The following is a 245,637-nucleotide window of genomic DNA, read 5'->3' as shown; positions in this document are numbered from 1 at the left end:
TGACTTTGGCAGTGGAATTGCACCCTAGCCAACGCATGGAGTATCTTTATCAGGTTACATGTCCATGGTTAAAAAAAAAATAGACAAAGAGGGCAGCCAGGGGCCATAGCTCACTTTACATCATTTAGAATTTGGGAGCTTGTTCTTACCCATGCTAATCTTGGTAGGAGTATTACAGGATGAACAAACAAGAGTAGTGTTTGATATGGACATTCTACTACTTGGAGACTCTATCATTGGGGAATTATAATGGGATCAAAGGTTGAGAAGATTTTATAGCCTTTACAATTCTGTCTTTTCTTAATTTATTTGTGGTTGTTGTTTCTTTTATTTTTCATTAATTAATTAATTTTTTATTGAAGTGGTTGTAATTTCTGATGTTCATGCTTAGAGGGTTTCTGGCTCATTTTGTTTTTTTGCTTTTTGTGCGGGAGGGGAGGTAATTAGCTTTGTTTATTTTTTTAATGGCGATACTGGGAATTGAACCCAGGACCTTGCGTGTGCTAAGTATGCGCTCTACCACTGAGCTATATCCTCTCCCCAATTTTTGGCTCATTTTGGACTTCATAGTCATGTTGGATGGCTTATCAATCAGGCTCCGGTCACCAGCCACTTGGAGCATAACTATACTGATGTTCAAAGTGGCCTGTGAGGCATCAGAGCCTAGCTCAGCTACTGCTAGCTCTGTACCCTGAGCAAGTGAGTTAAATTCTCAGGATCTCATTTTTCTTATCTCATAGGGTTTTTGCAAGGATTGCAAATAATGTATTTCAGTGTCTACTGCAAATGCTCAGTAAATTATAGCTGTTATCTCCAAATGTAGATTGCAAACTCCTGAAGGGTATTGGGTCATGTTTTCTCTACCAAGTTTAGATACTTACAATGCTCTAAGCATGCATCAGATGGGATTCAATGAAGACAACACAATTCCAACTTTATAAATGATAGGGAATAATAGAACTACCATATCTTTATCAGGCTTACCAAATTAGAGGGAAAGTGATGAGTCTACTAGAGAATTATATTCATAGTCTTAGGACATTAAAAGCTTGGGTCCTGGAGTCAGACTACCTGGGTTTGAATTCTGGTTTCAACCCTCACTGGCTGAGTTTGTGACTGAATTGCTTATTCCCTCTCAGCTCAGTTTATTGATCTGCAAATTGGACGTGGCCAACGGATTGATGAAATAAGGCACATCCAGTCCTTAACTAGAACCTGGTACATTATAAAAGTTAAATTAGGCCTTGCTATTATTATTTTTGGTTTTATTAGCATTGTTCTGACTTATCTACTGACTTCTGGAGGAAGCGACAATGGCCAGCAGGTCACATGCAGCAGAAACGAGGTGACTCAATTCGGTAAGAAGCACAGGACGTCTAGGAAAGCAGCACAGCTGAAGCCAAGGACAACAGCCTCTGGAAGCACGGCCACAGCCACTACCCGGTGGAGACTGTGCGCACTGAGATCACCCCGGGCAGTCACTCAATTCTTTAAAAGTTGACCGGCCCTTATTTATTCAGCATTGTGTTAGACGTTCGAGTCTTAAAGGAAGTGCAAACCAGAACCTTTGAGGAACTTACAGCCTTGGTAGGGAGAGAAGTCTTTGTGAAGGAGCTGGATGCTGAGTTATAGTAACTAAGTGCTAACTTGTGTGGTTCGGCCTGTGCTTGCCGGAGGATTTACAGGAGGAGAGTGAGCGATATTGGCCTTTCTGCACCGTTCTTTCTGTAGGAATATAATGCCATTAACCAGAACACCTGAAATATAATCAGCAGTGGGAATTTTGTCTACCAACATAAAAGCCACATCTTTTCATTCCTATTTTCCCAGCAACAATCCAGAATATAACTAATATGTGAAGAATCAGGGAGTGGGTTATTCAGGAAAAAGTATAGGAGTTAAGAAAGATTTCTTTGCAACATGTCATCCCCATTGACATCAACAGCAGTTTACTAAACAGCCCAGAAGGTGGTACCAGGTACTGTGCTAGACCCATGAGATGCAGAATGAGGAAGACCCTATCCCGTCCCCAAGCGTTGTTTCATATCCTAGTGGCCATGTGGGACTATCAAGACCTGTGTATTTTTCTGTGCTCAGGCTTGTGGTAAAAAACAGTCTAAAAGAAATATACTGAGTAGATAGGAGTACTTAAGAAAAAAAGAAGGCAGAAGTGTGCCGTTACAGAAAAACTACCCTCCTGGGGCCCTTTAACCAGGTGAAGGTGACACATGAAAATGTTGGGCACAGGAGGATGGTCGTGTCCTAGGTCTTGGCCAAGTCCCTGGGATGTGGCCTGCCAAGTGAGGGCCCTTAGCTTCGCGCAGGAAAGAATTCAAGAGAGAGCCATAGTAGAGTAAAAGTAGATTTACTCAGAGAGATGCACACTCCATAGACAGCGTGCGGGCCATTTCTGATGGCGAGAGAGCAAGAGAGGCCGAGAGGCATGGTGGTGTTAGTTTTTACGGGCTTGGTAGCTTCATACGCTAACAGGTGGGAGGTTTATTCCAACTACTTTGGGGAAGAGGCTGGGATTCCTGGGAACTGGGCCACCGCCCACTTTCTGACCTTTTATGGTCAGCCTCAGAACTGTCATGGCGCCTGTGGAAGTGCCATTACCATGCTAATATATTACAGTGAGCATATAATAAAGCTCAAGGTCTACTGGAAGCTAAATCTCCCACTGTCTTGGGCCTCAAGGTCTATTGGAGTTGAATTTTCCACCATCTTGGTGCTAATTGCTGTGTCTTTCCTTTAATGGCTGTGCCCTGCGCCCTGCCTTCCAGTCTCAAAGGGACAGACATAAATAGGCCATTTCAGTATTTTTGGTGAGGAGCTGAGATAGGCACATGACCAGGTGGTCCAGCCACTCACAGGAGAGCTTCTCTGCCAGAACTCAGGGAGGCTGCCGATGTGATGTGATGTCTCAACTGACTCCTGAAGGGAAGGAGGGACCATCAGGAGATGGGCAGGGTGTTCCAGGAAAGAACAGTATAATCAGAGGAACATCAGACTCAGGCTACTACTGGTGTGAATGGAGAACTAACAGCTCAGTGTGCCTAAAGGGATGAGTCGGAAACAGAGGAGATGATAGAAGCCAAGCCACGAGGGCCCTTCCAGCTTAAGATTCACCCTAAAGGTGAGGGAGATCCACCAAAGGGTCCTAGACAGGAACATGTGATGGTCAGATTTGCGTTTCAGATACATGTCAAGAAGATTTAGCAAGGTATCTTGTTGGGATGAGGTACTGCTGATGGAACAATGACTTAAGCCAACAGGGTTTGTTTTCTCACATAAGAAGTCTGGAGGTAGATAGTTACTCCCTGGCTAAGACACTTGCATCCTTTCTGTCATTTAGCTTTGTCATACTTTTGTCCTCATGGTTATAACCTCGTGGTCAGAAGATGGCTGTCTGAGCTCAAAACAGCACATCCATGTTTAAGGAAGCAAGAATGGGGAAGGATGCAACCATTCCCCTGGATCTCCGATGTAAAAGCCCTCCCAGAAACCACCAGACTGGGAGCAAACTGCTGGCAATCAGCTCGGGACTATGCTAGTTGGTCACCTCGAGCTGCAAGAGAAGCTGAGGAAGCCGTGATCTTCTTACTTCTGTAGCAGATTTGGACAAGAGAGGAACTTGGGAATAAGTGGTGGGTGGCTAACCTATCATTTCTGCCATACAAGCTAGCAGAGGGCAGATGATGTGGACCGGAAACAGGGCCAGGGTAATATAGATGGAGTGGATACTGTTGCCATTAACTGAAACTTGAAATTCAGAAATTCTGAGTAGTGGATCCCGTTCCTTTAGATGTGGGTTTGAGGTGTCATCCCAAGAGGATGTTCAGCAGGAAACTGGATATAAATTAAAAACTCAAGAAGATTTAGGGCTTGGGGCGTATTTGGAGGTCATTACAATGTCGGGCATCCCACCTACATTCTAATGACCTTGAACTATGTCTCAAGCAGGAGGAATTTTCTAAGTAGTGATTGTTTTATCATAGGCCTAATGTAATTTCAAGTAAGCCTGAGACTGTGGGAGACGTGCTAACCTGCACAACTCTATTTTTGCTACATGCTACAACACCCGGCCTGGGAACTTAATGGAGAGTAAAGTTATGCAAAGAATCACTGTGTACAACAAGGACCAGAACATTTTCTGCCAAGCCCACCTCCAGTACAAACATGTACACACACCCGCCTGTGCTATACATAGAACTTGCTCTTGAATAGTAAAATTTCTTTGCCACAGTGTAGAGCAAATGTGTTTTTTCATGCTCTTGATTGAAATAACAGGAAATGTCATCATTCTTGAAGTCTTGGTATTTATAACAAATATAACCACCATATACCTATTTATATATATATATATAATATATATATATAAAACTGTGGATGCTCTGAGATCTATTGGCAAGGTGTCTGGTACCATCCCTGGCTTGGGATAAAAACTCCTGCAGCTAAAGAATCTTACCTCTCAAGCAATTACTCTGAAGACTCAATCCAAGAGGACTAAAATGTCTATAGAAGAAGGATCCTAGGCTTCTAGCCTAAAACGGGCCTCCACCTCTTTAGCAAGTCTGGCAGATCCTGGAAATTCTACGCTCAAGCTGTGGATACAAGAGAAATATTTCTTCAGCATTTACTTTGACCAGTGAAATAGCTATGACAGATTTTTTTCTTTCTTTTCCCTAAGACACACAGTGACATTTTAAAGGAGAAACCTCTCTTTTCGTGCCATGGAAGCTTTAAAAAATAATATTAGAATAAGAGCTCAGAGGAATGTCTGCTCAAGCACAGTTGTCCAAAGCCTCATATTTCAAAAAGAATTCGGCCACTGTTATGCAGGCAAGAGTCAGGATGGCTCATTTCAGCCTCTTCCCTGTTGGATCTTCTTCTTTGTACTCAGATAACATCAGATTCAAAAATATTGACATCCTTTCCATGCAAGGACCTTTTAAGCCTATTTTGCTGGTTTTTTAAAATTTCTTTATTTTTAATCGAGGTACTGGGGAAACCCGGGACCTCATGCATGCTAAGCACGAGTTCTACCTCTGAGCTACACCCAGTCTCCCTCCCCACCTGTTTTACTGTTAAATGCATACTACATTGCAGCAATGCTCCTTTTTTTTTTTTTTAAATGCTTTGTTTTCCCTACTGATTGTGAGATCCTTAAAGGCAGGGGTCACATCCTGTAATCCTTATTTCTTGCAGAGTTGTGTTTGTCGTTAAATGGATGGATGAATGAAAGAATGACAAAAGCTGGAGGGCAGCAGTAGGTGAGTCGCTAGGCAGCCTGGTAAAGAGGATTACAAGACTCAGGTCAGATTAGCAGCAAAGGTGGTGTAGGGGCAAGAATGTCTCATTTGAGCTGCAGACATGAATCCTAGCCCCAGGTTGCCTTGCTTGGCTTCACTCATTCAGCAAACATTTCTTTTAGCGTCTTCCAATGAGCTAGGCAGGCATTGCAGCAGGCCCCAAGTAAGACAAAGTCCCAGCCCTACAGAGTGTGGTGGTGGTGAGACAGGGACATGTGGAGACCAGGGGTGATAGGAGATACGATCGTGGCAGGCACTGGGCACGTGGAATAGAGAAGGGGCTTCTGTGTTGGACTGGTTTCTAGGAAAGCTTCTCAAAGAGAAGGGTTTTGATTCAAGTCTTGAAGGGTGGGTAAGTTGGCCAGATGAGATTGATTGGGAAAAGCATTATAGGTAGAGGGACTAACATGTGAGGATGTTCCAAAGCATAAAATAGGGAGTTGCATTTAACTGAAATCTCAGCTGAAAGGGTAGCTGTGGCCACAGCTGAAGTTAAGAGAGGTTGGCTTGAGCTACCTTGCAGAGGGCCCTGTGGCAATGTGATTTAGTACTAGAGAGCAGAGGTTTAGAGGTCAGACAGGACTGAGTTCCAGTCACAGCTCTGGAACCTATAAGCCATGTACCAGTCACTGATTTCTTTTCTTCCCCCCAAGTCTTAATTTCTTTAGCACAGTGTCTAGCTGTATCACTCATCTACTGCTGCGTAACAAACTATCCCAAACCATAACAGCTTAAAACAACATAGCTTTATTAAATTCTTACAGTATCTGTGGGTCTGGAATCTGAGTCCTGCTTCCCAGGGAGTCCTCTGCTTCAGGGTCTCTCACCAGGCTGCAAAGTGTCAGTTAGAGCTAAGGTGCCACCTCAAGACATAACTAGAAGATTCACTTCCAAGCTCACTTACCCAGTTGTTGGCAGAACTCAGTGCCTGGCAGGATGTGGGTCAGAGGCTGCCCTCAGTTCCTTGCATGTGGGCCTTCCCAGCATAATGGCTTGCTTTATCAAAGTCAGGGAGAGGAGTCTGCTAGTGAGACAGATTTAGCCTACTCATTGAGAAGACTTCTCATCACTGTTGCCACATTCTGCGGGTTAGAGGTCACTAGGCCAGCCCACACTGCAGGGGAGGGGATTATACAGGAAATGGGGATCATTGGGGGTCATCTTAGGCTCTGTCTGACCCACTAACCCATGGCTTATTACCACTAGATAAATGTTAGCTATTAGTATTCTCCATTGAGAGATTTGCAAAAGCTATAGCGAGTCAGTGAAGGATTTCACATCAAGGATTAACTCCAGGTGACCTTGGGCAAGCCAAATCACCTGTCTTTGCACCTCTATTTCCTCCTCAGTACAATGAAAACATCTGTGTCCAAAAGAAATGAGAACATATATGCAAACACAAATACATTTTTGTAATACCAAATATACAGATCTCCACAGTCTGAGAAAGTAAACTGCTCTGGGCCAATTTTCCATTTTCTGTTGATTCCCTGTGTCTCACAAGTTTGATATTTTCAAAGTTTTTAGGGCTTGGCCCTGTGGGCCAGTAGGGATTTGTATAACTGGAAAAAACATCCACAAAAAGAAATCTGTCTTTTAAGCTTCCCTTAGGGCATTTCCAAGGGTTTGATTTTTCCTTCTTTTTAAATACCTTTGCTTCCAAAGACCCCATGGAGGGTCCGAGAAAGAAAACAGACTATCTGGGAAATTTCAAGCTGTAGATAATAAAAACGGTAATAAAATTTCGTCCGGCTCCTGGCGCTTCGCACTGGGGGTGTTTATGGTGGATGGGTTTCCCCCGCACCCTCACCGCTGGTTTCGAGTTTGTGGGGTTTCCATTCGGGTGGAGAGCTCGGGTTACCACCTGCATGGCCGCCGTCAAGGGCGGCCCAGATGCCCGCGGGCAGTGGGCGAGAGACCCAGGGTCCCTCCAGCGTGGCGCCTCGCCCATTACTGCTTGGTGTCCAAACCGGATGCCTCATTCCACGTTCCAAACAAATCCAGTCACTCACTGTCGCGTTTCATGGCCTTCCCGGGTGCGGTTTTCCCCGGGGAAGGTAAACAACGCTCATGACCCGGACTGGCAGGCATTTTGGCCCAGTGGCTCAGTCCTCACTGGCGGTCCAGTCCTCCTGGGAGGCGGCCTTCGGGAGGGGGCTGGAATTTAGGAGTCACTCCCCCCCGGCTTCATACAAAGGCGCGCTTCTTCGCAGCGCGTCTCCGAGTGGAGCCAAGCAGCCAAGGAGGCTGCGACTGCAATGCCCTTTGCTTCTCGGCCGAGGGCCTGACCTCGAGGGCGAGGGGCGCTCGGGACCCCAGGGCAGGGCGCAAACCGTGACCCTCACCACCACACCCTCGCCCTGCTAGGCTGGAGGGGCACGTCGGGCCAGCCAGCAAATGCATACGCCGCCGCGAGGTTCCCCTTCCCGCTGAGGTCATCTCCTGGGGGGCCGCTGCCTTCAGAACGCGCGGGCCATTTGGTCCCGGGGGCGGGGCTCGACGGGACCCCAGGGCAGCCGCGACCGGAGGGCGGGATTGACCCCGCGAGCTCTCGGGGAGAGGAGGCGGAGGAGAAGGACTTGTTCCGACCACTCCTGGCCAGGAGCTTTCACCTCACCAACCCCTCCGCTTTGGTGACCGCTGCCTTAGAAAACTTAACGAGAACCAGATGTGGCCGCCGCTGTCGAACTTTCTCAGAGCCGGTGATTGGTCCCGGGCCCCCGACCGCAGCCAATCAGCGCTCTGTGAGGGCCCAGAGTCCCGCCCCTCCCGGGCTCCCGCGGGGATCCAGGTTGGAGACTGGCGCGGCGCGGCTAGTGGGCTGGCTGGCTGGCCAGGCCGGGACGCGCTCTGCCGCGGGGCAGCCCAGGGCGGAACGAGCATGCGGGGGGACTGGGTGGCCGGGCGGCGGGCGCTGCGGCCGCCGCCGCTGCTGTTGCTGCCGTTGCTGCTGCTGTCCCGGGCCGTGGCGCTGCATCCAGGAGAGCTCTTCCCCTACGGGCTGTCGCGGGGAGACCAGCTTCTGCAGGAAGGCGACGACGAAAGCTCAACCGCGGTGAAGCTGGCGCTTCCCCTGCGCTTCTATGATGCCCAATTTAGCGACCTCTATGTAAGTTCAGCTTCTTCCTGGTGCAGGACGAGGCAGATTTCTCGCGCCTTCTGACCAGAAATCAATGTAGTGTGAATCTCAGCGAACCCTTGCCTTCGGAAGGGAGAAAATAGTCCGCACGGTCGGCTGTCCCGCAGCGCCCTAGGGGTGGGACCCAGCCTTGCAGCGATGCTGTTGCCGGACCCGTTGCTTTTCCCTGCTTGGAGGGGAGAGGAAGAATTGTTCGCAGCCACCTGAGTGTCCAGGCAGAAAAGAAGGTGGGGTTGCTAAGGCAGTCAGTGGGGTTTCCAGTTAGGACAGCGAGAAGCCTATGCAGGTCTGCAGAGCTGCGTGTTCTTCAGCTTTCCTCGGATCCGGAGCTTTTTCTCCAGGGTTATGCGGAAAGTGAGAAGCTATGTGAACGAGTTTTAGAGTTCCTGGACCTATTATATCGCGCTTGAGGGGCAGGGGTGGCGGGTGGGACGCCGGCTGAAGTTGCACTGGTCGCCCTGAACCAGGAATCGGGCTTCCAGCCGATGGGAAAGGGGGAGCTTCATGCCCAGGGCGGTTCCCTTCCCTCCTGGCGAAGCAGGGTGGGCGCGCGCGTCCGGACCTGTGGTAGCTGCCCTCTGGCTTTCTGCAACATACGCGACCGCCACCTTTTTGTCCCCCTCCTCCCCCAGGTGGGCACCAACGGCATCATCTCCACTCAGGACTTCCCCAGGGAAACCCAGTATGTGGATGATGATTTCCCCACAGACTTTCCAGCCATAGCCCCCTTTCTGGCCGACATCGACACGAGTCACGGCAGGGGCCGGGTCCTGTACCGAGAAGACACCTCCCCGGCGGTGCTGGACCTGGCCGCCCGCTACGTGCGCGCAGGCTTCCCGCGCGCCGCCGCGCACTTCGCCCCCACCCACGCCTTCCTGGCCACCTGGGAGCAGGTGGGCGCCTACGAGGAGGCCACGCGCAGGGCCCCGCCCTCGGGAGAGGTAAGCGCCCAGGGATGCTTAACTCTGAGCCACTTGAGGGATGGGCTTGAATTCTGGGCTGGAACCTAGGGAATTGAAGTTTCTGAGTCTGCTGAACCTAATGTATCGTTTGGTGGCACTAGGATTGAAGTAGCTTGGAAGTGAAGAAGGCTGTTTTCTCCTGGTTTTCTTTGAGGATCTGAGAGGTGATCCCTCTCACGAGGAGAACTGCTTAGGGGATATGAGTGCCTCACTGCAGATGCAGAAAGCCCTCAGAATACAAGGGGGTTTACTGTTTGAACACTTATTTTTAGAATCACCTCAAATATACAAGAATTATTTCTAATTATATGTTCATTGAAGGAAAAACATCAGGAAATACAGGCACTTTAAAAAAGAACAACCACTCATTTTCCTACCACTCAAAGATAATCACTGTTAAACAGTTTCATATGCATCTGCCAGAACTTTTTCCTATCCAGTCTGTATCTATCACTATTAATGATGGGGTCACACAGTGCACATACTGTTTTGTACCTTTTTTTTTCATGAATAGTAAATTGTGATTATTTTCAGTGTCAATAACTATTTCTACATCATGTTAATATTTGCATAATATTTCACCATCCAGTAGATTTCACACTGTGCCCAGTGGTCAGCAAAGTTATTTCCAATTTTTCATCATTATAAATTTTTCTTTTTTAAGCTGAATCTTTGTACTGTGTCACTAGCTGACCTTCCAGGAGGTGGAATTGTTGGGTCAGAGAGATGAACTTTTTATAAGGTTTTTTATTGCTTTTGCCAAATCGCCCTCCAGGAACCAGTTCACATGCTCCCTACTTTACAGGAGATTGTCCTCAGTTCGTTGTATAGTCTCTACCTAAGAAAGTGGGAAAAAAACCCCCAAAACCAAAAACAAACAAACAAAAAACAAACTTTTAGGCCTGGCAGTAATATTTGAAGTACTCCAAATAGACATCAGGTGTGGCCAGGGTGGCTTGGCAAATGATAAGTGGCCTCATTCCTGGAGTAGATGAGGGCTTCCTCCTATGAAATTAGACATGAATCTTAACTGTCATACCCCAAAGGCTGAAACTCTTTCAGTTTGTCTCTATTTTAATTCATTAAAGTGATTTTCAGCTATAGAAGGATGGCACATACCCTCCCTGAGGCTCAGAGAGGTTAAATAGCTTGCCCACTCTCACTGAGTAATTCAAGATGGTGGCCATTCTTGTTCTGTGAGTATGAGGAATATTTCCTAAAGGCTGTGCTGAGCAAAGAAGATCTAGAAATAAAAATCATTTGAATTGATTTTTGCTATTCTTTTTTGGGTTTTGGTCAGGCAACATCTAGTTTTGTTTGTTGAATAATTTTTTAATGCATAGGTTTGACATTTCAATTATTTAATTCAACAGAATACATTCAGTTCAAAGATATAATTTGCACACCTTCTTTGTTCAGGGCATTGGGCTGGGGGAGGGTTGGAGAAAGATGAATAAGGTAAGTTTGTTGCATTCACTCATTCATTTTTGTCCATAAGTTTAAAAAACATATTTAAAGTTTAATATACCTATAATACAAAATTTAGGAAATAAACATTGTTTATCATTCCACTAACTGCAGGTCACGACTGCTAATACTTTATTGTGTTTTCTTCCAGTTTTCTTTTCTTCAGTTTTTTTTATGTGTGTATAAGTAATTTATATTTGAACATAGTTGAGATTTAGTCATTCAACAAACCTTTCTTGCATACTTACTGTATGTCAGGGTGTATAGACACCATGAAAGGACGCAATCTTTACTCCCAGGGATTTCATAGTTTAATAGGGACATTGATTATTATTCAATATGATAAGTGAAGTAGCATCTTAACTTAAGGAGACAAATCTACCCCTCCCTGGTTAGGGGACCCAGTGTAAGAAAGTTTCACTGAGGAGCTGCCTTTGAATCTGAGTTGAGCAGAGTAGAACATTCCCAACAGAAGGGCTAGCATATGACATATCACCCATGTATTATAATGTATAATGTGTTTGGGACATTACATGTGGTATATTATTACTGAAAAGGAAGGGTGGTGGGACATGAGGCTGGGAAGGTCATGGGTAGACGCAGATCATGCTCTGCTAGGAGTTTGGGCTTGGTTCTTTGGCACTGGGCAGCTTTTGAAGGATTTTAAACAGAACTTTGTTTCCGTTTTGTTTTTTGAAGAGAAGTCTTTGTATTGAGAAGGTAAGGGTTCAAAAGAAAGACTGACAACTTAGACAGTTATTATATATGTTGTTTACTCAGGCTATCTTTTAATTCTTACAGCAACATTTTATCATGCTGTCTTCCCACAACAATGTTACAAGATAAGTACAGGAAGATTTATTGTTTGCAATTACTAGTCAGTGGCAAACTAGCGATTGTCCAGAATTCTGTAGGTAGTGACACAAGGCAGGTTTAGAATACAGATTTCCTAATTCTTAGGGATTTTCTTTGTTGTTGTTGTTGCTTTTACCCAGACTTTTCATGCAAGACCCATTTCCTTGGCACAAGTGATGTAGGTAGACACAACAATAGTTGTGCCTTTTCCAAAGACTTCTAATAAATGAGGCTTGAGTATTATTGTCCTGATGTGATCTTAGTACCAAAAGAGTCCTTGGAACCATATTTCATCCAAAGGAAGAATGGACTTGGAATGAAGTCTACCAAGGACACTATTGGTGCCTTGTTACAACCAAATTAGTGTGCCAATGCTCTGGAGAGAACTCAGCTGCATCTATTTTCTTTTTCAACAGAGAAAAGAGTGTTGACCTGAGTGAGATGAATCAGAGAGATGAGCAGTTGCATGAAGCCCTGGGGTAATGAAATCATACTAGAGCTTTAAGATTCTGATTTTATCAGGGCTTATTTGAAACCGAAAATTATGATATAGGCAAGGTGACTTTGTTAATTATTTTTCTTAGTTTCATCTGTAGCCTGGCAATAATGCTTCTCTTACCCAACTTTCAGGGTGCATGTGGAGATAATGATGATTAAAAAATTTTTTAAAAGAAGTGGTTAATGAAAGGTTATCCAGTGGCTTGATCCAGCAACAATCCAGTCTCAGTTGTTTCCTAACTTGTAAAATGAAGTAGCAGTCCTGCCTTACAGGACTGTTGTGAGAATTCACTAAGCTGACATTTTAAAGTAGCCATTGTGGTCCCTTAGACCTAGAGGGTGCAAATGCTTAGCCAGTCTGTGTTCCTCTATGTTGGCTTGATGGGAACAGATTCTGGTTCTTTTATTTCTCTGTCTTGTAAGGATGCTGTAATGTAAGTACTTCACATAAAGACTCTTTAAATACAAGGTTTTCTGAATTGCAACGTCTGTCTAGGCTCTTTTTTTTTTGCGGGGAGTGGTGGGAAGATTTTTAGAATCCATCTCTTTCACTTTTCTAATTAAAATCAATCTTCAGACATTGCCAAATGCTGAGTTGACTTCAGAATTTGTTTCATTTAGAAAGGAGATAAAGATTCTGTTTGGAGACAGGATGTTTTCGTAATTACCCACATGGAAGGTTCTTCTGAATACTTTAAAAGAGTCCTGGGACATGAGTTCTTGTTTTAACAGTTCTGTGGAGATAGCTTTTGGCAAACAGTAATCTGCTTTGCTTGAAGGACTGTGTGAGTTCTACATAGACTTCTTAAACCTTGGCATACTAAACTCAGTTTGCACTTACTGGAAACTTGAAGATATCAGAGGAATGCCATCTTTACCACTTAAAACTATTTCAGTTGTTGCCTTTTCTCACCATGGAATTCGTGGTGGGTGTGACAGGATGTTGTACCTGATATTGCAGGAATGCCTCTAAAAACATATGAACAAATCGCGTTTATCAGTTCATTCAATCTGAGACTCCCTGAACTGTCATAGGTGCTTCGAAGAGCAAAAAAGTCACAGTACTGACCGTCAGAGAACTTATCCACAGGAAACATAAAGAGGACTAGTGTTTACTTTAGCTGTGTTTGTTTGTTTTTGGTGGGGGGAGTGGGAGGGAGCATTGTTTTATTGTCGTTTGAGGGATAAGGGGGATGGAGAACTGGGCTACACAGATCTTTGTATGGGGATGGATGGGGAATTACCTGGATTTAAGTTGGGCTGAAAGAGTGGATATTGAGAATGGGGCCATAGGAGATACTGTTCTGTCCTTGGCTGTGTCCTGGGAGAAGGCTAAGAGAGCTGAGGCTGGAGAAATGAATGAAGGGAGGCGTGGAGCAGTAACGCAAGATGAGCAGAAGGCTTCCCAATGGAGACCCCACCTTGGAGACTGAGGTGTGCTGACTTGTTTCAAAGAACGACAGTCATTGATGGAGGGGTTTAGATCCATGGAAGAGATGAGAGGTAAAAGCAGGACATTGCTGTCGCTTTTTGAGTTCTGATGCTGAGGTCCAGAAGAGGGGAGGGCTACCGTCCATTTCAAAGAGTTTAGCTTGTGTCTGAGGTATAACTATAAAGACATAAAGAATAGAGCCATCTATGGAAATTGGTTAAAGAAATGCTGAAGTTTTGCTAAAGACTAAATGTCAGGAAGGTTATAATATTAGGGAGGTGATAGCACTGAGCATTTATCTTTGAATTTTTGGCAGGATCTGTAGGATTTAGGGCAGGAAAAATAATGAGGGAAAATGGTGCAAGTGACAGTGACGGACGGATAGGTAATGGGAGATGGAGAAATAGACTAAGGACTGGAGATCACTGTTCACACCGAACACTGGCGGCCAGAAGTCAGCAATGCTGTGACTGTAGAGAACATGTGACCCTAAAGAAGACAGGGTCGAGAACTTTGTCACCCGTGTGGAAGACACCTCACTTCTTAATTTGCATTGTAATTTCTGTAAGCCACTCTAGGCAAACCCCTTTGGGACAGGGATGGCACTGTCCTGACTTTTGGACAGATGGCCGAAATAAATTAATTACAAAAATGAGAAACTCATTGAGGGGCGTGCCTTGTATCTATCAGCCCAGCTCTGCTGGGCATCAAGTCAGCGCTGATTGGGGATATCCTACATCTGGAAGGGAGAGCCAGGCCCTGCTTGGTTTCTGCCGAGGACTCTGGCTTTTCTGTTGCTGACAGCAGGATGGCGGAAGTCTGCAAGCTCTGCAGCACTGGCCCTGCCCCTCTTCCCTCCTCCCTGGGATCCTGAGGGAGTTGGGAACTGGTGACCCTTTTGTGGGGTTTGGCAGCGCATCTGAGGCTTTCCCTGAGGGGACAGTGTGTGGGGTTCTTGCGAAGCCTTTTCTCCAGGAATGTGAAGACCTTTCTGGTCTGGAAGCCAGTCAAGGAGTGCTCTGGGGGTGGAGCCCTGCAGGACGTCATGAAGCGGGATCTTTAGCGATTAGATGTAGAATGTTGTGGACCCAAGAGAGAATGTTAAAAGTGATCATTTGATGTGCTGGTGGTTTTTAAGCAGCCAAACTTTTTTGGCCAGTACTCTGGGATCCTGAATTCTATTTAAAATCCTTCTATTTGCCCTTTTTCAGTGGAGACAAGTAGATTAAATAAATGCTTGCCACCTCTAACCAGTGTCTGTCTCAGGGATGGCATATAAGACATTGAATTGGTTTTCAATGAAGTGAATTTGTTGGCTAACTGGCAGAAAAAATGAAGAAAATAAACTGTTCACAACCCAGACCCCACAGTAAAAAGCCAGACTTTCCCCTTCACAGCTCTGTTTACTTTTTCCCTCCCCTACCCTTCCCATCCCCTTCAATTCCTTCACCATCTATGGTACTTCCCTATCTTACAGAATTTCTCTAGACTTAGAACCAGGATTTCTCCTATCTGACGTTTATTGTGGGCAATCAATGCCAGGAGCTTTGAAAGCTTCACTTTTCAAAACAGGGGTCTTTCTCCTTCCCTGAGTGCCTTTCTTTCCCTGGTTGAACTTTATTTATTCTGACTGCAGTAAAACTCTGAAGTTATTGAATCACCATTAGTTCAATAGGTGCTGTAGTATATATTCTGCACTGACATGATACCGAATAGCCTGTGTTTACATCTGGCAGAAGTTATGGCTTCCGAGCTTTGAGAAATTCTAGAAAACATCCCTTGCCTTTTGTTTTTGGGAAAGTAAAGATTTCCGGATGAAACAATTAACCTGTCCCTGTCTTTAAGTTCCTGAACTCAAAGAAAGAAAGAAAAGCAAAAAGCCAAGCAAGGTAACCTTTTCTGTGTTGGAGAATTGAAAAAAAGATTGGATAGTATTTTGTTTTTTCCTCTGGAAAAGCATTTTAACACCTGAATTTCCCTGTCCTATAAGCAGACCCTCAAAACTATACTTTGAAATTAAACAGCTACAGGAAGAATTAACATTAGGAAAGACCATACAGGGAGGGATCCAGGACAGAACAAAATACAGACATGGGCCTCATCTGCTGTCTTATTTAGTAAAATATCATATTCTTCTCTCTGCCTAAGTTTGTCTGTCTAGCAAAGTGGGGCAACAGTACTACTTACCAGTAAGTAACATTTCAAGGAGTCACATTATTTAGGAAGTAGTGGTATTTATGAATACCTCCTCTGCTCACTACTAAACTGTAAAAGGATTGGGATTTAGTGAGAGAGGTGTTCCCAGAGTCCTTAATATAACATCTTGTTTAAGATAATCAAGCACTATTAACTGATCATTTGGGTAAGGGGAGATTGCTGGATGTCGGTAAAGGCAAAAAAGTGTCCTATTGAGAATACGAGAGTGACTTGAACTTTGAGGAGTGCTTCTGCAGGGACCTGGGTGTTGAGTTTGTGGCTAATTCAGGCTCCTGGATTCTCCTTCTGGTCTGCTTTGGCTACTACAGTGTTTATTAACGTTCACAGGCAGCCTCTGCAGTGCCTCCCTGCTCCAACCCTGAGGTGCTCTCTGGCCTCTACCACCTTCTCCAGTAACTCTCCCAGAATTCCAGCCATGGCTGTTTCCCTCTCCTAAGCACTGCGACTGTCCTGGGCAGAGCCTCCCATCCTTTGCTTGTTTGCACCAAGCATATTTTCCAGTGCTTAGTAGGCACTTGGTTGTTGGGGTTAATGTACAAATGAATGAATGAATGGAGTTTTCAAACACATAAACAGCTAGCCAGGCGAAACGAGATGAAAGCTAACTAGAAACACAAAGGTGTTGTGGAGGCTCAGAAAACAGGAATAAATCCACAGGGAATGGCAAAATCCCTCAGAGGGGCATCATTAAAAGGTCAGGAGGGTTTCCAGGCAGAGGGAAACAGCAAATATACAGAAGCATCTAAGTACACGAGGCAAATGGGCAATGTTAAACACCCTGGTGAAGATGCAGCGGATCCGAGCTGGGAAGAGTCGGGGGCAGTTTATAAATCACCTGGAACTGCACACCAAGGAGTGGTTAGGACGGTCTGATGGTGTGGGGCAGGGACTCTGGGGCTGGTCAGCCTGCCACTGCGTACTAGCTGCCTGACCTCAGGCAGATCCGTTAGCCCCTACATCTGTTTCCTCATCTGTGGAAAGAGGGTGGGGTAACTCTAGTGCTGGTGTGAAAAGGCAGATGGAAGAGATAGAGAGCGAGGACATGAGAACAGTAAGAAACCTTTTGATCAGCCAGTGCCTAACACCGTCCCTGCCCAAAATGGGCATTCAGTGAATGAATGAATGAATGAATGATTCAGATGAGTGCCCAGGGCAGTAAACTAGGGCAGTGGCTGTGGGAATGTACAAGTTAATTGTGCTACTTGCTCTCAGCTCTGAAAGAAATTTGGATGAAAGAAGTTTGAAATCTTAAAAAATATTTTTATTCTCTTTTAACCTGCATTTTAATCTATGCGTGTATTTCAATTATTAACCTAAATTGATACAAGATGATTATAATAAAAATATAGCTTATAAAATTATACTTATAGAGGAAATTTTAAAAATATTATGTACAAAAACAATTTAAAGAAATCCTGAGAAGGGGGAACAACCCTTTGCATTTTATAATGTTTTACTTGCATTTTGGGTTTTTTTGTGTGTTTGTTTTATTAAGAATATTTCCTATTTTTTTCCTACAGCTGAATACCTTCCAGGCAGTTTTGGCATCTGATGAGTCTGATAGCTACGCCCTCTTCCTTTATCCTGCCAATGGCCTTCAGTTCTTTGGAACCCGCCCCAAAGAATCTTACAATGTCCAGCTCGAGCTTCCAGCCCGCGTGGGCTTCTGCAGAGGGGAGGTCGATGACCTAAAGAGAGAGGGACCATATTTCAGCTTGACTAGCACTGAACAGTCTGTGAAAAATCTCTACCAGTAAGTAACACACGGCTTAAGCCCTTTCCTGCTGGAATGTAAAGACCCGTTGGAACTACCCAAACTTGAGTGGCCATAAGACCATTAAATAATATCTTGGTGGTTTCTAATCAAGGCGTCAGGTCAAAACCAGGAACTAGACTAGACCCTGGAAGGAGTGAGTTGACCAAAATATAAAGGATTCTTTATTTTTCCTGCCCTATTGGCTATAGATACCGGAAACAGAACTCTGTGTGTGTGTGTGTGTGTGTGTGTGTGTGTGTGTGTGTGTGTGTGTGTGCGCGTGTGCGCGCGCGCGTGTGCACAGCCACTGAGGCTTGGTATGGAAAACATTGCTCTTGGAACCACATAAAAATATTCAGTAATATAACTGCCCAGGTTGAGGTTTTTCCAGGTGAATCGTCTCACAGGAAAAGACATTGTGAGTCAGTCTTCTAGACAGATACATGTTGCAAATTAAATTAAGGGAGGAGGGTGTAGCTCAGTGGTAGAGCACATGCCTAGCAAGCACAAGGTCCTGGGTTCAATCCCCAGAACCTCCATTAATAAATAAATAAACAAACAAACCTAAATACTCCCCCCACAAAAAAAAATTTTTTTTAAAGAAAGAAAAACCAAACAAACAGATTGGTCGATTTTTAGAAGTCTCAGTCTTTTTCAATCACTTCTTTATCTCAAATCATCCTGGTGGGTATTCCATGAGATGCCTGCAACCGAGCCCATTCCTTAGTCCCACCCTGTGAGTTCACTTTGCATGTCCACATCATGCCCAGGATCTGGGTTAGCACCAGTTGATATTTATTAATTTCAAGGCTTTAAAAAATATCTCTGCTTTTATCCCTTCCCTGAATACTGGTATAGAAGTCAGACAGAACACACTGGTTACCTGGCCTTCCTTAACGTTCCATTACATTATTCCTGGGGATTGGAACACCTTACACTTCTGCATGCCATCTGCTCTACTCAGAGACCAGAGAGCCGGCCCTCCAACCAAACAGGGTTACTCAGAGCTGACATTTAGTGAGAGTTTACTGTTTGCCAACATTGCACTAAACACTTTCCAGAAGTTCTCTTAATTAAAACTCAACAAGAATCACAGGAGGTAAGTTCTGTTCTTCTCTCGATGTGACAAATGAGCTTAGGGAAGTTCATTTGCTTATGATCTCAAAGTTATTAAGTGGCAAAATCAAAACTGAAGCGTGAGTCCAGAGCTCTGAACTATTTATTTGATGCTGAATCCTGGCCTGCTTCCCCGTTCTCACCACCCATGTTGAGGATCTTTAGGCGTCCAAAGAGGCTGCCTGTTAGTCTGGACTCTGGAGGAAACTTAGCTCCTGTTTTCTCTCCCCTTGTTCTGCCCTCCTCTTCTAATCTGGAGCCCACAGATTCTCTGTTTCACAGATATTATCACGGGCTCACCGTTGGCCAAGCCCTGGAAAGAAAGATGTCTAAGGCCCAGGCCCTGCACGTGAGCCACCTGCACTCTCATAGGGTAGACAAACAGCTTGACAGTTCCAGGAACATTGGAGTAAATGCTGACACCTCCTCGGTACAGGAGGTGGTGAGGGCCAAAAAGCCTGTAGGAAAAAGCAATTGTGCTCCCCTACCACAGCCACAAAGAACTCACACACACACGCACACGCATGCACGCACGAACAGAGACACACACACCACTTCCTTTTCCCTCTGTGCCTTCCTCATCATTACCTTTGATGCCTCCTAGAAACCTCTTGAGTTACTTGATTGAAAGTGGAAGATATGAGGCCAAAAGGACTGGCAGAGGAGTTTTTCTTTAGTATAACCTATGTTTAAAATAAAAACTAAAAGTACAAACAATGCCAAGAAATGTGACATCAAAGTAAAAATGACACATTATCACTACTTCAAGCGATAACCATTATTAAGTCATTAATACACAGAAAAGCAGAGGGAGTCGTGGAGATTTACAAGCTGTTGACATTTTGCCATCTTCTCATTTTTTTTGTTTTTTGTTTAAATATTTTAAAGCCACACACACCATGCCATTCACTCCTCAGTGCTCGGCATCTCTAAAGAATAAAATTATTCTCCTAGTCAATGGAATCATTGCTTTCCTCCAACCTGTGTCATAATTATAAGCTCAGAGGTCATAAATTATATAATTCATAGTGTTTGTCATAACTCTCCTTCTGCACATTCAAATACAAATGCACACATTTGCATTTTTTGAGATGATACTTTCCTGTCTCCTGAAAGACAGTAGTTACTAAGTACTTATTATGTGCAGGGTCCCCCGGCTGAGCATTTCTTGCAATTTTCTAACTTAATTCTCCTAACAACCCAGGGAGGAAGGCACTGTCATCTCATTTCGTACCCTTGTTTTCCTTTCTAGGAAATAAAGTAAGTTCTATTACTAAGCTTTCCAAATGACCTTGGATTTTAGGATAAACTCAAACTGGCTGCTTTCCCATCACACACAATGACCAAAGCCAGGGTAGTGATTTATATTTACTTAGAAGGTTATTTAATTTAGCTCTTATCTGCCATAATTTGTATTTTCCTACTCTTTGAAGCTTTTATAGTTTTCTCTATCTAACTTCAAGAAGAAATGTCACAGCTGCAACACCTCTGATGTGACAATAAACTCAGCATCCTCAGATCTTCAGGATTCTCTCTTATCTTCCTTAACATCCCATTTGCTTGCCAAAAAGCACCAGCATTAATTCTTAGAACTCACCAAGTCTACATAGCATGTTGCACAAAGGATCACAGGTTTGCTTGCTGTTCTCCTGGTTCCCTAAACTAATTATAACAGCTGTGGTGGCAGCGACAGCACACAAGAGGGTGGGGGTTGATTGATTGAGTCTCAAAATTGAATTTAAAAATATGATTGCTGCATAAATCCACATGAATGTGATGAGTATCAACCCAAAAGAGCAAAGGTCTCTTGTCCTTAGATGATTCAGTGCATTTATGATGATCTTATTAGTCATTAACTGATTTCTCGTGGACCGACTGGAGGAAATCCCCACAGCATGAGAGGCTTTGAGCTGGGTCTTTGGTATGTATCCAGAGAGGACGGAAACGGGCACATTCAGGCTAGCCAGACCATTTGTTCCTTAGGGCTTTTCCTTATTTTTTTGAACTTGTGTATGGGATTATTCTCTTCAGAATGTATCGTAGTATAAAGTAGTGGATCGCTGGGATACTTGGAAGACTGACTGGAGCCCATCTTCTTTTCTAGCGGAGAAAACTCGTGAGCTCTCTGGCTCTGATGTTTCTGAACACCTCTTACCTGTGACCCTTAGCAGTTTGATTAAACTGCCCCTTTTTTTAATAGATTTTTTTATTTTTATTTTTAAAAAATCTGGGAGGGATAGGTAATTGGGCTTATTTATTTATTTTTAGAGGAGGTACTGGGGGTTGAACCCAGGGCCTTGTGTATGCTAAGCATGTGCTCTATCACTTGAGTTATATCTTCCCCAAACCTGAACTACCATCTTATTTTCCCCTTCACTTTGTTCTGCATTTGCTCAACATTTTTTAGACTTAGGCACTTCTATTTCTTCCAAATTTTTTGAAATTGATTCACCATTCTCTGTGAATTAGTTAATTGATTGATCCATGGGACTAAACAGTGAAATGTCTCTAACAGTCTGTAGAGTAGTGATACTTCAGATGTGGGTTGACTATAGTGTGTTGGTTTTCTGACATAATGTAGATTTTCAGAGTGTGGGCTTTGGTGATAGTCCTGAATTCAGGTCCAAGCTCTGCCAATTATTAGTTGTGCAACCTTAAGAGGATGAATTAATCTCTCTAAACCTGTTTTATCATCTGTAAAATTGGACATGTTCACTGCCCCCACCTTGCAAGTTGTATTGAAGAACCTTAAGCCCTTGGCACATAACTAACTCTCAGACAAAAAGTAGTCATTATTGTTTAAATATTGGGCAAAAATCTGTAAGCATATGTTTTCTTGGGTTTTATAAAAGCAGAGGGAGGATAAAATATTCCCACATTCCCTATTTGTGTTCAGATAACCAGATTTTAGATAAAACATGTGGGGTTGAAGAATAGATTTCTGATTTGAGGGTCTGGCATTCGATAGACAAATGGCCTTTGAGACCCATTGTCAGGTAAGAGGCAGTTTACATCAAAATTCCAGTATAATCATTTTAGTTACCATGTAAGTCTGGTTTTATTTGATTTCCTGCCAGTGAACACTTTGAATCTGGTCTTCTTGATCTTTCAGTTTTAAAATAAATTGCTCACCTTTGTAGGAAGGTGGTAAATGAACACTTTTGTTACAATGCACTGTTTTTCTTTAATAGAAGTTTAGTTTATTTACAACATTGTGTAAAGCATGGTGATTCAGTTATATTTTTATATTCAGTATTCAGTTATATATTCACATATATTCTTTTTCACTGTAGGTTGTTACAACATAGTGAGTGTAGTTCCCTGTGCTATACAGTAGGGCCTTGTTGTTTATCGATTTTATATGTAGTAGTGTGTTTCTGATACAAATGATCTTTTTATTTAGACACAGCAACCTGGGGATTCCTGGAGTGTGGGCTTTTCACATTGGCAGTACCTCCGGGTTGGACAATGTCAGGCCAGCGACAGTTGGAGGAGACCTTTCCAAAACCCACCCATCGGCTCCCCTGGGACATTCCTTCAGCCACGCTGCAGCCCTGGAAGGTGACTACACTGAGGACAATTTGGATTATTATGATGAGAATGAAGAGGAAGTCGAATACCCGCCTGGTGAACCAGAGGAGGCATCAAATGGCCACAGCACAATGGATGTGTCCTTCCACTCGAAAGCTGATTCGAGGCAGTTGGGAGGTGGGATCTCTCCTCCAGATTCCGACCTGGCCTCCTCTTTGCCACATCCAACATCTAGTGATGGGTCTAACACTGAATCTGCCACCTTGGACCCTCAAACCAAAGAGAGGAGACCCCATGGGGACATAGATGCCCCAGATTTAAAAGGCCGAGCTGAGTCTTCTGAACAGCCAGTGACCCCTGCTCCACCAGAGACAGGAGATTCACTGGGTCCTTCCCGGGAAGGCTCCCCTCCCTACCCAGCCGGAGGGGCACTGCCCACAGAGAGGCAAGTTCCTCCAGCCCATCCTGGAAGAGAGGCGGTTCTTCCAAATTACCCTGGGCTGGATCACGCTCCGCCACCCGGTCGGGGGAGGCAGGTGGTCGGGGTAGAGGACGACATCAGTTCCAACACTGAGGGTAAGTGGGTTTGAACACAGGGTGCTAAGAATCCATTTAAAAAATGCTGATTTTGCAGAGAGTTGAGACTATTCTCAAGCGAGTAGATGGGAAGTGTAGCAAAAAGAAGATTGGGACGGATTTTTAAACCCGCAATTCAGGAGATAGAGTCTTTCCTTGGCCAAAGAAATCTTGGCAGGCAAATTCTGTTCGGAATTTCTTGACCATGAATAATGTTTTTTTTAATTAAAAAAAAAAAACCGGGCCTCACAGAGCACGTGGGGAAGAACTGGGTTGCTCGTGCCAGCTGCGCTCTCAAGCGTAATGAAGAATTTCAGCTGGAAAGTTCAGCAAAGGTAAACCGTTCCAGGGCTTCATACGCATCTTGGTGCTGGAGGGCTGCAGGCTGTAGCTGGAAGTGGCGAGTCGTGCTGGCTCGGAGGAACATTCCAGAGCCTTCCTCTGTGACGGGGCAGCCCTGGCGCTCGCCCGTTCTCCGCTAGAGACGTGGCGGTGGTGTGTGGGAGGGGGGCCCCTGGGGAGGGGACACGGACAAGCACCTGTGTCTTGTCGTTTCTGGTTCACGGCTGTGCAGCTGTGGTATTCAGCTCCCCGGAGCCTTGCCCTCATTTTCATGACTCACTGACCGCAGCGAGAGGCCGGGAGAGAGATGCCCAGGGGAGGCGGCCGTTAATTAACATGGACACGGAGCCCATGTCACCTTCCCTTCCCCGCTGAGACTTGTCAGGTCAGCTCTTTCTTCGCAGTCAGGGGTGTAAACACCTGAATGGGGAACTGACCACAGATTCATCCCATTTGTTCCAGGGCCTGCTTATCTGACCTCTGACAGGAGGGAAGAGGTCAGAGGTGAAAGCGTTCTTCAGGACCTTTTTAATTATTTTTTTCACCTTTTCTGTTTCCTATGCCTTTTGTGGTGAAAACACGTTGACCCAGCAAGGGCCTTGCGGGTGGTTCTGCTGTGGCGCCGGCCCGTAAGACTTCGCTGCCTTCAGGAGGGATGAGACTGTGTTGTGTGATGCCAGGGGGAGAGCACTGGTGTCAGACTTGGGTTTGAATCCTGGCTGTCCCGCTGGCTGGGTGACACTTTCTGTAGCCCAAGCCTCTGATTTCTGCTAAATTTGTTGAGAGGATTAAAAGAGATAATGAAGTTCTTAGGCTAGTGTCTGTAGAGTTGGATCTTAATAAATGGTGGCTGCAGTTACTAATTACAGAGGATTTAAAGCAGTGGGAACCGGGCACCGGGAATGAAGAATGGGCTTGTTAAGTAGCAGTGCCTTAATTTGTGCCTAAGGGCCACGTTTCTGTCAAGTTGAAGATGTGAGTTTTATTGGAAGGCTTCAGAACCTTCTGACGGTCTCCTGAGTTTTCAGCCTAAGTTCCCTATATCTAAAGAAAATTTGAAGCCAAGTCTCAGACACTTTGATCAAAGAGATTTTTGAAGTAAAGATGTGTCCCTAAGTGGTCTTTTCATTTGTGGGTTGCGATTTCCTGCCTTGGGAAGAGCCTGGAATATTAAAAAGCCGATCCCTGGAGCGGTTTATTAAAGAGTTAAGAGGAAGGGGCTGCACACCCTGCTTTGCGCTGTGAGAGGCTGAGATAAGCTGGCTTGGCTGCAGGAGGTCCAGGGAACCGGCCAGAGTGCAGAACAGAGGCGGCAGCTGTAACCCTTGCGGGGCATGAACTACATTTATCAGCTGCTGGTGACGTCTACCCCTGACATCTTGGGCATGGCAAAATGCATTTGAAACAGCTGGCTAATAATACAAGGAGCCGTCAAAAGAAAAACTAACTAGTTTTCCAACCTTGAAGGAAAAATAGCTAGCAGCCACCTTATTAGCAGAGAAGGAAATCTTTACAACTTGAAAGCAGAGAGGGAAAATAGGAGAGCCTCTGGTTTCACCTCAGGATTTAGGAAGACTCGGTGTCCACAGGGCATTTGTTCAGGAACCCCCTGCAGCTGCCAAAATCTGCGGATGCTCAAGCCCCTTAGTCAGCCCTCTGTATCCGTGGTTCTGCATTTGTGGGTCCCCCAGCCTCGGGTCATTTACATAGTGCAGCATCCACGGTTCCTTGAATCTGGGGATGTAGAACCCGCGGATACCGAGGGCCAGCTGTATAGAACCATGCAGTGGTAAATACTTGGTTTTACTTGGCGGTGGTCTTTGTTTTTTCAAACAACACAGTGGCGTCCCAGAGGTCCATCAGGCAAAAGTGGACTCTCTCCGGGAAAGCTGGTGAGTGGGGTGGCAGAGACTCACACCCCCATCGCCTGCTAATTGCCCAGCCCTGAGCCATCCTGCCCAGCGTTTTCTACCAATGGAGTGGAGGAGTGTGGGTTTTGGTGTTTGGTGGATGTAAGCTTGATTCCCAGGTCTGCTATGTGGTTTGGGATAAGACATTTGCTCTGTCTGACTATCACTTCCTCAGCTATAAAGTGGAAATAATGTAGACCTCATTAAAAAGTTGTGAGAATTAAAATTTGGCATGGAAGCACCATGCCCAATAAAATTTAGTGTCCCCCTTAAGCCTCATAGTTGTCATCGTGCTAAACCAAGAAATTAAGATTTATAGCTCCCCAAAATACCTCTCCCTTCTCTTTAAAATGCTTTCCCCCTTAGGGACTCTTTTTATAGACTTTTTGTTGAGAAATCTAGATTCTTTTTAGAGCATGTCCACACCAGGCAAGAATGTCCCGATTACACTCCAGTTCTGGCCTCGAGCATATTACTTGCCTTCCGCTGTTTCCATAGGCCACAGAACCAGCAGTAAATTGGACGCACACACTTTCTCTGCCTCAGGGGTCTTGTTCCTCAAAGCAGCTCAGGAAGCTTGTTGTCTATGTGTGCCCTTCTCTGACCGGGGCACAAGTGGAAATTTTCACTAGTATTTATCGAGTGCCCTGTTGGACTCTAAGGGTGAACTTTGCTTTGATTGCACAATTAATCTTCCAAATTGGTCTGTGAGGTAGGTGCTATTATCCTTCCCACAACACAGAGAAGGAAACTGAAGCCTGATTTGTCCAAGTACGAGGCAGTCCAGGACTGCCACAGAGCCACAGAAGGGTAGAACAAGCTGTCAGGTAACACAGTGAAGGGCAGATCCACATGTGGTGCCCATCAGGGAAGTCTTCCTGGAGGAGGAGGGCCTGAGCCAGGCCGTGGGGTCAGAGTCTGAGTTTAGAGAGGGAGAAAGTGGGGCAGTATTCTAGACAGAGGAGTGACAAGGATGGAGTTACTGAGGTGGAAATGGAGAAAGAATGTGTGAGTGAGTTGAGGGGGTGGGCAGGAAAGGCAGGTCCAGCCGCCTAGGACTGGGGACCACCAGTGTTGTGGGGCGCTGGAGTGAGCTTGATTCACAGGAGTTGTGGATGGTCTGAAACCTGCCCAGCTGGTGTGATGAAGAGCTTAATTTGACCTCAGTCTGCCTGATGAATTAGCCAGTGGGTAGGACAACTGGGTTTCAGAAACCTCAGGCGTTCTGACCCCATCGTGAGATCCTGTTGATTCTGTTTAGATGGCGGTTGTGCTGGGAAAGCCCTGGGTGGGAGCAAGGATTCCCTCGTGGCTTCTGGTCCACTTCTACTTTTGGCCTTGGGAAAGCCTTCAGGAATACGTTGCTCAAGCAGCTTCTACCCTGGGATGAACTGAAGCAGGCCCTGCTGCCCAACACAGCCTTCCTGGTGCACCTGCAGGTTGCTGAGGAGGGCCCCAGACCTGTGAAGACACCTGAACGGGAGAGGCTGCTAGGGTCATAATGGTGGCTGTAACCACACCGCCCACCTTAAAAAGAAAAAACAGGGTCCTAATAACTGTTTGCCCAACCAGCATCACTCTGTACCACACACATACACCAAAAACAAACAAACACAGCATCACTCTGTACCACACACATACACCAACAAACAAACAAACAAACATGAAAACTGGAGGGAAAGCATACCACATTTTCCATTATAAAGTTGGGTTTGTGGGTTTTCTTACTAGTCTGTCATTCTGAAAGGTGAGGAACCTTAGAAAAACCTGTCATGCAGTGAAACTGTAGGTCCTTTTTCTCGAGGTGGCGGGAGAAGCTGTTAAAAGTAAAAGCCACTCTAGCAGCCGGGGGTTGGGGGTCGGCTGCAGCCCGGTGCAGGAACCCTCTGTCCCCATTTGCACCGTGAACCCGGTCTGCCTGGGGAGCCTGCCACCTTCCACAGGGCTGGGCCAGGGCTGAGGACGAGGGCTTAAGTGTTTCTGGAGAAATGAAGGCGGAAGGGGGGATCCGAACCAGTGCAAAGGAGGAGTTCTCACGTGGGTGTGAGGAACCCCCGGTGAGGACCAGCCTCCAACACTTGGGCAGCGCCTGGGCCGCTCCTCCCTTCCGCAGCCCCACCCCACTTCCCTTTCTACAAGGATATGAGAAGGGTGGGAAAGCATTAAATGGGAAAAAGAAATGAGATTTTAAATCCTCACGTGAAGATGCCTTTAGCGACCATCGAACCTCAGCTTACAAAAGCCGTCGCAGGCTGGGCTCACTGAAACCTGGATGGCCTTTATCTCCCTGCTGGGCCCGAGGTGCCAGCAGATGCGTCTCTGTCCGTCTCACCCTCTGTGACAGGAGCCACCAAGGCAGCATGTGGGTCCCTGGAGGGTCTGGAAGACAAACTGCCCCGGTAGGTAACATTCAGGAGAGAGGAATCCAGGGGATAAAAACAGTATCTCTCAAAGTGTGGCTCTCGTCCACTGTGGCTGTTTCTCCCGTGTCTCTAGTTTAATTAAAATGCTGACTTCCATGCCTCCGCCACCTCCTGACCCAAAACCTGCCTTTTTAAACCAGGTCCCCTGGTAATCCTGACACCCACCACATTTGAGTATTGCTGGTGTAATGGAAAAGAGTGTGGAATTTAGAGCCAGAAGATCATACAATCTTTGTGGGCCTCAGTTGTGTCATCTGTAAAGAAGGGACACTATCTCCTTACCAAAATAGGAAGAAGTGTGTGAGAACACATTCAAAACTGGGAGGGCAAGAGGCCCTGAAATGACCACCGAGAAAGAAAAAGGGACACTTTGTTTCTGGATATGCTCATTACACATCTCATCCAGCTGGAATCCAGATTGATTCCTCACCTTCAAGGAGTCTAGCATCTTTGAATCTACCTGCAACTCCCATAGGAATTTGAGAAGTCACATTGGCCAGTAGTCTGGCTTTTCTTGCTCAGATAGACACATGGGGGATCGCATTTCTAGGTCTTCTCCTCCATCATCAGGGAAGGGACCTGGCTTCTGGTTTCCTCCACCAAAGGATCTTCACGTGCCCTGCTTGGGGATTTGGCCTAAGTGGGCCATCAACCCATTCTGCCTCTCGGCTGGCCAGGATTACTGTGAGAACATTCCTTGAACTCTTCCCCTCCACCCCACCCAACTGCTGCTTTCCCAGGAGCTGCTAATTGGTCAGATGAAGTTCATTAACTACATGCACAAGTGTTCTCGAGCTCAGAAATGGAACGTTTGCAAGTATCTTGAACGTTGTCATCAGTGGGAGGGAGAATCACCTGGGGAGTAGCACCAGCACAGACGCCTGGGACCCGCCCATTGAGAGAACAAGGTGCACGTTGAGAATTAGCATATTTAACAGGCAGCCCAGGTGATTCCAATGCTGTGGTTCCCAGAATCCACAGGGAGAAATGCAGTGCTCCCTCTGAGCGTCGAGGTCCCTGCCAGAGCTGGGGTGGAACTTGCCTGCAGCCGCAAGGGTGTTGCTAGAACTGTTCTCAAGCAAATCTTCTGTAAAGGGCAGCTCCACTCTTCAGCTCCCCATGCCAAGGAAGGAACATTCCTGTGGACCCCTCTCTTTCTTCCCTTTTCCTCCCCTCCATCCTCTCTCTCCCTTCCCTCTCGTCCATGTCTTCTCACCCTCCATCCAGTCCCTCAGCAAAGCCTGGCAGCTACACCCTCCAAGTACCTGAAGGGCCTCCGTGTCTGGGCCCTTCTCAGCTTCTCCGCCAGCACCTCCGACTATCAAGGCAGCAGCTCTTTCCTGAGGTTCCGTAAGTCAGATCTTGTTTTTCTTCAGCTCAGAACCCTCCAGCAGCTCCCCACCTCGCTCAGGCGAAGCCCAAACCCTTCCCATGACCTATGAGGCCTGCTGGTCGAGAACTGGCCAGGGCTATCTCTCCGCCTTCTGTCTTCTCACGGCCCCTGTTCTTCCCACAGGCCCGCCTGCCTGAGATGGTGTCCCTGTCCCCACTCGTCCTCCCCTCCTCCAGGCCTCTGCCCAGAGGGCTTCTTCTCCCAATGCCCCCCCTGACTGTGTTATTTAAAAGAGCAAAGTCCCCTTCCCCCTCCAGCGCTCTTTTCCCTCCCAGATTTAAGTTTCTGCCTCACGCTCGACACCGTCCACCGCACTGAATAATTGACCTGTCTGTTGACCACTGCCTAGACAGGGGGATGTCAGCTTCAGGGCAGGCATTTTTGTCTGTTTTGTTTCCTGCTATATCCCTAATTCCTAGTCTGGTGCCAGGCCTATAGAGTGCTCAATATTTGCTGAATTACTGGAAGAAGGAAAGTAAATCGCAACAGGCATTTGCTTTTCACTTGAGCTGACGCTGTACCAAGTGTGCACACCTGAGTGGGAAGGCAGGCTTGGAAGAGGGAGCCGGTGTTTCCCTGACTCGGAGGAGTGAACCCACCTTTCCCCAGTGTGGTTCCATCCTGAGAATGCTGCTTTACACACACAGACTTCAGAACACCCTCGCGCTGTTTAAAAGGATCTCCAGGCCAGCTTACCGATAACTAGCCCACTGTAATTATAGTTTGAGTCTCTTAATAGCCTTTCATGGGGGCCTAACCATCATTTTTTTGTTAGAAAAATGCAGCCATGCCCATGAGCTTAGAAGCTTTGGCACAGATGCATTTGTAAGTTGCCGGCTGCACCGCTGCGCCTCTCTTTTTACCCGGACAAAAGCCAGGCCCCCTGTGCTATTTTAGTGAAATTAACCCCGCGTGCCCCCATCAGCAGTCCTCCGTCCCATCTCTCCCTGTTTCATAAGCCACTCTTAGAAGAAGAATTGGGCTGAGGAACAAGTCTTCACAAAATAACAAACAGAACACAATACAAACCCATTTTCTTAATTTGGGGGCAGAGCGGTGTTAGAGTTTGGCTTTTTACTTGAATTTCCTGAAAATGACTACCCTTTAGTCCTGCATCAGATCACCTTTTTGCCCTGGTGCTCAGAAGTATGTTAAGGAACAACATGGTTGCTGGCGTTGAGGTGTGAGAGGGGGGTGTCACCCTGATTCTGAAGAGGAGGAAGCAGGTGTGGTGCATTTCTGTGGTGTCCACAGAGCCACCCGAGCCCGGGTGCTGTTGAGTGTCAGTGCTTGGGACCCTGTGCTGCCCTGGTTCCCCTGTGTTCTGGAGGGAGGGTCCCGATGGCAGTCGATGCCATGACCACGCTCAGTGTGCCAGTCCCTGCAGGGGCTGCTGTTTTACACTTAGTTGTGACTTTCTGAGCTGGAGTAACCCAAAACTTTCACAAGTTACCTTTATTTCTTTGAACTCAAACTGGGTCCCCCCTGTCTTTCTTAAACCAGTGATAGAGAGTGATATACAGATTTCCTCACAGCCAACTTAGATTTATCATTATCCATTTCTGTTTTTTTTTTTTTCCTGCCTTGAGTTTTATGTCACTTTCCTGTTTAAAAACGTTGAGGTTGAGGCCTTACTTTCTATTTTTATCGAACTGGAATTTCTCAGCCATGTCACCAAGGCTCTATACCAAATCTTGAGTCACCAACTTTATTCTCATTATGTCTCTGGTCAGATATTCCACTTGAGTCAAGACTGTCTGTCCTGCCAACCCTCGGCTCCTGGGGCTTTCTCAAAAATCCGTAAGCAGCACTTCTGTCCAAAAGTGAATGCCACCGTTGCTGTTCTCAATTCTTCTTACCTGTGCTTTTTTGTCAGCTACGATAGCCACCCGGGTAATCTCTGCTATCTTCTACCATTAAGCCTGATTTGTAAAGCATGACTCAAGCTTTTCTTGCTGAAGCCTGTGCTGATTAAGCCCAGTCACCTGATCACATCCTTTAGCTTTCATGGTAGATGTCCCTGGGCTCTGCTGGATGGTGGTCGAGTGCAGCTGTTAAGAATCTGGAGCCAGAGTTCCTGGGTTCAAATCCCACCTCCACCACCTCCTGCCCGTGTGACTTCAGGATGGTCACTTTAACCTGTGCCTCTGGTCGTGTTCCTGCAACACAGGAATAAAAACAGCCCCTATTCTTGTACAAATTGAAAGAATTCATAAAGTTCATAGAAAAGGATCTGCCGTGTATTAAGCACTACTTAAATGTTAAATTTGTTATATTCTTAATTGCTGATGCAAGGCTTTATGCTGGCTACATTATTACTTCTATGGTGCTACATCTTCCCCCACTGGTTTGCTTTCTGTTTTCCCCTGGAATAGTGGGTGAGTATTGGTCTTTCCATTTCTTCCTCCCCCCTCCCATTTCCTCCTTTTCAGTCCTTGATGTGGAACGCACCTGCTACCTAGTTTTTCCTGAGAGCAGGTTATCTCTCTCGGGAGCTTGCACCTCACTGCAGCCTTGGGGTCTAGCGCTAGATTTCTGTGCCATCCCAGCTTGTCACTGTGCCCCTGGAGTCTCCACCCAACTCCTGCTTCTGGGGATGCTCGGGCAGAGGTGTGCACAGCTGCTTTGCCTCCTGGTGGCCATGCTCGGGATTGACATTGCCCTGGGTGTCCTCTCTTGTCCATCAGCACCCCCCTGCCACACTCCACCCCTCTTGGCCATTCTCTTTAGGGACAATGGCATCTGCTCCAATTTCTCTGTTTCTTGGTAGCACAAATGACTTTCTCTCTTTAATGGGAAGAATAAGTGGGAGATGGAAGGAGCATTAAACTTACCCTGGTCCGCATGGCTTCCTAGAGTGCAGTGCTTGTGGCCAGGCTCTCCGCTACTGCCTGGGCATCCTGCTCATGCCACACCCACCACAAGAAATCCTGCAGGCACTGAGCATTTCACAACCGGGTTCCCCACCTCCTTCCCCTCTCTCTCCGCCTGCCTCCCCATACACTTTCTTTAGGGGGTGTGTGTATGTGTGTTCATTCTTTAAGGCCTGCCTTCTCTTTCAGAAAAAAAAATTTTCTGGGTAGAGACAAGCTATAGGTTGTTCTTTTTAAGTTCAAGGTTACCAAAAAGAAGGAAGGAGTGTTTAGACATAAGACTGCAATTGGTAGTTTCTTTGTTTTTCCTCTCGGGAGCTCATTACTATTAGTTTGAACCATATAAAATTGCTTATCTTTGGACATTTTTGACCCAGAAAAAAATGGCAGTTTCGTACAGTTCAACCTAACACATACTTACTGGTTGGCTTTCCTGTCACTGCACTGGGACCAGAGGGGCACAGCCTCATCCTCGCTCACCCACCAGCTCTGCTGTGAGACCAGATGGGAGCAGTCAGCAGAACTTCTTGCCAGAAGACAAAGCTAGTTAATTCCCCTGAGTTGAATGTTATCCTGTCTCTTCAACATCAAAACCCCATTTGTTTATTACAACCTAAACGGATTTTATGGAGCAGATGCTGGGTCCGTGGTGAAGCTTGGCAGCCGCGGTGCTGGAATCACTCAGTCCTTTTCCTCCAAGTTTGCTTTCCTTTCCAGTCTTCACGTACAATGCTGCCCACAAGGAGACCTGCGAACACAACCACGAGCGCTGCTCCCGGCACGCCTTCTGCACCGACTACGCCACCGGCTTCTGCTGCCACTGCCAGTCCAGGTTTTACGGGAATGGGAAGCACTGTCTGCCGGAAGGTGAGGGATGCTGGCTTGACTGGGTCGGGGGCTGCTCGGGGTCTGTCTCTGCCGCCTGCTGTTTCCAGCTGTCGCTATGGGCTCTGCTTATGGACCTTGTGTCTCTACCGCTTGAATCAAAGTGCTAGCGACTTGCAGGTGCTCAATAAATGAGAAATATATGTGTTTGGGTGGATTTCCCAACTTAAGGATTAACCAGAAATGCTTCCGCCCTTTTTGCTAGCTCTTCAGAGGCAAAGTGGATGGGCGAGAGGGAGGATAGGAGAAGGGAGATGGAAGGCAGGTGTGTGTCCTACCCAGAAGAGTGGTGGGTTGTTAAGGGTCTCATGAAAAAGGACTAAAGATGGAGTTTGGGGAGTTGTTGGTGGAACTGTTTTGTCTGTGCACCAAGACGGTGGTCACGGTTGACTGGGTTTGCTGTGTCTCAGGGGCACCTCATCGAGTCAATGGGAAAGTGAGTGGGCAACTTCGCGTGGGCCACATGCCCGTGCACTTCACCGACGTGGACCTGCACGCTTACATCGTGGGCAATGACGGCAGAGCCTACACGGCCATCAGCCACATCCCACAGCCGGCCGCCCAGGCCCTTCTCCCACTCACGCCAATCGGAGGCCTGTTTGGCTGGCTTTTTGCTTTAGAAAAACCAGGCTGGGAGAACGGCTTCAGCCTCACAGGTGAGTAGGGCCGCCGAGAGGGCCACTGGTCACCCGTGCTTTGGTGGCGTGGAACCTTGAATTTTCATTCCATGAAAGAAGATCTGCTTCTCTGATGTTCCAGAGTCACAAGAGTGTAGTTTTCTGTCTGGAAGTAGCTGGGGATGGTTTGGCTTCACAGGACTGTTTTTTTTAAAAGAATGAATTCTTAATGTTCTCCAAGCTGTTCTGAGAAATAGAATGGTTCCATATGGAGCATTTGTGCCCACTGAACCCAATTTGTTGAAGCTTGTTTCCCAGACTTCATGTCATTGAGTTGCAATGTGCAGATCTGTTAAATAGGGGTGCACGGTGGTAATTCCAGGACACCTGGGGATGGTGTTACTTCATGGGTGAGGGGTGCCTTTCCTCCCCACCCCCCTCCCCGACAACTCTGACCTGTAATAGTACAGAAAGTCCTTCTCAGACTTCATCCTACATGCACATCGCCTGGGGCCTTGGGAGGGTGCAGGTGTGATTCAGTAGGCGGGGTGGGGTGGTGGTGGTCTGTGATCCTGTCTTCTAGCAAGCTAGAGGACACAGTGCTCTTCTAAGGACCACCTTTCCATAGCAAGGGGGCAGAGGCCACTTCCTGGCTTCTCATCTCACTGCACTTTGTTTCCTAGTGGATTTATCTTCATTGCACAGAAAGTGTAAAAGTTCTTTGTCCACTTCCAGCTGTAGAGCTCAATGGCTGTTAGTAGGATCTTACTTATAAACAGGGTTTGATAAAACCTTGAGTCAAAAGTAGATAAAATACAGTCTACCCAGTTACATTGACTTTCAGATAAATAATAAACATTTTAGTGTAAGCATGTCCCATACAATACTTGGGGCATACTTATACCAATTTATTTATTATTTATCTGAAATTCAAAAGGTGAATGGGTGTCCTGCGGTTTTCTTGGTTTATTTTTGCCAAATCTGGAGAAAGGTCAAGGATTTTCCTAGTGGTTTATATTTCACAGGAAACAAGCTCCTACAAAGAGAAGCAGTGTGAGAGGAGGTAGGATGGAACCACACTGTATCAGAAGGTTTGGGGAACTAATGGCATCAACAGCTGGTGGCCCTTGTTGGCCTTGGCGATCAGATCTCCTTGGGCACCATCTCCAACAGTAGCAGAAGCTGGGAAGGGGAAGTGTGCCCTGGTAGTTATTGCTGGAAGAGGCAAGACCTCTTTCCATCTCTGTGCTGGAACTTTTTTTCCTTTCCAGGTGCTACCTTTATCCATGACATGGAAGTTACCTTCTACCCAGGAGAGGAGAGGGTTCGAATCACTCAAACTGCCGAGGGACTGGACCCAGAGAACTATCTGAGCATTAAGACCAACATTCAAGGCCAGGTGCCCTACATCCCAGCGAATTTCACAGCCCACATTGCTCCCTACAGGGAGCTCTACCACTACTCAGACTCAGGTGCGTGCAGCTACTTCTCTCATCTGCACAGTGGGGATGGCACATGGCTCACAAGACAGGATTGTGTGAGTGACTGCGTGGGATGTCCTTCCAACTGTGTGTGGCATATAAAATGAGCTCAATATTGTTTCTGTTACTCTGATTATTATGTTAGTGTGAGAAAAGTGCTGGCTGCTGTACACAAGAGTATCAGTGTCCCTTCTCAATACTGTTATTATAACATAAAGTAACCTTGTCTGTGGGATGGGGAGGGATGGTATAATTATAGTTTTTAACTATCCTGCTCTCTGAGCCATGGAAAAATACTGATTATTGGAATTTATCCTTTAAAATTTTTTTTAAATTTATGTATATACATGTATATATGGTTTTTTTGTGGGGGAAGGTCATTAGGTCTATTTATTAGTTTTTTTTAATGGAGGTACTGGGGATTGAACCCATGACCACATGTATGGTAAGCATGCTCTCTACCACTGAGCTATACCCTCCCCCACTATTGGAATTTCTCCTTGTGTAACCTGTTTCAGTATCCTTTGAAATCAGAGATGCTGCACCAGTGTTATAAAACTAATGCTAGTTTTGGAGTCAGAAGACAGAAATTCATATCATGGATGCATTTAAAATATGTGGGGAATAAGGTCACTTACATCTGAGGACCTATTTTTCTCATCTCTAGAATGAGAATGTTAATAACCTTATTACTGTCTGTCTACCTTACCTGGTTGATATGTGTAAAGTGTGATGTGTTCTTTAAAAACCACCTGATCTTAGTCGCTGTCCCGCAGCACAGCGGTTTGATTTGTGTCGTGCCTTTGCTTCTCCTGCGATATGAGAGCCGGAAGCCGGGCACGGGATGCAGGGAAGAGGATGGGCATCGGAAAACTGGCCTGGCCTCCTGATTCCGCACTCAGATGGAGAGAAAAGACACCCCCACCCCACCAACTTCCTTTCTCTGACTTAAGTGCAAGGTGCTGGAAGGCATGCTCTCCGTGCACTGCAGAGGATGGACTGGTTGGAAACTTGGGATGTAGAGTCAGGCTGACTTGAGCTCTGCCATGTGCCAGCCTTGCGTGTTAGACTTAACTACTTCTTAACCTTTGTAAGGCTCTCCACACAAGTTACGGGCCCACCTCGCTGGCTGTGGTGAGGACAGAACGAGGCAGTGCCTACGGAGTGCTCAGCATGGCTGCAAGTAGACACATCTATTCTTTGCAAATTCTGGCATCAGTGATTGTACCTGCTCCGTGTCAGTGCCTTGGTTTTACATCCACTCGGGTTCTTGGGATTGCCTTGTAGGTTTCCCATATAAACTCAGGAACTTCCCAAGGGAACATGCTCCAGGAATTAAATGAAAGCTGTGCAGAGCAACTCACCCCATGTGAAAAACCTCTAGTTAATATTTTGTAATTTCCTAGTTTGACCGAATTGTGTCTATTGCAGTTGTGACCTCCACAAGCTCCAGAGACTACTCTCTCACGTTTGGTACCATCAACCAAACGCAGTCCTACCGTGTTCACCAGAACATCACGTACCAAACATGCAGGCATGCCCCCAGACGCTGGGCCGTCCCCACCACCCAGCAGCTGAACGTGGACCGGGTCTTTGCCTTGTACACGGATGAAGAAAAAGTGCTCAGATTCGCTGTGACCAATCAGATTGGCCCCGTTGAAGGTATGGTTTCCTTTTTTGTTATTGCTGGGCAAAAATTACATTGAACTTTCTTTCTTCATCCCTTTTGAGTGGCCTCAGAATGATTCATGTAGGTTACTAAGGTAAACTGAATGCCAGGCTCTATTAGGTGCTGGGTGTAAGGATGAATAAGGTAGGGTCCTGTCCTTGAGGTGGAGACAGAGGTAGAAATGGAACTTCTAGAACAGTGTTCCTGCCAAGCTCAGGAATAAAACATAATACTTATGCTCAGGAACAGAGCATAATACATGAGACTGGTTTGTAGCAACACCCAACTGCATGTGCCGATCTGCATCCATGATACACCTGTGAACAAGCTGGGGCCGAGGTGGGAGGGAGAATGATGCTGACAAATGTTTGTTATAATTGTGATAAGTGCAGGGTGCTGTGAGCCTAGATGGGAGGTTCAAGAAAGATATCCCTGAGGAAATAATATTTTAGCTAAAACTTAAAGGATGAGAAGGATTTCACCAAATTTTCACCAGTGCCTAGAAGAACAAAACAAGATAGAACTGCATGTATGAAAAAACCCAAATTAACATCACACTTAATGAGGGAAGACTGGATGCTTTCCCTCCAAGATCAGGAATAAGACAAGGATGTCATCTCTTGCAGCTTACCTTCAACATTGTGCTGGAAGTTGTAGGCAGGCAATTAGGCAAAAAAATGAATTACAGGCATCTAGCTTGGAAGGGAAGAGGTAAAATTATCTCTTTTTCTATGACATGATCTTACTGGTAGAAAGACTAAGAAATTTATTTTAAAAACTATTAGAACTAATAAACAAGTTCAGTAAGGTTGCAGGATATGAAATCAATATATAAAAATCAATCATATTTTTTAATAGTAGCAATGAGCAAACTGAAAAGAAAATTAAGAAACAATTCCATTTCAAAAAGAATAAAGTAGGAATAAATTTTTAAGAAGTGTGATACTTTTACATTGAAACCTATAAATGTTTTTGAAAAAAAGGAAGGCCTAAATAAAAACTATTCTGTGTTGATGGATTGGAAAATTATTAATATTAAGATGTCAGTGATTCATAAATTGACCTATGAATTCAACACAATCCTATCAGCTGGTTTTTTTTTTTTTGAAGAAAACCTGATGCTAAAATTCATGTGAAAATGTAAGGAACTCAGAATAGCCAAGACAATTTGAAAAAAGAACAAAGTTGGACTAACCATACTTCTGATTTCAAAACTTGAGTAATCAATACAGTATGGTCCTTGAATAAGGACAGACATACTGATCAATGGGAATAGAAGTGAGAATACAGAAATAATCACTCATGTTTACGGTCGATTGTTTTCTGACGGGGTGCCGAAACAACTGAATGAGAAGAAAGTAGTCTTTTTGACAAATGGTTCTGGGACAACTGTGGATATCCACAGGACAAGAGAGAAAAATAAAAGATGTCCAAATTGGAAGGGAAGAGGTAAAACTGTCACTATTTACAGGTAACAGATACTAGTATAGAAAACCCTAAAGTCTCCACCAAAAAACTATTAGGACCTATAAATGAATTTAGTAAAGTTGTAGGATACAAGATTAACATACACAAATCTGTTGCTTTTCTATACACTAATGAACTTCAGAAAGAGAAAGCAAGAAAACAATCCCATTTGAAAAAATAATATACCCAGGAGTAAACTTAACCAAAGAGGTGGAAGGACCTATGCTTTAAAATCTGTGAGACGTTTATGAAAGCAATTGAAGGTGATACAAAGAAATGGAAAGACATGCATGTTCATAAATTGGAAGTATTAGTCTTGTTATGGTTTGATGACTAGAGAAGGTCCTTTAACATTTGTTGTAAAGCTGGTTCGGTGGTGCTGAAATCTTTTAGCTTTTGTTTTTCTATGAAGCTTTTGATTTCTCCAAGTCTGAACGAGAGCCTTGCTGGATAGAGGATTCTGGTTGTAGGTTTTTCCCTTTCATCACTTTAAATATGTCACGCCCCTCCCTTCTGGCCTGTAGAGTTTCTGCTGAAAAATCAGCTGATAACCTTATGGCAGTTCCCTTGTATGTTGTTTGTTGCTTTTCTCTTGCTAATTTTAATATTTTCTCCTTATCCTTAATTGTTGTCAATTTGATGACTATGTGCCTTGGTGTGTTCCTCTTTGGGTTGATTCTGTGTGGGACTCTCTGCGCTTCCAGGACTTGGGTGACTGTTTCCTTTCCAAAGTTGGGGAAGGTTTTGGTTACTCTCTCTCCAGAGATTTTCTCAGGTCCTATCTCTCTCTCTTCTCTTTCTGGGACCCCTGTAATGCAAATATTAAAGCACTTCATGTTGTCCCAGAGTTCTCTTTAAACTATCCTCATTCCCTTTTTTTCTCTTTTTTCTGTTCTGAAGTAGTGATTTCCACTAATCTGTCTTCTAGCTCACTGATCCACTCTTCTGCCTCATTTAGTCTATTCTTGGTTCCTTCCAGTGTATTGTTTATTTCAGTGATTTTATTCTTCAACTCTGTTTGAGTATTCTTTATATTTTCCAACTCTTTGCTAAAAACTTCACTCTGCATCTATACTCCTCTTGAGTTCTCTGAACATCTTGGCCTTCATTACTTTAAACTCTTTCTCAGATAAGTTACCTATCTCCTTGTCACTTTCTTCTTCTTCTGGGATTTTACGTTGTGCCTTGGCCTGGGAGATATTCCTTTGCCACCTCATATCATCTATCTTTCTATGTGTTTGTGGGTTCCTTCCACAGGCTTTGGGATTATCATTTTCGTATTTCTAGTATCTGCCCCTGGTGGATGAGGCTGGACTAGAGGCTTATGCAGGGTTCCTGGCAGGAGGAGCCAGTGCCTGCCCACTGCTGGGTGAAGCTTGGTCCTGGACCTCTGGTGGGTAGGGCTGTGTCTAGAGGCCTTTGTGGCTTAGGAGGTCTGCTGATGGGTGGGGCTGTGCTCCCACCCTGTATGTTGTTTGGCCAGAGGCTTCCCTACAGGCTGTTGGGTGGGGCTTGGTCTTGGTGCTAATGATCCAATCAAGACGTCAGCCTCTAGGAAAGCTCATGTAGACGAACACTTGTGGAATGTCCGCCACCAGCTTTTATGTCCCGTGAGTGGGCTGCAGACATCCTGCATGTCCCCAGGAGACCCTCCAAATCCAGAAGGCAGGTCTGGCCCATGTTCCTATGAAACCACTGCCTCTGCCCTTGGACCTGATGCACGTGAGTCTCTGTGTAGGCTTCTCAAGCAAATGGAAGGGGGAGGGTATAGCTCAGTGGTAGAGCACATGCTTAGCATGCGTGAGGTCCTGAGTTCAATCCCCAGTACCTCTATTAAAAAATAAATCAACCTAATTATCTCCCCCACCTCGAAAAAATAAAACAGTTGCTCAAGTGAATGGACTCTCCATTTCCCTCAGTCCCGTGAGGCTCCCAGAGCCAAGCCTCCCTGGTCTTCAAAACCAGATGTCCTGAGGTCTCCTCTTCCCAATGCCGGGACCCGAGCTGGGGAGCCTGACGTGGGGCTTGGAGCTCTCACTCCTGTGGGAGGGCCTCTGCGACTTAACAAATCTTCAGCTTGTGGGTTGCCCACCCCAGGGGTTTGGGGCCCAATTGTATCACGAGCATGTGCCTCCTACCATCCTGCTGTGGTTCCCCCTTTATATTTCCAGTTGCAGAAGATCTTTTTAGCTAGGTTCCAGTCTGTCTTTGATGGTTGTTTAGCATTCAGTTGTGGTTTCGTTGTAGGAGAGACAAGCTCGTGGTCCTACCTCTCCACTGTCTTGACCGGAACTCTCGGAAGTATTAATATTGTTAAAATGTCATACTACCCAAAATAACCTACAGATTTAATGCAGTCCCTACAAGGATATACTGTACAGCACAAGGAATATAGCCAATATCTTATAATAACTTTAAATGGAGTATAATCTATAAAAATGACTCATTTTGATGTACATTTGAAACTTATATGTTCTAAGTCAACTGTATTTCAATTGACAAAAATGAAATTGCATAAGCAAATATAAAAGCATTTTGCCTAATGTAAAACATTATAAAATATTAAAGTATTATTCAAAGAAAGTTATTTCTGGAAAAACAGGAGGGTCAGTAAAATGGAATAATACTCAAAGAAAAAGAATGAAGATGGACCTTTACTTCATACCATATAAAAATTTAACTGAGAATGGGTCAAAGACCTTACGTAATTAAATTAAAATCTTAGAAAAAACATAGGGGTGAACTGTGATCCTGAATTTGGCAGTGGTTTCTGAGATATGCTCAAAGTACAAGCAACAGAAGAAAAAAAATAAATAAATGAGATGTTGTCAAAAGTAAAAACTTTTGTGCTTCAGAAGACATCAACCTACATACAGAATGGGAGAAAGTATTTGCAAATCATGTTTAGAGATGTATTAGGAATATATGAAGAGCTCTTACAGCTGAATAATAAGACAAATAATTAAAAATAGGCAAAAAAAAAAAAATTTCTCCAAAGATGGCATTCAATGAACCCATGAAAAGATGCTCAATATCATTAATCACCAGGGAAGTACAAAACTCAAAACCATAATGAGATACTACTTTGCATGTGGATGGCTTATAATAAAAAAAAAAACCGATAATAACACATGTTGGTGAGGATGTGGAGAAACTGAAACCCTCACACATCGCTGGTATGAGTGTACAATGGTGTAGCTACTGTGGAAAACAGCGGTTACTCAAAAAGCTAAACACATAGTTACTGTTTGACTGAGTAAACTGTACTCCTGCCTACATACCCAAGAGAAATAAAAGCTTATGAAAACTTCATAATAGCCAATAGGTGGAAACAACCCAAATGTCCATCAATTGGTGAATAGGTTTTTAAAACGTCATATATCCATATGATGGAAGACTATTAAAACATAAAAAGGAATGTTACACTATGCATGAGCTTTGAAAGCATTATGCTAAGTGCAGATAACTAGTCATGAAGGACAGCATATTGCGTGATTCTGTTTTGTCCAGAGCAGGCAAATCCACAGAGACAAAGCAGATTAGTGGTTGCCTAGGTTGGAGGTATAATAGTGGGGTAGGGAGTTGATAGTTAAAAAGTACAAGGTTTCTTTGGGGGGGATTAAAATGTTCTAAAATTGATTGTGGTTTATAGTTACAGAGCTCTGCTAATTTATTTTTAAAAAAACATTTAATTGTGCACTTGGTTTTTCCTTTTTCTCCATTTCCATTTGCATGGAATGTGCACTTTAGATGGGTGAATTATATGGTATGTGAATTATATCTTAATTGAAAAAAACAGTTGTGGGGGAAAAAACCCAAACCTCTAAAGCAGTGGTTCGCATACTTCACTCGTCATTAGCCTCACCTATGAAGCTAGATAAACATGACGATAAAAACGTTCGAGATCTATCAAGGCACCACAGGGCATGTTACTAAGTGAAAGAAGCCAGTCTGAAAAGGCTTCACACTGTGCAATTCGAGACCTTCTAGAAAAGGTAAAACAATAGAGACAGTATGTAGATCAGCGGTTGCCAGGGGGTCAGGGGGAGGGAGAAGAGGGCAGAGCACAGGGATTTTTAGAGCAGAGCAACTATTGTGTATGATACTGTCATGGTGGACACGCGTCATTATGTAGTTGCCAAGCCCTACAGAACTGGACAGCGCAGCGTGTAGCCCAGTGTAAACCATGGGCTGTAGTTGGTAATAACACATCAGTGTTGGTCCGTCAGTCACAACAGATGTGCCACACTAGTGTGTGATGTTAATAACAGAAGGAACCACGCAAACCGGGGGAGGGGGGACTATGGGAACTACTTTTTTGCTGAATTTTTTTTTTTGCAAATCTGAAATTGTTTTAAAGTCTATTAATTAAAAAAAAAAAAAGTTCTAGGCAAGCCAGAGAATGAGCCTGGGAAGTAAGGGGACTCTCCAGGTGGGAAATGACCTTGTCAGATCAAGGGGACATTTTAATTCTGAAAACCAGTAGGTAGTTTTCCCTTAGAAGGCAAGAGGCACAAGAGGAGAAAGAATGTTCTTTCAGCTCCATGTCGATACTGCTGAGCCCGGAATCCGTGCCTCTGAGCGGTGCTTCCTTGACTCATGCCCCGGGGCTTTACCACCGGCGGCGCTGAGGGCTCCATGTGCAAGTGTCACTTTAGTGTTGTGGTAATGGGAGATTAAGGTAAGAGGCTAGGATGTAGAGGTGGCTTGAAGTGAGAATCCTCAGTTTGTTGGATTGGTTGGTTATTTTGGTTTTAGGAAACTTGGTTGGAAGCGTAGCCACTGACTGTCCAAAGATGGGATTATAAGGTAATGAATTACTAGTATGAAAATGTCAATTGATTTTATAGAAACATGTATCTCAGGAGGGAAAGGACTGTTGTTGCCCATTTCCCAAGGACAGATGTAAATAAAAACAATGGGGGAAAACTGCCTTCACCTTTGAATGTCCAGTTCCGCTCTTCACTGAGTCTAGGCGTCTGATCTGTAAGAAGTGTAATTAGTGGGAGAACCTACCAGGCCACAGAGTCCCCTTCAGATTCTGGAATCATTTAAGGAAAAGACAGATCCCTGGGTGTGCTTGTCCTGGAGGTACGCTAAAGGGGAACAGCCAAGGCCCAGAAGGCCAGCAAACTGGCAGGTACCGAGCCGCTAATTTGTCCTTGAAATTACATGATTTTTCCTTTCTACTCAGGTCAAATAATAATAATTAATAATATTATTATTCTAGCAGTAGTAGCAAAGGACAGTTCACTTAATGCCAAGCACTGTTCTGAGTACCTTGCATGAATGAAGCCGTTTAATCCCCTCAACAGTCCTACCCAGTAAGGGATAATTATCACCCTTTTACAGAGGCTGAGGTGCAGACATGAAGCAAGCTGCCTGGTCACAGCTAGAAAGGGGTGAGCTGGGACTCAAACCCAAGCCCGGCTGCAGAGCCCCCTCTCGCCCTGCCCATGGCCTTGCTCCTCCGTGGGGACTCCCCAGACCTCGGGACCACCTTGACATGCAGACCAGATGTTGAGAGGGGGAATGTGTGTGTTACCCTTTGTGTTTCATCCCCCCTACAGAAGACAGGAATACTGTCCACTCTGCCTGAATGGGAGGAAAATGAGGATGAAAGAAGAAAATAACAACAAAAAAGAGAAAAGTACAACCTGCTTTCTTTCTCTCCACAGTATCTTGAGACTTCCGCTCTTTCCAGAGGAAGCAATGGTCCGGTTGGGACGTGGGTCTGGTTAGGATGGGTGAGACAACACAGCTGCCCTGCCCGATGAGGGCGCTCCAGGGTCTCAGGTTCAGGAGGTAGTCTTCGCAGTGAGCACTGGGAGCCTGTGGCCCCACCCCTCCCCAGCCACCACCAGCCCCTCCCCAGCCACCACCAGCCCCTCCCCAGCCACCACCAGCCCCTCCCCAGCCACCAGCCCCTCCGCCTCCCCAAGTGTTGGGGCTTCCAGTGTGGGTTGGCTAGTGTTTGTAGGGTCACAGAGCAAGACCCAGGATTGCTTACTGCTCTTGCTTCCACTTCAGGACTCAACTCGCTGGTTAGGAGAGTTTGGGCAGAAGGCCATGCATTCAAGCCAATGGGGACTGTTCCTTTAAGGAAAACCACTCTTCCCCTGTGGATTAAATGAGTAAATTAGTTCCAGATCCTCTGTCAGAGTCACTGTTCAGGAGGGTGAGGGTGAAACAGAAAATGTCTTAAGAAGGATACAGCTATTCTTTACTTACTATAATAGGAGAAAAGCTCACTAGCCATAGAGAATGAATAGCCAAACTATTTTAGAAATGTATTTTTAAAATAGTGTTTTTGGAAACCGAATTCTGAGCACAGGGCCTCATGTGCAGAAGGAGCTGTACTCTTGGTTTAAAGCTCTGCTGTCACTGTCTTGAAACTCTGAATAATTTGTGAACAGAGCTCCACATTTTCCTTTCACACTGGGCTCTGCAAGTTATGTGGCCATGCTGTCAGTGAAGTCTATTTTAAGTCAGAATTATGTAAAGTATGTACATTTCCCCCTCAATTACTGGTAGGCTAGGTACCCTGTCTAAGTTTGCAAATCACTATTTGTGCTTTTTGCTTTTTTCTTTTAATGCCTCCTGGGGTGGTGAGATCCTGACATTATGTGTAACTCCCTAATCTCCTGGGATGTGCCACAGTGAGATTTTGATGTTGGAAAGTACTGAACAAGAAGGCTAGGCGTTTGAATTTATAAACTAGAACATTTCAGAGCTCACTTCCGCCTTTGGCTGGGTAGGCCAGGCATTTGGTACAAAATCTTCTCCTAAAATGGAGAGGGGGACATTCAGGTACTTGTCTCTCATGGCGCCTTGAGTGAGGATGCGACCCTGTTGTTCTGAAGGGCAGCACACACCAGGGACTGACTCGGGACCTTGGTCAGTGCTGTCAAGTTGACCCCGCAGCCACAACCCCAGTGCTGTGCTTCCGTCCCATCTGGCAAGAGCCCCAGAAGGGAGGGACGGGGGACATGCAAGGATGTCCCCAGGGTTTGGGGAGTGAGGCCTGTGCTGGCGGACTTAAGTTCATCAGGTTTAGAAATGCTTGGAGCCACTGTTGGTCCTGTTTTCTTAAGAATATTCTGTCACTCTAGCTAATACCACTGAGGTGAACTGAGCATAAACCCATGGCCCTTGCTATTTTCAGGCCACAATGTGGGAATCAATGAGAGAATATTCCATGGCAGGGCCACACATGGTATTTCTTATAACATGATGGTAGGAGTTTACCAGAAAGCAAATGTGACCCGTCAGGGACTCAGCCAAACATCCGCATTCACAGCCGCCTAATAGGGAAAATGGGAAGAGGGCTAACGTGGGCGGGGGGCTAGCACGGGGAGGTGGCCGGGCAGCCTAAGGACGGGCGCAATCCGTTTATGAGGCAGGTGACAGCAGCAGGCACTTGGGTCTAGACTAGGAGTTACTTTGGGCGAGGCTCTCCCATGTGAGGTTGGGGGTGGGAGACGTGGGTGAGCTGGAGTGAGATGGGAGGGCACCCAGGAGGAGGTGGTACCACCAGCCTGTGTCTCTGGATGCTGCACTGCTGGTTTCTGGGGCAGTGAGAGAACTGTGGAGAGTAAGGTAGGACTTGTGTCTGCCTGTCGAGACAGACTCAGGCACAGAAGTCAAGTTATCGTGACTTAGATGGAGCCCCGGCAGCGGCAGGGATGGCTTGATGTAAAGGCCGGAAGGTTTGGGTGAGGCTCATGGAATCTTTTGAACCTAAGATCAGAATGAATTCTGGGGACTGAGACAAAACTAAAACCTCAAGTGAGGATGAACACGCTCCGCTGAGAAAGAGGGAACACAGTCACTGAGGACTCACCTTTCACATATATTGCATTGAGTTTTTACATTTTTCTTCAGCAGTTCTGGCAGACATAAGCATTACTTTTTTACTCTCATTTTGCACCTGAGGAATCAGAAGTAAATGGAAGTGCCCAAAGTTAATGGATTCATCCTGTCTGGGCAACCGGGGCTCTCTCCAACACCACCGTCTCTGTGCTCTTGGCTTAGATTAGATGACTTTGTGAAGTTCCTTTGGTGCTAATTGTAGCAAAATGGTGGAAAGCATGGATGGGCTCTGGAGTCAGACTGCCCGGCTTTTTAACCTATCCACCACTTCTGACTGTGTGACCTTGGGCAGGTTACTTGGCCTCTCTGTGCTGTGGTAAAATGAAGATGATGATAATACCTTCTTCACAGAATAGTCACGAGAATTTAAAGGGATGATATACGTAAAGGGTTTAGAACAGTGCCCGGCACGTAAGTGCTTAGTAAGCATTACCGTTACACTTTGTCTAGAAATAGAGCTCTTCAGGGAAGATTTCAGATGTTAATAGTCATCACTACCTAGTGGATGGCAAGGTTAATCCTAAAGAGCAAATACTGCAAGTCATTCCTGTTTGGTTTTGTAAATCTTTTTTAAAAAGCAAGATTTTCTCATTAATTGAATTTTGACCCATAAAATAGCTCACTTAGTGAGAGACTGCCCAATTTAGAGGCAGGAATTTGGGTATGAGTCTTTGCTGTACCACTTCCTGGCTTTGTGAGTTTGGGCAGTTTTTCCAAGGTCTCTCAGTATTTTCCTCTGTCTGTGAAAATTACCGATAAAAAGGATGGCAGCCTGCCTCACAGAATCATACTGAGAATCACACAAGGTGATAGAACGAATGCACTTTAAAGTGAAAGGATGCCACGTGTTGGATATTTTTGTTTCCTGGACCCAAGCCCACTGTAAGCAAGAAAAGGTTAGCTGTCCATATAGAGTAGGCAAGGGGAAGCCATTCTGGAATTTAAAACTGTGACGCAGATAATCCACCCTCATGTTGGATATTAATAATTTAGTACGGTTGCCAGGTGGGCCCCCAACACAGACCAGTACACAGTCTGTTCCAAGGACTCGCCAGTCTTCTTCCTTCTGTCCCGTCCTCTTCACAACAGCCAGATTGTTTTGGTTTTTTTTTAAGTATAGTTGATTTACAACGTTGTGTTGGTTTCTGGTGTACAGAATAGTGATTCAGTTACACATTTTCTTTTTCATATTTATCGTTATATGTTATTACGAGCTATTGAATGTAGTTCCCTGTGCTGTACAGTAGGACCTTGTTGTTTATACACAGTAGTTAGTGCTTTTTAAAAAATTTCCTCTCTGCCCACACAGGGGACTCAGAGCCCGCCCCAGTGAATCCTTGCTATGACGGGAGCCACACATGTGCCACCACAGCTCGGTGCCATCCGGCGACAGGCGTAGACTACACCTGTGAGTGTGCACCTGGGTACCAGGGAGATGGACGGAGTTGCATGGGTAAGAGCCACATGCCCCGTGTTCCTTCATGGAGTTGTCCAGTGTTACATGGAGGGAAGACAAGTGTCTGTCGTCTTTGTGATCTCCATAGATCAATGAGTTCAGCAGCTATTCATCTAAATCGTTATTTAAAAACTAAGCATATCCTGCTTTAAGAGGGTAGTTTGGAGGCGGGTATTCGGGGCTGAGACTCTGAAAGCATCTATTGTAATCCCTGGATATTTTGCATTCTGAAATGTGGTCATTTTAAGCCTGTATCAAGCGCAGTTTACATTTTAAAAAGTACACTATTTATCCTTAGATTTCAGACATTTCTTTCACCTCTTATATCCCAAAAAGCAGTAGTAGAAATTTCTATACCATTTTAAAAAGAAAATGGTTACCGTGTGTTTTTCTTCTAAATGTTCAGAATATTTTTAATGTTTAAAGAATTCTCAGAATATTTGTTTAAAACATATCTCCTGGGGCTCGTACTTGAATGGCTTGGAATAAATGTTTATTTTTATGACGACATAAATCCACATCTGGTGCTTAGGCTGCATTTCCATGCCTGTTTAGTCCCACTGAAACCTCGTAGGGGTGAGAAGTCATGGAGTTTGCAGACCCTCCACTTGTGGGACTCTTGATTTAAGCAGCACTTTGTTCTTGTTTCCCTTTAGATGTGAATGAATGTGCAGCCGGCTTCCATCGCTGCGGCCCCAACTCCGTGTGTGTCAACTTGCTCGGGAGCTACAGGTGCGAGTGCCGGAGCGGTTACGAGTTCGCAGACGACCGGCACACCTGCGTCTGTGAGTCCAACACCAGGCCTCTTTTTGGCCAAAGTCTTGCTGAACCTTATTCTTTGACTCACTACTGTTTCCACTTCTGTACAGGAGCTCTGCTGCAGGGTTTTCTAGAAAATAGATAATTTACATGGAAATAACCCAAAGCTCTGGCTCAGTTCAGCCCTGTTTGTTGGGGTTTTGTTTTTGCTTTGGGTTTTGTTGTTGTGTTATTGTGTTATTGTTCTTCTCTAAATACACATTTATGGTGTAAGTTATTGAAGGATGTTCAACTCAGTTGGGATTGCTGTGTATCTTAGTGTTTATTTAGCCCAGTTGTGTAACAAGACTATGAACCTCTAATAACAACAGCTCTAGATAAAGGTCAAGTATTTCTCAAATTAGATCGAAGTGGATTTGTAATTCAAAGATGTTTGTCCTACTCAACTGATAAAAGAGCTCCATCTAAGCTCCCTTTTCTAGAGTTCCAAAAAAAATACTTTTGATCTATAAGTGGATCCAAAGAACTAGAATTCCAAATTCATCCCATTGTTAGAGCTGGTTGGTATTAGAGAAAACACACTTTTCAATTCAGTGAGATGAAAAAGTCGCAGCGATCACAGAGACTGTGTGTGTACGTATGTACATGCAGGCGTGCAGAGCTGCAGTGCTCTGGGGAGTTAGAAACTTTAACCAAGGAATGTCTTGATAGCTGGTCTTCATGCCTAGTGTGGTAACCACAAAGCAAGACTAGCACTTCTCAAATTGTCATGTGCACACAGACTACCCAGGGAATTTTGTTAAAATGCTGATTCTGATTCATTGGCTCTGGGCCGGGGCCTGAGAACCTGCATTCCTTATAAGCCCCCAGCTGTCCCGATGCTGTTGATGTGCAGATCTGTCGCACTGTGAAGTGCAGATCTGTCGCACTGTGAAGTGCAAGGCTCACCCATTCTCAGGCCAGAACTCTGGGACAACCTTGCCTTCCTCTCTTTTCAGTGATCGCCCCACCTCCCAACCCCTGTGAGGATGGCAGTCATAACTGTGCTCCTGCCGGCCGGGCCCGGTGCATTCATCACGGAGGCGGCTCGTTCAGCTGCGCCTGCCTGCCCGGGTACACCGGCGATGGGCACCAGTGCACCGGTGAGTACTTGCGGTCGGCTTCCGCCACTCTGAAAGTTGCCTCTGATGCACATCCCCATGTAGCCGGGACCACTCTGAAACCTCTCCCTTCCTTTTACTCGCACCGCCTTGGAACTGCCAGAAGAGAAAGACAAGGTGTCCTTTGGGTCAGAGAGGCCAAGGGTGACTTGCCTTGGGCGAGATCGTTGAGCATATATGGTTGTCCTTGGCGGAGACGTGCCTGGAGCCCTGGGAGCCCCTGTCGGCTTGTAACTTTCTGTTCTTGGAGCTAAAGTCATATATTCTCCTGGGAGGAAGTCTCCATCCTTCAGTCTCTTTGCTAATGGCTTACTTCAGCCCTTGGAGGTCATGCCTAATTTCTAGTTGCTGTTCCCTTGCTTGAAGTGGTGTTTTGAGCCATCTCTAAACACATACAGCTCTTTCTCTGTAACTTACTCCCTCCCCTCTCTCCCTGGACAGGATACCTAGTGCATACCTAAGGACTCAAAACTTTTCTCTCAGAAATCTAGCTACCATCAAGACTTTATACATTGTTTTATAAAATCACTAAACCAGAACGCGGGACTAACACTGTCAACATTGAACTTAGAAATGTGTGAGGTTGTCACTGCAACACTAGGCTTAACACTGAGTATAAATGTTCCTGAAAGTGAAGTAGTAGTACTTCAATGTAGAGATTATTCAGTAAGTCTACATAATCCACTAACAGCTTTCAAAACATACCCAGTGACACGTGACTGAGTTGAAATTCAGTTTCACGTTGTCTGTCAGTAATACACACAAATTATGGTAAAATGAGACACTGGGGATGAGAAGAGGGTGGGGTAAGGGTTTGGCATGGAAAGGGGTCAGTTTTAGGAATGTAAACCTAAAACACAGGCGTTCCCCCACTCCTCAAGTCGCTGCTTGTATCTGCTCCCCACCCCCGGACCCCGGGACCCGCTGAGCTGATTTGCTGAGAACAGCATGTGACTCCCGAGAGCAAAGAGCACGGCCCCGCCCTCCTGGCCAGGTGTGTGGTGCTCTCCCTCCTCCCCTTTCGCTCTGGGTTCAGCAGGACAGGCCGAGTGGGCCAGCAGCCTGAAAACTCACGTTACGACAGAACGTACGTGTCAGGGCAGCGGAGCCTGCCGCTCCTGTCCAGCCATGGGGCTGTTCGGGGTCGTCTGAACCTGGCTCTTTAATGAATGTTTCCACTTCCCTGCACAGAAGCTCTGCTGCATGGTTTTCTTGACAACACAGTTTATATTTGAAATGACCCAAAGCTGTGGCTCCATTCAGCCCTGGGTTTTTTTTCCTCCCTAAAAACACCCCCAGCTTTAAACAGAGCTCAAGTGCTTCTCACATTAGAATGAGGTACATTTGTAATTCTCACAGACTTGTCCGACTTGACAGGTGAGAGAGGCGGTCTGTAACAGATGCTCCTTACAGACGGAGCCACCCTGCAGGTCTGGGGTCAGGGTGAGGCGCACAGCCCCGCAGAGGGGACGCTGCTTGTTCCGCCCTCATTGGAGTGGAACTCATCATTCGGTCCAATTAGACACATGCACAACGGGCTCTCAGACAGGAGAATGCACAGAGGAGAAAATCTTGTCGGTAGAGTCTCATATTTAAACATCTCAGGTCAGCAGAGATGGTGCTTTTAAAGCAATTCATTCCTTAGGTCTGTGGTTTAAAACGAAGAAGCTGAAGTTAATTGCAGCTTAGATGTGATGAGTGTTCAAATCAGCGGGTTAATGTAGGTAAGATTCTTCTTGTCCTGACCCCTTGTGGACTCATTCTCTCTCCCTTCCTTTAACATCTGCTTGTCCTGTAGGACTTGGGGTACTTTCTGGGGTCTATTAGGACCCTGAAATGAGCTACTTTTCCATGCCGAGAATTGTGTAGGATTGTCATTCCACTTACTGATTTCTGCCATTTGCAATTGTCCCTGTTTTATATCTGGTTCTCTACTTTTGGGATTCTCTCTGGAATCCACAACCTTAAAAAGAGGCCAAAACCCATCTGTTGCTTCCCCGGTGTATTAGTAATCTGTTGCTGTATAACCCATCACCCCCAAAATGTAGCAGCTTCAAATAATACACATTATTATTATCTGTATGGCTTAGCTCATTCCTCTGCTTTAGGATTTTCCCGAGGCTGCAGTCAGGGTGTTTGCTCATCCTGGAGCCTCATGTGAAGGCCATCTGGGGAAAGGGCCTCACATGGTTATTGGCGGGATTCAGTTCCCCGAGGACTGTTGGACCGAGAGCCTCGGGTCCTTGCTGGCTGTTGCCACATGGATCTCTCCTACAAGGTAACTGACTTCGCCAATGCCAGTGGCAGGTCTACTGGCAGGATGGAAGTTATCACAGAAATGACACCCCTTCAGTGTTGCTTTAGTGTCTTGGTTAGAAGCAGGTTATTCCGTGGAAGGGGATTACATAAGACCCTGAATACGAGGAGGAAGGGATCTTTGGGGTCATCTTGGAGGATGCCTCCCACAGTCAGTTACCATGTGGTTGCCTTCCACGTTTTCAGACTGGGGCAGTAGAGGAGCAGTCATTTTCCTAAAGACCTACGCCTCATATAAATCAGTCTGGGCTAATCATGAAGGCGACTTGCAGGATAAGGACATAAATGCATGTGTGCGCATTTCTAAAGGCATGCCACAGTATGCATGTGTCCCAGCGACCGTGAGATGAGAGAGAAAAAGACAAGGGCTCTATTTTGTGGAAAGTGTGCACACTCACAGCACATGTATTTGTTCCCACTCTGTCAAACTAACAATAAAATGATGTGTGGACTTTTCTCCAGCCAGTTTGTTAAAAACCAGGTTCCCTGGAGAGGCTGCCCTTGGCTCTGGGCTCTCAGTCTAGTCTGAGCCACTAGCAGGAATGATGTTTATCCAAGTAGAGTGAAATCTTTCCCAGCGTCCCTCAATCAGGATGGATTCCAACCCTGTACTGGTGTGAGCTGGGCGTCTCTCAGGTGTGTGCGTCCCTGCAGATCTCGGTGACTCTGCCGGTGGGGGAAGCAGATTGTTTTGAGCTGGGACCTTTCCAGGGAGGAGCATGTGGGAGATGAGGAACTGGGTCACGGAGGGCCCTTTCCCCAGGGAAGGGCCATGAGGAGAGCTACCTACACTATCCTCTTTCGTGGTTTCTGTGTGAAGAATAATGTAGATGCTGGATAAGGAACAGTAAAATTGGCTCAGCCACAAGAGGGGCAGAAAACCAGGCTTGAGGGGAAGAAGTTTATTACCCTCACAGACCCCGGAGAGCAGGCCGCTGCGGGACCACACGGGCACAGCCAGCAGCTGGGTTCTCAACCGACAGGTGAGGGGTGAGACCCTGCGGGTGCAAGCCTCTGCTGGGTTAGGGAGGCGGAGTGAGGAGCCTGAAGAGGGGGAGCTAGAGTCCAGGGGTTGGATTTGTTTGGAAGGGATTTCAGCTGGTTTTGGGTGCGGCCTCCGAATGAAGGCAGTGAGAAGAATGTGGAAGCACCAAAATAGAGGGGTTTTAACACATTTTCCGCACAGGCTTTTAGCAGCTTATTAGAGGACAGGATGGAGAATGACACTGAGACGAAGCCACCTTGCAGCAGGTGACTGATAAAGGGGCTCTGCTGCCTTGACCTCGGTGTTCTGTCGGCCCCTGAAGCCCCAACAGTGATGGCTGAGCACCCGCTGCCCACGGCAGCCTCCTGCCCGCAGTGCTCCAACAGGAAGCTCCTCCCTTGCCAAGGGGTTAAGTCTTTCTGCGCTTGCTCCTGACACCCGACACCCTGTGAAACTGGGAAGGGTTCTCCTTTACACAGCAGCTCTGCTTCCCCACAAACTCTCCTGGGAGGGGAGACGGGGAGATCGTAGTGCACCCTGCCCTCTGGCCGTGGAGTGGCTGACAGGACCGCAATTTTCTGCCATGGGGCCAGGTCCCCCAAGGAGGTGTTGGGGACTGCACTTCAGGGAGCCTTAAATTTCGTCAGCTTGGGGGACAGGAGGCTCACTTGGGATGCTTCCAGTCTCTTCAAAGACTTTCTCCCTGTTGGTCACTTGTAAGGTACTGTCTCCTCGTGACTTTGGTATCTGGGGAGAGGATGGCTGCCCTTTTGGGTCTGTTCAGGGTTCCTAGGCCACAGGCTTTAAGAGCATAAGTTGGTACCTCTGGGGAATCCTCTTAGTTCAAAAATAATCACAAGCATTTGCAACAACATGGATGGACATAGAGATTATCATACTAAGTGAGGCAAGTCAGACAGAGAAGGGCAAATATATGCTATCACCTGTGTTTTAGTTTTCAAATTGCAATGTATTAATACAAATACAGTTTTAAGAAAAACGTGTCAATGCTATTGCATTATAAGACCAAATGGGTTTCAAAGTTCAGCTGCTATGTGTTTTCTGCTCAGATAAGAGCAGCTGTCCTTATATCAGAAGAAAATGTCCTTTAATAAAAGTAGACACTTTACTCCACATGGTCTAATCATTCCTACAGGTTTTCTCAGTTTTCACATATGGTATCACTTATGTGGATTCTTTAAAAATGACACAAATGAACTTATTAACAAAACAGAAACAGACTCTCAGACCTAGAAAACTTATGGTTACCAAAGAGGAAAGGGTGGAGAGAGATAAATTAGGAGTTTGGGATTGGCAGATACAAACTACTATATATAAAACAGATAAACAACAAGGTCCTACTGTATAGCACAGGGAACCATATTCAATAGCTTGTAATAGCCTATAATGAAAAAGAATATGAAAAGGAATATATATATGTATAACTGAATCACTGTGCTGTGCACCAGAAACTAACACAACACTGTAAACCCACTATACTTCAATTTAAAAATAATCCCAAGCAGCTGATCCATTGGTTCTAGAAATAGGCCCTGTGTCTCAGGAATTCCTGCTTCCTGCCATTGCCTGGGGTTCCTGTCACCATGAGAAGTACTTTTAGCATATGCATTATGAATAGCTTTAACTTCCTGCATTTGGCTGCATGTTAATTTTTACAGCTTTGCTTTTACAACCTCTTCCAGGCGCAAAGAACTGGATGGGCACAGCCTCACTCAACTGGGCATTTGAGTTGTTGTTCTAAAGAGACAGAGGGCCAACTTCCCAGATAATTAAATATGCCAGTGTAGAACCCACATTGATTAGATGGGAGATAAAGTCTTTGTTGTTGCAACTGTTTTGATTTGGTTTGTTTTGGGTTCACTGAGGAGATAACCAGCGAACATTGTTTGCTTCTAACCTTGCAGGTGAATTTATAACTATTGTCCTGCCTTTTGTTGGTGAAAGGAAGGTGACCAGGCAGGCCAACTGCTCATCTGGGCAGAGCCTCTCTGGGTGGCCTTGAACTTGGCTGTGTCAAGCATTCAGGGTTTTGGGGGGCAAATTTGAGAGAATTTGAGAGAATTAATTTATGTTGACTAAACTCCCCGAGACGGAGGACAAGCAGTGTACGTAGTTAAATTGCTAATCACGGTGTAAGAGATGCCTCTCCCACGAGGAGAACGTCTGTGTTGCGTGTCCAGCTTGTCCACTTACTCGTACCCGGGAAGGGCCCTTAGTCATTGGAAGGTGGCTTAGTGAGGGTCTGGTCGCAGCAAGGGTGGCACCGATAGCCATGAAAGAGATTTCATCTGGGTCCTGGGAGGCTGGGCGAGGAGCCACTTCTGTCCCCAGCTGATGGACGTCAAATTCAGCTGTTAAGTCCCTGGCTTCCACGTCCGACGTGTCTGTGTCGCGAGCTGTACGGAACTGACACAGCTCACTCCTGGCGCTCCTGTCCTCCAGATTTCAAGCTGGTCACCCGGCCCGCGTTTCTCTCTATTCGCACATTATAACACTTTTTGGATGTTATCTTGGTTGTGATGACTTTGTTTTATTTTCAGTTGAGCTTTTTATCAGATCTATACCCTTTATCCTCTTTTTTACTGGGGAAGACTTCCTGTCTCTGAAGGTGGCTTATCTCAACTGCTGGGCTTTGGTTTCAACAGTTAGATTGTCAAGACTTTTTTTTTTTTTTTTTTTTTTTTTTGTGCAGGGAAGGGGGTCTTGCTATTGTCAGCGTGTGCTGATTTCAGTAAATAAAGGAATGTAAGTTGGCTCTGGTTTGAAGTTTCGGAATGTTGTAGCTTGGAGAACTCTGAAAATGAATCCTCGTGGTACTGTGTGGAGAGTGCGGGGACTTGAATTGTTTGTACCGATAAAACAGACAAATTTAGACTTTCTTTCTTACGGTTGTTTCAAAACCCCTGAGAATATTTTTTGTGTACTTTTTTATTCTACAAGTGAAAAATAAACTGTCTGATTAGTTGGGCATTCTAGAGAGTTAGGACTCTCTGATGGTACAAGACCAAACGTGCTTCTAACTTAGTTGAAAAGGTATTTGGAGTCTCCTTGGGTTTTTTGTGTCTGTAGGGAGATGGTGCCAACAACAAAAGGAAAAAAAAATTATTGCTACATGTATTTATTTTAGTGTTACTGAAAGGAAATGGTTTATAGGCTAAACTTTAGTTTGAAGGTAATAACTTCCTGGAATTCAGTGTATGGAAGATGCTCTAGAAATATAGCCAGGATATACTTCTCTGTGAGTGACCATGTGTTTGATTTCTACACTGAACATGGCCCCTGACTCTGCACTAAGCTTGGCTTTGAGGTGCCATGATGTTTCCACTCGTGCCTAAGGGTCTTCTGAAGTTGACGTCCATCATTGATCCATGCTCACGAAGGCCGTGGAGGAGCGGAGACTGTGTGCAGGGAGGTCACACTGTTCTTCCCTCCCTCTCTTCCTCCCTCCCTCCCTGTCCCCGTCCCTGACCACTGCAGATGTTGACGAATGCTCGGAGAACAGATGTCACCCCTCGGCGACCTGCTCCAACACCCCTGGCTCCTTCTCCTGCCGCTGCCAACCTGGATATCATGGGGATGGATTTCAGTGCACACCTGGTAAGGTTGGGTGGTCCTGATTAAACACAGAAAACTCCCTGCTCCCTCAGTGCCCCTTTTCTGCAGCATGTCAGCCCACTCTTGATTTATCTGGGTCCAAGGCTTTAGTCGGTGGATTTTTCCAGGCTCTGATTTTTTTCCTGTGTGTGTTTTTTTTTTTTTTTTGGACTGCCTAGTTTACTGATAGTTCACTGGTTAGTAATATTCTGGAGGATTACCCATCCATTGTCCTACCTAGTAGCAGTTCTGGTTAATTGCCTTAGTGATCTGCTTTGCCTCGATAAGTGTACTTTCGATGAAGGCTTGAGACCAAGCGTACATGGAGAAATTAGGTAAATAGTGGCAGGATTAAGAAAGGAACCCAGGATTCCAAAATCCCAGTGCCTAGCCATTTCCCCCATATTATCCTATCTTCCAATTATAGGGAAAAAAGAGAAAAAAAACCCTCAGGAGACTTTGAGGCTGGCTGGTAAAAGTGGATGGGTTGCAAAGCCTTTTCTTCCTCCTTTTTATCTCCTCTGCTCTGGTCCCGGAAGACCCCACCTCAGGACTGAAGCCCTGTGAGCACCAGCAGCGTGATGCCCAGGCTCAGCGCACCCATCCCGGGGCTCTGCTCCACGTCCCACAATGTGATGAGCAAGGTCATTTCCTGCCACTGCAGTGTCACGGCAGCACGGGCTTCTGCTGGTGCGTGGACCCGGATGGTCGTGAAATCCCTGGCACCCGGACTCCTCCCGGCTCCGTCCCACCTCGCTGTGGACCACCAGGTGAGCCAGTCAGGAAAGACACCTGGTCCCAGCTTCTGCCTGGGATGGAGAAGCAGGATGGTGCTGACCGCCGGGTAGGTTATAACCTCTGCCCAGACCACGCAGACTCAGGGCTGATCACCATCCCTGCATAGCTTCCTACCTCCTAGGAACACTTGAATGGTATGTGTACACCTGTGTGCACATTCATGTTACCAGGACATAGAGACACGTGCATGACATACATGATCACTTACACGTCGGACTCCAGCCTCTTTGACCTTTGTTGAGTCCAAGACTAAAAGTTGAGACTGAGTGTGTAGGTCAGGCTGAGGCCACTCCCAAATCTGCTTTGGCAGCTTAGGGAGATCTTAGAGCTAGACGATCCTACCAGACCAGCCTTTGGTCCAGAAGGAAAACTGCCTTCCATATCAGTTTACATCACTTAACTCTGACTTCTGAACTGCAGCAAGCAGCCTGAAGGCTGTTTAAATATCAACAGGAAAAAACAAGCATGACACTTAGGGTGGAGCCAGCTGCTTGGCTCTAAGCTGGTAACCCCAGCCCTCTCTAGGCAGACCCAGCATGTCCATGGGGAGTCACACTTGCCCCTGCCACCTTCAGAAGAGGGGCAGGCACCTGTTTTGTTAGTCTGAGCAATCTGAGACGCTGACAAACTTGTCTGTTACCGTCTGCGCATGCCCAGTCTGTGCGGGGCATGGTTATCCAGTCCTTGCAGCTGATACCAACTGCAGGTTGCTAAGGCAGGCTTCTGCTCCTTGCTGAGTTCAGAGATGGGAAGACCTTTATTATGAAGAACATGGGATTGGTTTGATGATATTTTAGCCAAAATAATTCCTACACGTATCCACCAGCTTGCTATTCAAAGATCCATTTTTACCACTGAAAAGGGTTCCATAATTACTAGTCTTGGCTTTTAATGTATGAGAGCAAGAACTGAAGAATAACCCCCCACCCCGTTTTGTTCCTTTCAGTAATATTAATTGTTACGGCCCGGATATTAGTTGCTCTAAGATTCATATAAGTAAAATCGGTAATGCCTGATTGAGACGTATATGGTATCTGTCCCCTTGCTTCCACAGTGCAGCCTAGTTCCTCTCTGCCCCAACTTCTAGGAAAAGGTTTCGTAGGTCTTTAAAAAAAAAAAGGTGGGGGGGCGGGGGATACAGAAATTCTGTTTCACTCATGCCTACTTTTTAAAAAGTCTTAGTTCTAACTCCAGTTGGAATGTGAAGAAATCAGATGGTTGGGAGGAATCTTAAGGGAATGGTTCAGAATTCTATTAAAGTTATTAAGACAGGCATGTGTTAAGGACAGTGATCCAGAAGAGAGCACAGAGAATGAGAAATTACTAAAAGAGGGACATGTTCCTTTGTGCAGACTCGTTCCCATGGCTCGGGCTTCCATCTTGCTGCTGGTTTGGCCTTGGCTGACATTTCTGACTAGTCTCATCTGCATAATGGGCTCAGCACAGAGTGTTCTGTGCCCCAAAGTTAAATATTTAAAACCCTGCCAACCAGAAAGAGAAGAGAAATAAATCCATGGTTGAATTAAGAAGTAGCTTCAAATAGTGAGGAATGAGAGGGATGCCCACGTATATAAGTGACGTGAGTTCCCGCTTCCCAGAAGCTGGCTGGGCTGTGTGTTGTATTCCAAACAAAGACATGGGCCTCGTTGGGTGGTCCCCTGAACCAAGAGTGGATCTTCCGAGTTGGGAATGTGGACCTGGGGCTGTGCTGGGAACATCTCCAGGGAACCCCACCTTGTGATGGATGGCGAGTGTTTGAGGAAGTGGCATTTCCCTCTCTGGGTCCTTTGAGACACATCTGGGTGAGGAAGTCAGTCTTTCCTTCTCCATGATGTTTGAAAAAGAGCTTTGCTTCCCGTGGGTCATTAGCTACCTGAATGAAGGGCACTGGCTTCCCCCAACATGGTGGATCTTGGAGTTGGGTTTGAGCTCTGAGGACTTTATTCACCATTTTCTTACTTTCCTTGAGGAACTGTAGGTGCTGGAGCCCAACTGGAATCTTTCCAACTGTTCTTTGAAGCCATTGGAAGCTTTGCCCAAAGAAGAGATCTGAAGTGATTTTTTTAAGGGGCTCTTTCTGGCTGCCAATTGAGTCTAGACCAAGAGGCAGGAATGATGATGGAAGCAGGGAAACCAGTGAAGTTTCTTGTAGTCATCCTGGCACAAAACGACAGGGTGGATGCAGGGAGAAGTGAACGTACTCTGAGTGTATTTTGAAGGCATAGCTGACAGTTTGGACATATGTGGGGAGTGAAAGAAATGAGTCACGGATGACTGGGCCTGAGCAATGGAAAGATGGAGGTGCTGCTTACTGAGATGGAAGAGTCTAGGGGAGAGCAGCTTTGATGGAGGAAAGCCTGGTTTTTGTTAGAGATCTCTGTTACACATCCAAGTGGCAGTTATAAGCAGGTACTCGGCTCTTTGATGCCACAGACCATAGGCTTTGAGTTGCAGGAATTAGTAAAGGAGGAGCCCTATCTATTTCAGCTCCTTTAGGTGATCCTATCTTAGGACAGTGTACAAGTTATTTAACAGCCTGCAGCAGCGTCCCCTGAGGCAGGACTGCTGTGTGTGGGACAGAACCTTGGCAGTCCAGCAGAAGCAGTCTGGGAGGAAATGCAGGTAGAAAAACTGCTCTGCATGGGAAGCCAGCGAGAGCTTAAGCACAGTGGTGAGCTGGGAGGGAGGGGAGGATGGGCAAGGATGCTGGAGAAAGGATGTGGCAGAGCAACATGGTGGGAAGCTGGAGAAGGTTCAGCTTTAAGATAGTCACAGAGCAGGGTGGCCAAAGGACCTCTAGGAGCTGGAGTGTCTCACAGTCAGTATCAAGGTGTTTGCCACCATCTCTGCTATGCTCACACATACTAATTATATGAAGATTTACTCAGTATAGTTTTCCAAAGGACGGATACTTAGGGCCACCTAAGTAGGGCATTCAGTAATACTTTCTAAGACACATGGGCTGGTCTCAAGATAATCCTCTTAGACACAGCTCCCGGAGTCTGAAGCAGGTGGGAAAGAATCAATGTTGGCTTTAAGCATCGTGTAGGCCACTGAGTCCCCAAGGAGAGTCCCCACAAGCGCTCTGTCAGCAGAGGTCCCTTCCCTGGCTGAGTGAGCCCTGCGCCCCAGCTGTTACCTCCTCCTGTTCTTCCCTGCCGTGGCTGGGCCTCGCTGACAGTCTCCTGGCCCGGGGAGACAGGAGCACCAGGAGGGCCCCCTCTCCTGGTTCCTGTGGTGAACTTCTTAGAGCACTCTGCAGTTCGGGTCCAGCGTCCAGGGCCTTGGCTGAGGCCGTGCTCATGGACCTTGGGAGGAAGAAGGCCGGGGGACCAGGTGTGGGGATCTTGAGCGACATGCTATGTTCTGTCCCTGGCCCACAGTCAAAGGCTTTCTGTCCCTATCTGCTCAGAGCCCACCCAGAGGCCCCGGACCATCTGTGAGCGCTGGAGGGAAAGCCTGCTGGAGCACTACGGTGGCACACCCAGGGATGACCAGTACGTGCCCCAGTGTGATGACCTGGGCCACTTCACCCCGCTGCAGTGCCATGGGAAGAGTGACTTCTGCTGGTGCGTGGACAAAGACGGCAGAGAGGTGCAGGGCACCCGCTCCCAGCCTGGCACCATCCCCGCATGTAAGCACCCTGGGAGAGCCCTCACTCACCTCTGCTGCATCTGAGGTGTTCCTGCGGGCAAGCTGCCAGCCGTCAGTGAAGGGGGGGAAATAAAGGGTGGCAGGTCCAGTGGAAGAAGTCACTAATACACTGTGCTGATTTATAATCTGGTCCACCCACAATCCCAATTTGGATTTAGTGTCTGGTATTTTCATCAGCAGTTTCTGTAATTGGAACATCTGGGACTCAGCTCAATACGCAGTTCCTCCTCCAACCCCGTGTCCAGGGTGAAAAGGGACACGTGTCACCCTGGGGCCCCAAAAAGAAGCTGACACAATACTGGCTCTGATTTTTTCCCCTTAAAAAAAAAGAAAAAAGAAAAAAACTTTCTGCTTTGTTCTGAGGGACATGTTTTGTTGTCTTCCTCCTGGGTAATTGGCAGTGATTTACATAATTGGTCTTGGGAAAAAAACCCCAGAAATTAGAATCTTTTAAGGAACATCTGGAGCACATCTGTCCAGGGTAAAGAACTTTTGTTGTTTCTGGAGGCTCTGGTACATGGGAAAGTTAACTTTTCTCCCCTCTCCCCTCCCACCCTTGTCCCTCCGCTTTCTCACTGCAGGTATCCCCACGGTCGCTCCGCCCACAGTCCGGCCCACACCCCGGCCTGACGTTGCCCCTCCACCTGTGGGCACCTTCCTGCTCTACGCCCAGGGCCAGCAGATCGGCCACTTGCCCCTCAATGGTACCAGGCTTCAGAAGGACACAGCCAAGACCCTGCTGTCACTGCATGTAAAGTGGATTTCTCCGCTGGGGGCCAGGGTGGCCTGGGGCTTTTGGATTTGGGGAACGGCCTGGGGTGGAGAGGTGGAGGGGGGGAGTCCTGGAGGGTTTTGGGACTGCAGTCTCTTCGTGAGCCTGACACACAGAATGGAGGTGCTCTCTGCTGCCGGGAGTCATGCTTGCCTGACACCACTTTCTCCAATGGGTTCCTGGGTTTCAGATATATGGAAAGGGACTGAGAGTTGTCAGGATATTGAGGCAGCACGGAGATTCCAGGGAAAATGATAGGTTAACCCGAGTCTCCAGCCTTCTCTCTGCCATAGACATCTCTGCAGAGGTCATGGAAGTCAGTTAACACCAGCTTCATTGTGGCAGCCCCTCCCTTCCCCTCCCACGTGGTTCTGTTCACCAGCATCTTTTCTGATCTTCCCTGACTCCTTCATAGATAAAAACTGGGGGAGCATGTGATGCTGGGAAAGGAGCGGACAGGGTTTTTCCCAGGGGATGCTGGATGCTTCCTTCCTGAGCCAGCAGTCTCCCTACGGTCAAGGTACCCCATTCTGGAGGAGGGATTTCTTCTCTAAAATGGAGAAAAGAGAAGGGAGTTCACGAGAAGCACACTGACACTTACAATGGAACATCATCTAATTCCATTTCTGAACTTCCCACGCTCCAGGTACTTGCTCATCTGTGAGAACGAACATTAGTGTCCATGTTTACATCTACTCCCGTTAACGAACAGCCCCTTATCCAGTTCCAGAAAAGTTTAGAGGTAGCCAGTGTTCAGAAAAAGATGTGGGATGTGGGTTTTTCTTCTTCCTTTTTAAGATTTAAATTGGGTATGTGTGTTTGCCAACACTAGCGCTGTTTTGTAAGTTTTTCTAAAAGAAAATTGTCATCACCTCAAGCTAACCATCTATTCTAGTCAAGTCAGATGGCTTCACTGCATTTCTGAACTTGCCTCTGATGAGGTGGTAGTGGTGGAACTGAAAGAGAAATGGAATATGGGTTATAAGAGTATCTTAGGGAAATTTAAATTGGGACTTCTGCCTCCAAGAAACCTTGAAATCCCTAGGTTAATGGAAGCCCATGTGGATGTGCACCCTTGCCTGACACAGATGACTTCTAAATTTTCAATTAAAATTATACTTAACCTTCAGGTCCTCCCATATAAACTGCCCACTTTCCACAGGAGCCTAATCCTGCTTGTAGTTTCTTGTACAGACTCCCCTCCCAGAGGCAGTACAAGGAGGCTTTGTTAGGCAAGCGAGGAGCTGGCATGACCTAAGGGACAGCCAGATGGCCCCTCGATGTTGGCTCGCACATCTGCTGGGCTTCTCAGAACGAGAGTCTGGGTTGGAAGTTGAATGAAGCAATTTCTGTGCAGAGTTTGAGAGGACTATCATAGACTCAACATTTTTAAAAAGACTTTGTCATTTATTTGGCAGTAAGGAAGGACAGGAGACCTCCCCAGCCAGGGGTCAGGTGACCACCATTCCTCAGTTCCTTAACCCATCAAATTGCAGACTTTCTTTTATGTTAAGAGTACAAAGAATTGCTTTGCAGTAAGACGCAGAGATGGGGGTAGGGGTGATGGCACCTCAGGTAGCAGGAAGATCTCATAGTCAAAGGGGAGGGGGGAGGATTTTGTTGTGTTGGCAAATTTCAGAAAGGCTTTTTCAAAAAGTGCTGATAACATTTGAGAGTCAGTTTTTGCCCAATGGGATATTAAGAACCTACTTTGCTGAGACTAACATTTGTCCTCTAATCACTGAAGGGGCTGATTTTTCCACAAAATGGCTTTTGTTTTTACCACCAACAAAAAAAGTGCTTACTGAGAGCTTACAGTGTACTAATTACTGGTTAGGACACTTCCTAAGAATTCACAGCATACATTTTTATAGCAGCCACATGAAGTAGATACTATTACCTTCATGTGGCAATTGAGGAGACAAAGGCATATGGAGGTTAACTACCAAAGTCACATAGCTAGTAAGTGGCCAAGCCTGGCAATGGCCCCAGGAAATTGGCCTCCATCACCACACACCTAACCACTGTGCACGGATGCCCATAAATCCACACCTTGCAGGGTTGTTCGCTGTAGCCACGCATGAGTGAGGTAGCTGAGTGTGAACTCGGGGGTCATGCAAGCTGTCCTGATTCTTCTAATTCTGTGTTCTGTCACCAAGGGCTCCATCGTTGTGGGAATTGACTACGACTGCCGGGAGAGGATGGTGTACTGGACGGACGTTGCTGGACGGACAATTAGCCGTGCCAGTTTGGAACCAGGAGCGGAACCCGAGACCATCATTAACTCAGGTCAGCAGCTTCACCCTGAGGACACTTCCTGTTTCATTTCATTCTATGAAGTCCAAGTTATTTGCCTGTTTTATGCCAAAGTCTCCTATTTTTATCCAGTGGGGCAGGTTCAGTTCTGTGCAAGTCACTTTACTGAGCTGTACAATCTCTAAACCTGCACACTCACACATGAACAGGAAGGTGAGCCTTCTTGATGGGGCTCTCGGTACAAAGGGCTCGCTGTAGGAATTCAGGGTGTGGCCGTGGCTGATGCTGCCTGTCACTCCCCCCGCCCAGTGCCCTCAGGCTGGTAGTCTGGTTAGACTGGAGGAAACGAGAGCTGGCAGAAAAAGTAATAAAGGATCTGCTCCCCTACTGACCTGGTTTCTGCAACTTAAGGACTCGCAGAACTTTCTTTCCTTTCCCAACCATTCAGAGTTGGTCTCTGCTTCTGGCTCACCTTTCACAGCTGCCAGTGCTCTAGTCCTGCCTTTGTTGTATTTCCAGGTCTGATGAGCCCCGAAGGACTTGCCATCGACCACTTCCGTAGAACGATGTATTGGACGGACAGCGGCCTGGATAAGATAGAGAGGGCCAAGCTGGACGGCTCTGAGCGCAGGGCCCTTTTCCACACGGACCTGGTGAACCCCCGCGCCATCGCTGTGGATCCAATCCGAGGGTCGGCTGGGCTTCCCTCATTCTCCTATTACCTGTAGATCCTCATTTGAAGCCCTCGGATTCTAAGTACAGTGTAGGGAGGGTCAGAAGGGGAGCATACAAGTTCAGATGTGTTAATGACAGTATTTACTGAGGAACTACTAGGTGTCAGGCACCGTTCTATGCAGACACGGTGTGTTCTTTCATGGCGCTTATGTTCTACTAGGAGGAAACAAGATAGTAAACCCATGAATATGCAAGGAACTTTATGAAGCCTATGTTGTGATGTGCAGAGAATTCAGAGTATGTGAGGGACTGGGGGCTACTTTGGATCAGATGACCAGGCAAGGCCCGAGACAACAGTGAAAGTGGAATTGAGTGCGTCTCTCTCTTTCAGCAGCAGGAAATCCCAGTGTTAGAACCTCAGTAAGGTTACCCTGCCTTAAACAGTGACTGAGTAACCAAAGCTCAGACATCAGGCATGTCATTTCTCTGGCCTTGTTGTTGCTGTGGCAACAGTCCAGAGAACAATGTTTCCTGTTTGGTAACTGCTGAGATCAGCTGGGACATAGAGCTTGCTCAGTGTTTCAGTACTTGTTAGAACCAGGGAGGATGTCTATACTTTGAGAAACTCGTCATATTTAATGGGGTTTCTAGCAAATGAAATTCCAGAGACACCCTTCATATCCATAAGGATAATCTTCAGCTTAAATTCTCAGCAAAGTGGTTTTGACTCAGAAATACTTAGGGAAGAGCCTCAAAGACGGTTCTGAAATTAGGTTCTATACATTGAGGAAGGTGTTTATTTTTCTGTTCCATTTATCCACAGCAACTTGTACTGGACAGACTGGAACCGAGAAGCTCCTAAAATTGAAATGTCGTCTTTAGACGGAGAAAACAGAAGAATTCTAGTGAATAAAGACATTGGACTGCCCAATGGTTTAACCTTTGACCCCTTCTCCAAACTGCTCTGCTGGGCAGATGCAGGTAACATACTGCTGGCATGCAGATACAGAAGTCTGCAGTGTTCGTGAGTACGAGCACTCTAACAGATCTTACAGTAACCAAATCCTCCATTTAGAACTTTTGGCTTAAAACAGTATAGCAAATAATCTACTTTGTTCGGTATGTAAACTTTTAAAGAACACTTTATAATGATTCTCAAAGAACTTCCTGAGGTTTTGGGTGTATGTGTGTGAACCAGGTGGTGAGTTTGAGGGCCAGGCCTATGTCCTATTCTTTTTTGTACTGCTTGCCCTTCCCCTACACGAGCATTTGGCCTACTTTTTAGGTTAAAAAGAAGTATCACCCACTGTTGGAATGGACAAGCTTAGATAAATTAACAAGGGTTATTCTTTTTTTTTTTTTTTGCCAGTATCGTAACATTTATAAATGTTATTTTAACAGCCAGTAAGCTGTTATGCTGAGGACATTCTTTGATAAGTGATGTGGCAGGGCGGCTTCCTTCAGTAATAAACTAGGGTTGCCATTTCCCAGGTTGTCTTTCTGTTGTGTGATTTTATTATGAGCACAGCTGAACAGATGCTATGTTTAGGTATTTACTCAAGAATATGGAAAAGGCCGTTCTTAAAAAATTTACACGTATAAAACGGATGATGATGTGGGTGGGTCATACTATAACCCAGCTGCCCAAAACAACAGTTACATTTTAAAAAAGTATTTGAAATTTAAATCAGGGTTTCATGAGAAATGTGAAACTTGTATATTCTTGACTTGTTTAACCAATGCAAAATTTACACTGAAAAGGATGAGCCATGCCATTTTACTTCTTAGTCCTACCTAGAAAATCATATACTCTTTAAAAAAAAGTTTAAGGATTTTAGTTAAAAGGCAGCCATGACTATTATTATATACTGCTTACAAAGGGCAAGTACTTACCAAGGGTTATGTTTATAGTTTATGTGCTAACACTTGAAATTACATCAGTGATAAAAAAAAAAGTTAATCTCTGAAGTTCTACTTTGGGAGAAACTTAGTGAGACTTGTGTAAATGCAAACCTTTCTTCCAAAAAAGGCTTAAAAGTTTAAATTCCATTAAAAACTAGAAGGCTATTAAACTGAAGACAGGTAATAGAACAGGAAAACGTATTACTGCAATAGGAATAAAATATTTTTGGTAAAGGAATAAAGGATTTTTTCCTCATGGTATGAAAGGATCTTTCCCCTCTTTGATGTTTTAAAAGGAACTAAAAAACTGGAGTGCACACTACCTGACGGAACTGGACGGCGTGTCATTCAAAACAACCTCAACTATCCCTTCAGCATCGTCAGCTACGCAGACCACTTCTACCACACCGACTGGAGAAGGTGAGCCTGACACACTGTGGTCAAGCCTGAAAAGGCAAACTGTTCTGGAGGACACACCACTTGTACCAAATGTCAGTAAGTGACTTTAGTAATTAAGCCCTCTGCTGACGTTTTCATTTCATTCTCTTTGTTAGTCGACAACATCATTCAAGTGTTACTGCTTTTAAAATCATACTTCCACATCACCCAGAAATTTAATGGTGTTGCTCACGTGTAGCTTTAAAGTGACAGAGCTATTTGTTAATAAACTATCCAAAAAGCAAGCACAGTCTAAATCTGACCTTTAGAAGATAAGACTACCCTTAAGTGATGCCATGAGGTAGCTTAGTTAGTTACATGATTTAAATTGATTTTTTAAAATAATGACATATTTAGACAAATTAGTTTTCCCATAGGGAGAATGAAAAATACCATAACTTAGACTAGGAGCTGGGAAATAGACGTCTGCCCTTCTAGCCCATCGCCAGGTATTTTGACTTACCTGGTCTGGCATGAGGCCCAGGCATCAGTATTTTAACAGATCCTCAAATAATTCCAGTGTGTAGCTGGGGTTGAGAACACTGATTTGGACCAGTGGTTCTCAAATTTTGGCATGGCATCAGAATTATCCCAAGCTCTTGTTAAAACCATATTGATGGGTCCCACTCTAGAATCTGACTCAGTAGGTCTGAAGTGAAGCCCAAGAATTTGCATTGCTGACAAGATACCAGACGACTCTGGCTTGAGGACCACTTTGAGAACCACTAATACAGACAGACAAATCTTCCGAATCTGATTTAGAACTCATTGGTTAATTTTAAAAATAGACTCTAGAAGTTTTGTAGAGATTCCATTGATAAACTGACTTTTTCTATTCAACCTGAAATCCTATGAATTCACGCTTCCTTTCTGTTACCAGGGATGGTGTTATATCAGTAAATAGAGACAGTGGCCAGTTTATGGATGAGTATCTCCCAGAGCAGCGATCTCATCTCTACGGGATAACTGCAGTCTACCCCTACTGCCCAACAGGTAAACGAATGTGCGCAGGCTGCTCCTTTGGGTCAGTTGGGTGGAGGATAGATCGGGTAACTGATTACCCTTAGCCTGATGCTGCCACCACCAGTGAGAGCCACTGAGAGCTAAACAAGCTAATGGCCAACAAATGGGGGTGACCAGTCTACTGCTGTGAGTCTTCCTAGCTTAACTAAACATACAAAAAAGGCCAGCCTATTAGGCTGTCTCCCCTTTAAAAGACTTGCAATTTGGTTATAAAATATGCTGTCCCCTCCCCCTACAGGAAGAAAGTAAATATGGCCTTGTAAAGGACTTGGCGTTCACAATCGGGATCTGGACCCTAAAGAACATTTACTGCGAACAAAGGTGAAGAAAGTGAAAAAGGAATTGGCCATGAGAAGTTCCTGGATATACAATATGAACATTTTCAGTGCAAAAAGACTATATTTTGTGAAAAATTTATACCTCAATCTTTACTACTGTATTTTTAAAAACAAGTTATTTCAAGTTTTAAAAAGGTAAGAGAATTTTAATTCAATGTTTATAAACACTTATATTCTACTTAAACGGTCAAATTCAATCAATTAAGAACCAACTAGAACAAGTTAAGACCCTAAATCTGATTTTTGCTATCCATTCTTTCTGGCCAAGAAATTAAAGCACATGTGATCAGTATAAAAATACACTCCTAAAGATCCTAAACCTTGATGTAGGTAGAGAAGGCTATGCAGAACTGATTGGGAAAGAACCAACTTATTTATAGTTTCCCAACAAAGGTTCTAAGTTTTTTTTTTTTTTTTACCTCTGCATCAGTGTGCATTTCTATTTATATCAAAAGGTGCTAGAATATTTCAATTTGTATTTCTAATCCTGTAAGTCCCTCTATAGAATTATCCACAGACATTACTACATTTATATATATACATAAATACCAAAGATGTAACAGTTCTCAAATTTTCTAGATTACACCAATAAAATATTTTAAGTTTTCCTGTGACTTGAAGATCTGTATTGTCTATAACAAAGTTGAGGGAGGTGGCATGCACCTAAACGACAAGGGAGGAAGCAGATTAATTATAGATACATAACACAGTCAAAAAAATTCACTTGCCCCAACTTTATTAAAGAAAAAGCAGTGATGGTAAATCTCTAGAACATAGTCAGTTTTCTGGGACTCGTCCCTCGAAAACATGACATTTCCAAACACATGCCCGAGTGTACGTGGTTCCCAACTGTACTAAGTAGGTGAGAAGCTGAAATCCTAAAATGTTCATCTTCCAACCTTCCCCAGTCTGTGGTCTGTCTTTGGATCAGCAATAATCGCCTGAACGGCTACTATGGCCTCGTTAATTTTTGTCTGTAGCTCTCTGAGCTCTTCTATATGCAGCAACCGCAGAATCTGAGCAGCTTCGTTAAGAACTGCATCTGTTTCATAAGAAACACCGCATTTATCAGTAACTTCTATATTTAAAGATCATTCATTCCCTCATTTCCTCCAAATAGTTTGAATTAAAATCACTTACCTCCTGTGTCAAAACCAAGAATATGTTTGTCTAAAGCAACAGGCAAACCCTTGAGGGGGGAAAAAAGGACACAATGAGACTTCAGTTAAGAACCACATTTTCTTCCCTCAAAGTGAAAAGCAGCTAGTTACTGTTATTTTAACCCTTTCAGCTGCAATGGCAAGATGCCTGAGAATTTTTCTCTTTAAATTTGCCTTTTAATGAGCAAGTTTTTTCCTACTACAACTAGTTAGGAAAGAACGGCCTTTACATGCAAGTGGGAAAGCAGCTCCATACCCAACCCAATCCTTGTATAAACGACAGCCCCTGTCTGCAGCAGTGCTGTCACTACTGCTATGGAAGGAAGGCTGAGCATGGCTGCTGTCACCCCATTTTAGAGCAGTAGGCAGCAGTGCGCAGGGCCAAGAGGGCTACTTAGCTTTTGCTCAAACAAGTTTATTTCTGAGCACACTAATCTGTCTTTATGAATTGTACAAATCTAAAATATACATAACTATTTTTTCTACCAGCATGATACTTACCAGGTTACCTATATATAATTTAACTTTCAATATTTCATTTAAAGTTACTTTGAAATGGTTTAGGAAAATGAACAGAATCTAAACCATTTCATTAACCAGTCACCACCTACATATAGATATCCCAAAGATGGTGACTATGATGATGCCAAACTGTACACAGTTCACAATAATTATCAAACAAAAAATGAGGAAAGGCAATCTAGACTTTCTGTTGATAATACTGTATAAATCATCACTAGGTAAAAAAGTCACTACACTTTCAATATTACAAATGCTAAATTGCCACTACTCAATTCTTGCCTAATCTATTAATGCAAATCTATCCAGACTCCAAATGCTTTAAAATTACTAATGCGTTATATACGTGAAGAAACAAATGAGTATGAAAATTCAGTGAGTAAGAAACTAAACAGCAGAACTGTACTCAGTAGCTTTCTGTGTCATCCTCGGTCTGTTTTCCCTTTGTCTGCCAACAGACCACCTAGAACAGCTACCCCTGAAGATGACCACAAGCCCCCAAAGGCTAGTTATGAATGATTACAAACAAGAACACTAAAACTACATAACTTTTTCCTTGTTATATTATAGCACAGTATCTTCTGAGATGACATTTAAGGTAAGATTTATTTAGAGCACTGAAAATAAACTGAATTTTACTTTGTGAACAGGAGCAAAGAGATTTGGCTATGACCTCATCTGCCCTGCCTTCCAAACCAAAGGTATAGTTTTGCTGAATGACAAATGGATGATTTTATTATGCCAGAACAATTTACTGTCTGTTCTATAGTGTGGGTGAAATAAGCTGATCTTTAATCCAATTTCCAGTGGCCTGATTCATACATAATTAATAAGCCAATAACAACTTTTAAAAGAAACTGAGTATCTTTCAAAAGGGACTACACTGCCCTGGCGTTAATAACCCTTTAACACTGTTGGGCCAGAGGACAGAAGACATTGGGGAGCTAGAGAGCAGGGGGAGGCACAATAGAAGAAACATTCACTGAACATATAGCAGGTGGGGACACTATCAGACGGCTGCAGCTGCTAACCCCTGAGGACTCGGCACCACCCCCGAGTCAATGAGACTTTAGGGGCATTTGGATTCCTGGTACAGTTCATCTAACCCAGAATTATTAGCAACATACTTTCTCATGGTTTACGCTAAAAAACAGTAAAAAGAGAATAAATTTCTCTGAAGAAACAAAAGGGTGAAGGTAAAGACTTAGGTAGAAAAAAAAGAGAAGGTGCGTCCTATTTTCTAGCAATTAATTAGTCAACATAACCCAGTAAATTTCACAAGGGTAAGTTCTTTTAAATAAACCTTAACTAGGCACATGCAGTGGTTTGTTCTGGCAGACTGTGGATGTACTGTTGGTAGCTTCTCTAAGGTAATGAAGTGAGATAAACATGAAGTTCATTTTTCACTGAAAAATGACTGGATACAATTTGCCTAAGATTCAAATTCAATCCCACTGAAGTCAGTTATCCTTTCTCTGGGCAGTTCTAATACAGAATAGTTGTCTTAATATTCTCACGCAAAGTTTAACCTCATGACAACCAAAAGAAACTTTCAGTAATAATTTAGAATTTATTTTAAAAATACATACCTCTTTTGTTTGATTTGCTTTAGCAACTGCATCCTGTGTCAGGCGCTCCTGGACCAAAATGCGAATTGCCTAAGAAACCAAAAAATATTATTTTTACTTTTTGTTGGCTATCATCTTTTCTTCTGAGTCTACAGAATAAGGATGCCCAATTTGATGAAATCAGAAAGGCCTCATTCACCAACAAACTCCCTAGTAAATTAAAAATAAAAATTTAGCTATTGTAATGAAAGTTTTCACTTTTAACATTTAATAATGTGGAATGATGTTCAAAACAATTACAAACATTTTTTGAATAGGTAATTTATGTGTGTGGTTAAAAAAGGGTACCTGGTGAAAAAGTAGATCTTCTTTTACTCCAAGCCTCAGCCATCCCCTTCAGAAAATAATTATTGCTACCAGACCCTTGTGAATCCTCACAAGGACGTACAAATTATAAGCATGCTCAGGGATACATGCACTCACACAAAAGCAATCTTTGACACAAAGGGTAGCATATCACGCACACTGTCCTTGCTTTCTTCACTTTATTACAGTAAGATGTTTTCAGATCTTACAGACCATATTGTTTTTTTCATTACCAAGGCATTTTACCATGGCAGACCAAGTGCACACCTGCACCTGCACATGCTAACACACTCAAAAAGATTTTTTAAAATGGATTTCTAATTAGTGGATGATAGAACCCCCCAAAAAGGGAAAACTTGAAAAATAATTTTTCATAATAAACACAAACCAAATGCTACTTTTGAAAAAAAAATAATTAAACCAAGCTTTAACAGTGATTGCTAATGTATTAAAAATAGTCCAGTCAATGTACTCTCACATTTGGCAAACCTATGAAGATGTTTTTCATATTGCCATGCATTGCTTGAATGCTTCTTAAAATAACTCCAAAGGACAAATGTGCCACTAGGATTAGAATCTTACAAAGCTTTTGATTATAGCAGACTTTTATTTTAGCACCCCAAATATGCTAACACCGTTTTTCCTCTCAGTTTACGACTAAAACTGACATGACCACTGTAGAACTTTTCCAAAGCAATTTCTGTAAGTGCCTGAGTAAGGAACAAGCTAAATTTGAAAGAGCTAAATTTCATTAAAAACAACTTTTGTCTCTTGGCATACAATCTGAGTTGAGAAAATCCAAGTTAACAATCATATTCAGTATAAAGAATTACAACTTAGGAACAGAATAGTCTTTCCCTTGTTACAATTGTCATTTAATACATACAATTCTAAAAAGAATAAATTATGGTTTAATCTCTTGTGGAAAGTGAAAATTTTCAATATCCTGTAAGGCAGTTTAAAATAAAGCTCTTTAATTTCTCATAAAATAATTTCTAAAATAACCTCCAAGTCTGTTATCTTAAGTACCACTCCCCTGCTCCCTCTCCTAACACCACTAGACTATTATAATCACCCAACATAAATCTTATGACTGTTTTTCCTCTCAGAAATAGAAGACCTCTTTCAGACCACTGGGGTTCCCTGATATGAACTTAGTGGCCTATGTAGGATGTGGAACTGAAAACAAACTTTCATTACTCAAAGAGATTTGGGGGTATATGTTTTTGACCAAATTCACCACTACTAATTTGGCATTTTTCACATTCTTAATGAATACAGACCATGAATCATTAAAAAGGATTAAACAGAAGTGGGGTGATATAGGAAAAAGAATGGATCACAAGGTTGAACGCCTAGATTAAAATCCTGACTATAGTTTTCTGTATCATCTTGAACATTATCTATTCATTAAGTCTCAGTTTGTTCACATACATATTAAAAAAAAAAGTTACCTACCTCTGTTGGGAGAACTGAATGAGATCATCTTTGCAAAGGATTTAGCACAGTGGCAGGCACATAGTAAACACTCTTTGATATTAGTTAGGTACTAGGTAATCTAAAACTGATAAATTCATGAAATATGCTTTATGTTCCACATTCCTCCACATTTTAGTCATTCAACCACAGATTTAAGTATCAGTTTTTAGAAAATGAAAGAGTTTTTAAAATTATATAGAGTTTCTGTCAAGAATCAAGAATATGAAGCTGACCTTAAGCATTACCAGGTAATCGTCATGACGCTGAATCTGAAGAAGGTTAGCCAAAGCCATTACACCAGCCTTAAAGTCAGGATTATTTACTATAAAAGATTAAAAATGGAAACTTACAGCTCTGCAAGCATGTAATTATAGACACATATATAAACATATAAACTTAAAAAATTTTTATTTTCTAGTAACAAGTGTCCTAATTTCTACAACTGCTGCTGACAAAAGCAGCAAGGGGCATCATCCATTAGGCAAATTGACGAGATCAATGGTCTTTCCTCTAATTGACCAACTGAGTAATCCAATAAATGACTAAATTAACTCACATGAGGTTTATCCTGTAACTTTTCCCACAAGGCCCATTTATCTAGCACTTATAATTAACATTTCTTCCCAACGCTATTAATTTTAATACATAAGATTCCCTTCAATGGACAGTTTTCCCAAAACCTTTTCTCTAAGCAGCAGCTCTAGAGTGTCCAAGCAGCTTATTAATTCTTAAGGGTAACTCATAAATTATAGGTCACACTTAATGAAAGAATATTTAACATATTATAATCTAAGTAATTAGAATCTTAATACTTTTAAAGGGAGAATTACTTACAGACATCTGGGATGTAAAATAATGAAAAATTTTACCACTTGTCTCATAGTGTCACTAAATTAGAAAAAATATTTTCTGCACCCAGGAAGGTAATCACCACCATGACTAAATACAAATCAAAACCCCCAAGTTACTATAAGATCAAAGAATTTTAACATTCAGATATTCAACTAGAAGAGGAGGGAGAAAGCACATTGTAACTGACAATAAAAAACATCACAGAGCATAAAATACCAATACAAATACTGTCTGCATGAAACATTCTTATTTACTAAAACCAGGTAAACCCAGACTTCATTCGAGGAAGTAAAAAAACATTTAAGGAACCAAAAATGTTGGTGATCTTTTTTTATGCATTTATATACTTACCATCCAAATTGATTAATGGCTCTGCATTTTTAGCTGCATTGTCAGCATTTTTTGTATTATCAGGTGCCAAGTCCTTATATTTTTCAGCTGTAAAATAGGCAAAAATACAATTTGTAGAACTTCAACTTCCAAGGTAAAACAATGTTTATTTACTGAATTCAACTGAGCCAAACTGGTTATAAGCATAAGACAACTCGTCCATTCAAAATTATGTTTTGCTATAAAAAAAATCTACTTGAAGACAATGACTGTAGCTTTTTGATTACGCTAAAATGATTACTGGAATATTCAACATATCTTTTCATTATCATTTCTTAAAACATTTCAAATATTTTAAGTTTTAGTAGAGAGTTTGCTTTTCAGCTTCCTCTGAAACATGGTAGGGCTAGAAGATTGGGAGGAGGGTAAGTATAGACTAGATGAGATTAAAACAAACTCCCTAAAAAGTAAATTTCTTCCCAAATCTTCTTTTGAATGCTGTATACAGAATCCAAAAACCTTGCTTTCTAAAAAAATCAGCACTTCAAACACAGCATCATATACAAACCTGAACTTATTTTACAGACTTAAAACGCAGAATTCCAAAAGTAGATTTTATTATTTTCACTTGAAAAATACTTAGTATTTTAAAAGACTTCTACAAATAAAAATGTCTAGTAGTCATTCACTAAACTTAATGCCCAAGATGCCATCTTTGGCTATAGTGCTTGTATGACTTGCTAATTAAACAAAAGGAAAAATAAAAGCATTCAAATTTAAGTCAGACAGGAATTAGCTTAAAGGAGCTCCCACTGGCCAAATCTGGAACAATGTAAATATCGAAATACAGGATGAAAACAAGGATAAGCCGTTGAGTACAAGAATCCATATATCTATACTGATTTGAATAAACAAACATAAATTGGCGAGAAGGGAAAAGCACTTCCTTACAGTGGGAAGTCAACAAACAAATGTAGAAGGAATGATAGAATTAGAAAAACACCTTCTGGCCACCGCAGGCAATGTAATAATTGACTCAGGCAAGAATCATCAAATGGATGCTACGCTAGGGAGAAGGTTTGAGGAGCAAAACACACAGACATCATCTCTAAGTAGCTCCCCACAAGATACGATTTATTACAAAGGAAAAAATAGTTAACTTTACAGTGAAGAAAGCTTAACCAAGTGATCGCAATAGCATGACCAGTATTTGGGCACATCACTAACACAAGCCTCCTGATTCGATGCACTTAAAAGAATACAGCACCACTTCTGTTATTCTTAACAAAATTGCAAACCCTGAATCTAATCATAAGGAAACACCAGATAAACCCAAATGGAGGGACATTCTACAAAATAAATGTCAGTGTCATGAAGCACGAAGACTGAGTAACTATTCCAGATTACAGGAGAACAGAGAGATAGGACAACTGAATGCAACACATGATCTGGGACTGCTTTGGAGATTTTTGTTTTTACTATAAAGAACATTACTGAAACAAGTGGTGAAATGTGGATAACATCTATAGAAAACAAAGAATCAAAGTTAATTTCCTGATTTTGATAATCGTGTAGTTATGTAAGACAATGACATTTTTTAGCAAATGCAAATTAAAGTACTTAAGGGTAAAAGAGAATCTACAACTTAGTATCAAATTGTTTAGAAAAAATTATGGGTATGTGTATATATAGAGAGAGAAGAATGGCAAATGAAGTAAAATGTTAATAACTTTTGCAGAATCTGGGTGTGTAAAAATTCTTTACTATTCTTGCAACCTTTCTGTAAATCTGAAATCATGTCAAAAAAGTTAAAAGAATTTAAGTCAGATTTTAATCACCTTAACTGATAAGCTAGTAAAAGGCTTTTAAAAATGTTAAGGCACAAGTAATAAAAATTTTAAACGGTTTTATCAAATAAGAATAAAAATTTTAAGTAACTTGAAAGTCAAGAAAAATGCAACATATTAATGTAAAACCACAAAAGAACAACAGTGCCTCCTACTGATAAGGGGCAGTGTTTCAGATACAAACTCAAGTCTCTTTTATCCATTAAAAAAGACCATGCTGTCACTGAGAAATAATTGTGCTCAAGAGTCACAGTCAACTATAGGGATACACATTCATATGGCACCTAGTGTTCTTGGTACCCAGATAATCTAAGTTGAAATATTATAAAAATGGGACAAGTGTACTAAACAAGGGTAAATAAGGAGAAACTGAGATGTGACTATAATTTTATGTGGGAATAGCTGAAAAACACTTGAAAAGTTGGAAAATACTTTGTTGCAAATAACCAACATAGGGTTCCTACCAACTCAGACCAGAATAGATAGATTTTGCCAAAGGCTCTAAAGAAAAAATCTTAGAGCTTTCCTTAAGATTTCTGCCAAAAGGCATCTGAAATTTGTCTGAGGTACCAGCAAAAAAATAGCTGATTGATGCTCCACATCAGTGTATATAAACATTCGTAAACTACATCTTCCAAACATTTATTAAAGTTGGTAAGTATATCTATTGTACACAAGAAACTATGTCAGGTACTGTGGCAGAGAGAATCATGACCTCTCCCCCCCGAAAAGATGCCTGCATTCCCATCCATGGAATGTATGAATCACTTTGTGGGTGTGATTAAATCAAAGACCAGGGCAATGGGGGTAGGGTTTATCCTGGATTATCCAGGTGGGCCCAATGTAATCATAGCATCCTTATAAGAGGGAGGCAGGAGGATCAGAGTCAGAGAAGATGTGACAGTGAAAGCAGAGTCAGAGAGAGATTAGAAGATGCTATGCTGCTAGGTTTGAAGAAAAAGGGGCCAGAGTCAAGGAATGCAGGCAGCCTCTAGAAGGTGGAAAAGACAAAGAAATGGATCTTCCCCTAGAGCCTCCACAAGGAACCAGCCCTGTCGACAAACTGACTTTAGTCCTAAGACAGATGTTGGACTTCTGACCTTTAAAACTGTAAGATAATAAATTACTTTAAGTCATTGAGTTTGCAGTAATTTGTTACAGCAAGAATAGAAACTAACAGAGGTACCATGTAGGAAACAAAGCTGAGTATCAGCTTACAATTTAGTGGAGCAAGTAAGATGTAAGCAAAATGGAAAGTGGTGAATGACTTAAAAAGGTATAGAGTTAAAAGCTATTAAAGTTTAGAAGGAAATATCATTGCTGCAAGGGGGCATGTGAGCTGCATCGTACAAGGATGGGCAGGATTTAGACATGTAGAGATAGACAGAAACAGCCTATTAGCTAAGGGGACAGTGTAAGCAAAGAAATAGAGGACGAGAGGGGAAAGGGACATGTAAACAGGAAACAGCATTATTCCAGTTTTGGCTGGAATGGCAAGTATGTGAATCCTGGTTGGACACCAGTTATCAAAGGCTCTGAATACCAGGCACAGGAGCTTGGAGTTCCTTCTATAGAAAATGAGAAAGCAATGGTGTTTCCGAATATATAATATAAAATGAGCTATTTTTTTTGGAAACAAAGCGTAACATTTAGAAATATTAATGTTTCAAAAAAGCGTGGTGGGCCATGTGGATGGGAATAAAGGGTGACACTGATGGGAGACTAGAACAAAAGATACTACAATAATCTAAGCAGCAAGTGACAAGAGCCTGGATTAGGGTGACAGCAGTGGGGCTGGAGAAGAAAAGATACAACAGACATGGGAAAAGATGGATGGGAACAGGATGGGAGGAAAAGGGAGAAACCAAAGATAATAAAACGGCTTAAAAAGCAAATGATTAAAAGGACTGGAACTGACAGTCCCACAAAAGAGAATACAAAATGCAGACAATGGAGGTAAGATAAGATAATCGGATCTTACATTTAGGTGCTGGCAGGCCTTTCAAAATGAAAGGGCCTAATGAGAAAAAAAGTTTATTGGCAAACTATTTTTACTACAGGTACTAATATTCAAAAGCTTCCAGTAATATGAGTATCCATAATAAAATAACATTAAACATCAATAATAGATTTTGGTCTAAAGTACGTATTTGCCTCAGATGTCTACTTCAGTCTCTTGTGAAATTACCTGTTGCAACCAACACTGGAAATCCTATCAATTCTGGGACAGTAGCAACAAGTGAACTTGAAAGGCTATGGTGCAGACTGTGAAAGAGGGCAGATTCACCAAAGTAATGTGACTTTGTGAGAAGACATCACTTCCAAATTCTAAAAGAAAAATCTAAATACCAATGAAAAACAGTGCTTTTAAAACCTTACGATAAGGAGACTCCAATTCTAGAAAAGAAAATTCTGTCCTAAACAATTTGAGAGTTGGGGGTTGGGAGTTGGATATGGAAGAATGATTACAAACAAAAAGTACATTTTTAAATAGACACTGTAAATGGAGACGATGATGTACAAAACTTAAAATAAAACAAAGGTAAAACAAAACACAAACTAGCAAGTTCTCTACATTTTTACACTCCTCCTTTCCCACATTTCCTCTCCCTCTCTTTAAAACACACATTCCCCAACAAAACATACCGTTATCTCCATATTCAAGTCTAACAGCTAAACCAAGAAGCCAGTCAATTGCTTCTTGTCGATCTTGAATCTTGAAAGGACAGTTAACATCTCTGAGATACTGCGAGGAAAAAACCTGGTTTCATTATTACTATAAAGTCACAAAATCAAAAATGGTAGAGCTGAAAGAGACTTTAGATCTCTAAGAACTTCTTATTAACATATATATTATCAAGATTTTGATGCAATTATATAGGGAAGGAAACATTTAAGTGTACAGCTTAAGAAAAAAATGAAGTATTTCCATCATGCTTTTTGAAATTTTTACTTTCGCAGATTCCAGGTAGGGCACCTCTGATTTAGAACAACTTTTTCACTTTGTAGATGAGAAAACAGGCCTAGAGGTTAACAGTGCTGACAGTTACACAACTTAAATCCTGGGACCTGAACCTAAACTTTGATTCTAGGTCTTAAAACAGAGCTATTAAATAAAAAGGAGGATACTAGTAGAAAAACCCCAGTTATTACCTAAAACTCAGCTTTCATATTGTGGAAATGCCACTGAATAAAGTAAGCCATTACATGTATAATGTAACCAAGGTTTTGAATAAATGTCAGAAACTGTTTATTCAAATGAATATTGTCCTTCAAATGAGTCTCTTAGGAGCTTAAAATCTAGTTCCATCAATAATGCTATCACTCAAAACTTTTGGAACTCACTTTTGGAAATCATTTTGGAGATAATTAGTCAGCACTTTTTTAGTCATAACTCATTTTCTAACCAAAAATTTTATCCCCCTGCCTAAAAAAAAAAAAAAAGAAAGAAAGAAAGAAAGAAAGAAAAAGAAAAAGCACCTAATTCACAAGATTTAGTCATAATGCAAAAAGCAAATCCACCTTCAAAGTATAAAAAACTGTCAACATTAAGGATGTTCAAAAGATGTCTCCCAATCTAAAAGTAATTCCAAAGGAAGTTCCAAATAAGCTTTAAGCAATGACACCATCATTCCAAAGAGACCATTCTAAAGGATAGTATCTCTCTAAGTTCCAATATATTTAAGTTATCCTACTTTACTGTCATTTCAGGGTATTTTTCATCAGAAAATTTTTCATATTCTTCAAACACTTTTCCACATGTGGAACTCTGTATTGTCTTCTACACATGAATGGGCCATAAATAAGATGTGATATAAGCAAATATAAAATCCAAACAATGTATTTTAAAGTCTTAAGAAATCTATCAAAATTTTCAAAAATATTTAAGAGCAAACAAAAACAACCCAGTAGTAGCCATAATAGCACAAGAGGCAGGGAAATTAACAAATACATAGCACTCAATATGGGCCAGACACTTCTGTGAACAGGTACACAGGTATATATCTGTCATTAACAATACATGCCACCATATGAGATAGGCACCATTATTATCCCCATTTATTGATAACAATATTGAGCCACAGAAAGGTTTATAAACTTGCCCACGGTCACAGAGCCAGGGTGTAACATACAATCTCCTAATTCATAGTCTCTAAGGAGAAAGGTAGCCAAACACTTTGTTCCAATAAATGAAAAATTTAGCCACTTTTCATTTTTTTAAAGGAAAGGATCTTACTCATTAAGTAATAAAGTTGATGAAAATGCTTAATGTAAATAATACTGTAAAATGTGACTTATAGTCTAATTTGAAAACAACTCTGTTTTCTCCAAAATGTTACTAAATTCAAGTAAGTCAATGGGAAAGTTATTCCAGACACAAAAATAAGAAATACAGATCTTTTTAGGATTATTTCTGCTGTACACAAGGGACAACTATGAATGTTAAATACCAGCATAAACAAGACATAATCTTAGTTTTCAAGCATGTCAATAATGTCTCATTTTAATATAATACCATAAGTGTATTTTTGCTACATTTTTAATGTTACTTACAACTTCTGATTTTGACCATTTTTACCATTTGTAGAATATATGTCACTGTTTATTTAAGAAGCCTCACCTTTGTTTCTGGACAAAATTATTTCTATCTAACACTGAATGCTTGATAAGAAGAGATAATATAGTTTGCTTTAAAAACAAAAAGTATGGTAAGAATAAAGTTAAACCTCTGAAATTCAGCTTTTCTAACACTGATAATTATTACTTGTATTTACTTTAAGAGAACAAAGTAATTTTAAGCTTGTCTGCCTTCATATAATTTTTACAAAAGCTCTCTGTACTTTTCACTTTACTTTCTAATTCATTACCTTTTCAAAGAACTTGGGCCAGTCACTGCTGTGAATGTTTCGTAAATTACCTCTGTCTTCAATCTTGTAGTGCCTGATTTTCTGGTCTTCAAGCCAAACAATAAAGTTTCTAAATTCTGTTTCATCTGCAATAAAAATATCATATAAATCACTAGAAGCACTAGGTAAAACACTTCCTTCTCCAGAAATAAATGGTCTTGTGGAATTTTTTAACTCCAAAATTGTAAGTTACTTGAGCTGCTTGAGGTAGGAGTTGAAAGAACAGACTTTGGATTAACAGATTAAAAATGTTGTTCATATCCTGGCCCGAATTCAAATTCTGGCTCTACTCAGTGGTTGTGTGAACTTGAGCTGATCGCCTCAATTTTCTGTGCCTCAGATTCTAGAGCTACAGATGAGGGTAACAACGGAACTTACCTCATAGGGTTGTTAAGAAGATTAAGTGAAATATTTAAGGATAAAAACAGTATCTGGCATATAGTTTTGCTATTTAAGTATCAGTTATTAGCCCAGTTCCTTTAGGGAAGAGGGCGAGAGAGGATGGGGCAAGGTTAAATTTATAGTGATAAATTATAAGAAATTAAAAACAGAGAGAAGATACTAACTTCTATTGTCATTTACTGTTATGGCACCTTAAATGCATTCATGAAAAAGCGCATATGTTGTTTCATTTAATCCTCCCCTTTGAGATAGGTAATGTCCCCATTTTACAAGTGAGAAAACTGAGACTCAAAAGATTCAAATCCAGATCTAAGCTCTACCGTCACTAAACCTTTCTCGTCTAGCTTCTATAAATTGATAAGCTTCTACAGGAGATCAACAAAACTCTGTTATCCTGCTTAGAAATTATTTCCAATTTCAAAATTCAAGCTTGAATTCAAATTCAGGCCTCCTTTATGAAGTTTGAAGAATTACACAATGGTCTGAACATCCCAGCTTACACTCCATCACTTTGAAACTTACTAGTCTACCACAGGCCAAGGAACTCCGGAAGAAAATGAGTAGCGATGGGGTTTTGTGTTTTGTTTGTTTGTTTGTTTTACAATTTTAATGCTGTGAAATCCAAAATACCTTTTTACTTACAATTTAACCGCCCCGCTCACCTGCTATTAACTTTCTTTTGCACATCCCACACACTGCAATTAGCACATTACTATACACGCTCACCCCAACACTGTCAGACGCAGACTTCATTACATCTTCAGCTCAAACTGCTGGAAGGGTTCCGACTGCCCCCCACCCCTTAGTTCCTGGCGGGCAGGAAACTAGTCAAGTTACTCAGCACCTTCGTCGTTATCCCAGCACCGCGCAAGCCCACAGGTGTTCAAGGTATCGCCCAATTACCCGGGAACCACGACGCTAATTTAGAAAGCGTAAGATTTTCCCTCTAGGGCGCTAAGGGTGCGGGCGGGAGTTGGAGGTGGCCTCTAGAGTTTACTAAGTGCAGAAAGTGACGATGCCGAGGCAAGAACGGGTGATGGGACTGCGAAGCCAGGGAGGGAAGCGGAAAGGCCGCTGGGCGGCCGGGAGGAGAGGAGCCCGGGGGAGACAAGGCCGCGGACGGTCCGGGTGGGGAGCCCGGGTGCCGGCAATAAAGAGCGGAGGCCCGAGGAGCCAGTGACGCGCGGTCGGCCCAGAGCCGGCGCCTCACCTTTGCAGTTGAAGCCGGCAGGGTTGTGGTAGTCGAGGGCCGTCAGCTTGCGTCGGAACATGGTCCCGGCAGCTTGCTCCGGTCCCCCGGGTTTCGGCCGGGAGAGGAGAGGCAAGGAGGAGAGGGCGGCGCAAGCACCGGCGACGCGGCGAGAAGGCGGTCGGGCGTCGGGACGCTCCGAAATGACGGCAGCCTTAGCCAATCGTGGCTTAGGAACAGCTGATGCCCACCAATCGCGGCTGGGGACGGGGGGCGGGGCCACGTCTGGGCACGTCGACGCTCAAATAAACTTTATTGTCAGCTTCCTATTTGTACAATAGACAGAAAGCAACCGAGAGTCAGTTACCTCTTGCTTACCTCGCCGTCTTGATACAACCTACAGGGAAAAGAATACTTAGAATTTCTACTATCGGCCATACGTCTTACTGGATCATACAAACTGTTTAGTATTTTCATTGTATTAATTCATTCATTTAGTTGTTATATGCCTCCTACAAAATAGGTACTTTTCTAACACCACTAATACAAAGACTTTTAGCAAGGTTCCTTTCCGACTAGTTGGGAGTGATTCACAGGTAAACATACAACGGTAATACTAGTGATAGCTCTAGACATCACCAGCAACCACGGAATCTTGAAGCCGGAAACCTGGAATTATCCTTTACTCCCTGTCACCGTAGCTGCAACACCCAGTACATCGATTCCAGCTATTCTGACTCTCATGTCTCTCTCAAATCCCTCATCTCCTCCCATACCCACTGATGCTACTCTCAAAGCAGGCCGTCATTATTTTTGCTTACTGTAATTATCTGATTTCTTAGGGCCAGTCTTGCCTTCTCTAATCCCTTCCTGTAGAAAACAATGATAGTGATTTTATAAAACAAACCTGTCCATAAAGGTTTAATGCTTAGTACCTTTTGTGGGTCCCCGTTGCCTTCTAGAAATAATCAGAACTTCTTATCATATTTAAGACCCTTCCTGCTCCAGTCGCAATCTGCTTTCAGGCACTGGAGAGACAGCAGTGAGCAAGGCAGATCAGGCCCCTATTTTCATGAAGTTTAAAAGGCCGTTTAGGGGACACAAGCAATAAACAGACAAGTATGAGCTATGGCTTGAAGATGGTGAGGAGTTCACCATGCAGTCAAAAGGGTCACATGTTTTGAAGGAAGAGGAGGGACAAAGGCAAGAAGTGAGAAGCAGCATGGCCCAGAGGATCTAGAACTTACGGGAACTGAAGGATAGGAGAGAGTGACAGCTGATGAGACTTGGACAGAGGCAGGGACCTGATCAAGAAAGACCTTTCAGGCTGTGCTAAGGGGAGCTATTGACATTCTTGGGAGTAGCCAACTATGTTTTATTTCATTTTAGCATATTATAATTAAATACTATGTTAACGTTTGTGGGGCAAAAAGATGAGTAAGATATTTTCAGGAAGTTCAGGTTTAATAGTAAAAATAAACATCTAAATAAGTGCTTATAATCTAGAGCTAGAAAGTGATACATTATAAGAAGTATAAAGTGTGCTGTCAGGTCAGAATATAGCTTTCAGGAGGCACTGTGAGACAATCTCTATGTTCCAAATAAGAAGCTTACTGAGATAATTAGGAAAGTCAGCTCCAAAAGTGTTTTGCCTCAAACAAAATTTGATCAAAGCTACAGCTATAATCACATACTGTGGGGTATGCTAGCTGTATAATTAACGAAATATTAGCCAAAAAGAAGGAAAGGGAAAATATAAAGGAATGCTTACATGGGATTGCAGATAATACACTTCTTTAAAAAGTGGGGGAAAGCAGCTCTTAAAATTGGTTTTATGGAATTGACTCTTTAATGCAAAAAACTAACTTGTTTGCTCCTGATCATGTCTCCCTATTTTAGGGCCCTAAGTTGTCAGCCACTTGACACTCTCTAGTCATCACCCACAGGTGTGAGGAGGTTGGAAGAGGTTTCATACACACAGATTGCTGAAGGGACCACCAGACTTGAGCAGAGGATAAGGCTAAGTCTGGAAAAGAAGTATAGCAGATTATAAGCATTCAACCTCTTTTTATTTAAAAATCGTTTTGTCTTTTTCCCCCTGCATTTGGAGTCCTTTGGCCTATCTTGAATGAAGTGTCTAACAGGAAGTGAATCTTAGACAATTCCGTTTCTAAAGACCAAGCCCTCTATGTAGGCCAAGAAGGGGAAACCAACTTCTATTATCAAATGACCTGAACTCCAGTCTACTAGCTGACCAGGGGTTTGATGGGTCATTAATCCATCTGTTTAATTACTCAACCAAGCTGTTCAATGTTGCCTATGTGCCAGGCAGACTTCTAGGCATTTTGGATGCATCTCTGAACTTTTGCCTAAAAACCCTGCCCTCTGGCAAAGGAAGATAAATAATACAATTTTAAATAAGAAAATTATTTCTTATTTCAGAAAGTGATAAGTCCTATGGGAAGATGATAACGAGGTAAGAGGAATAAGGAGTAAAGGTGGGGAAGGCGGGGGCAGTGGGAAACAATGTAGGTTGCAGTTTTAAACAGGATGGTCAGGTTAGGCCTCATTGAGAAGGTGAGATGCAGAGACTTAAGGAGGTAAGGGAATTAGCCACATGAATGGGGGAAGGCAGTTCTAGACAGAGTTCTAGACAGTGCAAACGAGAGGTAAGGAAGGTTTATGTATTTTTAAATAGTTGAAAAAAAATCAAAAGAAGAGTATTTCATGATGCATGGAAATTATATGAAATTCACATTTCAGTGTCCATAAATGAAGTGGTTTTAGAACACAGCAACACTCACTGGCTAATGGCTGCTCTGGTGCTACCAGGGCAGTGCTGCATAGTGTGACAGAGGCCACGTGGCCCATGGAGCTTAGAATATCTGCAAGAGTTCATATGGTTTCAGAAATGCAGAGGTGGCAATTTCCACATTATTACGTTATCAAGTAAGACAACAAATCAGAGATACAGGGTGCTTTTTCAAGGTTATTTTCACAACTTGCAACTTTTTTTTTTAAAGTTTAGCAGTCTTACTACTAGACCCCTTTGTTCAAATTATTCTTCCAAAGACAGAGAACAGAAGAAGTTGGTAACACTTAGGAATATCTAGCAAAGTCTCTGTGGCCTGGAAAAACAAGTTGGATATTCTCATGAATGTTATCAATTTAATGCTCCATTAAATCAGGTCTTTTTTTTAACAAGCTGTAAATGCAAAGAGTTCTTTCCTCTTCCTTGGAGAGAGCACATCGCCTTCATCTCTTTCTGAGACTCTCCTGTTAATTTGAGGACTTTTTTTTTTAAGGTCAGGCTCTGGAATTTCATGATTTAGCATTAAAAGCAAAAGGCAGGCCAGTGAAGCTCAATTTTCATGGTAGAAATGGAATCGGAACACAGAGGAATCTCCTTAGTCATACAGGGACCATGAAGCACTCACCTTCCATACTTGATATGCAAGAGAAAACTTGCCTGACAACCAAAACCACACAGAGAAAACTGAGCCAAGAGGTGGAGAAAGGCAATTCCTGAAAACATCTTGCTTTTCAAATATGTGAACCAATAAATTCCTTTGGGCACTTGAGCCAGGTTGGGTTGGGGTTTTGTCACTTACAACTGAAATAGTCCTCCCATGAGCACAGACACCAGAGGGTTAAATGAAACAATCTGGAGCTTGTGGGACTCAGCCTAGGAGAAAAAGGGGATGGCTTAAAGGTGACCTCAAGAATGTCATCCATCAGAGATTTGAATAATAGTGGATGCAGGCATAGAAACAAGAGCACTGGAAGAAATGAACTAGCTGGGGACCATGGAGAATCAAATTCAGGACCTGTTGAGTTTGAGGTGATGGCTGATGGAAATGTGAAGGAAATCAAAACCCCAAAATATGCAGGCCTCTTCAACATAAAAATGATTTTAAGCTGAAGGCAACTGAGAAGCAGCAAACTCAGAAAGAGCTCCTCCTCTTTGCCGAAAAGCAGGACATAAATTCTCCTTTTACTGGAGACAAGTTCTCACATCAGCCCAGAGATGCAATAGAGAATCAGCACAAACTTTCCTCCATTAGTTTCCTTCCTAGATTTACCTTTCCTTGGGAGACTAAAACTGCTTTGTTCTGTTATTTCTCTACAGGTGTATTGTTCTCTGTTGAAGATGCTCTATCAGCTGGAATTCTAAGCCACCATTGTGAGTTACTTTTGGTTTAGGTTTCTTCTGTGTGATGTGTGCTGCACGCGTTAATAACCAGATTGGTTTTTTTCTGGTTATTCTGTTGTTGTTGTTGTTGTTGTTGTTGTTGTTGTTGTTGTTGTTGTTGTTGTTACAGGGGTCTCAGCCAAGAGCTTAGAGGGTAGAGGGAAAATTACGATGTTTCCTCGCTCTTACACCTGTGAACACTCCCAGGATTCAGGAATGACATCCAGGCAAGAGATGTCAGCTGAGGAGCCATCAGTGTAAAGCTGCAGTTGAACCATGAGGATGGGCTCCCTGAGAAACTGAGGAAAGAAAAGAGGGCTGGTGACTGCATCTTAGGAAAACCCGGTATCCATATTCCAGTGGGAGTAAGAGGAAAAGTCACGGAGAAGTGACTTTCGTGAGAAAAGTGGTTGGAAGGAGAAAGAGAACCAGGAATATGTCGTGTCCTAAAAGGCAGAGAGGAGATGGTCTGGAGAGGCAGGGCTGGGGGCAGGGCAAAGGAGATGGACATTTGGGTAATAGAACTCAGTGAAGGCTCCCCCGAAACATTATAGAAGAGCCACTTCCGAATGCCTGAAAACACTGAATGAATAAGGTAGAGTTTATGATCTCATATATTAACATACAAACAAATAATCTGCTTTACAGACCTTCCCGTAAATACCACCTGTCCCTGTTCTCTCCCCTCAACACCCCAGTGGGCCCTCTGGTAGATCTGCTAACTCTCTGAGTCACCCACAAGGCCTTAGTCATTTCCCTTCTTTCAAATTTCTTTTTATAATTATCATTAGAAAATCAGGTATAGCTGATTCACAATATTATGTAAATCACAGGTAAACAACACAGTGATTCACAATTTTTAAAGATTATACTCCATTTATAGTTATTTTTAAATACAGGCTATATTCTCTGTGCTGCACAGTATATCCTTGTAGCTTACTTTTTTTTTAATTAGATTTATTTATTTATTTGTTTATTGTTATTTTTTAATGGAGGGACTGGGGATTGAACCCAGGACCTCATGCATGCTAAGCATGCACTCTACCACTAAGCTATACCCTCCCCACTGTAGCTTACTTACTTGATACGTACCAGGTTGTCCCCAACCCCTCTCTTGCCTACCCCACTGGTAGCCACTGTGAGTTTGTTTCTGTTTTGTTATATTTACTTTATTTTATTTTTTAGATTCCACATCTAAGTGATATCATACAGTATCTCTCTTTCTCTGTCTAACTTATTTCACTTAGTATAATACCACCCACTTTTTAAAAAAGTTTCTGAGAACTAGTCTTTCTCAGGGGTCTGCTGGGGGTTGGGAAGGGGCTGCTCCTGCAGGGATCCCTAAGCGCTGGGAAGTCAGGTTTCTCAAAGGCCTTTGATCTTCTTGTGAAGGGCATTGTCCTGCCAGGTGGGCTCTAAATGCAGGCTTCACACTGGGGTCAGATTTCCCAGGGTTCCTACCTGCAAATCACAGCACTGGAGCTCACCGTGCAAGCTCTAAGAACTCCTCCAGGTCTGCCCTAATCCCACACTGGCTCTCAGTTATGAGGACACTTTAAGTAAAATTCTGTTTTGATGCACAAACCCGAGACTCTCTACTTACCGCTTTACAGTCTCATAGAACCGTTCTCAAATGACATGTAAACCCCTAGGAGCTCACAGTGGGTCCGTCTTGGAGGAAGTCAGATCTGGGTGAGGGTGGAGAGCATTCATTCATTCATTCATTCAGCAGATATTTAATGAGCATCTGTCTGTACCATGCTAGACAACTTGAGATAGAAGGACGAAGACAGATCTGAGCCTTCCCTTCACGGAGTTTACAGCCCAACATGAGACAGAAAACAACAGCAATGAGGCAAATGAGTTAGAGCTGAACAGAGGGGGACTTGTTTTAGATAGGGCGGTCAGAGGAGGCCTCTTGGAGGAGGTGATCTTCAGGCTGAGTCATGAAATATGAGCTGATGTCCAAATGGGAGAAAAGGCAGAGAAAACAGGAGAGCGAAAAACTCCTTTGACAGGAAGGACATGGTACTGGTAACTGAAGGCAGACCAAGATGGAAGGAGGGCATGGACGAGATAGGTGGGTGGGTGGGTGCTAAGTGGGGACGGAGTGATGGCAGCGGGAGGGTGGCTCACAAAGATCCTCTTCTCGGCCAGACTCTAGCCAGGCTCTTCTGAGCCCCCAACTAGGCTTTAACCTTGGTATATAAAGACTTGAACAAATGCTAACGTATTTTCTAACAGCTCAAGGCCACATCCCTAAGATAACCGTTTTCCCCCGTAAAATGCCTGCCTGAGAAAACTCAAGGCTGTCAAAAACAACTGCTGTCTGTTCTGGCCATCAGCTGCGGATGGGGCCTCTGTGTCTCGGGCTCATTTGGAGAACAGACTCCTAACTTCCACAGCTGTCACCAGCAGACACAGCCAACCTAATGGCATTTATACCATCTAGCCCTTTGTGATCATTCCGTTCCCTAACTGTATTAAGCCCCTGTTTGCCCACTCTCCCTGCTCCCTCATTCTCCCTTTAAAGTGCCCGTCCACCTCTACAAATCCAGGTTGAGTTCAACTCATGATGGACTCTTTGCCTGACTGCAAAATGTATCACTGATTACAATCTGTCCTTACCACTTTAACTAGTATCCAACTTGTTTATCTTTGCCGCAGGTCAGCAGGGCCTTGGAGGCCAAGAGGTCTGGGTTTTATTCTAAGTGCAACAACAGAAAGCTGCTAAAGGTGTTAAACAGCGGGTGACAAGCTGTGACTTGGGCTTTATGATCGTCCCAGCTACTGAGTGGAGAACAGAATGGAGCCGATAATAAGAAACTGGGGGGCCAGTTAGGAGGCTGCTGCAGTGTAAGGCAGGCAGGGGCGGATGTCAGAGCACGCTGTCTGCTGTATTTTAATGTACACGAGAGGGGATTCCCCGGAGCAAATTACCCTTTCCTCCCTTTCCAGCCATCACTGTGCCTGACTAAGAGTCATCCCTGGAAACTGTTCACCTTCATACCTCCCATTTATTACTTAGCACGCTGGAAGAGCTGGAGAACCACCTGGATAATTTTTCAGTGACAGTAAAATAAATTATAAAGCTGAGAGAGAAAGCACATTAGAAAGAAAGGGAGAAATACAGCCACTGTCAGTCAAGACATGTTTCCCAGCTCTCCCACTGTGATACTTAATTCACAGATTTTCCTATTTTCCAGTGTGAGGCTGGCCCCAGTTCCTCTTCCAAGCTCAGGAAGAGCACAACAGGTTCCCTACAGGCTTTTCGTTTTACAAAGCTTCCTGGAAAATACTGTCAATGTGCTGCCAACACTGGGGTTTAATAATGAAGAGGAAAAATGTTGCTCTTTATACCCATCACTCTTCCAATACTTTGTTTCTCTTTATTTTTCATGTTTGCTGCGTCATCCCTGCTTAGCTTTGGCAAATGAGAGCGGGGCAGCCTCCCGGGAATTTAGTGCTGAGTGCCTAGTATTCAATGCTGGGCAGGGGAGTTGGCTGCTCAAGACCAGCATCCTCTCTCATCCTTCCCTCTCCAGTTGTCATCCCGCAGTCCCTCGATGGCAGTGCTGGAACCTAAGACCTGACCTCATGGGTCCCACTAATGACTATATAGGAATAAATAATTTAGATTGTTAATGAAGGTTCGTTATTTCCCAATGAGACCAACTTTCTAACATCCCTAGGCTTCAGAGAATGTGCCTTTTTAAAATAATGCCATTTGCAGCAATGGACTTAGAGATCATCATACTAAGTGAAGTAAGCCAGAAAGAGAAAGAAAAATACCATATGATGTCATTTATATGTGGAATCCAAAAAAAAAGAAAAATAAGGCGGGGGGCACAAGTGCACTTATTCACAGAACAGAGAGAGACTCTCAGACACAGAAAACAAACTTAGGGTTACTAGGGGAGAAAGCAGGTAGGGAGGTGGGGAGGTGGGGAGGGATAGTTTGGGAGCTTGGGATTGGCAGATGCTAATTACTGTATGTAAAATAGATAAAACACAAGGTTGAAAACAAAACAAAACAAAACAAAACAAAAAAATCTTCCAGTTGATCTCAATAGTAAAATACACAAAAGTCTAACACTAAGTGAAAAATGAAGTAAAAGGACATACATGAATACAAGTTCATTTTTTAAATTATTAGTCTGAACACAAAATTACTCCCTCAAATTACTATTGAAGTTTTCAAATGCTTACTCTCAGCTTCTGTATTTAACTCACTGTGGATCAGTCACAGTCGTAAGCATGGTCCTAAACAATTCCCAGAATTCTCCGCATCTATGCCTTTGCTTATGCTGTTCCTCCATCTGGAATGCTGTGCCCATTGCAGTCCACCTCCCACCCCCTTCCCTAGCCCTTGTTACCATGCTCATCTTCTGAAGACCTCCTGATCTTTCAAGGTCCTTTCAAATGCCACCTCTGCTAGGGCGCATCTTTCCTGCCACGTGAGCCCCCATGGAACGCAGACTGATTGTCACCCTCTGGGTACTGTGTTAAGATCATGCTGTACTTGGGTCATCATACCCTACCTGATATTAAACTTCCTGAGCTCAAGGACTTTCTTTGTCATGTTACTAACACAGAGCCTTGTACATAGTAAGCTCCCAACACACACTTGCTGAGTTGATAAATAAAAATTCAAAAAGCAATAAAAAAAAGAGCAATAAAAAAAAGCAAAGATGCCATTGGGTTGGTTAGTGCCAGAAGTGGGAACAAAACTCACGGCATTGGGCTCTTAATGTCATTCTTACGAATTCTCACAAATATAGCCTTAAAACTGGAGCTCTACAGAGTGTCACAGAAAAATCTGATTAACAAAAGGAAATTGCAATTTGACCACCTGAATATCTTCCCGAATTTGAATGAATGCTCAGGCACCTTGAAGAAGCACATGAACCGGCCCTGGAATGTGAATCCACACGTTCTGTGATCTTAGTTCACTGTCATCCAAGATTTGGTCATTCCTGACACTCTTCCCAGCTTAAGGAAAGGGGCGGGGGAGGGACTCTGGAGGACTGGGATCCAAAAGGGGTGTTCCTAAGGGGGCGTTGGCAGGATGTCATGCAGCCTCAGAGACACTGTTCTTAGGAAAGAACTTGTTGGAGGCTGGAACAATGAAGAAACCAGGCAGCTTGGGAGGGACTCTGAGGACACATGGAAAATCTTGCCTACCCTGTCAGGGCTCCCTAAAGTTGAGGGAGGTCAGACAATTTCTAGTTTTTGAGGTTTTAGAATCAAGGAACACCAAATCTTGTATATTAAATGTTTACTATACAGCAAATGAACACTTTTAACACAAACATGCAGGTAAGAAGACTGTGTATGTGGCCTCATGTGGAAAGGAAGCTAAAAGTCTGTAAATGAGGCTCTTTGTGAGTGTGAGGCCTGGAGTGGGGCTGAGGTTGGGGGTAGGAAGACCCCCTTCTGGTGGTTTATGACTGGCGTTCCCTCCTTTCTGCCCCAAGATTTCAGATATTTGCCTTCTAGTCTATCTTGGGAATCACTTGCAGACACTTTCCCTCTACAGTCAGACATTGCCTGACAAGCTCATTCATTCCTGTGGGTTTAAATGCCATGTTTGCTGACTGTCAGATCCTTCCCCTCAGGTCTGGACTCTCTCCTGAAGCCCAGACCCTGGAACCCCATCTTGGTACCCAGTGCCCCCTGGACATTTCCATTGGCATGTCCTCTTGGCACCTCAAATTCAATGTTTCCAAAATTAAAGCCTACTCTTCCTTTCCTCTTCCCCAGTCTGATTCTGTGCTCCAGGGCCAGTTGGCCAGAGGCCCAACATACCCATTTTCCTCAGCCTGGACTTCCCCTAACCTTTCCCCCTATTTCCCTTGGCCTCGTTCATGTCTATGCAGCCCTAACATGGCATTTCCCTGATTGGAGAAGCTGCCTGCAACAGTCTGGGACCCTGGCTGCACACTTAGACCTGGCCCTGATCTGCTCCTCCACTTACTCACTTAGGAGTCAACTAATTGTGAACTTTTAATGACTCTTCCCTCGGCTAGCAGATAAGCTCCCCGACCGAGGGGATGGTTTCTGCCTTGTTCACTGCTCCATCCCCAGGTTCTGGAGTATGGTACCCAGAATACTGTTGGCACTTAATAAATATGTGTTAATTGACTGAGTAGATGAATCCTGTCACTCCTCTGCTTAAAACCCTTCAAGGTAAAGCCCCACCGGCCAGCCTGGTGCCTGAGGCCCTCCGTGTCTGAAGCCTGTCTCCATTCCTTCCCATCCTCATCCTGTCAGTCCCACAAAGCTTAGTGGATAAGAGTTCAGATTTTAGAATCAGAGGGCTTGGGTTCAAATCCCAGCTCTGCCACTTACTAACTGTATATCCTTGGGAAAATTATGAAAGCTTTCTGTGCCTCAGTTTCCTCATGTATTAAATGGGAATAACAATAGTGCTTACCTGGTAGGCTTGTGAGGATTAAAATTAGCTGTACTTACTCATCAACCTATTACATATATTCACATGTACACATATGTGTACATGAATTTATATGCATCAACATAATCTACACATATTGCATATATATGTGTGCATGTTAATTATATTAGTTAATATAATTAAGTATATTAATTCATTTGTGCATATATGAATTGATACACAGAGAACCTGTGTGTGTGTGTGTGTGCGTGCGTGCGTGTATGCATGCCCACAGAGTGCTAGCAACAGTGCCTGGCAGACAGTCTATGCTGTGCTACTTTACACGCCCTCTCACACTCAGTGCCTGAACCGCGCGGAACCAGCGTTGGTTCCTCAGTGCACCATGACCTCTCTTCTCCGCACCTTTGCACTTGCTCCTCTCTCAGCCTGGAATAGCCTCGTATTCTCCCTCTGCTTGGAGAAATCTTCCTGACCTTCAGGACCCAGGGCAGGTCACCACCTCTGGGGGGATGTGGACCACCCTCCCTCCAACTGGTGGTGTGCATTTTCCTCCCTGCATCCCTGCGCCATGTAATCAGCTCCCATCTGCTGCCATGGGAGGCCGTGAGCTCCTGGAGGGCAGGGTTTGTGTTCCATTGCTTTGTAGCCCGTATCTAGCACCGTGTCCCAGCTCCAGAGGTGCTCTTGAAATATTTGTTGAACAAATGTAAACAATCAAAATGATTTATAGGCAGGGTTTGTATATACACATGTACAGGTGGGCCGGTGACCCCTGTGGAGGTCCTGGGTCACCCACAGGAGAGGAAGGAGGGCCCAGGGTAGGGCCATGGTACGAAGCCCCTCTATTTCTGGGTGGGGGGTTATCTGGAAGGGACAGGGCTAACAGAGGCGTGTGTCCAGCTTTCCAGGTGAGTGTCCCAGGCACATTTTGCTGCTCTTAACTCTGCAATGCTCTATCTATTCTAGTCATAGATTTACTCCTAATTTGACTGTGACCTTGGAAAGCAAATTCTCAAAACTTCAGTGTCCTCATCGCTAAAACAGAGACCCAATCAGCTGCCCGGACTGGGCTGATACGTAGCTGACTTCCCTTCCACAGCAGACCTGATGGCTTTTCACTGTGACGGTTCTGACTGCGCAGTGTCCAGGCCTTTCTGCTTGTTAATTTGGGACACCCACCCTGAACCCTAACTACACAGTAAGCATAAGTGTAAGGTCATTTCCTCTTTATGTTCATCTTTACTTAATATTAATAATTTGCATACCACTTTCTGATTTATCCCCTAATCTGATTTATCCCCTAATTTTACCTACACTTTTTTGCTAAGTATTTTTATTTAAATTGACTCACTTTTTGCTTGGACCCACTTTAGTTTTGTTCTAAACCAGAGTATCCTTAAAATCATGAATTTTATAGGCAAGCAGAACTTCTTAAATACACCTGAAAATACATACACTACTGTTTCAATGTTTGATATTCACCCTAGTACTGTCTACAGTCGCCTTGGGTAAAGGTGTGCACGCCACCCTTTGGGGATCTCACAGACCAGTAGTTCTTAGAGTGATCCCTGGACCAGCCACATCAGCATCCCCTGGGAACGTGTTAGAAATGCACCTTCTGTGTTAGCTGATGCTATGGTAGTAATCGTTTGGAAATCTACATGTATATCAAGTCAACATATTGTACACCTTAAATTATACAGTTTGTATGTGAATTATATCTCAATAAAACGGGGGAAAAGTTTTTAAAAATAAAGAAATGCATCCTCTCCAGCTCTGGATCCAAGTGTCTAAGGGCGAGGCCAGCAATCTGTGTTTTAACAAGCTCTCCAAGTGATGTGCTTAAGATTGAGAACAGCTGTCAGGGAACTTTGCGGGCTCCCACGAGCTGACAGCGTCTCCACAGGAGCTTCTAACTCAGACCCTTTCCTGAGGCTCGGCTCAGCCCTGCCTCCCATCAGGACCATTCGTCTGTCCTTGGTCCACCACCGAGACCAGAGCAACACACTGCTTTCCCTGCAGCTCGCACGGCTGGATCCCCACAGAGGCAGCTTCTTTTGGTACAATTTCCTTCCCACTTCTATTGTTTCCCACCCTTTCAGGCGTTGAGTTGATTAAATTCAGAGGAAGAAATAGGTCAAATCCTCTGTTCCACAAAAACTAATTACCTTCTCTGTCCTCCTCGTTCTGTCCGTGAGGTGGGGGTGCTTGTCCTTCCCTGACCCAGCTTGGTCCTCTCTGTGGTCTATGACCCTGTCTGTAGGGCGGGTGACACGAGGCCCCCCAGGTATCCGCAGGTACTCTAAGACACTTTCTGGTCCTCTGACGAGAGCCTCCACCCCTGGAGGGAGAGGCAAGGGCCTTGTAAGGATCGCGCTCTGCTCAGCCGCTGACCCTGTAGCACAGGTACCACTGCTGCCTTCACGGTTTCCTTCTCTCTTCTCCACTTACACCCTCCTCCTTGCTGACCTCAGCTATTTCGTGGCTTCAGCTGTGAAGCCAAACCCGTCTGTCCAAACCCCGCCTCTTGGAGAAGCTCGAATTCTGCACTTCCCCAGCTAGCCCCATCCTCTGGACCTCACAGCCAACCCTGCGAAGCTGAACATAAAACCTCTTCCCTCTAGCCTTCTGGATTCTCAGCTGGGGCCCTGTGACAAGAGATAAATTAATGAGAGAAAAACAAACGAGCTTATTCTCAGGTATACCTCATGTGTACGTACATGGGAGACACCTGGGGAAAACGAGTACCTCTCCAAGAGGTGGCTTAGAATTCAGGCTGAAATACCATCTTCATTAAAAACAAACAAAGGGTGCGGGAAGGCCAGTCATGGGGGGCGATGACCAGGAAAAGCACCTGTTTGTTATGCAGATTTAAGTCCCCGCTTTCTCCATGGATTAGAGTCTCCTGTGATTTAGGGTCACCCTTCTCTTCCCAGTACAGAGAGGGAGACACCCTTACAAATGGAGAGCTCCTTTGTAAATGTCAATGTCCCTTACAGAAGGGTAACTTCTGCTCTGTTGTCAGAGCTGATCCAATGTCTGCTGGGTTTGTTGTTGTTGTTGTTGTTGTTTTTAAAATAATCAGCTTAATCCTTTCCCCAAAGGGGCACCGTCCACAATGAACCCAACCTGTTCTCTTGTATTTCCCATCTCAGCTAACTGAATCAAAGCCTATTGTACCTTCCAAGCTTGAAAACCTTCTCTTCCTTATCCTCACATGTAGTGGGTTGTCAGAGCATGGTGATTCTCCTGCTTCATCCTCTTTATTGTGGCTTTTTCCTCCTCTCCATCCTCCTGGCCACTTTCTTCGTGAAGGCCCTCTGTCTGTTACTGCTGTTACAGCCTCCCGGCAGGAGTGGAATCCTAAATAACAAGTAGAATAATTAGCATGTTTAGCACATTGCTGCTAAAACTTTTTCAAAGGCTCCCTTCCACCTCCAGAATCAAGCTCAACATCTCTGCGAACAAGGGCCTCGAGCACCTGGCCCCAGACTTCCTTTCCTCCCTTGTTTCCAAAGCACACTGGACTCCAGCCACACAGAACCGTCGCCACCCCTACCAGCAGGGGGCTCTGCAGCCTCCCTGCCTGGGAGACCTCCCCGCAGCTCCTCCTTTCCCAGTTGGAGGGCTCCCAGCACCCGTGGAATCCTGGCTCTCATGTCAACCCTGTGCAGGTTCCTTGGCTTTTCTCTGCATCCAGCCAAGCCTAGGCCCTGTTGTCTGCACCTGCAGGAGCTCTTCAGTGAGGGCAGGGCCTCTGCAGGGCTGCTCCCTGCACAGAGGATAGGGTGGTCTCTCACTCACCCTGGCTGCTCAGCGCCCAATGTAGATACTCCTGTAAAACCAGCACTCAGGCAGCGTACGGAGATCAACTTTTTTCCTGATAAGTGAGGGGGAAGAAAAAGCTTTCCTTGACCCCCTTATGGTCCTTGGCTGGGTCTCAAAATTATACTGACAGATTAACAGGAGAAAAGCACACTTTTTTTTTTTAATTTTCACATGTACATGGGAGTCTTCACGAGAGAATAAAGACTCAAAGTGACCAAACCAGGAAGCTTTTATACTTTTATAGGTAAAGAATCAATCAATTTGAGAAAAATTGACAAGACAGAGGAATTCCGGATAGGGATAGTCCAACTTGGCAAGCAGTCCTCATCTTCCTCAACAAGAATAAGGGTTAGTTTAACAAAGTTTGTTTGCAGATTCGTCTGGTGCCACCTCTGGGCTGACAGGAGTCTATCTCCAGTAAAGGGAGAATTTCTTGCCTTTAGGCAAAAAAAAAGGGGGGTGGGGGGGAGTTTTTCTGAGTGCGCTGCTTCTTAATTGTCTTTAGTGAAAAATAACTTTTATGTCAATGAGGTGCATTTTGGGGTGACATATTCTGGTTTATTTCACTGGCTCCCTTATACCTGCAGGGTTCCCACATCCAAATACGAAGAGTTATAAACACAGCTCCAGTCACCCCAGACAAATCTGGAGGCCCAGAGCAGGCCCAACATTTGAGTCACCAGGTTGCTAGCTCTGCCCACCTCCCAGGCCTCTTAGACAACACTCAACATCTTAAGAAGCCTAGAACCCAAACCAGTGATCCCCAACCCCCACAGCTTACTATCTGTATTAACATGTCACTTTCTCATTAGCATAATTTTACTATTCCAGAGACTCTTACCTTGGAAAAGCAAAGTGGTAAATCTTTGTTTCACTGTAGAAATTTCTTGCAAGTCTCAAGTCATCAGGAGACAGTTTACTTGCCAGACTGGTTTTACTTGGCTGTGTTCACCAATGCTAGCCCATTATACCATAATCCTTACACAGTCCTAACTAGGCCTCCCTGATCTGCCTTAAACCAGACCTCAAAGTCTTAATAAATCAAACCTTGCCCTTCCCCTGTCAAGACACTATCAGATTTCCTTATGGAGGTAAACAATGAACACAGCTTTGCCATAGAAACAGGTGGCTTGAAAGCCAGCATTCTGCAAGGCTGTGTGTTCCAGGCTTCTCCTGCCTATCTAGGCAATTGTCAGTTTGCATTCAAAGCAAGTTTCGTTATCTCATCAAGTTCGATGATAAAGAAGTTCTGTATCTTTAGATGTTAACACCCACGTACAGGGAAGGGAAAAACTTGACCTAGCCTGGAGGCACTGCCCCAAATACTTTTGTCTCTAGATCAAAAGCTGCCTTTGCATGTGTGAGGTCTTGGGTTCAACCCCCAGTACCTCCATTTAAATAAATAAATAAAACCTAATTACCTTCCCCACAAAGAAAAGCCGCCTTTGGCTTCTTCCTGGCGTCAAAACCCACCTGAAGATGCAAACGCCATGATGAGATGCCTTCTGAGAACTGACCAGCAGAGGGTGCTCTTGAGAAACAGGACTCCTTTAGAAGCGTCTTCCTGTCAGGGACTGGAAAATTCCCACACAGGAGGCACCACTTAATTTTAATGATTGTAATTAATGGTAAATGCAAGCAGAGCTTCCACAGGACATAAACCAGAACAGCCACGGAGTGATAGAGGAGCCAAAGGCAGGAAATCCAGTGGGAGAACCTACCCAAAGTGGTGCTCAGAAGAAAATTTAAAGCCTCTGTTCAGGTTTTGCCTTCTTACCAAGACTCCTGCAATAACAGAATTTCCCCCCAAATAATTCTGAAACCTGCCATATTTAGGTCATGCTATGTTGAAGTCCTTCAGAACTTTTTACTCTGGGTTCCTGAGAAATTATTCTCAATGTTCATGCAGAAAGTCATTCTAAAACAAGAGTTGGCAAATTTTTTCTGGAAATGATAGGCATTTTCACTTTCATAGTTTGAATAGTTTCTGCCCCAACTTCTCAAATCTGCTGTTGTAGCTCAAAAGCATGTCTAGTGGAGGTGCAACGGGCTTCCCTTCCTCTTTGTGAGTGAGGCCAGTTTTATATCCATTTGCAAATCCACATTGGTATTCCTGATCTCGAAATGTCTCTGCTCTCTGACATTTGCATTGACCCTATTGTAACATCTGCCTGGTTTCCTTCTCAACCATGAATTAAATAAAATCTTTGACATGTGTTTATTTTACACCTGTGTGAGTCATGATTTTTACCCTTTTTTGGTGAAAATTCATTTCTTAACATGCTGTGTAACTGTGAAATTGAATTCAGGGATGTTTTCCTAGAAAACATTTGAACAGCAGCCAGAGGGACAGCATAAAACACTTCTGTCTCCCTCTTTTTGAGTCATCTTCTCTTTACTCAAATTCTGTTCACAACTCTGCCACTAAACAGCTATATGGTTTTAATGACACTTAAATTTTCCCACCTGCCAAATGAGGGGTTGGGCTCGAAAACTCAACAAGGCAGGCTTTCTCAAACTCTGTGGTCTAAGGAATCCTTTTCACTTTTAAAAGTTATTGACAAACTTCTTGAATTATTAAGACTTTGGTTTAGGAGATTATATCTATTGTTATTTACCATATTAGAAATTAAAACTGAAAATTTTTCTTAACATACGCATTTATGAATTCATTGAAAATAACAATAAGAAACCTATTACATGTCAACATAAATAACGTTTTCCAAAACAAAAAATATGAGAAGAGTGGCATTGTTTTACAATTTTGCAAATCTTTTAAATAATCAGCTTAATAGAAGACAGCTGAATTCTCACCTGTGTGTGTTTGCATTCAATCTGATATGATAGCAGTATCATGTAGCCTCTAAAATCTGCATTCTACACTCACAAATGAGCCTAGAAGAGGCAACTAACATCCTAGTATTGTTATAACAATAGTTTGGACCTAGCGGACCCCCTGAAAGGAAGGATCTCAGGGACCCTCAAGAGTTCCTGGAACACTCTCTGAGAACTGCTGTAGTAAAGTGAATAAATGCAGGTGGGAGTAGTGACTTTGAGGGGGTGGGATGTACCAGTACCTCATGCCGACCCCCTTCTGAGAGTGACGGTTTGCTTTCCCAAGCATTCTGGGAACAGTAAGCTTTTCCTCATGAGCGTGAGGATGTAAGTGCAGCAACATGTGTGGCTCTATGCTGGGCTTCTGTGTTCCAAGCTGGAGTGGGATGCTGCGGATTCTTGGAGTAGGGACAGGAAATGGGGTGGGGGGGACTGGGGGAAGGAAGTGAGCACCATTCTCATCCTTTCCCAAGACGCCAGCTCTGGGTGAGAATTTGAAGCTGCATTTGCAAGAGCCTTTGTCCTGGGATTCTTTCCTGATCCTTTTCAAGAAGCCCCTGGAAGTGAAAGGGTGCAGAATCCTGTGAGTCCACCCCCACCAACCCCCCCAGTCGCCTACCTCTTGTTTATAGAAAAGCTGACGTCCCCGGGCCTCCCAGAGTCACAGAAGCCCAGGCTCAAGCGGTTTATCAGGACACGCCCGCAGGCACTTTGGGGGCAATGACTCTGACCGCCTATCTCTGAGATTATTCCTTCATTTCCCTTTAAACCTTTCATGGCTGAACAGAATCTTTGGAGATGGTTTTCTGGGGGGATGGGATTGCAGGCATTCTGATTAAAAGCAGCTTTCCTTTTTGCTACCAAAGCTATTGGCCCCAGGATCACACCCCTGCCCCTCCTTCGATTAGAAACCAATTACTCTTCTCTAAGTCCTAGGAGGCAGCTGCAGAGGAAAAAACAAGAACTGATAGAGCCCACCCAGTCCAAGACGGCGGAGGATTTGACCCAGTGGACCTGGAGCCTCGTTATATGCTCATTGTAATGTATTAGCACGCTAAATGACACACCCCCCAGCACCGTGACACTTGACGATTACCATGACAACCAGAAAAGTCCATACAAGGACTGAAAAACTTGAACAAGAACTGATTGGCTCCATCACACCCGGAAGGAGGGCAAGATGGTGGAAGCCTCTCATAACAGTCCACATGGCCCGACCCTGGTGGAGCTGTCCCAACTGCCCAGCTTGCCTGACAGCTCCCCACTCGAGCACCTTTTCCTCTCTGGAGCGCTTTTCTTCCATTTCCCCTTCTGAGCAATAAGATCACTGTTCACTTCATCCCTCTGCCTCTGCTGTGCGAATTCTTTCACAGTTGGTGGCAAGACCCCACACTTTGGCAGGCCTCCTAATTTAGGGGTCCCTCCATCTGCTAACAGAAGCCTCCACTGCCACTCACGCACCCTGCTTCTGACCCTTGGAGGGTCATGGGGCTCTGAGATCACAAGGGAGCAGATGCTAGAAAGGGAGGGATTTCCCCCTCCTGCAAGTCCTGGAGATAAAAGAAACCCTGGACCTTCCCTGATAAATCGCCCTTCTTGGTTTTCCTTGTGCAGGAACTATTTTCCGTGCCAGGTGAATACTTTCAAGGTCCCAGATGACTATAGTGAAGAAAAGGTTAAGTACTGTCAAGGAAGAGTTCGTGGGTTTCTTCATTCTAGAAAAGTGATTCAGAAGATTGAAGTTTACAAACAATCTGCTTATTCTATAAATAAGATCAGATTCAGAACTTTTCTTATCACCTCCCTCTGAGGTACTTGCACTCCAAATTGTACTATAAGACAGTAAATTGGAGGTAAATTGTTGCAAATCAAGACAGATGTAGGTCCATGTCCTTGATTTCCCACTTAACAGCAGCAGGGACTTCGGGAAATGTCAGCCTTTCTAAACCAAATTCCTTGTCTATAAAATGGAGGAGAATTAGAGCACCCCCAGTGCAGAGCCAGAGTCAAGGACTTGGATACAGTTAGTTTACTAGGGCTGGTGGTGAGAGTGATCTCAGAAAGCAGAAATGTAGGAGGAAAGAAAATGAAACAGATACGGAGGAAAAGCCAGTATGATGTGTTATTGGGCTGGTTACTATTCTGGTCAATTGAGACTCAGGCTTGCCAGAGACCCTATGAGAAATCCTACGAGTGTACCCCCGAATCATCCTCTGAAAGGTGGGCGCCTGAGATATTTATCCAGACTCTCATCCTCATTGGTTGTGGACTGCCCACCCCCCCTGGGGGAAGAATGAGTCATCACTATAGCTGTGGCTGAAATCAGAAGTGGGTCACTGGATGTGACATGAGTCCAAAGATGTCTGCTCTGGGAAATCAGTAATGTCCATGTTGTAGAGTTACTGTGAGAATTAAATGCAAGGGTGTCTATACAATGTTTAGCATCATGCTTGGCGCATAGTTAAGTGCCTATTGAGTGTTCGCTTTATGTTTGCTGTCACTGTAATTATCATCATCACTGTCATGATTTTTACCTTCGCACTTTCTTGAATGAAAAGGACAGGGGTACATTTACGGCTTAGGGGACTCCAGGAATGACGCATAGCCCACAGCTGGTCTCCTTTATACCATGATACCTTGCCCTGTGGCCAACTGTTATGATTATTATGGGTTATTATAGTATTTTTACTTCCTCCCTTTGTGTGTGTGTGTTGTCAAAATTTGGGTACAAGAAGGCATATTCTGTCATTTGCATGGGGTGGAAGAAAGGCTGCTCACCATCACTCTGCAGCAGCCCTGGCCAATAGAACTTCCCAAAACGATGGGAAGTTTCTCTGTCTCTGACGTCCATTCCACTGGGCCCTAGCTGCACGTGGCACCTGGGCACTTGAAATATGGTTAGTGGGGCGGAGGAACTCAATTTTTTCATTTTATTCAATTCTAGTTAATTTAAATCTAAATTTTAAAAGCTACATGTGGACACAGTGGAGGGCAATTAGAGATGGTGTTCTCAGTGGATAATGGAATGGACCCCTTCCCTGGGGCTGAAATTAAGGTAATGCAGTCAGCAGTGTATTTCCTCTGGCCCCTGGGCCCACAGGGGCCCCAAAATCTCACATCCAGGTTGGAAAGGGGCAATATCTTCTAGGCCAAGGGGCTGCCAGCTAAAGAGAATGAAGTCATGGGGCCCTGGAGCAGGAATTAGTTGGAGGACAAGAGGTCACAAGCTCCCTGCAGCTTGGTCCAACCTTCCATGCACAGAGCTGACTGCTGACCATCGTGCAGGGAGAGCTTGGTTCTCGCTGCCTGTGGCAAGCTCACTAGACCAGTTTTTACAGTTATGCCCCTGCCTTGTCCCATTTCTCTGCAGGCATCTGTCCCGTGCTCAACCCATCAACAACCACTGCAGAGTACTTACTGTGTTCCCAAGTGCTGTGCTAGGTACTGAGTCACTGAGGAGCATTAAAGAAAGGCCTGTGCAGCTGGTGTTCTCTACTCCCTGGAAAACTATAGCTTACCCCGAGAGACCAGATTCTCCCCTCTTTGGATTGGTAATCCACCTCTGCCCTCCTCCCCTCAGCTTCCTGTGTCCTAGAACTTCTCACTGTGAGACAATTACCATTTACATGTCTGTTTCCCCCACTAAACCACGAGCTCCACAAAGGCAGGGCCCGCGGTGTCTACCTTAGCATAAGCCTCCAACACAGTCAAATGCTAAGTTGTTTGGCGCCGATGACAAGGGTTGAGCAAGGAAAGTAACAGGTTAAGTCCCCAAGTCATTGACAGACAGCATGGAATTCAGACTAGGCTCAAAAATGAGATTTGTTTACTTGGGGAGTTGAGTGATGGCTTTCCTGAGGGGGTCACCTCCTAAGCAAAGGCATGGAGGTAGGATAGAAGATGTTAGATTTACAGGAGACAGGATGAACCAAGGGAGTGTTTAGGAGAAAAAGTAGGAATAGTTGTGTGGGCTTGACTTCCCAGGGCCTTGCCAGCCAGGCAGTTGCACGTGGATCTGATAGGTTGACAGAAGCACTGGGAGCCAGATTACTCTGAGATGCTAGGTGTGGTGAGGTCTGAGTTACGTCAGTGAGTCTGGCAAGATGTGGTTGGCACCAGTTATTTTTGCCCTTTACCTTTCTCTAGTACAAATACTTCAATGTCCTTGGAAACTCCGTCCTGCCCATGTGGCGCAGTGACCCTACCTCTATGCCCAGGTTCAGGGATGAGTGGGTACATGAATAAGATCCAGCCAACAAAAGTCTTAGGAAGTGTCTCAGGGATACAGCCAGAGACTTTCACTGGAGCTGCTGTTATCTTTCTTCGGTCATTGCTAAACGGGTGAGATGCAAGCCTGGAGCTGCTGACACTCTCCTGATGCTTCAGGGAAAGAGCCTGTCTGAGAATTAAACCAGCACAGAGGAAAGCAGAGTCAAGAGAATGAAGAGACGTCTGATGAGATCATCTGAGCACCTGGATCCAGCCGAACCTGAAGTGGACCCTATTTCTGAGCTCTTCCGTTATTAGCCAGTTTCAGCTAGGTTCCTGCCACCAGCAACCAAGAGAGTCCTGATTATGAATACTCAGGGTTAAGTGGGATGGCTTAGAGTGAGAGGAGATGAGAGTCGGGGGTGACAGCGGTGGGTCACAAGGTGAGAAGGAGTGATCTAGACTTTTCCTCTCCTCGAAATTGTGCCAGTGGGGCATAGTGATTCTTCATCACCTCTTCCTTCCTGATGCCCTTTACCTGCCTTCTTTCATTTGGCTTAGACAACTGTGTGAATCAGGTACACCTGACCCTTTTATAGCATGGAGAGTTAAAGGACTTGGCGAAGGTCACACAGAACCCTGGGGCTTCGTTCTCATTCTCTAGCTTATGCTGCATGGGCTCTTGCATGTGCTCAGTATGCACTGAGGCCACCAGGTACCATCTCTCTGTCACCTTGGGGTGGAGGTGCGCCCCGCCTCCGGCTTCCTTCATTATGCATGTGGAGAAATAGTAGGAGTGCATACTGAGGAAAGGCCCGGGCGCTCGTGACCCTCTTCAGTAAAAATAAATTCTGCCTGAGTCTCCTGGTTCTAAATAGAAGAAAATGTAGATTTGGGGCAGAACCGAAGGGAAAGGGATTTCCCTTGGCAAATTATTTGCAATTTGTGGATTGGAGCTGACCCAGCTCCAATTCCCACGTCATCATGAGCGCTGTCAAAAATGTGAGCAGCTTATTAAAGAACCAGAGCTGGAGGCAATCCTCCGCCGGGGGCCCAACAGAACAGGAGCACAGTTAAAACCCACCAGCCGCCTCCTCCCAGCGTCTCAGGTCCAGGAGCTGCTGAGAGTCTCAGCCACAGGTCACATGTTCACTCCAGGGCAGCCACTTCCTGTAGCTGTGGGAATAAGAGTCAGCATGTTTACAGTGAGTTTGTGCCTTTTGTGAGGCATAATGAAAAGCCAGCTGTCGCGAGTACTTAAATTAGTGGCCCTCAGCCTATAGCACACAGCAGAGTGCATGTTCTTTTGAACAAACGCTAGCAATTCTGAGTTTGGGGGGGCCCCAGTGTCTGCCTTTTTAATAGGCATTCCAGGTGATTCTGAAGCAGGTAACCCAGGGGCCACAGTCTGAGAAACAGTGATGTAAGTAGAGGAATCCACAGACTCCAAGTGGTCCCTTCATCAGAGGTTTAAAGACGCTTCTGTGGCAGGCACACGTCCCAGGAGATCCAGCATCTCCTTCTTTACTAACAGGAGCGATTACTAGCATCATGTGAGGGACATACAGAGGGCTTTCTTGACTCAGAATATCTCTGAGGAGCTGTGACTGTAGAGTGCTAAGTATTTACTTTCTCCAGTACTCCTTTCAAGTCACGAGAGCTTATGGAAAAGAGCCCTTCTGCGTTCATTTTGTTGTTGTTGTTGTTGTTGTAAAGGAAAAGTCCCGCTGCGGCACACCTACAGCATGTTCACGTGCAAGTGCAGCTCACCTGTCCTCACGGCCCACCCAGCCTGCCAGAGCCTGGATCCTTCCATCGACCTTTCTCCGCCTCCCTCAGGGAGAAAGGCTTTTAAAGACAGTTTTTCCTTCCTTAGGTGCCTCTATTAACCTAACCCTAAAGAAAATCCATGAATTCCTGTTGCTTCATCCATCTTGTTACATGTCAGCATCTTTCTCAAATTAACCACAGAATGGATGCGTGAGGTGGTCCACAGGCCTTCACAATAAAATCAACTGCATATGAAATGAATCTGAAAATTCCATTTATTAAAACAAATACACTGTCCACATGGGATGAAAATGTACACATCACATTCAGGTTCTTCTGCTTTAATATTTCTGTATTCCTTTCTCTTTGAAAGACACACTCCATAGATCTTAAATAGGAAAAATGGGAACAATTCTCGGTCTGGGAAAACATTAATGTATATGTAACAATTCACCATTGCCAGGAGCAGCTAGAAGCAAATATTAAAAAAAAAAGTACAAAGTCCCCTAAGACAGCATGCTTGGTTTCTCAAAATTCCTTTTGAGAATAGGAGAGTATGGAGAAACAATTTTTAATTTTTCCTTGGTAAGCAATCTCTTTCAAATATTATTAGCAAAATTAGCCTTAGTTCAAAGTACTGATTCGCAACCTCTGGCTTAAATTAAATAGCACTTGGTTTAAAATTGAAAGAAAAAAAAGAAAGCAGATTTAATATTGAGGATGATGAAGACTGTTTTTTTCTTAACAGAGTTTGCATTATAAATACAAGGGTTATTACTACTGTTTAATGAGTTCCATGGCAGATTTTCATTACTATCCAATATATTACATACATAAATTAGGGCCTTGAATGATTGAGCTAAGTTTTCCTATTGGTTACCCTTTAAGATAAAATTATGCTGGTGAAAATGATTGTAAAATTTCTAAAAGAATTAAAACTCTTTAGAGGCATAAGTCATCAAAAAGTTATTTCCCTCTTAACAAGTAAAACTACCAGTAAGTTAAAACTCATATAAAAACTCTGGCATTATAATTCCATAAAGTAGGACATGAAATTAGGAAAAAGCTAACATATTTTTCTTAAACTTAGTATCTGATGGCTGTGTATTTTCTGCCTTCTTTCTCCTTTGATAAACAAGGTCAAATGCAGTTTGGAACTTCCTTAACTTTTAATTACAGAGTTGTATTCCTAAAAGTTTTAATGCCATTTTAATTGCTCCAAACGTCTAGATTTACATGAAAATACAAAGAGGTCTTCTGAGAAAAATAAATGGATTATGGATTATGAAAAGCATCAGGGTCTTATAATAATGCCTTCATCACCACCAAAGGGTGCTTTATTCACAGTTGTTTTTATGTGACCACATACTCAATTCCTATTTTGGCTCATTTGAAAAACGTGGTTGGGTTTTAACTGATTCCACAGTATTACTAAGCCAATGGTACAATACCGTAGTTTAATACTCTGCCAAGGTTTTTTCCCCTCTAAATCTTCATCAGTGTCCCATGACTGTAACAGAATCCCAAGGTTTGAACAGAAGTATCTGGTTACAGAAGTGCATTCATACATTTCACAGTGTCTCAGTATTCTCTTCCCTAGCTCCCTAGGCATGAGTTTTAATTGGATGTATTGATTCTTTTACCATTATGCTCATACAAGGAGCTAAGGAAAATATTAATCAAGTCTGTTTCAAAATCTGTCCTTGGCATATTAAGCCTTTTTCCCTTCCTTTCCACCTTTTTTTTTTTTTTTTTTTTAAATGGGAGGAAGAGAATGGAAAGAGAATAAAATTAATTCAGAAATGGACTTTTGGGATTTCGAAGCAAACAAGGAGCTGTAAAAGAGCCCTCATTTGCCTAGGAATGACACAGAAAAAAGTGAGAAGGACTTCCAGGGCCTCCCATTACTGGTGGAGGCAAGAGCCACAAAGAAAAGTCACTGTCAACATCATCTCTTGGGAAGAGAGAGCTCAAGCTGCAAGGACGTTGTAAATAAAGACAGAGCGACTCTAATAAAGCGGAGAAAAACAAAGCGAAGGTTCTACTAAAAATTTTGTTGAGTGAAAACCAAAGGCCATCTCAGGGGCAAAAACAAAACAAGAACACTTCGTGGTGGAGCTGCTGCAGGGCGGCACCTGCCCCCTTCTCCCTGGCGGGTGAATAGCCAGGATACTGAGAGTAGCGCTAGTCTGGAGTCGTTTGGATATTTCTCCTGCTACTTCAACGAATGAGGGCCACGTTTCTTTCTCGCTAAGAAGAGCACACAAAGCCTTCCCTCAGTCTATAATTTCTGTGATTCAGGGAAAAGGAATTTGCTCTTACTCTGTGACAAAAGCATTTCCCAACTAAGGGTGAATCCTTGCCTCTGCTGCTTGGCGTTACCTGGGCTGCCCTGGGTCCTGAATAAAATCAAAATGCTTTGGATGCTGGAAAATACATCGAGGAGGCCACCATTGACGCAACCGTTAACTCGGAGGTATTTTAGGCAAGGCTAAGGCTCTGAAGTAATCTCAATTTCCAAGATACTGAGTGTTTTCCTCCCCAGCTTCATGTCTCTCATTCCTTTTCCAAACTTTATAGTAAAACAACGAAACTTCTGAATGGATGTAACATAGGGACATTTTCATGCAGTATTACTCAAAAACTGTCACAAATATATGAAAGCACCAGTCACAACACAGGATTTACTTTTACTTGCAGAATCAAAGCTATCATGTACAAATGTTAGGAATAGTGATAAAAGAACACAGACAACCGGCATTTGCTGTTATTATTACAATGAGGATAAACCACAGGGAACATCTCCCTAAACCCTTTGGGTGATCATCCTTGGAGTTCAGTTTTACAGACAAGTCCAGTCTTATCCCTTCACTACTCTAATGGGGGTGGGGGATGGAAGGAGGGGCAGGAGAGAAGGGAAAAAGAAAAAGGCACAACGACGAAACATCAATGCCATTACACCGAACTGTGGCGACACTGGACGACTCAGCTTGTCAGAGGGTATTCTAAAGGCAATATTCATTCCAAGGTCATACATATCTTAGCTCAGTACAGCTGTCTGTTTTAATTTTTATTTTTTTTAAATATGAAGCAGGAACATAAGGTTTGGGGAGGGAGCGGGAAAGAAATGACACCGATTTTATCTTTACACATTCCCCTCCTCCAGGCAGCTCTGCAGACATCAGATCTCTTAACTCGGGGTGTGGATCAACTTCTTTAAACATGCATAGCCTGGAGTTTCCAGGATGGTTCTCCTCTCTCTCTTTAAATGCTGTGGACTAGAAAGGCGCCCACTTTGCTAAAAACTCTACATCAGTGTCCCTGGAGCCCCGAGGCTCCTCAGGCCCCACTCGAAGACTTAAAGGATAGCACAGAAAAACTTCTTCTCCCTAAATGGGTTCTCTGAAGCCGGAACAGGCGTCAGGAGGGGATCTTCCTTGGCATGCGCTTCACAGTAAGCCATCAAATCTGCAGCTGCCTTGGACACCTGGAAAAGACGACAAAACAACCAAACTTTAGACCAGGCACCGACGAAAGCACTGGTGCAGGCGCAGTGAGTCAAGGCTCGGGCTTGGATGTCCAGCTGCCCGGGTTCAAGCGCAGCAAGATGCTCATCTTCCATAAGCCTCTGTTTCCTCATGTGTGAAGAAGGGAAGATTGTTGAAAGCAGATCCGTGATTAGGGTGAGGTGAGGGAGGCACAGAGGGCACCGCACTGCAGGAGGCGCTCATGGCCAGGGCCATGCAAGTATCAACACCATATTTGCACAGCCCCTAGAGTGGGTGTCTCCTTAAATTCTGTGCGCCAGGTGGGTCGCTTCCCTCAGCCTGGTCCCAGACCTGGCGGCAAGGATTAAATGAGATAATCCACGTAAATCATTTAGTGCCTGGCACAGAGTAAGCCTTCTAGGCATTGCTGTCATACTGGAGCTGTGCCTCTCTCTTCAGGAACTGTGCTAGGGACGCCTAAAGCCATGCTGATCTCCTCTTTCCCATTTCTCACAACATTTTTGTCGCTCCTTGTTGGGAGTCGCCTGGGGTACCTTTCCTCCACAGTAGCAAATTTTCACTGCTTAGGGCGGATTTAATTTTGGGAAATAAATGACAAGTCATTTGTCACCACATCTGCGGACTAAGTGGACGATCCATTTGGGGTCAAAAAACCATGAAGTCAATAGTCAGTTTCTTCTATGACATAATACACTTGCTCTGGAATTTTCACTCCAAAATTTTTCCACATCAGTGTACTAGTACAATGGCCTCTTGAAGTGACTACTGAAAGGATAATCCTCTGTAAGAATGGGGAGATTGTATTATTGCTAAAAAGATTCACTGCCCCTCCCTCTGTGAGGATTACGCATACCCACACAATGACACCAGACTTGCTCTGGCCAACGAGATGTGAACAGAAGTGATGTGGGTTACTTTGGGGCAGAAGCTTCAACAACCAATGCATAGTGTGCCATGTTCTTTTCCCTTTGCCACTTTGTCCAACTGAAGTAATTTATTGTGAACCAACCTTAGGTGATTCAGAGGTTTTAATAAAACATAGTGGTCATCCTTCTGATTTGTTCCTTGTCCCAGGATTGAGTTGATTAGAACTTTTGTCACTTAAAGGCTTTTCGACTTTATAGTTTATTGGTTGGAAATGAGAATCAATTGCATCTTCTAATCCCATTAATCTTTGGATTTTTGGACTCTATGTTCCCTTTGTCTCAGATAAGATAGAGGCAATATTCCAAGTAGAGGTTACTTGCAGGTAAAATGATGTGGAGTGGCAGTTGACTGTAATGGACACATGGTGGAAGAAGTTTATCTTTGTTGTCACAGGCCCCCAAGAATGGGAGGAGAGGGCCTTTTGTTACTGCAGCAAAACCTAGTCTACCCTGACTGATATAAAGAGGTACAGGTATTGATGTGTGTGTAATTGTTTCCTCTGTCTGCCTCAGCAAAACCCAAACTAGGTGGCTTAAAATAACCAAGAATTATTCTCTCACAGTAAGTGCTAGAGGCTAGAAGTTTGAAATCAAAGGGTCAGCAGGGTTGGTTCCTACTGGAGGCTCTGAGGGGGGAATCTGTTCCAAGATCCTCAGCTAGAGCCTGGTGGTTGCTGGCAATCCTTGGTGTAGCCTGGCTTGTCAATATCACTCCACTCTCTGCCTCCACCTTCATATGGCCTTCACATGGCCTTCACATGGTGTCTGTCTTCACCTGGAATTCTCCTCAGCATCTATGTCCAAATACTCTACCCACCAGTCACTGAATCTGGCCACTCGAATCCAGTATGACCTCTTCTTAACTTGATTACCTCTACATACCCCCTACTTCCAAATAAGGTAACAGTCTAAAGTTCTAGGTAGGCATCAACTTTAGGGGACACTATTCAGCCCAGTACAGTATATTTGTGTAAAAGTCAGTCTATTTTTTAAAATTATAAATCATGTTTTATAGATCATTTTTATTTATCATTTTTTTCTAGCTGTATTGAGATATGTGACATACTACCTTGTGTGAGTTTAAGGTTTACAGTGTAATGATTGGATACATTTCTATACTGTGAAATGATTACCAAAGGAGGGTTAGTTAACACCTCCATCACTTCACGTAATTATTTTTCATTTTATTGTGGTGAGAACATTTAAGATTTACTCTCTTAGCAACTTTCAAGTATATAATACAGTATTGTAACCACAGTCAACAGATTGTACATTAGAACTTACTCATCTTACAACTGAAAGTTTGTATCTTTTTTTTGACTGCCATCTCCCCATATTCCTCAACCCTCAGGCCGTGGCAAACACCATTTTACTGTTTCTATAAGTTCATCTTTTTTAGATTCTACACATAGGTAACATCATTCAGTATTCATCTTTCTCTAATATATCACTTAACATAATGCCCTCAAAGTCCACCCATGTTGCAAATGACAGAATATCCTTCTTTCTCATGGCTGAATAATATTCCACTGTAAATATATAACACATCTTCTTTATTCATTCATCCACGGATGGGCATTTAGGTAGTTGCCACATTTTGACTATTGTGAATAGAGCTGCAATGAAAATGCAAGTATAGATATCTCTCTGAGATCCTGATTTGATATACGTATAGTTATGAAATAAAAATAAAAATGAAAATAAATAAATATACATACATATAACAAAAGTAGGACTGCTGGATCCTATGGTAGTTTTTAATTTCTTGAGAAAACTCTGCACTGTTTTTCATAGTTGGCCAGGTCAATTTACATTCCCACCAACAGTGCACAAGGGTTCCCTTCTCTCCATATCCTTACCAACACTTGTTATTGCTTCTAATGAGTGTGAAGGGATATCTCATTTTGGTTTTAATTTGCATTTCCCTGATTAGTGGTGTTGAGTTCTCTTTTCACATACCTGTTAAACATTTATGTCTTCTTTAGAATAATGTCTCTTCAGCTCCTCTGCCCATATTTTAATCAGATTGTTTCCTTGCATGAGTTTTTTAATATAAATACCTTTGGATATTAACCCCTTATCAGATACAAGATTTGCAAATATTTTCTCCCATTCCATAGGTTACCTTTTCATTTTGTTGACTGTGTCTTTTGCTGTGTGGAAGCTTTTTAGTTTTGTGCAGTCCCACATAATTACTTTTGCTTCTTTTGCATGTGCTTTTGGTGTCATATCCAAGAAATCATTGCCAAGACTATTGTCAAAGAGCTTACTCCCTATCTTTTCCTCTAGAAGTTTTATAGTTTTAGGTCTTACATTGAAGTCTTTGATACAATTTGAGTTAATTTTTGTGACTGAAATAAGGCAAGGGTCCAATTTCACTCTGTTGTATGTGATTATCCAATTTTCCCAGCACCACTTATTGAAGAGACTATCCTTGTCCTATTGAACATTTTGGCTCCTTTATCAAATATTAGCTGATGGTATATGCTAGGGTTTATTTCTGGGCTCTTGATTCTGTTCCATTGTTCTATAGGTCTATATTGAATGCCATACTGTTTTGATTACTATAGCTTTGTAATATAGTTTGAAATCAGGAAGTGGATGACTTCAGCTTTGTTCCTCTTTCTCAGGATTGCTTTGGCTATCTGGGGTCTTTTGTGGTTCCATATGAATGCTATAATTTAAATTTTTTTTATTTTTGTGAGAAATGCCATTGGAATTTTGATAGAGACTGCACTGAATCTATGAATGGCTTTAGGTAGGATGGACATTTTAACAGTATTAATTATTCTGACCCATGAACACAGTATATCTTTCCATCTATGTCTTCTTTAATTTCTTTCATCAAAGATCTTATACTTTTCAGAGTATGGATGTTTCAAATCCTTGTGTAAATTTATTCCTAAGTATTTTGTTCTTGATGCTATTGTGAATGGGATTTTCTTTATTTCTTTTTCAGCTATTTCATTCTTAGGGTATATAAACACAAGTGATTTTTGTATGTTGATTTTTTTATTCTGCTACTTCACTCAATTTATTCATTAGTTCTAACAGGGTTTTTTTGTTTTTTGGGGGGTGAAATTTTTAGGATTTTCTCTATATAAGATCATATTATCTGTGAACAGAGACAATTTTACTTCCATTTCTATTTGGATATCTTTCTTTTATTTTTTTCTTCCTTGATTGTTCTGGCTAGAACTTCCAGGACTACGTTGAATAGAAGTTGTGAGAGTGGGTACCCTTGTCTTATTTCTGATCTTACAGGAAAAGCTTTTAATCTTTCCCCATTGAGTAGGATGTTAGCTGCGAGCTTGTTATACATAGAATTTATTATGTTGAGGTACATTCCTTCTATACCAAATGTGTTGAGAGGTTTTTTTTTTTTAAATCATGAAAGGATGTTTTATTTTGTTAAATTTTCTTTCTGCATCTATTGAGATGATCATATGATTTTTATCTTTTATTCTATTAGCGTGATGTATCACATTTATTGATTTGTATACATTTCACCATCCTTGTAACTCAGGGATAAATCCCACTTGTTTGCAGTGTATGATCTTTTTAATGTGCTACTGAATTTGCTTGCTAATATTTTGTTGGGAATTTTAGCATTCATATTTTGTCAGGGATATTGACTTACAGTTTACACTTCTTGTAGTGTCCTTATCTGGCTTTGGTGTCAGGGTAATGCTGGCCTTGTAAAATGAGTTTGGGAGTGTTCCCTCCTCTTCAATTTTTTGGAAGAGTTTAAATATTGGCATTAATTTTTTAAATGTTTGGTAGAATACATGAGGAAAGCTATCTGGTCCTGAGATTTTCTTCGTTGGAAAGGTTTTGATTACTGATTCGATCTCCTTACTAATAATTGGCCTGCTCAGATTTTCTATTTCTTCATGTTTCAGTCATGGTAGGTTGCATGTTTCTAAAAACTTATCCACGTCTTTTAGGTTATCCAGTTTGTTGGCATATAATTGTTCATAGTAAGCTCAGTATCCTTTGTATTTCTGTGATATCACTTGTAATGTCTTTCCTTTCATTTCCAATTTTACTTATTTGAGTCTTTTCTCTTTTTTCTTAATCTAGTTAAAGGTTTGTCAACTTTATCTTTAAAAAAAAAAACCCAGCTCTTTGTTTCTCCTGATATTTTCTGTTGTTTTATGGTTTCTATTTTATTTTTCTGCTCTGATCTTTGTTTTTTGCTTCCTTCTGCTAATTTTGTGCTTAAGCTGTTTTTTTTTTCTAGTTTCCTTGAGGTATAAAGTTAGGTTGTTTATTTGAAATCTTTCTTTTTTCTTAATGTAGGCGTTTATCATTATAGACTTCCCACTTAGAACTACTTTTGCTACCTCACATACATTTTGGTATGTTGTTTCCTTTTTTTATTTCAAGATTTTTTTTATTTCTCTTTTGATTTCTTCTTTGACCCACTGGCTGGTTGTTCATAGGTGTGTTGTTTAATTTCTACATGTGAATTTTCCTGTTTTAATCCTGTTACTGATTTCTAGTTTTATACAACTATGACTGGAAAAGATCCTTGGTGTGATTTCAATCTTCTTAATTTTGCCAAGACGTGTTTTATGACCTATCATTTGACTTATCCTGGAGAATGTTCCGTGTACACTTAAGAATAATGTATTCTGCTGCTATTGGATGGAATGTTTTGTATGTGTCTGTTAGGTCCATTTGCTCTGAAGAATAGCTCAACATTTCTTTATTGATTTTCTGTCTGGATGATCTATCCATTGTTGAAAGTGGGGTAGTAATTCCTCTACTATAATTGTATTGGTCTGTTAATATTTGCTTAATATATTTAGGTGCTCTGCTGTTGAGTGTGTATATATTTATAACTCTTATAATGCTTTTAATACAATGATGCATTTATCATTATATAGTGGCCTTCTTAGTCTCTTGTTACAGGTTTTGGCTTAAATTCTCACTCTTTAAGTGGCATTAATTGCTTATAAAATATTTTTATTGCGTTTCTATTTTTTTCCAGACATTAAGTTTTCTTTTTTGGTATACAAAATAGTCCTGAGGTAGGAATAGCTATCCTTCTTTTACAGATGAAAAATTTAAGCTCGGCACATTGCATGAGTGGTTCAAAGTTATACAGCATAGCACACAGCAGAAAAAGAGCTTGAAACTTAATGTTTTGCCATTAAGCCACAATCATCTACATATAAATTACTCAAATGTAGGGCTAGTTCCAAAGGTTGATTTAAATTCTTTGTGCATTTTATGAAATGCTTTTATGACGGAATGAAAGGAAACAGGCTGTTCATTTCTTAACTTCCCTCAATGAAGGCAAAGAACAAGCTTTCAGAATCTCAATTACTTTTTTTTAAAAACTCTTTTGAGCCATAGTCACTATTACACCAAACAGGAGCTTAGCTGCAAGCAGCAGAGACTGAACAATAATAATATCTAAAATTTACTTGTCAACAAGAGATCCAGCACTATCCCTACTCATTAGCAATGCTCACATGCTAATATGTGGCAAGAATTTTCAGAATCTTGGTACAGAAGGAACTATACTGGGCACAATTTAATAGCTTACAGTTGCTTATATCTTATATTTGACATTTGATTCTGAACAACTTCCTTCTAAAAACAGAGAATGTGTTTTATCATGTTTCTTCAACTAGACTGCAATCTCCTTTGGGTGATGGTTCAACACAATGTCAGAATCCTAGCAGTAATTAGAATAATTGCTAATATTTATCTGTTCTTGCTACATGTCAGAACTGTGCTAAGCACTTTACATGCAGTATTTTATTTAATCTTTATAATAATATCATGGGTCAAAAGCTATTATTATCCTCATTTTTAACATGTGAATTGAGGCTTCCTTAGGTGTTTGCCCTGGTTGTCACAGCTTGTGAGTATCCGAGTCATGAGTCTCAGTGTTCTTGATTTAATCTTTATGAATGCTCTTTCTTTTTAACCCACATCCTTGTCCCTACCTTACAATGGGTCATAGCAATAGTCTGACTGGTGAATCTTCTTGTTTCTGACTATCCCTGCTAATATTTTTGCATACAGCTTCTTTCCCATCTCACATCCCTAAGTTCTTCTGTGAAGATTTTCCCAATAACTCTAGGCAATCTCTCCCTTTTCCATCCTGTAGGTTCTTCTTCCAAAAATATCTCAAATTTTGGAGGAGATCAAGATGGCAGAGTAGGAGGATGTGGAACTCACCTCCTCTCATAAACACATCAAAAATACATCTACATGTGGAACAATTCTCACTGAAAGCTAACTGGAAACTGGCAGAAAGAGTGCTTTACAACCAAGGCTGAAAAGAAAGATCCATGTGGAATTGGTTAGGAAGGGAAGAGAGCAATCAAATCAGGACCTGTGCCCCATGGAGGGGACTCAGAAGAAAGAGGAGAGTGCAGGGGCAGAGATCCTCCTTGGGGAGTGAGTGGTTCGAGCTAAACACTGGGGACCCCAGTCCTGGAGACTGACACAGGGAAGACAAGCCTCCTTGGCTGGTTGGAGGTTGGTGAGACTTAACATGAGGGCTGTGGGAAGTCTGGACTCCATCCACTTGGAAGAAACACATGCACATGCTTGTCTGCTCCTGAAGCAGAGTGGAGAGGTCAGATTGAAACTGGTTCATCTGTCAGTTGATTGTAGATGTGGTGGGTAGCTGACTGGTTTCCCGTGACCACCCCAGTGCACCCCAGCCTGAGCTGAGTGAATGCTCCAGCCCTGCTTACTTCACATTGCAGCTCAACACTGGAGTTAGGGTTGCTATGACAGAAAGAAGTTGGCTGTGAGACACAGAGGTGGCTCAGACCTGAAGCAGTGTCTGAGCAGGGCAGGGCAGCCACCCTCACACAGTCAGCACATCAGAAACAGCCCTAAACTCTGAAGCTGGACAACAGCAACCTGTACCCTGTCTGATACTGAGAGCCCTAATGGGATCCTCTTGCTCCAGTACTGCTCCCAAGGGTGCCAGTGCTGGGAGGAGGGAGAGCTCACACTTAAAGGGAACAAAGCCAGCTTGGACCCAACCTTCAGTGCTTCTGCTCCAGTAACTTGGGACTTGCCCCCTCCCCCATTAGGTCAATAACAGTGCTCAGAAGACGGGAAGCCCTGGCTCACACCTGGCCCCACTCCTAGTCCCTCCACCTTCAACCCCACCTCCTACCAAGGTGATAGCTGCCAGCACACCCTGAGGAAAGACATGACTTATGTTCACATCAAATACAGTTCTCCCACCAAAGCCACTGGGCACACACAGACTGTACAGGGACGCGCCCACAAAAATATCTCAAATTCGTCTCCTTACTGTCATCTCTATTGTGACTACCCTAGTTCAATCCTCCATATTCTTTTCCATGATTACTGATAACCTCTTAAATAAAACTTTCCAAGAGATCTTTTATAGATTGAACATTTGTATCCCTTTTCCGTTCCAAATTCACATGTTGAAGTCTAATCCCCAATGTGATGGTGTTCGAAGGCAGGGCCTTTGGGGTGATCAGGTCCTGAGGGTAGACCCCTCATGAATGGGATTAGTGGTCTTATAAAAGAGACCCCAAAGAGCTCCTTTGCCCCTTTAACCAAGTGAGGGCACAGAGAGAAGATGGCTTTCTACGAACCAGGCCCTCACCAGACACCACATCTACTGGCACCTTGATCTTGGCCTTGTAGCCTCCAGAACTGTGAGAAATACATTTCTGTTGTTCATAACCATCTAGTGTAGGGCATTCTGTTATAGCAGCTCAAACGGACTAAGACAAGATCCATGAATAGAATTATGGGTGTGGTCTGTGATGCTCAATGACAAAAACAAATTACATCTTTGTTTTCACTAATCTCAGATGAAAATCTAACATTTCTTTCCATAATAGATGTAGACAACACAATATAGTAGCATTAACTGCTTCTGTGACTTAGTCACCAACAAAAATCAGATATTTTCCATCACATTACTGTTATTGAAGATATCTTAACATTTTATTTATGTTCTTTCACTTTATAAGTATAGGCTCACTATTATATCTTATATAATTAGCTAATAAAGAAGTATGTATATTTAACTATATCACAAATGTTTTACTAAAAATATTCTGATAAGCTATATTTTAATAAAATTAGTTTCCTTTGTAATTTAAAAACATTATTTCCAGAAGGAGAACATATGCTTCAGCAGACTGTCAAACAGGTCTAGGGGCACAAAAATTTTTAAGAATCTCAGTTCTAAATAATTTCCCTACTTTTACCACCGTGCCAGGAGTAGTATTCTCCATATTGCATCTAGAAACGTTATTTTTAAAATATGTGTTGGCTCATATCACTCCCCTATTTAAAACTTTCAATAGCTTCCCTGCTTTGCAGAAAGCCAAAATATCATAAAAACAGCCTGTGGGTCCTGACTGCTTCGGGCCTGCCATCTCTCTAGTTGCACGTCATGGTGTTCTTCCCTCCCATGGAAGGTCTCCTCCAATTTTGTGAGAGCTCCAAGTTCTTTTCTGCCTCAGAGCTTTACACACTCAATTCTCTGGAACATTCTTCTCCTCATTGCCTCACCAGGCTGGCTCCTTCTCTTCCTTCAGGAGCCAGCTGAAGTATCACCTCTTGGCAGAGTCTTCCCTGACCACCCCATCCAAAAATGACTTTCTTCATCATTCATTCTCAATGTACTCCATTATTTTCTTTCACAGAAAAAAAACTCATCACAGTTTATAATTACAACCCTTGCTTGTTTATTTGCTGTTTGATATTTCCCTTTAGGCATTCTGCTCTATGAGGGCAGGAATCATATCTGCTTTATTTACCACTGTCATCATGAGTGCCGGCACATAGGAGACACTCAAATAATTGCTAAAGAAGTTCTCAAACATAATCTTATTCAACAACTACTCCATTCAACTAATATTTACTGAGTACCTAGTATGCCAGGCAAACAGACACACACACACACACACACACACACAGAGAGAAACAAAAAAAAAGTTTAACTAATATGGCAGACACAGTTCTGGAGGCTTGGAATAATCAGGGAAGAAAATAAACAAAGATTCCTGTCCTTGTGGAAATGATGCCGTATTCTAGACCTCTAATTCTGACTATGATGGAGGAACAGAGACCAATTAAACCCTTCTGCTTTAACTCAAAAACTGGAAAAAATATATGAACAAATGTTTTTTAAATGGTGGGCAACAGGCAGCACAGGACAGGAATCCCTGAGAGAAGGGAGACGAGACAAGTCTCAAGAATGCCCCAGCTTTCTGCTTGAAAAGGGTTCTAGGCCCCAGCACAGGGAGGAGCTACCCAAAAAGACTCCAGGAACCTCCTTAAGCTGAGGAGAGAGTAATAGAGAAGAAAGAACTACACACACACACACACACACACACACACATATATACACACACACACAGCTCTGGAGGCCTTCAGAGGATTCCTTTTGAATACTAATCAGCACATGTGGGAAAAAACTGCTTGAGGTTGTGCAAAGAATTTCAGAAAGGATCAAGTGAAACAACCCCTGGTGATCACACAGGACTGGAAGTTTGTGTCTCTATTGGCCAGAGTAGAAAGACCTCACAACACATGGACAATTAAGCAAAGCCCTAAAAGTGTATCTAGTAATGGTGCTAAATAGGCCTTGGTTAGAGGCTGTTGTGGACCCACCTATCAAAGCTTAAAAAATAAGCCTTGAATACGTCAAAATGTTTCCAAGTAACTTAATTGTACCACACTACAAAACCCCCAAAGTTTTAAAGAATACAAAAAATGTCAGTATGACACAACATAAAATTCACATCTGGAATCCAGTAAAAATCCAGACATACAAATAAATAGAGGAAGAATCTCTCCCACAATGAGGAGAAAAATTAATCCAAAGAAGACCCAGAATTGACACAGTTGATGAAATTAATAAATGAGGATGCTATTAAAATAGTGATTGTAAATATTGCCTATATAATTAAGAAAAAGAAAGAAAAACATGATTAAAAGAGACATGAAAGATATTTTTTAAAAAAACCCAAATTAAATTTCTAGAGATAAAAAACACACTGGATGGAATTAGCACCAGATCTGACACTGCAGAAGAAAGATTAGTGAACTTAAAAACAATAATACGAACGCTCCAAAGTGATACATAGGGAGAAAACAGCCTGAAAAACAAACAAACAAAGAAAGCACACTGAGCTAGAAGAAAAGTTCAAGTGGTCTAATATACACACAATTGGAGTCTCTGAAGGAGAGGAGAAAGATGGTGTGTGGAGGAGAGGAAAGAAAAAATATCTGAACATATAATAGATGAAAATTTCCAAATTTTATGAAAAGTACAAATTCACAGTTTCAAGTTACTCAACAAACCCCAAAAGAAGAAATATGAATCAAACTACACTAATGCTCACCATAATCAAATTGCTTATACAGTATTTGTGTAGATGGATGGAGAGAATAGAAAATAAAACATAATAAGTAGTTACAGAGAATGTTAGATGGTATTAAGTTTTATAAGAAAATGGAAAGTAGAGCAGAGTTAAAGGGATCAAGAGTGTGTGTATGCATGTTGAGGGGGCATGAAAGACAGATTGCAATAGTAAGGCTTTATTGAGAAGGTAATCAATCTTTGGGTAAAAGCTTATGCAATGAAGGTTATGGTAAGAGAAATGAGGAGCCATTGACATATTTTAAAGAAGCACTATGGATGCTGTGTTGAGATGAGGACTCCGTGGGAGTCGAGGGTAGAAGCAGAGACTACTAGAGACTATTGCCATGATCCAGGTGAGGGGTAACAGTGGTTCAGAGCAGAGAAATAGCAGCAGAGGTGGTGCCAAGTGATATAATTCTGAATAAGCAGCATTTGAATGTAGAACCACGAGGATTTTCTGATGAGTTAGAGATACAGTGTGAATGAAAAATAAGAATTAAGGCTAACTCTAAGTTTTTGGACTGATCAAATGGAAGGATGGAGTTGCCATCACTTCAGCAACAGGGAGAGAAGTTTTTCGGGGAAGATCAGGAGTTCCATTTTAGAAAGGTTGAAACTGAAACATCTCTTAATGAGATATACAATGCTGGAGTTCAGGAGTGAGATCTGGACTACAGCCATAAATTTGGGACTTGAGGCCATAGAGATGGTACACAAAGCCTTGGGAATGAGCAAGATCACCAAGGGAGTACATTTAGGTAGAAAAGAAAGGATCAAGGATTGAACCCTGGAACACCTCAATGTAAGAAGTCGAGGAGCGTAAGAGGAATCAGCAAAGGAGGTCTGGACAGAGCAGCCTCTGACAGTGGGGGTTACTGAGAGTAAATAAAGAAAGTGCTTCAGGACATAAGGAATCATCAACCACGTCAAGTGCTGTCAATAGGTCAGGCAAGATGAAAACTGAGAATTATTAGATTTAGCAATCTGGAGTCACTGGTGACCTTGATGAGAGACGCTTCTGTGGAATGGTGGGAGTGAAATGGGTATAAGAACAAATGAGGCCCCCTCCACCTCCTCCTTTATGAATAATTCAAGCTTAAAAGCTATGGGGGGACCAAGCAAGGCAGTGTCCACACTAGGTCAGGGGCCCACAGGGGGGTGTCAGAGCTGGAACAAGGTGAGGAGAGCATCTGTGCAGAAGGCAGCCTGGTGAGGGAGCTGGAGTGGGATGTGAAGGCCTCCATGTCAGGCAGAGAGGTTATGGAGGGGAGCTTGGTTCCATATATGGGAAGTGACCAAATAAGGATAAGGGGGGCCAGGTTTCTCATTGACAGTGAGGGGAGTTACAAATATGGAAAGCAGAAAGCTGGAATGAACCCTGTGGTGCAGGGTAGGACCTGGTGATGTTGATATGAACTTGTGGTTACATAAGCATATATACATAGATACAGAAATATAAATGTAAAACTGTGTGTGTGCATGTGCGTGTGCGTGTGCGTGTATGTGTGTGTGTTCTCTAACTCTGTCCACTGAGAGGACCCAGGAGCAGAAACTCTTGAGCAGTGAGCACACTTAGCATCTAGAGCTTGATTCCTAAATACCATTCTCAAAGGAACTAGTGCTCTGTGGAGAAAAGGATGATTCCAGGACTGGGGCAGGGAAATAACAAGAGGAACTTAGAACATCTTTTTGCACTGAAAACTAAGAGAGTACTCAAAAAAGGAAGAGGGCATGTCAAAAGGACATAGTAGCCAATGATTTAGTCTGTGCTAATTTAAACATTAAAAATTGATGATGATAGTATCAGATTATAAACCATTCAATAAAAGGGGAAACCATGAGGCCATATCAATATAATTAAATTTTTAAAAATAGAATGTTGAGGAAAGGGGTAGTTATACAGTCTCAAATTCCTTCCCCCAAACTCCAAATACTTATTAACTACAAATGGACAAAGAATAACTGTACATGGAGAAACTTGGAAGACACCACCTTAATCAAGTAATTAAAATTAATATCACCAGTTAGTGACAATTTGAAATCAAGCACCACAGATAGAATGCAGTGAGATGAACACACCACCAGTCCTATGATATTAATGTCAAAGTTTTGTTACTTTAATTAAATCATAAAGAAATATCAGCAGATACACATCACTATATATAACATAGGTAAATAACAAGGACCTACTATATAGCACAGGGAACTATATTTAACATTTTATAATAACCTATCATGGAAAAGAATCTGAGAAACCATATGTATATATATATATACATATATATGTGTATATATATGTATATATAACTGAATCACTTTGCTGTATACCTAAAACTAACACAACTTTATAAATCAACTATCTTACAATTAAAAGAAAGAGAAATATCAGACAAACCCAAATTGAATGACGTTCTATAAAATAATGACCTATGATCTTCAAAAACATCAAGGTCATAAGAGTCAAGGAAGTCTAAGGAACTCTGCCTGACAGGACAGCTAAATGCAACCCATGATTCTGAACTGGGTTCTTTTGCTAAAAAGGGACATTACTGGGATAATCTGCAGTACTTAAACGGAGTCTGAAGAGTAGACTGTAGTGATATATCAATGTTAACTATACATGGTGATTATATTATGATTAAGTAGAAGAATGTTTTTACTTGTAAGAAATATTAAAGTATTCAGAGGTGAAAGGGCATCTATTGGCAACTTTTCTCAAATTGTTCGGGGGAAAGCAAAATTCTTTGCATTGTACTTGAAATTCTTCTGTACCCTTGAGATTACTTCCAGAGTAAAAATAATTTTTCTAAAGAAAGGGAAAAGAGAAATTATTAAGAGTGAATACAGACAATTTTTTTTCAAGAAGTTAAGCTGCAAAGCAGAGCAAATAAATAAGGCAGTTGCTAGGGGAGGAAGTGGGGGGGGGTTTCAAGAGAAGAAATTTAAGTTTTATTTAAGATGGAGAGATAACACTGTGTTTAAACACCGATGGAAATGATGAATTGAAGAATCAAAACTGGTGACTGAGAATGGGCAGTGAACTGCTGGAGCACATCCTTGATTAGGGAGATACTCCCTACCCTGTTGTGCAATGAAGGAATTTACTTTTGATAAGAGCAAGGATCTCCCTACATTGACAACTGCTGAAACCCCGTTATCCAGCAACCTCATCCAACTAGGCTGGGGCTGAGAACCAGGGAGTGAGGGGAGAGGGAGTCTAGACAGTCCCAATAAAAGCCACCAGACTTGATTTTAGGCTCTGAAAATATAGGAACCTACTCTAGACAGATGCCCTGACAGCTCTGAGAAGTAGCAGTTATCAGTAAGGATGAAAACCAGACCCCAAAATTTAAACAGTATGTAAGGCTATAGCTCTGTCTTTATTGCATAATGAAATTGAGACACATCTTAAAATTAATGTTGCAAAATACTTGCAAGCCATGAGGCCAAGAAGCACTGACAGGTCATCATTGCCTACGCACGTGGGAAGCTGCCTGTGCGTTAAAATTATCACTCATTCAATTACTCCTTCAGTTGAGTTGCCTGCATGAATGGAGCCATCCAGGGTTGATAATTTTAATTCGTTGCTTAAAAGGACTTCAAAGATCATACTGGGATGGAGGCTTAAAATGAGAAGTTATTGTGAACATTGACGGTGGCCTGTCACAAGCCTGGCAAGAAAGTTGAACACACACACACAAAAAAAACAAAACAAAACAAAAAAACTGCTACACTTCTGAGAAGAGATCATAAAATGTTCAAACTAGGAGAGACTGACCTGGTATTTGTCTAGAAAGGTCTTCTTACTCAGGTCAAAAGATGCTGGCTACTTTAAAGGCTTTATTTGTCTTTGAATCACTAATGTGGTTCATTGTCTTTGAATCACTAATGCAATTCAAGTAAGGGAAAATGAAAACATCTAGTTCGAGTATCAGTAAGTGCAGAAGAAACCTCAGGCTTCTTCAACATGCCTTGGAATTATGTGGAAAATACGAGAGGTGCTACAGGGAGTAAGATCACGAAGGTCAGAAATGGAAAGCACCACGTGGCCATGACGCCCTGTGTCACCACGGTTCCTGCATCTCTGCTGGTGGCCAAAGGCGAGTCTAGAGCGTCTCTCCACTGTGATGGTGAAGAATACTCAGGACCAAACTCTGTTGTGATATTAGAGAAAGTGAATATTCTAAATAGTCTCCCCTCTCCCATTCCTCCAAGGAGATATTTAACTGAGAGTACATACAAATAGGGTTAAAAAAAATGGGAATAGAAGAATTAATTTTCAAAACAGTCATCAAGAAAAGTCCATGATATTTAATTTACTCTATTTAATAAAAAAAAAGAAAGACATTCAAAATTATCATCCAAAACAGTTACCCTTTTAAGAAGGGAGAGCTTCATCTGGCCTGAAAAACTAGGCAATTCAGAAAAATTCATTTCCTAGGGATTTTGAATTATCAAGTTTTTTTCTTTTAATGAATGTTATATAAGTGGAATCATAAAGTATGTAATCTTTTGCGAGTGTGTGTATGTATGTATATGTTTTTCCATGCAGCATAATTCTCTTGAGATCCATTCATGCTGGATATCAATAGCTCATTTCTACTTAGTGCTGAATGGTGATCTATTGTATGGATATACCACAGTTTGTTTAACCACTTATCCACTGAAAGACACTGGAGCTGTTTCCAGTTTGGGGCAATTTTGAACACTGTTGCTATCAACATCCACAGACAGGATTTTGTGTGGGCATAAGTCTTCACTTCTTTGGGATAAATGCTCAGGAGTGTGACTGATTGATCTTTTGGTAATTGTGTGTATAGTTCTTAAAGAAAATATAAAACTGTTTTCCAAAGTGGCTATGTTATTTTACATTCTCACCAAAATTATGTGTTACCAGGTTTCTCTAAATTGTTGCCAGCATTTGGTGTGTCACTCTGCTGTTGTTTTTTGGTTTTGTTTTTTTGATCATGCATTCAGTTCATTGAATTATAGTCAGTTTACAAGGTTGTGTCAATTTCTGGTGTATAGCATAATGTTTCAGTGATACATATACATACATACATTCCTTTTCATTCAAAATGTCAAGGTTTAATCGTACTACTTCTCTAGTTCCTAGGTATAATGCACAAGCCTTGGTGCTTAACAAGTATCTGCTGAATTTAAAAAATTATATAACCCTAAAAAATGAAGTTTTCTGCTCAATTAATGAAATGCCTGAGTTCAATTTAAATTTTTTGTCTTATTTTCAGCAAAACAAATGAATTACGACTGGCCACCTATGAACATAGCCCTTTCCTCTATAAGTCCCTGACACACTATACCACTTTTACTAACCCTGAAAAATACTCTCAATTGCCCTATAAGGAAAATTTAATCTCAGTCTTCCTAATAAATAGAATGTAAGCATTTTAGGGAAGAGATGTTAAAATTTTCAGTTTAAATGCTGGAAAAATATTTGAAAACACCCAAACCTGGGATATCTGTCCCTCTCTAGAGTGAAGCATGGTATCCAACTAGCCCATTTCTCAGTGCAGATTTCCCTGAAGTTCAATTCAGTTATGAGTCAATTGTTAGAAAGATGATTTAGTTCTTAGAAATGGTTACATCTGGTTCAATAATTACATATGTTTGTCAGTTATGAAAATCAGTCTTTTTTTGCTGAACTGTTTTCAAAGGAAGATATACTATAAATGTTGGCTACGTATAATCTTAACGCATGACATGAAACAATTTACATATCCTTAAAATGATCAATTCTGCCCTTCTTTTTGGCATTTCACTATATTTTCTCCTACTACTACGGTTTTATTTCACCAATGACATTCATGCTTGGGAAATTCCAAACCATACATGCAACCGGAAATGTCACACAGAATATAGTTCCTTGACATTCTTCGTACATGAACTTAAAGCTATACACTAAAAAAAGTGTTTCCTGACTGCCTGTGTATGTCATCACCAAGAAGTAGATGATGAGGTCTTTGAAGTAGAGGACTATGTAGTCTAGTTTGAAAAATGTATCTGATGAAGGTAAAATTAATTACTAGTAAATTGACTAGTAAATATGATCAAATGGAAAAAGAGACCCATGAATAAGTGAGGATTTCAGCTGACCCAAAATAGAGGGGTAAGATTTGGATAATGTCCTAGTCCATTTGGGCTGCGGCAAAAACAAAACAAAACAAAACAAAACAAAAAAAAACAAAAAAACCAAATGGGTGGATTGTAAACAACAGAAATTGATTTCTCATAGTTCTGGAGGCAGAGAAGTCTAATATCAAGGTGCTGGCAGATTCAGTGCCCACTGAGGGTCTTGTTTCCTGGCTCATAGATGCCCTTCTTGCCATAACCTCACCTGGTGGGAGGGGTGTGGGAGCTCTCGAAGGTATCTTTATAAGGTCACTAAGCCCATTCCTGAGGGCTCTGCCTTCATGATGTAATCACTCCCCAAAGGCACCACCTCCAAATACTATTCCATTGGGTGTTAGGATTTGGGGAAGGATATCAGCATTTAGTCTATCATAGATAGAAAAAATGTAAGGGGAAGAGTGTTCTCAGTGAGGGACTCAGAATAAGGGGAATGGGAATATGCATAGCACATCCTTGGGACTGTGAGGAGAGCCAGCTGGAAAGGTCTATTGGAACCATTTGGGAGAAATGAGAAGTAAGTTTGACATTTTTCTGTGGAGCCAATTTAAGGAGCATCCAATTAGGTAAAAGGCAATCATTTCACCCATGCTCTTGACCTTGGTTTCCTTTTGGGCTTACATCTACATTATTCATGATGTCAACAACACCCTCTGTTAAAGGGCTTCCTTCCAGCTGACAGTGGTTCTCACCCCTCCTTAACTATCCACCCCCTTCCCGTCTATATGGGTGGGTTAATTTCTAGGAGCCATGACTGTGCAGTGGGGTTCAATTCTAATGTCAGTGGACTGAAGCTGCAGGCAGCTCTTTCTTGGTAGAACAAATATACCATCTAGGAATATGGCAGTGAGACTAAAAGGGATTAAATGAATCTTTCTCTTTCTTCATAGTGTGACAAGTGACGCTGGGAGTCATGGGCAGCCATCCTGTGTCCACCACATGGAACAGACAGCTGAGAAATCTATTCCTCTTGGGAAAAGAAAGAGGCAGACACACAGAGAGAAGCAGAGACATGTCACAGAGCACTTGCAGTGCCCATGGCCTTCCAGTTCTCACTTCCCCTGCTTACCCAGCCACATTTCTGCTCTTAGCTTCTGAGACGCCTTGTATCTTTTATAATCAATCCCTTCTTTCGGCTTTAGCTAGTTTGGGTTGGGTTCTATTATTAGAAACCCAGAGTCCTAATATAGTGATGAATAGATTTACTGAAGTCCTACTGTCCTTTGCTTTTATATGGGCTCTCTCGACTTGTGCTCGAAGGACAAGCTTTCTTTCACCAGCCTTTGCTCAACGTCAGTGTATCTTGCTGTTTCATACATCTGAGTGTCACCATCTCCACGACCTCCCTCTGCCCCATCCCCAGTGCTGTTCCCAGCTTCCTTTGGTTTCTCTTTACATTATGCCCTTGAATGAAATGCTAACAAAGAAACACAGAGAGGCTAGGAGTATCATTTATATATGCCTGAGGCTTATGAACAGATAATGGGTTCATTAGCCCAAATCTCCCAGGATCTGTGATGCAAAGGGATAGGAAACAAGAAGGTTTAAAAATGAGTATACAATTTAGAGCCTCTCGTGGTAGGGCTACTCTAGGCAGCCCAAGATATTCGGGAGGCCCACCCTCTGCGTAAGGGACCCTCGAAAGCTCCAGTGTCAGCTGTGCCCTGTTTCCCTTGCACCCTGTTGCCTCAGATGCATTCGACTCTGCCACATGGGCATAAAGACAATGCCATCTTTATAGCTTGAAGAGGTCACTACTCTTACTGGAAAATCACAAACCTGGGATCTTCAGAGAGAAGACTTTTCCATCAGACAGGATCATACATAGAAAGTAGGTGGAGAAGCCTGAATAATTAGACGCCTTGAAGGGACTCCTAAGGGCAGATAACCAACTCTAAACTAGCTAGCTGGCAATTGTGTCAACAGTTACAGTTTTAACCAAGAGCTAGACTAAAAATAATCTGACACTTCACCACAGCATGCCTGCCTGGCTCTGATGTGCAGAACAAATGTTGAAATACTGGCTGCTGCTGTATTTGTAACTATTTAAGGTCTAATGACGTCAAGAGGAATTCAGAGATTTGAAAGTGACGATCACCTAGGAAAGTAATCATGCGTTGTTTAGTTTACTAGGCTAACACTTTGTCTCTCTCTTCATAGGGGTTTACTTGGTCTCTTCAGAAGTAGTATACAAAAGGAATCAGAGTGAGGTGTTGGTTTCTTTCTGATGATATTTGGTAATTTATGCTTTTTGGATATCTTACTTATGCTAATAATAGGTCTTGTTCATTTTTTTGGCACCCCCTGACTAGAATAGGAGATCTTTGAGAGAAGGAATAATGTGTACATCTTTATCCAGCTCTATATCTCTAGGACCTTCCAAGGCCTGGCAATTTAGAAAACACTCAATGACATATCTATTAGAAAAAGAAATACAGGAACAACCAAAAATCATCAAAAATCTAACCTTATGATGAGGGTCTGGGCAAACTTCTTAAAAGATATAATTATTGAATCTTCAAAGAGTCATTGGAGTTGGAAAAGCAGAAGTGTAGAGAGGAGAAAAGAATGTTCCAGGTGTTCGAAATATCCATCAAGGGAATGAAAAGTGGTTCAATATGGCATTTGGGTGAGAAGAAGGAGATGAAGCTGAAAAGAGGGGCAGGGGCCAGAAGGACCCTGCATACTCTGCTAGAGTCTGAATTTTATTTTCCAGGTGATGGGAATCATGAAAAGATCTCCAGGAGGAGAGGAACCTAATGAGGTAGAAAGTTGTCTTTGGCAGCAATATGGAGGGTAACTGATGGACGGGATGGAGATGGGGTTGAGATGGGGTTGAGATGGGGTTGTAGGGATCAGCTAAGTGCGCCTGGCAGTCAGTAGTTCAGGTGAGAGGTGATGAAGGCCTGACCTATGGCTGAAAAGGTCTGTTTTTGTCCTGTTCTTCCCACTGTCTGCTTTTCATCACCACCAACACCATCGCGTCCTCTTTCAGGATGCAGGCCTGGGGATGCTGAGTAGTAACAGAAAATGCCAACCAAAATAGTGCTTTATAAACACTTTTGTCTTCAGTGGGCCACCCAAAAGGCAAAGTGGCACTTTCCAAAAGGTCCATGGGCAGAACCACCCCCTATCAGAAAAAAAAAAAAAAGAACTGGAAGATTCAATTCTGGGGCCACCTCACTTTTCTCAGCAGGTGCTGTGCCCACCTGCCACATCGTAAATTTTTTTAGCAAGGAAATACAAAAGAAGAGGCAAAGGGAAAAAAGGAGAAGAGGAAGGTAATAAAGGAGCAAGGCAGATGGTGAGGAGCCTTTATCTCATTCGTAAATAAAGAAGAATTAAAGCTGTTACAAGAAGAGGACAAGCTGTTGACATTTTGTGGCCCATTACCAGGACTCAAAATTTACAAAGGAGATTAGGGCTAGATGGAAAAATGTCTGTGGATATTTGCTCAGCTTACTCTTGAAGACTAGCTCACTATTCAAGTTCTAGCACAGACCTGACAGGAATTATAAGGAGCAAACCCCTTCCCATTGGATCATGGTTCTCAACTTCAGCTATACGTTGAAATTAACTGATAATTTTTAAAAAAAATACTGATGCCTGAATCATACCCTAAGAATTTCTAATTTAACTGGTCTACAGGGTTGTCTTAGAATTGGTCATTTTATAGAATTCCCTGGATGATCTGAATGTACAGGTGGGCTGAGAACAATTGCTCAAAGGTGGGGGCCAGCCAAGTTTTTCTCTAAAAGGCCAGAGAGTAAGAATTTTAGGCTTTGTGGACTACATGGTCTCCGCTGCAACTACTCCACCCTCTGTTGTAGTGTGAAAGTAGCCTTAGGCAGTATGTAAATGAATGGGCAGGGCTGTGTTCTAATAAAGCTTTATTGGCAAAAACAGGCAAGGGGCTGGATTTGGCTCCTGAGCCATAATTTATTGACCCTTGGAAGCACATTTCAAAGGATGGCTGGATTGTTCAGGTTGCTGAGTCAGGTATGGACAAAAAAGGAAAAATCTTCTAGTTTAAAAAAGGCAATTGGAAGAATGTTCTAAGTTCAGTAAAATGAAACATGTTTCTGAGTTGCATTTCATAAAATGCTCAGGTCTTCTGGGGAAGTGAAGCTTTGATAACTAACAAAAATTTATCATCATCCTGCAGTAGCTATCTGTTAGTAATGACATTGTGTGGGTCAATTTGCACTGAAAGTCTGCCAACAAAGGCTTTGGATTTAAAGTCATGGCTCAGAATGCTAGATCCAACTCAAGGCAAAGCTGTCAGGTTAGATCTGGGGAGTAAGAGAAAGAAAGAACTAACTATGAACTTCCATTAAAGCTGTATGCTGTTTGACTTCTCAGGAAGACCATGTGTGATATCTGTGTTTTGAAGAAAAAAATCCAGTAAGGTACAAAGAAGAAAGAAAATAATAACCTGTAATGGTGGATAGAAGGATTAGACATGAAAGATAAGACATTAAAACTTAGAACCTACATCAGGATAGAAAAAATTAAATCCAGATAAGAAGGTCAGAGAAGTGAGCTGGTGGACTGCTTTTATGGGTTTTATGGGTTCTCCAAACCCCTTGGCTAGAATTCCACCATGAGCCTAAGTTTTGTTTTGAATTCTACATGGAGAACAAGTTTTAATTTATACTGTCATTTTATTCTGAAGAAATCCAGAAAAGGCAAAGACACATTAGAAAAAATGAACTTGTGCCTAATCATTAAGTTTCTCTCCCACCATCACTGGCCTCATCACTATCCAGAGAAGAGTAGTCAAATCATAGAAAGCTGCAAGTCATGCTCCTTACAATCAAGGCTAGATGTGCTGTGTGAGTTACACCATCCTCACCTTTATCCTATCGATGTTGGCTTCCATCTTCAGCTGTTCTACCAGTTTCCTGGCTTGTGCTATGCTGGCGGTGTTGTTGCTGGCCATTGGAATGCTGGGTGGGTTTTTCAGACACACTAGGAAAGAAAACAAGGAGGAAAAGATGCATCAGAGAATTCACCAGCTGCTAAAGGTATAAGGTCATCCTCACTGGGGGATCCCAAAAGAGTGGCTGTAGTCAGGCCTGGCTCCTCCAGCCATCTACACCCCCAATTCAGCACTCAGTCTAGCGGCAGGCAGATCAGAAGATGTGGTTCACTTTTCCGACTCCCTACCTCTGTCCTTCCATGCCTTCTTCAAAGAAAAAAAATTTTAAAAAAAGAATGTTAACTGTATCACAATACGATGTGCTGCCACCTTAAGAAAGCAAGTTATTAAATTTAACTTAATTTATGAGATAAGTTCAAAATGGTAACTGGGTGACAATGTGCATCATTTTAGTGTTGTTACGTATTCGGTACTGCTACTGTCAGATGCTGTGTTGAGTGCTCTCAGAGGATGAGGAATGAAAGGTGAGTAGAGGCAGGAATGGTAAATTATACAATCCTTCAGGACTCACGATCCTATATTTGCAATGTTTTCTTGATGGGCTCAAATGCCAATTCTCTCGTTAACTGTAAGCATCTCAGTCTGTTATGCTGCAGAGACACTGCAATGGGAGGTGTGGCTCTTTTGTGTTGTTTATCTACCATCATTTTAAATGGTCCTTTCTTTCCACTTGATTTGAAATATGGCTTGATTCACAATCAATCACATTACTCATAATTCTTCAGGAACACTATAATGTCAAGGGGGAGGGACTGCTATGTCAAAACTGTTAATCACATCAATGAGTTCACCAGTGGTATTCTAAATTAAGTACAACAGACAAACTTTTATAAATATGGAAATAGAACATAAATGTCTAGAGAGGGGAGTTCTGTACCTGTGTAAATGGTGAGATGGTTTCTTTGTCTCTGGCTCTGCCAGAGTGGCTCTCACCCTTGCCCCCCACCCCTTCAAGTCCTATCACAATTTCATCTCTCTTTCAATGATTTCTTGACCCACCATTTCACTTTATTCCTGTTGTTCATCTCTGAAATTAGCCTATTTTATTTTCTGTGCCCATTTCCCCCACACTCTGACCAGGTCTTGCTCTCTATGTCAAAGTGCCATATGCTATTTCAGGACCATCTGTGTGAATGTGTCCCTTGAGGTCACTGACACCCAATAGTGAAGCAGTGTCTGAGAGCTGCAATTTAACTAGCGCGCACAACCAAAGAAATGAGAAGCATTAAACACTGCTTCAGTCAACACCAGTCGAATCTTATTCTAAACACATTAGATTAAAAACCATGACTTCTGCTAGCTTTGGGAAGTATTTTTATCTAGGGATAAAGTGGGATCAGGCTACCATTTCAAAAAGGAAAGAGGGCATACAGAAAACCTGGGGAAGGAAGAATAACCCATAAGTTCAGTACATGTGTTTTTACTTATCTACTAAAATCAAGAAACAATTTTAATTACCAAAAAAGCAAAAGTCTACAGATTATCTTCTTTGGTTCTTACTTCTTGATATCTAGTACTTTAAGACAAAGTAAGAAATTAGGCATAACTCTCTGTAAACAAAGAAGTCCCTTCTGAGAGACTTATTTTTTAAAAAATGCTGCAAAAGCCACTCAGCCCAACAGCATTTACAGTACAAATTGGGAGATAGTTAGCTATTTCCTCAATTTATTTTTAAAGGTTTTGGAGATAATAAAATGGGTAGGAAGATGGAAAGAATTTTGAAGCCACAAAGATCTCTGAATTCTACTTTCAAATGCTTGAAGATCAAGAGAGTGATCTTGAATGTAAAAACAAAAAAATGAAGGAGGCTTTAACGACTGATTTCATCAGCTTGGTTAGAGACCCAGTTATCTCACCCTTACTGGTAAATTACATGCCCCCAAATAAAATGAACATCTAAGAGCCTCATAACACTTCACCAGGCCAAGATGGAGCATTGATTTATCCAGTAGGGTAGCCTAACTCTTTCATTCATCCAAAGATAGAAGGAGCCATGATCTACAAGCCCCTGGACACTGTTCCGTGAAGTTAACGTTTCTTCCAAACTACAGTTTATCACACTAAGATACAGACCATCACAGAATTACCAAATCCTCACTGGACCTGAGGGAGCTCTGGGAGTCTGGCCAGCTATTCTTCTGCCCTTGAATCTAAACCAGATCACACAGTAACCTGTGGCAGAGACCACAGCTTGCTTCTAATACGCCTCCTTTTCATTAGTAATAACAATTTTTTTCTTTTTAATAGAGACCACAAGAACCCTGAATTTTAGTTGGGTATATTTTGTTGAAAGATACATTCCCCAGCCTCCCTTTCAGCATGATGTGGTTATATGACTACATCTTGGCCAATGAGATAAAAGCAGAAGTGTCCCTGAAGGGAAGGGATGGGCCTCTGCTTCCTCCTGCTACTGGCCTAGAAGGTATTCACGTTGACCACAGAGCTCCATCTTGAACCCTAGGCTACACTTCAGGATGGGCAGGAAGGAGCTGGGTCCTTACTGATACTGTAGAGCCACCATGCCAGCTGTGAACAGGCTACCATTTATGTGAAGAAAAATAAGCACCTATCTTGTTTACACCACCATGATCGAGGGCTTCTCTGCTTTTGGCTGACAGATCTGCCATTAACTTATGAAATGACCCATTATTTTCATTTGAGTAGCTAGGCATGTTGAGGTCTTGATGCCTGTTTATGTTTCCTGGAGAAAGCTGTGGCTGTCCTGAGGGGGCTAAAATAGACTGTGTATGAGTTTTCTATTGCTGATGTAATACCTTACAACAAATTCAGTAGCTTTAGAAATATAAATTTATTATTTTACAGTTCTGGAAGTTAAAAGTCTGAAATACGTCTCACTGGGCTAAAATCAAGGTATTGGCAGGACTATTTACAATAGCCAGGACACGAAAGCAACCTAAATGTCCATCAGCAGATGACTGGATAAAGAAGATGTGGTATATTTCTACAATGGAATACCACTCAGCCATAAAAAATAACAAAATAATGCCATTTGCAGCAACATGGATGGTTCTGGAAATCATTATACTAAGTGAAGTAAGCCAGAAAAAGAAAGAAAGACACCATATGATATTACTCATATGTGGAATCTAAAAAAAAGGATACAAAGGAACTTGCTTACAAAATAGAGACAGACCCACAAACTTTTGGTTACCAATGGGGAAAGAGGGTGGGGAGGGATAAATTGGGAGTTCAGGATTTGCAGATACTAACTACTATATATAAAAGAGATAAACAACAATATCCTACTATATAGCATGAGGAACTATATTTAAAACTTCGTAATAGCCTATAATGAAAAAGAATATGAAAAGGAATATATATGTATAACTGAATCACTATGCTGTACACTAGAAATTAACACAACATTGTAAATTGACTATACTTCAATTAAAAAAAAAACAAAACAGGCTACATTCCTTCTGGAGGGCTAAGGGAGAATGGTCCCTTTCCTTTTCTAGCTTCTAAAGCTTGCCAGCATTCCTTGGCTCTTGGCTTCTTCCTTTGTTTTCAAAGCCAACAAAGGTGAGTTGAGTTCTCACTCTGCATCACTCTGACATCTTCTGAAGTCACCTCTGACTCTCCTCTGCCTCCTTCTTCCATTTTAAGAACCATTGTATCCATACTGGGCCCACCATGATAATCCAGGATAATCTCTTGGGATCTTTAGGTCAGATGATCAGCAATCTAAATTCTATTTAAAAACCTAACTCCCCTTTACAGGTTCCAGATATGTGAATGTGGACAACTTTGGGGGTCTTTATTCTACCTATCATGGAAGGAGACCTCTGTGCAGGCAGAGAAGGAAAGTGGGAAGGTTGGGTATTGAGATGGGAAAACAAGAGAGATGGGGCAGGAGGTAAGTCTAGAGATGCTGGGGAGAGAACACATAAAACCTAAATGGATTTACAGAGAAAAGTAGATGTAGGCTTTGGTTTGCGCTTCCAGTTTTAGGAAGATACATCCTGTATGTGTTTGGTTTTACCATATGACCCAACAAAGTCTAGTGCCACTTTTAGAATCACTTAATGCATTGTCCTCTTTTTCACATCCAGCTGCTCTCCCATAAAAGCAATGAAGAAATCCCCTTCCTGAAAAGTGAAAGAACTGCGGAGTCCCAGACCAGTGTTCCAAAGAAGTATGTGATACTGAGATTTATAAGAAATAGATATATTTGACCTATTTGTGGCACAGAGCTCCTAAGACCCTTGGAATCTCCTATAGTAAGACCAATAAAGGTTTTTGGTTATGTTAATGAGGTGACTTTTGGAAAGCCTGTAGGCAACCTGAAGATGGGGCTCTTTGCCAGGAACCAACCATGTGATTAAAGGGTTGGAACTTTTAGTACCCATCCCCCAACCCCACCCTCCTGGGAGGGAAGAAGGGCTGCAGGTTGAATCAATAGCCAGTGACCCATGATTTAATTAATCATGACTACGTAATGAAGCCTCCATAAAAACCCAAAGGACAGGGTTTGGAGAGCTTCCAGGTGGGTGAAGGCATGGAGATGCTGGGAGAGTGGCCTGCCTAGAGAGGGTATGGGAACTCCGCATCCTCTCCCCATACCCTGCCCTATGCATCTCTTCCACCTGGCTGTTTCTGAGTTACATCCTTCTAGAATAAACTGGTAATCTAGTAAGTGAAATATTTCTCTGAGTTCTAGTAAATTAACTGAAACCAAGGAGGAGGGCATGGGAACCTCTGATTTATAGTCAGTCAGTCAAAAGTACACCTAACAACCTGGGCTTGCGACCAGGGTCTGAATTGTGTGTGCTGGTGGCGAGAAGGCAGTCTTGTAGGATCGAACTCTTAACCTATGGAACTGATGCTATCCCTAGATAGATTGTGTTGGTGTCAGAATTAAGTTAAATTATAGGACACCCAGCTGGTATCAGAGGATCGTCTGCTGGTGTGAAGGGAACTGTCAGGAACCTTACTGAAATATGTATTTTCGTAAAAAGAGACTATGGTAAGAAAAAGTTAGCTTATCTCCCAAGCTAGAAGCCTGTGGTTTGAGCTGGCTTCACAGACAGTTGAGTTCATGGTTCTCATCAGACTAGCATCTGTTTAGACAAATACTGTTGTGAGTTCTCTATGTAAAAACTGGGTGAGGTTTTCCTTTCGTTTTGTTTTATGTCCTGAGAGCATGATTTTGTGACCGTAAGAATAGCCTCTGGTTTCTGCCAGCCGGAGGGTGCAAGTAATAGCTTGCATTTGGTGGCCAGTTGAATACACTGGATTCCAAGACATGAAGTCACAAGCAGTGTTCTCTTTGTCCAACCGTGCCAGTTCTCAGGGGACTTTGTCATAAGGGGTCCTGGTCCATGAGAGGCCTTTGTCATCTCAGCCTTTATTGCCTTGTTAGTGCTGGAAAAGTCTCATTCCGTTAATGCATGCCTGGTGTCACAGATTAGTACGTCCAGGACTGGAAGCACCTCAGATTCCCATGAGAGACCGGAGACACTTCACTACATCATTCTTGCTGCCTGTGACAACAAAGGTCTTTGCTTTCTTAGGCTAACTCTGGGAATGAACTTTCTGGATCTTGTGAGGGCTGTATCTTTTGCACTCTCCTTTGGTTGCATCCATAATTATGCCATTAAAATGGCTTATTGGTTTGAGTTGCTATTGAGATTAATATAAGTTCCTACCCAGACACTGGATCCTTTGAACTGGTCATATTTGAAAGAAAGAGATTTTTTACAAGAGCTCTCATCCTAAATGATTGTCTTACTGGTACTATGGAAAGACAAAATTAAAAAGAACACAAAGGAATATAATGGCTAGCCTTAGGGACTCTCTCAACAAGATAAAAAAAAAACCAGACATTAGACTTAGAACAAAAATTAAAGACCACATCCAACATAAATTCCCCTTTAAAAAATCTGGCCTCATCTCCTCAGCAAATTTCATCTCCCTAAACTCCACCTTCCACAGAAAATACCTTAAACACCCAGCTGCCTGTTTTAACTTTCCTTTCCCTACAAGATTTACAGAGCGCACTCTGACCTCTAGGCCCCAGGTATATAGGTTACTACTCGTGTAAATGCTGAAAGCCAGAAGTAAATTTAACAGGAGCACCCGGGACGGACAGGAAGCTTCTCTTGCCTGTCCCCTACAACTCCTTCTTTCCAGGGCTCTGGAATCAGGCTCTGCCAGCTTTCTATACAATGTCCTTTGCAGACACATCCTGGACCTCCCACACAAAAATCCATATTCCCTAGAGAGCAACAATCTTTTAAATTGCAGAGCCCTTTTACCTCCTCTTTCAGAAGTTCCTACCAAATTTAAAGAGGAATTAAAAAGCTTAGTGGCTTTTTACAACCCTTCTCACAGAGGAAACAGACAACCAGAATTTCTTACAGGCCCTCCTATAAAATGGTCAGGAAATGGATCAGCTGGAGACTAATGTTTAGCAAATATATTACATTATATATTAAATATTATGTGTAATACTTGTGAATATAAGCAAAGGTAGAGGCTTTCCCACCTAAGGTAAATTGGTCTAAGGTTAAATTGTGCACTCAGAAAGGAGAACGTTCAAAGGCCTTTATTGAAAGCTTTATACAGACTTTTCAAAGGCATACTGCATTAAGCCCTGAAGCTCCAGAGCACAGACATCTTTTAATTCCTCCTTAATAGGAAAATTTCTCCTAAATTTAAGAAGGCAAATTCCAAATAGTGTGTCGGGGTAGATTAGTCAACCAGCATTCTAATGGAAGCAGCTACCCAATTCTTTAAAGATAGCTTGCAGGACTGTAGGAGAAGAAAAGTAATTATAATCAATAATACTCAATTTGCAACTTGAACCTTTAGAAAAACAAAAGCATAACTCTGAGAGCGACTCAAAGTCCACTCAGACCTTTTCCCATTTGCCTTCAGGAATTTGCAGATATTTTAAAAAATCAAAACATTGAAAGTATAATTGTCTTGAACTTAAAAAAAAAAAAAAGAAAAAAATTCAATAGTAATTACCCCAGACTTCTAATAATAACAAATATACTCCAAAAGTCCTAGAAGAAAACTTATATTCTTTCTTTGTCCCTTGAAGATGTAAATCTTATCAAGTGTTTGAAATGTAGACACTCCAGGAGGTAACTAAAATACAGCCCACAACAGCCTGAGGCTGAAGAAAAAAGGGGGAAGGGAGGGCATTTAAAAATACACACTCCTTTAAAAGTTCCTTTGCCCAAATCTAGTCCTCAGTGTTCAGAAGATCACATGTCAAGGCCAAACACAAATTTTAAGTTTTCTGTCCAACATTAATAAAAAGCTTTAGCCACTTGAGAGGGTAGACTTAACCTGTTCTGACTGACAGGGATAGAATTTGAATTCAACTGTTATTTATAAACAAGTGAGTGTTCTTTTACTGTATTCATGGCTAAAATTTTAGAATGAAAGCTATAAAGTATAAATGTATGTGATATCTGTGTGATATCTTTCTATGTCTGTATGGTATTGCCATACTTAAATTGTAAACAAGCTCTATTTAATTGGCTTAAACTTAAGTTCTTACGAATTAAGTTTAAATAATTCTTACGAATTAAGTTTAACTCAAATATAGAAACTAATTCAAATGTTTTCAAGTTCACATGATGTGGGATAATCTTTGCTAAATAAGTGCTAGTTTAAGTTTGTTGGTTTAATTAAAATAGACATGTCTTCAGCATTATCAGCATTAAATATAATGCAGACATGCAACTTTTAGTCTACTTGGGTAACTAGTCAAGTAAACTCATATTATCTGCATTGCAAAATTTGTAAACAAGAAAAATAAATTAAAATCATGGCTGGCTGCTTTGATGTCTCATGAAATTTTTATGAGTAATCTCGATATGACTTTTGGGAACAAGTGAATTAAATAAATGTTAGTGGCATAAAAATCTTCAAGCGAACTTTTCAATAATAATTATATTTTATGATGTCTACTTAAATAGTTTCCCAAATCTCTCTGGTAACTTACACCCTTAGAGTTTTAAGTTAAATTAAATGATAGAAATTTATTGAATAGCTAGATAATTTCCAAATGAGATAAAACACAGAAACATTAATTAGTGAACAAAAGTTTACCCACTTCTTGCTTCTTATTACAGAGAAACTAAAGATATTTGGGTCTATTAGTAAGCATATAATGTACCACATTGAAAGATACAGTATGAAGGAACATATTTCTAGAAATTATAAAATGTATTCATAAATTTGCCAATCCAAATGCTGATATAACACACAGCTCATAACTGCTTACTTCTTGGTTTTTACTAGAAACTAATAAGGTTTCTAAGAATTAAAAATTCTAATTAATAAATGTAATTGAAACTACTAGATATAATAAGAAAAAATATGTGCAGGGAAAGTAGGTTGTGTTTTGGGGTTAAAAAAAGGTATGAGGTATGAAGACACATTTTTGTTAAGAGAAATGAAAGTAATTTTGTTCTAAAGTAAGGCTGATTATTTCACAATGGGAAAAGGGGGGAACAAAGGACAAAATAAATGAAAATAGAAAGTTGGGAAGCAAAAGAGAAAGAGAGAATTTTACCTTGTATAATCAAGCTAGCTAAAATTGAATTGTTAATATAAGGGTTTTAAAAATAAGCTTTATTATCAGTAGTGTGCTTATGTAAAACTAAAACTTAATTTTCTTTCCTTTGCTAAAAGGGCAAGTTTTATTGAACATTTGGCCTGCTCCTGATAAGAGCTTATGAAAGGTTTTTCTTTACCTCTTAATAAAGTAATCTGCCTAGGAAGCAAAGATTTTATGTTGTACTAAAGTAATTTTCTGTGCTTCATGCTGTCTTTATCAGGTCTTTGATTACCTAACTAAGTCTTAATAATAAAAGCTAAGATTTGCTTAAAACTATGTAATCTTTTGTATTTGCCTTTAAAATCTTTTATCATTTTAATTAAATGGATAATTAAATATTATTTCATAATTATCTGTGATCCTATTTAGTCAAGTATCTAAACCCTTTGATATTTTTGACAAATTTCCCAAAATCAAATTCTGAATGAAGTCTTTTGACCTGGAAGTAACTTGGGATTTTCCAAAAGGTCCCTGACCTAGAATGCCTCAAAAGATTTGTTCTCTCTACTTATTAAAAAAAAGTGGGGGGGGCAATATTTAACTATTTAACTAATTAGACTTAACTGATATGTTAAATTACATGGGAAGCATTGTCAAATAATAAGTTAATACTCAGCCTTCTTTATGCTATATTTGTATAGGTATATAAGTGTTCCAAAAATTATTTGAAATTCCTGGAAATCTGATAAGTCTGGTATAATGTTATCACTAGTTATTATCTTAGAATATATGTCACAGAAATAACCAAATTCCCTTGTGAATAGCATTGCCACAAGCTCTCATTAGATCTTTAACTCTGGCCATTTTAAATTCTTTTGTCATTTACAGTTATTGTTTTACTTTGATGGCGTTTACAAATGTGTTTCATCTTCAGAGAAATTCATGGGAAGGACTCTGAGAAGTACTATAGAATACAAGATTGTGATAACTTTCAGATCATACCACTGAAATGGGTAGAGATTTACAGAACTCTAAGGAAAACTGGATTCATAAAACTGCTAACAAAAGATCAAGATCATCAAGAATTAATTACATGGGACTGAATGAAGAGGATGATTATAATTTTCATAACTTTTTGTTTGAAACATTGCTGATTCTGTACTGTTTTGTTTTTTTCCAGATTTAAGGAAAATTTTTTCCCTTTTCTCTTAAGCTACCCATGACTTAGAACAATTTGGTATAGTACACTTTTTGAACAAAGATAAGACATTAACTTTTTCTCCCTACTTGATCCACTGAGAATTAAGAAATTTTCAATTGAGTATTCTTATTTTCATGGCAATTTAATTATTTGCATAAGTTGTATAAATAACTGTTCTCCTTGTAACAGGACACAGTTGGAAACACTGGTTATATTACCAAGGCTTTGACTGGAATGTCTTATTTAAGAGAGACATATGTAGGTTCAGATGTAAAACTAGAAAGCTTTAAGGAACTAAGGTTGACTTTATGAGCCAATATAAGCTCTTTGGAAAAATCAGTCAACCCTGCTTACAGGGTTCCTGGCAGCCTTACCAGGTAAGGAAAGTCACTTCCTGGCGGGCCTGGGAACCTCAGGATATTTTTCAGACCTCAAAAAGAGAAAAATCCACCAAAATCTACAGGTATTGCAGGCAAAATCTGATAGTAAATCCTCTGCCTGGCTTCCAAGCCTAGAGAGGCTTTTAAGGGTTTAATCTGAGATTCCTTATAAAAAGGTCCAGCAAAGCAAACTTTGCAAGAGTCCATATTGGTTAATCACTATTCTAGCTGCGCTTATGTAAATAATCAGGCCAACTTTACTGAAACTAGACTTAATTTGTGAACAAATTAGTCTCAGTATGCCTATCTTTGATAGAAATGGAGGTAATTACAGAGAAAAGTTTTCCTCCCCTACACTTTCTTCTAAGAGTTTTATACTTTTAGCTCTTATGTTTATGTCTTTGATCCATTTTGAGTTAATTTTTGTATATGGTATAAGGTAAGGGTCCAACCTTATTTATTTATTTTGCATATGGATACCTAATTTTCCCAGCACTATTTATTGAAAAGATTGTTCTTCTCTATTGAATTGGTCTTATTGAAAACCATTTGATTACATATATGAGGATTTATTTCTGGGGTCCCTGTTCTATTCCATTGGTCTATGCCTGTCTTTATGCCAGTATCGTACTTTTTTGATTACTGTAGCTTTGTAGTAAGTTTTGAAATTATGAAGCATGTGGTTCCTCCAACTTGTTCTTTTTCAAGGTTCTTTTGGCTATTCAGGGCCCTTGACATTCCATACAAATTTTAGGATGGATTTTCCTATTTCTTTAAAAATTATCACTGGGATTTTAACAAAGATTGCATTGAATCTGTAGACTGCTTTGGGTAATACTGACATTTTAATAGTATTAAGTCTTCCAACCCATGAACATGGAATGTCTTTCCATTTATTTATGTATTCTTTAATTTCTTTCAGTAATGTTTTATAGTTTTTATTGTACAAGTCTCTTATCTCTTTGGTTAATTACTAAGTATTTTATTCTTTTTGCTATTAGAAATGGGATTGTGTTCTTAATTACCTTTCCAGATTATGTATCATTAGAAATGCTACAACACTGATTCTTAATGGGGAAAAACCTTTTGCCTTCCACCCCTACCTGAGTTACCTGAGTTGGGAGTAACTGCATGCAATAAGAAGTGTTGTTGAAGAGAGGGACTTGTAACTTGTGAACATAATGGGGTAAAGAAAAAGTGTTAACAGAATCCTAAGTGTTAGATGCTTAGGCACTTTCAACAGGCAAGCATGGACACACATCAGATATTCTTTGCTAATGTTTCTGTTTCATTTTACATGTAACCCAAATTGAGCAGAAATTATTTTTCTAAGAGAAAGAAATGGCTTCAAATGTACTGATCTCTGAAATGGCAAAAAGAAAAATTCTGCTGAAAAGATCATACAGATAGAACTTTAAAATACACACACAGACACACACACCTCTTAAAAATCAACAAACAAAAAACCCTTTTAGTTAATAAGAAACAGTGATTAATTTCCATACACCACTCCCCCTAACCCCAACAGCCCAGTTTTTGGACTGCCTTCTGATGCGCTGTTATAGGGGCCCAGACTGGCAACCAAGCTATGGGTGGCTACACATCTATGAATTTGAATCAGGAACTATAATGCTGCAGATTATTTCTTTCAGAATCCTATGGCCAACATCTCTTTTTAAAATTCCTAAGTCTACCCTCTGGAAATTCCAAATGCGATTCAATCTATTCTCCAAGCCCTACACTAGTATCACAAGGCAGCAGTTCTCAACCAGGGGAGGCACCACCCCATAGGAGGTGTGTGGAAATGGTCTGGGTAATGACAGTAACTAGGGGGCTACTGGCATTTAGTGAGCAGAGGCAGAAATTCTAACGCCCTGCAGAGTGACAGGCAACAATGAGTCATGCTGCTCAAAAGGACCACAGCACCCTCCATGAGAAAGGACACTGAAAAAATAACCATAGAGCCATGCATGAAAAATCTGCTCCAAGAGAGTACTCCACCTGGAAAGGTTCAGCTCACTGGGCTTTTATACTTATGTCTTATGATCCTTATTCCTTTCTGTGTAAAGTGCTCATAATTCTCAGCGTTATTATGGCTTTGGATATTTAGTCCATGTTCATTTGAAAAAAGAGCATAGTCTCTTTTTTGCAATGTGCTGATGGAATGAGATTATGCTGAGTTATATCTGCCAGTGAGCAAAACAAATAAAAACCAACAAAAAACCCAAACAACACAAAACCCCTAGAACAATTACAGAGCTTGTGTATGAGAGACTGGTGGAACTCTGCAAGAATGTTCTAATTATCCCACCTGAATTCCAAACCCAAGATTAATAACAGAAGACATCTTATTCTTTTCAACTAATGAGAGTAGCCCCACCCACTCCCGAAAATGAGGGATGGGACTGTTACGGAATAATAACCATCAGATGAGTTTTCTTTTTCTAAAAATAATCCAGTATTTTAATTTCCTTCAGGAGGAACTTTTCTGTTAAGAAACCATACATTTTCTTGTCACTGAGGCTTGGGAATCAACACACAACCCCTTATTTCTGGGGCACAAAGATAAATAAATGTTTTGATCGTGGGCTCTTTGCCTTAGAGACTGTAGGTTAATTGTGGAGAATTCCATTCTGTTCATACTTCAATGGTGTTTTTGAAAGCGTGGTTTCAGGTAGGCTTACCTATGACCTTTCGTTTTAATTACCACTGTGTGTTTCTCTGAACTGTGTTTTGATATTCGCAGGAGTTGCTGGGGGGATTTATTTGTTTTGTACATTTGCAGGTTAGGATTACACTGGCAATAACACAAACAATTTCTGCGTCTAGAAAACAAATTAGAAGTTTATAGTCTCCCAGTCCCATGGTGATATCTTTATCATTCTCATTTGTCAGTTAGCCCTATCCCTGGTGATTGGTTAGTAGCTCTTTTAAATTAGAGGACTAATTTCAAACTATTCCAATTTCGGATATTTCAGAGTTTCTACAATTAGTCACCTGGATAAATGACAGTGTTAACCGTTTGTACCTACAACTCAAGATTTAGCTTTGTCATTCTGCCACACATTTTTTGATCCCTACTCTGATTTATTCTGCAGCAATTCAGTCCATCATCATCAAATGGATTCGATTCTATATACTGACTATGGTTAATATCCTTTCCTGTGAAGGGCTTTCAGAGTCTAAACACCAGTGAATTTATGAATAGTGGCTACACCGTGAGTCAAATAAGAATTGTCAAAAGCCTGCCAGGTTTCAGGGCAGTTTTTTGTCAGACATCTCCCTCTAATACCAGTTGGCCACTTTGACTTTAAAATACCAAAATAGCACATTTCAGTCTCTCCAACTCAGCAAACACGAATTTCCTTTTGGTTCTCCAGCCACTAGGGACATTTAAAATGAATAAGGGACTTATTTACGAAGCTCGGTGCTTCTCCCTCAAAACTTTCAAGGCCCTGGCTATCAGGGTAGAACGTATCTTACTCGCTCACTTTTCCCCAGTCATGTGTTTCAATGATTGGAGATGTCACAAAGATGTCTTTGGGGATGTCACAGAGTCACGGTTTCCTCACTTGCCTTCACTCATTTTTGAGAAGCAGCATAGAGGGTAGAGATGGAGAATGAAAAAGGAGAGGAGGACAGAGCAAGGGGGACTGGGACAGGGAGGGTGTGGCATAGGGTGTGTCCACATAGGCTTCCACGCATGGAAGGGCTTGGAGATAGAGGGTATGGAGCACTGGCCTCCACGAGGCACTGGTTAGTACAGGACGAGGGGAGGGGAGCAGGGAGGGAGGCACAGGAAGAGAGCCTCCCCTGGAGAGTCTCCGGGAGCTCACGGAGAGCTGGACACCACGATGCTGGCTGAGGTGAAGAATTTATAAACAAAACAGGGGCCTTCCGAGTGACTTTCCCTTCCTACCACCCCCCCCCCCCCCCATCTTTTAGTGCTTCACATTTCCGAGAATTCGATTTTACAGGCCAAAAGCTCTGTTCTTTCAGCAAAGGACCAGGAACTCATACTAAAAATGTATATTAGCTTATAAACCAAGGGCCAGCCATGTGCCAGGAACTGAGCCAAGTGCTTTAAAGCCTTATCCTATTTCATCCTCACAACAATTCACGGGAAGTAAGCACTGCATCCCTAGTTGGAGGAAACTTAGATTAAGTCAGAATGTGAGTAAGAAGGGTGTCTCTAAAGCAAGCTCCCCAGGGAAAGATTTTTCTTTTAGCTGTTCTCAATTCACATTTAGAGGCAGCAGGCTGACCCTAATCTGGGGACTATGGTATACGATTGGCCATTTTCACGCACATAATAGCGATTTTTATGGTCCGTGTAGCTACAAGGAGAGCTGATGCGGATGAGGGCTGATGTGGAAGCCGTACCAACCAAAAGTGCTCTGGGCCAGCAGGGAAGAGAATGAACCAAGGGAGCCATCCACTCGGTACTATTTCCACGAGGTTTTGCTGGGATGGTGCCACTTACCAAATGGGAGAAAGACAAGATGATGTCTGACTTCCGCAAACCAGCATGAGAGCCGTCTAGGCTGTGTAGGGGAGAGCAAGACGCCATACAGCTTCCCTGTCTCACTTGGTGCCAGAAATCATTATTTGAAATGACAGCTCTCTGCTTTCCGGTAAACTGGAAACATCTTGTTTTTGAAACATCTCCATAAGATGCAGCCTTCCTCTTGGAAAGAGGATCATTGGTTAGCTGCTTTTAATGACCTTGACAAAAACACAGCCCTTGAAAAACGCTGACTCAAAGTCACAGATTTCATGGGTTTTGTAAAATGAAACAGGAATGAATGGGCCATGTTGTAACTTAAGAAATGACACGTAAGCTTTTAGTTCTTATCTGAGCCTTGGAAAAGGAAATGGCTTGTATCCGCAAATGGGTTGGCATTTTTAGATGTTAGATGGGCTTTGTTCGCTCCAAGGAAACAAGATTAGTACTTTGTACAGCGTATACTGGGTTTTCTTTCCTTTTCTTTTTTTAATATGGAAGCCCAGACCACGAATCAGAAGGGCTCCAACAAAAGAGGAATAATGAGCTTGTTTCCATAGAAATGGCTCTGCGAGCCCACTGATGTCTAACACTCCACAACAGGCAAGGCCGATCTGACAGGCAGCGGCCTTCTGCCTCTTTGTAGGAAATTATGTTGGTTAATTAATTTCTTTTTCTTAGAAACCCACAGCTTTAATCCTAAATCCTCAGTAGATCTCAAGCATTAGGCAGCCCCTGGAGTCCGGGGAGACTCGCCTGCCTGAGCCTCCTTGTCACTGCTTAAATGGCCTCTTAGGCCTACAAAAATGGTGACACCAGATGTCCTTTGGCTGAACTCCCCAGCGCAGCTCCCCTAGTAAGAGCTGGACCTCCTCCATTCAGGTTTGTTTGTAATCACTGTGTTGTCTGGAGATATTCCCAGTGATGCAACTGAGAGATGGTACAAAAGTGGGAAAACAGGTATTAGGAGAAGATGATTTGGTCTTTCTGAGCCTCAGTGGTTCAGTAGTCACATGGGGATAACAACTCCAAGACTGCACATGTGCGTCTAATATTTGTGACCACGTTTTGTAAATTTTGGAGTGCTGTACCAGGAGCAGGCATGAATAGAGAGAATGACCACCACCATTTATTAAGCAATTACTAAGCACTGTGGCATAAAAGCATTATACACATAATCGCCAATCCTCGCAAGAAGGAGCATGGGAAAGGAAACAGAGAGTAAGAAAGGTAAAGGGAAAAAAATCTGCGACTATTAAGTAAGACCTTAACAAATAATCCATAGAGCATGGGAAATCTTTTTCTCAGGGGAAGGTAGGTAAATCTTTACATCCAATTTTGAAATTTCTAATTTGTGTCGACAACCTTAAAGAGATACGATTATTTGAAAATCAACTGTGATGTAAGACAAGTTAACAAGGATTCATTGACTGTTTCAGTGTGTGATCCAGAAGCACAAGTACATGTTATACTCAGCAAGTTCCTAAGGAAACCAGCCACTGGGTGGATGTGAGTGCACCCCGGGCCACCTCAATCATTCTAGGAAGGCACTTTCTTTCATCGGCTCTAGAGGGAAAGGCGCATATCCACATATGGTGTTTACAAAGGTGTTCTGTGGCCACAGAATAAACTTGCAAGCCTAGTACCAGACGCCGATTGGCTTCTGCCTCTTCCTTAGGCTGATTTAATTTCCCATCTGTAAAGACCAGCAGAGGGTCCGTGCACCCATAGCAACCGTTTCCATCAAAATCTCCACTGCCTGCTGCTGCTCCACATCACCAGCCCTAATCTTCAGCCAAATCAGCCTGTTCTCTGTCCTCCCAGCACAGCTCCTGCCCGCGGTGGCCATGGCTCTGCCGTCTCTCACATCCCCTCACACGCACCTGTATTGTAACCCCACGCAAGCCTCTTTTCCTCTGAGAAATCTTCCTCGGTGACTACAGCACCCTCCTCGTCTCCTCAAGGCTACACCAGCCCAGGAGCTGTGCTAGCATAATCCAAGCCATTTCTCTTTTAAAAATACAGCAGGCTGACTGATGTTATTAATTATCATTATTTTGTCCAGCCATTGTTCTCATAAATATTTATTAAGCCTGCCATTCTCTCTCCAAAATTGCTCTAAATCTGTCTGTCTTTACTAGTTAAACAGGCGCATCTAGTTTAACCCAAAGGCCCTTGGACTTGCTGTTTCCCTTCTTTGCAATGCTGCGTCGCCCCTGGGTGGTGCCACTGACGGCTGTCACTTTCTCCTTCTGGCTTACGTTCCAATGCCAAGTCTCCCAACTGCACTCTCTAAAGCACCCCTGTCCAGCTCCTGTCATTCACCTGCTCATCACCCTGTTTAGTTTCTTCAATGTATTATAATAATCTGAAATCACTGAATCAATTTATTGACCATCAGCCACAAAGACCTTGTCAGTAGTGTTCATAGTAGGTGCTCAATAAATAACTCTTAAATGAATGGAAGACCTCCACTGCAGCCCCAGCACCCAGCTTTACTCACCCTAGATCCTCAGTAAATGTTTGCTACTCCTGACGAGGAGGACTCGGCACACAGCATCACTCACGTCCCTCGCCACAGCCCCACCAAACAGGCGCTCCTAGATACAGATTGCTTACACTGGCTTTCGTTTGGGAGCAAATAGGCTTACAGAGCATGTTTCCCAAAAGGGCACCTCCCAGACTCTTAACTGTCTCTCATCTGATCTTCAAGTATCCCCACATTCTTGGTGGGGACAGATGAGAAGCTTGAGACTGGTCGACATGCTTCTCTCTCCTCGTTTTTGGGTTGTTTTGGACAGCATCTACACCATCAATAACTTTTCCCAGTTGCAAAGTTACACAAATACTCAGTCTGAAAGCATAAACGTCAATCTGATACAGAGAGCTCCTCGGTAACACTGGCCTCTGGTCACCCCCTTGATAAATCCGTGACCATTCATCACAGACAGAAACCCACAGCCTTGAGAATGTAGCCCAGAAGGACTTGTCTCCTTTTCATTAGTTGAGTTTCAAGGACGGCAGGGAGCAATTCACTTTTCAAAATATGTATTTTTCTTACAAAAGAAAAACACAGCCATTATTGGAAAGCTGAGAAACACAGAGATTCAGAAAACAAAAATCTCCTATAATCCTATCACCGAAAGTTAACCTTTACAGTAATTTTCAAGTGCCTCTCCCCGACTTGGAGTGCTTATTTCTGGTGTGTGATATCATGCTGGGAAGATAATATTAACTAATATACACAATCATTTGCTGGGCCCTGTGTAAATGCTGACCTTCTGAGATGTTTTCTCATTATTCACACTGTAAGACTTACCCCCTTTCCCCTGGCCCCCTACTTCCTTAAAAGAATGAAGTTATTTTAATGTTTCCCCATTACTCAAGTGTCAAACTTTCCATCACATCTTTTAAGGCTATTACACATCTTTGATATGTAGTACAGAGTCATTTTTTAATCTCTTAATATTGTTTTTAAAACTACTGCTCAAGGGGCATAAAATAAATGGCCATGCCAATATCCCTTTGATTATATGGAGTGAATAAAAGAAAAATGTAAGAAATTAAAGGGAAAGGGACAAGTAACCTTTGCTTTTACTTTGTCCCTAAGTAAGGACAACTATTGCCCCTGCTGCTTCAGAAATACCCTGGACTGGAGGTGAGAAGAATGAAGAAAGAGATTCTCCTCCACAGGACGGCTATTTATTTGCCATTTCCAAAGGGTAAAAAGAAGTGTCTGAAATGTTGACTTGGGGACCTGTCATCTTACAGATACTATATATTTTTTGAGTCAGATTTAGCAAGGTATAATGCATACACATTGAAGTTCACCCTTTTTCTCATGTACCGATGAAAGGGTTTGACAATTATGTATACATAGTCTTGAAACCACTTCAATTGTAGATATTATTTAAGGAGCTATTTAACCACCTGGGCCACTCACTGTCTCCCCTGTCTAGCCTGCCCTCAGAACAAACACTTCTGAGACCAGTTCCCAGGTACCAAGAGCAGTTTGTTCCAAGAAAGGAAAGGCTGTGAACCTAACTGACCTTACTTAATATACCATGCAGTTATTAAATCTCAGAGTTTAGCAGGACCCACAAATTATCTTGCAGAACCATCTTCCCAAAACAGAGCTCGCTTTTATAAGCACTGATTTAATACACTTTAATCATTTGTGACACAGCGTTCGAAAACACCGAGAAGCACATGGAGCCCAGAGTGGCACTGTGTTTTACTGAACAAGTTTGGTTCAGCTTTGGCAGCCCCCGGGGCCCATGAAAGGAGGACTTTTCTAGAAATAAGCCAGTTAGAAAATGGCTCCTTTGCAAATTTACGCCACTCACCCTTAAAGAGAGGCTAAATATGAGACATTTGAAACCCTCTGAGCCAAGACCCTAACTTCACAGATTAAAAACAAAAACAAAAACAAAAACAAAAACAAAAACAAAAACAAAAACAAAAACTCAAGGGCTAGAGTGATTAAATGAATTGCCTTAGAAAATGTAGCTATAACCTGGTGTCAGAACCTGGGTTTAAGACACCTGGCTAGATGCACTTTTCACTGTTTCTTGAGTACTTCTAACTTTTTGGTACTCCCTAAATTGAGAGCATTATTAAAGTTCAGATTTCTCACTAAGTTCCCCCCTGCACCCTACACGTGTGGTCCCTACTAGAGAAGCCCTATTAGGAGAATGTGGTGGGGAGGGGAGGAGGGAGTCAATGAAATAAAAATAATACCCTGCTCTCTCTGCTCACCCCTCACCACCCTATGGTGATCACCGCCCAACAGTGAGACATTCTAACTTATTTTTTGTACCATTTTTGCAAAGAATGTAAATAGCCAGCAAATTTGACTACAAAGATTCCTTGATGAGTGAGTTAAGAGTATTTGCTAAGCAGATCTCAATATTTTAATAAGATAGATTTAATGTTATGTAGCAGGAGAAATAGATAATTGTGTAGATTTCCAAAGAATTTTTTAAGAGGATATCTCTTTTTAATAAATTTGGCATCTTTTGATGGATTATGTGAAGGGAAAGACAGAGGGGCATGGAAGTAGCAGAGCCATGAGGATGCTTAACGAGCTGACAGTCATGACACTCCAATGTTCATGAAGAAAATGTGAGAATCAGCGTAGGGGATTAGAGAGTGCTCAATTCTGAGGCTGGAGGTCTGGATTCGAGTTTCAACTTTGCTGAGTAATCACAGATGAATCATTTCAACCCTCTGGGCCTCAGTTTTCCTCTTCTGTAAAATGAAAGGATTGAGGTGGATGACTACTTGATTCCTTTCTAGTTCTTTCTGCTTGCTGTTCAAGAGATGATAAGGTAGCTGCATTTCTGTCACTCTGTCATAGAACCCCACAGCTCTGGGACTCTCTCAACACAGTGAAGTTTCAACTCAAATTCCAAAACTAAATGTCCAAGGAAAGCAGGTAAATATGAAGAAAAGCCCTAAGAACAAGAGGATGCTGACCGGTTGAAAGCAGGATTTCAAGCTTCCCTTCTCTCAAGTTCATTTCCTGTCTTTCCAGATTACTCCCACTGTACCCTGATTCCAAGATTTCAGGACACTAGTCCATTGAGCCTGCCGCCTTTTCACCATCCCTCAAAACCCTCCTTTTCTCATGTGCCATCTTACCTGGCTCATATCCCATGGTCTCTCATGTGGTCACTCCCTTTAAACTCACAGCAACTCTGCCTCTTTCTCCCTCAATCACACCAGCTAATAAAATTCCCAACCCTGGGTGAATCCAGCTCTCAGTCTCTCCTTGAGCAGCTAGGAGTGTTGAGTAAACGCACAACCACAAATTCACAGATACTCACTTCAAGTGGGTCCTTAGTGCTGGCCAGCTTTTCTTCCACGTTTCCTTAGTCAACTTCCAAAACTTCCAGGCTTTTTTCATACCCACCCTTTCTCCCCAGACCTCTACTATCTCTCCTCTCTCCCCATCCTCATTCTCAGCTGGTGACTTTGCTTCTTATTTCACTGAAAAAACAGCAGCACCCAGGAGAAAATACCATATTCTCCCATGACTAATTGCACCAGTTTACCTGCAATGTACACTTCTATGCTCGTAAACTCTGCCTTCCCTTCTCTCATGAGGATGATCTGCTTGTGCCTTTTTTTTTTTTTTTTTTTTCTGTCTTGGTGAGGAGTCCCTTCATGTCACTATGGGCTCCCATCTTTTCTTGTCTACTCAAGGACCTGACCTCTGCCTTTTTTTTTTTTTTTTTCATTTTCTCCTGCATCGTCAATTTCCCTCTCCTTTTTATTGGAGCAATCCCATCAGTATACACACATGCTAAAACATCTAAGAAAAACAACAGCACAACCAGTCTCTTGACTCTGCATGCCCTCCCCAGCAAGAAAACATTTTTTTTCTTTCCCTTACATACGACTTAGGGAACTTGTCTAGCATCTCTGTATCCACTTTTCTTCCAGTTCTTTCTTGAACTGGAAAGTTCAAGAAAGTTCACTGTAAATAGCCTTTCCTCCATTACTCTATAGAAACTATATTTGTCTAGGTCACCAGCAGGTCTAGCTCCCAGTTGGCCAAACCCAGTGGTCACTTTCTCAGTCCTCATCTGACTTGACCTTGGTCTTAGTTTGCTGTGGCTGCTATAAAAAATTACCACAAACTTGATGGCTTAAAACAGCAGCAATTTATTCTCTCACAGTTCAGGAAGCTAGAAGTTTAAGATCAGTTCCACTAAGTGGAAGTCAAGGAGCCAGCAGGGCCATGCGCCCCCTGGACTTTCTAGGAGAGAATCTATTCCCTGCCTCTTCCAGCTTCCAGTGGCTGCCGGCATCCCTTGACTTGTGGCCACACCACTCCAGTGTCTGCTTCTGTGGTAGCACTGCCTCCTCCTCTTCTGCGTGGAATTTCCCTCTGCCTTTCTCTTATAAGGATACATACTATTGGATTTAGGGCCCACCAGAGTAATCTGGAATAATGACTTCATGTCAAGAACCTTAACTTAATCACATCTGCAAAGATTTTCACCCTTATAAGGTCATATTTGCAGATTCCAGGGATTAGAACTTGATATCTTTGGGCATCATTATTCAGCAACTATAACCTTCTAGCAGCATTTAACACAGTGCATCACTTCCTTCTCCTTAAATACTTTCTTCACTTGACTTCAGGGATGCTGCTCTTTCTTTCTTGGTTGATTTAATCATTCAAAATTGTGGTAAAAGGCACATAAAATTTACCACGTTAACCATCTTTACGTGTACTTTAAGTGTACAGTTTAGCCAGTGCCTGGCCATGGAAGGCTTTATATAACTTTTTTAAATAATTAATTAATTAATTAGTTAATTTAATGACAGTACTAGGAACTGAACCCAGGACCTCGTGCATGCTAAGCAGGCGCCCTACCACTGAGCTATACCCTCCCTGCTAAATAACTATTTAAAGAGTGAATGAATGAATGAGGCATCTATAATGCCTTTGTCCAAAGAGTCATTTCCCAGAAGGGAGTTTGTTTCTATTGATCATTTGTAGACAGGCCTGGAGAGCTTTGGTATTTTGGAAGTTTAAAAAAAACCTTATAGGAATTAGCTTTAAAGCAGGTTTCCTGTTGGACACTCTAAACACTGCCCTTACCTGAAGGTTAGGAGATTTGATGCTAACTTTAAGTGATACTCCCGAGACTTATTTGTTCCATTTAATTTTAGGCATCTATATAGAATGGTAAGTGTATTAGTGGAAAGTTACCTTCAAGAACTCATATTGCATTTTCCACTGTTTTGAAGAACCACCTTTGAGGCAAACCAAAAACAGATTTGCAGATGAAGAAATAATAGATAGATCAGGTGACCTGACCAAGGTCACAGATGGTTGACTACAAGCCAATTCTTATGTCTCCTGAGAACTAGTACTTTCACTAGAAAACCAGAAAAGAGAATCCCTTTTCTTACTAGGTCTTTCCTGTGAAAATGACGAATTTCTTGGCATAAAGCAGGGCCAAGGATGGAGCTCACACCCAGAACGTTTTGCTTCTGGTGGTGATGGGTGAGTTAGTCTCATGGCTACTGTGTCCCCCATCACCAAGGAACATGGCAGGTCAGGGCTGAGCAAGCACTTTGTGGTCCCGGAAGAAAGCAAAGCTGACTCTGCTGAAGAGGAATGAGAGTGTTCAGAACACATCTGTACAGTGTGCTAACCAAACACGCTAAAGGAAGTACGCACGGAAAAGTCCAAAGAGCGATTCATGCCTGGTTAGAACGTTACTCACTTGGCTGAGGGTTATTTACACTGTCAGGCACGGTGAGGCTAAGATAAATGGGACAGACAGCAGTGGTGATTACCAGTCTGTATAGAAACATATTCTAGAATTTCCAGAGATAAATGCTTTCATTACTGGTAAGTTTAAAATTAGGATGATACATTTACCTCTGGCTGGCAAGAACAGATCATATCATCCTAGCAAACAGTTTTCCAGAGGCATTAGAAATCTCCTACAAAAACTTTCATTTATCCATCAAATTGGCATCAGAGCAATCTACATCAATTACTACTGCCCGCCTCATCTCTTAAAACCAGCCTCATCTTCTCCATGTGTTTTCTACCCTACCGAACACAGAAGGATCCAGGGAGTCCCTGCAGCAAGATTTAGTCTTCTCTCATCCAAAGGAATATTTCCATGAAAATCAAACCAAGACTGAGCGGAAAAGAGAGGCAGGCATACTTTTAGTTTCACTGTGTGGATACTCATTAACCTCACCCATACTCCGTTACTTTGGCTCTAGCACACAGAGCTTACATTTATGACTAATACCTGGTTATTCTTTCGCTTGGAAAAGTAAATTCTGCTGGCATTGCTAGAGAATTCTGTGGTTTATGGATACTCATTTTCAGAAACCCCATGTGTCTTTAAAGGCTGCTTAGTGAGTGGCTCTGAATTCTGAGCACCCTCCCATCTTTTCACTTCTTCAGCAAATCTTAGGTGGGCCATACAGATCTGTGCTGTGTCCACCACTGGGGAGTGGACAGGAATGGGAAGAACAGAAGCAGTCAATTACAGCAGCTATTTAAAATAGCTGGAAAAGAAACAACAAATTGCTCTGGATCTGAGCCAGCTTACTCTCTGGGCCTATCATTCAGGTGACTCCCGATTAGGCAAATGAGCCCAATTCATTTTACAGAGATCTAATTAACGCTCTGACATTACAGAGTCATTTGAAATTCCTGGGATTTGGTCCGAAAAACCCGAACGTCAGTAATCCCACTGGCTTGTGAAATGCCTCTATTCTAAGAGTTCCACATATACACAAATGCCAGAATGGAATCTTACCTAAAAGTTTAAGAATTACTAAAGTTATGGTTTGGTAAGAAGAGAGTACATGATTTATATGAGACTGTGGTTCATTCAGTTCATACCACTTTTCTGTGATGGCACAAAAACTGGCAAAAGGCAAACACCCAACAGGGACTTCAGAGAAAATGGTATTTCCATGAAGCGTTCTGGTATCATGACAGAACTTTATGAATCTCATTACTCAAGGGGATTGGTTGTCATTTGCTAAGAATGTCAAAAGACTTAGCTTCAAAAATTTTCTGTCTTCCTGGACCTAACAGTTCACTCTTCCTTAGCATCTGGGTAGTCTTATTTAATGTAACTGGGCAACTAAACAGAAGTCTTGCCAACCTTCTGGCCCTACTTTCCTTTCAAATCTCAGTGTAATCAAGAGATTTTGGGTTTGCCTACTTAACATGTCACGCAGTGTTTGGGAGACAGGGATAGAACAGAGAACCAGACACAACCCCAGTTTCCAAGGAGCCCGCACTCTAATACAGACAGATCCATAAACAGGCAATTTCAACATGGTGCTAAGACAGGAGGAAGCCCAGGGTATAATGGAAGCATCTAGGAAGGGCACCTAATCCATTTCTTTTCCAGAGAGAGAGAGAGAGAAACAAAAATTAGAGTTTATAGTACTAATGTGAAATATAGTCATCTGTTAAGAATTTCTCTTTAAGTCTTAGGATGGTGGTTGCCAGAGGTTGGGGGTGAGGGATATGGGGAGATGTCAGTCAAAGGGTCCAAAGGTCCAGCTACAACATGAGTAAGTTCAGGGGATCTAATGTACAGCCTGGTGACTGTAGTTAACAATACTGTATCGTATACTTGAAGGTTGTTGAGAGAGCAGATTTAACCTTCTTACCACATATACACAGAAAAAGTAATTAGGTGAGGCAACGGATATGTCAACTAACCTTATCGTGGTAATTATTTTGCAATATATATGTGTATCAAATCATTGCATTGCACATCTTTTAAAAATTCTTTTTCTTAATAATTTTTTTAATTGAACCTTAAATTCTTTTTAAGCCTTTTTTTGGGAGGCAAGAGGTAATTTTGTGTATGTATGTATGTATGTAATGGAGGTACTGGGGATTAAACCCAGGACCTTGTGCATGCTAAGCACACACTCTACCTGAGCTAGTCCCTCCCCAACAATCACTGCATCATACATCTTGAACTTACACAATATTATATGCTAATTATATCTCAATAAAGCTAGGAGAAGAAAGAATAATCTGGTGCATAAAGAGTCCCCCTGGAAAACAAAATAAGTACTCATATAAACTTGTTCTGCAACACCTGTGTAAGGGGCATTGTGATTCAATCTTGACTAATAAAACACTTAAGTACAAAAAATAATTTTTCTCTAGCTAATAAATGCAAAGCACTGAGGGCATGCTCAATACACAAGTATACAATTGGTTCAAGTCATAGACTTAAAGGCAAATGAGATGGTCAAAGTAACAGTGAGAAAGGAAAGGAACTTAATTTAAGTATGTGACAAAGAACGACAACAGAAGCAGAAAACAAAGACACCAACATTTTTCTCCAGCTTTGGACATGAATTGATATTTGATCCTTGGCCACAGGATCAAGACAAACTGATAAGCTGGAATTGCAATTTGAGCCAAAGACACAAAGCATCAGACCGCCTGACTTTGGAGGTCTCATTTGTTTCGTGTTATTCATCCAGTGGCAGCCGGATCTTAATTAAACTAAAGATCCTGACTTAACACAGGAAAATCTGAATGTGAAGAACTTTAATGCTATTAGATTGGGAAAAGGGATGAGAGGAAAGATGAGTGGGGATGATGATTCAAAATGACCTCAGCTCCAGATAAGCAATAGACATTTGACCCCAGACAAAATTACTTACCATGTGGTTGGACTGACTACTCACTCAAATGCAATTATCTGACCAGGTAGAACTGCTAATGGTAAGGGGGACAAAAAAAGAGAAGACCAACACAGTCCAAGGAGGAAAGACTCTTAATCCAAGAAAAGAAATCAGTTGAAATACATTTGACAACTTGGCCTCAACTCAGTGTATCTACCTCCACTAGCTGCCTCTTTCTGCCTGGAGAAGAGCTTACGAAAGGCGCCCACACACTGGGTTGCTGATCAGGCCACAACTGAACTGAATGAGCCTGAAAATAGGGAAATACAGATACCTGGCACCTGTATCCAAGTGTTTTCACAGACTGTTATCTTTTGGTGTCTTTAATACCTAGACTATTATAAAAGTTAGTCTACTTTTTTATTGACTTAAAAAATAACAGTAGGTCCAGGTTACAAAAAAGAACACTGCAGAGAAGAAGAAAAGTAGGTAAAGGATAACAAAAATAATCATTCAAAAAATCAGAAATGTCTGACAGCAAGCAGTGTTGCAGCCATGTTCCTGTGTCAGTGATTGTTTTGGGTCGGTCATGTGCTGGAACATTAAACTTTAGCCTACATTTCTGTCCACTGCACCCCTCCATCTTTCTCCCCCAGATAGTCCAAAGCTCATGCTAGAGTCAGATATAAGTCCTCAGTTTTTTTCCTGATATATCAATCTACTTTTGCCTATAGTTTCTATGACTTGTTTAGAAGGGAAGAGACAGGATATTTTTAAAAGTTAAGATCTAAAGTCCACTTGCTTTGCTCTTCATGACTTTTCTCTAAATAAACTCATATATAATCTAGTGAAGTAGGGTGTTGGAAGTGAACATAATGTTCAGCTGAGGCTTTCGCGAGACTTGGACGACAGCAAAACAACCCAGAGTAATTTCTCATGGCCAACACCAGATCTGAGCACTCACTATATACTAGCAGGTCACTTTTAGAAAATGGTATCACTTATATGTGGAATCTCAAGAAAAAAATGATACAAATTCTATTTGCAAACCAAAACCAGACTCACGGTCATAGAAAACAAACTATGGTTACCAAAGAGGAAAGGACAGCATGAGATAACATAGGGGTTGGGAATTAACAGATACAGGTTGCTATATAGAAAATAGATAAACAACAAGGACCTACTGTATAGCACAGGGAACTATATCCAATTCCTTGTAATAACCTAAAATGGAAAAGAATCTGAAAAGAAAAAAAATATATAGTATGTATATGTATAACTGAGTCACTTTGCTGTATACCTAAAACTAATACTGTAAATCAACTATACTTCAATAACATTTTTTTTAAAAAAAATGGACACTTTTCATTCCTGATGTTCTGAGATCTCTGTTCTTCTCAAAACCTTATCCAACTTTGAAAATAAAAACACAATGGGTCACTTCCTTGGAGCCTTTCCCTTTTTGGCTCTACTCTATCCTTGCCTCTTCAAGTACATTTAAGGCTTCAGTGTCAAGTCTTGCAGAAGAGAATTTGAGCAGCAGACCTCCAAGAAGGGAGTGTCTGATTTTCAGAGGAGCGGACTATGAGTGCTTCTGGTCTACCACACTTTGTCTGTGATGTTTATGCCATCAGTTAGGAGGAAGTACAAGAAGACAGAATCTATCCAGTTCTATGGTCATACTACTGCGTTTCTGTTCGATATTCTGCCAGGTACGAACTGGTCAAGTTACTTAAATACTCAGCCTCAGTTTTGTCATCTGTAAAGTGGGAATATTAAAGTATCTAGTTCTTAGGGTTGCTGTCAGGTTAAGATAAGATGATTCATTATGTACAGTGCTAGAATAGTGCTCCACATTATATGCTTAACAGCTGCTGGCTGTTCTTAGGATGATGAACAGCAGAGAGGGGAAAAAGTCTGCACTACCAGAAGCAGATAAGAGTGTATGTCTTTTGAAAGCTAAGTGGGACCAGTGTTTACTTTCAGTTATTTACATGTTGGGTAGATCCCCGCTTTGAGAAACACAATACTCAGAACTCTACAGTCTATTCTTGGGGGTGTCTAACAATCGAACATAAACGTCATCTATGGGCTTTGTCCTTTATAGAAACTGGGGCCCTCAGGGGCTGCTTGTACTCAAATTCATTGTGCTGAACCACACAGAACTTTGTTCTGGCATTTGCTCACTCTTTTCTCTTCCTTCTCTCCTCTTATTTGTGATTCTCTCAAGCACCAAAGTCCCTCACCGAGGTAACACTGTAGGCCTGATCTTCCTAAATGTCTTACATTTCAAAATTACCTCTTCTTTTGCCATTCTTCTTTATCTATTAACTAATCTCTACTAAAATGTGTTACTCAGATGATGTGCTGCTGATCTCAACTACAATTATTAATCGGGATGACTGATATTTAAATAGAACTTCATAATTTAATATATGTATGTATATGCGTGACTGGGACATTGTGCTGTACACCAGAAATTGACACACTGCAACTAACTAACTAACTAACTAAATAAATAAATAAATAAAACTTCATAATTTAATAGAGGTCATCCATGTACATGATGTCATTTTGACTTCATAGCTGTTTTCTGATGGCAAAGCAGATGCTACCATTCCTATTTTCAGATTTGGAAACTGAGGCTCAAGAGAATGAACTGATTTGCTCTAGTTCACAAAACTATTAAGTGACCCTACATCAGGAACTCACAGCTTCTGATTTGGTCTGTGAAGCTCACCAAAACAGAAAGCTGGTTGTTTCAAGTAAGCCAGCTTAGGAAAACTAAGATGTGAATGTCTGACAGCATATACCTGTCAAGAAACACATGCTTCTCAAAAGAGACACCTGAAAAGGCTATTGAATTGATAATTATAGAATGAAGGTGGGGGTGGAGGATTTGAGTATCTTTGAGCAGAGAATTTTTCTGATTTTTGCTGCCTATTCCTGCTGACCTGTATGGCCAGCCCAAGATGGAGGTGTCCCACGGTATCTGCTGAGTCTGAAGGAGGAATAAATCTGTGCCCTTAGGAAATCCGGGCCTTTCCTGTCACAAGCAACATTTACGTTTCATTTGTATCTTAAATTCATATTCATTTTGCAATCTATTCCATGTCTAATATAATTTAAAAAAATAAGATAGAGTGAAACTTTCACCATTTTAATCCTGGTACATGGTTGCATTTTCCTGGTTTATGAAAGTACAATGAAATCCATTTAGCATCCCACAAATGTCTTTTCATTTAAACCTAAATCATATATATACATACATATATATTTAAAATATGTATATATTATAAAATTTACATATTAATATAAAATATATTTATTTTTAAAAATATATATAAAATATATTTACCAACACAAATTGGAAAGATGGAAATGTATATACATATGGGAAAAAGTGAAACTAACCATTTGATTTCACAGGTTCAAAAAAAAGCTGTGAATCACTAAACCGACTCTCTCCTTAACTTACCCCATAGCTCAGATTCAGATTTTCTGGAAGGTTGGTGATCTCTCTGTAATTCTAACCTAAGACCCAAGACCAAGAGGGCTACCTCTTGGAATCGCTCCGCCTCACTCTGGGCAGCACCCTGCTGGAAAGCCACATGCTGGCTGGCCATGTACCACTTCACGGGCCTGCGACAGAAAGCAACCTTAGGTTCCAACCATTTTTTATTTAATGCCTATTATTTTCTCTGCTCAGTTGTTATTTTTAAGTAGGGGTATTTTGTGAAAAATAAAACCACCCGGTACATGGGAAACCATAAAGAAAGTTATTTGGTGGAGAGGACCGCCCTGCTAAGGAAATGGATGTTGGCCTGTTTAAAGGGCTGCTCTGGGCGAGCGCAGAGAGCCTCTGTGGGGCCCGCAGGCACCTTCCCTCCGCCTCCTCCCCCGCGCAGCCTTGGATGGAAATTAGCAGTTGCAGCCTGTGACTGGGCTCCATTGAGCCGTCCCACCCGCGGCTGGCCAGGAAGCACATACCAGCAAACAGAATGAAAGGGGCCTTTTATAAACAGGAGTCCGTTATTTCTTAAGCAGACTCCCACATAAAGACTTTTTTGTTTCTTACTCTCCAGGAAAAACTGAGCTCCTTCTGAACAGTCTTTGGAAAGGGAGGAGAAACTGAAGATGGGGAGGAGGCTCAGCGGAGATGCTACAGGACTAAGGAAGCGTCAGAGACTTTCCCGAGGAGAGCGCCAGTGTTTGGTGGCCGTCATGAGTGGGGTCAGGGTGTGCTGTCAAGGCTCAGAGGTGTTGGCTGGTCACAATCGCTTGGGGACTTCTTCCCCAGAGAGGGATCTATCCGTACAAGGCACATGTAGGGGGAATCCTAGTGCCTCCAAAATGCCAGGGAACTAGGTCTTCCCTAAGTAAGCTTGATTTCTTGTCTTTTTCTTCTCCTTCGCCTTTTCTAAAAAGCTACATTTTTACAAGATTCACAAGCAATTTTCTTCCCATCATACTATCCTAGTTTGCCTCTCTTTTACTAAGAAGCATAATCCTCTAACACTATTCCAGACAGTCCTCCAATCTGAGGAGCATGTAGGAAAAGGCTAGAGTTTTACAATTTGACTTATTTGGCTGTCAAATGATTATACACAAATGTACATGGGGAAAAAAAGAAGCTATATAGCAAAGTCTCAATTTATTTTTTATTAATTACACATGTAATAAAAATGCAGGTACCAGCTGAAATCAGGTGGTACCATTTATGCTGAAAATGCTAAGGGAAATAGTACAAAGAAAAACTGATAGGGTTTTAGAGATCTGGATGCATGAAAAAGTGAAGAAAAAATGATGCTGCTTATTACAAATCTGTATTAGCTTCATTAAAACAATCTCAGCAGTAGACAGAAGTCAACTGAAGTTAATGCTTATAATTTTTAATGTATTTTTTCATGATTTGAAAACTCCTCCACAAGTTTAATTTACGAGGTCCCATTATATTGCTTAAGAAGAACAGGAACTCACGGCCTTAAGATAATTCACATCTCAGCACCTCTGGTCATAACATTAATCTCTCTTCCTTTGTTGTCCTGGCTGCAGGGGTGACGGCAATACGAAGGAAGCACTAGTTTAATATCCTGTACAAACCCCACACCCAGAGACTTAATTACCTGTCTGTGTCCTAAGGAAGAAGAGAGTCCCTGGGGGGATCCAATAAAGCATTCTGTGGTTAAGGCCCCCCTGCCAACAATAAAAAGTTGTCCCTTTTTAAACCATGCTGAAACAAAGGGAAATTTGATAGGAATTATAAAAAAAAAATCTCAGTTCCTGCACACCATTCTGTTTATCTGTTCCCTCCAGGGTCTTCAGCCTTCTGCCTTTATTGAAGTCCCATCCTTAAAGGAGGTAATTTCCTTTCAGAGGATATTAATGATAGTAACATTTAAGGCAGGTAAAATGAGGCAGGTACTATTCAAAGTATTTTACTCAAATTAATTCACTAAATTCTCACACTATGTGATAGGTACTAATATTAACCCCCTTTTACAGTTTTAGAAATGAATGCATAGAGACATTAAGAAGCTACTCGAGGTTATACAGCCAGTAGGTGACAGAGTTGGAATCTGAACCATCATACTCTGGTTTCAGAGCCTGTACTTTTTATACCATACAGCCTTCCAGGACTTTGGATCTAAAAAGGACCTCAGAAATGGTCTCATTTTAGTTCTCTCATTTTATAGGAGAAAGAATGAGATTCAATGAAGTTAGGAGACTTGTCTTGGGATATAATGCAAGTTCTTGGCAAAGTCCAGAGCAGAATCCAGATCACTCTAATCCTAATGAAATGTGTAAATACTGCCCTCTTCCCTCCCAACCCTTAGAAGAATTCAGGTCTTCCTAAGGAGCCCAGTACCCTTTTCAAGATTCCACATTGCCTTTCATGTTCCCATGACCCCAATGACTGCAATTTATCAGGCCTATGTAAATTCATTATGTCTTAGTTAAGAAAGATGCATATTGGCAGTAACACAGGTAAAATTCATTGTTGAGGCATTCTTGTTATCTTCCACTGTCTAAAAAGGATGAAAGGGAAGGAGAGACTAAGAATCATTCAGGGGAGACTCTTCTAACAGCACAAAATCCCCAATGCTCACCTGACCCCTTCCATTTATAAGTTCTATCCAAATTAAGTCTTCCTATTATAACTCATGGCACCATGTTCCTGTCCTTCAGAGCACTTCCATCTAATAATTTGTAAATATATCTATAGTCGTGTGTTTACTTCCTATTTCTCCCCAGCTAGATTATAAGTTCCATAAGGACAGGGGCCATATCTGTTTTATTTGCCTATCAATGTATAGAACTTGATATATAATAGGTGCTCAATTAATATTTGTTAAAAGAACATATGCCAAAAACTCAGCAACACAATGTTAAAAGATAATCTTAGCCTGCTCCATAACTTGCCTATTGGACATCTGTCTATTCTTCAGTGCCCATTACTTCACATAGTCAATGGACCATATCCATTACTAGGGCAGAACACATGCTAATAGCCAAGGCCTCAATCAGCAGAAACGTAGTTGGCTTATGCATCTACCTTTTATTCAGGGTCCAAGAAGCCACCAGGTGGGGTTGGCTATATTGTTAAACTTCAATCATCAAACCAGGTAAAAGAAAAGAAAAGTCTAAAACATCTAAATTATGGAATTTATTGGGAGGAAATATACAGCTGGCCCCTGAACAACTTTGGGGTTAGGGGTGTCAACTCTCCATGCAATTGGAAAATCCAACTATAACTTACAGTCACCCCTCCATGTGCATGGTTCCTCCATATCTGTGGTTCCAAATCCAAGGATTCAACAAACCATGGATCATATAGTACGGTACTATTTACTATTGAAAAAATTCTGCACGTAAGGAGACCCACACAGTTATAACCCATGTTGTTCAAGGGTCAAGTGTATTACTTTTAAGTACTAGGGTAACTTAAAGTATGTGAGCAGAGTTTTCTGCTAAATACTTCTTTGAGGACCTGCTTGAAAGACCAGATAAAATAATTTTTGTTTGGTATGTTCACTCTTTATATGTAAAGAGCTATTTCAAAAGACCTTAAGGATCTTCCAAAACAAGTTATTCTTTTAATATTTTCAACATTACTCTTACAATCTTGTTTAGACATTATTGCATTATAATCACTTGTATTATTACACGTGATTATAATGCAATAATGTGTAAACAAGAAGAAAAGGTTTGCTGAGTAAAATTAAATGTCAGTCCAGTCACTATCTGAAACAAAACAGTGAATTAATAGAACTTACATCAGCAAAGCTTTTACTCTGAATTATAAAAAGTTTTCTAAATTCTGTTTCCCTGGTGATAATATGTAAGAATTTCTCCCCCCAAAAAAAGAAAACAAAAAAACCAATAACATTTTATCTTTTAACTCTTTCACAACGAAGAAAAGAGATTCAAGTCAGTAGCGTTATTTTTGTGCCTAAGGAACCAATCTGCTTTAGTTTCTATTCTATAGCTGGATCCAAGTAAAAGCTGTCTTGTTTTTATGCTACATTAGTGTTTTTATTTATTTAGTTATTTTGAAAAGCATAAATTATTGGAAAGAGAGCCTGCAAAACACAAGGTAAGCCCTCTCTTGTAGGGACTGGGCCAGAGATGAATAATGGCTCTTTTATTTTTAGAAAATATCTTTGCATTAGTTGGGATGGATAGATATTTTAAAAATTTGGATTCAACCTTTAGCCTCATCTCATCCAGATGAAAGTGCAAATCTGCTCTCTTTTTTAAATGAAAAAGATAAAAGCCAATTTTACATTTTAAAAAATGCTCTCTCGGGGTGGGAAGGGATAAATTTGGGAATTTGAGATTTACAAGTGTTAGCCACTATATATAAAAATTGAGTTTTTAAAGTTTCTGCTGTATAGCATAGGGAACTATGTTCAATATCTTGTAATAACCTTTAATGAAGAAAATATGAGAACAAATATATGTATGTATAAGCATGACTGGGACACTGTGCCATACACCAGAAATTGACACATTGTAACCAAGTGTACTTCAATCAAAAAAAAAACCAAAAAACAAAAAACAAAAGCTCTCTCCTGGGACTTATGTCTACATAGGGATCGCTAAGCAGCAGACTTAGCCAAAAGCTGCTCTGGGCAGGGCAGAGAGAACAGTTCTCTATCTACGTGCATGACTACATCATGGTGACACAGCCAAATCTTATTAGGTCACAACCTTGGCAGCTGTCTTTATACCATCAGATAAAGATGCTTGGGGGATCGCCTCTATCCCACTGTATCCCACTGTTTCCCCCATCACTTCTGGCTCATTACCCTGTTCAGTTGTCTTCTCTTTTCTGGAGAGGAAGGGGAGGCTTGTTTATTAGTTTTTAATATAGTGTGTCTAATGATAAGTAAATGACCAAAAATTCAGATTTGCTTTTATGATTGAAATAAACATGGCTAAATAGCTTAGTGGGATGGTTTTTGTTTTTGTTTTAAAGCCTGATTTTTAGTTTCAAGCGACAAGAAAACTCCTTTGATTAATCCCACATACGTCTAATTAGAGGACATTCAGTACATGTAGGCCTTATACTATTTGCCGGATGTTAAGTAATAAAAAAAGGCATGGTTCTAATAAACTCAGCACCAGGTTAAGGTTCCAGCTCTAATCCCCTAGAAGAAATTGCATCTTGCAGGAAGATTCCAGAGCAGATTGCAGTATGCAGGAAACCAGTCACATCATTGCCATCTGACAAATGGGATGCAATTTTCTTGTGCTTTCCTCCTGGGGCTCAGCAAGTACATCTATTGAAAAATTACTCCTTCTCCACCCCTCTTCCTGGCAGCAGCTGGGTTGTACTGCTGGTATTTTGACCAGAGTATTTGGGGACCGTTTTCACTTTTGATGGAAGAAATTTCAGAAAGGCAGTATCACGTTGAAAGGGTGAGGGGTTACCTGAAGTTGCGCCCACATGCTCAGGCTACCAAAGGTTTAGGCAAAGTCCATTAGGTCTTATGTTCCTAGCCAGACCCTCCTCCTTTCTAGACACCCACTGCTCTTTTATTTTTAGAAAATACCTTTGTGTAAGTTGGGAGGGATAGATATTTTTAAAATTTGCCTTACTTTTTGCAGACTCTGTTCACCTGGTACCCAAGCCAGCTCTGGACAAAGCTGGCAGTGTATATAAAACCAAATCTCCAGCAATGGGTAAGGTCTGAAATAGATTTTGCTTCTTAAGCCTTATAGCCAAGGACCTGGGGGACACCTGGGCACCCAGCTAATGTTCTCTGCATCCTGCCCATTTGGCTGGGCCCTCTGCCAGGCCTCAACCCCCAAAGGCCAGACCTTCCTCCCTGAATCTTAATGAATGCTGTGAGGTAGGAGGCAGCTTTGAAGCTGGCAGATGGCCCTGGAATCCTGACACTGTTCATTACCTGACATCCCCTGTCCATCACATTGCACCTCTGGGATACCGACACCAACCTGGGTGTGGCCCCAGGCAGTGCTGCCCCGCCCCCACCACACAGCAGGCAGCTGGGTCTCCCTGGGCCCCGCTCCTGCTCCTGGCTCCCCCCCTCCCCCCCCACACCTGCTGAAGCTGCACCAGCTACAAGCTCTGTTCTCCCAGGAGAATGTGTTTAATTTCATTAATTTCCTTTTCTTTTTTTCAGGATTATTTTGGTGGTGAAATTTTAGCACTCTAAGATGTTATAACACTGGTATCCTAGAGACTGAAATATGAAATAACAGCACAGAATAGGTCCCTGTGGGAATCCACTGTGCAAATTTTCCCACCATGTTCTGCCAACGATGCACTGCTCTCAACTACTCCATAGATCTTCAGGGGGCAAATAATGGAGATGTTCCAGCACCCACTCAATTTCTGTGTTTTCTTCTGGCTAAAATAATAATAGATCTAAAACATGGCTTTCCAACTAAAATTAGCCCTTGGTTAGATACTATCTGCTACCACTCAACACAGGGAATTTCATACAGAAATAAAATGATTATATAGATAGAATGATGCATGATTTCATTAGCTGAATCGATCATTACTTATTCATTTGGTGCCTACTCTATGTAGTGTGTTATATGGCAGGGGACAGAGAAAAACAGGAAGAGGTCCTGTTCTCAAGGAATTTATCTTTGAGGTTGACTTTTGTATTATTTTATAGTCCCACTGTATCCTTTCTATTTTAAATGCCTCCCTCTCTGAAAATGACAGTAATTATAGGTTATTCTTACAATAAATATTGTTGTCACTTGTCACACTCTGTCACCTTCCCAGGAGAATGAAAAAGCCTACTATCTTTCTACCTGAAAAAATAATCTAGCATTTGGTTCCAAAGTTCTAAGCACGTGACCTTTAATTTACATATGTAGGTACCTTTCAAAGAACTAATTTAGAGCAATGCCACTTTTTTAAAAAGAGCAATTTGTCACAAAACATTTTAGAAAAATATTGATTTTTTTTTTTGTTCAGGAGAAATTATTCTAAGGGCCTGAAATTCATAAAAGTTTTTTTTTTTTTTTTCCAGTAAAGAAGTCTCTTTAATCTGACTGGGGGGAAGGCATTGGCAAGGATTAGAGTTTGCTTGAAAGGTGGTGTGAGCCCGACCTCACACTGACAAGTCTACTCCAAAAGAGAACAGGCAGCTGTTAACATATCATATTTACCCATTGCCTCCTAATTTCCCATTTATCCCAAGTTCAATCTGTTTTCCTGATGCTTCTCCAAATCTCCCCATATCCTGAGAGCAGCTTAAATGTCTTTTGTGAATCCATTTATACTCTCTGTTCTATTCATTTTATTTGAGGTAGTAACAGTCTACAAGGAACAAAACACATTATAAGTCAGTCATAATTATCACACTCAAATGCCTTCTTTTCCCTCATCATGGAGCAGAAGTGCAGTACGATAAAATATAAATTTCTCAACCAGAAATTGTCATTCTTTTCCGTAAGCTAGTTAGTGGCCTTTACTGGGCTCTTTTCCTTTAAGGATGATGCCCTTATTCTAAGAAAAGAACAAAGATGAAAGAGAGCACAGGGAACAGATAACTGAACTGATTAATATACTCAAGTTCTAAACATGGCCAAAATTTCTTAAAAGCTGAGGCACAACGGTGAATCCTGTGGGTTACACAGTTTTCTGACAAAATGCCCCTGAAGTCAAACCCAAGGGGGAAATCATGAAGTGACAGGCTCTCTGGCCCTTGTAGGTGGCAGCGGGCAAGGCTGTAAGCCACGACGGGAGGGCATGTGTATTTTCTGTCCATTTTCCCCATTTTATTGAAAGAGATCCCAATCATATTATCTTCAGGTTTCTTCTAAAGCTATGAGTATGTGGGTGAGTCTGGTCAATACTGAAGACCCAACTCAAATCTGTATTATCCATAAACAAACCCCAAAACCATTGTTCAAATAAAATCTGATCAAGTGAACTAACCCACAGGTCTCCTCCATCTGACAAGTTTCATCTGCCAACAGTAACATCTCTATTACTGGACCCACCAGATCACGGCTACAAATGAGCTCCTTTAAACTCCTTCAGTTAGGTATTTCACTTGCAAATGAATGAATTAATTAGTGATAAGCACCTGACATGCGTTACTCATGTGGCCTATTTAAAGCTTTAACTAAATAAAAACTGAGGACATCTCATTACTTTTAGATGGTGTTACATGGGGCTAGCACTAAGGTGGTTTACCAAACTTCTTGCCAAAACAGTTTCCATTTACTGTAATCTCTCCTCCACCCTGGGCACCCTTAGCAGGGAAAATTCTTTAAGAAGATTCAGGGACAAAGGATTTAAGCAACAGCTACGGTCACTGTGGTCAGTGTTCTTTCATCAGTATTTCTTTACGCCTACAAAGCTGCCCAAGATGGCAGTCCTCTTCTGATATCCATTTTATGTTGCCAAATGACCTCTATGCAATGGTCGCACCAGGCCTGGCAGCCTCTAGCTGGAATGAAAGTGGTGACAGACATACAGAAGAACAAAAATGGAACCACTACATCCTCAAGAAACAGAAGATGACTGCAACTAAGTACCTTCTGCAAAAGTATATTAAAAAAGCAAGCAAGCAAATTTTTAAGAAATCTTGAACTTTATACTTGATACAGTGACTCCCAGTATTAGGCACACATATGGAAATTCCTAGCCAAACAGGGTCCAGATAGACCTACTAAATATGGAAAACTGGGTAAAAAATTGAAATTAGGCCAGAAAGAACTTTGTGTGTCTTATATAAAACTCATTCATACAAATAAAAAAAAGTTATTTGGTTATTTGTAGACATAATATGGGCCTAAGGATGAAAATATGTTTGTCAAGAAACTAAATGAATTAATAGCATTGGTATTTATTGAGGAAATCAGTGGAGAGATTCTCTTCTGAAAATAATCTTGGGAAAGAAAAATAAGTAATTAAAGCAAACTGTGGTAAATGCACATAACATTCTTGACCAGACTAACTGCATCTAGAGAAGTTTCCAGATCAAGATGGTTCTACTCAAGAGTTTTAATGAAAGTAAGGGTGAAATTGTGGAGCTATTGGCCAAAGCACTGTTAAAATCAGTAAATGTGGAAAAACTGAAAATTGGACAAATTATTAAGGTAGTCAAAGTTCATCATATCAAAAGTATGAATAAAGCCATCAAAGGTTTATTTATTAACTCCTGTTAAGATATAGGACAGACTCCCTGGAAATTTCTCATTTTAATTTCTGAATAAAAGAGAAAAATTCCATTTAATGTAGTGATTAAGAGTGGTAAATATAGAAAACTAGTTACATAGAGATACTACATATATAACACTTATTTTTCATATAATACTGACCTTTTCCTGATTATAAAATAATATACATCACTTGAAAAGAATCTGGAAAATTCAGGGAGGAAATATGAAAAATATAAAAAGTATCTGTAATCCCACCATGTAGAGCTAAATTTTTAATGGCATTCTTTCTATTATTTTTCAGATATGAAATGCAACACATGAATGAAAAGGTATTTCATAAATACGTGCAACATTTTTGTTGTTATTGTTGGATCAGTTTCAAGGGAATATATGGAGTACCTTGATCTGAATATTAGACTTAAAAATGTAATTCAAAGGTTGTAAGCCTCACTCCCACATCAACTTAAAGTTCTTCAACAGAACCAGCAGCCGTGGTACTTACTCCCTTATCTGAAGCACCCCTTTTCTTTCTATCTGTTGCCCCCGCTCCCTACAACCTCTCCAGGCCTCTGCTGCTCCGCATGGCCCCGTGGATGATGACATGGGGGGAAAGTCCACTAATCCTGTGCTGCCCTCCAGATCCCATCAATAGTAACTGTGTTTTTAATTCTTCCCCATAAACCTTATTTTATTTTCCTTTATTTTCCCTCAACTTATTTTTAAAAATTGGAAACATAAAAGTTGAAAGAATAAAACAATGAACACCCATATACCACCCCCTCTAGATTTATAACTGTCACTTCTGTTTTCTGTCTCCCCACCCAACACTTGAAACTAAACAGCCGTAGACTCCAAGTCTGAACATTTCACAGTAGCATCGTTTTGAAAGCAGAACTATAAGGTTACAGGTTAAGCTAACTCCCAGCAGAATTCACGAACTTTAGCAGTTTTAGTGAAATATTTATTTTAGCTTTCCTAAGCAATCTCCTACCTCAAGGAAACAAAACAAAGCCAAACCAGGTAACCAAGATGCGGATTACAGCATAGTATCTGGTGCAAGGCTTTTGGAAAGGACTGGCCACATGATGTTGTCCCCCTGTGTGGTGACTTTGGCCTCATATGAGAATTATTGACGTATTGGAAGAAGGAATCTAGGCTGGTAACCCAGCAGGGAATAACTCTTCTCTAGAATGTCAGATTTGGTCAATCATGCAATTCTGTTCTGAGAATTTCACACCTGGGGAACTTCTGGTCTGAAGAAGCCCAGCAGTAATAACAATGGTAGGACCTCAACCCACAAGGGAGGCTCTGCCCTGGGCAGGGTAGCAGGTACCCCTGGACAAACCCTGGGCAGCACTCGCTGACCAGGGCAGCTGCAGCAATAGCAGGAAGCTACAGTCTCTCCTTCACCTGAGGGACTCAGGAGATTTCAATGAGGGCGTGTAACACTCTCAAGTCACGCTCAGTATTCAGTCTCACTCACTGGAAATTAAGGGATTTGAGGGGTTGAGAGTGAGGGAGGCACATGAGGGGCACAAGGAGTGGGGTGGAGGATGGAGAGGCTCTCAGTCCTGCCCAAGGTACAAGGGAATCTTAGTGCCTTCTTCTTCCTTTCCTGGCCATTCCTATCATATTTCTCCCATCCTTTCTTCCCTCTGTCCCCCAAATTATGGAAGCTAACATTTATATATGACTGAGAAGCAACAGAGCAAAGCAGTTAAGACTTAGCTTGGACACACACACACACACACACACACACACACACAGAGTTTTTATAAAGACAGGAAAGCAGCACACCAAGCCATGGGATACTTTTCATTTTGCATGCTTGCAAAACATGCAAAACTGACCAGCAGCACTGACAGGCCCCTGGCCTAGTTCCCAAGCCCCTGACCACATTCCCTTCTCACCCCTCGACTGCACCCCTAGACCAATTCTGAAGCTAGGAGTGCTCAACTGTCCGCCTCTTCATTAAAGAATGACTCAAAACTGACTTGAGTGGCAGTGACGCATTTCAGAAATTCAAAAACTAGAGTCCAAAGGGAGGGAAAGTAGGTTGTTCTGGAAGCCCTGCCAGCTAATTCCATGTAGACAGGTGACCCATATTATGTCAATTAAGTGCTGCTTTAGAGGTACGCTGCAGTGGGCTTTTTAAAACATGGAACATTCTACGGTGATGTGGAGTAGGATTAAGGTTTGCTGAATGCACCAGAGCCTCTCCTCTGTAATTCAATTAACAGAATCAGGGATGGACTTTGATTGGAATCCTCCCAGGTGACTGAAAGGCAAAGTGGGGCACGGACTTCTAAGTCCAGGAGGTTAGAACGGTGGGCCCCAGCAAGACTGCTCAGCCAATGGGGTGTGTGCCATATGCAGTAGCGGGTCCCAGCCCGTGTTCTGCCCACAAAGCCCAGGTGGACGATGAGGGGAAGGAAGTACAAGGCTAAGGATGCTATTGGGCCCTTCCTACCCAGCTTACATCTCTCCCTGTCCGCCCAATGTCCATCACTTCCCCTTTTCCTCCGTATCTGCCCTTTGGAACATTTCCATATCCTGAATTCCTTTATTCAAATTGCTTCTTTCAGCAAAATGTGTAGGCCCTGTATGATGTGGCCCCGGGCACCTTCTCCAGCCTCATCTCTTGCTATGCCCCCTGCTGGCCACACTGGTCTTATTCAGTTGCTCAAAACCGCCCAACGCCTTCCCACCTTAAGGCCTTTGCAAGCATGCTACTTGTTACTTTGTTTTCTGCCTAGCAATCTGACCTCAGCTCATCCTTTAGATTTCCACCTTCCTGGCTCATTCCCAAACAGAACTACATTTGCAACTGTATTTGTGTTTATTTGGTTATTGTTTGTCTCCTCCCCTAGAGTGACAGCTCCACATTGAAGCCTATTTGGAGTCATGATCATATACCCAGGTCTGATGATAGTGCCTGGCCTACAGTGGGTACTCAATGGTTATTTGTTGAATGAACCCATGAATGAATGAATGGTCTCTTCAACTAATGTGAAATATTTACATCAGCTTACACATCAGTGGCTGATATCAAGGCATTACTTTTCTCAAACAATTTGCACACTCTTTAAAGGATCTTGAGTTCAAGGTGTCAGGCAAAGCAGTAGTGAGATTTTCAGGAGGAATGGTGGCTGGTGGTTGGGAAAAACTGGGGAAGCTGCTTTCCACCACCCACTTACCTTTGCATATATTCCATTACCACCCTCACCAATGCACGGACAGACACCTGAAGACATCAGTTATGTCATGAAGGGATGAAGTGGGTACGCATCCCCTGTGCTCATACTTAAGGCAGAGAAACCAACTTAGGCTCTGGACCTCTGTGCCGAGGGGGTGCAGCCACCTGGAGACCAGCCATCATGGGCCCCCTTTCACTCTCCCTGATGGTTGCCCTGACCTCACTGCAGGCCTTTTCTCCCTTTCTTTTTGTCACATTTCTCTGCCAAGTGCAACACCATATGCCTTCCTCAAAATCACACAGTAAGGTGCAGTGAAGGGAAATAATGCTGACCTTAGAAGGCGGTGGTTTCTGGCACTTTTGTCACCACTGGGAAGAGTATAAATACAATATTTTTAGCAGACAATTCAGTGATATCTAGTAAATTTTTAATGTGCATACATTTTCACTCAAGAATTCACTTTGAGTGGGGAGGATACAGCTCAGTGGCAGAGTGTGTGGTTAGCATGAGTGAGGTCCTGGGTTCAATCCCCAGTACCTCCATTAAATACATACATAAATAAACCTAATTACCACCCCACCCCCCAAAAAAGAATTCATTTTGAAAATTTACCCTGAAGAAATCTCACACAGCACGCTAACATATATGTATAAACACAATTCTTATTTTGTCAAAAAATGGGGGACAAATTCAACTATCCAACAGTAGAAACTGGTTAGATAATTCTGGCACAGTTATTCTATTTGCTATAGTCATTCAGTAGAATATTATGCAGCTAAGATCTATAATATACTATTTAGTGAAAAAAATTTAAATAAACATATTTTACAGTGATATTGAAATGTATGCTATTAACTGGTTTACAGTGATTCAAAATGTATGTTATTAACTCCAATAGTTTTTAAAATAAATTTTATTGTGCTATATTAACTATGGCTATAAGGAGTCTACATGAAACTTTAAATTTCTATATTATACACTCTTAACTATTATCTACAGGCTTTATAACTGTATTTTACTTAAATACAATAATCAAGTTTATACTTTAAACCAAGATATAAAATTTGTTCTCAAAATATGATAGATCATTATTATTAATTTGATCAAGAAGTTGTCCTTAGACACAGAGGCTGTCGTCAGACTTACAAGGGATGCAGCTATCCAATACATGGTTTCTAGAAAAGGTGGTCATGTGGACCTTTGGTAGCCAGCCTCTAAGAAGATCTGCTATCATTCCTGCCTCCTGGTATTCACACCTTGTATGACCAATAGGATGTGGCAGAAATGATGATATGTTACTTCTAAAATAGGTCATAAGAGGCTGTGGCTTCTGTCTTGGGCTTTCTCTCTCCTGGGGGGGTCACCATGTTATAAGCAGTTATACCTAGAGGCCCCTGGGGGGAAGAACAGAGGTCTCCTGCCAACAGCCTCATCAATGATCTAGGACCCAGATCCTTTAGCCCAGTCACTCTTGAGACGACTACAGCCCTGGTGACATCTTAACTGCAGCATCACGAGAGCCGCTGAGTCACAGCTGCCCAGCTAAGCCACTCCTGGATTCCTGACCACAGAAGCTATTAGATAATAAACATTTGTTGTTTGAAGACACTATGTTTGGGTTAATTTGTTATGGAGCCATAGATAACTAACACAGGACCCAATCTACATAATTTTTAGTGCTGGTTTCCCAGTCTACACATACAGCCTTTTAAGTTATCATTCATGCCCCAAACTTAGTTGCACATTGGTTTCTGCTTTGCACCAACCTCCAACTGGTAACAACCAGACACTAAAGTTAGCATAGGACGTTTTGTTCCACTAGTGATGAAGGGAGGGGGCTAAATTCAAAGGAGGTCACTGGAGCCTGGAACTGATTTGGTCTCAACCTTCAAATGAAAATCCTGTGCTTTTAAAAAGATTTCTGCCTTTTCAAATCATTACTTTATTGACTTAGGCAGTGACTTGAATGAAATGTCATAAGAGGACACCCATAAGAAAGAGAAAAGGACAGAACAGCTGAAAGAGCTGTCCATTATTTCCTTGTAAGTGGAGACTCTGATGAGAGGAGAAATGAGCTCCTTTCATATGTAGGTTTAGTTCTGCTTTTCGCCCAGTGCAGGGAGGGAAATGAGCTTTCACCGTTGCAGTCTTTTCTGCTTTTATTGTTAGTGTGTATTCTCACTCCACACCCTTATTTTCAATGGTTTTTAATCCAGCCATAAGCAGTGTTCAAATAGTTCTAGGAATGGCCTTAATTTCCTGTTTTTAAATGGCTTACACATGTACTGTACATATTTGTATAACTGAAAAAAAAATGTACTTAAACCACCACCTCAAAAATCAATGAGAGGTTGGGAAGCATGGCCAGCACGTCCAGGGAGAACCAGTCTCTCCCAAGGCACCATTCTCTGCCAGCATGGTCCAAGGAGACTTGGCAGTGGACGCCAGCCTGAGTACAATCCAAAAGCCGCCATGCCTGTGCCTCTAGCATGGCACAGTAAAAGTCATGGAGTCCCTGCAAGGGGGTCTCCAGCAGGCTGCACGTAAAATATAGTCTATACACGTGTTCCTCTGTTTTCACAAATAAAAGGAGATGAAAGTGTGACACATCAAATGCAAGTTCATTTAAAAGCATTCTTCACAACCTAAATGCCCATCAACAGATGAATGGATAAAGAAGATGTGGCATATTACTGTATATAAAACAGATAAGCAACAAGGACCTACTGTGTAGCACAGGGAACTATATTCATTTCTTGCAATGAGCTGTAATGGAAAAGAATCTGAAAAAAATATATACGTATGTGTATGTTAAAAAAAAAGATGTGGTATATATACACAACGGATATTATTCAGCCATAAAAAGGAATGAAATATCACCATTTGCAACACAGATGGGCCTAGAGATTATCATTACTAGATTACTAAGTGAAATAAGTCAGAGAAAGACAAATATATGACATCACTTATACATAGAATCTAAAAAAAATTATACAAACGAACTTTTTTTTACAAAAGAGAAGTAGTCTCACAGACATAGAAAACAAACTTATGGTTGCCAAAGCAGAAAGAGTAGGGAGGGATAAACTAGGAGTTTGGAATTAAGATTACATAAAAGAGATAATCAAAAAGGACCTATTATATATAGAACAGGGAATTATATTCAATATCTTATAATAACCTATAATGGAAAAGAGTCTGAAAAAAATATACATGTATAACTGAATCACTTTGCTGTATGCCTGAAACACCATAAATCAATATACTTCAATAAAAAACAAAAAATAAAAGCACTCTTTAATTAATAGCTTTCTTTGTCAATGGATATTAAAAGTATAGCTTCTATTACAGAATATCCTAAGATCTGTACAATTTTATTTATAAAAACACTTTTCCAATTGACACGCTGAGAATCATTGTTCTAGAGATGCTACCAAGAGGTTAAAAAAAACTCTCGTTCTCCACTGAAATATAACTATTCTAATTTAGTTTCACCCACTCCCTGAATGAGAAAACATGCAACATTGATTAAAGCAAATCATGCTCTATGCTTAAATTTACATTTACAGAATATACATTTTAAACAAAAAGAAGAGCAGTCTCATTATGCATTAAATATGGTATATAAATGTACCATATCATAATTCCTGGTAGGTAAAAAAATTCCACATGAAATTGTAAAATAAAGGAGGAGGAAAAGAAGAAAGAGCAGGGCCCTCGAGGGTCAGGTGGTAAGAAAGGCAGGGAGTAGAAACCCCTGCCTCGTATGGAAGATTCTAGAAACCTCAGGGGACCCTTTTACTGGCTTAGAAAGATGAAGGGAAACATGTCTGTCTCAGGTCTCTGTCATATGTGATGGCACTCTGCCAAAGAACACCCCTCTGTCGCTATGGGTGACACAGTTCCCTTGCATGTTTAGCTTCCATTCTTTTTGAGCTTGTCTATGGTTCAAAGTGAAAAAGTAAAGGTAATTAAAGTGAATCTAACTTTCCTAAATTTATTTTTATTGTATACTTTTAATCTAAAGGTATGTTCAGAAAAACTCACTAAACCACATAGACAAGGTATTTAGGGTAAAAATCATATTGCAGTTTTAACCCAGATAACTACCATTTTTATTTTCATGCTACCGCCTCACTATTGTCTTCAATTATGTGGTAAATAACCAGAAATGACAACCACCCAACCCCGTTTCAAACATCAAAAACCATAGCTGTGTTAGTAAAAATTCAAAATAGTTAAAAATTGTTCTGCCAACAAAACTCTTTAAAATGAAGTGTTACTGAATCCCAAGTCCCCAGAAAACAATACCAGAGGCTTCTAAAGTTGGGAGTGACAGCAAAAGGTAAATCATTATCGTGGACCAACTGCTTCCAGTCCCGGGATGATGGAGTGATTCAGGGGCTCAGCAGCAGTGAGCCAACACCCTGCCCACCCCTGCCCCCCACATCCCTTCACACTCATGTAAACAAGGAATTTCCAGTGAAGAATAGTGAACAAGATGGCAAAAGAAAAAAATTTTAAATGCAGATGTATTTGCTGTCAAGGTCTGTCCAAACCTATTGTATCCAAACTATCGTGTTCTGTGTGTCCCCAGTTAGCTGGGGGATCAGGCAGACACAGAGACTGAAGATACTGTCTCTTATTAACAGGCAAAAAGTGCTTCTGAAAGGTAATTTTTTAAAGAAATGAAGTTGATCAAAAACTTGGAAAGAAGCAAATATGGCCTCCTAAATTGTATTTGAATCTCACAATGGATGTGGAGGTAGAAGCCTTTTAGAGGCTGGATGTTGGTCATGTTGGGGAACAAGCATTAGTCAAAAGGCTTGAGGTTTGTGTGGTCATTCTTTAAAAGTGGTTTTTATCACTCTCTCCTAACAGGAGGGAAAGGGGGATGTACACAGAGCAGCTGCAACAGTCCAGCAGCCCAGGCATCCACACAGATCCTGCTCCAGCTACCTGGTTGAGAGTGAGCGAGCCAGGACAGCAAATCTTCCCAACGCATCCCTATGGTGGCCTGAGTCACCACAAGTGAACCCCTCCCTATAAAGGACTCTAACATAGGCTGTGCAAGATGATAAAGCACTTCTATCACTTTCTCCTCCTTGTCCTCCCTTCTTCCCAAGTTTTGAAGCAGAGGCTAAAAGTCCACTTCCTCAGGTCCCTTGCAGCTCAAGTGCTGGCACCTCACCCGAGCTGCTGCTCAGAATCTGATAGGGAAGCTACTAACATGGAGATCTGGGGATGGTGGATGTGGATGTGATGGCAGCTACTCTGGGCTTTCAGAGACCGCTGGGGCATCGGTTCCAGTAGCAGAGTTCAAACACCGAGTGTCAGGTGTCAGTTGTGTGAACTGCAGTGTTTGCATCCCATAGAGGCAGTAGTCGTGTCTCCTGTGGACCAACTCTAAGGTATGATTTGGGTGTCATTTCTGACTATTCATCCTCCATATGTAACGAATCTCCAGCTCTCCTAGAGATTCTGTTAGTGTTATATATCCTTCTGGTAAATTTTCTCTATGGTAAAATCTGTCCAACTTAGTTACTACTGCTTTTAACTAAGAATGCCCACAGTGGATAATTCTGGGGAATAGGACACAGTTCTCTGAGATCTGAGTCTTTGTTATGTCCAGCATGGGCTATGTGATTAGGAGTCAGGTCACAGCCACCCTGTCACTGTGTGAGTTCTTCCCAGTGATAGAACTGGTAGTAGCTGTCAGTTTCTGATCTTGTGGGGACATAAAGAAAAATACTGGATACATCGATTAAAATTCTTGCCATCTTCTTAGGATTTATTGTACAGGTCTACACTACATCTTAGAGGGAAAAAGAGAATAAGAGATCTGAAAAACTCCACAAAAGGCTAAAAGTCTTGGAGGTCTCGAAATGTGTGTCTGCTGCCATGGGGGAGTAAAAAAAAAATTACAATAACCTAAAAACAGGTGTCTTTTTCCGCCTAGCCCCACATTGTGACTATCATTGATGATACTCGACCAGATATGAACACCTAAGTCTATGTTCTCACTAGAACCACACAGAGTTAATTCTTATCATTCATGGTGATATGTTTTCTAAGTTGCCACAACTGAATTAGTAAATACCGAAGCATTGCATCTAGGGGAAATACAGGGTTAGGCTCCTGAGAGCTTCAGGTCATGACATTTGGTCAATTGATCAACACATAACCTTGTGTTATGTGTGTTTCTGATCATTAAGTCACCTTATCTAGTATACACTGCTGATTCCGTAGCAACAGCACTGTAATGTAGGACTGAGGAAACCTACCTAACATACGTATCTTCTCCACAAGGCACAAAATAGCCTCATTGTGCTTAGGAACCCTAGACAGTATGTCAGCACTATGCTTCGGGGAACATTTTAAAAAGTATAATCACTACCACCAACAACAAAAAGGACACAATAATGTGAAAAACATGGTACTAAATAGACCATGAGAAGAACACTTTGTTTAAAGTATGAGAGCTGAAACAAAAAGGCAGAGTGCCGCTTTGGTTTGGCCTGAGCTGGGAATACACATGTTGAGCAACTCAAATTTTTCACTCCTCTGCTTAAGTCTGTGAGTGATTGTGAAAGTGCCGTTGAGTTTTGATCGGGGGTTACAAATACATTTTAGTACATAGGCAAATTCACAAATAAGGAATTGGCAAATAAAGGAAGGACTGTGCTTTGTTTATAGAAATATTCCTGATGCCACAAACTGCTTTTGAACATGGTGATTACACATCATCCTTTCGAACTTCTGGGTCATGAATGTGGGTGGAGCGATGTAAATTGCAAAGAGAAAACAATGTTCAGTTATGAGAAAATTAATTTGGGGTTGAATTTTCAGGTGGTAATCACGATCTGTAGTGATTTTCTAAATTAGCTATCCATAAAGGAGGTAAATGTTTCTTGCTCAAAACAAAACAAAAACCAAAAAGATTTCTTGTTCAGTCATTGGCAAAGCAGATTAACAAAAATTATACCCCAACAGTTTTTCATCTAGACGCTCCCTACTGCCCCTCACATTTTCGTTCAGTAGGTGTTGCTTTATTTTGAAACATGGCTACAAACAGAGTATACACATTAGTGACCATTTCTTCTCAACTTCTCTATGTAATACTCACATGAATCACTTCAAATGCGCTCACACCACTCCACTGAGCTGCCGGACATTTTGATTGTTTCCAATTTTTGCTGTTTTAAATAGCTCTACAATAAACATTTTTAAAGAAAAGTTTTCATTTAAAAAAAAATTTGCTTCCTGAGGCTAACTCCTCAAAACAGGTGAAGAAACTGGGCGCCCCTGATTGCTAGTAATTATAAATTAACTAGGCGCCTACAGAAAGTGGTGACAAGCCTCCCTGTTTCCCCAAAGATCCTTCAGCATTGGCTTTATTTCTTTAATTTGCTAAATTAATAGGTGTGAAATTGCATTTTATTATTGTTTTAGTTTGCATTTATTTAATTACTGGTGAGGATGAAGAGCTTTTCATATATTGATTTAGTCATTCCCTAAGTCAATTAACATTAGCAAGTCCCTACCGGGTGACCAGGAGGCCAGGTGTATGTCAGCTCCTGTCCCTGCCCTTGGAGAATCCTACCTCTGCCTGCCTTTACTTTTGTACAAACTACCTATTAAAATTCAGCCATCTGATTACTGGAGGCTCTGTTGTCTTTTAAGCTTTGAAAAACCATTTTACTTATTCAAACTCAGACAATAAATCTTTACCTATTATAATGCCAATACCTTCCAAATTAATTTTTCCTTAGTTTTGATGGCTTGGTGGAATAATTTTAATTGTTGAACAGACAGAAATAAGTAGTCATATTCAAAATATTTAATAATTGGCAAGACTAAATATCAATACATCATGTAATAAACCAGAAATACTTAACCAAAATATATTTAACATTCATTTTAGTTGCTGAATTAACTACCTCCTAAAATATTCCTAAGTGAGACATTAGAGAAAATGACTCACCAAAATATTCTGGAGATTTCCAGACTGTTTGTTGATTTTTACCAATTGTTGCTGTGATCTTAAGTTGTTGAAGCTGTCACCTAGCTCACTCAGTGATGTCCCTGCTCAGACCATAGAAGAATCACATCAATGACTTCACCATGATATGGACAGTCATCAAAGCTCTGATATCTTTGTTGCAGCCGGGCATACCACAGACTCTTCACAACAGGTATGCCCTGCAACTCTAGGCAGCCCTGGGGCAGAGAGAGCACAGGATGCTGCACATACTTCCACTGCTGCCCCCCAGACCACTCACTCGGTGGCTTCTGGAGCCACCAGCCTCTAGCTGGCACGCCTCCCAGGTCCATTAACTCCTCTGTAGCCACTGATGGGTGATGTCGTTAGAGACTGTATCGTCTTAACCAAGAGATAATTTCTCTTTACCAACTGAAATGAAAACATTTCAGTATTTTAACACTCAGTGCAGCCCTGCTATGATGTACCAGCTGATGATTAGCGCCAGTTACCCCATATTAAATGTTTTACCTGAAATGATTATCCAGACACGTAATCCCTGCAGATTTGACACCTGCTTAGATAAAAGAGCCTAAGCATTCCCAAATACTTATGACGGTCCACCTGGCAGGATATGGGAACACACTGGAATCATCCTGAAATGCTCCACATCTGAACTCTGCATGCACTGGCTGAATACCTCACCCAAATGAACCAAATACAAAGCCAGCTGACGAGAGCATTTCAATGCCAGGAGGGATGTTTACATCACTTTTATTCAATTGTGAATACTGAGTTTCTCTTTCTGACAATTAGACAACCAGTAGATTCAAATCTCTTTAAGGCCAAGTCCCTCTGGCTGGGAAGAACTTAGATCAGTTAAAGTTAAGTGACTGAGAAGTTTCTCCCTGATGACCACCCCACCACCAGTGACACAACCTCCCGCCCCCAGACAATCTGTACCCTCTTCTGGAGAACTTAGAAACAAGGAAATGGGATTGCTCTCTGAGAGTAAAACTATAAGGTCTGTTACGAAAATTTTTCCAAAACTCAGAAATAAGGCAGGATGACTACTGTGCACCCTTCAATGTCACACGAGAACACTGTCTGACAAGCTCATTCAGCTTCATCTGATACTGCAGGAGCATGGTTTTTGACTTACTGTTGAGATGGGCCTGACTGTAAAACTAGATATTTGCTTGTAGAAGATTGATCAATTACAAATGATTTTTTTTTTCTGGCAGAGATGCAAAAATTTGATTGAAAAAATAACCCCAAAGGCTATGCCTTACTGCCCTGTAGGACATTAACCAGTTTTGTACATAATTTGGCACTATTATTCCAGCATTCTTTCTCTCACTTATTATATATACTTCTTGTATTTTTTAATCAAGTTTTTCATTTGCTGTTTGCTTTAATGAGTTAATTAAATCTTTAACATGGGCTTACTATGTATTTGGATGAGATTCATGTTCTTAACTTTTCCAAAACTGACTTTAACAATCATAATTTAATGCGTTGCAGTGGAGATTTGCAAAGACATCATTGAAAAGACAGAATTACGTACTTCTAGACAGATCTGACTAGACTGATGGCAGTGACTCAACTGAATTCATTTCATTACCTGTCAGTCAGCAAAGTTGAATCAGTGAGCCAGCATTGGAAGCTTCATTACTAAATGTCCATCCATCTAAGCACTGACCAAGGAGACGTGGTCCACTTGGCAGGTGCACCCCTATGTCTTCAGTAGGTAACCAGCCTGATGCCACTGACATACGAACTGTATATCTAGCTCCTTTTTCCCATTTTCATGCTCACTGAGTAGCCTCTGGATTATAAACCAGCTTCTCAGGCACAGAAATGATTCACTGGTCAGGCCAACATAAGTAACCCAGTCAGTTTGTAGTTTCATTTTTCACTGTAAAATAATAAATTGTCACTGGCATGTGGTTTTTGATTCCAGTTCTTTGTGGAACCTGACAGCATGTGTCTGTGTTGTGACTTCAATCAATTCTGGTTCTTCAACCAGATCAAGTTTCTAGGCCTGCAAGCTGTGGTCTACCCAAGAGCACGTGATTCCACCAAGGGAAATGCCAACTGGTCAGAACTCTGGTGACAGTGCTTCTCAAACTATCTGTGGTTCTGGATACGTTTTTCTTTCATTTGTTTTTAATTTCCAATCCCTTGTGGATCAACACTTTTATACAATGCAATAAAAATACATTACCAGGGAAGTGCAATTTTTAAAAAAGTCATAGAAGATGAAGGCCCAGTTTTTTTAATCATTGATTCAAGAGAATCCAAATTACTCTGCAATATAGAAGTTCCTTTTAGAAGCAGAAAAGGTTCTCAATTTATGTGCTTATCTCAGGTCCAGAGACTTTACCTCATCTGGGAATTTGTTAGAAATGCAAATTCTTGGGCCTCATCTCAGACCAACTGAAGCAGAAACTCTGGGGTGGGGCTCAGCAATCTGTGTTTTAACAAGACCTGAGGTGACTGTGATGCCTGCTTTCATTTTCATGAGAGTCATTCACATAAAACGAGTCACAAGCCTAAATGGCAAAAGGGCCAGGCAGGTACAGAAACGTAATTTTGACAAGATGAGGATTATAGGGAATGGTAGAGTCTCTGGCAAACTGTAGCCCTGATGTCCCACACAGAAGCCTTCAAATCCAGACACACACACACAAACACACACACACACACAGACACCCCTCCGGTCACATAAAACTTCTACTAGCAAGTGTCGGACCCCGTCTATTACTTTTTCTACATGTGGATTGATAGTAATCTCAACCTTGATAAAATATGATGAGTTACTTTTCCCCAACAATTCCTTATCCTCATGGTATTAGAAATTTAATCCTAAGTGTGTGAAACCTTGGTTCTTGTGGTCTTTATTTTGTCACAAGAATCTGTTTCTATTTTTAATTCACATAATTTTGAATTGTGAAATGTTATAATACATTTTTAATCATCCTCGACTATGTTTTTTCTTTGACAGCTTGAAAGTTCATTCTCACCAATTACTTTTAGAATAATTTTGTGATATTCCAGAAAAAGTGTTCTGTCAACATTTCGAATGAAACTCTTAACTTGGTTAACTATTAGTTCTCTTGGTGATAGGTTAGGAAAAACAGGCTTTGAATTCCTACCCTAGCTTTGCTGCTCAGTAACTCTGTGGCTTTGGGCAAGATACTGAGCCTGTGAAATGTCAACAGCAACACCTCCCTCAAAAGCCTGCTGTAAAAAATTAATGAAACAACATAAGCAAATCACCTGTCAATTTCCAGGTGCTCCAGAACCTCACAGCCTTCTCCCTTATTCCCATTCTCAAACGTGGTAGCTCCCAATTAATAGTTGTCTTCATTCCAGGGAAGAAAGAAATGAAGAATAAAACAATCCCAAAAGTGATACATTTCTCCCTTTGTACTGCTTGTCTATGACCTAATTACTTTATATATAGTATTTCTACTCCAAATATTTTTGGGTGAGTTGTACCATGGTCATAAAATGTGACATATGATATACTTTCCTAGTTCTTATTGAATATTTCTATGTGTTCAAGTCAAGAATATATTTTTATAATTTTCTATATGTCTGAGAGAAAAAGATTTATTTTTTCCACTGGCAACAAAAATAAAAATGGATAAATTAGATTACATAAAAATGAAAAACTTCTGTGCAGCAAAGGACACAACCAGCAGAGTAAGAAGGCAACTCATGAAATGGAAGAAAATAATTGCAGATCATATAAGGGGTTAATATCCAGAATATATAAAGAACTCCTACAACTCAGTAATAAAAAACAACCCAATAAAAGGGCAAATGATTTAACATACTTTTCTCCAAGGAAGATATAGAAATGGTCAATAAGCATATGAAAAGATGCTCCAAGTCACTAATTTTTGCTTTTGCTTGTGCACTTTTGCTGAGAATATACAATGGTACAGCTACCATGAAAACAGTATGGCTGTTTCACAAAAAATTGAAAATAGATATACCATATGATCCAGAAATTCCACATCTAGGTATATATCAGAGAATTAAAAGTAAGATCTTGAAGAGATATTTGTACATGCATGCTCATATCAGCATTATTTACAATAGCCAAGAGGTAGAAGTAAACCAAGTATCCATCAACAGATGAATGGATCAACAAAATGTGATATATATATACACACACATACAATGGAATATTATTCAGACATAAAAAGAAATTCTGACAAGCTACAACATGGATAAACCTTGAAGACATTATGCTAAGTGAAATAAGCCAGTCACAAAAAGACAAATACTGTATATAAATTCTTATATGAGGTACCTAGAATAGTCAAATACATAGAGACAGAAAGTAGAATGGTGGCTGCCAGGCGCTGAGGGCAGGGAGGAGTGGGAAATTATTGTTTAACCAGTATAGAGTTTCAGTTTTTCAAGATGAAAAGAGATGGATGGTGGTGATGGTAGCACAATGAGAATGTGCTTAGTGTCACTGAACTGTACACTTAAAAATGGTTACGATGGTAAATGTTATGTTATGTGTATTTTACCGCAATTTCAAAACAAGAAACCTCAAAAAAACCTGAGATGTTTATTTTCCTTTCTCCACCCTTAATTTTGACATCAATCATAATCATTCTGCCTACTGTTAGTACCATTCTTGCTTTAGTTCCAACTGGGGCCTGGGCTGGGGATGGCCCCGAGCCCCAGGGAAGGGGCTGGTTCAGGGTCTGTGGGCTCAGCCAGAGAATGGCTGAACCTTGGTTGAGATGAGGCCAAGCTAGGGCTGATGGGCAGAAATGCTCTGGGAGAGGGGAAAACACTGGGTTCCCCCAAAGAGCTTAGAGGCAAACTCTTATTTGTCAGCAAGGTTTCAGGACCATGAGTCTACTGCAGAGATAGGGAAACGTCTCATAAACAAGCTGGGACACGGTCCCTGAAGGTCAATTCCAGAGTTGAGATGGGTTTCCAGAAAGCTGACAAGGCATGGTCAGAGATGGAGGTTTCATCACAGCCACCCTTCCTCCCCTTTCTTTTTCATCCTTCCTCGCAGCTGCTGAAGGGGAAATACATCAGAATCTCATGGTCTTTCTTAATTAGCAGTCTGGGTCACCCTACCTCTTTTACTGTCACTGAATCCTCATGGCATCATGGCTGGAACCCAGAAGGCAGAGCCGACAATGTCTAAGTGCTATAGTGAACTGTCAAAGAAGGTAGAAGGCAGCTCCTCAAAAAATTAGAACTGCCACAAAATCCAGCAATTCCATTTCTGGGTACTTATTATAAGGAAACAAAAACCCCACCTTGAAAAGATATCTGTACCCCCATGTTCACTGCAGCATTATTTGGCAATAGTCAAGACATAGAAACAACCTATGTGTCCATTGATGGATGAAGGGATAAAGAAAATGTGATATACACAGACATACTGGAATATTACTCAGCCATAAAAAAGAACGAAATCTTGCCATTTACACCAACATGAATGGACCCTGACGGCACTATGCTAACTGAAGTAAGTCAGACAGAAAAAGACAAATACTGTATGATCCGACTTACATGTGGATTTTAAAAAAATTTTTTATTGAAGTATACTTGATTTACAATGTTAGTTTCAGGAGTACAGAAAAGTGGTTCAGTTATACATATACATACACATATATATTTTCTTTTCAGACTCTTTTTCATTATATGTTATTTTAAGAAATTTAATATTATATGTGGAATCTTAAAGCAAAACAAAACAAAAACCCCTGAATCTTAGACACAGAGAACAGACTGGTGATTGCCAGAGGCTGTGGGGGAGGCAGTTATACTATATGTGTGAAATGGGTAAATGTGATCAAAAGGTACAAACTTCCAGTTATAAGATAAATAAGCCCTGGGGATGTAATGTACCGCATGGTGACTACAGTTAACAATACTGTATTGCATATTTGAAAGTTTCTAAAGAGCACATCTTAAAAGTTCTTAACCCAAGAGAAATAAATTTGTAACTGTGTGGTGATGGATGTTAACTAGACTTATTGTGGAGATGGTGATCATTTTGCAACATATATAAGTATTGAATCATTATGTTGCATGTTGTACACTTGAAACTAGTATGCTCTATGTAATTTATATCTCAATTTTAAGAAAAAGAAAAGAAAGTAAGGGACAACGACTCGGCTCTAGCATCACTTGTCTGGGAAGCTCTACCCTGCGGTGGGAGAGGTTGCAGGGTTACGGAGCTGAAGGACTCCGCAATGAAATGCACATTTGTATTCAGTGCACCTCCTGCCATTTTTTGTTATTTTCAACTCAGACAAAGAACTTGCCTGGTCCTTTGTGGCTATTTTGTTTGTTCCTTTGGGCTTTTGTTGGAGCTATTATTTTCACAATTTTCTCTTTCTTTTTTTAATGAGTGATCTTTTCTGCTTTGTTTCATATTACTTTCTTGTATTTTTCACTTTTTATCAAATTGGGATAATGAAGCAAGGAAAGAACTCTTTATTCCCAGCCAGGACTGTGGTGTTCCTTCCTATACTTACCCAACACACATCTATCTCAGGCCCAGCAAAACCTAAATACAAGGACTATTCTACACTTAGAACTGTTTATGCAAGCCATTCAAAAGAATCACTAAGAAACAAAGAAACTCTCTGTCATTTCCTGTATAATTTAAATATTTCATAATCATTTGTAAGCAATAGTATTACCTCAAAGGTTGGAATAATACCACTCCAAAATTTTCATAATATGAGATCTGTAAGCTAGAATCTGTGGTCTCTAATAAAGGTAACCACAGGACAGAGGCAATTCACTTGAGAAACCATGCCGTAGATGGAAAATAAAATAAGTGAAAAACAATACCCAGAGAGCAAGAACCTACCAAGAAACAGAGTGTTAAGTCCATATTCAGAGGGTCTCTCTGCTGACTGAGCCCTTGCATATTGGTCTGCCTCCCAACAACCTCATTTCAAGGCAGGACTTGAAAAGGATGTTACTGTCATTGCAGGTATTTCCTATGGCCTTCCTTTAAAGCATTATTCCTTCAACACATTGTGGGACAGGCAGCCTCCAACATGGCAGGGCCTACAACATGCTCTGTCTAGCTGGCCCCAGTCAGCCCCATCTAGCCTTTCACCAAAGGATTTCCCAGCCCTCCCAAAATCAGTTAAGAGGGGACCCCAAATTATTTTGTAATCTCCTCAGGGAAATAAAACATTACAGATAGATCTATGTCCCTAGAAGGCAAATGGATCTCTGATTTACCCACTTAATTTTTTCATCAGTTAAACTTCTCAATCCATCTCTCCTTCCTGAAGTTACTACTAGAGTTCTGATTCAACTGCAAACTTGGTTCCAGCTGTATAACCTGCTCAGCTGACACCTCTAATTCTAACTTTCTAACTTAATTCTAACTTTCTCCTCTTCACAACACACCTTCATTTCCACAACTCTCCCTGGGGTTGTGAGCGACATAACCCTGCTTCCTACATCTATCTTCAATTCCGTTAGCTATAGGAGCCATCACTTTTACAGCTGCCTGACCCTAGGAAGTCTCTTTCCGCACCCCTCAAGGTCATCAAGCCACGGAAACTCATACATTTCCTAACTATAAGTGAATAAATGGTTTTGACTCCATTATATCCAGCCCAGATAAAACCTCACTGTCCAACTCTACTCAGTGTTAGTAAACCAGGAGGTATACAACATTTACTCCTAAACTTCAAACGGTCAAAGCTTTTCTCTGATCCTGAGGGCTCTTGGAATATACTCCACAATTTTCACTCTTGGAAGGATGCTTCCCGAGGAGAGACCTTGCTCTAATGTTACCACTTGTACGTTTTAACATTATTTGCTTGTTCCTTTTGTTTCTAACAGTTTCTCCCTTTATCCATTTTATTGTGATATTCTTAGATTTTATTCTCAGTTTCCTTATAATTTGTTTAATTAATGTATCATAGTCCTTTGTATTTTAATATATGACCTTTTGTTTTAGGCACATCTGTTTCATGTGGCGTAATTAAGTTCATGTTTGTTATGATTGTTATATTTGGACTATCATCTATCATTCTTTAGTCCCTCTTATTTTTGCTATTTCTTATATATGCTTAATGCATGTATTAACTAAACACTATATATATTTATATACACTCCCTTCTTTCTTTTGAAACATGTTTTGAAGAAAACACTGAATAAAACTATTTCCACTTAAACCAAATCTCTACATAACACACACACACATACACACAAAATCATGACAATCATCAAATTCATTTTTCTGTTGTTTTCTAGTGATAGCCATAATAACAAACCCCATATCCTCAGCATTTTTCGTATGAGTGAAAAAGAATACTTGCATTAACAGCTTCCGCCCTTCCCCATCTTATCTCATTCTCTTTTGGAAGACTGCCTGAAATGATGTATTGTAAAAACTTCACACATACTAGATGCTCCCTAAATATTAGTTCCCTTCCTCTCTTCCTTTTAAGGTTTAGATCACAATCCTTTTCTGCAGTGGGATGATGTGTTAGGAAGCACTGATCCCTCTTAAGTTAGTGTCTTTAGTATCCCATCTTGAGTTGACAAGGTTGCTGCGATATGAAGTTCTTGTTTTGGACCCAAAGTGTAAGGTCAGTGACTATTTAGGGTTGGTGGGATATGTGAAAATCTTTCTTTAGCTTTCCCAAATGAATGACATCTTGCCTGGATCATTTTTTCCCATAAAAAGAACTGCAGATGTTTCACTTCCTTGGGGAGTTCATGATCTCAATTGTGGCTGCATCTGAAATCATTATTTAAATGTTATCTGGACTTTCTTTCCAGATGTTTTAAAATTTCTTCCTCACTGAAGACTGAAAATGTTATAAGTAGTAAATGCTTTGATAGCTTTCTCTGGGTGTTAATTTCCATTTATGGGCCATGTCTTTAATCAATTCTGAAAACACTTTTACCTTAAATTGTTCATTCTTCAAAAACGAATTTCTTTTACTGGCTCAAGTACGTACTTCTATTAGTTTTAAGTTAAAACACTATTTTCAGTTTTCTATAAATGAGTTATTTTGATCTGCCATTATTCATACATGTGTATTTAAGCCACCTAATTTTGGATTTGATTCGGTAGTTAATAAGCATATTTCTTTAATTAACTATTTAGCAGTTATCAGTCTAAACTCTTTACTACTTCTAGAAATGTCCTTAATTTGTGATACTGCAATTTTTACCACATAGCCTTTGCTTCACGGCTTTATATATTCTTTCTTATCATTTGAGTATATTTTAGTCATTTTTTGAATTCTAAGTGAGACTTTTCGGTTGTTCTGTTTCAGACAACTTTAAAGTTTATTGTTCTTTTGTAACTTCTGAAAACCAGTTGGGTTATTTTGAAAACTGCAACATCTGAAAACTAGTTGGGTTATTTTGAAAATTCTTCTTTGACTTGTTTTTTGAATATTAAGGTTATGCATTTGAAGATTTTTTGTTTGAGACATTTTCACTGGCATTTTAGTGAGTTTAATATGAAGAAGCCTACCTACATTGCTACCTAGGCTAATGGTTTCCAAGAGGTAAAAATATTTCTACATGTAAATTCTAGTCTTTAAAAGTAAATACAGGTGTACTGTAGATATTTTTTAAACTGATAATAAAATTCTTCCAATAAGTGATATTCCATATCTACCTTATATCTTGAGATTTTTATCTTCAAATGAGCCTCTGTACAACAGATAAAACTATGCTTCAAAGAAAACTGAAATGTAAACATAGTAATTAGTTTCCTCTAAGATTCTAAATAAACAAATAAATCATGGCTAACCCAGAATTAAAAGAAACGGCATACCTAACCGCACAGAGCTCAGAGTACCACCTTCATCTGCCCCACAGTAGCAAAGCTGGAGTGAGGTCAAGTAGCACAAAACTCTTCTTTAATAGACTTTAAGTCAACTTATTACATCTGTCCCTGGGGACTGGACCTAGGGGATGCTCTGTATTTTAGCCTGAGAACAAGATTTAGCCTTAAGAGAAGAAAAGCTATTTATATTTATATTTATCTTTTATCTAGCCATTTAACCAAATTTCCAATTCCAAAAGAAATAAAAACTCTTATGTATTGAAGAATAAATAAATTTTAAAAGAATATTCAGTATTTATTTGAAAACCATTATAAAGTATTTTTAAAGTATATAAAGCAAGACGAGCAGAGAGAGACATATTTCCTGGATGAAAAAAAACTGAATATAAAAAAGTTGATCCTTTCCAAATTAATATATAATTTTAATGCAGCTTTAATCAGAATCTCCAATGAGATTTTAGATTGTAAAAAAATGAGTTTAAAGTTTATATGGAAAAAATGCCAAATAATACCAAGAAATATTTAAAAAGAAGACTAAAATGGGACTCAGTTGCTTTTCTATATATTAAAACCTAAAATAAAACTATCATAATCAAGATAGTATCATACTGAAACAGGAATAGTAAACAGACACAGGAAATATAAACCAAGATACAGAAACTGATACAAGTGTATATGGAACAACATATGACTAAGGTGGTATCTCAGTTCGTAGACAAAATAAACGGTGTCATCAGATTGGCTGTACATTTGAGAGAATATAAAATTATATTCATACCTCACACCATATATAAAATATATTCCAGATGGATTTAAAAGATGTATTTAAAAATAAATCAACAAAAGTACTAGAAGAAGAATTAAAATGAGGTTTATATTAGCTTGGATGATAGAAGCCTTCCTAACACAAGAACCATAAAGGAAATGATATATGAAAATTTTTGTATGGCAAAAGATAATATAAACCAAATCAATGACAATAGACTAGGAAATAACTGCATCATATGGAACAAACAAAATATTACTGTCACTAATAAACTAAGAGCTCCCTACAAACTGAGGAGGCAAATAACCTTAAAAAGACATGGGCAAAGGATATGAAATCACAATTCACAGAAGAAATGCAAAAGAACAATAAAAACATGTGAAAATATGCTCAACCTCATCAAAATTCAAGGGAATATAAATGAAAACAGAGTATCATTGCTCACTCAGTAGGGTAATAATGATGACTGCAACATGGAAAACCAGTAGCCTCACACTTGGTAATGGAAGCCTGAACTGGTACAACTTCCTTGGAAAGAAATCTGGCCACATATTTTTAAATGTGAGATACATGTGTCCTTTGACTCAACCTCCTGTGTCTCCCCTAGCTCCCCACTTTTGAGATTCAACCAGAATGAAGTACTGGTATATAAGGATGGGTTACTTAGAGAAAACACAACCACAGCCAAGGGAGACAATGTTAATTTCTCTCCACAGGGGACAGTGCAGTGAATACTATGCAAATATTAACATGAGCAAGTCAGAGCCAACCTATGAGCTGAGGGAATGTCTGTGACATTTGTTGTGAAAATTTAGTTGCATGGTAGTGCTTATATTTTAAAAATCCTCAGAGAGGATATGCACACATATGTGATTGGACTGTATGAAATTGCAGATATTCAATCCTTTTGATCTAATAAAATGGCAGTCTCCTAGGTCACAACCTAACATAAGTTATTACATATTTATGAGAATGATAAAATGTAGAATGATACACCCAGCATTAACACTGGTAACCTGGGGTGGGGTAAGGGAGGAAAGGGAAAATGAACGGCTTCTTCATACATATTTGCACTGTTTCACTTGTTAAAAGTTTTTAAAATTAAAAATATCTAATAAAGAAAAATTTGAGGAAAAAATAGAAAAGAAACAAGATTCTTAGGCTGGCTATGACTTGAAACCCATCTAGGGGCAGAATCTACAGCAAAGGTCCATTTAACTTCATCAAATACAGTGAACAAAAACCAATTTATTTCCTTGTCTCTTTCAAAAAGATGGTTTAAAATAAAAACCCAACCAATTATTTGTTAACTAAAAAGAATTTCAGAATTTGCAAAGAGACTAGTAAAAGTGAAAATTCAGAGAACATTAAGTGTTCAAGTGGAGCAAGGGGAACACTTTAAACTGCTAAATGGAGAGTAAATGGGTGTAATCACTTTAAAACAACCTGGCATTATCTAATAAAGTTGAACACAGCATATTCTATGACCTGGCACCTGAACTCCAAAGTCTACATCCTAGAAAAACTCCTGGGTGAGGACTAGGATATGTGTACAGCGTGTACTGTGCAGCATTTTCATGAGAGCAAAAAGCTGGAAGCAACCAGAATGCTCCAAATGGGTAGAATGGATAAATAAAGTGTGGTATATTTCATACAGAAGAAGAACAATGCTGATGTACTAATACTAGAAAACAATGCAAATGAGCGAACTCTAGCTGTACACATCCACCGAGATAAATCTCAAAATAAATGTTGGGTAGAAAAATCTAAGCCAGAGAAAAAGTATGATGCCATTTCAAAAAGAGGCTACACTAAACAGTTTAAGAAAAAGCAGGGGAATCACAAATTAAAAGTCTAGATGATAGCTTTCTAGGAAGGAGAAAGGAAGAAGGGATCAGGAAGAAGCAAATAGGAGTCTTAAAAAGTGGTATTGATCAATAAAGCTGGGGGAAAAAAGACAGGGAATGTATGTATGCTTTTTACTAATAGTCTTTAGTGTGTGTGTGTGTGTGTGTGTGTACTTGCATATATTCTTTTGATGTATGGTATGTTTCAATTATGCATGCACGCACACATACACTACAGAATCTAGGGCAACGTCTGCTCATGCCTACAAAGTCCATCCTACTACTGGAGAAGCCACTTAACCATCTTTGCATTGTAGATGCTTAATATATAATTGTATAGCTTTATTTTAGAGTAATACTCAAAGGAACAGCTCTGGGAGTCATGTTTTTCTGGGGCCAGGGTGAAATGGAAATTTCTCTCATGCAAATTTTTACAGTGCACCAGAAGCTGGAGAGACTATAACAGAAAATCCAAGATAAACACACACACTGACATAAAATTTTTCAAGTCACCTTGGGAAAACTTTGTTAAGTTACAGCAAAAAGCAAAGGTAGCATTTCTAAGGAGAGTTAACTGGGTTTTACTTTCACCCTACAATTTAAACTAAATGACACCAAAACTCAAACCCTGGCTGGTAAGATTTGCAGAAGCCGGGGGGGGGGGGGGGGGGGGACACGTCTTCTCTCGACTACAAATCATTGAATACCCAGGAAAACTTCGATTTATTGAGAGCAGACCAGATGGAGCGCTATTGCTAGATATTACAATGTTGATCCTGATTCACAGCAGTCGAGCAGTTAAAAGCCTTCTATATAAGGCGGTGTTTCAGGTGAAGGAAGACAATTAGAAAGGGAGGAAGTCTATCCTCTTTCCCATCCTCCACAGCTGCTGGAAACCAACTTTGTTCCTCCGACTGAATCACTGCTAATTCTAAGCTATTGGCTTATTTTCTTTCCCAAGGATTATTTTGAATATTTGGATGTCTACTTTACTCACTCTTTTCTGTCTACTGCTATTAGGAGTTTGGTAAATAATCTGATTTAGCTCAGATGCTTTACTGACAGGATATCCTGTATCTAGTTAACTAAAGCTAGAGGAAAGGGTGATTGGACAATCTGAATGCACATTATTTTTAAAAGGAAAGGAAAAGACAAAAAAGTCAACGAGGCTACAGGCCCTTTATCGTCTCAAGTAAACCAAAACAATATGATACCGAACTACCTCCCCAAATATGACTCATTTACAGATTTGACATTTTTACTTCCTACACTCTGCTCATGATCTGGAAATGCAGGTGCCACATGGGATCATGGATGAGGTAAACAGCTTTGAGTTCTCCCTTTAGCAAACAAAAAATGGGAAATTAAATTAATTGCTGTTCTTGAATGTTTTTCCCTGAGCAAAGTTTCACAGATTGCTTTCTTTTTTGAATAAAAGCTTTATTGAACTATAATGCATACCATAAAATTTTACCCTTTTATTTATACAATGGCATATTTATATTTACATATATAAATATATTTTATTATATTTTATTTCTATATTTTAATATTTTATGTATAAATATATAAATATGTTTATTTATAAATATATAATTATATATAAATATATATTTTTATATATAAATATATTTTATTTGTATATTTTAAATTTTATATATTAATATATATTTTAATTTATATACATATAAATATATACATAAATATAAATATACCACTGCCTAAATAAAAGGGTAAAATTTTATGGTATGTGCATTATAGTTCAGTAAAACTAGAATCTGAGATTTGCAAATGTTAGCCACTATATATGAAAAATAGATTTAAAAAATTCTTATGTATAGCACAGGGAACTATATTCAATATCTTGTAATAACCTTTAATGAAAAAGAATATGAAAATGAATATATGAATATATATATGCATGACTGGGACATTGTGCTGTACACCAGAAATTGACACACTGTAACTGACTGTACTTCAACAAAAAAAAATTTACCTTTTTAAAGTATGCACAATCCAGTGAGTTTTTAGAAAATCCAAACTTGTGCATCTATCACCACTCCAAATTCCAGAACATTGTCATCGCCCCAAAAAGAAAACCAGTACCCATTAGCAGTCACTCCCCTCCTCCAACCTCATCCCCACCCCCCAGCTCCTGCAATCATGAATCTACTGTCTCTATAGATTTGCCTATTTGGGGCATTGCAATAAATGGAACCATATATCACATAGCCTGTTGTGTCTGGTTTCTTTCACTTAGCAAAATGTTTTCAAGGTTCATCCATGTCATGATATGAATCAGTACTTCCTTTTTATGGCAAATAATATTCCAGTGTATAGATATACCATAATTTTATCCATTAGCCAGCTGATGGACATTTGGGTTGCTTATTTATGATAATGAACAAAAGAAAGCCTTGGAAGAAGAAGAAACTGGCCTTCAGCTCAGAACTCAACCCAACCAGGGATTAATAAAGACAGCTACTGTGAAACCCACATTTATACCCAATTCCTGTAGACCACGTTACTCCTAGAGAATGTTAATAGAAATGTTAGCTGTGGTAACATGGGGTAGAAGAAATTTTTTTCTTATACCATTAATAAAGAAAGAAGAAGGGAAACAGAATTAAAACATAATGAGTAATATCCTCCAATAGGCGAGCCGATAAACAAATTGTGGTATACCAATATACTAGAATACTACTCGGTAATAAAAGGAATAAATTATTGATACATAAAACATGGACGTGTCACCATGTACTTATGCAGAGCATAAGAAGCCAGACAAAAATGAACACATGATATGTAACTGCATTACATAAAACTCTAGAAAATACAGATGCTTCTAGAGTGACAGAAAGCAGACCGGGGGCACCTGAGGATGGGGAAGGGGAAGGAGAGATCACTATTGAGCACCAGGAAACTTTTGGATGGATATATTATTTTGATTGTAGTGATTATTTCATGGATGTATGCAGCCAATAATCATCAACTTTAAATGTGTATCATTTACTGAATGTCAATTATACCTCAATAAAGCTGTTTAGAAACAGTGCTTTTAAAAAAGTGAGTATACCTCCCCAAAAAGTGTTTGAAGGTGTGGAAAACACTGCATATATGGTCTCAATTAGTTTTATAACAAGTTAAATTATTCTCATTTTACACACAAGGAAATTTGAATTCAGAAAGTACAGTAATTTCCTAAGGTGGTCACTGCTGGTATTAGGCTGAGATCTCGTCTTCTTCTTCTTTTTTTTAATGGAGATATTGGGGATTGAACCAAGGGCCTCGTGCATGCTAAGCTACCACTGAGCTACAACCCGCCCCCCACCCCCACCAAATCTCTTATTCTTAACCCCAAGGTCCGTGCTTTTTTCACTACAACACATTGCCTCTCACAGTTCCTGTTATATATAGACCAAACTTTTTTTTCTGAAATCCTTGGGTCCCATTTCCCAATTTAGGGAATTTTCTAGTCCACAGAAGAGGCTTATGTTTTAGGGTGGTATTCCAATTTTGTTTTCTTTAGCCTATCATGCTATGCTGTCACAAATGCCTCTCTAATTATGGGGATTTATCTGATTCAGTTGATTTATTCATTCTCAGTGGATCAGAGTGGTTAATCTGGATTAGATTGAGGCAAGTAAGCCTGGCCCCTAGGTCAAAGGAGTGAAAATAATTCATCTGAGATTAAAAGCAAGTTGGACAAAACCAACAACTGGCTACTCAACCCACTGGGAGTGGATCTTATACTTTTTAGGGACAACAGTCACTCCTTTGATTATGGGAGTCCCAGGAAGTTGGACTAGTCAGAGTTGCTCTGAGGTGTCTACCTACTTTTTTTAACACCTCTTTCCCTAAACTTGAACTTTAAGTTGAGGTTGCCGTGCCTTCTCTGAACAGGTCAGGCACAAGGTGGGTTTTCTCACCTCAGTACCTCCTCCAGATCCTTCACCACACAAACTCTGTCCAAATACTATCAATTGAATCTGGGCCCATTTGAACATGGGCTATAAACTTGATTAAATAATATTAATGAAAAAGTGAAAGTTGGTTAAAATAATTTTTTTGGTGAGAGCTACATTTGGGGGAGAGAGGTGTTATTTTTTTCATGCAAGACTTTCATGAAGGTTAACAGTGTTGGATATTCTCCATTTGCTCCTCCAAACCCATCCTCCACCCTCGGAGACTAAAATTTGGACTCAGCAGCAGGCTGCCTTGTTCTTTCTTCCAGTTGGGATGGGTCAATGGGGAGCACAAAAAGACAGGAGACAGGATAATCATTTCAGGATATGTTTCCCGGTATCCCTGCCTGCAGGGTCATTATAATCTGGCTACACCACTTTCCTGGAGCCACAGCTCCACTCAGGAGGGCCCTCTCCTCTCAGTCCTCATCCCTTCAGGTCGATGGGTGGTAAAGGAGCCCTGAAGAAGCACACTCTCCCCTGGGTTTCCCTATACTCTGCCCACATCCTTGTAAATATCCTCTTTATTAAACTCTCTTAAAATTAATTGACTGGAGGATGACAATTGTTTCCAGCACAGCTGACATTTTCTGAGGGCTAATAGTATGCTTGTTCAGAAAATGAACTTACCCCATGTCCTCAATTTTTTTTGAAAACACTGACATTCACAGGGTTGATATTAAGCCCAGACAAAGATAAAAGAGTGGTAAGGTGAGGTATGGAGGGGTGTGGTCAAACAGCACCGATTCAATACCTTCCTGCATTGGCGATTTTGTAAGGCAAAGACATTTCAAATGTGCAATCTATATTCACATAGATTTGCAAGATTTGCAAGATTTGCAAGAAGGCAGCGGATATATTTCTCAGATTTTTAAAACTGAGAGATGTGAAACATTCAGCTTGCTACATCATGCTTCTTTATGCTTACAAATCATATTTCCATGGAGACTTTGGCCTTTTTGCATATGCTATTCTACTTAGACTGAGGCTGTAAACTACTTTTTTTTTTTTTTTGGTTCTAATGATTAAATATAAAGAAAGGGATGTTTGCTACGATAAAAACTGCCTAAATATAAACAACAAGTTCCTACTGTACAGCACAGGGAGCTTTACTCAATAGTTTGTAATAGCCTACAATGAAAAAGAACCTATATGTGTGTGTGTATAACTGAAACAGTATGCTCTGCACCAGAAACCAGCACAGCACTGTAAATCAACTATACTTCAATTTAAAAAAAAAAAAAAACTGCCTAAATGGCAACTCTAAGAAAAAGAACAGATTTCAGAGGTGCCATCTGTTTTCTTTCATTGAGAGGCCTTGTCATTTATAGTGAAAAATGCTGCAGAAGTGAAGCGGTGCTCCCTGTGTCATGCACAAGACAGAATCTCAAGCAGATTTTGATGAGTTAGAGTTTATATCAAAGATGTAAGTCCACTAAGATAAAAGACGGATCTTGATCACATCTAAGCCCAAAACAACTAGCCTCCCACCCCCAGAATCACCTCAGCTGTATCATTCCCAAAGGACACATGAGAACTAGAAGAGCTACTTTAAGGTTGATTTTCTTTGATGAAGCCAAAATGTCATTTAGCACAAATCTGTAAAGCTCTTTTAAAGGAAAAACCTAAAATGTTGAACTATTAATATGATGCTTTGTTAATGTTGGCTTAGTTTGTGTTACTGTGTGTGTCTGTTTGCTATAGATTAGGACAGGCGATAGAAAAAAAGGAATTCCTTGAATTAACCCGAGCCAGCGAGGTAAGATCTATCCCTGTGTTTGTTGTGGGTATCTATTAGAACTTAGAGTATTTGAAAGGGGATACCAAAAGAAAATCCGGGGACACTGGCAGCTTTCCTTTACTTCTGCATAACACCAGATGGCTCTTACAAAGCTCTCACTTCTTATTTTCCCAATGAGTGGTAATTTCATTCTTTCAGCTCTTCCTGGCTCAATGCAGCGTATCAATGAATAATACCATCTTGCATTTGTACAGCATTTTACAATTTACAAACTGCTTTCCTGATCTCAACTGATCTGTACTGCAGTTCTGGGCAAATATTATAACCCCCATTTTACATCTGTGGAAACGAAAGCCCAAAGGTATCAGACAGAATTCTTTTAGTAGCAACTTGAACAAGGTTAGGTAAACAAGGGAAGTATATTGGCTCACATCAACTGGATTGATGGACGCCAGTTGTTAATGGGCTCTCTCTTTCCTTCTCTCTCTCTTTTGCTTCCCCTCTGTGCATGAGACTTTAATCTCTCAGCAGACTGAAATATGGTCTTACATGATTCTTACTAAGCTAAGACTAGAAAGGATGGGACCTCTCCTCCCTCAACTTGAGTTGGAAAATTCCAGAGAAAGAATCTATTGGCCTTTGCTGGGTTGCATGTCCACTCTTCAAACCAACTCCTATAGCATGAGGATGAAATACTATGGCTTTCCTCTGGCCAGTACTACCAAAACAAACAAAACATAGACAAGGAATAGACATAGCCAGTGAGGAAACCGTGAGGAGGGTGTACGTACTGCATTAAACCACTTGCCCAAGGAGCAGAATTAGAACGACTTCATAACTGAAACAGACAGCAAGCCCAACCCTCTCCCCTGAACTTCCAGCCTGTCACTACCGGGACCACAAAGGTGTTACCGTGCCCCTCTTTTCTACACAGTCACCAGTGTGGTCTGGTTCAAGACTAAAACTTGAAAAGACTCAGATTCTCATCCTGAGCCTGTCCCTTGTCAGCTGTGTTCCTGGGCCAGTTACTTAACCTCTGGGAACACAGTTTCCTCCTTTGTAAAATAAAGTAAACAATTTCTGCATCACAGGGTCATCAGAAGGATAAAAGGGAGATAACGTACTCCAGATGACTTTGAAAATTATCAAGAACTGCCTTAAGGTTTATTACTAAAATTCTGTATGTAAATCTTACAGAGGCTAGAATTACACATTAACATTCTTCAGCTGTAATCCTCCCTACCACTCTCAGTTAGAATCACTTTGGTTCTGACATTTTTACTCTTTCCATTTTAAAAAGTATAGTTCAAAAAGAAGCATCAAATGGTGTCACAAAATGAAAAGATTCAGTCCAGAAGAGAAGTTTAAGAACAGATGGTTTAATGGGACTTACCACACTCACCTTTTCAATACAGATTAATCAGGAGATGGAAAATTTCCGGAAGACCCACAAGAAACTATTAACAGTGGTTATCCCCAGGGAGTAGGCTAGAAGTTGGTGTTTGGAAAGAAACTCTCTTTTTCATTTATTCCTGTGTCTACCACTTGAATTTTCCAAAAAATCTTACACATATATTCCTTTCATAATTAAAAAAATTAAAAGCTTGGTTATCGCAGAAAAGAAAAATAGTATATACCTAGTATAGTGTCTGACACATAAAAAGCTTTCAATACATTCTTGCTCATTGATCAAACTAGGTATTTCTAATTACCACCTATCTGGCAGAGTAAAATCAACTTCACTAGAATAAAAGCCAGCTTTCATCTCTGTGAATGTATGTTTTCCATTAGTCATACTGTGAGGAATGCACATCACCAACTGCTGAGGATACGGTTTTAAACTCTTCCACTTTCAAACACCAAAACTGAAACCCCCTTCTTAGCCTCCAGTTATAAAGCACAGTACATCTGGATGACGCTCAGCTCTGTTGCTGCTGTTCTCATAAGCACATTCATTAACATCAGAGGATGCTAGGCTTCTAGGAACCATTTTATGTTACAGCTGGGGGTTCGCACGACATTTTCTAAGAAATTAAAGGTTACACGGCAGCATATGCCAAAGCTAAACGACAGATTTAAATAGCATTTTTAAAAAACGCCGCAACAGCTACGAGGTTTGAATGCTGGGCACTGGCTAAGTGCTATACTGGTTGCCTAGTTACATCCCTGCAAAAGGTCAAAAAAGATGTCTCTAAATCTAGAAGGAATTAAAAACCTCAAAGTTTCACCATTAAACCAAGTACTGTGTGTGAACTCCTACACAGACATCCCTGAAAATAAGTGTCCATCGGACTTTGATCAGATGGCAGTCCTTGGGGCTATCTAAGGAGACAGTGTAATAAAAGATCTTTCTATATATGAAATTTGTTACCACGGTCACATTTCACTAAAGTTATGACATCTGAACTCTCTCCATTTTATCATACCCATTGCGATCTGCTAGTACAGGATATTAAAAAAGTTTCCAACGTAGTTGCTACAACTTCTATCCCATGAGAGGTGGAAAAAAGTCCAGTGTTTTAAAATCATTAAACTTAAAAAAAAATTTTTTTAATTGAGATCAACTTTGCAAATTATAGGCCAGTCTCTAATCTAATAACAAAAACTATGCATCTTAATAATGAACAACTAGTGTCTTAACACTCAGAGACGTTCCTCTTTCATCTCCTTGAGAATTTCCTCATTAGTTCTGCCTGGCAGACACTTTAAGTCCTAATTTTTTTTTTCTCAGGAATGGGACAATATAGAACAACAATTTCGGTCTAGAAATTTAACATGAGTGCATTAAAATGGATGAGACGTCTTCCAGAATTTGAGGATAGGGAGAAACAGTCTTTTCATTTTTTTCTTTCTCTTGAAGTTCAATCAATTTTTTTTTGAGGTAAAATTCACAAAACGTATCATTAACCATGAAGCATTTTAAAGTGTACAATCCAACAGCATTTAGTACATTCATGATGCTGTGCAGTCATCATGTCTATTGAGTTCCAAGACATTCCTGTTACCCCCAAAGAAACCCTGCACCCAGAGTAGTTGGGATCATCTGGATCTCCTATTTACATTTACTTTGTAATTTCTCTTTGGAAAGAAATGAAAGAATCTGAGTTTAAAAGACAGCATAAGGATTCCATCTGCTTTTATTTCTTCTGGAACTTATTTGTTTCCCAAAAAATCCAGCAGAGGTTCAAACCTGAAAGGAGACTAGTCTTAACAAGATGAATCCAGGAATGAGAGTCCGAGAAGGAAGGAACGCCAGAAAGCGATTGAGAAGAATATCAGAAAAACTCACAATTCTATCCGAGACCTATACTTATCAGAAACCCAGATCCTATCTCCATGACTGACAGTGTTCAATCTTTTTTTTGCAAAGAAAAAAAAGAATTGAAAGAGAATTCCTTGTACCTGCCAACTAGAACAGTTTGGAAGATAGGAAACAAGTAAATACATTATAAAAAAAAAAAAAAAAAAAAGACCACCAGCTCCTAAAAGTCAAAGCCTATTCTGGGGAAGCTAATGTATTCCTCTTTCAAGAATACTTACAGTCCTCTTTGTCCCAGTGGCTTAGAGAATAAAAATCTCCAAATAAAGGTCACAGAAATGTACGAAATGAGGGCTTTCAGTATTTCATATTTTCAGGCTGGCTGTGTTACAGGTGAGGACAAGGAGGGTATTAGGGAAACGGGGAAGAAGGGGCTACTTAACTTACATCAGGGTAAGAAGCTCACCCTCTACCACTGGGAGTCAGGAAGTACCAAGTTCTTAGAGCTGGATAAGACTCCACCCTAATCCCCTCCCCTAGGGCATTCAAGATAGTCTTCCTAATACTTTTTATCTATTTCTGAATATTCCATGCTATCTCTTAGGGGGGAATAGTTCTCTTTTGTTATACAAAAGGCAGGATTCAAGCTAAGAGAGCTCCATGGGGCTTGGGCAAACTTGGGTTTTATAATTTCCATACATGCTCACATGCTGAAAAAGATTCAATCATATCCTATGGTCACCTCAATAAGAAAGCCACCAAAGCTGCGGTCATCACAGGCATCACGTAGGAGTGTGTGGATAACGCTGGAGAACTGAAAGGGCGGGCTGTGAAATCCAACACTCCATAAATGTCGCTGGTTCTTCTAAGTTGATTTTAGATAAACATGTATATGTGGATACAGATTTTCCAAGGGTTAGGTTCACCCTTATCTTCAACCCAAACCCTGGGGGTTATTGTCGTTATTTAATCTCTATCTTCATAATTCATCAGTATAACAGTCCCTTTCCACTGGAGCTGCTTTTAGACATCTAGGAGACCAACGGTCCCAAATTGCCCGGAACTCCAGCAGTTTTAGTACTGAAGTTCCTAGATGCCAGAAAACTCCTTAGTTTTGGACAAATCAGGACGGTTTGTGACTCTACTGCTAGCCTGAAGTTTGGCACTCAGATCTGCATTACTGAAGTGTCTAAAAAGTGGACAGAAGGGGGACTTGATGCAAAAATAGCTGCAAAACTCAAAATCTCCATCAAAAATGGCTATATTCTACTCCAGAGATGGTTTTTAAAAAAAAATAACCCAGTGATCCATTTCACTCTCTAGGCAAGCAAGCAGTGGTTGCTTACTTTGTGGGGATGACCTATCTAATGGATGCCAGAAATTAAACCATACTTAGAAATTAGCTATAATAAATGCCACTACAGTAAAGTTCTAAAATATTATGCTATTTTCCCCCCAATTTCCACATTTTAGAGCGTAATAAATAAAGCATAATGTGACAGGCAGCCATAATGGCATAAAATAAAAATCTCACATTTCTTTGGTGCTATTCGAAGACCTGGGAACCTGCACATTGTAGGCAAACTCTCCAGAGTTGGAGAAATGCCAAAAGCAGCACACTCTCCAGAGGCCACACCCATAGTACCAGAAAGTCTGGCCAAGAAAGGAGCCCTTGGACTTCAACCTGTCCCCTTGATCCAATGCCAAATACTCCAAGACAAGGAAAAGCCTTCAGTGCCTGTATCTACAAAACAGGATTTGCAGAGTCAAGACAAGAACTTGCTTCATCAACTTGGGAACCCTGACCCTTCTCAACACTATACAATGAAATATGGGATAATCCTATCTCTGCTACCCAAGGCATATCTACCATTCTGAACAATTCATCTATTTTACTTTGTAGTAGGCAGCATAAAAACCCCCAAATAGGTTCATGTCCTCATCCCTGGAACCTGTGAATATATAACCTTACACAGAAAAAGGGACTTTGAATGTGTGATTAAATTAAGCACTTTGGTATGTGGAGGGTATCTTGGATTATCTAGGTGTGCCAAATCTTATTACATGAGTCCTTAAAGTCAAAGAACCTTTCCTGGTTGAGCTTAGAGTTAAGAGGTATGACTATGGAAGAAAGAAACACAGAGATGCAATGCTATTGGCTCTGGCAATGGAGGAAGGGGGACTCTAGAATTCTCCCTTAGACCCTCCAGAAAGGAACACAGCTCTGTCAATACTTTGCCTTTAGGCCAGTGAGATCCCTACAGAACCTAACCTGTAGGACTGTAAGATAACCTATTTGTATCTTTTTAAATCACAAAGTTTGTGATAATTTGTTACAGCAGCAAACAAGAAACAAATACACCCTTCATCACTGCCGTTCAATTTGCATAATGCCTTAGCAGTATTTTGCTTTAAATCCCAGTACTTGACCATTTTTTACCTAGTGTTTAATTTGCTTCTCTGTACAGACAAAAAATAGATTTGGTGCTAGAGCAAATATACTCAAAATCCCTCCAAGAGTGCAAAACAATATTTCCTTTTACATGTCTATTTTGTTTAGTTTCTTTCTTTAGTTTGTTAGCACAGAGACCACTTACGTAAGGAACTACTTTGCATAACTGAAACCAGTAATTTTGCAAGAAGCAAAAATGCTTGTAGGTAAGTGTGAAAACAACAAATAACCTCTTTAAAGGTGTGTAAAGACACAGTAGTTCTCAATGTGTCCTTTGGGCGCCCTGGATGTCACAATGGCTGGAAGATACCACTGGCCTTCTGTGAGCCAAGGACAGGGATACCAAAGAATACAAGGAAGAACTGCCCCATTCAACACACCAGCAACCCCCATTGAGAAACTCTGCTTGGATTGATTTGAAACATTTAAGGACATTCATCAGTATGAAAGATATCAACACCAACATCAGACAGGGAACTTGAAATACTTATAAAACAGTCTTCATTATTAATAATATTTGGTAGAACATAGGGATGTTTCAGCCCTTACCTGAAAGATAGTAAGTCCTTAACTCCAAAAGAACCTCATTAAGGGGTAGCAAAAGCTATACATGGTCTTAAAAGCACACACACATATGCACATATGCCTTCCTTCTAATAATAACTAGACCAGAGAGTCTCAACCCTGACTACACATTATAATCACCTAGGGAGCTCTTAAAAACTGTAGATATTCAGACCCATCCCCCAGAGATTCTGGTTCAACTGACCTGGGTAGGGTCTACATATCAATGTTTTTAAACACTTCCCTGGAGATTCTGATGCATTCAGGATGAAGAACCACTGCTCTCTACCCAACCATGAGCAGCCTACTGGACATATCCACCTTTGTGGCCACTCCATAGATTTGTATCTGTTCCTCTCTTCCTGTATCTGTAGCTCTCCCAAAAGAGATGGCTGGGGGTTTTTCTAGATGTCCTCCACTCCTTCACTTCTCATCTTTAATAAGAAATTCCATCAGTTCTCCCATATTCAGCCCATCAATTCCAAACCCAAAGCATCTACTAGTCTCCTTTCCACTAGTCTTGCTTTACTTTCTCTCCTAAGAAGGTTCTGACTCAAGTAAATACTAAATACTTGTTGAATGAGTAAATGAATGAATGGCTAGCTTCAGTAAACTAAGTTAGGTTAAAAGTAGGTTTTATATTTTATTTGCATTTTGCTGTAGCCACTAAATAGTTAGGTAAATGAATAATTAACAAATATATGTATTTATATGGATGACTGAAACATTATGTTGTACAACAGAAATTGACACAACATTGTAAACTGACTGTACTATAATTCAAAAAAGTTTAAAATTCAGTGGTAAATTCAAGCCACTGTCATATAATCCAGTGCGGAAAGGAGAGAAGCAGGTAGGGCTATAAGTGAAACAATACTGGTCATGAGTTGATAACTGTTGAAAGTGAGTGACAGGGATATGGAAGTTCATTATATTATCCTCTCTATTTTGGTATATGCTTGAAATATATCAAAATGAAGTTACATTTTAAAATAGGGGTGGAAATCCACATCACTGACTAGAGGAAACTGTGTACCATGGTTGGGTAGAGCAAACACATTATCACCTGTCTCAGCCATACAGTGAACTTTCAAATCTACAACCAGATTCACATAGCTTTAGCCATTTTCAAAAGCCAATTCAGCTTCTTCAAGAAGCCCAACTAATATCAAATTGAATTTTAAGGTTATTATTGTTGCTGCTGGAATAGCCCTTTCAATGTCTACAATCAATCTGTTAACGACAGGGTTTATCCTTCTCTGCCCTAATCTGCTCTGACATCTGTCTTATACCACAAACAATCAATAATGTTTGGTGCTATAAGGATACATTCTGTTAAGGCGATGACCTCAAAGGCTCTCCAAACTCAGGTTTTCAGAAGAACATGGGGGAAATCTGGGTGATAAATCTGATTTTAACTATCCTCAAGGAGAGCCTTTTTTTCACCTTTAAATTTTAAAGTTGTATCATTATTGCTAAAGATTATGAATGTTTCCTTTTGATCAATTTCACATTCACAACGCTTTCATCTATAGGATTACTTAAAATTTTTTTCCTCTTAACGTTCTGGTTAGATTCAACATCCTAGAAAAAAGTATTTCAGAATTCTTACCTCTTCAGTTTCCAAAGCCGGAGGCTCACTGGCAGATCTGGCTGTTGAGAAAGCAGAGAAGAAAATGTATTTAAAAAAAAAAAAGGTGGAGGGAGAAATAGCATGATACACAAAAGCTGAAAAAGCAAATAAATGTTTCTGAAAACAGGGTTTGGTGGTGATGGCTGAGTAGCTCTAAGGGCAGAGGAGCTCGCAGGTTCACATTTCTGAGTCAAGAAACAGACATTTTTGTTAACTCTTTTTCTTTGAAGAAACAAGATTTGTGAAAACAGGAGTCCCTTCCTTTGTGTCTGTGTCCCCTAGCCGACAAGAAAACATGACAACACAAAGTCGGCTTGGGAATGTGTTACAGAGGGCAGAGTTCTTGGTAACAGAGGCTGTGAACTGGTGAGTTGAATACGAACAAGCCTTCCTCCTGACCTAACTCACTTAGCTCCCAGCAGGACCAAAGTAGCAGATGTGCTCTTGTTCCAGGTGTTAGGGAAAGAGCTGGAGTTCCATTTGTGTGCATCTAGCCCTTTAAGAGGGTAGATGGCACAAGTTAATGATTAAAAAACATCTTTAGCATCCAAAGCTGGACACACCTACACCCCTAGCAGCTAATGACCTCTGAGGATGTGGAGTAGAGTTGGCCTGTTTTTGCCTAGCATGAGTGTGGTTCATATCTGAGAAAGTTCCAATGCAGAGAAGCTTCTTTTCTCCTGAAAAGATACCTAGCACCCAGCTCAAAGGGAATTGCCCAAGCCTCGGGTAGTGCTTTACCACTTCTATTTGTTGTATCTCAGAACTAAGATGTACCTGGCATTTAGAATATTAAGACTGAAGGTAGAAATCAAACTCATATTGGGTCCTAAGACCAAAAGAACATTGGTGTCTCTGGAGATCGCCCAGTGCTTAAGGCTGGCGTGGGCGCTGAAATCTCAACCAAACTGATTATGTTCCCAGATGACTATAAGGGACCATATGTTTTTAAATGAGACAACGTTATTAGAAAACCATTATCTCATGATTAATGACAGCAAAGGGGAAAAAAAAAAAAAAAAAAAAAACAAGCCAAGGGCAAAAAACAACCTATTTTCAGAGAATAAACCCTAGGGATAACAATGATTAGTGGGACTTGCAAAATAAGCCTTGAAGGGTGCTCTGAGCCCAGCACTCTCATACATTATTGTGAGAGCACAAATCGGCCCAGCCTTTCTGGAATGTTCTCATCCATAGTGTTAGTGATGTCACTTCTTGACTTTACCCCCCAAGATGCAGAATATAGACAAGGAATTATTACCAATGTGTTAGAAGCAGTCTAAATATCAATAACACAACCTACTAAGTAAAACAGAAAAAGTCCACACGATGGCACTTTGAAATGATAAATACAAAAAAATTTAAATGATGAGGAAAAATACACCCAGAATAAAGTTATGTGAAAAGAGAATACAAAATTATACACACAGTAGGATCTCAGCTAATTTCCTAATATCTATATATTTAGATTTATGATATTCTTCCAGTATACTTTCTGTAATATTTCATGTCGTATTCTTCAAATATATCACATAATATTTTCTACTAAATGCTATACATAATATCTTCCTGGTATACACTTTTCTAGGAAAAAAGACTGGAAGAAGATACCTCAAAATGTAAAAAGTGTATTATTCCTTTTGTACAGAAAGTGGAAGTAACAGAAGTGGCTAGATATGCCCCAATGTCTGCTTTTCTTCTTCTTCTTCCATGCTTGTAATAGAATTCTAAGCTAGGCACATACAAGTCAAGGAAAACTGCTTTTCCCAGCCTCCCTTGTCACTAGGTGTGTGGCCATGTGACAGAGTTCAAGGGGTGGCTGCAAAAGTGATCGGGGCAACTTCGGGGTCATGCCCTCCCCTTTTCAACTTCCTCCCCTGCTGCTAATTACTCATGGCAAAAATCCGCCTTAGACCATAAAGCAAGGGAAACATGCTAGGAATGATGGAACAACAAGATAGAAGGAGCCTGGGTCCCTAGATGATCTTGTGGAGGAGAGCTAGTTTATCAGCCCTGGACCACCCGTCTCTGTACTGTTACATGAAAGAGAAATAACTTCTAACTTCTGTCACTCCTGTGAAATCAGGTCTCAGTTACATGCAGTTCAACCAACAACCTAATTAATGGAAGGGGTCAGTCTTAGTTTTTCTCTACACTAAGTATTTTGCAAATTTTCAATGATCACCATGAATGACTTTCATCATCAGAAACTGAAGTTAAGCACCGTTTACTGATCTTAAAAAAAATTAAGACAGCTTAGAATGAAGTTTGGGTAACATGAGCCTTCTTCCCACATATGAGAGGAAAAATGAAATCTACAGTTTTGGGTAGGTATTACACCATACGTCAGGATACAGATCACACAAAACTCCCTGTGTTTGCATGACCATTTAATCTCACCCCACAGCACTTTATTTCTCACCTTTTGAAAAATACTTTTAATAAGGAAAAGTTGTATAACTTTTCCTATAAAATCTGCAATAGGAATACTCTTAAAAAAAACCCCAATAAACTCTAGTCAGTGTATTACAATTATCCATTTAAGAGAATACCTAGACTTCTTAAATTTTTAAAGTCTTAAAAACCAGTTTTGTATATGCACTAACTCATGCCTTTAATTTAAGGGTGTTGCTTGTTCTCCATATAGAATCAAAATGAATCACTCCTTAGTAATCCCATTGGCCTAATAACTCTGTTGACTGTCCATCAGCCAAGTGTAGGCTTTGATTTACCTTCCCCTGGAGTGGTGACAGATTTGGCAAAGCTCACATAACCTCCCTGGTCTCCTCTGTGACCCATGGCCCTGTATTATAAGATAACTGTCCAAGATAAAGGGGTCCTGTCTACTCCATAAAACAGAGAAAAGAGACTTGGTCTACTTGGGGATCAGATCTGAAACAACAGCCTCACAAAAACCTTACTGGAATAATGCACTGAGGGCCCTTCAAACCTGTAATAATGTTATGCCAGTGCCAGTTGGCACCTTTCAGAGGCTCATTAAAGCCCTGTGCACCTGCACACAAGACACTTCCCAGGTAGAGACTTTGGAGACTTATGTGTAATTATATATCAGATAAAGGACCTATTTTCCCCCCTCTTTCCCAAGAGAATGCCAAATGGTCCTCTTCTCCCCTGTGACTCACAACACCCAACATTAACATGGTTAACTTATATTCAGTAACAAGGGGAGGATGCCAGAGTTTCTTCTCTTCCCTCTCGGAATGACTGTGCCAGTGTGTTCTCAAGAAACCCCTAAACTCTCTCACACAATAGTCAAATTGAAGCTGACAGTCATCGCTCTGAATTCTCAGTTTCTCTCTTACAGGAACATAAGCAACCCAACTCCACAGGCCTGATTACCATGGTAACAACATGCACTGTGATTAAAAGTGTGTTTGTTTTTTCGAAAATGACTCACAGATTGTTCCCCCAGAAGCCCCAGACACACAGGTTTCTGGTTGGTTTATAAAATCATCCAAAGTTTTCTTGCAAGTTTCTTACTTCTATTAGCAAGACTGGTGGGATGGAGAGTCATCAAATCAAATATGCTCTTCTCCTTAAGGTTGAAAAAAAAAACCCCACTTGGTTCCTTAAACACTCCAAGATTAATCAATTTAAAACTCAGGTTACTAATGAAATTAATTTGAGTTTGTACACTGGAGATAATTAATCTGTTCCTAATTTAAATAATAAAAGTATTTCATAATGTAGTTTTAGAGACCCAAATGAAATAATCAGGTGAAATAAAATCAGCAGTAAAAATATCAAATAAAATAGCCTAAGTCTGTGCATATTTGTTCCATCACATATAAAGTGTTATAAAAGAATAAATGTTAAGTATTAATACCAAGATGTTTTTGAAATAAGATCTAAAATGAAGGGATTTATTTTTAAAAGGAAACGTGAAAGAGTCCAGATATTTGGCAGAATTGTGGACTTACTCCCATCTGTTTATCCATACATATTATTTAAGATCTTCAATGTACTAAGCACCATTGTTTATAACTGAACATTGCAATAGTGCTCAGGGAAGACTATTTTCTTACTGGAGACAAAAGCCATGGGCATGGCCTAGTACATCATCTTATCTCAGATGCTTTGGGTCTCAAGGCACCATTCTGGGTAAGTGCTCAGTGAGAGTGACCATGACGTAATGATCACATCAGGCCGAGAATTCACAATCCTGACTTGAGCATCAGATTGACTCTCTTCAAAAAAATAGACACTGGTAGTTTTGGTATGTTGATTTCCCTCTGTATGAAACTGAAACAAACCTTATTTTAAAAGAAATTTAAATTATAAATTTTAATATAAATCTCTTTAACTTAAAACTGTCTTCTCTCGCTTACTTACAATACAACATATAATAAGCACATGCACACATACACACACAATGACATATAGTCATTAAAAATTACTATCTCCAAACTGCTACACATGTTATATGCTGTTACCAATAATATTTTCTCTCTAGAGTTTGATGGGATAACTAGAGTGTATTAATCAGGATAGGTGAGGTTTTACTGTGCTAACAAAACACGCCCCTCCTAAATCTTTTAAGACAGAAAAGTTCATTCCTCACTCTCACTACGTGTCCACTGCAGGTCAGTGGAGAGACCATCTCTGTGTTGTCGTTACTCTAAGACCCAGGCTTAAGAGCTCAGCCACTGTTTCCACACTTCCATCACTGCCAATAGCCAAGGAATGTGCTCACATTCTGGTGCTTATATGCTTCTTCCTGGAGGTGACAAACATCACTTCCACTCACATTTCACTGGCCAATGCAAGACTTATAGTCACACCAAACTAAAGAAGACACAGAAGTGCAAGCCTATCCTGAGTTGGGAAGGAAAACAGGACATACTTATGACTAAGCACATGTATTACTAAACAGTGCAAACCTGAGACTGTCACTTAATGAAGTCAAAACACTGACAACTGATAAACATTTTACATACATTATGTAATTATCTCCTGACAATTTTGTGAAGTAGGTATTGTCATTATTTCCCAATTTAGAGATAAGAAAACAGAGGCATAGAAAGTTTAAGCAACCTATCTAAGACATTCTGATTCCAAATCGATGTTCTTTAGCTACTATGCTCTCCTGTGTATTAAGCCTTTGAATATTGTTTTCCTACACTATAATACTTAAGGATTATTTTAAGACTTACAATAAAAAACATGATTTTTTAGCTTAGAGATTTTCACCCTTCTTAAATTTTTTATTAGTTTAATTAGAAGAAAATCTGGGGACTGTTCAATATCAAAGTATTTTGGGGAAAACCTTTCCTTTGGGGAAAAAAAACTGTTAGTGAAATTACTATAATGCCTATGTACAGAGTGGAGAGTATAGCTTAGTGGCAGAGTGCGTGCTTAGCATGCACAAGGTCCTGGGTTCAATCCCCACTACCTCCATTTTAAAAAGTAAGTAAATAAAAATTAGAAATAAACAAATAAACCTAATTACCTCCCCTGCCAAATGCCTACATACAGTAACATTCTCAAAACACAACCATCATTCATGAAGTTTTAAAATAAATGGCAAAGGATCAAATTCAATTCTCCAAGGAAAGACTCTAAAATGACAGTTAATTTTTTTTCCTGTTTAAGTTTTTCACAATCTTTCTCATATGGTTTTGTACAGATCAGATAAATACCCTTCTTAAAAAGAGCTATGTTGGCAAAGGGTAGAAATTAACTTTTACTTTCCTGTTCAAAAATGTAAATATAAGAGTAGGAAGCACTCAATCAGTTATTACAGAAAAGGCATTCCTACCATGAGTACTTCATCTCTTATGATGAGAATGCACAAAAATACACCTAGAGGCAAGCAGTCAAAACACTGTAATGACAGCACCTCCACAGCAATTTCCCCTTTTCACTATTCCTGCCTCACAAACGTAGCCTTCAAAATCAAATACCAGAATGGAAAGTAGGAACCACAAAGAAAATGCCCCATTAATGGAACTGCATCTGCCTCTGGAGTTGGAAAGTGAAATCCTATTTTCAAAACAACTCATAATCAGAAATTTCAGAGATTAGTTTTTCTTCTCTTCTGGTGCTGTAATCAACAAAATGCATACCTCTCTAGAGAAAACCAGACTTTCATCTGTCTGACAGACACCATACACAGAACCTTGGCCTTTCTTGCTCATGTCTTGGTCCAGGGTGGATTTTATTTAGATCAAATTGATTTAAATGACCAGTCAGGAAGACTCAATTTAATTAATTAATTAATTCATATTTCTATATTTATTTTAACAATGCAGAAATGCAGGGCTGGTTGCCTAAATTAAATGCCATCCTTATTGCTTTATGGCCCTGATGTAATTTCTTTTGAGATCACTTGTCACAAAGGTTATCCTTTGCTTAGACTAGCTGCAGCCATTTTGTATTTTCTTCCAGGATTCTTTCTTCAGTCTACCTAGGTCATCACCAGCAACAAAAACAAGTTTTCTGTTTGTGTATCTATGTGTGTGTTTGCTTTTCTCAAAAGGGAATGCCTGAAAATACTGTTCAACAGAAGTTGTGTGATCTTGGTAAGTTTTTTAACGCTTCTGAGTCTTCTGATAGCTCCACATGTAAGACGGAAATAATAATAGTGGCAGATTCTATTGATGGCCCACTCGATAACCATTAACCCTTTCTTCCTTGCTAATAGAAGCCAGACCTTTACTTCTGGGGTCTGGTGACCATGTTCTTCAGAGAGGCAGGGCTGTGCCATGACCTCACAAGGAAACTTAAATTAGCCAATCCCAGCGGCATTGTCTGCCTGGCCACTAATAGGTAAGGCATCTGAGTTGTGAAGGTGAATTCTGCTGGGGGTGGCTTTTCTGTAACCTTAAAGAGAGGTACATGAGAATAAATGAACCACTTCACTGTACCTCTAGATACTGAAATCAGCCTCTAATTCTGAAATTACAGGAAGGGGAGCTGGCCTAAGAGGCTAAACCAACCTGCTCAGGATGTCAGAATAGGCAGAGAAAGAATTCAGGTTGCTAAGAATACTGTTCAGTTCTGAGTAACTCTGGACTTACCCTCCTTTCAGGAGGTCTTGAATAAATTTCCTACTGTTTAAGCCATTTCGGTACGATATTCTTTTACCAGCAGCCAAAAGCACCCTGATGGAAAAATAGTTCTCATCTCATAGGATTATTTTTTAAAAAAACACTGAAAAACAGTGATGTGTATAAAGTATCCAGCACACAGCAGCATGAACAGAACGCTCAACAAATACCTAGTTCTCAACTTGATCCTTGAGACCTGCTGATCTTCACTCATCCAAATATGAACTTGATACTAATGTAGCTTGGATCACTCTTCTGTGAGGTTTCCCCTGGTTCCCCCAAACAGAATTAAGGGCAGAATTTAAGGGCTTTCTCTACTTTATTCATCTAAGACATCATACCAAGTACCTAAGGTTATTTTAAACAATAAGATTGGTGTTTAATTCAGACAACAATCCCTGTAGTATGGGCTGCAGTGTAGAAAAATATAATCAAACAGAGTATTGACTGTGTATTTACACATTTTGATCGAAATTAAAACCCAATCCAGACCAAGGACTCAACAGCAGCAAAGGATTCTGCATTGGTAGTCTAGTTAGTTTAACTGAAAATCTGCCTTCTGTAGAGAAAAGAGATTTTATAGATTCTTGTGCAGGTGTGTGAGAAAGGCCACATTTCCTCTGGAATGCCACCTCACCCTTATTTCACAGAGCTACCTGCACCCTCTCCCTCGAGCTGAGGAACTCTCTCCTTGCAGTTCGTCACATGGCTAACTCCCCACCATAATATAGGTCTCAATTCAAATGTCATCTCCTCAGACAGACCTTCAGGGATGACCCAACAAAAGTAAAATCCTTGCTCCCAAACCAGCATGCACACAATCTCTGTCCTTCAACCTGTTTCTATTTTAACCCATCTCAGCCCTTATCACAACTCAATATTTTCTTGTACTGTAATTTTTTTCTGTCAGTGGGGTCCAATCTTGGCTGATTCTGATCTAATTAGTCTGGGTTGAGGCTGTGCCATAGGTATTTTTTTCAAAGTACATCTCAGTGATTTCTAATGTGTAGCCAGATCTGAAAACCCTAGGTTTATGTTTACTGGGTCAGTCTCTCCAAACTCTAGAATGTCATTTCCAAGAAAACAAAGGACTGACTTGTTTTGTTCATCCGAGTGTTCCATGGCACACTGCAGATGTTAAGATTTGCACACAGACTAACTATATTGTAATTTTGTCAGTATTTGTCTGCTTCCTCAGCAGTCTATGAGCCCCTACAATATCGAGCCCACTCTGCAACAAAGAATGAGTGACTCAATAAAGTTCATTAAATAAAGGAATGATCAACAAACTGCATTTGTGAACCCAAATGTTCTCACACAAAAAAACACAAATATGTGAGGTGATGAATGTGTTAGTTAACTGGCTGGGAGGAATGAATCCTTTCGTAGTATATACATATATCCAATCACCATGATGTTCACTTTAAATATCTTACAATTTTATTTGCCAGTTTTCCTCAACAAAACTGAAATTAAAATCAAACAAAAACCCAAGCTGCATTTGCATGCTATAAGGAAGACAAATATGACATTGGGTGTGGCTGCAGTCCTCAAAGAGCTTGCAAAACAAGATTAAAAAAAAGAAGATTGCCATTATCCACACTAGAATGCATTAATTGCTGTGAGGAAAGAACAAAAGATGTCAGAAGAGGTGAAGACTTGCTATTTACTGGGGAAGGAATAAACCCCCCAGGAAGGCTTTATAGAAGAGACAGCATTCGAACTGAGCCTTATAGGACAAATGGAATTTAAGTAGTCAGAGAAGAAAGATGATAAGGATAAAGTGTGGAAGGAGAAGCAGGAAGGTTCTTCTAGGGAGAGGCAAGAACACAAACAACAAATAAGTCCATCTGGAGGTCAAGAGGGCCAGAACTGAGACACTGGCTACCAACATGGGGAAGAATAGATGGGGTCAAGATCCATTTCCAATGACAATGCAAACGACTATGCAAGTGACTCTAACTTGTTTGGTGAAGAAGATAATGAAACTGAGTTTTCCTAATTGACGGGCAGAGAGAATGGGGTGTCATTAATACTCATGGAGTCAGGAGGAGCTGGTTTTGAATGGGAAAGGCAATGGCGAGCACTGATTTGGACACGTGAGTCTCAGTTTCAGGAGGTTGGATGTTCCAGCAAGTTTGTGGTGCTTGATGTGCAAGTTTACAGTAGGTGAGAAAGTAGTATGGAGAATCAGATTTGGAACTGACCCACACAATGACAATGACTGAAATCACAGAAAAGAATCTAAAAAAGGGAGAGGGAGATATTAAGTGACAGAAGACTCAAATCTTGAGAACATTCATATTTGGGGAGCAGAACTTGGAGTTAATGGAGAAGTTGGGAGCCTTCAGAGAGGTGTGAAGGGTGGCAGAATATGCCACCCTGAAATATGCCTCTTTGGCATAAGGATTATTTTGGGTAGGTTATTTTGGGAAGTAGCAGACACAGGACAAATTCTGAAAACAGATTAGAAGTTACCTTTTTGTAAGGGGAATTTACACTTACGAAGGAAGTCTCCATTTGTAAGGGTACCTCACTCTCTGTACCAGGAAGATAAGAATGACGCCCTTGAGATTCTTGTCAATGGAGAGGCATCAACTTAAATCAGCATATCAAATCTTACTCTTATTTACCATGCTTCTCCTGGTAATCTCCTCATAACTTCTCCTCCTCTATTTTGTCTTCAGCTGAAGATGGTATTTTAGCCTGAATTCTAAGCCACTTCTGAGAGTTACTCACTTTTCCCTGGTATTGCCCATGTATCCATGAGGTACACAAGTTAATAAACATCTGCTTGTTTTTCTCTTATTAATTTGTCTTTTGTTACAGGGTTTCCAGAACTGAGAAGGGTGGAGGGAAAACTATTTTTCCACTCTGATAGGTAAGAAGATAGGAGAGGTTACAAAACTCAAAGGGAAGATTTGCTGGCAGCAGGTTTGTTTAATTTTTAATTAATTTAAATGTGTAAACTAAGCATGTTTGGAGGCAAAGAGGATCAATAAAAAGAAGCAACCAAATATGCATGTAGGAGGGAGGTAGAATAATTGTCAGAACATAATCCCCTAGAAAGTGAAAGGAAATATACTGGGGAGTCCAAGTAGAGAGTTTACTCCTGGCTGGAAAGAAAGACTGTGCTAATTTGACCTCGGAAGGGAGAAGAAAATGTGAAGACACAAGACATTGCAAGGTGGTAAAGAATGAGGTTGAGTAATTCTGTAATATATGGTTTCTCCAAAAAACAGAAGCTGAGGTCACCTGTAATGAACAAAGGGCATGGAGGCTTGGGTTTAACAGTTTTCATTGCAAATGCAAAGGGAATAGTAAAAAGTGAAATTTTTTTTTAAAAAAGGATTTTCAAAGAACAGCCATGGCCCTGTTGATGTTGCAAGGAATGTGGAGGAGAGCCCATCAGTCCAGTTCCCAGACCCCCCCATCAGCTTTACTGCCAGGCGCCTGGGGCAGACGATCATGGGAAGGTCGGACTCTGACAACCAGGATGGCAGGGCGACAAGGGAAGGCCAGAGAAACAGGGAGGAAGGGTCAGTGACTGGTTTTTCCAAGCCTTTCCATTAAAGGCTTGGCTGTTTACACATATTTGCCAAGATAAAGGCTAATCCTGTCTTATCTCATGCCATGGTATTCAGTGGTACCACTTCTGAGAGACATGTTATCACTAGAGTTTGAGAATTGAGCTCCCTCTTTTTTAATGTTGAATGAAGTCCTCTAAAGATTATCTGAACACTGACTCCCCTTAACTATAGCTTGTTTTAACAAAAGAGTTTTGGAGAACCACATATATCCCTAGTGCTCTTACCTAAAAAACCTGCATCTCAGTGCCACAGTGTCATCTTAACATTTGAATCAATTTGAATACAGAAACTCCGTATTTCCATAAGGTATTAAATTTAAACATCACCCTTTTCTTTTTAAACAAAATAATTTGGTCTTACAGACAATTTTTAAAGTGACAAAGTATAAAGATTTTCTCTATCCATTTGTCCTATGGTGGAGGGAAGTAAAATGGAGATTGAATTGGGAGGTAAGGTATTAATCAACTGTGCAGCTCTAGAAAGGTAACAAATTTGGGGCCTATTTTATTGTCTGCCATGGAGTGGTAGATACAGGCTCATTCCCAGGTCATTTTTAGCTCTACCATTCTACCATGTTATAGGCTGGGACTAAGTCTTGACACAGCTCTGTAATTCCCCTCTCCCACCTGGGTCTAGAAAAGTCAGTCCCTGGTGCTCTCAGTAACTATAGGATGAATAGATGTGCATATTCATTATCCAACCCCCCTGTACACACACAGAGGGTATTACAAAAAATTAACATATACTCAGGAGCTCTTCAAACCATTCAAGGTCAACATCTGCACCCACACCATAAATCTCAGACATCATTGCTGTTCAACAGAGTCCTCCCTAATCTTCTGCCCAGATCTCCTCGGCTCTCCATACCCTGCCTCACCAGTTACCGAATCAAGAGTGAAATCTGTGGTGGAAAATGAAACACGGGATTCTATATTTTCAAAACTGAAATTTAGGTTAGAATCACATTTCATTAATAGAAACTTCTCTCAGAACCTATCACTGTTGTTTTGCCCCTTTCCAAGTTAATGCTCCCCATTAAAAAGAGTTTGAAAACAAGTGTTTCTCTTCCCTTTTTCTGAATTTGCTACCTATTGGGCCTTGTTTCTCATGCAGCCAATGAGCAGAGGCTAGAAGGACACTGAAGTGACAGCCCCCCACCCCGTGCCTCCTTTGTACCTGGCCCTCACCTGGCCAGCAGGGTCACTGGTCTACAATAAGGGCTTGAATTTCACTCTAAGGGTCTTGATGTCACCAATTCTCAGGATTTATGTGGATTTTCTTTCTCCTTTTGAGTTTAAAAGTCACTTTTGAAAGCAGAATTTCACTTGGGTAGGATAATACTGGTAAATACCAGGGATTAAATACAAATATCATAAACATGATCTTTCTGACACACTATGTTAAGAGATCCCATCATTTAAAAAAGTCTCCTTGAAAACAATCCAATTAAAAAAATGGGTAAAGGATTAAAACAGACATTTCTCTAGAGAAGACATACAAACGGCCAATAGGCACATGAAAAGACAGGCAACTTCACTAATCCTCAGGGAAATGCAAATTGAAACCAAAAAGAGATACCAATTCACACCCACTGGGATAGTTACCATTAAAAACAAACAAATAAAGGACCCCAGGAAACAACTGGTGTTGTGAGGGTGTGAAGAAACTATAACTCTTGTGCACTGCTGTGGAAATATAAAATGGTGCAGCTGCTCTGGAAAACAGGATGGCTATTTTTCAAAAAAATTAAACAGAGTTACCATATGATACAGTGGTTACAGTTCTGGGTACCCAAAAAGAAATGAAGCAGGGACTCCAACAGATATTTGTACTCCCATGATCATAGCAGCATTATCCATAGCAGCTAAGATGTGGAAGCCACCCAAGTGTCCATCAACAGATGAATGCATAAACAAATGTAGTACATACATATAATGGATCACTATTCAGCCTAGAAAAGGAAATTCCAATACGTGCTATTACATGGAAGCATGGAACCTTGAAGACATGTTAAATTAATTAACTCTAATTAATTCAAATTTAATTAATCAATTAATTTTGAAGTGAAATAAGCCAGTCGCAAAAGGACAACTACTGTATGATTCCACTTATATGAGTAACTAGAGTAGTCAGATATATAGACAGAAGGTAGAATGGTGGTTGCCAGGGGCTGGCAGGGAGGAGGGAATGCAGAGTTAGTGTTTAATGGGAACGGAGTTTCGGTTTGAGAAGATGCAAAAGCTCTGGAGATTGATGGTGGCGATGGCTGCACAACAATGTCAATATACTTAAAGCCACAGAACACTACACTTAGAAATGGTTAAAATGGGAAATTTTATGTTATATACATTTTACTACAATTAAAAAAAACGTCTCCTGGAACCCTTGAGGTAGTGGCAAAGATCAAGAACATGCTAACTTTTCCTGCAAGCCATGCAAGAGAAAAAAATGACATCTGAGTACTTACTACGTACCAGGCAGGCACTCACATAGCCATACACAAAAGCAAAAATTAAAAAAATTAAAAATAAAAAAAACACAAAAAAATACCCTGATTATGTACTATTAACCCCTCTATACAGCAAAGAGACCAACGTTCATAAGTTAATGTACCAGGTCAAGGAGTAACAAGCAGCGCTAGGGTTCAAAGGCAGATTTGTCTGATTCTCAAAGCCTGTGTTCTTTTCGCTCCATGATGCTGTTTTCTTCCAACCCCAGTTGTCTTTTGAAGAGGCTTTGTGCTTTGACTCTAGAGCTTTTATACTTAAAAGTTGGGCCTGCCTTGTGAAATAGGCTAAAAAAGTCAGTCAACCAAATGCATTCACTCTGTGTCTACCATGAGGCCCACAACTGGCCAAGAAATAATGGAGTCATGTTTCCATTCTGCTATTGACCGTATGGCAGGGGAAAAACACACACACACACATACAGTTAAAATTTCAGTGTTGGCTGACTCCCTCAAAAGCCACTGAATCCTCTGGAGAAAAGCAGTATGTCTTAAATATTCCATACACCAAGAGTAAGTGGAAATAGTCCCATTCTACAGGAAAGGAGCATTTTCACCTTTCTCTTAAACCTCCTACCATCATAGGTAGTGATCTGCTGTTACTCACTCATGTGTGCTTCAAGCTGGAATGAAACAATTAAGGGAATGTTTCAGGCTGTGCAGAAAACAGGCATCTCTTAGATGTTTTCTGAAAGAGAGCAGGGAGCCTCTGGACGCCCCTGTGCCTATGAGCCAAGGTTTCATTTTCTTACTCTTTTGTGAAACACACAGAGAGGAGTAAGGCAGATTGTCCACACATCCCCACACAAAGCAGGGTGTTGGCATTATCCAGTGAATCCAGACTGTAGATGAGTAAGTACCAGAGGGTGAGCCCCAGCCTCATTCACACAGCCCAGATTCCCAACTTGCCATTTCATTTCATGATAGGCAGTGTGATCATGGAGCTGCAGTTACGGGCATCCTGAATCCAAGAGCTACCTAAGAGCTCCTCTCTGAGAAGATGATCTTTACATTTTTCACGCCACAAGACAAACAGGAATTGGATTCGTGGAGTATGCGGCGTGACTTGTTTTGCCCGCAGATTTGATTAAATTCAATGGATCTGTCAGGGGAGCGCCACTGTTTCAACACCAGCAATATTTCCCCTCTTAGTCATCGTACAGGTTTGGTTTCATAAGTAAGCTCAGAAAACTAGACATTTTTTCCCTTTAGTACCCAAAGATTCTTATCTCTGAAAATGTGCTGCTACCCCATACATTTTGAGAAACCAAATTAATTTCATAGAGATAGCACTGAAAAAAAACAAAAACCAAAAAACTATCGCTCTTCAAATTGAGAATGATGATAAATGAGGAGGCATATACACTCTCCGTGCATATTTAGTGTTTAAAACATACATTTTAAGAATTTATGGGTGTCTAAATACAACCTTTTTATTATGTTTACTCTGCTAAAAGCAGTTCTTTCCTTTGAAAATGTATCACCTTTCATTCTAAAAATGCAAGACAAAATCTTTCATCAGTGATCATTTATGGCTTAACCACACTTTCTGTTGGAGACAAAAACTTAATTTTTTAAATCATGCTACGCTAGGATATTAAACTCCTTCTCCTACATATCCTGCCAAAGGAATCTCACAATCTCATTCCTAATCCGTTAGACCGGTTTACCGCACTTTTACGTATCATTCACAAATATGAACAAGCCACAGCCACAGGCTCTCAGTAAGAGGACCCATTGCTTAAGAAAATCACACAATAAAAATCACGTTCTGATTTTACTATTTTGTCCATCTGTAGACTATGCAGGTAAGGAAACAACCCAGCAGCACTTTTACATGTTGTCTCTTACTGAGGCCAATAAGCACCTTGACCTAGAGACGAATAAAATCTCTATAAACATGAAATCCATATATGCATGGGTATCTGAGTCTAGACAAGTTAAACCTGCCACACTCCTCTGAGAAAGGATGCAACTTTAGGATACAGCCTATCGGCAAATGGTAGCTCTTTCTGAGATTATCCTGAAAGCAGCTGCACAGAGCAGAGGGAGGAAGACATCATTTTTAATGGTAAATACTGCCCCTCACATATGCAATTCCAGCCTTTGTTGGCAAATTCTGAGTACAAAAGGAGTTAACCATTAAAAAAAGCCAAATCAGTCATCATGCCGCAAGACTAAAGCTACCCTAGTGCACTGTGTAAGAAAGATAATGCAATTAACGTTTTCCACTCCTTCCACCCCTAAAACAGGACTGCACTGTTCAGATGATCAGCCTACAGCCTCTCAGCCCCAAATGATTTCAGCTGGGCTCTGCTTTAATTCCAGAACTATGCAAACAGCTTCTTAACATTGAGTATGTTTTCCTGATGAGTCACCGAAGCTAACCACTAATAAGGATTATTTTTTTAAAAAACAAAGGTGTCACAAATGTGGTCATTTCAAAAGCTTTCCTAACAGAACCCCTCCTAACCATGTCCCCCAACCCCGAGCCACTGTGCCTCTCTTTCCTTCGAAATCTGCCCTTAAGACGGCAGGCGGTGGTCATTTTTCTCACTTAAAAAGGAGCAAGATGAAAAGCGTTTCCTTTACCTTGGCTCCCGAGGCTGGCCTGAGAAGAGTGTCTTTTCTCCTCCCTCCGCGCGGCTGTGTGCAGGCGAGCTCCGGCGCAGCCCGCCCCGCGCAGGCCAGCCCAGCCCAGCAGTAGTAGGAGCTGCCCACGGAGCGGCAGCCGCTGTGTGTATGTGTAGCAGCCGCGCCTGCAGCCCAGGGACTAGTCCCCACCCAGCTTTGTCTTCAGTCATCGTTCTTTTTACAGGAAGCAGCATCTCCCACTTCCTCCTCTCGCTAGCTGTGAGCTGCTTACTTCTTTCCCTCCCCTTCCATGTCAAGGCCCAGGGGAGCCCTCTCCCCTTCTGCAGGGCTGCTGACACCAGGGCTGTAAGCCCCTCTTCCCCTTGTGCCAAGGTCCCTCTGGTGCTGCCTGTTCCTTCCTGCCTCTTCTCATTCCCTCACCCTCACCTCCATCCCCAATCCCCTTCCCGGCACATAGTCTGCTTTCTTATCCTGAACTTGGGTTTGCTGCTGTTGCTTTGGGGGGTTGACAGCCCCCGGCCAGGTTCTGCCCCTGAGATCCAATACCGGCCTCCATGGCTCTGCTTGATTTACTGTGGTCCCTATCAAGCCAGCGAGCTGGGAAAGCGCAGCTTCTTGCTGAAGTCTTTTTTTTCCCCCTGTGGCTAACATTCCAGACACTTAATTTCTCCAAGGTCCTGCGACCACTGCGATCTTGCTTAATCCATGTGCTCAGAGAAGAATGGCCCTGGTACGTACTCCTGTGGGGCATAGGAGATAACCCAAGTACTACAAGGCTACCTGTGGCCTAAGAGTGAAGACATATCCCCAAAAGATGCTCAGTGGTGGGAAGGGATGAATGAGGTAGAGACTAATGCTGTATCTTTTCAGCCCAGAAGCAGAGTCCTCTTCCCCTTGCCCCATGCTAGTAGGGCTGCAAGGACCCTCATCCTCTTATCCTTTCCCTTCACTTTAGGAGGTGGCGTAGCATTAGGAGTAAGGTTACACAGACCATCCACCAGTATTTGAATCCAAGCTGTCATTTGTGACTGTATGAACTTGGGCAAATTATTTAACTTCTGTGTGATTTCCTCATGTGCAAAATGGAGGTGATGATAGTCCTAACACACAGCAGAAATCTGAGGAGTAAATGAAATGGTGCACAAAATGATAATGACCATTCCTGAAACCTAGGAAGTGTCCAATACATATCAGCTCTTGTTATTTTCAGAGGACACTGACACTCAGAGACAGTGAGTGACTCAGGCAGTCAGCAGCCCAAACAGGACCAGTTCTTGGTTTCCCGATTGCCCAAAGTTGGTATATTCACCACTAAACCTCGATACTCTTGGGGCTCTGAATTTATTCAGCTTTTGAGTCATTCTCCCCCAGAATGAACACAAGGTGCTTTCGGGAAGCTACAGATTAAGCGCAGGCTGAGAGCTGGGGTGGGGGGGATCCTTCTAATTCCCAGGCAACACCGTTGAAAAACCTCTCCTCAAGAATCAGTGCCTGGAAAGCAAAATAGTTAATTCCCAACTTCACTTTTTAACACAGCCTTACCCTTCCAGCAAGTAAACTAACAGGAAGTGATGGAAATCTAGGCTAAATGCAGGGTAACTCTATCGACAGAGAAGTCACCAAGTGAGCCTTCCTAACCTGCCGTGGGGACCACAGCAAATCAGCCTGGGAGGTACAGAATTTAATTTCTGTGAAATGTTCTGCAGGATCCTACAGTCCCCAGGATACCTTTTGTTTAGATTTGATGTTCCATGAACAGAGTTTGCTTATTTCTTCCTGGAAATATTTTTATCAAAAAGGACCCCGCTGTCAACTCACTAACATCAGAAAACTACAAAATGGGTCGTTTCAAGATTTAAAATGAGGAACTGCTTTTGAACCAACAGGAAATAGGATTGTAGTTTGGGGGGGGGGCTGGATAAAATTCCCACAGCCTCCTATAACACAAATGAAGATCAGATATGAATTACCTCCCAATCAGGAATCTTGATGTCAAAAGTTACTGGGAGCTTTTAAATGAAAATTTAAATATATTATGACATTAAGTCTAAGAAAAATGAGAAGCGCAATTATAAATGGAGAGATTATGGAAACAAATCTTTGGTTAATTTTAAACCAGCAGATGCTGGTGTTAACTCTGGATTCAAACTGGTCTTTTTTTTTTTTTTTTTTTTTTTAATCCTCTGTCCCCCTTTCCCTTTCTCACTCACTCTCTCAACCATCAGAGAGTGGCTGGTACTTATCTTTATGTCTACATAGGGACATCTCTTTCCGACAATAAAATCTCTAGGAAGTTGGCCTGCTGCCTTCCGATTGGTTCTTCTATCTCTGGCCTCATAAATCTCTCACTAGGTTACTCTGACCATTGCTGAGAAGTGCCAGCCAACCTCTCTTCAAAACTGAAAACTAGATTTTAAGATCTTCCTCTTCCTGTCTTTACCCTCATTGCTTCTCACTAATTCTAATAGTTGTTTTTCTGGAGAGAAAAGAAAAATGTGGAGGTGTAGACTGGCCAAGAGAAGATTAATCCAGTCCAGAGCTCTTAATGCAAGCATGGTAAGTGGGCATACTGAGTCTGCAAAGCGTTCATTTCTTCAGAGATATAATTACATGACACCATTAACAGTTCACACTACCACGAGCCAGTAACCAAACGTGAGCCAGTACATAAGACAAAGGCCTGTAAAGTTCTTCAACATTCATCAGTGGCCCAAATTGTAGGCATCGATACCTTGTACTCACAACCACCTGGTGGAGGAGATGAATGGTAATAAGGAGGCCATGATCTTGGCCTGATCTCTCTCCTGCATTACTGAGCACTCTAGCTGGATGTGCCTTGGAGTTCTTTAATATCAGCATTCCCCAAATCATACATATTGCCTCACCCAAAGCTTGGTCCCCTTTCCATAATCTCCATTTCATTTAGTGAGGAATATAAACCAGTCGCCCAGAGCAGGAATGTAAAAATAACATTACAACCATTGGTCTTTGTTGCCGCACGTCTGATTTCGAGTTCCTCATCCTTCATACCCACCAGGAAACTCTCTTTGACCAAACTCCTCCTCTCTACTACCCTTGCCACTGTCTCATTACAGCAGTGCTTTGGTTTTCCCTCTATATTGTAGTAGAGGATTGGATAAAATTCCCCCAGCCTCCTATAGCCTGCAATACTTTCTACTTTATCCTCCTATAAAGACAGAGTAGAGCTGGGTCTTCCTGGCCCTGTGAGTGCATGGTACCCTGCCTCAGTCTCCATTTCAGCATTAACTATGTTGTTTTAATGAGCTGTTACTATGTCCACCTCCCTCCTCAGTATTTGAGCCCCTTAAGGCTAGGGTCATGCTCCATTCATCTTTGCTTGTCACACAGCAGGGAGCTAACAGATGTTTGTGTAATGAAAAGACATAGCTGGCAGAAATTCCAAAACTGGTCTTATTTTCCTTTGGGTGCCTGAGGAGTAGGGGAAAAGGAAGTTTCTAATATGAGAAGTTGGTCATGGGATAAGAAACAATAAGCCATCTATTTTTTTTTTCAAATTGTCTGCAGAAAGCCATGATCCATATATACCAAATCCTGAATATTTGTCATATAAAGAATCCTGGGGCAACTCCTCATTCCATTTCTGCACTGAACTGCTTATAAAGAAGCACAGACTGGCAACAAAAAGAAATGTTTAAAATACATTTTAAAAAGAAACAGGAAAGAAAGCCATTCCTTACTTGCATTTCCAGATGAACTTTAAAGACTAATTTATAATTTTAAAGAGACTAATTTCATGTTCCCCTTGTACCTGCATTCTCCAGTTTTTGCCACCTCACAGCTGTCCCAGAGCCCCTCCCATGCCAAGTCCCCGAACTCTTCCTCTGATCTCTTTAAATATTGTTCCTCTCTCTCTCCCCCCATTTCCATGCCCAGCTATTTCTTTACTATTTTGATTGACTTGCCTTCTGTGGCTAAGCTCCCCTCCCTCCCCCCCCCCCCCCCCGCCCAGCTTCTCTGTCCAGATCTCTTTTTGGGTCTCTCTCTGTCCTTCCTTATTCTGTTGCTTCAGAGAGGAGCCAGAAACTGTACCAGCACTGCTGCTTCCTTGAGGGCATGTGTGGGCTGCGCTGGAGAGGGCAGAGTGAAATGGGAATAAGAAGGTGAATTTATATACTAATAAATCCTGTCCACTCATCTACTTTAATGATACATTGGCTTAACTGTTGTGCCAAATAGTAATCAAGAATAAATAAGTGAATCATTGAGCCATTATTTTATCACAGAAAATCTACAATTCCAGGCATTTCTTGGATCAATTAACAGGAATGGAAGTCTCTCTAAGACTGCTTAAAAAAAAAAAGGCATCATAATAATCTGATCTGTGTGTCACAGGATCATGCCCTCCCCACCAGACATCTGAGCCTACCCCCAGCTGCTAGGAGCCAAGAAGACTGAATCCTACTCCATTTAAAGAGAGTCCAGGGGCAGGGCGGGCAGAACTCAGCCTTCTCCAGAGAGAGTCGCTGGCCCTCAAAAAATGGGAACTGTCAGTCTCCACTGCACAGCTCAGCACAAAATTAATAGAAAGAGGGGTTTGCTGAGTGAATGGTCAGCTCTTCCTCCATAGGGCAAAGCATCAGAAGCATGAGTTCTCCCTTCCCTTTGCCCTGGGCAGGGCTAACAGGGGGGCCAAGTAGATAGTGTGAAGCTCCCCAGATTCTTCCCTGCCACTGCCTGAAATGTCACCCCAATGGAACTCATTTGGGTTGTATATATATGCTGTGTTACGTACTTAAAGCCCTGGGTGGAGGTTGCCGTGATGAAAGAGTTCAAGAAACTTGCATTCGTAACAAATACAAGGGTTGAGAAGGGCTAATTATGAAACAGGAGGTCTGGCTGAAGGGGACACCAGGTATGGAGGGAGGCAGGCAGGAAGAAGGCAGGAGATGGGGGAGGAGGTCAAACCAGAGCTGGAAGTTGGCAAGAAAGAGCCAGAGAGGCCCGGATGTGGATCCAAACAGCTGTGCACAGGGAGAGTTTGGCCAGTTCAAGTAGGGACAAAGGCTAGACACTCCCTGAGTGGACGCTGCCTGCTTCTTATCTGAAGTTCTAGTCTTCCCATAAGCAGAAAATATTCCAAACCCTCCACCAGTGGAAGGTGGAGCTAGACCGTCCACTTGGGTGATGAAAGAATTGAAACCAAAGGCATTCTTGCTGTTAAAAACAGAAACAGTCATTCTGCAAAATACAACCTGTCCCCTCTAAAAAGTCTCTGAAGATGCAAACAGAAAAGCAGAGACAACAGGAAACAAGCAACAAGATCAAGAGGGAGTCAGCAACGAAGTATGGCAGAGGTTAGAGAACGCTGTGCACACGCAGAGTCTGGGAAAAACAATCCTTTGAAAGGAAGGTCTGAATGAAAGGATACGAATCAGTAAGACTATTATCGCACATGTAAATCATTTTGAAGTGTCTTGAAAGAAAAGCTATATGATAATAACTCCAAGCATTTGCAGGCCAGGCAGAGAGGTAAGATTTGGTCTTTCTGTGCCAGATATGTCACCACACTATTTTGATGGTAAGTAGCTTGGCAAAAGGTGGAGAATCAAAGGCGTCTGAGGGCATTCTGTCATCGCGTCTTTGGTCATGTCCCTACTGCAAAGAATATTCATAGGTTCGCTTATGACCTTGGTCTCCCCAGCTCTAGTTTTCTCCTAAGTCTTAAGTTTCTCACTTTGAATCTTCCTGTGATAGAATTTCAGAAACAGAACCATGGGAGTTGGCGAGGGAATTGAGATGCCGAGTGTTAGATGGTGAATCTGTCTCTTCTTCTGAGTCCACTGGAGTCTAACTAGACTGAGTGCCCCCTGAGGGCAGGGCTCTGCCTCTCATCTCTGTATACTGTGTGTGTTCAGTACATGTTTGTTAACTTTAAGTGAATCTAAACCGTTAGGTCTTGTGTAGGAAAGTTATGAGTACTAATGACCACTTTGAAGATCCAAAAATGTAGATTTTACAAAATTCTAAGTGAATGAGCAAACAAACCACCAAGGCTGCTTAAAATATGACCAAAAATGTCCCTGGGAATTAAAAAATGAGAAGAGAATGTGGCAAGAAGAAAAAATGTGATATTGATGTTGAAACAGGAAAGACCCTGAAGTTACCAATCAAGTAATACTATTAAACCAGGAGGCAAAAATCTGTAAGTTACTGATGTGATAAAGAAGTCTCACTATACATAGAAAGCTCTTAAAAAGTTTTGTCTGTTGGTGGCTCTTCTTGCAAATCTCTAAACTTAGAAGGTGCATTTTCAGTAATGCAATACATTTGAGATAACTTCCTACGAAATGTTACAAAAATGACTTGTTGCTTTAGCAAGAAGTTAGTCAACATTCTTTATATATTACTTGTATGATTGTGCAGGGTAATTTCAGCAGAGAAGAAAGCGCAAATTATTGACTTGGCAAATGTAGTTAATAAATAAACTTTCTTAGCAAATTACTTTTACTTATACAGTTTTCTAAAAGAAAATGGCTGGGTTAGTTGTATCCTTGCTCCTCCACAAATCACCTCTTATCTTGGTTATAGCTCTTACTACACTGTGTTGTCATTGTACGGTTTCCTTTCTCTTTCCGTCACCGCGTGTGGAATTCTAGAACACACAGCCAGTGTCTTACTCACTGTCTTACTCACAGTCTCTAGTGCCTCCCACAGTGCCCAGTGCACAGCACATACTAGGTGTGCAATAAGTATTTGTTGCATATATGAATGCAAAAGCATTTCAAGTGAGGTAGAGATTAATTTTAGGAGGAAAATTATAAGCCAAGCATCTGCAGATTTATTTGTAATTTTAAAAAGTTAAGTCTTAGAGTATCATGTTAGTAAGCAAGTTTGTCATTATTTATAAATTGTCATTTATGGCTTTGTTTTCAAATGAAAAGAGTGGGTTACTTGCTCAAGACCAGTTATTGTTATTGATTCCTTCCCAGCTCAAAAAATACTGGAATTCACCCAGACCACAGCCAAGCCATTTGTTTGCTGTTAAAATATTTATATGCATTCCTCCTAACTCCCCACCACCAACTTTTTGCATCTAAAAAGTAGTTATATGAGCTGAAAATTGACAGCATAACATGACTAAGAAAACCCCACCAATGCCCTATAAACACACTGGGCGCTCTGAAATAAGCGTGGGAAACTGTATTACCTGAACCCTTAAGTAAGGATCACATACATCAGTGGTTTTATATCTTCAGAAGGCATCGGCAATAACCTCAAATAATACAGTCAAGGGGGAAAAAGTAGTACTTGCCCATGGCTGAGGGGACACCGCTAGGGAAAAATAAGACTTCAAGAAAGAAACTGAAGTGTTCAGAATGAATGGATTTGCTTAACTGTTAGTGAGACAGACTCTTATTTTATTCTGGAATAATAGTCTAAGGAAATTCATCAAAGACCCACCATTTGTGACCATCATCAGATAGGAAAATAAAAACACCTTCCTACCCCTAAATTTCTAGGACGATAACTGTGTGCTTATGATGGTTAGCCAGGGCCTGGATGGTGTCTGGTACATAGTGAGCACTCACTAAACCTTTGTTAAATGAATGAATGAACTTAACACAAATTACTCATTATTCATATTTATAATGGGTAAAGGATGAGGTTTATGAAATAGCACCATACCCTAACCAGCCAAGCTGATGGCCAGGGTTAGGTTTAGACTGAATAAGAGAGAAAAGGTGCTGGTTCTGGTACAGATGGTGAAATTAGGTGCACCACATTATAAAAAGGAGTTACAACGCGGGGTGGGTATAGCTCAGTGGTAGAGCATATGCTTACATGCATGAGGTTACAGTACTCTATTAACAGAAAGAAAAGAAAGAAAGGAAGAAAAGGAGTTACAACAAATGATTCTGTGCAGATTTTGTGGGATGATAACGTATGCATATGTGGCATCAAGTCTTGTCTTTTCACCATTTTGACAACAAGCTTGTCTCCTCCACTCCGAGGGAACCTGCTTCCTAACATAAGGGATCAGCTTTTCCCGCTTTGTATCTGGAAAGGTGTTACTAACACACTTTCTAGGGAGGAGAAAAACCACCCCCAAACCCACTCTAGATTTGGATGCAGCTGTTCCCGAGGCTGCCTTTTTCTTCTCACAGTCAGCCCATGGGCAGTTAGTCCTGAACATTGGCTCAACGTGGGGCCCAGGAAGAGTATTCTCTGCTTGCAATCTGTTCTCTTCTGACCGTCAGTAACCACAGGTCAGCAATCTCCTTAGCCTTGTAGGTGCCACAGAAATTCCCACAGGTACCCTTGGCAGGTTTCAGGAATCAACAAAAGGGAAATAATAGGGGAGATTAGGAAGGAAGGGTTTCCTTTTCTCGTGAGAACCATTTGATTAAATCAGACCTCTGAAAACAGAACTCAGCTGAGAATCAAATAAACAAAAGGCAATGCAACTTACTTTTAAGAGAAAAAAATACGAAAACTTGATCTTAAAATGAAGGGAGAACATCACCACCACCACCAGATGAAGAGGGAGAAAAGACCAAGAGGCAATTGTGTTGCTGGCAAAACTCCCAAAAGCAAATTCTAATTCACTGAGTAGTAGTATTCTTTTGGGGGGGGGGGGATAATCATTTAGTTTAAAAAGGGTGGGGATGTCACTGGAATTAGTCATTTTAAAACTTTTTATCTAAAAGTCTGAGTATAAATTTTTACTCTTTATTTAATTTGAGTATAAATCATGTATTCAAATATATAAGTATTTATTGGAAGCTTATTAGGTGCCAGCAAAATACAAAATAGTCCAAGTCTCTCATTTCGTGGAGTTTATATGATAGTAGGGAAATCAAAAATAAAAGAGTTAACAAATAAATATTTGATATGTCAGGCAGCATTAAGGCTTGTGAGTAAAGGGAAACAGAATGGCAGGAATGCATATAATATTTTAAGTAGAATGGTCAAGGAAGGGTGCTGGTTATTCCCTGATTTCCACCTCCTCACCACCCTTTCAGTTCATTCTCTACCATCTTTGTTTCGCTCTGTGCCCAGTGGTATCTCCAAGACAGCCCCCAATCATTCGTGGCTCCTGCCGTTCATACCTTTGTGTGGTCTCGTCCCACACTGACTCAGACGGATCTATGTGACTAATAGAATACAGCTGAGGTGATGGTGTGTAATTTCCAAGGCTGGGTTATAAAAGGCCCTGTAGCTCCCACCTTGGGCTCCTGGACCACTCACTCTTGGGAAAGCCAGGTACCATGTGGTGAGGACACTCAAGTAGCCCTGTGGAGGCCTGTGTTAGGCATCCTGCCAAAATCCAGCAACGATTTGCCAGCCATGTTAAGTGAGCCACCTCGGAAGTGAATCTTTCATCCAAGATCAGCCTTCAGAAAACTGACATCTTAACTGCAGTCTCATAGGAGGCCTGGGGTAGGAAATATCGAGATAAGCCACTTCCAAATTGCTGACCCAGAGAAACTGTAAGAGATAATAAATGTTTATTGTTTCAATGCACTGTGTTTCGGGGTAATTTGTTATGCAACAACAGATGATTTGTATAGTACCCAGCTGCCTTGGACTCTGGTTTCCAGCTGTGTTTGGCCAACACACAGAAGGTGAGGTCAGTGTGTTTATTCCTCCACATTCTGCTCTGGTCCTGGTTTCCTCCCATAGTCACCACAGCCCCCTCTGGGCAGCCCCATGTGTCTGCTGCACTGCAGCTCTCTTAGTGCTTCTACAATACTAGCAAGAGGCCTCCTAACATGTGGGGAAGAGGGTTCCAGCAGGTGCAAAGTCCCTGAATTCAGGGAATGCTTGATGTGTTCAAAGAACAGCGAGGAAGTCAGAGTGGGTAGAGTAGAATACACAAACAGGAATGTGAAGGGTGCGAGAACGGAGGGGCAGGCAGGGGCATGTCGGGTAGCATTTTGTGGGTCATGGTTGTGTTCCGAGTGTTCCGTCCATCCGTGGGTGGGTGGGGAGTGATCTGAACAGGGCCACGGCATGACCTAACTTGCATCGTGAGACCAGGATATAGGTAAGGAGACCAGTCAGGAGGCTCTTTGAGCATTTAGAAAGAGGAGGAGGCTTGGGTATGGTGGGTAATAAAGATGGTGAGAAAAGACTGAATTCAGAATATATTTTAAAGCCAGACCTAGAAGAATTTGCTACTAAATTGAATGCGGGAGAAGTAAGAGTAAGGAAGACTCTTAAAGCGAACGTTGAGGCTGGAATTGTTTACTGAGATGAACATAAGGGAGCCTGGTGGGGGCAGTTTGGAAGGAGGAGGCCAGAAATGTAGAGTTTGTTCATTTCATCTTCAAGAAAGGAAAAAAGTAATATTACACTGTTTAAAAAAAAAAAAAAAGAAGATGAAAAGTTTTTTCTCACTTTACAAAGAAAAGGCTCTCCATTCACACGTTTTTAGCCCCCGGCCTACTGGGACACTGCCACTAGAAGATGTCTCAAATCAGACAGTGCTTTCTCAACTTGAGTTAGAAATGTGATTGGTTCTGGGTCAGTTCCGGCTCCCCAGAAGTCTGGCTAAATCAATCCAGGAGCCAAGTCTGTTCCTGGGGTCCAGGGCCCCTATTGTTTGCTATAAAACATAATCTGCCTATTGATTAAGGATTCTAATTATCTGGCTTATAAAAGGTCATCTCACTGGTTAACCCCTATGACTTTTTTTTTTTTTTTCATTTGAAATATGACACCTTTCAGCTCCAGAAGCAGATGTGGCAGGAAACGACTTAACAGACACTTCCGTTTTTCTTGGGACAGCACCTTTGCCCCACTTCCGCAGTTTGGGGCTCTTTTTACCATAAAAGCAGAGCTGTGCCCCCACCCCAAATGAGACACTCACTCTCCTTCTACAACATTGGTTACCTGCTTTTTCTCTGCAGACTCAAAGCTTTAGAGAGAATTGGGCAAGTGAGTGTGGAGCTGGAGCTCACAGACCTGCCTCTACAGACTTGCTAGGAGACCAAGTCAGCACCCTGGGCTCCTCGGGGAGAGGGCAAGCCTTTTGTCTCCTTGTAATGTTTGCCCCCGGGTCACTCACACCCTCCTCTGCAGGACGTTTTGTGATGCCAGTACACAGCTGCCTGGATGCCAGCAGGCATTTTGTTGTTGTTGTTGTGTTCATAATGACCTCTGTCTAAAAATTCTGGAGGCTTCCAGGAAGGGACACAGCCGACCGTGATAAAATGGACTTCTCCTCCCTGCCCCCCTCCGGTTACCATGGCGACTCTGAATGACTGATTTCCTGGTTGCCATGTAAATGCAGTGGGATCCCAGCCACCACACACAAAGATGTCAGTAAGAATAGTGAGAAAACAAAATGTATCTAAAAAGACAAAAGATTTCATCTCGAGCCTTTTTCTCACACAAAGTAGAGAAAAGGAACCAACAGTAATGAGAAATGGTGCTCTTCCTGAGGGAGGAGCGTGTCTCTCCCTCATTGGAGGAAAGACTGGAATAAAAAGGGGAAATCCCTCATTTGTCGCGGGAAGAGTTGGCATGGTGACAGGAAGACAGATGCCATTCTCAGGTGGCTAGAACCCTTCAGTAATCAGCCTGAGTCCCACTGAGAGGAAATCTGAAATATTTAACCAGGGTGGAAGAATTAAATTAGACTGAAAACAGAACAAAACAAAACCAAAAAAAAAAAAAAACAGGTTTCATGGACATCTTTTAGAATTACTCTTATTTGTGTAGTTTCATAATTTTAAAATTAAGATTCCAAATTGTCTAATTTATAATATTTGCTGGATTAACTTTTATTTCTATCCAATACTTTTGGAGAAATAATAAAACACAGTTATTTTTCTATTTTTTTTAAACTGTGACACCCTGATAAAACAACATTTCAAAAATTGATGAATCCAGATTTCTATAACCTGGGTGTTATCTGTGTTTAGTAACATCTATAGAGAGCACTAGTATATTTTTAAAAACAAATAAAATGTATTTTATATTACTCACTATGCATACAAAAACTAAAATTGTTGATAACTCACTTCTTGGATTTTCATATCTTAGAATCAAATGGCTTAAAATTAATCTGTTCTTTTTCAAAAAAAAATTTTTTTTCTGCTTTACAAATGCTTCAAATAAAGGTTTTGAAAACCTAGTCAGGCAGAATTTTCACGGTGCTGAAAGACAAACACACAGAGCTCCTGGTGCTTTACTATTAGTTTTCTGCAGCTGAATCACGAAGTCATTTTTGAATGCGGTATTGTGGGGGTGAGGGATGAGAGCTGCAGTGAGCTAAAGCACGCCATGTTTTATAGATGCCAGAGAAGTGACACTGAGAGGGACTCCAGGGGGCAAAGCGGACAGATCCTGGCCCAGTAACTGCCATTTCTTAATACTCTTTCTGGCATTCAACTCTGCCTCATCACAAAAGCCAGTATGTTCCAAACTGGGTCAATAGGTGTCACACAGGGTAAAAAGTTGGGGCAGGAAATTCAGGGCTCAAATAATTTTGTAAAATCTTAGGTTCAATAATGTTATTAAACAGGTTGATTTACTGCAGAAGTTCTCAGAGCTTTTGATAGTCTGATATCAAAGGTGAATAGTTATGGCATATTTAATGGAATACAGACTAGGATAGGAAGGAGCCCTAGAGAATATGACACTTCCCCAAACACATCTTCTGAGCTCCTCAGATCACGCTGTGAGAGCTGCTCGGCCTGTTTCCTCTAATCGTAATTTAAAGATATATGGATTTTCATGATTTAAAATGACAAGATTTTAAAAAGTGACTGGCTCCATATGATTATTGAATTTAGCGCATAGCCAGATTCCTGAGAGACAGAAGATGAAGAAAAAAAAGAATTGAAAAAGAACCTACAATAAACCAGGTAACTTTCAGAATATTTACTTTAAATCTGAGCACAAGAGCACTTATTTCCCTTTTCAAGATTTTATTATAGCTTTCATAGAGCCAGCAGGTGGCTGGGCCCTCCACATTTTTACCTCACCAAGCTGAGTGCCTTCAGTCAGACTGGTTTATGGCTGGGACAGTCATGGAAACAGGATCAGAGCACTGATGGGGGAAACTGAGAAGAGGAAGCACAAAGAAGAAATATTTATTTTGCCTGGGTTTCCAGGAAAGTCTTTAGAAGAGATGTAGAGGGTGGCTGAGGGCCGAGTAAGAGAAAGGGGACTCCTGGCTGAGGTAACTGCCTGTGCAGAGGCATGTGGGTGGGACAGAACCATGAATGGTTGGGCATGGTAGGAACAAATGGCCGGGGTGTGCTGGTGGAGTCCACTGTGGATTCCACTGGAGAGGGTTGGGGTCAGTTTGGGAAGTACTTCCATGACATTGCAACCACTGTCGAAAAATGAGGAACCATAGAAGATTTTAGTCAGAGGACTGATATGACTAGGCGAGCATTCTGGAAAAACCATTCCATGACAATGTGGGGCAGGTTCTGAAAGGGAGGAAGGTGGATGGTGAGAGCAGAGTAGACACACCAAACACCTGAGTGGTTTCCATAGTGCTAAATGGTCAAGTGTCTGGTAACGTCAGGGAGGAGGTATCAGGGAGAGAAGAGCAAGAAAGAGGCAGCAAGGATTACTCTCAAGAGTAGAGCAACCAGAGTGGATGGTTACACCTCCATCTATCCATTTGTCAGTTATTTATTTGCATTAATATAAGAGCAGTATCTCTTCTCTCTCTTTGCCCTAAAGACATCCCTATGATTTATGGTAAGAATGAGTTGATTAGCAGTATCTGATATAGTTCTGCTAATTATAACTTAAGTTGGATTGTTGGTCTCTTCTGCTTTACGATAACATGGGTGGGCCTTTTACTGGAACACCTCGATTTGCTACTTTAGTGGCACCAGGATTAGCAGCAGAAATCTCCAGAGAAAGAAATTTTTTTTGTCTTCAATTTCGGTAAATAATTGTGCTCTGTGAGAAAGGGTCACACTTGGGCCACTCCTCTGGCAACTCAGGCCAAACTACTATCCTTTTTTGGGGGGGAGGTTAATTAGGTTTATTTATTTATTCATTTATTTTTGGAGGAGGTACTGGGGATTGAACCCAGGGCCTCATGCGTACTAAACATGCGCTCTACTCCTTGAGCTAGTTACGTTAGTTTTGGACCCCGGACAGGTCCGTGACTATTCTGGTAGGAACTCAGGAAATGGCACTCCTGTGCTGGGACAGTGAGTGGCTGGCTTCTCAGGACTGTTTAGATGTGCAGAGCCCTGTGGCTGCTGCCAAGGAAATTGTGGCTGCCAATCACAGAGTCAGTTACTGAATCTGACAGCCCTAAAGGATGGAGAAAGAATAAATGCAATTAAGTACTCTGGTGAAGACCTGGGAAAGATGTTTTCTCTCTCACCATTGGTACAAAAGTAACACAGTAAAATCAGACTTGTAGAAAACTGATTTGAAGGCATCAACACCAGACAAAAAGATTCTAATTGTACCTTCCTTCCTAAGTCTCTATGTCTAGACTAGATATTATCAAGACAATTGTCTCATATCTGGATAAGCTTTTAGTGTCCTGGCTCTGAAGAGGAGAGTTTTTTTTCAAGGACCTCAATTTCATTACTGCTTAGGTCAGGAGAGGGCAAATAAGCATGATGTCATAGCGTCCATCTAGGTTAGACAAAAAAGGAGGTCTTTTAGACAATGGAAAAATAGCATACTGTGGAGTATAAACTTCCCTAGGCAGACTGTTCAGAAATCAGCATGTTTCCTTTGATGGGACTCTCTGGGTGCTATGTGTGAAGACTTAATGCATGTTAAACATCATTCTTTTTTTTTTTTTTTTTAGATTTTAATTTATTATTTATTTTTAATTGAAGTATAATTGATTTACAATGTTGTGTTAGTTTCTGCTATACAGTGTAGTCATTCAGTTGTGTATATACATATATATACATACATACATATGTATTCCTTTTCCTATTCGTTTTCACTATAGGTTATTACAAGATAATGAATATAGTTCCCTGTGCTATACAGTGGACCTTGTTGTCTACCTATTTTATACATAGTAGTGTGTATCTATAAACATCATTCTTAAATATATTAGTATATATTTCATATATAGTCTACTGGACATATTCCGATCTTTTTTCGTGACAGAATTTGCATTATCTGGAGGCTGTCATTAGGACAACCATTGCCCTTGGAGAGCCTCTGTCCCCGCCTCTGCAGGCTGCAAGTCGAATCGGTTTTTCACAATAATTTCCTAAATCCTCAAGAATGATTTTCTCATTTGCCTCTCACTTCTTCCTTTTATTTTTCCTTCAAGTGCCTTTCTCATTTTATTTTTTCAATAGGTCTGTTGAAATATTATCACGGTCTCTGAAGCCATATCACATGGGTTCAAATCCAAGCTCCCCGCTTACTGCTAGTTGTGTGCCTCAGTGTTCTCATCTGTCAAATGGGGGTAATAGTGCCTTCTTAATAGGAAGGGTTACATTAATGGAGAAAAGCAAGGGGCTATTTTCCTGGTGGAGGCTCTAAATGTAGGGTTCCCAGACCTGGGCAAATGTCGGAATTCCCTGGGGAAATATTTTAAAGTAGAGATTCCTGGGCCCACAGCCACCTATTCTCAGTCAGTCAGTCTGGAGAGGGGCCTGCTGTGCCTGATTCATGTGGTGACATTTAAGAACCACTACTTCATTAGAATTCTATCTCCTGTGATGCTGTCCTTGTCCCTTTCCCCTATTCTCCCGAGCTTCTCCCATATTGTCTCCAATGGCAAGTCTCAGATTTTGTGAAGTTTGGTTGAATTGTCTACCAATGGTGACCCTTTAGAGAACCACCCATCTTCTTACTTATGAAACTGGTTTCATATTATACATTTGTGGTTACTCCACAGGATCTGTCAGTGACCCCTACTCTTGGAAAATAATGATCATATACATGAAGGCTCCAAATAATCTGCATTTGCCATAGTGGGCAATGATGTGTTCTAGGCATCACATGTGTGTGACTGAACCGAGTTTCAGGGCTCCAAATACCCCAAGGTAGGAGAGCCTTCAGGGACTAGTTTACATAATGTAACTTCTCTAGAAGAAAGGGAGGTCTCACTTCCACCCAGTAGCATAGGAGTTGTGCTAAGAGGTAGTCACTTAGAGTGGTGTGAAAAGTCAGACTGTTCTCCTGTATACTTGACCTGGGGCAGAAGGGCTAATGTGGCTTTCTTCTCTCTGCATCTACTCACTGGATGCAAAGCCCTGTTCAACTCCATCGAGGAAAACTCCTAGAGGGGATGGAATGTGTGACAACCGAGGCACAAAATGGAAGAGCAAAACTAAAGATGCAAAGGATTTTAAGAGATGGGGACACAAGTAGAAGTGGGAGGACAAGAGAGGGACATCTCCAGAGGGCAGAGGTCCCTCAGAAGACTGGGAACTGGGCCGCTGAGGGGGCCGCTTCCTGAGTGGGGAATGAGACTGTGTCCAGGAAGGAGGGGCCATCGAACAGGCTCAAGGAGCTACTGCTGATTTTCTGTTGAAGGTAGATATTGCAGAACATTTCATAGGTGTCATAGGGGACATACTGATGGAAAGACGCCAACAGACAGTAAAGGAACATGAAGTTTCTTAATGATAAAATGATGAGGGATAAAGAAAGTTATGGAGTCAGGTGAAGCTGAAGATAAGGTGCATGCCCTCTGACCTCACCACAGCCTTCCAGGTTCCCAGGCTACTTACTTTCTCAATCTATTTTAGCATAATTTTCCCTGCACAGCATCTCATCCTAAAATTTTCAAGACTGGATCAGGGCTTCCTTTTAAGCACTTGTCAGCAAGAGATCCGACTGTCAGCAGCAAGACCAATATTTACAAATTGGTAGGAAAAAGAAAAATATGACATTTTAGCTAAGGTTTGCTACTTTTTTAAAGGTTTAAATTTATTTCTAGTTCTGAAAGGAAGACACTTAGGGAGCCTCATAAATTTGCATCTTTCGTTTTTTGGGGAAGTTGTAGGTAAGGGACAAGAGTGAATGATCCTACAAGTTTGCCTTAAAATGTCTGTCTTTAGGTACCTCTGTTTAAGTGTTTGTAGAGGAACATGCAGCCTGGGAAGGACAAGTGGGGTAGATGTTGATATGCCTGAGTCAACACATCTCAAACCAATGGTGGGTGATATTTTGGAGCCATGGGGAGGCAAGAGGGAAACAGGGAGTACAGTGAAAACCCCCCTAATTTACCTATATAACCTTGGACCCCTGAAAAGAGAGCTGGTGACCTGGAGGTCTGAATATGAAAGTACTTTTCCTCCTTCTCAAGACAAAGGAAATGAGGTGAGAAGTTAGGTTTGCTGATACAGCCATTATGGAAAACAGTATGGAGAGCCCTCAAAAAATCTAAAACTAGACTTATCATATGATCCAGCAATTCCACTCCTGGGCATATATCCAGAGGGAACTCTAATTTGAAAAGAGACCTGCACCCCAATTTTCACAGCAGCACTATTTACAATAGCCAAGACATGGAAACAACCTAAATGTCCATCAACAGATGACTGGATAAAGAAGTTGTGGTATATATCTACAATGGAATACTACTCAGCCATAAAAAATAATAAAATAATGCCATTTGTAGTAACATGGATGGACCTGGAGATTGTTATTCTAAGTGAAGTAAGCCAGAAAGAGAAAGAAAAATACTATATGATATCATTCATAAGTGGAATCTTTAAAAAAAAAAGACACAAATGAACTTATTTACAAAACAGAAATAGATGCACATACATAGAAAACAAACTTAACAGTTACCAGAGGGGAAAGAAAGGGGTGGGAAGGGATAAATTGGGAGTTTGAGATTTGCAGATACTAGCTACTATTTATAAAACATATTAAGTTTCTTCTGTAGACCACAGGGAAATACATTCAATATCTTGTAGTAACTTATAATGAAAAAGAATATGAAAATATATGTATGTACATGTATGACAAAAACATTATGCCGTACAACAGAAATTGACACAACACTGTAAACTGGTTATACTACAATAAAAGAGAGAGAGAGAAATCAGGTTTAGACGCCCATGGAATAAAAAACCTGAATGCCTAGTCTTTCTCTTCACTTCACATTTTCTGGTGCTTTATGTCTCTTATCTGATACGATTAGTTCCATGTTCCTTCCTGCTTCACATGGTAATTACTTGAATCTCTGCCTCACGTTCCCCTCCACAGAGCCTGGGACCATTAATAAACATCAGGATAGCAAAGAAGCTTTCTCTTGTCTCTTTTGCTAGTTCCTCAGAGAGGGCATTTAAAAAGCTGAGTCTTGGTAATAATTCCAGGATCGAAAGCCTAATTCTACAGAGTGGACCTTCTGTTAATTTGCATTCCCCTACTTCGGCGAAGACCCTGCTGACCATCAGCGTCCCCCACTCTTTGTAGCACGGAATTTATCTTTTATCCATTTATACAATAGTGGGTGGGCAGTAAGGTATCTTTAAACTGGGCATATAATAAACAGTTGTTAACTCAGAGCAGACAGGAAAATGGGTCTCTTTGGACAGAGCAGAAATAAATGGAATGCCCTAAAGGGAATGGAAAAGAAAATCTATTTCCAGAACATTTGCATTCTATTAATGAGCACTTCAGGCCATGTATGCAATAACTTTGCATTCATTACAGCCCTAGTTGTGTTCCCAGAACCCACTTAGGTGACATCCCTTATGCTTTTCTTCTCTCCCATGAAAAGGATGCTCCTAGAAAACTGAAGTGGCTTTAGCAACCTCAGTGTTGAGTAGCAGGTGTTTTTTTCCTTACACACTACCCAGTGGCGCAGGCATCCCCAGGACACATGCAAAGCCTTCTGCAGAAGGCAGGGAAGGCTTTCTTCTGACTTGCTACCCTCTGGAGGGAGTCCCATTAGCACCAAGCCAGCCTTTCATCTGCCACCTGTCTCCAGCACTTGACTCTTGTCTCCCAGCGGGTTGACAAGCTCTGTGTTCAATCCCCAGGGAAGAGCTAGCTTCCACATGGCCCTGACCCCAGCAGGGGGCCCAGGGCAGGCAGAAGCCAGGCACGCCCAGGGATGGAGCCCATCAGCATGCTGGCACTCCTGCACTGTTGTGCAAAATCTACATGCTGAGCACCAAGGAACACTCTGGAGGATTTTTTATATAGAGAAAAGAAGTATTTGCATCCTTCTGGCTAACAGAAAGCCAAGAATTCTCGGAGGTAATTCCTACTTTCCTTTCTCCCGTCAACCCTTAAAACACCCTTCTTCTGCCTTCTCCAAAAGCCTCAGTGTTATTTATTTAATGCATATTCTGAACAAAGTCAACATTCAACAAATCTTTGTGTCTGCCTATTTTTTTTTTTTTTTTTTGTCTCTTCCAGTAATGGTCCAGAGAGCAAGACTATGTTTCTAACTCAGTTGGTACCGTGTGGTGAGGGGGTCTTAAAGGCATTCTGACACCTGTGTTGAGTGGGTCTCAAGCCAGCTACTGTAAGCCAGGAATACAGTGCATCCTATATGACCCACACGGCCACCACTATCATTATAAAAAGAAGGGGAAAATGGCAGGGGAAGTGGCTGCAGTACTGATGTGATGATAATTTCATTCATCATCCCAGCAGCTGGCACACAGGAAAGATGCTCTGATGAACTGGCTCTGGTGACAGGTGAGTGATATTCTGTAGAATGTGTGTTCCTGGTAACTTTTCTAAAAATCAATATTGCCATTCTTCATGCCTCTCAAATATCCCCGCTGCATGAAATTCCACAAATAATGGTTTTCATTTTTTGGATTTAAGGCTTCCTGACTATGGTTAAAAATTCCCAAGGGAGGTACACATTAGCCTTCCTCAGTCATCTCCACCTTAGGGTCAAGAAGCACTGGCCTTTTCCTACAGACTCAGTGCTGAGGGAGTAAGTAATACTGCATGTGTATTCACAATCTTACCTTACTCCAGGTTGCCTCTTGCTATAGAGATAATAGGTATCAAGAATTAGAAGCTCCCTGGAGAAGTTAAAATGGCTTACATTAGGAAGATGTTAGAAGGAATTCATGGACAAGAAGAGCTGGAGAAGAGTTTTGAGTGAGGAAAGAAGCATCAGTGAAAGATGAAGATTTTCATTGAATGTTTAGAAGAAAAGATTTAGGGGGATGTGGAAATTGTGATGAAGAGGGTTGGACACAGAGTCTTCCATGAAGTTCTCACTAGCAAAGACTCATCCGAAGGCCCTGGAGCCCAAGTATTATATTCACATGTACATTTTATATTCTTCTACATACAGACCACCCTCCACCCCAGATTGTAGAAGCTTCAGAATTCATAAATCTGAACTTTGAGTAAGTAAATCTATAGAGAAGTAAATGAGTAATGTTAAAAAAAAATTTCCAAACCTGGGAAGGCAAAATGCCTTTTTTCTCATGCCAGGGTCCTGTCTAATAAGCCTTCATAAGGGTCATCTGAATTCAGAAGCATGTAAAGTTGTTTGACTTACTAATTTCCAATTATTTACCAGACCATTTTACAGTTCTATAAGGGTAGCCTTTAAACTTTGCAGAACACTGCTAATGCAAGTATTTTTGCCTATTGCTATGGAATGAATTGTGTCTCCACTCCCCCACCAATTTGTATGTTGAAGCTCTAAACCCCAGTATGATCATATTTGGAGATGGAACATTTGGGAGGTTATTATATTTAGATGAGGTCATGAGAGTGGGGCCCACATGATGGGATTAGTGTCTTTATAAGATGAGACATTAGAGAGTTTCCTTTCTCTCTCTCCATCAAGTGAGGACATAGGGAGAATGTGGCCATCCTCAAGTTAGGAAGAGATATCTCACCAGAAACTGACCATGCTGACATGGTGATCTTGGACTTTCAGACTCCAGAACGAGAGAATAAATTTCTGTTGTTTAAGCTACCTAGTTTATGGTATTTTGTTATGGCAACATGAGTTAAGACACCTAAAGAGAATAATTTTTGCCCTGTAGAAATGCAAATTATTTCTGAAAGTAGAAAAGAGAACCCCAAAGATAATGACTTATTTCCCTGTGGCAAATAGATTAGTTTTGTATCTGTCTTATTCTTGCACTCATTTTTGCTTTCACTAACTATATATACATTATATTCTTTTATCATCCTTGAACTGGCTTCATCATCATTTTAATGAGTTAAAATAAAAACTTTAACCCACACTCATTATGTATTTGTATAAGAATTGTTTTTAAATTTGAAAATACTTTTGACAGTGAAGAGAATCTTCAGGAATTATGCCACATATTGTGTAATGCATTCCACTTTGGTACCTCTTTGTGAGACTTCAGTAAAGATTTAAATTGCTTTTTGGAGAAACAATTCCAAAATTCACATGGAACCACAAAAGACCCCAAATAGCCAAAGCAATCCTGAAAAAGAACAAAACTGGAGGCATCACACTTTCTGATTTCAAACTGTATTACAAAGCTATACTAACCCAAACAGTATGGAACCACATAAAAACAGACACATAGACCAGTGGAACAAAAATCAAGAGCCCAGAAATAAACCCTTGCTTAAATGGCCAACTAATACTCGATAAGAAAGCCAAGAATTCTCAATGGAGAAAAGAGTCTCTTTAACAAATGGTGCTTGAAAGTTGGATATTCATACTTAAGAGAATGAAACTCGACTCCTATCTTAACACCACTTACAAAAATTAACTCAAAATAGATTAAAGACTTAAACATAAGACCTGAAGCCATAAAACTCATTGAAGAAAACATAGAGGGTAAGCTCCTTGACATTGGTCTTGGCAATGATGTTTTAAATTCACCACCTAAAGTATAAGCAACCAAATAAAAAATAAACAAGTGGGACTACATCAAATTAAAAAGCTTCTGCACAGCCAAAGAAACAATCAACAAAATGAAAAGGCAAACTATGGAAAGGGAGAAAATATGTGTAAAGCATATATCTGATAAGGTGTTAATATCCAAAGTACATTTTAAAAACTCATACAACTCAATTGCAAAAAACCAAACAATCTAATTTTTAAAAGAGACCAGGAACCTGAATAGGTTTTTCCAAAGAAGATATTCAAATTGCTAACAGGCACATGAAAAGGTGCTCAACATCTCCAGCAGCAGGGAAATGCAAATCAAAACCATAGTGAGTTACTACCTCACACTTGTTAGCATGGCTGTTATCAGCAAGACAAAAGTTAAGTGTTGAGGATGTGGAGATGGGAACCTTTGTGCACTGCTGGTGGGAATGTAAATTGGTGCAGCCACTATGGAAAACAGTACAGAGGTCAGCAGAGGATGACTGAGTGGGCGAGGAGAAGGGGATGTTGTGGATGGTACTGACGAGTCCAGGGTCTACCCATGAGAGTGGACAGCTGAGGCAGGAGAGGACAAGACTGCAGGACTGAGAGGCCAGGTGGACAAGATGCAGCCATGGGGCCTGCGTGTACCTTGCTGCTGTTGTGAGCTGTTTACAGCTGGTGTCCATTCTGACTCATCAGTGACTTTGCCCTGT

The 245,637-nt window shown here is 41.4% G+C and overlaps 3 protein-coding genes across 3 annotated transcripts; 1 reads left to right on the top strand and 2 right to left on the bottom strand.

Moving 5' to 3' along the window:
* Positions 1 to 8,081: 8,081 nt before the first annotated feature.
* NID2 (nidogen 2) lies at positions 8,082 to 68,547 on the top strand. The gene is made up of 21 exons (XM_032482035.1): positions 8,082 to 8,421; positions 9,084 to 9,392; positions 17,403 to 17,635; positions 22,158 to 22,861; positions 32,520 to 32,669; positions 33,098 to 33,343; positions 34,576 to 34,776; positions 36,217 to 36,447; positions 47,103 to 47,246; positions 47,906 to 48,034; positions 49,007 to 49,150; positions 55,968 to 56,087; positions 56,624 to 56,854; positions 60,295 to 60,516; positions 61,118 to 61,287; positions 63,468 to 63,597; positions 64,084 to 64,255; positions 65,063 to 65,220; positions 66,438 to 66,561; positions 67,460 to 67,572; positions 67,841 to 68,547. The coding sequence occupies exons 1-21, from the start codon at positions 8,194 to 8,196 to the stop codon at positions 67,849 to 67,851; spliced, it is 4,170 nt and encodes a 1,389-aa protein (XP_032337926.1). The 5' UTR covers positions 8,082 to 8,193; the 3' UTR covers positions 67,852 to 68,547.
* A 112-nt stretch (positions 68,548 to 68,659) lies between these two features.
* On the bottom strand, positions 68,660 to 82,747 carry RTRAF (RNA transcription, translation and transport factor). The gene is made up of 8 exons (XM_006191166.3): positions 82,581 to 82,747; positions 80,930 to 81,054; positions 78,708 to 78,807; positions 74,236 to 74,322; positions 73,266 to 73,354; positions 71,209 to 71,277; positions 69,081 to 69,129; positions 68,660 to 68,982 (listed from the first exon to the last, which is right to left on the bottom strand). Exons 1-8 carry the CDS (start codon positions 82,639 to 82,641, stop codon positions 68,828 to 68,830), a joined length of 735 nt encoding a protein of 244 aa, XP_006191228.1. The 5' UTR covers positions 82,642 to 82,747; the 3' UTR covers positions 68,660 to 68,827.
* Positions 82,748 to 106,065: 23,318 nt separating this feature from the next.
* Positions 106,066 to 223,372, bottom strand: GNG2 (G protein subunit gamma 2). Its single transcript, XM_032482034.1, has 4 exons — positions 223,174 to 223,372; positions 207,395 to 207,435; positions 131,645 to 131,760; positions 106,066 to 109,295 (listed from the first exon to the last, which is right to left on the bottom strand). Exons 3-4 carry the CDS (start codon positions 131,729 to 131,731, stop codon positions 109,167 to 109,169), a joined length of 216 nt encoding a protein of 71 aa, XP_032337925.1. The 5' UTR covers positions 131,732 to 131,760; positions 207,395 to 207,435; positions 223,174 to 223,372; the 3' UTR covers positions 106,066 to 109,166.
* Between the last annotated feature and the right edge of the window lie 22,265 nt (positions 223,373 to 245,637).

Source organism: Camelus ferus, chromosome 6 (genome assembly GCF_009834535.1).
Source record: "Camelus ferus isolate YT-003-E chromosome 6, BCGSAC_Cfer_1.0, whole genome shotgun sequence".
NCBI classification, from domain to species: Eukaryota; Metazoa; Chordata; class Mammalia; order Artiodactyla; family Camelidae; genus Camelus; species Camelus ferus.
Note: the sequence above shows the minus strand (reverse complement) of the source record. Positions and strands in the feature narration are given on the sequence as shown.

Excerpts from the sequence above, each read along its gene's own strand:
- RTRAF (XM_006191166.3), bottom strand. The coding sequence starts at position 82,641 with ATGTTCCGACGCAAGCTGACGGCCCTCGACTACCACAACCCTGCCGGC. Across the intron at positions 78,808-80,929 it reads GGCCCAAGTTCTTTGAAAAG|TATCTCAGAGATGTTAACTG; the intron begins GTAATGAATTAG and ends TTTTCCTCGCAG. Across the intron at positions 74,323-78,707 it reads ACTTGAATATGGAGATAACG|CTGAAAAATATAAGGACTTG; the intron begins GTATGTTTTGTT and ends CCTATTTTACAG.
- GNG2 (XM_032482034.1), bottom strand. The coding sequence starts at position 131,731 with ATGGCCAGCAACAACACCGCCAGCATAGCACAAGCCAGGAAACTGGTA. Across the intron at positions 109,296-131,644 it reads CCAACATCGATAGGATAAAG|GTGTCCAAGGCAGCTGCAGA; the intron begins GTGAGGATGGTG and ends CGTCTTTTCCAG.
- NID2 (XM_032482035.1), top strand. The coding sequence starts at position 8,194 with ATGCGGGGGGACTGGGTGGCCGGGCGGCGGGCGCTGCGGCCGCCGCCG. Across the intron at positions 22,862-32,519 it reads CATCAGTTCCAACACTGAGG|TCTTCACGTACAATGCTGCC; the intron begins GTAAGTGGGTTT and ends TTTCCTTTCCAG. Across the intron at positions 34,777-36,216 it reads CTACCACTACTCAGACTCAG|TTGTGACCTCCACAAGCTCC; the intron begins GTGCGTGCAGCT and ends TGTCTATTGCAG.